We start from the raw sequence: 253740 nt of genomic DNA on the forward strand, positions 1-253740 counted from the left end.
CACTGCAGATTACCTAAGCCGCCTTCATGAACTGCAAGAGAGTTCACCATCAACGTCAAAATGTCAGAAAGAATTTCTAGTGGCACCAGTATCTACTGAAATATTTAAAACAAATTCTAAACTCCGAGATATCCTGAAGGATCATAAATGTAAACAACAAGCAGATGAATACTGCAGGAGCACCATCAACCAGCTGCAGAAGCAGTCAGCTGACAACAAAATTCATCAGCACTTCTGCCTATCAGAAGAGAATATTTTGTTTGCCCAGTCTACGAGGAGAGGCATATTTGAAGATCACTGGAAACCAGTGATACCGGCTGACCTGAGACAACCTGTCACCTGGGAAGTACATGTAGCATTAGGACATGTAGGGAGCAAGAAGCTCATTGAGGCATTAAAGAGGCAAGTGTATATTGGCCTAACATGTCACGCTATGTGAGCAAGGTCACATGTGCCTGTGACCTATGCCAGAAGGTGAAACAACCTGGACAACACCTGCATGGAGAGTTGCAGCCCATCATTCCAACAGCACCATTGGAATTATTATCAGTAGATTTATTTGGCCCCCTACCACAGTCAAAGGGAGGTGTAAAGTATGTTTTTGTGATGCAAATTGTTTTCACAAAATTTACCAAGTTGTACGCAATTGTGAACCCTCCTGCAAAAGCAGTATTGCAGAAATTAAAAGTTTTCACTGAAGAGATTGGTATGCTTAAAGTGGTATTATCAGACAGAGGTACCCAGTTTACCAGTGAATTATGGCAAACAGGAGTCAGGAGACTAGGTGCCATACCTACAACTATCAGTGTGCGATATCTGCAAAGTAATCCTGTGGAGAGACTCATGAGGTCAATAGGGAGTCTACTGCATACGCTATGCCACAACTCGCAGCAATCATGGCGAGATAAGTTACCTTATGTGGAATGTGTGATTAATTATACAGTACATGGTTCAATTGGAGTTGCCCCTGGAGAAGCTATGAGCCTGAATAGATCGGTGGCGATCAACCCGAAATATTTACCCCGATGTGACCCAGTCCCTAATAATGAAGATGGAAGACTACCTACAGGAGAAGAAGTAGAGCCTTAGTGAAGGGAAAGCTGACAGCAGAAGCTGACATCAGACACAGGAGGAAACCAGCATCAAAACTATCAAAATTTAAAGTTGGAGACCAGGTACTGAAGAAGACAACTCCAGTAAGCAAGGCCTGGGAACATGTGACCAAAAAGTTGTTTTTGTTATTTGTTGACCTTATGTCATCACAGACATAGTGCAAGAGAATCGCTACACTCTAGAAGAGCCAGCAACAGGCCGACCAGTAGGCCGTTATAATATAACGCAGCTAAGGGAATACAAGAGCCCTACTACTATGTAAGCAGTATCGACCTAAGCTACGAATGCCTCGTGATGGTACAAGCAATAGTACCTGGACAGCTGAGCGCAGTCTAAGTGTAAGTTTCAGACCAAGGATCTGAATGTACAGATGAGTAAGTGTATGTCACTGTGATTATGTGATCTAGTACGCCATGTGAGGCGTAGTGCAGCCACTGTAATTTATGATGTTAAGCGGAAGTGTGATTCCTGCTTGTTTCTGTGTAAAGGTGATGTGAAATGCCACCTGTGCCGATATTTACCCTTTGGTTATGCGGAAGTGTAATTCCCGCTATATTGCTGTATTTGAGGTGAAGTGAAATGCCACCCATACAGATGTTATTGTAGCCTGTGAAGCTACTAGTGTACAATGGTGTATTGTATTTATGTATCAGTTGGCTTGCATGATTCTTCGTATGAGTATGAACTCAAATATCACAAATTCCTGTACCTACATGAAACTAGACTTGCCTATATATGTGAAGCTGTATTTACTGTGTACTGACAAACGAGAAGAAGTTAAGCTTATTTAGTGTTGATGAAACTATGTGGTCTGATACCCCATGCTGCTGTGTAAACATATGTAAACACTGGCATGCAAAGCATCTCTAAAAGCACATAACACTTTGCAACTACAAGCAGAAAATTTTTATGCAGGTTACCTTGATTTATTGATGTTGCTGGTTAATCCAAGGTCGGCGCACTTTCACTTGTTGGTGGAGAAATCACTAAGATTTTGAAAATTCACTATTTTATTACCATTTCTGGGATGGATCTAGGTAAACTCAAAATAATGAATCGTTAGGATTGCATTCTCCCGAGAATGCAGATTAGAAAAGTATGCATTCCCTTCGCATACAAATCCAATCAGATTTAATTTACTGCATTTATTTTATGAAACCTTGGATGTCAAGATATTGAAATTTTATGAAATGAAAACACGAAATTTGTGAAATCGACAATTTTGGAGAATTTATTAAGAGAAGCCCCTCTACAAGAAAATTACTTCATCGCAGCACTATTCACTCGCAGAACTGTGACGCCGCCATCGGTGCTCCCCCTGAGAGCACAGGCCGCTATGTGTCCTCAACACCTGAGCCAGTGCTAGTGCGACGAACAAGCCCGCGCGTGTGTCTTAGTGCAGCGCCCCGAACGGCGTGACGTCAGTCACGGCCACCTGAATGCTCGAAGCGCCCGGCCGGTTGTGGCAATGCGCAACAGGTATTCAGTGCACATGCAAATGATTTAACAAGCAGAAACTAACAATTCTAACAAGCATAAAAATTGTTTTTAATTAATTAATGATATTGTAAATTAATTCCGTTCACAAAACTGGCCGGCATCGCCTTCCTGCGCTCCGTCGTTTTCCTGCGCGTTTTCCTCCCCTCCCTGGCCGGTTGCCAGGGAGAGTCGTCAGTAGCCATCCAGCACTCGCCAGGGCCGGCAGTCCCGCACACGGGGAGCATCCAACTTTTGCGCCAATAACCACGTTTAGCATCAATAGGTAATTATCTCCGAATCATCTTTCCTCAGCTTCCCGGTCGGCCCTAACCAGCCGTACGAATTGTCGTGCGGTCCATAATTAAAGTGTGTGACCCGGCTACGGGTCTTTAATGTAATACGTAATTTATATTTCAAGGTAGCCCGCCTCACACTGTAAAACCTCCCCCACGAGGAGTTTGAACTTTGCCCGCGCAGGGCAACATTGGGCCAAACGTGCCCCATCAATGTACGAACGCTTCAATCCCTGGGACGTACCACGGCCGCGAACGAGAGACCACGTCGGGTCCCGTCGCGCCCGTTCCCAGTTTGAACGTGGCCCTTGCCACTACGAGGGCCAGTCTCGCCCCCCGTGATCACTAGAAGTCTGGAGACCGTCCCCACTTCGAGTCCCGGACGTACTAATAACTATTCAGTGTCAATTAACGTGTTTTAGAGTAGTGTATGTCGTCATCATCGTGTCCATGTATCAGTTAGTATTAATTGTTAATTCACCTAGACAGTAACAATTCCAGTCAGTAAGTGCATTACGAACTACCACGTGTTATGCACCAGACGTGCCGCGCCACGAACCGTTATCACCGTAGCTCAGGATAGCCTGCACCCCTCGGTGGAGCAGTCTTCGGAACACCGCGAGACGTAATCAGTGCCGCCATTCGAGGGCCGTGTAGGCGGAGTGAAGGTTGACGACGATACGGCCAGTCACGTGCCAGTGTCTCGTGTAACGTTCTGTAACGTGTGCTACCGGAATAAAACGCTTAAATTTACGTGTGTATTTCTCTGATACGGCGTCTTGGCAGGCCATAACAGCCCGGGGGGCCCTTTGTCGACGCATCCCTGCCTGCAGCCACGAGGCCAGGAACCCCGCCCTTGAGAATAAATTCACTTTATATAAATTCAATTAACCAAATTTCAGGACAGGCAGCGGGGACGGCGTAAACTGTTATAGTTGCTTGAATAGTATTCTTCGAATGAGGCGAAGAGTAGTGAAGAATGTGGATCTGTAAAACTCAGGATCTAAGCCCTTTGTCGCGAGAAGTGAAGGTACTCCAGCAATCAAGTGTCCACAAGCAACTGTCGAGGGCTGGTCGACTAGTCCCTGAAAATGCTGCTATCCTGCAGGCTACTCAGGGTTCGGTAGAGGCCGAGGGACTTAGTCTCCAGAGATGAAATGAGAACAACTCGAATAAAGTTTGTTGGTCCTTTATACTGAAGACGCTGAACACTTTACATGGGGCTGCAGCGTTTCCGCCTGTGACTATTTCTATGTGGGTCGAAACCCGGTTCCGCGCACTAATCTGATTAAGGAAATTACGGGACGTCCCGCCCGTGACGTCTATTACTCCCACAGTAAGGAATAGAATTCTTATGACCCGCGCGCGATAGGATGTCTGTCTGACGGTACTGCACACTGGCCAGAAAGAAATGAACAGCACAGAACCTATGACGGCGAATGACCAGTTTGAAAATAAGGAACCGCGAGTCGCCAAAATTGAGAGCAGAACACACGTGCGTGAAAATAACAAGATGAGAGCTCGCGACTGCATAGCAAATTAACAAGCTCGACTGCAAAGTTGAAAAAACGTCTCCGCACGGCAAAAGTCTAGAACCACTGCTAATACCGCGCCCGTTTTTCTCACCGTCCCGGAGCGGCGTCACCAACATGACCGGCACCTCTCGTGCCGGGTCCACGACTGCCCTCCCGCTAGCACGGAGCGATGAAACTCGCGTGACCGTTGTCTGCCGAGTCCTGGCGACGACTAACTCCCACTCCCCTGCCTGGCGTGAGCCCCCGCGTCTCCCCCCCTTCTCCGCGAGCCCGCGGAACACGCTGATTGGTCACAGGCGGAAGCCACGGCCTTGGCGCCCGGTGAACAATTAAAACTTACACGAAAAACATAACCCTTCAATACAAAATTAAATATAATAAAATATAAGCAAAATATATACAAAAACGTAAAACAAAAATATATTTACAATTAAATAATATGTCAAATCCTGTATGGAAACAAAACGTCGCACGTCACTCTCACTTGCGTCGCACCACCCACGCAAGAGATGGCGCTGGCGAGGCATAACGGCCTGAAGGAGCCGGGGAGACACTTGGGTCGACGTCACAACTTCGCCAAACAGAGGTTACAAAATTGTAAAAGCAAGGAAATTTTACTTGAAATGTGAAAAAAATATTGAACATGTGATACCATGTGTTGAAACCTATCCTATACAGCATGTTTGTGAAACAGCTGATTGGTAAAGAAACTTTATCTATGCTGAAGCCAGGAGCCTCAGTAGACTGCAAGACTCATGTTAAGCCCGCCGCACACGGTACAATATTCCTTACAATATTGTATGCTAGGAGTCGTACTGGCTCTACTATGTTTCTTCACTCGAATTCAAACTGGATACTAGTAGCTGTACTAGCTGGGCTACTGGTTTTGCGTAATAGACTGTGTCCTATTTTCGTTGCTTGCTGTGTTACAATATTGAAGGAGTGGCCAATCAGAACTCACGAAAACAGCACGAGGGGTTGTTTACACTTTTAAGCGCGCATGTCGTGATAAACATGGACAGAAATAAGTGGAATAATAACCAACTCCTCGTTTTAATAAATGCATACAAAGAAGAGCCTTGTTTGTATGCAGTAAAAAATGTGAATTATCATAATAAAAATTTGTTGTGGAGAATATTCTCTTAACAAAACTAGTAAGGCAGCTAGAATCGTGTGCAGCAGAAACTTGTAGCGCACCTAGTGTTTCAGCTTGTAGCCTACACAGTACAGAAACCAGTAAGCATTCTAGTAAGCAAACTAGTAGAAAATATTGTACCGTGTGCGGTGGGCTTTACTGATAAGAGTAACCAAGATGAGGTGAAATATGAACATTTTTTCAACCCAGTGAGACCGCTACGGGATGAAAACACAAGTAATGAAACATGAGAAGAGGAAGATAAGACCTCTACTAGCTGTTCAGTTAATCGCAGCAAACTGAAGTAAAAAGTAACTAAGTTGGTAATTGAGTAAACCAATGGGTTCTCTGAGCATGAGATGATATTGAAAACATCATGTAAAAACACTGTGAAATATTAATTGTATGACATTGTAAACATAATGAAATGTAAAATGATGAAATGTAAATGTTATGATATGTTCATAATGATAATATGTAAATAATATGTTTTATGATCAATTGCTAATATGTGCTATGTAAACATGATAATGATCTGTTAATTGGTAATATGTACATGGTATGATAGGTATTCTTTAATGAAATGTGAACATGTGTGATGAAATGCAAATGTAAATTGCAAGCTAAAGATGCTATAGTTAAATGCAAATATTTAATAATGAACTGCAAATATGTTAATAATCAATTGTAAACATGTGAACTACGAACATTTAATAATGAATTGCAAATATGTTAATAATGAATTGCAAATATGTTAATAATGAAAAGCAAACATGTGATGTAAATATCCAATACCTAATGAAATGTATTGTGAAATGTATGAAATCTCATGAAATGAGAATATAAACAATTGAATGCACTGTGATGCATGATGATTAATCAGATATAAACTAACAATGTGATATGTTAGTAGCAAGCAAAATGCTAATATTGAATTTATTTGTTATTGATAACCATGCATTGTTATGCAAGAATTGAGATCTAATAATTAATTGTATTTTAAACAATGATGTTAATATTTTGAATTGTATACGTTTAGTAAGATAAGAATTTAAGAATTTAAGAATTTAACATTTAATTAGTATTTCTGTTTTCTTGGCATCACATTTCCTACATCAAGTACACAAGTTGTATTGCCTGCAGACACTTGTATTTGCAAGAGTACAAGTACGCACATAGTGATTAAGTTTTTGATTAAGACCCGGACACCCAATATTTAGACCAGGTGCGAAGGTTACACCAGAGTGAGCTAGACATAGTGTGGTTCGCAACGATTGTGTACCTAACAGTGATGGGAATAGACGAGTGCTTCCTTGTGGAAGTGGTGACCTCGCCCACACAATCAGCACTGCAGACGCCACGACGCCGCCTCGCACGTAGTCGTGAGGCAGGGTGGCTGGATGCCGCCGCATCAGCAGTTGATGACGTCAGCTGTAGTGCCAGATGCCGTGCTGTCTGGTACAGCATCATCGCCCCACGCCAGACCCCGCCGACGCGTGGTGAACCAGGCCAGGTTTGTTGGTCGTTTTGAGGTCAGGCGCCGTCTCGACGCCGCCGTCCGCTGCAGGAAGGAGGAGTCGCAGACAAGGATGTCGTCATCACCGCAGGTGGATGCTGATCCACTGCTGTGACGTGACCTGGAGAACGTCCTATTGTTGATTCACATGTACATTACACCCCTTCGAATCCTTTTAGTGAATCATACTTACAGTAAGTAAGTCCTCCCGAGTCCTTCTTAACAGGAGCAGCTCGAGGCAGAAGCAGTCGGAGAGCACCAGTAGTTCCCGCCTTAGAAGATTTTGCGCGGCAAAATCCGTGAACTTCATCGCACAGGTCTGTTAACAGCGACGACCCGACGAAAAGTGTTTTAAAAGGCGCGATTTTCAGTTGCGCACCAGTAAAACACGAAGCGAGGAGGAGAGGTAAATCGCTCTCGAGTTGTTTTTTAGTCGTTTTGTGCGCGCGATGCTAGGCAACGCGAAGTGTTGGTATGTATTGTGCGACGAAGAAAGGGAAGTGCCAATCATATTGCATTGTTTTGAACAGGTCAAAGAGTACCGTTCAATGTAATTGACAAGGGCGGCAAAATCTGTACTGCAACATGTTATTTGTTTTGACTGATTAATTATTATTATTTACGATTTATTTAATGTTTGCTCTATGTCTAATATGTGATTTGTTTTCAGAAACGGTAAATTTATTTTATGTGTATCTATGAGAATGTGACTATGGAATTTTCTGGACTATTTGAAATTATGTATTGTTGAGACCCCTCTAAGAACTAAATGAACTTTAAGACGGTAAACGGTAAATTTAACGCCGTTATTTTTTAATGTAAATTATTATTTTAATATTTCTTGATTTGAATTCGACGTGAAATTTTGTAATCCGCCCTATTGTTGCACGCGGATGTCACGTTTTATTAAATATTTTATGTAACTGATTTTGGTTTTCGGCCAATCACGTGCCGCCATTTGAAAGTTAAGTTAACTGGCTTAATTTAAGAAGCTAGTAAGAAAGAGAGTTCTATAATGGCCAGCTAAGAAAGCTGAAGCTTGTGACGTCGACAGTAATAAATCCTACAATTTAGCTAATGAGCGGTAGGCATCCCAAACCGAGGATGATTAATTATGTAATCTAGGGAGTCTAGAACATAATTTAGGATTTATCTAAAAATATAAATGACCTAGGAGTGTAAAACGTGAGTAATTAAAAAGTGCAAAATTTTGTTTCCTCCACATATGCACATCGTCACGTAACTCCCATTTTCCGTCACATCGCCGTCAAAAACTATTGTAAACATTGATATTTTGAAGTAATTTGACATTATCTACGATATAAATGATATTTTGATAGAAATTTAATTTTTTTTACACACTATTACATCAACTCAGAGGTCCTACAGATTGAGAGACTCTGAGCTCTACCGACTATATTTGGAACCTTACTAGCCGAGGAAAGTTACTTAAGATCCCTAAAAACATATAATAAAACTGTGTAATTTTGACGAACCCCAAATAACGACTTTTGTTTAAGAATTAAATGTGCGCATCCTAACTCCTGATGATTGGAATTCATGTGTGATCTGTGATGCCAAGTACCAGTTAGGAATTTGAATATAGTAATTAACTAAATAAATATTATTAATTAGAGTAAATTTTGAACCCATTTTTCGTCTCAATAAATAATTATATATTTTAATTGTGAGTGTTGTGTTCTGTTATTTATAATTTCATTTGCCCTGGTGTATGTCTATGTATATTTTGTACCTTTATTCAATTAATACCTAACTGTGGCCTACAGAACATCATCACATACCATTGGAGAGCCATATCAATAATATCGATTTTTCACAGTTCAACACAGCCCAACGTGTTATGTATTTTAGTCTCCATAGAAGTGGGGCCATTCACACAAGTGTATACTACAACGACGTATATATATATATACGTCGTTGGTATACTAAGTGTGACAAGCAGCCGCACAACCAAGTGGATGCAATACTTTGTTGCACATTTTGGTGAAATATGATTATAACTTTGTTAAGTGATGTATTTCTTTACCTTCTGCCTCTGTTGACACACACATTTCGGACGAGTATGTCGCCTTTGTCGTATCTCGGACATCACCTTCTTTAATCCTCTTTTCATTAGTGTCGTGACATTCCTTTACATACACCCGTTTGACTGGTTTCCTCGGGTTTGGATTGTTAAGCAAATGCGGAGGGAATTCGAAAATTGTGGGAACTGTAGTGTTCTTTAGCCATGTACCACCAAACTTCTCTCTATCAAAGCACTCCTCTTCGAAATGTTTGGAACATATTTTTGTCGCTGAATTTGCTTTGAAATCTTGTCGTCTTTCTTTGATTTACCACAACCTTCGATGGTTTTCGTCCTTCAGAAAACTGAAAACGATTAAAATTGAGAGATAAAACGTCAATTATAGCTCTCAAGTACCAAACACCAGCATACTTTTAATGCTAACATTCACATTAGTAAGCATATTTACCTGTGAAAACTTAGCAGGCTTCCTTTATGATGTTTTGACTTGCATCCAAGCACACAGGGCCGGTGCAAGGTAAATTGGCGCCCTAGGCGAAACACCTTAATCCCCCCCCCCCCCCAAGAGACATCCCAAAAAAAATTTCCTTGCCTCAAAATACATCACATAAGCCTAAGATTTTGTCAACAATCAAATGTAAGCAGGCTTGTTTTTTTTTTTTACTCTTTTACTTATTACAAATCATAAACAAGTCACCGTGGACTTTAAATAATTACTTATATCAATATAAACATTCCAAACTGTTACAAAAATCCATTTACATCTAGATTCAATAATCGTTAAACATATTATATCAGCTGTTATGTGTCGTGCTGCGCCGCCCCCAGCTACTTGGCGCCCTAGGCGGTTGCCTAGTTCGCCTATATGGACGCGCCGGCCCAGCAAACACACAGCAATACAGAACCATTTTCAAAAATAGCACATAACACACATTTTCGCCCCGATGCGATATGCCAACGGCAATCGTCCTTAACTCACCTGTTTTCCGAGCCAACCATGTTGAACACGCATTTGTGATGTAACTCTCTCTCTACCCATATTACCTCTATGGTACGGGCATAGAAAACAGAGGGACACAGCTGACCCCGCCTGGGTACTATGATATTTGTTGACATATGTTGAAAACATTTATTTAAAAATTTCTTTTGTTTCTGAACCTATTTTTATTTACATTTTACATCTGAGAGACAGAATTGTGTAGTTACATAAAATGTTTTATGTAGGTAATAATAAACCTTGTCTTTAACTGTGATTCTGAAAGGCAACATGTGATTGGCTGCCGCGCTTCAAAATTTCAAACAATCGCCTTGTTTGAAATTTTGGAAGCGTCCGGCCCGTTGCATGCTGGGATTTAAACACTGCCAGATAAACGTTTAGTCCCCTCTTGGTGAGACTCTTCCTTTCACGTCAAAGAGGTTAAGCTGGAATAGTTTTACCGCTAAAAATTAGTGCAGCAGCACTACAGTTCTCGTAATAGTCGCGGGATATGACGTGTGCTTCGTGGTATTGATTTTAAGTGATCAGAAAACTGTTCAATTGACAATTAAGTGGGTTTAAAAGTGCGTCACGATTCAGCAGCTGCTAAGGTAGGCCACTATTGTTTCGTCAGTTGGCACATAATTTAGGGATGCTTATACAATATAAAGTACATAATTGCTACATCCAGATTCACATGTTTTGTTTAACTCTGCTGAACACCCCAGTTAAGAGTGTCTACTAAAGGTATTCTCGGATTTTTAACATTTTTTTTCCGCAAATACCGCTCAACTACATATGATGAAATTAAAAAATTCGATAGCTCCTAAAATATTTGGAATTTCTTACCTCCGCCGCTTTTAATGAAAAGAGGAAGTTAAAGAGCATAGAATAAAAGTATTTTTGGATTTTTAACATTTTTTTTTCGCAAATACCGCCCAACTACATATTTACCAACAATTTTTATTTGGAACATAAATTTAACGATATATTATGTAAATTACGGACTTAACTGGTGAAAATAATAAACTGTTGAGTGAGTTCTCACCATATAGGCAACAATAGGGATAGTTATCTATTTTTTTTGTTTATTGGGATACAACCTTTGTGGCTGTTGATTTTATGCGGTGGTGTATTAATAGATTGTGGCCATAGGCGGCATGGCCACTTGATTTTAGATTTATTTTAATTAATTTTGAATTATGAATTACGTAATTTTAGTTTTAATATTTGCCCCTTTCTTTTTTTTAAAAAAAGTATTGGTTTGTTATAAGTTTTGTAAATCTTATTTTTAAATATGTTTTTATATTATGTTATTTTTTACGTTAATGGTTTAGTTTCTTAATATTTAATAATAACGCTTTGGACTTTCAATCAAAATACTGTGTGAGACGCTCCCCCACTGTGAGCATGCAAATGGACTGTTCCAAGGCTATAAGTTGGTGGGGGAAATACGTCAAGGAAAAAAGAAAAAGAGAGAATGAGGGGTAGGCGAGGAGTCGTCAGCTGATCGCCGTGTGGCGTGTGTGCGCTTCGAGCGTAACGGGCGCGATGGCTCGTGGTATTGGGCCTGGGCAAGCTCGCGAATACTTTTTCAATAAAATCAGCTGACGTGTATTGAGCATTGAGGAATACTTACGTCGTCACGGGTGCTGCCAAGAAGAAGAAGAGTTCGCGCTACATTTTCCGTTGATTGCAGAGTTAATATGAAGCATTTAGCACCTCTGCTAAATTACAGCCCGCTAAACTCCGGGCCAGGAGGTCCGGGGTGTGATTCAACGTACATCGTTCGTCCAAGTAAGTGATTCCGGCCCTGAACTTTTGCCCCTGTAATCCCGGGGCGTTGATTTGGACTTTGCCAAAATAAGAGTGAATAATTCAAAAATAACTTCTGCAAAAAGACCCTGCCCACAACTTCGAGAGTATGTTCCATCGTGGTACCAATTTTAATGAACCTTGTATCATGCTTGCCGCGAAGCGTCGAAAATTAAAAATCACCCGGGTGTAATTAAGACATTTTAGAGTGACATTTATTTTTATCAACTTTTATTTAAAAATAATTGTAATTCATTATTTATATATGTATATTCTTTTTTTTGTAGCAGCTTTTCATCAATGTCTGATTTTATTTATGGGTTTATTACAGTATTTATTTATTGGTATATACTAAAACGTGGCTTTATTAAAAGCCTCTGTAGCTCTATAGGGCAAAAGGTTATAGGTATTATTGTAATCTTTTTGAGATTTTGTTTTCAATTAAATTGCCTGCCATGTTCATGCGCAAGTAGTCCTATTAAAGTTTTTGGAATTACAAGTAATTACGTGTTTTTCGTTTTAAATACTATTACTCTGTTCTCTTCCTTTTCCAAAAGGTCTTTGAATAATTTACTTAAGAATTTTGGGGCACCCGTTTATTGGAGCAGCCCGCAAAATAATAATTTGAAAAAGACTTAGAATTTACGTGGAGTGTTTAAGGCTGTTCCCAGACGGGTGTCTGACTTGTGGTGGTGTGACACAGGGGGTGCCAACCACGACAAGATGTTTTCTTTAAAATATAATACTGTATGTGGTGATATTGGTTTTAACCTCTTAGCAACCTCTTAGCAACCTCTTTGCATGAACATTGTTTAACCTTCAATATTACCTCTTATTCAAATCTATGTATTAATTCATGTAAATATCTAAGTCATGTTTTGTGCTTAATAAAGTCTTAGTTTCTGAAGATAAGGTTTATTATGTCAATTTATTAAGCACATTTTATCAAGAAACATTTAATACAAACAATGGACAAGTATTTCAAGCCCGAGAGATTTGAAGCAGATCACTCAACTGGGAAAAGCTCCTCACAATGGAATCACTGGAAGAAAACATTCGAAGTCTTCACAGCATCAATCAAGGCTTCTGAAGCTGATAAGCTGTTACTACTCTACAATCATGTGAGTCACAGTATATACGAACTTATTAGCGAATGTACTTCTTATGCGTCTGCAATCGAAAAGCTAGATTCACTCTTTATTAAACCTAAGAATGAAATATTTTCAAGGCATAAACTAATGAGCCGACACCAGCAACCTGATGAAAGTGTAAATCAATTCTTACAATCTTTGCGTCTCCTTAGCTCTGACTGCGAGTTCAAAGATGTTAAAGCAGCGGCTTATAGGGACGAATACATTAGAGATGCATTTATAAAAGGTCTCTCATCGAACAGTATCCGACAACGTTTGTTAGAAAACGCAACTCTTAGCCTGGATGAAGCATTTGCAAAAGCACGATCATTAGAATCAGCTCATATAATTTCTGAATCCTATATTCCTAGCCAGACACCTTTAGCCTCAACTGAGCCGGTTCAGCAACCAAATTCTCCTGTAACCGCAGCCAGCAGTAGTCAGAAATGTTTCTTCTGTGGGTTCCCTCGTCATCCTCGTTCTTCCTGTCCAGCACGAGAAGCTACGTGCAAACTCTGTGGTAAGAAAGGCCATTATGCAAAAGTCTGTAGGTCAATTAAGCCCAAAGATCGTACTGCCGCCTTACCTGACTCTCCTCAAGACACAGATGACTTCTCAACTGTTGCTTGCCTTCCTGCTAAGTCTCTGGTTTTCCCTACTAACCAATCTAATCGTAATCGTAAGACCAAACCAACATCTTCCAAAACATCAGCTGCTTCTCCAACTAGCCTTTCCAAAACCATTGTCAAACTGAAAGTAAATGGTTTTCCAACTGAAGGGCTAATAGACACGGGGAGTTCGGAGAGTTACATAAATGATGGTTTTGTCTCCAAACATAAATTAAAACAATATCCTACGTCATCTGAAGTAGCTATGGCATCGTCCTCTTTGGCCATGCCTATAAAAGCTTATTGTTCCGTAGATTTACAAATCTCGGACAATATATACAGAAAAACAAAGCTTAACGTTCTAAACAACTGTTGCGCAGATGTTATATTAGGGCACGATATCATTAAGCAGCATTCCACTCTGTCGATAGTTTTTGGTGGTAATAAACCTGAACTGCAAATCAGTAGCTTAGCATGTGCCAAAGTCGGTCCGGCCACCCTCTTCGAACACTTAACACCAAATTGTAGACCTATCGCGATCAAGTCCAGACGACACTCAAACGAAGACGAAAAATACATTCAATCCCACATAGAAAAACTTCTCTCTGACTGTGTCATTAAAGAAAGCAACTCACCCTGGAGGGCGCAGGTACTAGTCGTGAGTGGAACACATCGAAAATGTATGGTCGTCGACTATTCTCAGACTATAAACCGATACACGATGTTAGACGCTTACCCAATCCCTTCCATAGAGAAAATAGTTTCCGATGTAGCTAAATATTATATCCACAGCACAATACATCTCAAGAGCGCATATTATCAAATACCAATAAGGGTTGAAGACAGGCCGTACACCGCCTTCGAGGCAGCAGGAAAACTCTGGCAATTAAAACATATACCAATGGGCGTCACCAATGGAGTGTCTGCGTTCCAGAGGAAGATGGACGAGATCAAGACCAAAGAAAGACTACAAGGAGTTGACATCTACTTGGACGATGTGACGGTGAGCGGAAAAGACCAATCTGAACACGACTCCAATCTACGAAAATTTTTAGACGTCTGCAAGAAATATAATTTAACCATTAATCAAGAGAAATCCCATTTCAATTTGAAGTCTCTTAAGCTCCTCGGTTATCTCATCGAAAACAATATACTCAAACCAGATCCCGACAGACTTAAGCCACTGATTGATTTCCCTATCCCTAGAAACAAAGCATCCTTGCAACAAGCACTAGGGATGTTCGCTCATTATTCTAAATGGATTCCAAAATTTTCAGATAAATACGTAGATTAGTGAACTGTAAAGTATTTCCTATGGCCCCTGAACTAATCCAAGACTTCAACAATTTACGGAACTGCATAGTCAAATCCTTTGTCGTTAACGTAGAGGAAGACATCCCATTCTGCGTCGAAACAGATGCCTCTGACGTCGCCATCGCCGCCACTCTGACTCAAAACAAGAGACCAGTAGCCTTCTTCTCGAGAACCCTCACTAAGAGCGAACAACACCATTCAGCTGTCGAGAAGGAAGCTTATGCGATCATTGAAGCCCTTTGGAAGTGGAGGCATTACTTGATAGGAAGAAAGTTTCAACTTATAACTGACCAGAAGTCTATTTCTTACATGTTTAACATTCGGCATCCTGGTAAAATCAAGAACGAAAAATTTACAAGATGGCGGTTAGAACTTGCTCCTTACAACTATGACATCATCTACAGACCGGGGAAGGAGAACGTGGCGGCTGACGCTCTCTCTAGGACTTGCGGCTCGCTCCATACCTTCGACAGACTTGTCCACTACCACAAGGCTTTGTGTCACCCAGGGATCACCCGGATGGCTCACTGGGTGAAGAATCAGAACCTTCCCTACTCCATCGACGAGATACGCCGAGTCACGCCTTCCTGCAGAACATGCTCCGAAATCAAACCTCGCTTTCACAACAAGCGGAGCACCCTCATCAAGGCCACCGCACCCTTCGAACGGCTCAGCGTTGATTTTAAGGGACCATTACCATCCAACACTCCTCGGAAATATCTGTTAACGGTAGTCGACGAGTACTCCAGGTTCCCTTTTGCCATCCCTTGCAACGACCTATCCTCCACAACCGTCATTCAAGCACTAAATCAGATCTTTACACTCTTCGGATATCCTTCATACATTCACACAGACAGAGGCACATCCTTTATATCCAGAGAACTTCAATCATTCCTACATTCCAATGGAGTTGCTACTAGTCGTACTACACCATACAATCCGTGTGGAAATGGCCAAGTAGAACGTTACAATGGGATAATATGGAGAACTGTATCGCTGGCGCTGAAAACGAAGGGACTCGTGATAACGCAGTGGGAGAAGGTGTTACCTGAAGCGTTGCACTCCATCCGCACACTGCTCTGTACTGCTACTAACGCTACACCCCACGAACATATGTTCTACCATAAGAGAAGGGCCAGTTCTGGAGTTACTCTTCCTTCATGGCTTACTACACCAGGGAAAATTCTAATGAAGAATCACGTCCGTCAGAGTAAATATGACCCCCTGGTGCAAGAAGTAACTCTGCTTGAGGCGAACCCTGGCTATGCTCTGGTTCAACTTCCAGATGGTAAGGAGACAACAGTCAACCTCAGGCATCTTGCTCCTGCAGGGGATATTGTCAACAATGAACCTAACTTAGAAGACGTGAATTTTCCAAACCTCGCTGATGATCCTAATCAACACACTGAAGCATCTGAAGACACCCAGCTGAACCTCACTCCAGAAGATTCACCTGAGAAGAACATGAATGATCAAGACCTACCTCAAGTGAACCCAATTCCGACTCCACCCAGATCTCCTCCCAGACCTCAACCTCCACTCCGGAGATCTTCCCGCACCACAAGACCTTCTGAATATCTCAAGGACTATGTCCTTAAATGAAGAGGGGGCGAATGTGGTGATATTGGTTTTAACCTCTTAGCAACCTCTTAGCAACCTCTTTGCATGAACATTGTTTAACCTTTAATATTACCTCTTATTCAAATCTATGTATTAATTAATGTAAATATCTAAGTCATGTTTTGTGCTTAATAAAGCCTTAGTTTCTGAAGATAAGGTTTATTATGTCACTGTACTACTGTGCTAGGTTATTATTTTTAAAGTTAAACTCTATGAAATTGCACACACTTTAGATTTAATCATGTAAAATATCAGGCTACCAACACAAAAAAAACCTAACATGTTTTAATTATAATAGCCTTTGTTCTTATGATCTATGCTGTTTCCTCTAAAGTCCAAAAGATAACCGTAGCAATATAGAACGATTGTCTTAATAGTAACTGTACAGATAAAGTGGCTTCAAACATATTGGCCTAGTATTGTACACATTGTTACAGCACACCAACAACCAGGAATTAATAACAGCACTTTAAATATGTACCTTATATTGCGAAAGAACTCTAGAAATGGTGTCTTATATTAAGTTTGTTGCAATGAGTAACATTTCAGGAGAGACTGGGCTCTCGGGCGAGACATCTAATGGCTACAAGGTGGTAGGCGGAGGCACAGACACTACCCCAGGGTGTGAGCCCACCAGGACACTATGCTGATTATAACAGAATCAGAGAGATTATTCAAGAGAAATGTAGTTTAATTGCAACTGAGCATTCACACAGATGCTACACTCACATGACCTGTTCCGGTCCTGGAGCGGATGCTTGTTACATCATATGCTGGTTTGCACTTTACGCTGACATTACACTACCCAACATGGTGTTATTACTCATACCCTCGCTATGCAATCACATGCTTCAAACAAAAACCCTGATGTGCAGATGGTAATACGTGGTACTGGGAGCCTAAGGCTATTGACCATGTGACTGTTGGTTCAAATGTTACACTGATCTGGACATTCAGGTGATATTACAATGTTAAATGATAATGCACAATGGTTCATGCTCGCACGTGACCATCCATTCCACATACTTACCCTGACATATACAAATCTTTACAAATATCTGAAAGCCGAAGGCTATTAGGTACAAATAACCATGTAAGTCGGCCAAAGATAGGGACCCCGAAAGTTCATGCACCTAACTAAAACAAGTTGGCACACTGATTGCCGCACCGGCGGGCCTGAGCAGGCAGAGCTGAGGAAAGTCTTGCGACACTTTGATTGTTAGTGAGGCCCGGACAGCTTCTCGCAACGAGGTAGAAGGATTATGTATGAAAAAAAAGGAATATGATAGAAGTGAAATTTCTTTGATAATTCAAACCTTGACTCGTAAATATATTGTAAGGGGGAAAACTGCATAAAGAGGGAAAGAAGACAATTTTCTAAATGAATATGAATTAAAAATAAATTATTTCTTCAATATAACTGCTCAGAATATTAATAATTATTGATCACACAATAATGATTTATTTCAATAAATATTAATCACTGATGAAATAATCATACCATAAAATGTTGCATTAGGATTTTCAGGATCCTCAACTAAAGTGTAAAAACAATTCTAACTAGAATTCATAAACATTTTAAAAAGTAAATCATCTTCGATAACTTTTATTCTCAACCACATCCTACTAATATTATAAATGCGAAAGTTTGTAAGTATGGATGGATGGATGTTTGTTACTCAATCACGCCAGAACGGCTGAACGGAAATGGATTAAATTTGGCCTACAGCGAGCTCATAACCTGGATTAACACATAGACCACATATTAATATGAAATTCTATCCTCAAGGGAGTGAAAAAGTGATAATTTAATTTTATAACAGAAAAAATCATAGGTCATAGATATACAAATAGTGAGTTTCATTTCTCTGTGTCTGCCACACGATCATACACATAGTAAGGTCTTAGGTCTTGCAAATTCATATTTTTCTCCTTGGTGGGACCAGCCCGCTTAGTAGAGCTCGCAGTGGCTAGCAAAATAAAGGTGCTAATAACAGTTTGGTTCTTAACTTCGTCAATAGATACAGTTGCCTTGAAATTTAAACGCACCTTCGTTCGATGCGTTTGTCATGTCTTTAATTTTCGTTTGTTTGTGCCGTATGCGTTCCTATACCATTTATCCGATTGCGATTAAATTTTGGTGAGTTGTTATGCGGATGCCCGTGAAGGTTTCTGAGACGGTATAACTATTTTGCAATAGTTGGAGCACGAATCGTTTAAAAAGAAAATGTGTTTATTTCATATTATATAGCGGCACTTCGTCTGTTTTTGTTGTCTAAGTGAGCACGCATGAGACAATTTATTTATATATAAAAGAGAGACAGAGATAGAGTGATATATATACAGAGAGATTGAGAGAGACAGAGAGATAAGTTGAGATAGAGCGAGGTATAGAGAATGAAATGGGTTAGATAAAGAGATATATAGATGTATAGCGCTATATAGAGATTTATATATAGAAGAGATAGACATAGTGGGAGGTATTATATATGTATATAGAGATAAATATATAGTTAGATATATGGATGGATGATTTGTATATGTGTAACTATTTTAAACACATTACAAAACAAAACTGAATGAGGCATTGCAATGCATGCTGAGCATTAGCTAGATAATGGAATCATTTCAATATTAGTAATCTCTTATTTTTCAGCTTTTTTCTATAGTGCTTTATAAAGTCTAGATTACATACAGACCACCAATTTTTCGATATATACAGGTAAATAACTATACACTGGCAGAACAACATCTGTCGGGAACTGAAAGTGATATGAATTATTTGGCACACTTGACATTCAAATTAAGAATACGATTACTAACTACATCTGATGTCAAAAAAGGTCCCCTTCACCCTTAGCCCAGGAATTTTAGAGTTTAACCCGGAAAAAAATATTATAAAGCTGCAAATTTGGTCATCAGTACTATTCACCTTCCTGAACAACATACTGAATTTTCCCTATTCTCCCGTGCCGGCGTCCATGTTTTTTTCGGGTAAGAATGTCTTAAGTCGCAAAAATCGACACACCTGCAAAATTGACCCTTCAGAAATTAAACCCAAGAATAAATACTCTTCTATATATATTTTATTTAATCGTAAGATCATAATAAATATCTGTAAATTTTCAATTAGTAAATGAAATACATTTTCAGCATTGTTAAAGCGATTATCTTTCAAGAATTTCTTGAAAAATTAGCAAAGTTGCAAATCAACTGACTCAGAGAGTATAAATTAAGCCAGATAGCTAAAAAGTGGTTTCTACAATCGATATTTGCTACAGTTTTCTTTTTCCAATGGTGTATTATTTATTCTCATGGGATGGTCTTTATAGGAGATACGGCCGTCTAAACAATAGCGCGCGTCGTGTAATCACATACACTGGTGTGCATCGTCAAGTGCAATTGCGAGTCTACAGAATCTATGTAAGTGTAAGCTAGTTAACATTCAAGTACCATTCAGTTAAACGCATATTATAAGTATGTTAATCATGTATACATAATTTATATAAATGATTTCGACTGTTATGTTATGCGACACCTAAACTGAAACAACACTATTTCGATTCCTAATTCAGTTTTGTTTTAATTAATTTCAAAATAAATAACTTATGTTAGGCCTATGGTAATATATTTTTTAGCACAGCATTTACTAAAATAAATTTATTTTATTAAAACTAGAATACGGTTTTCTATGTTAATAAAACCATCTCTTAATTATATGCATAGTAGTAATGTTTGCAATCTTTTCTACAACTCTTTCATTATGAATTATAAACTAAAAAAAAGGAAAGCAATTTATTTGGTTCATGAATTAGACATAATTACTTATAAAGTAGCTTCTTCTGGGTCATCTTCGTCGCCACTTCCATGAAAATCTTGAATTTCTATATTCATGCAGCTTCCTCCTCTACAATGTCCACACATCGTCGAGCAGGCCAATCCAGCACGCCTGCATTCACATCTGTAGCCACAGTCTGTCTTACAGCCACAGGAAATCAGGCGCAACAAAGAATCAGGTGCAGGTGCCCGGCTAGTCAGTATTGGAACTAAGTATCCTCCAGCCAGTTGCCACCTCCAGTTGACTGAATTAAGGGATACGTTATCATACCACTGCTGAACCTAGGGCAAATACACAAGTTTTATTATTTAATTTTTCGATATTATATACATTCAGTTACATTCTCAGTGTATAGTTGAAAAGAATTACCTGATAATATGTCAGCAGTGAATGTTCTGCACATACTGCACTTGTTGGTGGCAATGTCGCTAGTTCAAAGGCTGCCGTAACAGACTGCTTAGCGATGGAGCGTGTATACTGAATTTCTCTGAGTTCATCCAAACTGGTGATATTTTCCCTACCGTACAGAGCTATGACGAATTTCTCTACAGCAGCACAAACCTCCTCTTTTGTAGACTCTGGACTGTTGAACACTTGTGCAACATAGACCATGTCAGGTCTCTGGAGAATTTTCCATGCTTTTTTTTACCTTTGCCAAAGAAAGCAGATGTTGTGTCACAACCAGTAACTGCATGACAGAAGAGGAAATTATCTTTGCTCTTTCCGATATGTTCTTGAATTTCCTTCACATGACACACTTTGTCACATTTTGTATTCGTACCTGGACTAAGGACTCTTAAGTCCATGTCATCAGTGGCGCGGGATAACAGCATGACTACAATGTCTGTGTCAGATGCAACAACTGTGACATTGTTTCCCAATGAAACCAGCTCAAGCACTTTCTTCACAATAAGAGTATCAGCATCGCCCTCAGAATTGCACACTTTGATTCCTGCTGTTTCGAAATGGTGGGCCAACAAGGTGATCAGTCGTTCCTTGTTGTGATGGTTACTTAGGAAATCAGCTTGTGTTGTGCTCGCAGATGTGTTCATGTCAAACATAAATTCAGCAGATGTCCTTTTAGAAGCACGCCGAATATGTACTTGTGATTTTGTAGACAGAACATTGTAGCCATCAAATACAACAGTCACAGATGCTCTATAATGTTTCTGCACAAATTGTAAGTATGCATCCACTATTTGGCCATATGTAGCAGGATGTGACCAAACCAGAGCATGAAGTAGATGACCACCATCAATTACTATTCTTCTTGGGTCGTTTGTGGAGTTTTCCTCAGGTGTTGTGTAGGAGAAAAACTGTAAAAAAGCTGATTTTACTGTTTTACGCATTCCCACTTCATCAAAAATAGCTGGAGGTCTTGGAGAAAGTTCATAACTGAGATAGTGTTTGAGATCATTCTCAGTCTTCATGACACACACTATCCGCATAAAGAGCTGGTGAGAATTTACCTCTACAACATCATCACGTATCAAAATGCTTCGAGACACTGCTGAGAGAGGCATGACTCTGTTTTTATGTGTAAGTTTAACTTCACCAAATGTCGAGCCTATTATACGTTTTATAGCACCCAAACCAACATATTCTGCTTGATCACAGTTAATACTATCATCTCCTACAACACCAGATGCAAGTGATCGCAAGCAGTCTGCATTCCAAGGACAGTGTTGCTTAAGTCAAGACAGTAGTACAGCAACATCACGAGCATCTCTGGTTTTGCATGAATCCCTTAACTCAACATGCTGTTCAGATGATCCAGCTTTGATGCCAGAAAGCTCCTCCAAGGCATTGCACAACTTCAAGCATACAGGAAAAGCAGCTACAAAATATGCAAGTGTGCTTTCTGTTATTTCACGTCCTCTTGTAAGGCCCCCTTGAGTTTTGAGCGCACGCATGAGATCCTGCTCTATCGACAAGTCCGTCCATACGCCTCCCCAGAACTCGTCCTTTCTTTGTACAGTAAAGAAACTTTGTGATGTAAATTTGTTGTACCCATTTGGTGGCATTCGAGATGGAAGTTCCTCCATCTGCTGGACATATAGGTGAGCTGATTTTGCATAGTGAAAGTGTCTAACAGCATGCAGGTATGGCAACATTGACCGCACACACTGTAAATGGAGTTCCCAATCACCAGACCTTTCAGCTCTAATAAAAAGGCGTAATATGTCCACCTGCTGCAGGTTCTGCACCCATGACTTGCCAGTACGACTTTGTTCAGACAATGCTGTGCACTTTCTTTCAAATGAAGCTAGAAAACTGACTAGCAAAGGTGACTCCACAGCATCTGGAATTATTTTCTCACCACTTATAACTTCAAGAAAGAGTCTTTGTAATTCTTCTTGATAAAACGAAAAGCAATTTTCCATTCCTAGTATCATAGTAATCAGGGCCTGAGAAGTTAACATGTGTGCTCGCACAGCTCTAGAAAATGCATGGCCTGAAATCATGTGTGTTACTGAAGATTTAGCATAAACTTGCATCAACAGCTCTTCTATGCCACTCCCAGACATTATGAATCCAACAGAGCCCATGTAACTGACGAGGAGATGGAATCCACCAAGCCGAAGAGTTACACTATCCAGTTCCCCAAGAGGTGCAGCTGCGATAATTTCTGATGCCTTCGCATAAAGTGGCTGATCAAAAGTAACAATACAGCTACCCTGATTGTGGCGTTTACACTCCTCAGCTGCAAAAATAAGTGCAGTATAAATAATACTGTGATTTGATGGCTCTAAATTTATAAATGGCACTGCCTCGACTGCAGTGACGCACCAACTAATTTCCCCTGTGTGTATACAGCTACGCATAAAACCATTCCAAGATGATGCTTAAAACTCTTCTAACCATCTAGCAGAGGTCCAAAGTACATCTGCTGCAATAGCATTTTTCACAGACCGAGCTGTAGCATCAGACACAGTGGCTAGCTCGCGAATGCTAATGCCCTTAAGTCCTGGCAATGTTGACTTTTGTAACTGTGAACTTGAAGTTTGCCTCTGACGTCTATGATGTCTGCTGATGATGGATGAAGCTGTCTGTTAATTGTCATTGATTCTTGGTTTTGAGCTTTGCATTTCCCACAGCTGTATTTTATATAATAATCATAACTTTGACATCACATTGTTGACATCACATTGTTGTACTTTCAAAATTAGAATGCTTCAGCATTATAAATTAGTAGAATACCTTATAAATATTAATGCATTGTAGTATAAAACAAAATAATATTTAGATAATGGAAAAGTTTTCATTTATTGAACATAATAATTAGTTTTTTTATGTTTTGAGTGATTACCGAACAACCGCAAGGCCTAAAGAGGAACACTATTCATCAGGAAATAGGAAAGTAGTCAGCCATGGTCTTTACCAGTATTTGCCTAGAATAATTTAATGAAACCATGGAAAACCAAAATCACAATGGCTCAACCGAATATCGAACCTGAGTCCTCCCAAATGCGAATCCAACGTAATGCCGTTGTGGTACATACCTCACTATTGACACCACAATAGTAACATACGTTTAACACAATGCTAGGTTAAAATTGTAATAAATTACCTTACCTGCATTGTTCGTGCAACTTTAGTGACGACCCGGTCTCCACGAGAGACCGTAAGAAAAGGACGTTTCCGACGTTTCCATCAGCCCTTTGTTCACTGGCTTTAACGAGTCCCAACAATCCTCTTGTTACTGTAGTTATATCTTCTTGGCCAGGTTCCAGTGTTTTTTTTACAAATCAAACACTCAGATTGAGTAGCAATTTCAACTAATATTTCATTTCTAACCACAAACTCACATTAAGAAATAAATAACTCATTCCAAAGCACCAGTAAATACGCAGTGGGGGATCCAGGATTTTAGTTTGGGAGGGGCTTGACCCAGCTGAGGCTAGGCTTTATCAAGGCAAACACTAAAACAATAGTGGACCCAGATGCTTTTGGGGGGGGGGGGGGCTTGAGCCCCTTAGCCCCCCCTCTGGATCCGCTACTGTAAATACGCAACTTCACTTCTGACACGTCCAGACAAAGACTGAACATTTATTTGAGGAGCCAGTCACCGATCAGTCGACTGTATGTAATCGATCGACAGAGACAACAGACACGTATGCAAGTACTGAAATACAATGCGTCTAGACAACTGCTGGTGGTGACTCGTGCCAGAACTCGTGATTACACGACGCGCGCTATTGTTTAGGCGGCCGTATCTTCTAAACAAACCATCTCATGAAAATGAATAATACACAATTGGAAAAAGAAAACTGTAGCAAATATCGATTGTAGAAACCACTTTTTAGCTATCTGGCTTAATTTATACTCTCTGAGTCAGTTGATTTGTAACTTTGCTAATTTTTCAAGAAATTCTTGAAAGATAATCGCTTTAAAAATGCTGAAAATGTATTTAATTTACTAATTGAAAATTTACAGCTATTCAGTATGATCTTATGATGAAATAAAATATATATAGAAGAGTATTTATTCTTGGGTTTAATTTCTGAAGGGACAATTTCGCCTGTGTGTCGATTATTGCGACTTAAGACATTCTTGCCCGAAAAAAACATGGACGCGGGCACGGGAGAATAGGGGAAATTCAGTATGTTCTTCAGGAAGGTGAATAGTACTAATGACCAAATTTGCAGCTTTATAATATATTTTTCTGGGTTAGGGTATTTTTGAGCCTAAAATTCCTGGGCTACCTGTGTTCAGCCCGGGCAACGCCGGGTACTGCAGCTAGTTTACAACATTTCTTAATATTACTCAGAAAAACCATTTGTGCAATTTAATAACATAACACAACTGGTTTATTTGGTATTCACTTCTTTTTCAAGTACTAAAGAATCCTAACTTTTTGGTTTTTATTAGAAATTTGAATCAATGAAAATAAATAAATAAACATGAATAAATAAAATTATTAATCACTTCAATATAACAGCTCAGGATGTGAATAATTATTGATTAATTAACAAATATTACTGACTGTTGAAATACTCACCCCAAAAACTACAATTTTTTTAATAGTTATCAAAGCTACATTTAATTATAATTAATTAGTTTTAATTTAATTTATAATAGTAGGCCTATACGCTAGATATGATCAAGCATACCTGCCAACTTTTACGGATTGTCCGCAAAATTTACGGATAGAGACGTTGTTTTACGGATGCTAGATTTTTTTTACAGATTTCAAAACATTTTTAATAAATTTAGAAATTTGGAAACTGGTAATTTTGAGTTTGTAACGACGAGGTCTGTATGAGACAAGCATGGACAATGATGCCAAACAAAGAAGCATCATAGTTCTTGACATCGTCGTTCTCATTGGCTCTTTCAGACGAATCTAAAATTAAGTTACTTGTCCGTTTGGAAAATAAACTAGTGATGGGAGCAGTGACAAATTTTGTTCCTGTGACACGCCGTGACCAGTGACATGAAAGTCACAGGGTCAAGTCACCGTGACATTGTCACTGTTAGTGACCTTGTTGCTAAAATGTAAAACCGGAGTTTTTTTATTAATAAATATAGTGTAACATAATCTCCTAATAATTGTATATTTTTATATCATAGAAGTATTCCGAAAAGTTTTAATTGTTCTGTTCTTTTATATTTCCTATATACCTTATACCAATATGAAAATGGACGAGTACATAATTAAATACATTTTACTAGTTTCGTGGTGTTTTCTATCTATTTATTTTCGTCTACCTGACCATACAGACATTTACACAAATGGTATATACTCCTCACTCATAGAAATGTCGAATCACAGGCCACCCAGTCGAGAAGACTAACAAGTCAACAGTAGATGACCATACAGACATTTACACAAATGGTATATAGAACACGTCAAGAAATATAAGAACAACAATAACTAGGAAGTCACACAACAATTTTAATAAATGTGCTCGAAAGCAAAGAGAAACATGTGTTCTACAACTAAGTAAGGGAATATTTCATTACTGCATTTAATTACATGATTAAGTTTTCTTTTAAGAGTGAAGTTTTAAAATATGCAGAAGTGGCACGACTGAAGGGAATTGAAAATGCACAATTTTTCTCTGTGCGTTACTTTGTGAAATTGTTCCCCATTATCTTGCCTGTGAAAAAAAAGGAAACTATTGATTTGGCAATAGATGAACTCCATAAACAATTTACAAATGTGCAGATTGATGACATTTCGGCTGTTGTGGATAAATATTTGTTGATTAATGTGAAATGGGCAGAGTTATCACATATACAAGGAGTTGAAGGGGTTTGTAAATATGACAGAATATTGAGGGTAATGCTTTCCATTTTAAGTATACCACACAGTGATGCGGAATACAAACGTATCTTTAGCTTGGTAAAAAAAAAAAAAAAAAAAAAAAAAACAGAATTTAGGTCATCTATGTCAAGAGAAACACTCCAGTCAATCTCTGTTCTCAAATGCAAGAGGTTTGGACCATGATATCAATAAAACTTCAGCAGTGTTTTCCTGCAAACAGCAAAGAAGGCCACTTCATCATCATTACAAATGAAGCAAAACACTACAGATTAATTTTTTTTTCAAATAAAATTCATAATCATTCATCCATCAGTCCAATATTTTTTTTAGGGTAAGGTCACCTTCATGTTTGGTTTATTGTTCTCAGAGTAAGTTTTTTGTGTAGTTATTATAAATTCTAAAAGTTTTACTGATGGGAGTTTCAAAAAGTTTGCAGGTACGGATCAAGCATTCTAATAGACTGTCATTAGTTGTCATTAGTTGTTCAAATATCACTTATTCATTGAGTTTTAGTGCAACAGATTCTGCTGATAGGCTACAAAGACATACTGCAATGAATTCATGGGCATTGATAATGACTTTCAACCGAATAAACAATGAAAACATGCCTGCCCTACCACTGAAAATAATACCAGCCTCAAAGGAAAGTTAGTGTCAGGTGCTTTATACATACTATGACTTTTTCTCTGAGTAATAGGTCCCTGAAATTATGTAATAACTACAAAATTGATGAGGCCTCTTTTTCTGTTACAGTATAGTTTTTCTCTGCCTGATTCAGTTTGCCATAGCCACTGTCGTCTCTACGCCCTCGTCATCGCACTGAGCCAATTTACAACTTAATGCATAGTTGGATGTATCCGTATATAATCTCGGCCTAGTACCGGATGATTTTTAACATGTTCTGTTAAAAATGGGTTCTTAAGGCCCTCAAATGCTCATTGTTGTGCTACCTTTCCCATGCTCGGTTCTTCTTAAGCAGCTTGAATAATGGAAGTGTCACCCTGTTGGAGTAATTACGTTAAAACCCTACTAGACCTAAGAATGCCCCGAGTTGTTTCACAATCCTAGGGGTAGGAAACTCCTGGATAGTTTCCAATATTTCAAGCACTGTTCTTACCTCAGTTTGGTGTATGCAGGTGGCTTAAAAATGGCAGGTCGTCACGGGAGAACACCATCCATATTTTTACTGTCATGCTGGTGACTTTCAATTTAGTTAACACTATGTTGACATGTTCTAGATGCTTCTCGAATCTCAGTGATGTGATGAAGATGTCACCAATATACACTCGCCCTAGAGTCGCATCAAAACTTTTGGTGTATTCTGCCACAGCATTAACTGGAATGGGTTCTTTTGGTTTCTGAATAAAAATGCTGTGTATTGCTGAGATGATTTTTCCATAGTAACTTTCAAATATCCTGACAATAGGTCAAGTGTTGTCAGGAACTTGACTCCTTGGTAGAGCCGCAGGATATCACTCGTTTGAACAGGACTCTCTTGGTCAGTGATAGTTATTCTTTTCAGCTCCTGGGTGTCTAAATACAACTGCACCAAACCACCATTCTTGCTAACACATACAACGGGGTTGGAATACGGCTGGCCACTCTCATCAATTGCAGGTATTCCGTCGATGCGTTGAGATATCTCGCTGGAATCAGGTACGATTTGCAGTTCTACTGATCGTAATCATGTATTTTTATTCTGGCTTTCCGGAAATTGTACCTTGGTGCTGTGTCAACAGGTTGTATAGCTGCTCTAGCTGTTATTGAGTCACAGTGGCAATAACATCTCGACCTTTGTTAGTTTACAGGCCCATTGGTTATCGGAACCAGGTTGTCCGACACAGCGATACTACGATCAGCCACACTGAGCTGGTCCTTGACCTTGTGTAGGCTGATAAGCTACTCGTAGCAGGGTTCAGCAGCTGCTGCCTCTTTAAGTACGTCTCTTACCAGCAGTGGATAAGAGATGGTGAAGATGGGTGCAGATAAATTTTGGTAGCTGTTCACATTTTGACATGGCGGTCCTTGATAGGATGGTTCTTGACATCTGGGGACTTGGTATGTGGCAGGCGATCTCTATGTGCTTCAGGGGGTTGGCTGGCTCGTTGGCACGACACTCAGTCCTAACAGCTCTTAAGCCATTTACTGAAGTTATCCATTAAACTGATGAGCCATGACGCTGGTGGGGCGGACTGTTGCTTGTCTCCCTGCGCTGCCTTCTCCTCGCTGCAACGATCGCCTCCTTGTTCCTTGTGGCCATTCTTGTTGATATCCTTCCAATACTACTTCTTGTAAGACTATTGCACCCTTGGAATAGAAGCTGTTGAACATTTTCTCCATACCATCCTTTACCACGCAGGGACCATTGCTGTGGATAAAACTCTTCTCTCCAGGAACTGAATGAACAGCCTTCTGTTCACCTGCAGGTGCTGCATTCCTATTCTGCCAGTGGCTATACACTGGTGCATGCGGGTTATTGTGGATTGGGCTGGTCTTCTCGAACTCATCTCGCGATGTTGACCACATAAGTTTTTCTATTCTGCAAAATACCAGCAACTGTTCGTGAAACTTAGTGAAGTTCCAGAACGTACTATCTGATAAGTGTATTTGATATTGAAGATGTAACTGAGTTAGAATCATTGCAATTAGCTTTTCATCGCCCATGTTCAGGTCTAAGTACCTTGTTCGTTTGAAGATGGCAGGCATTGAGCTTCCAGGAATTTACCCCTTTTCAGCTCATACCATTCTGTGTGGAGTTTGGCTCTCAAATTTTCCTGAATTCTCATGTCCCAGAATTGTTGTCGGAACAGTAACTGGAATTCTCCATAGATACCTTCACCAGTGGAATGACAAATATCTCTTAAGGTTAAGTTTAGGCACTTGCGATGTCCTGCTTCCGTTAAAACAATTTGTTGCACAATATTCCTCAAATTTATGGAGGAATATTTTGGATTTTTGCGAGCTTTCTAGAGAATGTCGGCATGTTTTCAGACCAGTGCACCGAATTGATTTGTGCACAGGCTCAGGAGGGCGAACAGCCGACTCTGATGTAATGGTAGAATCGCGTGCCCTCTCCTCGGCCACTTCAGCGCTGGGCACAGGTTGTTCAGGAACGCACAGTTGTGTTTCTTGGACCTTCCTATCTAGGTCCCTCACTTGTGCCTTGAAATGGTGCACTTTCTCCACCCAATTGCAGCATAAGGATCTGACCGAATCTACATGCACTCCAAGTTTCAGTTCGCTCTAACACTTTGTTCAGCAATGTGTGTAGGTTGGTAAATTGTTCATGGATCCTGGATCCTATCCTTAAGTTCTCCACAATTATTGGAACACTGCTCCCTATCCGTTGTCACTCAGTTCAATTAGTCAAAAATGCAGCTGCTGTATGCTGTTTGGGCTGTTCTAATCTCGAATTAGCCTAAGTTAAGTTTTCAGCCAGGTTGTTCAAAAATAGACACTGTGACTGAAATTGAGACTCAAGTCTAATCTTGTATCTACAAATATCCTGTTTAACCTGCTCAAAACGACTGTTGACCTTATTGTTCATCTCATCAAACCTGTCGAACTGGCTATTCTGCTCCTCGAACGTATTGTCGAACCTACTGTTCTGCTCCCTGAAGCTACTGTACAACTTATGGAAATTTTATTTAATTTCCATGACTATTGTCCAACCACTGCATTAACTCATCAAGATTAGGCGTAGTGAGAGTTGTGCTGGTTACTTGTTCCAGAGCATTTGTAACACTGTGAACAGGCGGAACTATTTGAACAGGGAAAACGCGAACTTCTGTGTGGGATGGGTAAGAATTCTTGTCTGGATTCTTGTTTTGTAGCTTCATAGGCTCCCAGGCTCGATAGCTCTTTAAGACTCACAGTGAGCATTGCACTGCTCATATGTGTGTTTTCATTGCACTGTATTTTCGCTTACGCCTGATTACGTGTAATTGCATTGGCAGTAAGAGGTGCTAAATGGCTTAGTCATGTTTATATTATTGCAGGATACAAATAAAACATAAACAATAAACTACTTTAAAACATCTTGAAATTTTTGAGGCCCGTGTTGTTAGTACCAAATATTATGTGAGCGGTGTTGAACATTATGTTTTTGTTTTGGTTTTGATATATGTGCAAGACTATTTAATTTAGTAGCAACATTAAAGATATACATTTAAGTAAGCTCACATAAACTTGAAGCATTGGCAAAGTATTCAGCCTAGTAAGTAGATGGCGATGTTGCTCTCTCACAATTCTACAAATGGTACTAAATAAGATATACCATTCAGAGAGTAAAATTATTAACAAATTAAATTATATGTTCTAATATCCATGAACATGACAATAAACAATATCAATACAAGTACACATCATCAATAGTAGCAATGTAACCCTACCAAAATTTTACAACAGAATTTAACAGCAGAAACCAAAAGAATACAATAGAATTTAATGACATAAACCAACAGAATACATAGAATTTAACAACAGAAACAAAGAAATACAAAAGGAAACAAGATTTTCTGTTGTAATCAATGTGGGAATTGGCCACTTTGTTGGTTTCTGTTGCAATTCTCAGTGTATTTCAGTTGTCTGTTGGTTTCTGTTTCAAGGCGTTGTATTGGTTTCTATTGTTTTTTTAGAGGTTTTATTGTATTATTGTGTTTTGTTTGTTTCTGGTGTAAAACAATCTGTTGGTTTCTGTTGTTTACTAGTATTTGACATTGTATTATTGGGGTTTGTTGGTTTCTGGTGTAAAGCATTCTTTTGGTTACTGCGGTTTTCCATTTAATCATTTGTTTCTGTTGTAAGGCACACTTTTGGGGTCTGTTTTTTTCCCCTATTTTTCTCTTAGTTGTTGGTGATTTCTCTTGTAAGGCATTATATTAGTTTATATTGTATTTGAGTGTTTTTGGTTGTACTCCATTATTTTCTGTTGTAAGGAACCCCTTTGGGGTCTGTTGTTTTCTAGTGTTTTACATTGTATTCTGTTGGTTTTGTTGATATGTACGCATATGGGGGTCTCCTATTTATAGGTCCGTAAACTTGGCGACTTGGACAGATTGGGGTTCAAAAGTGCCAATTTCAGAGGACTGTACAACAGTGGCGTCTCGTCAGGGCAAGCAAGGAAAGCAGTGCTTGCCCAGGCAGTTTTCAGACATTGTATTTTTTAAATAAATATTTTATTCAGAATAGTATTTTACTTTGGCTCGTGCAGTTAGGTGTATGTATTTTTTACACTATCTTCTTGGGACCCAATACTGTGCGCTGTGCGCTATAAAAAAAGAACTCGTTGACACAAAAACATGCTGTTTTAGAAGCGTTGCTAGGTTTAGAAGCGCTGGTAGGATCGCTTTCAGCAGGAAGTCTGCCGCAGTAGTTTCCTTTCGGAAGGGGGGTGGCATGGTACAAAGGTTCAGGGAGGGGATTGGCTGGAAAAATACGCGGTAGAAGCTACGAAGGTAACGCTTTCTTGCCGAACTGGAGCGAACATGGCCGAAGCAGACGGTGGAATTTTTCCGCCGACTGCTTCGGCTATGTCCGGTACAGTTCGGCACGGCAGGTGGCGATGTCGCGTTTCAGTCGGCGGTCGTCTCTCGGGGCGCGCGCATCTCTCCCGCGGGCTGTAGGCTGGCAGTGCGTGGGGGATTTGTGGGCGTACGATGATACTACACTCCCACTTAGTATATAAGTAATGTAGAGTAGGTATTTTACTATCAGAATAATGTAAGTCAATCATTATTTTTCAAAAATAATGTATTTAAAAAAAATTTCAATTTTTCTACCTGTGGAATAGTCAATGTTCAGTTAAGAAAACTACTTAAATAGCACCATTTTGTACCTTGAAATCCATATTTTCCCGGCGGAGGCCCCCCCCCCCCCCCAACCTCATCATGTTTTGGTGTGAAAGGAGTTATTGCTTCCCCTCATGTAAACCTCACGCCTCGCCACTGCTGTACAATGTACATAAACCGATATAAAAATGAATTATATTTTTCACTCAAATGAGCATTCTTAAGGTAAGGTGCCTCTCTATAAGGTACGCCAATGGTCTCCTATTTATAGGTCTTTAAACTTGGCGATTTATACAGATGTGGTTTCAAATGTGCACTGTTTAGAGGACTGTATAATGTACACAAACCTATATAATAATGTATCTGATAAGTTTTCTTGCAATAAATGGGCATTTTTTAAGGTGAGTTACCTCTCTACACAATTTATTGCATCTACATATAAATATGTCTTCGAATGTGTTACGCTGTTTTTGCACTTAAGCATTGCCACTTTTTATCAAAGATTTGTCGTATAGTACTATAATCATGGCACACATTTGGAAATTAATCTGGGATTAAAAGCTAAATTCATCCTAGTGAGGCGAATGTATCCGAATTTTGGGTGTTATTGCCGGTAACTCTGGTGTGCAATAAAACACCATATCAGCACCTAATAATGAAATAGTCACCTACCTGCACCTGATAAATTATTTTAGCGTCGGTTTAGACACCATGGTTCCATCAACAAACACATGCGAGATACATAATTAAAACTCATCAAAATCCATGATTTTGTTCTTGTGAAATTCCTCTCCTGACATGATCTTTCAACAACCCTGATTGTTGTTTTTCAATACATCCGTGAATATTTACATTGACATAAAATCAGTAACTGATCATGAAGTATTTTCTGTTTATCGTGATTAAAATTCACAATATTAATAGTAACACAAGCTATTGTGTGAACTACATTTTAAACATCAAAACAAAAGTAAAACCAGCGCAGTTTATAAAAAAAAATTGTTTTACTAATGGTAAGCAAAATGTTATGCACAACCAATAAATCTTAGGCATCAAATTTAATAACTTTATACAGACATAAATAACATTTTTACTTACATCTGTTAAATGGAAAATATTTACGTAAAAATATCAAAAATATAACAAGAAAATAGTTTTAGTATACAAAAGACTAGCCATCACCCGCAGTCCTGTGTTCAAAACCCCAGGGTAAACTCATTGTGGCAGATGCAAATTTCCGTGAAGAGCAACAGGCTAGTTTCCAGAGCTAAACACAAGAGAGGGGTGGGTTGTCGGCCCTGTGTGGTATACTCAGTACAAGGCTGCGATACCTCGGGACCTATTATAACTATTATTGCAGCTTCTCAGCTTAAGCTTAAGACGCTGATGCCTAACTAGCGTGGACAGGTGAAAACACTACAAATACCATTTTTACCTGAATATAACAAGATGATTTTTATCAAAACTGCTGTTACTGAAAGTAAGGGTCGCAGTATAATCGTAAATCTACATTTTTGCTGCTGGAATAATGTTTTGAAACAGCGTGGCAAGACAACTGTGTCAAGGTTACGGCCAGCACCAGTGATGTGGCCAAAACATGAAGTAACAGCGCTACTAGTCATCGCTTGGGTCGCTTGTGCTTTGTTTTGCAGTATAGGAAAGTGAAATTTTTTTATAAAATTATTGCTGTAGAGAGAAGTGAGAGTTAATAATTGAAAATATCAAAAGGACTGAGACGAAGTTACGATATTAACTTTAAGATAATAGTGGCAAATCACACAATTCAAACCAACTGCCAAGCTGCTCGTAAATATGATGTTACTGAAAGCAACATGCGTAATTGGAGGGTGGATGTGCTTTGTTTCAAGAATGAAAATGGTTCAAGGAAAACATTCAGAAGGCCAAAAAGGGGACGGTTCTCTGATATTGAAACCCGCCTAGTAAATATCATGAAAGAGAAGAGAGGAGATGGAATTCCAATTTCACGAGATGTAATAATTAAAAGACCAAGATAGTGCTCATGAATTGAACATTCCGTCAAATATTTTCAAGACAAGTAGTGGATGGTGCGTAAGAATGATGCGCCGTTGCTGTTTTTGTTTCCGGCACAGAACACAACTACCGCAAAAACTGCCAAAACATTTCCAAGAGAAATTGTTTAATTTTCAGAGCTATGTGATTGGTTTGCATAAACAACACAATTATTTGTACAGCCAAATTGGAAATGCTGACGAAACGGCAGTGTATTTCGACAAGACCAGCAACAGTACCGTTGAAAATAAACGCGTTAAGACTGTCACTGTGTGCACAACTGGAAATGAGAAGCTGCGAGTCACTGTGATGTTATCTGTTTTGGCAATGGCAGGAAACCGGCACCACTCATCTTAAATAGGAAAACTCTTCCCAAAGAAGTATTTCCACCAGTCTTAATGATTTGTTGTCAAGAAAAAGGCTGGATGACGAGTGATTTAATGCAAGAATGGTTACGACTGGTGTGGAATCGGCGCCCGGGTGCACTTCTGAAGAATAGGGGCATGCTGGTCCTTGAAGTGTTTCGGCGACATCTGACACCTGAGGTTAAAACTACGATAAATAATTTTAACACAGACTTGGTTGTTGTTATACCAGCTGGAATGACACCAGCCACAAGTTCTCGATTTTGTCGTAAACAAGTAATTTAAGGACCACTTTCATCAACAGTATTTGAGTGGCTGCTTCCGGATGATTGTTCTTCGACACTGGTGAAAATGTAACTGCAGTGCAGGAACTCATATCTGAGCTAGGTACCCTTTATGAGTTTAATGGAAATTTTTAAAAAATTATTTAAAGTAAGAAGCAATTCCTTGCACTATGAGTTCTGGTGTTCTTGATAAAAATATAATTGTGAGTAAAATATTTACTGCACAGATAACACTTGAAGGGGTGCTCCCCAGTATCAGTTATTGTGTGTTTAATCAGATCATATTTAATATTAGGACTTACTATATAATATTCATACTTATGGGGAAGCTCCCCCATATGTAATCTTTGGTGTGCAATCCACTACATGTAATCTTTTGTGTGCAGTAAGTCTCTCTTTCCTAATAAATGATTTACTGCAATGCTCACATTTATGGGGGCGCTCTCCTGTATGAGTTAGTTTGTGTTTAATCAGCTGATATTTAAAATTAAAAGACTTAATACATAATTCACACTTATGGGGAAGCTCCCCCATATGTAATCTTTTGTGTGCAGTAAGTCCTTCTTTCCTAATAAATGATTTACTGCACTGCTCACACTTGAAGGGGCGCTCCCCTGTATGAGTTCTTTTGTGTTTAATCAGATTATATTTAAAATTAAAAGACTTGCTACATAATTCACACTTATGGGGAAGCTCACCCAAATGTAATCTTTTGTGTGCAGTAAGTCCTTCTTTTCTAACAAATGATTTACTGCACTGTTCACACTTGAAGGGGCGCTCCCCTGTGTGAAATCGGTTATGTTTAATCAGATGATATTTAAAATTAAAAGACTTACTACATAATTCACACTTATGGGGAAGTTTTTCCATATGTAATCTTTTATGTGCAGTAAGTCCTTCTTTTCTAATAAATGATTTACTGCACTGCTCACACTTGAAGGGGCGCTCCCCTGTATGAGTTCGGTTGTGTTTAATCAGATTATATTTAAAATTAAAAGACTTACTACAATATTCACACTTATGGGGAAGCTCCCCCATATGTAATCTTTTGTGTGCAGTAAGTCCTTCTTTCCTAATAAATGATTTACTGCACTGCTCACACTTGAAGGGGCGCTCCCCTGTATGAGTTCTTTTGTGTTTAATCAGATTATATTTAAAATTAAAAGACTTACTACATAATTCACAGTTATGGGGAAGCTTTTCCATATGTAATCTTTTATGTGCAGTAAGTCCTTCTTTCCTAATAAATGATGTACTGCACTGCTCACACTTGAAGGGGCGCTCCCCTGTATGAGATTGGTTGTGATTAAATAGTTTTAATCTATGAGTGACTTGCTGCTGTTCATTATCAAATGCCTGGTTGATTTTCTGTGCAAGTGATTCTTTGCAGTTATTACTGGTTTGAGATGTAGGAACCTCCATTGGCTCTTGTCTTATAACTAGAGCACCATTGTCTTGTTTGTCTGACAAATACAACTGCTGATGGTGTTGAAGGCACTTGCAATCTATTGAAACTTTGAGGCAAACGTCAAACATCAGCACACAACCACAGGTAGCAGTTTCTGCTGGTGTATCAGTTTCTGGTACATATTCAGACTTGAGACACGCACTTTCTTCATTGGTATAATTAGCTCTTGACTTGAAAAGTCCTGCCAGATATGTAGTCTCTACAGTAGAATTATTAACAGCCTGCAACAAAAAAAAGTTTTCATTAATTAATGTGTTAAGATTTATTTAAATTGTAGCTAAATCTTACATCATGCGGCATTGAACAAAGACGTGTCAAGCATGTGTTTAAGTTACACTAGGAAAATTAACTACATGTTTTTAAATTCCATTTACTGGTAACAAATTAGAAACATAAAGGTCATTATTATTTTAAATCACTTGTATTGGCAACAAGCTTGCTATTATTTTTATGATTTTTTAGACTTTATTTTTAATTTTTCTACTATATTTAGTTTTATAACTTTTATAAAACATATTAAATTTATTATGCGGTAATAATGAAAACTGATTATTTGACCCAGCCTTTAAAGCACACAACTCAGAGGCTTCTCAGCCCACTAGCTGCAATGTTACAGTGGTTGGGAAATGGTGTAAACCCAATTTTTGCTGTTCAAATACCTAGTTAACAAAAAAAATAAAAATAATTGTTCTCTAAGGCTTAGGAATAAAAATATGTCTGTGATATCCATGATTGGTGTACTACTTATTGTAAAAGAAGTTTAAGCATGATAAGTTAATGCATACAATGACTTGATCAGTGTCTGATGGAGATACAGATACCATCCGACCCACTCTCCAGGGATCTTAGCACCTCTACGAGTAATGACAATAGTTTTAAAATGGCGAGCCCTGATTGGGTAGTTGGGCATAAGCGCCACAGTGCCTAATATAACAATCATTGCTTTGCACCATTATTAAAACGTAAACAATGTTTGTAACTTCACTATTCTAGTTTTACTTTGTTATTGGACTATATCATTTTATTATTACTTTCAAATGAGGTATTGGTGACAATCAATTTTAAACCACATAAAAACATGGGACAATAATGGCAGTAGACAAATAAAAACACACTATGTAGTTATGTTGTTTGGAAAACTGCAAATATTTTTAATAACTTTATCCCTCACTGTTAGACAAATATCCCACATAAATAAATTCAACTTTAGTACAACAAGAAGACAGTTTGTGTTTCAGAATAAAAACTGTGGCAGTAGTAGATTAGCTTAACAGATCATCCTTAAATTCGTAAATTTCCGGAGGTATGTAGGGCACACACATAAACCAAAAGTTCGTTAGTCCTGATAGATTTTATGTCACCAAATATTTTCACCACTTGAAAGTTTTATTTTAACTGGTTAGTCTATTTATAATGCTCCGGCTAGCTAGTTCAGGGTGAGCAGATAACTTTAAAAACAAGACACCTGGGGTTAGACGAGATAATGAAGTTTGTAATAAATTTAAAAAAATTAATGTTTATAAAAATTATGTCACAAATTTCTATTAAATTCCTTAGGGTTCATTTGTCTATAGGGTCATAAAAATCAGATGTGTGTTTTAAGTAGCGGTGACAATTAGGGAAATTAACAAGCGCCACAATGGCGTGACTTATGGTATCGTATCGGCGACAATCGCAATTTCTATCCACAATTAAATAAAATTTTACATATTTCCCTAAAACATTTTCTACACACGTAGCTTTGCACATCTATTTGTGTCATAAATACACACAATCCTATTTACTTTCAATTGTTACATTTATTTAACAAACTATATTGGCTTTAACTTCGAGCGTCCTTCGGTCTTCAAAAAGTCCCCAACATTCATTCGATCGTTGCCAGCCCGTTCAAAAACGTCCATATGGCGCATTCCTATTGGCCCGTACGAATCGTAAGATTTAAACTTAAAGTCCAAAACAATTACACACAATTACAACAATAATCGAAATATTAAATGTTTTTCAAAATAAAACTTAACCAAGGAAAAATACGTGTTATTAAATGTTGTAATAAAAAAATAAGTTTTTAAATGTATTGTTGCAAACGACTCGGTCCACAGAGTCATAGAGAGCATTCACATTGATAGATGTTTTCTGTTTATAATCAAATCACATTGACACTCGATACTGTTTTGTAATGATTCACAATATTAAATTAAATGTTTGCAAACGTAAATATAAACAAACAATCTGGGCCTATGTTTCGGCACACTAAATTCGAAAATATTATTTTTGGTGTAGTTCATGAACGTAAAAATAATCCAAATAAATAGTATGTGTGAGTGTGTGTGTATATATATATATTGTTACGATCGCGCTTGGCTGCAGTGCTTGGCATCGCCGTGCTCGTTCGGCCTGTCTGCGCCCCCCTTCCACCCGCATCCTCTCCCTGGTATCTCGTGTCATACTGTCTCGCAACATCCTGACCGTCGCAGCGCGCACCTGCCTCAGATCGAGTTACTTAAAAGAGGCCGCACTGCTGCATAAAAGGACTCAGACATGTTTATCGGCGCGTTTTGTGGGAACCCGATGCTTGTTGCGTTTATCGGCGTTCTTTGAGCAGCCGCCACGTCCTTCGAGGACTCACGACGCGTTTCTGGGCATTTCGACGGCGAAGGTCGCGCGATATCTCGGAGACATGCCCGATTGTTCTGGACGGGAACCCAAGGGCTATATAAAGCGGGAGTTTCCGGGCGATAGTGCCACGGGTGCGGCAGGGTGGCGAAGTCCCTGGACGAAGGTTCCAGGGCAGGGAGTGAGTGAGTTCAGTGGAGTCGGGAGGTTCCGGGCGATAGAGTCGCGGGCGCGGCGGAGTCCCGGGCGAAGTTGCGAGTGAGTCGTCGTGTGGGATCTCGGCGAAGGGTGTGACGGCGGCGGAGTGTGGCGACGGAGTCCCGCAGCGGAGACCCACGAGGGGTGCTGCGGCGAGAGTTGCGCCGGAAGTGCGGTCCAGCGAGGTGTGTGAAACGAGTGACTGGGGAATTGACCTTTTTTACGTGTAATTAATTATCTGCCAATTTAGAAGATTATTTGTAAGTGACAAGTAGTGGTAATAAATAAAACTGTGTGTGTGATAAAAATCTTTAATTGGGCTATCCTTTACGAACCCGCAGGTAAATCGTAACAATATATATATATTTTTATATATAGTTTCATTGTGCCTTAGAGGGGTCACGTCAATTCACCTCATAACTATTGTTGGACTGTTTGGAGTATGATGACTTAATGTGTTTGTTATGGCCAGAATAAATACTGTAGCAGGCAGAATCATAACACAGTTCAAAATACATACATTTATAAAAAATAACACAACATCTATGTCCTTGTTAGGCACACGTGGTTGAAGATTGGCATTATATGTCTAGTTTGTAAACACAATTTCTCTGCTGCTTCCACACTTTCTTCCAAAGTTGCAACATCATTTTTGCACACAAATTTGGTATTTTTTAATGTCTTATTGAGTGTTTATGTTTGAACCTCTTTACTCAGGTATCACTAGCAATATTGATATTTTTGACAAATATGGAAATTCAACTGCCATTGCCCATTTTTGTAATGTTCTCTCGTCGTTACTTGTTCATAACGGCTTCGGCCATTCTGAAATCTTTCCGATGTTTCAGAGTTGATGAATAAAGATTTCTCACTTCTATCATCATCTTTTTTTTCTGTCCTCCAAATTTGTAGATAATTTTTTTTTCCATAGTGAAAATCTTCATTTTATTGTTTTGGATGAGCATCAGCAAATCAATCACTTTATTTTATCAGCCAGTGACACCAAGTAAGAGAGTAACTCACCGAGGAATGTTTTTCAGGATCACAATCATCTTCGTTTATGTCTTTACGTGAAGAAGGAACCTGTTACAAAATGGGAGTGCATATAGTGAAAGTGTATGTGAGCAAAGAGAGAGAGAGAGAGAGAGAGAGAGAGAGAGAGAGAGATAATGAGAACCCACATGCCTCATCATAAATATTTTTTTAGTAAGGTTTGGTGTATAATATCAAATTTTCATCATTTACTATGAAATCATTATTCACAATTTCAACAACCTGCTATGCAATTGCTCAACCATAGCTAGTGCTACAGGACCCACAGATGCAGAATTATCGGTCATCATGACTTTTTCTTTATAAATTGGAAAAGTGTAATGAAGAGCACTGACTGGTGAAATATTTTTTAAAATCTTCATCAAAAGTTATAGTTTCAGTTTTTCATTAATCACTTCACTAGTAGAAAATTATTGTTTGGTTTCCATTTGTAGGGGTACCCATTTTCCAATAAAATAATACGTTTTTATTACAAATCATTGCAGACACACTGTTAGACGCTGTTCACAACAGTAGAAACTGTTACAACTTGTACGAAAAAGAAACAGTAAGGGCCGACTACAGTAAAACCTCATTGTTACAAACCGGAAGGGACCATAATTTTAGCACTTTGTAATAACGAGGTTTGTATTAACTAAACAACTGGGAAATCATTACATTAACTTAAGGTTTCAAAACAACTTCATATTTCATAAGTACTACTTACTGCCTCCCTCTAGGCTGTTTACAAAAAATATTTGTTCAGCGTTGGGATGAACAGAGAAACTGGAAGTCATGCATTAGAGGGAAAACACCATGACACATTAAATTTAAAGAAAGTATGCATATGCCCTTTTCGCATCTTGCATTTTTGTGATGACAGGAAGACTGAAATAAAATAACAAGATCAGAAGCCTGGTTGGTTGCTCCTATTTACTGACTGATATAAATTGGAGTACTGGGTCAAGTAACAGGAAAATAACAAGTTATTTTCTCTAAAGAAAAACTGTTAATAGTAAAAATAAACTGGCCAGTGAACATTATTTCTTTTATTCGGCATTTACACAATTTCGCTGATTAACCTGATTAATTTCAACTTTGTGTGTTTTATTTTAATATTATATACTTTCATTAAGTTCCACAGATAGGTGCACACTTCACTATCCTCGGTTTTCGCGCCTTCCGGTTTCGCTGTAAAAACCAGTCTGCACCACTCGCACCTGCCTTCCCCTTCTGGCCCTTTCACATCGGAGTCCATGGTGACACTCTTCACCCGATACCGCAGAGCCCGTCGGCGAGCTCGAATATTATCCCCCGCGCGATAAGCTCGTACGCGAAGACGCAGCGACACTCGACACTGTTGTATGACACTCCTCCCGTGGCTTGCTATCTCGCCGTGCGATCCGATCCCGGCATGGGACTAGATGCGTTATCGCGCCTGCTTCCGCACCACGCCACCCTGTTTCCTGCATGATTAACGGCCCGTCCTACGACTCTGTACGCCATTGCAATTATGCACTTTTGTCCGTTGCACTGGGTAAAGATTGTGGCCACACTAGTTGGGCGCCACTTGTTATCGTCCAGGCTGAGCCCCTGGGGCATACTAGGTGCTCTGGCTGCTCTGGGGTAGAGGGGTTCGAGCCATGTGGCAAAATACTAATATTAAATTTGGGTTTCATCTTTAATAGACTATAAGAACCAAGAAGTTTTGTTTTACTTCTGCTGGTATGCATTCTCCAGATGTAAGTTTTATCCTCCAAAAAAAAAAAAAGCACGTGTAACACAGTACACGTTGTGACGTCACCATCACAGTCGTTACTCCATATATGTGCAGTATGTGATTACTTCATTTATTTATTTTATCTTTCTCTCAGCATTTAATTTTTTTTGATCGTTGTTTCGGTGTTATAAGCTAAGTACCTCTATGGAAAAGGAATAATAGAGTGGCTTCAAAAAGAAGGAAAGAGTTTTTGGAAGGCCATGTCGATTTAAGTTGTTTTTGTGAATCATGTTTGATCAATATAGGACGATTTGATGGATATTTAAGTAAGTGTACAGACATTATTTGTTTTTAATTAGAATGAGAGTGAAATTTATATACTATAATGTAAGTTCGTAAATTAATAGCATACACATTTTTGACGCAAACAAATTAAATTTATTAATATTTTTTTATCAATAATAATCACATCATAAATCGTCTCATACCCAGAGGTTAGATTAAAGAGTTTCAAATATTTTTTCCCCGAGCTAGAAAAAAACTGGACATTGTAAAATAAAATATATTATTTATTACAATTATTCAGACATACCATATCACAAACCTAAGGACTCTTGATTAAGCCATGTCCAACATAAATCCAGGAAATTAACAAGTTAAAGGTAGTACCGTCTGGCTTATTATTAAACTTACCTTTGATATGGTTGTTAATTATAATAAATGATAATATTGAATGAAATAAGGTGTCACAGAAGAAGTGTGACGCCTTATTTCATTCAATATTATCATTTATTATAATTAACGTGGGTCGACATTCAAAACACAGTAATAGCATCGCGGCTATATAAACATGTATAGGTCCTCGGACCTTCGTCGAACTGCGCACAAATTCCTGACGTAGATGACAATGCATTCTTACACCGGACATCGACGGAGCTCGGCCTCGTCGAAACAAACACTGACAGTCACCTCTTCACGCGACTCCTCGGTGATTACAAACAAGGTAATACCAGTTTCCACGATACAACTGAATAATATGTCTGAACTCGAGACTATCGTTTTGATACAATTTAATTCCACCAGCTGTATACTGCATTTTCTTCACAATAAACTTTCGCATATTAGCGTTCCGAAACTTAGTTGTTTATAATAATAGGTGCCTTATACTCTCTTAACTGCGTGAGATTATACCTGCCCACGACACATTGCATAACAGGATCTGCAAGTGTGTAACAATTTTCGTGGTTGATCTCAGTAATAACAAAAGGACCAGTAAATAATAAAAATAATTTGAGTGTTACAAATTCCCATTTACGGCTTATTACAGACAGTGGCGTAGCGTGGGTGGGGCGGAGGGGGCGGCCCGCCCCGGGCGGCAGCTCGCGGGGGCGGGTCGCCGGTGAAGCGGGTTGAGATCTGATCTATGATTCATTCATTACATGTGTCAGACACGCTATAATGTTCCATTTTTATCTAAAATTTTGCGCACCAACTATTTTTTAATATTTATTTAAAAGAAAAACTGCGAAATCACTGAAAGAGCTCTTTATAACGTTTGTTTGTTTACATACGAACGGCAACATCGCATCACGCCGCGCCGCCCGGCGCGCGAGCCGAGTGGAGCGGCACTCCTTATTATGTTAATTACTCATACAAAATCTTTTGTTTCACGTGTCGGCCCGTGTCGATGCCTCTCTTTCGCACTCATTGAATTTAATACTACGCATTGTACTGTAAAGTTTGACCTTAACCCAGGGCAAACCAAACAACTTCCGCAAACCGGGACACAATAAAACTCCTATATTGCCCCGTACCGCGAGCGCAGGTAAACCCAAAAAAATATTAAAACCCAAACTAATAGCAGGCTTAAAAAATACTAATAAGGTTGCGAACAGTGAGAGGAGGCAGCAAGTTAAAAAGACGCAAAATTTATGTGACAACATTTAATATATATATATATATATATATATATATATATATATATATATATATCATAAAATCGTTTCATCACAAATCGGCGCATCCATCATAAAATACATACCCTATTACTACTTATAAAAAAATAGCTATGTAATAATACTAAAAAAATACTTTAACAATTCCCTCAAAAAATTATAATTTTATCATATACTTCGGAGCTCCGAAAATTAAATATAATTACCAAAAAGGCATTAAAAATATATAAGAACATACAAATACAAATACAAATATAGATACGCACCGGGCGTATCACCGCTGTAAATACCAATTAACATAGGCGAAATCTAGCAAAAAATTGACACACCTTAACATGCAAATAAATATACCAAAAATTTAGCAAATTAGAAATTATGGGTTTACAAGCCCTTCTCAGTTAAGTCATTTTCTAACGGTCGACGTCTTTTTTTCTTCTAGGTCTTGCAGGGATTGGGTGAAACACGCTGAACGTAAAATCCCAGTTTCAGGTCTATTAGTCCGTTAATTTAAATCCCAAAAATCCACAAATTATAGTTTCGCACCAGGGGTCAAAGGGGTCAACGGGGCAGTGGCACGGCTGGCACTTACTTGCCACTCGTTTGCTCACGAGTGTTTTTAATGGCAAACCCTTGCCATTATACGTTACCGTAGCTGCAGGTAATTGTACGGATATGACGAATCCTTCGCCATACCGTCTTGGAGTTTATTTCGGCGCACATAATTCATCCTTGGAAAATCCTCGCGATATTCACACACGCCTCACCAACCACTCGCGTTCATCGTACCAAAGCGTTCTAAATTATATAAATGAACCCCGTTCATATTCAAAAAGGAACACTCGTATACAGTTACTTCGATGTGGAACCATCACCATGGCCAACCCGCGTTTTACTTCATGTGCGCGCCCGCCTGGGCCTACCAGGCGACTCCGCTCGCCCGTCTCACCTGACGTCACACAATCAGCTGTTCTGCTCGCGCGCCGTCTAGCGCAGCGATTACCAACATATTCGGTAGTGTCCTCGAACTTTCCAGACCAATTTAATAACTTAAAATCTTAAACTTAAAAATAATAAGACTAAATAAGAATTACAAATTTCTTTTTTAAAACAACATATAACAAACTTAAATCTAAAATAACTCGTATTACCAGGGCATCCGAAAGATTAATAAAATACGTTAACCATTTCTGCCAACATAAACATTATCAAAGGTAGCAGCTGTAGCACACATGCTACAGTACTGATCTTTGTTTGTTTTAGTGCATCGTGAAGTACCGTTACGCAATCACGCTTTACTCGTATGTTTGTTTCGCGAGAGTTTCGGATAGGGAACGAAAGTCATTTTGATTGTGTTTCGATCTTTTTAATACTGTTGAATCTTCTAAAACTAAACATTTAGAACTTTACCCAATCTTTGAACTAGTTTTTGAAAATGAAAAGAGTCAAAGAAAGCGGTGTGGAATTCCGCAAAAAAAAAAAAAAAGGCTAAGAAAGAAGCAGAAGCGAAGAAGTCTCAAGGTGCATTACTGAAATATTTTAGTTCCAGTTCTGGTTCGAAAGCCACGTTAACGTCTTCGGTGGCATCCTGCAGCAGCGGAAGTGATTCCAGTGTAAGAAGGTATATGATTCCTCCATCTAGAATCATGCATGGCCTAGAATTACTCCAGTTATTTATTATTATTATTATTTATTTATTGTTTACAAAAGTTACAATATTTCTTACATTAGTCTCGCAAACCCTATTCACCTAGGTTTGTCTGCGAGTACGGAGTCACACTCGTTCATTAAATCTTATTTTATAATACACTTAAAATTGCTCTAATATCTGTTTGAACATTGATTATTGTTTAAAAAGTATGGAGTATATTAACATAAATTACATTGAGTTAAGGTACATCTTTTTAAGTTTACGACTGAATTTTGTCCTCCTACTTGAATTTAAAACTTCAATAGGGGATGTTTTGTAAATCTAGTAGTAGTCAAAGAATATTTTTGTTTTTGTTTTTGGATAACTTGATTATTTATCGTACCTGTCATACAAATAAAACATAATTTTTCATTTAGCTCAAAAATGGCGCCAACGATTTTTCTAAAATTTCTCGTCATTTTATCTTTTAATAACATCTATAACATGGCTTACTCAGTCAGTTTTTACCGGGAAACTCTAAAAAAGGTAGCTGCCATACAAAATCAATTTTGGTTGAAAATTTTCCTATAAGCCCGGCAAACCGCGCCGTCACCAAAACCACTTTTGTTTTGTGATAGATAAAATACTTATTTTAAATTCGAACGTGTCCTCCGGCCAATATTCATGGGAATACATAACTTATTTTACAGGTACAAGAAGAAGACGTACCTGCCGTCGCAGTTGGAAGTAGTTCTGGTCCCACCACAGAGCAGGGTCAAGACGAAGTCGACTCATCAAAAGTACCTCAAGCATCTAGTCATAAGCCTGCAGAAAAAGTGAATGTTGCCAAAGAAGACATAATTGAAATCGTGCCTTCTGCTCCTGCCGAAATCAAAGATGTGAATCTCGACGATGTAGGTTGCTGGCCTTCTCCTATGACCGACGAAGTAAGAACGCTTCTAGTACGTCGCGGATCTGACTCAGTCCAGCACATCGATTCCAAATTTGCCGATGTTGTTCGCTCAGGGACTTCAACGAAAGGCGGAACCCGAAAACTAACCAAAGAGCGGTTCTACAACCATTATCTAACGGCGAAAAGGTTCTCCGAACATGGATGGTGTACTCGCCTTTGAAGCAATCCTTGTATTGTTTTTCTTGCAAGCTGTTTGGCAATTCCGGCTCTAACTTCGCATCTGAAGAAGGATTCAACAAATGGTGGAATCTAAATCCAAGAATAGGAGACCATGAAAATAGCCTGGGCCATGAACAGAGCTTCTTGAAATGGAAGGATTTGGAATTTCGCCTGAACTGTAAAGCAACCATCGATCAGAAACAACAAGATGTTTTCGAAAGTGAGGAGAAGTGGAGGGATGTACTGTACAGGTTGCTGAATATTATCCAGTTCTTAGCCAAACAGAATCTGGCCTTCAGAGGACATCGAGAAGACATTCGAGGAGATGATAGTGGCAATCGCGGGAACATTCTGGAGTTAGTGCACCTCCTAGCTAAATACGACCCTCTTCTAATGGAACACCTGACAAAGATAAAGCTGGGAGCAAGAGTCTCAGTTTCGTATCTATCTCCAGAAACCCAGAATGAATTTATAAACTTACTGGGACAGCAAGTTCGATCCACCATCATCCGTCGTATTCAAGATGCTAAATATTATTGCGTAATCTTCGAAAGTACACCAGACATCTCCCACAATGACCAAATGAGCCAAGTTCTGCGATACGTACATATCGAAGGAGAAAAAGTCACCGTGGTAGAATCTTTCATTGACTTCTTCGAACCAAAAGGAAAAAATGCAGAAGATCTCAGCAACGTTATAATCGCGAAGATAACATCAGACGGACTGGACATTCAGAATCTGAGAGGACAGGCTTATGACAATGCTGCCACAATGTCAGGGATACACAATGGAGTTCAAGCCCGGATTAAAGCACTGAATCCGAAAGCTATATTCGTTGCATGCACAAACCACTCACTAAACTTGGCTGGGGTACACGCTGCTTCTGAATCAGTGGATTCCGAGACGTTTTTTGGAACTCTGGAGAAGCTGTTTGCCTTCTTTTCCGCATCAACTGTTCGATGGAACGCTTTGGTTGCCATCACAGGTCAAGCAGTAAAACGAGTCACTGAAACGCGCTGGAGCGCTAGACATGTAGCTGTCAAGATGCTTAAAAATACGTTTGAGGTAGTTCTTGAGGTACTGGAACAATTAACAGATTCATCTCAAACTTCCGAAACAAGATCGGGAGCCAGTCTTCTCCTGACAGCCATGCAGTCATTTAACTTCCTAACTTTTCATGGCTTTTGGGCTGCAGTGCTACCTGAAGTAGATGACGCACAGATTTACCTGCAGCAATGAGGACTAAGTGTGGATAAGTGTGCTTAGAAACTCTGCGCTTTGAAAACCCTCTTAGTGGAAAGTAGAGACCGTTTCGTGCAAGAAGCAATTGACTTTGCTAAGACTCTCTGCGAAAAACTCGGAATCGAACTCAAAACGAGAATTCGTAGGAAAAAACGCATGCATGGCGATGAATCTTCTGAAGATGCAGCTTTGTCTCACGAACAGGAAATCCGTCGAGAGACTATAGCATCATTCGACAAGATCATTCAAGAAATGACGACTCGGTTCCAGCAAATTCAAGAAATATCGGACAAGTTCGGATTTTTGATGCCAGCGAAACTTTTGGACAGCAAGTTCGAGTGTGATCTTTCCCATGTATTAGAAGACATCGACAAGGACGAGTTTCAGATGGAGCGGAAGCGTCTTTAGCAGTTTGTTGTTGTTGCCTGTTCTGAATCAGAGGAAGATATAAGTGGTAAAGGACCACTGGAGCTCCTCCAGTTCATTCAAAAACTGAATCTCGGAATTTCTGTTCCAAATATAGTCATCTTGATTCGTATATATTTGACTTTGGCGATTAGTATTGCAAGTTGTGAGAGAAGTTTTTCGAAGTTGAAGCTAATACAAAATTACCTCAGATCTACTATGAGCTCCGCTAGACTATCAAACTTGGCTATATTGTCGATTGAACAAGAATTGGCTGCTAATATTGATTTTGACAAAGTTATTTCTGACTTCACTGCTCATAAGGCCCAAAGAATCCGCTTGTAAAACCGCTCATCCTATTTTAACTTCAATAAAAGGTACCTCATTGCATGTGAAATTTAATTTTAATCAAGCACCTATAGAATGGGGGCGGCAAAATGGGTCTCCCGCCCCAGGCGCCGAGATGGCATGCTACGCCACTGATTACAGACATTTTCCTTAGAACCCATTCTCCGACTTTAAATCCTTTTCTTTTTGACGCAGGCCTCTTCCTCTGTCTTGCCGCAGCTTCGGATGCTAATTTCTGTTGTACGAATTGCTGAACCTCCTCTTTAGTAGGTAAATCATCACATTCTGTGTTCGTTGCGTATTTCGGGCAGGTAATCGGGGTTAATTGCTAAGGACCTATCCAGGCAAAGGATTTCATGCGGAGTTCGCCCTGTTGATGTGTGCACAGTGTGATTGAGTACACACTCTATATATGGTAGCTTGTCTCGCCACGACTGTTGTGAGTTATTACAGTACGTGCGTAACAAATTGCCAATATTCTTCATTTGTCTCTCCACTGGATTCGACTGTGGGTGTCTTACGGAAATAGTTGTAGGTACTGATTATAGTTTCTGTACACCCTGTTGCCAAATTTCACTAAGAAATTGGGTGGCCCTGTCAGATGGTACACACTTCGGTACTTGACATTGGAAAACATGTCTAAAATAACGAAGATATGCTTTACTCCGCCCTTTGATTGAGGCAATGGTCCAAATAGATCCAGCGAAACTAGTTCAAGTGGTTTACTAGGCAGGATAGATTGCAACTCACCATATAATTTCTCTGGAATTTGTTTGATTTTCTGGCACAAATCACACGACCTTGTAATTTGTGTGATGTTGCTGGGCATAGTGGGCCAAAATAACTGATGACTAATAGCATCATACAGTTTCCTACTTCCTGCGTGTCCTAAGCTTACATGGGTTTCCCAGATAATTTCATTTTGTAACGTAATTGGTATAATAATTTTCCAATAATCTTCGTAGGGACTTCTCTTGCGAGTGTGTGCAAACAATATGTTTTCCGGTGACACACAAAAATGTTGGTGTATTTTGTGCTCGGTGGGTTTTTCTTGTAACTGTGCTTGTATCTTCTGACAGTAAATATCTTGACTCTGTTTTTCGGATAAATTGCTAAGCAAATCTTTTAGCTTGGGATTCACTTGGAGCATATCTGCAGACACTGGAGCTACTAAGAATTCTTTAACTTTGTGACTATTGCTTCCAGGTGTCGTACCAAATTCTTCCTTCCGACTTAGGTAGTCGGCGACAGTATTTTCAATACCTTTTATATATTTAATTTCCAAATCATATTCTTGCAACAATAATACCCAACGTGTTAAACGACTACCCAGCAACTTGCCTGATTTCAAGCATATCAGAGCTTGGTGGTCGGTGAGAAGGATTATCTTTTCACCTAGTAACAAGTCACGAAATTTTTGCAGTGACCACACAATAGCCAACGCTTCTCGCTCAGTCACCGTGTAATTTTTTTCTGCTTAGTTGAGAGTACGAATCGCCATTGCGACTGTTTTCTCTTCCCCGTTGTCGTCACATTGGGCTAGCTTGCAACCCAGTGCTGCATCTGAAGCATCGGTATAAAGTCTAAACTCACGCCCTGTACCGGATGGTAAATTACATGTTCATTGAGAAATAATTGTTTCAATTTTACAAAAGCTTCTTCTTGTTTTTCAAGCCAGGACAAAGATGCATTTTTTTCAAAAGTTCAAATAATGGTATAGTTATACCAGCCACTTTATTTGAGTAGTTCCGATAGAATCCTACTACGCCCAGAAATGCTCGTAGCTCTCTTACATTCCGTGGGGTAGGGAAGTCATGGATGGCCTGAAGTTTATCTGGAGCAGTCTTAATACCGTAAGGTGTCAACACATGCCCTAAAAATGGCAACTATTCCCTGCAGAAAATAGATTTGCGGAGTTTTACAGTCATACCTGCCTGATGTAATTTTTCTAGCACGGTGTGAATATGTGTGATATGCTCCTCGAAACTGTTTGACGTTATTAGTATGTCATTAACATAAGCGCGAGCGTAAGCGCTACACTGTGGTCCTAGAGTGGCATCTAGACAGCGAGTAAACTCAGCAACAGCATTGCAGAGGCCAAAAGACATAACACGGAATACGTATTGCTGGTTTCTGAATAGGAATGCGGTATATTGACTTGATGCAGGTTCAAGCGGAATTTGCCAATAACCGGATGACAAATCTAATGTTGTCAGAAACTTTGTTCCTTGGTACAGTCTAAGAATTTCCGACATCTGACCGGACTTTCGCGGTCCTTCACTGTTATTTTATTCAGTTCGCGGGCGTCCAAACATAAGCGGACAGTCCCGTCTTTCTTTCCCACACAAACTATTGGATTCGAAAATGGACTGGCTTCTCTCCTTACGATGCCCCAATCTAACATCAAGCGCAAATATACCGTGGCTTCTTGCAGGTATTTCGCTGGTATTGCATAAGATTTCCTGTGATAGCTTGCATTTTCAATAATAGTTATTTTTGCCGAATAAAATTTGTTGAGGCCAGGCTTGTCAGAAAATACTGCCTGATGGAGTGTTAGTAGATTGTAGAGCTGATCTACTTGTGACTGTTTTATTGTGGTAATCCCTTGTAAGGCATTACACAAATCTTCTAAGGAAGCTAGTAGGCTATTGTAGAGTTGACTGTGCATGATAGTGCGTGTAAATCACAGGTTTCTAGTAGACCAACTAAATTTTCGCCTACTTGCCAGCTGTCTGTCAGCTGTACTGGTTCGTCAGAATCGTTTGTTGTGATGGCCCACAAACGAAAATTTATTATCACTCCAGACTGAGTCAGAAAATCCGTGCCTACAATTAGGGATTTTGCAAGTCCCTTAACGACCAGAGCTGTCATAGATTTGGGTTGCCCTATCCCTTCGATCCTGAGTAGAACCTGTTTGTTTACGATTGGACTGGCTCTAGAAGTAACTCCAATTATTTTTAGTGAAGGAACAGGGATAGTAGGTAGCAGCTGTCCTTGTTGCTCTAATGTTTTTACTAACTCTTCACTGACGCATGTTACCTCCGCACTGCTGTCGAGCAAAGCTAATGTGTCTAGTCCATTCACTGTCAGTCTTATTTCCGGACAAATATTGCGCATACGTGGCATATCATCATTTGTCATTTCTTTGAATAGAAAATCTCGTTCGTTATCTGGCAAAATAACTGTGTATAAAAATTTTCTATAACAAACACAGCTATAAACAGGTGCGTTTGCATCGTTGACACCCACTAAGGCGAACCCCTTGCCTGGATTACGGGTTTCAGTCCAGGGCAAGTTAATCTGAACCCTCTCTAGTTTAACGCTGAATTCTCTGTGTCACGTCCGCTAAGCGTTGCGGAAGTAGCTGCAGTTGTAGGTACCCAGACACCACTGTTGGCTGCGTTGTGTAGGTTTGGCTGGAAGCTGGCCGCAATCGGGTTAATCGGCTCATTTCTAGCGAAGTAACTAATCTGCTGCTGTTGTTGCAGTGGTGTGAACGGTGGAGAGAATGAAGTGGAAGGTGGTTTACTGACGGAGTTGGTCTCCGCTGAGTGCGTACTGCGCTGTCTGTCTTGCTCAGTATGGAACTGACTTGATGGCAGTCGGTACTCTGCACGATAGGATCTCTGCTGCTCGGACGTCTGGAAATACTTGCGACGGTCATCGTATTCGTCTTCCGAGTAGGCGCTCCTCCTTCTGTCGGATTCCCTGGGTGGCCGTAGCTCCGGGGATGGTGAGCGTCTGTTTTTTCCCTTCTTGCTTTCAAATTGATCCCGTCGTTCGCCCTCATGGTCGCTGCTGTGATTCCTGTTGCTGGACCACCATGTTTTTTTCCTGTAAGGCATAGAACGTCTTTTCTGGTGTTTACCTTGATATTGTCCCTTAAAAATTTGTTTGTGATAGGGATTATCTTGGTATTGCCAATTCATGTAGTTTACAGATTGTCGCCTGTCGTCCTTTGTTTTGACGTCCCGGTTCTGCCATGTATTGTGCATAGGCACATGCTTCTGATACGCGTTACTGCGCTGTTTCCTCCCGTGATGTCTGACTGTGGTTGAGTCTCTCCAATTTATCGAACATCAACAGTTGTTCTCTAAACTCACCGACCTCACCATATGTTCTACCAGCTAGCTGGATTTGGTATTTTAGCGGGAGCTGAGTAAGCACTGTTGCTATAAATTCGTCATCAGACATAACCAAATCTAGATAACGAGTCCGCTCATACATACTAAAATGTGGGCTTCTAATGACATGGGTCATATCGCTCAGTGTGTAATTGGGCCCTCAAGTTGCCTTGTGTCCTCAGACTCCAGTATTGTTGCCTGAACAGGTCGATGAATTGTTTATATGACGTGGTAGTTGTCTGTAACATTTCATACCAGTAGAACCCATTTCCTCTGAGCGCAGAGCCCAAACTTTTAAGTTTTTCGGTGTCTTTAAGACCGAATGTGCGGACATATTCCTCAAATTTATTGAGGAATCGTATGGGGTTTTCTGTTGCCTTCCCCGTAAAGGTTGGCATAGATTCACTCCACTGCCTAGCTGGGTGGTGTAGTAGTGCAGCCTGGTCGATGGTAAGACCGCCCACGGTAGCACTCAGCATGGGTCGCTCAGATGATTGTGTAACTAGTGACTCTGCTGGTCCGTTAGTGCCCCTATTGCTGTGTACTGGATTATCATTCGGTTGTGTGGGTAATCTAGGGAACTGGTCTGTGTCTAATCCCTGAAACCGCCGCTCCAGCTCCTTCACTTGACTTTCCAGGTGTTGTTGAACACTAAACTGGTTATTCAATTGACTTTCGACGCGCTGGCACAGCTGTACCGTGCGACATTCAGCCGCCTTCTCTGCTACCTGCGTACACTCGTTACTCAGTGTATCAATCTGATTAGATAAGGTCGCGGTAGCCTCTTCTACTTGTTCGAGACGCTACTATAACTGTTCAGTCTGTCCGTGTATTTCTTACCTCAGTACAGTATGATTGCGAATACACTGATCCTGGATTCGTTGACGTTCTTCCCTGGCCGTAACTAGTAAAGCTGTTGTACTAGACTCCAGATCATCTATTCTGGAATGACCTTGTGCTACCTGTTCAGTTAACCGCTCTAGTGCTTCTTTCTGTTCTGACAAACACATTTCAATACATTCCTGTACATTATTTACGTTACCCTGCATTTGGTTTATCCTAGCTGAAAGCTCAGCCTGTCCCTGATCTATCTTAGCTGAAAGATTATTCAGCGCTTGTAGTAATACTTCCATATCAATGATGGTAGGTGCAGGTACAGATGGTGAACTAAAATTAGTGACAGTAGCAGGCTGAAAAGTAGCTACACTAGCTGCTACATTATCTGATGGCGCTAGACTGTGCAAGTCGCTGGTCGTGATGTCTATGTCATAAGTGGGTAACTCGACATGAGGTGGTGGTGTAGATGGAGGTATAGCCGGTTGTGTATCTGTTATGGGCCGCTTCACCGTCTCACTCTCTCCTGCGTGTGTGTCTAACGATTTGGCATGATTTTCAAGTGATCCTGACATACTCTATTCTTCCGAATTTGCTGTCAGTGTATCGCTGTTTGATAACTGTGTTACTATTTCTAAATTCTCGTCCACATCAGTCGATCCTTCGGTTCGATTCCTTAAGCTATAAACAATTGGATTAATACGTGGCATAGCTCAATAGTGTATGAAACAAACTAATCATAAAAACAAAATATATACAACAAAAAAAACAATAATAATAATTATTGTCGTCTCACTACTCGTGCCCCACGGATGGGTTCCACTTCTTCTGTGACGCCTTATTTCATTCAATATTATCATTTATTATAATTAACAACCATATCAAAGGTAAGTTTAATGATAAGCCAGACGGTACTACCTTTAACTTGTTAATTTCCTGGATTTACGTTGGACATGGCTTAATCAAGAGTCCTTAGGTTTGTGATATGGTATGTCTGAATAATCGTAATAAATAATATATTTTATTTTACAATGTCCAGTTTTTTTCTAGCTCGGGGAAAAAATATTTGAAACTCTTTAATCTAACCTCTGGGTATGAGACGATTTATGTTGTGATTATTATTGATAAAAAAAATATTAATAAATTCAATTCGTTTGTGTCAAGAATGCGTATGCTATTAATTTACGAACTTACATTGTAGTATATATATTTCACTCACATTCTAATTAAAAACAAATAATGTCTGTACACTTACTTAAATATCCATCAAATCGTCCTATATTGATCAAACATGATTCACAAAAACAACTTAAATCGACATGGCCTTCCAAAAACTCTTTCCTTCTTTTTGAAGCCATTCTATTATTCCTTTTCCATAGAGGTACTTAGCTTATAACACCGAAACAATGATCAAAAAAAAATTAAATGCTGAGAGAAAGATAAAATAAATAAATGAAGTAATCACATACTGCACAGATATGCAGTAACGCATGTGATGGTGATGTCACAACGTGATAGAAGTGAAACTTATTTGGCAATTGAAACCTCGACAATATATCTCTTTGGCCAAGTACCTATTTAATCTCTGTCCTTTTCACGTCAGAAATGTTTCACCATAATGTATCACGAAAACATTGCATTAAAATTCGGCCTTGAAATTTCACTCCCACCGTTCCCAAAAAAGTTTCACTTAAAAAAAAAATGTGAACAAGTCTTCAAATACTCGCCACTGATGTGTAAACATCTAATATTACTAACGAGCAAATTAATGTGTTCTCATGTTGCAAATAAACTTATAATACAAAAGTTCCGTGCGTGATAAATACACGAAAAGTATAATTTAGGGGAAAACTGTAAAAATAATATCACGACGCTCACACTGTTTACTTCGCTGCATAGCAAGAATACCACGCGCATGTGCTTGGAATATTGGACGCTACTCGTTGCTAACGCTCGCGCTGGCCTGTAACGTATATTACGCGCATGCGTTCGAATGCCACACATTCACTCTCGCTTTGTCTCTTTCTATTCCCCCTCCCCAGGAGCGTTGAACGTTTAACGCAACAGGGACTGTGCAATAGCAGCATACCCCTCCATGGTAGCATTAAACGTTTAATGCAACCTTGTTGGAAGTCGCATTAGAAGTTTCACTTCAAAAACAGAGCCTTTTTTTTTTTTTTTTTTTTTTTTTTTACAATATCCGAGTACATTTGAGTTTATAAATTTGTCTTTTCAGTTGCTATGTTAATGAATTAGTCCCATAGCCATTTTATGATGAATATGGTATCTTTTTAATTGAACCTATCTTGTTGTCCGTGTATGCAAGAACAGTATCTTAACGCCCTTTTTTTTCTCTTCATAATTACATCTGTTAAAGATCACCAAGAAATTTATTAGTGAAGAATACCCTAAAAATTGAATTCACCACCAGTGTTTAGGGCCGTAAATAAAATCCGAAGTGTCGGTTGGGAAAACAATCCTAATCAACAGTCAGTTATTTCTTCCCCCTAACTAATAAATAAAATTATATACTCTCGATAAAAAAAATAACTAGCTAAATTTTTACTACACCCTGCTCAAGATGAGGTGAGACACTTTTGGCATGTGTTTAGTGAACATTATACTTTAATACTGTATACTCTTATAAAACTAAGAAACTAAATTTTAAACACCATTAGAACATCTGATGACAATAATGCGGTGTCAAAGTCTGAATGTTTGCTGAAAGCCTGGTCAAAAAAAATCTCATGTTATTGTGAAAAGGGTGTAACTTCTTTTTAAGTTCAATAAAAAATCTTTAAAATATTGGAATACTATATTGCGCGATAAACAGGGTTTACCTGCACATATTGTCATGCCACAAACAATTTATAGATGGTTCTGAATTTTTAAAAAAAAAAGTGTAATATAAGTATATTAAGTATTTGTTTCTTAGTTAATGAGAAAACAAACTTCCATATTTCAGTAATCTATTTTGTGCTACTCAATCCTAAATAATCCTACAGTTTATTATAATTCAAAATAATATCAAACAGTGTAGTGAAATTTTTTTTTCTTTTCTTAACTTATGAGGCAAAATTTTTTAATCTTGTAACTATGAATATTCATAATGTAAAACATGCTATTTTTGCAAGTTATTTTCAAATATGGCTTATCTAAGCAAGATATCAAAATGGAAAATATGTTGTAACAGTATCTAATTATTGGATCCAAGGTGGATATTTTAAAAATTTAAAACAATAAATTAAAATGTGTACATGGAGTTAACACATGACAGAAGTAAAACTTCTTGCTTATTAGTTATATACAGATAAATTACTATTTATTAATAATTGATAGAAGTAAGGATGCATTGTGTCACCAATTAGTCATTCTCTTAGCACAGTTGTCTATTATTTATTCAGGCTTTTGACGAGTATTATGGGTCTCTCATTTAAGTTTTTTTTTAAATTTCTTTTATCTCATGGGGCTTTTTAACTGTTGCTTAACCTTATTTTCTTTGGGGTATTTCTATATTTTACATTGGACATTATATTTTAACTTCTAAATGTCTGTGGGCTGATAGTTTTTGTTACTGGCATGGATGCATGGCTTCCTTCAGACATCAGTCGGACTTCCTGGCAGGGGCGTAGGAACCGGGGGGGACAAGGGGGAACTTGTCCCCCTGAACTTTTTGGGTGGAGGGGTCTATCCCCCCCAACTTTCTAGACCGTGATATTTTTATTTTATAATATTATTCTGCCCAACTTTATTTGTAATTTCTTCACTCTCAAATTTTATCTTAAGGAAACACTAATAATTTTAACATCGATGTATCCAATGGTTAGATACAAAAACTGCTTAAAAAGCGCTATTTTGCACTTTTCAAATCAAAATTTTCCGGTGGAGGACCCCCGGTACCCCCGTCTTAGTAAGAGGGGAATGGGTTTACATGACATCAAAATCATTATTTGTCCCCCCCAACTTTATGAACACAGCTACGCCAATGCTTCCTGGCCAGACGCTTGTACAAGGAGTATAGCCTGACCACGTATGCCCTATCTCTCTCTGTGAATTGTTTCAGCAACTGCTCCCTTCCATGCCATCACGCATGTGGCTCAGTTCCCCTGTGCTATCAGGCATGCATGGCACAGCACATCTGGCCTGCACAAACACCATTTCGCACGGTGCCAACACTTCCCAGTATTCCTATTCCCCCCTTCTGGCTAGCATTCTGTGCAGTGCTTTGACTTTTTGTAGTTCAGGTTTTGGCCACAGTGCACTACACAGAGCCACTATGCAAACCCGGCCCCCTCCTCCCCTTACTTTGTCAATTTACCCTTTTTTCTTTAGCCCCTTCAGGGATATGTTTATTTTTACTTTGTGGTCTCCAGTCCCCTTACCCAGTCACTCTGGTACGTCATCCTAGTGCTATCTGACCGGTCTATCAGGACGGGAGTGTGGCTGCGAAAAATTTAACCGGCATGTAATTCTGATAGTTAAGGGATTTAGTCCATCTCCAGCCTTCATTTTGGTAGTCAAGTATATTTTTGTGAATTTCTGGTTTTGCGCCTGCTGTATTCTTCGAATCGGCGAGTATGGACTAGGTTCCGGATACCCCCATGCCATACGGCAAGTGGAACCATCAATATAACTTCACCTATTAATCGAGATTTATCTTAAGTCCTTTTCAATTAAATTTCCTTCCTATAACAGAGTCGTAATTATCACTGACTGTTTATGTATGTGCAGTGCGTTTCCTGTCTGGGACTATTCCGCCTTCCAACTTCTGGTTCCTACATCTGCCGACTATTCTGACGACTGTGTTGGCACTCTTTGCCAATCTCTTGACACATGTGCGACCACTTGCTGGTGAAGTCTATAATTGAATTTCATTGGTTAGCATCCAGCAACCTTGGACCAACCCCCGCCATCGTCCGGCGCACAGTACTCGGCTAAGTCCAGCAGTGTGGAAACCAACTCCTTTATTGCGGTCTATACCTATTCTTTTTTTGAACTAGAACATTTTTTTGTCAACCCAAGTAGTTCAAAGAGACTCGTCTACCAAAAGTATATAAACTCTAATGTAATATAACCTTTATGAAAGTATAAAATGTTAAAATAAAACAAACATAAAGTTGAAATGGATCAATGTATTAAGCAAAATTGTGTAAATGCCTAATAAAGGAAATAATGTTCACTGGCCATTTTATTTTTACTAATAACATTTTTTTTTTTAGAGAAATTAACCTGTTGTTTTCATGTTAATTGACCTAGTGTTTTATTTATTGTTCACACCTTTAAGGTGGGTTTACGATTGAAAATTAAGAATTAAGACTTAAGACTTAGTCGTTTACTTACCATATGACTCTATGTAAACTAGTGGAATGGTTTATGATTGTCGTATGTGAATTTTGACGGGTCGTGTGCGAACCATATGATGACTTAAGACTTAACAGAAATGGTTATATTTTATATTTTTGTTAATACTTAAGGGAAGCGACCATCACAACAAACCGGAACCTTTCAACCGGAAGTTTATGTCTTATTATTGGACCGAGCGAGGCAGTATTTTGGGTTAGAATTCGTATATTTGTCATTTGTAATTATCATCCATTTCGAAAAATAGATATCCCATTTGTCAATAACCTATTTCAAACCTGCTTCTCCGTTTCGAACAATGGCCGACCATGTGTTTTGTGCTGTGATGGGTTAGAATTAACGACTTCTATGTCAATCATAAACTGGAAAATGTAGTTTTGACTTAATCGTGTGCTCGATGTTAAGTTATAATTCTTAAGAAAATCAATCGTAAACCCAGCTTTATTCTCTATTCCACACGATACATCTCCTCCATCTTTTTCTCTACCTTCTTCCTCCTGCCTCATGGCCTCTGCACCTCCATGTGGCCATGATGGCCACTACAATATATATGACATCCTTCCACCTTTACAATTACTTCATTAGCTCTACATAACTCAACATTACATGATACATATAAAAATACTCCACTGCATTTACCGATGACACACAACCTCTCCTACATAACTCACCATTACATGATACATATAACAATACTCCACTGCATTTACCGATGACACACACCCTCTCTTACTCTTATAGTACCGTACATAACATGTTACATCAAACAAACATATAAATACTTTATTAACTGACATGTTACATAACCTCACCATCTCTTACTGCAACATAAGATACTACTAATATCACTCATTACATAACAATACTCCTCTCCTCTCACTTCCAGACCTGTGTTTACTCATATTCTTCTAGCCACCTAGGTTTATGTACACATCTCCCCGATCTCGTCCACCTCTCCGTAGGTTGCTCCTTGCTTGGGGTGGTTCCCTGTTCACCCTCTTCAATATTTGGCTCATTTAATTCCCCATTGTTATCCACGCCTACACTGGTCTGTTTTTCGGACTCATTCATGTCCCCATCGATATCTACATCGACACTGGTCTGTTTCCTTCCCGGTTCCTTTAAATCTATCCTATTTCTTCTGAATTCTCGTCCCCACCTATCACTCACAACATAGGACCACGGATATATACTTTCCTTTACTATTCGACCTGGCTGCCATGTACCTGTCACCTGCTCTCGCATCACGACCTCTTGCTCCGGCTTTAGAACTGGCAACCTTTTACTCCCCTTATCATAATATGTTTTACTACGATCTGATTGCTCCATTTTTTGCTTGATCACCTCTGCTGGTTTGATTGTGCATGGCTGTACAATCTCTGAGTGGACTGGCATCTTCGTTTTGCAAACTCTTCCCATCAGTTACTGAGCTGGCGAGTGTCCCATGTGTAGTGGCATATTCCTGTGCTCCAATAACATGCTCCAGATATCCCCAGAGTGCAGGCCTAGTTTGCGACACATCTGTTTACAGATTCCCACCCCTTTTTCCGCTAGCCCGTTACTCTGCGGGTAATTTGGACTTCTGAGTTTTACCTCAAACTTCCACTGCTCTGCAAACTGCCTGAATGTGTGACTGCCAAATGGTACATTGTCTGCACTTACCACATCTGGAACACCATGTGTTGCAAATATCGACTTGCACTCCCCTATTACGCTAGATGCTGATTTGTCTCTAATTGCCAGCATATCCACCCAGTTAGAATAAGCATCTATAACTACCAAGTATGACTGTGTCCCGTATGTAAAAATGTCAGCTCCTACCCTCTCCCACGGTCGTTCTGCTATTGGCCACGGGTGTAGTGGCTCTTTGCAATTCTGCCTACTGACCCTTTCACATGTTGCACAATGTTTCACCCATGTCTCCACATCTGTACTGATTCCTGGCCAGTAATATAATTGCCGCGCCCTTGATTTAGTCTTTTCAATACCCACATGACCCTCATGAATTTGCCTTAATACCTCTGTTCTACACTCTTGTGGTACAACTATCTTGTTTCCCAACAACACTATTCCTTCCCACTCAGATAGAGCCTCCCTGTTTTTCCAATATATCGCCACCTTCTGCTCTACCCTTTTTTTTTTGATTCTGGCCATCCTTCTCTAAGGTAATGGAGCACCTTATTTAACTGCGCATCCGCAAGTGTGTTGTGTTGTAATTCTTGTTTTTGCCTGTCTGCTACAAGAATGTTGTCTACTACTACTTGTACTGCATGTGTCACCTCCATATCTTGATTCTGCTCCAGTTGTCCCATGCATGCCCTGGATAATGTGTCTGCTATGTATTGCAACTTCCCAGGGATATAACAAACATTTACAACATATTCGAGCATTTTTAACCTCAGTCGTTGAAGCCTGGCCGACAGTTTGTTCAGATCCTGCTTGCAGATTGATACAATCGGCTTATGATCTGTGAACACTGTAACCTTGTGATGGCCATATACAAAGTTGTGAAACTTAGACATTGCAAACTGCACAGCCAACAGCTCCTTTTCAACTTGTGCATAGCGCTCTTCGTGTTCATTAAGACTGCGTGAAGAAAAGGCCACAGGGTGGTCTTTCTGCATTAGGCAGGCCCCCAGCCCATCTTTGCTAGCATCCGCAAATACCTGTATAGCCTCTTTCGGATCGTAAAATGCAAGCACCGGTTTCCTACACAGCAGCACTTTTAGTTTCTCAAAGCTCTCCTTGTGCTCCAACTCCCACCTCCAATCTGCCTCTTGCCTCGTTAACATCCTTAAGGGGGCCGACACATGAGACAAGTTGGGGTTAAATTTCTCTACATACCGTAAAACGGGGTGAATAGGATCATTTTATAACTTCGAATGGCTGTAGGTTTTCATAAAAAAAGTAGTTTTCAAATATGACTATGGTTTTCTTGGAGTTTCGGCTTCTAGTTTCGAATGTATGTTCCGAATTTCATTTATGTATGGCATATATATTTATATATTTTTTTAGTGCTCTGATCCTATTAGTCCGAAAGTTGGGGTGAATAGGATCACCAACTAGTGTTATGTGAGTTAACCCATTCTACTGGTTTGGGACCAATAAGATCACAGTAAAGATAAATTATTTTATTGGAAACAAATTGGAAACATAAATAATTGTTTTAAACATGATTAATTAAAATTTTTATTAAATCAACTTTACAAACACACATCCTGAAAAATACAAAACTGACATAATGTAGCAAACAAAGCTAGCAAATATAGCTAGCTTGAAAAACCGTTAACAAATAACATTGCACAGAAATAATTCCATGAACTCATAGTTGCTTACTAAATATGGCACCAAAAACTTAAATTACAAAATCAACATTGTGCAGTCAATCACTCCAAAGAAGTTGTGTCACAGCGGAAGTGATATTGCTCTATTTGTGTTCTTTTCAAGACGAGGAGAGTTTCAATTTGTTGATGGCTGATCTCACTAATATCATCTACTACTGGAAAAATGAAGAATGTGTCCTTTTTCCCGGTTCGTTTACGGAGGCACTTTACAGTGAACACCATCTCGTTTACAGTTTCAACTTGTGCTACAAACCTCCTCACTCGTTTGCTTGTTTGAAATTTGACAATTGCAAAACCACCTGGAAGAAGTGGGGTGTTGCTTACATCCTCAACGTCTTGGCTACTATTTCCAGGCTCTGTGATGGTGACAGGACCAGAAGTAGTCACACTGTTACAATTGTGATTCAAAATTATGTGTTCGTCGGAATGTTCGTCGGGTTCAGGATCTGGATCATCAACACTTTCATCACTAACTTCACAGTTGTCTTCGTCATAGTGGTATGAAACACTTTTCCCAGCTTCTACTGTTATTCTGGACTTTCGTTTTCGTGCAGGTTTAGCTTCTGGTTTTCCTCTGATTTCTTGACGCAGTTCAATTAGTGATTAATCGACGTCATTTCCAAGTGCTTGTGTCCTTTCTTCAGCAGATGGCACTCGGTCAAGCACTTTTGCTGGATCAAAGGGCACAATGCCACATGCTTTGAAACCTGCCTTCAAGTTATAGCTAGCATTTTGCCCGATGTCACGCATTAGCCGAGATAACAACCGCGGGAAAACATCCTTAGGAACTGAGCTCTCTCTCCTTCCTGTTCCCATTTTCCAGTTGTTCAAACGTTTTCTCCAACAAATTTTCAGTGGCCTGAAAAATGCTACGTCAAGTGGCTGGGTGAGGTGCGTCGAATTGGAAGGCAAGAATATCATCCTAATGTCATTATCATGACAAACTCTAACAGATTCAATCGAAAGATGTGAGGACAGGTTGTCTCCAAGCAAAATTTTTTTACCTTGTAGTTGTGAAAAATAAGGCACAACTATTGTTTTCAACCAGTCATCAAAGCACTCGCTATCAAACCAGCCCAATGTACTTCGGTGCATTCTCAACCCATGTTGAATACAAATGCTTAGCCCGATAAACTACATAGGGAGGCAACAATGTCCCATCAGCAGAACCTGCAAACATTATGGATGTAGCAGACTTTGATGTGTTGATCACTCGCACTGGATACTTGCATCCCCTTTTAACAACGACTTTGGGCCTCCCTGGATCGTCCGCGAGATTAGTTTCATCAAAGTTGACTAGATTGCTGGGAGGAATGTCGCAGATTTCCATTTCCAGGTTGTTGAAATATTCCTTCAGTAGAGGTCGGGAAACTGCAGCACGTGCTCGTTTGATGTTCTGGCACAATCTAAGGCTCAACCTTGCCTTATGTCTTCTTAAAAAACTTGTTGCGAACTCATGACCAGGGATGTTATTTTTGAATTTCTTTACAATTTTCCCTTTACGGTCCAAATATCCTTTCACAAAAAGGCGCAATGTGGTACGATCAATGGGGTATCCCCAGTCAGCACATAACACGATGCGTGAAACAATAACATCATCTTCTTCAGCTGAAAGGGATGTTTGTCCTCCTTGTGGCCTTAGAGATGGAGTCTTGTAGTGACGATGAAATACAGTATATGTAATGTCAAAATCTCTCGCTGCTTGTCTGATTGACCTTCCACGATTTATAGCCCTAAGAGCCAATTCAATTTCATGACTTGACCTTTTTACGTAACTCTTCGTACGGGAATCTGGTCAATAATTTCTTGGCATGGCTAGCAGCTGCACACTGAAACAAACAATAATATTACAACTATAAGTTAAATTAACATAAATGTGTATTATTACATTGTCCTAACCTACCTAACGAAACCTAACCTTCTCATATAAAACAGAATTATTAACTGGCACCACCTAATTAACCTATTCACACAAGTCGGTCTGTCAGCCGTCGCATGCCATTACCAATATGGCGCACAGATCAATTTGCCAGGTGTCAGAAAATTAGTGTCCATAATCAACTTAAAAATGTTATTTAAAATTTTGTAATTAGACAGCAGTTGACAATAACAAAATAAATAGGTATTAAAACAATGTGCCTTCAGTTTCGAGTATTTTGTTTACAAGTAAGAAGACAGTTTGAAAACATTAAAATTTACTTTTAAATATTTAATGCAAATATTAAATGGTGTAAGTAAAGATTTGCAGTTTGTGGAGAGATTATTGACAGATAGGGTTAACAAAACAGTTGACACACAATTTCAGACAATATTAAAACTAAATTCTGCTATTCAGCACGATTACAGTCATGATCCTATTCACCCCTTTTTTTTTTTACAATAATCAGGTCAATAAAACTGTAAAGTAACAATTAAAAATAACAGAGATTATACTCACCAAATCTGATTATATAGATGTTTCTGGCACCAAACAACTATTAATTACTGATACAGCCACACTGATACCAATCACCTAACCTGCACAACAACTAAAGTTATGGAGGCTATCTAATCAGCTGATACTTAAAGCAACTGTTGCCAACCCTCCAACTATTCAGTTTTGCAACTTTTGAATTGAATTTACACCATTTTCATGTTCTACAGTATTTTTCCTTTCAAATGCCATAACCAATTTTTTTTTTTAATAATTGCTTGATTAATTATGAAATCATTTACATTTTCCTCAAATTTGATTCTATTCACCCTGTTTTACGGTACTTCATCATCCCCAGAAACCTTAATACATCACCCCTACACTGAGGTTCCTTCATCTTCAATACTGCCTGCACATACCCCTCATCTGGTCTAACACCTTCTGCACAAAATGTTTGCCCCATAAACTTCACACTACTCCGTTTCATCTGCACTTTCTTTCTGTTAAACTTAACATTGTATCTCCTAGCACGTTCTAGTATTATAACCAGTCTGCTGTCATGTTCCTGTTCAGTTTTTCCCGCTACTATGATATCGTCAACATATATTTGGACCCCCAGTAAGTCACCAAACAATTCTACATTTTTCCTTTGAAATACTTCCGGGGCCGACTTGATTCCAAATGGTATACGCAAAACTTGGTATCTGCCAAATGGTGTCCCAAACACACACAAATCGGCACTACTCGGATCTAGCGGTACCTGATAATAGCCATCCTTCATGTCCAACACTGTAAAAAAACTGTTGCCTGCCATTTGAGCTGCAATGTCATCCCCAGTTGGTATGACAAAATGTTCCCTTTGCATTGCTGCATTGAGGTGCACTGGATCCAAACATAATGTGCAATTCTTTATTGGATTTCTCTACAATTACCAATGTATTAACCCATTCAGTTGGTTTGTCAAATTTTTTAACTACACCTAACACTTCCAACTTCTCTAATTTGCTTTTCAGCCTCACAACTAGTCCACACAGTACTCTCCTAGTAGCCTCTATGTATGGACGTGCACCGTCAGCTAGTACAATTTTATATGTGGACGGAAAACATCCTAGACCTGAGAAGACATCTTCATATTCATGAAGTAACTTAGGCATGATTGGCATACTTGTGCTACCATTATTAATTAAATGGACACGTTTAAGTAAATTCAATTTAACACAGTCCCCTAAACCCAGCAATGCTGGCTGACCAGCTACATCTATAACTAGAAATGACACACCTACATTACTCTCCATACCTTTTGATTTACATTGCAAGACCCCAATTCCTAACACATTTGTTTAAATTATGGATTTTCATATGACAGAATGACAGTGTTGGTCTGTTTCAACTCATCAACACTGAATCCTAACTGTGTGTACATTTCCAATGGTAATACAGATACATCAGCACCCGAGTCTAACTTTACTAGTACCCTCTGCTTATCATTAACTAATATGTGTTCATACCACGCCCTTGATTCTGTGCTGCCATCAACTGAGCTTATGCACACATGCTGCCGATCATCGTCAGTATCCTGCACCTCACGCACGGAGTTGACTGTCTTACCTTCGTTCGTCCTTAGTCCCTCCTTCCCATCACGTTGTCTACATACCTTGGCAAAGTGATTTTTTCTGTGACACTTAGCACAAATTTTATTATATGCCGGACATCTTCCCTTCTGATGATTATACCCACAATTACCGCACCATGATTGCATCATGGGTCGTGGCTGTTGTGGATGAAGTGATCTTGTTGAATTAACGGCTGATGTTATCTCCGCATTCTCCTGCAAGATCCTCGTCTGTTGTTTGCTTGTCTCCACTGCTTTACACAACGCCACAGCTTTCTTCAAATCCAGTGCCGGTTCCTGTAACAGTCCTTCTTGCACCATTTTGTCTCCAATACCTATTACCACACGATCACTAACCATTGCCTCCCCATCTGTATATTCACACGTCTTGACTGCTGTTTTTAAGAAACTGTCAAATAACTGTCCTTCGAATTGTATTACCTTTCCGAACTTGAACCGTTCCACTATCACATTTTTCTGTGGCGCACAATACTCTTCAAAGGCATCTACCACTTGCTTATAACTATTGCCAGATGCCTCATCAATGTTAAACGTATTAAAAATTTCCAACCCGTCATCTCCGATGCAGTTCAACAGCAATGCCACTTTCAACCCATCATCTCCTTTGTCCTTGCCAGACGCTCGTAGAAATATTTCAAACCCTGTCGGAATCTTTTCCAATTCTCAGCTACATTTGATGACAAGTCCAGCACCTCCGGTAACCTATAAGACTTTGAGTCGCCATGTCTCTCTGCAAATCTACGTTAGGCACAAGCACAATTCACATCTGACACCATGTTTTATTTCTTGTTCACACCTTTATTCTCTATTCCACACGATACATCTCCTCCATCTTTTTCTCTGCCTTCTTCCTCCTGCCTCATGGCCTCTGCACCTCCATGTGGCCATGATGGCCACTATAATATATATTACACCCAGTACTCCAATTGGACGGCTTTTATATAAAAAGAACCAAGCGCCATTATTTACATTTTTGAGATATACCCATAACTGAATGCATGAAACACTCTAAATTCTTTTAAAAAATAGACCCAAGTGATATATAGGCTGTGCTGCTATCTGTGAGCACTCGAACCAACAACCATTTTGCATAGAGGTTTTCTACTTTTATTTAAACTGAACCAAGTGACATTTGACGTTTGGTTCTTTTTAAAGAAAATTTAATGTGTATTTTCTTTCTTGATTTAAAAATAACCAAGTGATATTATGGTAATAATATTGTGAGATCAAACAGCTGTTGGTTTCAATTTGTTTTTAATTCAATGTAGATTTTGAAATAATTGAGGGTACAAAATTCTATAAGTTAATATTAGATTTGTTATTGTGTGTGTTTTTTTTTAACAAGATCATGATGTATATTGTCAAAAGGATCATACAAATGATGATGAAGATTGGGATGATAGTGTTCAAGATCCAGACTACACTCCACATTTAGATTCAGGCAATGAAGGTGAACATAGAGAGACCAAAGACATAGAGGAAGAGAATGAAGATAATAGTAATGTACCTGAAAAGTTATATGGACAAACGACTCAAAATAAGAAAGGAGGTAGAGAAAACAAGCATGTAAGTCAAACATGTCAGTCACGGAAAAAACTAAAAGACAGCAACAAACCTAATTTCGTAGTTAAAGGTACTTACTGTAGTCCCAAGAAATTCAATGATTTTAATTGTAACTGCCCCAAACGATGCAAAGACAATGTTAATATTGATTCCAGAAAAAAAAATGTTTGAGAAATTTTGGGATTTGGGATCTTATGATTGCCAGACTGCTTTCATTGCTGCACATATTCAAGAGGTAAATGTTAAAAGAAAAAGGTCATAATCTAACAAACGACAATACACTAGAAAATACGAACTGGATAAAGTGAATGTCTGCAGATAAATGTTTACTCATACCTTGGGAGTATCAACAAAACGAGTCAACACATTACTGAACAAAATTCGCTCCGATTGTGTAACTGACAAGAGAGGAACTCAAAGAAAAGGTGTGCCTCGAATTTCTCCAGTTGAAATTCAAAAAATTAAGGATCACATCAACAAGTTTCCTAGGTATAAATCACACTACTGTCGGCGAGTGAGTGGTGATACAGAATACCTACCTACAGAACTTACAGAATCAAAAATATATGAATTATACAAAGAGGAAAATGAAGGAAATAGAGCAGTAAGTTTTAGTTGCTACAGAATGATACTTCACAGAGATTTTAATATCAAACGGAAAAAGCTGAAAAAAGATACATGCAATGCATGTGACAGATTTCATGCAGCAATGCAAAACTGCAACAACATTGAAAAGGAAACAATTATGAATGAGTTAAATGTGCATCAGTCAGAAGCTGAATAAGCAAGAGATGCAATGAATCATGATCTTAAGACTGCAAAGGAATGTGAAAATGTGGAAACGTTATGTTATGACATGGGGATAACATTGCCTCTGCCTAGAATCCCAACAAATATAATTTATTACAAGATGTAAATATGGGTTTATAATACTGGGATAGACTCTGGGAAAGAATCCAAAAGTTTATTTTATGTTTGGGTAGAAGGCACTGCCGGAAGAGGTGCCCAAGAAGTGGGTTCCAGCTTGCGAAAGCATATTGTTACTCATGTCGGAAGGAATGTCACAGACATCATTTTGTGGTCTGACTCGTGTGGGGGCCAGGATAGGAATATCAAAATGGTACTAATAATTAACACATTGTTTGGTGATCTAAACTCAGTGAATTCTGTGACACTTAAGTACGTATTTAGTTTTAGGTCACACTTACCTCCCGAATGATTCTGATTTTGGCGATGTGGAATCTGCCCTAAAACAACAGCGACTATATACTTTGGAGGACTACATAAAGGTAACGGAAGGATGCCATAAAAAGAGAAAATTTGTTGTGACACAAATGCAGAATGACGACTTTAAAGGGACCAGTGAAATAGAGAAAGAGATCACCAACAGGAAGATTGACACAGAAGGAAATAAAATTAACTGGCTCACAGTTCGTCAAATTAAATTGGAGAGATGTAAACCACAAGTTCTTCAGATGAAGACCAGCCATTCTCAAGAAACTTTCATTGGTGTTAACATTAACAAAAACAAGCGACGAGGGAGACCCTCAGATGGATTTCAATCATCTAAATTAATTTCCCTGTGGCCTGAAGGAAAGCCTATAAGTAAGGAAAAGCTTAAGGATATTAAATCTATTCGTCATCTTATACCTCAATGAGTCTGGGATTTTTATCAGAAATTTCAGTCGAGTACAGAGGTTGAAGATGACATAGATGGCTTTGGGAATAATGCAGACTTCACATTGGAAGATGAATAATAAATTGCTTATGTGTTTCATGCTGAAATGTGTAATAGTTTCTCATAACCAACTGACTTTTAGAACATTTTTGAGATTTATTTGTCATCTCATATGATATAAGTTATTTTTCAGGGTATCTGGCATTTTTAACACAAAGCTTATATCCGACAGATGAAGAACACTTGCCAGATTGTTTTAAGACTTATTATGTAGATTTGCAATGGACAATTACTGAACGATGGGTATTAAGGTAGTTAAAATGGTGTATTATTTGTTTGTTTGACAACGTGACCATGGCATTCATGTTCCATTATACTTGGTTCTTTTTAAAGAAACTCTACTTTATTTTATTCAAAGAGAACCAACAGCCATCTTTACTGATTAAACTATGATAGGAAGAGAATTCACAATGTTATGCATAAAAATAAAGCAGCTTATTTATACATGTTAAAATATTTTACAGTGATTTTTTTATGTAGATGTTTCATTATTTTTTTGACATATCGATACTTTGAACAGTCTTTTCTCAGTTGTGACTGAATGGTGCTTGGTTCCATTTATATAAAAGCCGTCCAATTTATATGTCAGATAGGAACAACCAACCAGGCTTCTGATCTTGTTATTTTATTTCAGACTTCCTGTCATCACTATGTCAGCTCCCAATCCACAAAAATGCAAGATGTGAAAAGGGCATTAGCATACTTTCTTTAAATTTAATGTGTCATGGTCTTTTTCCTTTAATGCACAACTTCCATTTTTTCTGTTCAACTGAACGCTGAAAACCAATCTTTTTTTGTAAATAACCTTAAAGGAAGCAATAGTACAGCAGTGTAAAACATCTTTCCTATAGAAAGTTTACTATGTTATTGTATTTATATCTTTTCTTTTCTTTTTTAAAGTAAAATTTGAAGTTTCACCATGTAATGAATGATTTTCTACAAGTAATAATTATGCCAGATTGAAAAATATTGAAATTTTGTGATGCTGTCAAAAACAAATATGCAATTCACTGTTAGATTAACTTTAAAGATATTAACCCTCTTAGTGCCAGCCTCTGCTAGTATGGTAGTGCTAATAGTGCCAGGTCATTTTTAACTAAATTGCATCTCTAGAGTTTAATTTTAATAACTTTTTAACCTTTACTGTTATAACTATGAAATTTTTTACTGTTTATAGATAAATGTTTTCTTCTGTCACTTGTCATGTTTAAACATAAAAATTTTCATCTTATTTTATTTTTGTTGTTTTTTAAATTAAAAAAAAATAATTATTAAATTTTTTTTATAAATTGTAATGTGGATAGGGAGTAGTTTTGACAGTAATATTCTTTGGTTTGAATTTTTTTTTAAAATATTTAATTGTTTTTCTATATGATAGTATAATAGTGATGTAATTTTTTCCAATATTTATTCTAATAATAATTTTTTGAAAAAAAAAAGAAAAAAAACATTGCTTTTCTAACTGTGTACAATACAAATGAAATATTTTCTTAGCGTAACTCCAACTATATAGTGTATTTTGAATCCTTATAATTTTTTAATAATTATAAGTCTGTTATTAATGTATTTAAAAAGTAAACGATTTAATTAAAAAATTATGCATTGCTATTGTATGTCTTTATACAAATTTAGGTGAAACTGACTTTCAAATTTTAGAAGAAAAATATTGTCTTGGTTTGATCAGCATTTTTCATTATCACATTTTTTTCAATTAAAAATATAAAATTAATTGGTAGTTCATGATAACAACAACGATAAATCCATCACAACTATAGTCAAATACATATTCACTGGTCCTAGCAGCTGTGTTTACTAAAACAAACACCATGCAATCCTTTATGGCATTTTGCACAAACTGTCCTTGAACGCTTTCTTTTTCCTCCCTGACGTTTACTCGATACACTGCAAACACAACATTCTTTTTCTTTCTTCAATGGCAGTTTCAGAATTCCTGATGACGCCACACTTTCGTTAGTGTCACCAGGTTGTTGGTGTTGCTGTTCTAGCCACTCTTTTCCGAGACTGTCCACTACAGCAGAGACGAACTCATATCTTGTCAGAATGTTACCATCTGTATTCATTTTGTACAAAATATAACTGTTGAGTACCATACGGCCAAATATATTGAAACATACTTTTTTCCAGTATTTCAATGACCTTCTTTCGTCGAGATAACAATACAGCATCATATCACTTGTGTCTATACCACCCATGTATTTATTGTATTTGTGAATGATTTCTGGTTTTTCACGCACTCTCTCTAGTCCGTGCCGTTTTTTAGTACACTGAACATCTTCTGTTTTTCCATTTGTTGATAGTAAAATTACTGGTTTTGTTTGAGATTTCTTTTCGCGATATGCCAATAACAGCAGTTCATTACTTTTGAAATACCTTTTCTCCCCAACCTGAAATTTGTTTTGCCTGTGTAATTCGGCTGGTAGATGCTTCCTGTTCTGCCTAACAGTGCCAGTAAGGTAAGTCCCTTCAGAATAGAGTTTCTGTGCAACTGGTACACTTGTAAAAAAATTATCAACAAAAATGTGATAACCTTTTCGTAGTAAATTCACACCTGATAATAGCGTCATTATCACAGTGTACCCAAGACCATGTAGTTTTATGCTAGTCTTATCTAATTTATCTTTAGCACCACGGTATACATAAAATCCCATGCAGTAATTGACAGTACTATCACATAGCATCCAAAATTTTATTCCCCATCTATGGTGGTGTTTGTTGGGAAGGTATTGAAGTAATGAAGTATGGCTCTTTGTTCCGACCAAACTTTCATCAATGCTCAGCATTTGGTATGGAGTGAAGTGGTGCTTGAAAACATTATTTGCGTGGTCAATAATTGGTTTGAATTTTCCTTCTGGATCATAGTTTGATTCGCCTGGTAGACCAAGGTTTTTGTTATCCGATAGGTGGAAAAATTTTAGAAGTAGTTGAAATCTATTGCGAGAAAACATTTTTCGAAACCATGGCATGCTGCGAGAAGGAACAGTAGACCAATATGAGGAAAGTGTAGGCATTTTTATGAGGCCCATATTTATTATACATGCTACAAATGCTTTCATTTCGACAACTGAAGTTTTTTTCCAAGAAATAGCTCTTGAACCTGTACCTAATTTACCCTTGTTCTGTGATAAAAACTGCTGAGCATATCTATTGGTTTCCTTTACAAGAAGCTGTAGTAAGGAAAAAGTAAACATTAGCTGGAAATATGCTATGGGCTTCGAGTTTCGAGGGGGTTAATGTTTTGGTCCAGCATTTTCTAAAAACTGGGGTATGTTGTGTTTTGGTGGTGAAAAGTTTTCACAAGAAGACCAGATTATATTATTTACGTCAGTCTGTTCATTTTAATCCGACGTATCACTTGAACTATCGCCTGAATTCGTACGAAGTGAAGCACCGGCTGGAATATAATTATCCGCAGCCACAGGAGTAAGTCTCGGTGTGTTTGAAGTAGATGGTAAATGCTCTTCCTCATCAGTACTTGTATCGTTGTCGCTTGTTGTATCACTTTCACAAATATCACTATCGAGCGAATAAAAATAGTCGAGCATTTCTTTGTCATCTTTACCCGCAATGTAACTTCTTTTCCGAGACATTATTATGAAAACGAAAACAAAAGCCTTGATCGCACAAAGTTTCGCGGTAGTATTAGTTTGAAACAGAGTAACATCACTTTCCACTGAGAAATATGCGGGAAAACGTGTTTACTATGACTACTACAATAATAATTTTCAACGCAGAATAACCAACGGTATAAAATCCTACGCAATTTGTAATATCCACGAAACTGGTAGTTACATATATCGTTTACATAAATGAACCATTGTTGTCATAACTTTGAAAAAAATACATTTGTAGAAATTTCTGGAAAACAGTTTCATGATATTTATAAAAGAATTAAAATAAAGAATTTACAAAAGAAACAATTTTTTTTCAAAAGGAAAAGTGTTTCTTTAGGATAAAAAATGCAGCAAAACGCGGTTTCTTACGCTGTGCGATGTCCAGCAGTATGACACTCATACTCTCTGTTGTGAGAAAAAAGAACTAAATAGTAGGGCACATACGCTACCTGTTTACAGAAAAAGGAACTAGATAGTAGGACACTTCATTAGAGAAAGGTAGAATGCGCTGCTAGTAACAAAAACCTGTCTTGAAAACGGAAAAAAAATCTGGCCGATTTTTCGGCCCTGGCAATTCTCGCACAACAAGGCAAGGCCGATTTATCGGACTTTGGCACTAAAAGGGTTAACAAAAAAAATAATGAAAAGAAATTATCAATCACTGACTATGTTGTTAATTGTGAATATTTTAATAACCAAACTTAAGTGTAAGTTGATCAATGCAAGAAATGTTATATTAATTCATTTTGTACATTAATAGTATGATTCCATTATTTAATAGAAATTACATTATTGACGTCGTCCGGGCCTGCGGCCCCTTTGAGCCCGATATGCCACCGCCCGAACACCATCTCTGTTCAAACCTCCCGCTCATGTGTGCGTGTGTTGCTAGCCCGGCAAGAGGGCACTTAGCTGCAATGCGCCGCACCCCTAATTTGTATTAATAAATATTGTAATCCTTTTCTTTTTGCCCCAAAATAGTGTCACGACGGCTATGCATGTGAGTGTCTTTTATTTAATTATTTCATGATGTTTTGTTATTTAATAAGTGCAAGAACGAACAAGGACGCTCCCTAGCGGGCGACGGAGGAACTAGCATGCAACTTCATTTAAACCATTTTTATTCATATAAGTAATTATTACAGACGGTCTGGGCATGGATGTAATGTACTAATTTTTGTAAAAGGATTTATGTATTTTTCAATAGTAACCCGGGGCACGAAATAGCTAGGTTGTAACGGTAATTGTGTTCGGCGCGAAGGGCGCCATGTTGCCTCCCGCAAGCCCTGGTCTCTCCACAGTCTCCTTCTACAGCCGGCCGAGAGCGGACGTCTCTGCAGACACCCCGAGGACATCACCGTTGTTTCACCGAGAAGTAGTTCTGTAAATTAATTTATTCAAATCGTTTTCTTTTTATCCTCGGGGCCTCTCTCGGTCGGAGAGACTGCTTAATTAATAATTATTTACTCTCCGGAGTTTTCTATCATCTGTGTATTAAGTAACGGCTTGAGGCGGCCACGTGCGTGGTTCGCCTCCTCACCTAATTCGATTCGTGCCTCGGGCGATTTATAACTGTATCAACGGAGGATCGTGTAAGGACGTGTACCGTGAGTAAATAAAAACCAATTAACTGAGTCACGTGTCTTTGTGTTCGGGGGGGCCACGTGGGTCCTTAACCTGTTCAGCGGCGTGTGGGACGCCCTGAGAGCCCACTGCGATAATTAGGAGCGTGCCCGACGCTGAGAGCGGGCTTAGTTAGGGACAGGTGTTGCGTAAAAAATCAGGAGGGCTAATATCTCGCCGCACACGGGCCACGTAACGCCCTGAGTTAGAGTTTTCCAGCCGGGTCCACGTGCCCACTCACGTGGTGGCGCCCATTAATTTCCACCGATATTCCAACCTCAACACTGGTACGCCCTCATTATAAAGGACAATGAATATTCTAGTGAAACTTGTATCAAGAGAACCTTGTTAATAATTTTACTTTTAGACCTTTATAAGTCTCAGTTAATATAATTTATGGTAGAAATTCTTGTTTCACTCGCTAGCTCTTATATATGCGGTGAGTTTGAGACACTACACCCATAACCACTGAGTATTCCTAACTGATTTTACAGGTCATTCACAAGACAAAGGGATATCTTCAAATTGTGCAGTTGCCGTCATATACCAGGGAAATGTCTTATTATATTGAGGGGACTCAGTTGTGTGTGGATAGCTCACCGTTGTTGACTGAATATTGCAGAATCCCGTACAATACTAACTTTAAATAGTACTATGACTAAATTGTGTTGATGACGGGGATATTGTAGACAACGTTGATACCAACACACATCGGGAATGCAGTATCCTCTGGAATCCACGTTGGTACGGACACAAGAACTTCCGTCGTATTTTTCCAGTTCCCCGATGATTTATACACGCGAATTTTTAATAAACTTCTTGATTAATGTAATGAGCCCCTAAACTGAAGAAACTCAATAATGTAACAATTCAGCTTACTTCACAAAGTCATTCTGGTATAGACAAAAATTTAGATTTTTTTTTTTTTCGAAGGAAAAGTACAACTATTTTCTTTTTTTTAAACTTCCCCTGACCAAAGACAAAATATCACTAGAATAATTATATTGAATAAAACAAAAAATCCAACGAAAGATAAGAAGAAGAAAATATCTATTTCCAAAGATAAATAAGTGAAATTATTCTAAATAAATATTGGTTCTCTTAGTACAAGCTCCACCGGACATATAATCAATCTTAACTAATTTATATTAAGCACACATTTGAAAATAAATATTTAACTAATTTAAATTCTATAAACCATATGAATATATGTAGGTTTATAGCAGGTATGATCTCAAATGAAGTAGTTTTTTTACACACACAATATAAATTGTAGCATCCTTGAATAAAAAAAATGCACAATAATTTTTTCTCGTACATTTAAAACAAACTTGGATTTTAAATAATTCTTAAACTTTAAGCTTGCCGATAATAAGTTAGTTGGTTTATGCAGCTTCGCTAATTGTCCAAATTGACGTGTGTAGTCTGAGGTAGGTATCTGGCATGTGAAAGTGACAACATGGCACATGAATAGGACCTAGCTCAATGCTACTTTGTTGAGACACAGTCACACACAGTTTAACCCAGATCAACAAATATTAATGCCTCTTAGTTGAACTGAACATATTTACACACTCGTGGGCTCGTAACTATAATGTGTGTGATTTAGTTAATCAAATAATAATTTGTGACAAATAATTACCCATATAAAACTAAAGACCAGCAGAAGTATTTAGTTACACAGCTAAAACAATTCTCACATAACACTGTTTAATACTGATTTACACAAGTAATGAAATTAATAATACATACATGAAAGGGCAATATTATCTTGTGAATATGGCCAGTGTCGCGGTGCACAACAGTAAGCTCAAACCCCGCTGTGTGGCCCTCTGCCCAAATACTCCCTAACGTCGGGGTGGCAGGTCCCTATCCCTGCAGCATGGCACGCCGCCACGTGGAGCCCGCTCAAGGCTGCTCCAGCGATCACCGACCGCGCCAACGGCCCCGGAGTGGGGATAGCACCACGTCCACCCCAAGAAACAACTGCGCACATGAAAGTGTGCGAGAGCGCAAGTATGCTGCGTCATTTCTACCTTTCTCTGCCGTCTCCTCTATCGGTTCCCCCACCACGAACCTAACTATTCTCCTCCTCACCCGGTTCCCCCACCACATATTTCCCCTCATGCGATCAGAATTTTCAAAATGCTCAAAAATTGTTACCCCCTCGGCAAATAAATTTCAATTCAAAAGCCTGTAACCGAAAAACTTTGACTTTTTTTTAAATATTCACAAAGATATTTTTGGCCTAAAAACTGCTGAGAGCTCTTATGTAAAGTTCTGCGACAACCTATACTTTACTTTATCCTCACACTTACTTTTTTCATTTCATCACCTACAGTAATAGTTTTACATTTTTGCAACAACCGCAATAGGAAAAGATGATAATGTAGATACAACTGGTTCTCCCAATAAGACATACTAATTTTCTCTTCTCAAGGGGATAGAGCACTGTTAACAAAGGCAATCCTCACACTGCAACCACTTTAGTTGTATGGTTAAAATAAGCCACAGTTTCACTATATATGTATACAAGAGTAAGAGACTACAAAGAGCATAATGTAAATATCAAAACTTTTGATTAATTTAAGCTGTACATTCCTTAAGTGTAAAAGTGACAGCAAAGAGACTTCATACCAAATAGTAATATTTATTGTTTACTGGGTTTGTATTATTATACATTTAACAGAAAGAAGCAAAATTATTAACATTGTATTACAAATTTGCACATTAAAAAACACATATGCAATACATTAATGCAATGTGTTCAAGTTTTAAAAGCACTTAATCTTACTAGTACATTGGTTTTACAATGTTTGCTTCCTATTTAAAATCAATGGCAGTAGGTTAACTTGCTAAATGTTTCCTATATCATTATATTTTATGCATGGTATGTAGGATGTAATGTTTGAAGAAGTACTCAAAGTTGAATCTATGGATTTTTCTTAATACAGTCAACTCTCGATTATCCGCTGTAATGAAGGCGGCAGAGGCGCGGATAACCCAAAAAGCCGGATAATACACTTTAACAATTTTTTTACCGCGCAATGTAAACAAAAGCCGGTCATTCCCCACTCCCCTTATCGTGTAAACGACCACGGCCGCGACGGAAGGCAATCGGAAGTACGGTAATGTGTTACAGTGAATAATACTAGTAACTTATGTACTATTATTTGCCAGTATACATAAGTACAGTATTACAGTATTAGTATATCATTATATGAAATTGTACGTACTAATTTATGCAATTGTTCAATATCTTTGTATTTATGAAAGAAAACAATATAACAGATGCAATAAAACAAACTAACAAACTGTGTGGGGTAGATACATAATGCACTTTCACATCTCATTACTGTCAAATAAACATTACATAGACACTCATTTTACTTACGTTTGGTGCACACACGGCAATTTTCTGTTGACTTTCCGGCCGTTTGGAATAAGAAATGAGGTACAGTCGAGTACATTTAAGTAAAATGCTTCAGGCGAAAAAATCTCGGCTTATTAGCCCATGTGTTTGTCTTGAGTATGTTTATACAAATACGTATGGTCGTATACGTATGTCGGTATGTGCATATGAATATGTAATGTAAACAAGAATTGAGGAAAGATAGAATGTTAATTTATAGACATTTTAAAGCATTAAAAAACACGCAAAAATACTCACACATCTTAAACACGCAAAAATACTCACACATCTTAAAACGCAAAAATTCTTTAGGCCTACACAAATACAATTGGCAAATATGTAAACATAAATGCATGTACATAGCTGTAGTAGGGGTACATTCTACTGTACAGCTGTTATGTACGCTAAACAATACAGGCTACTTTGATTGAAAAAAATCTGTAATAGACTTGTTTTTGCGATGTGCTTTCTTTTCTTCTAATCGCGCTACAAATTTTTCTTAAGGTAAGTTTGTCTGACAATAGTGTATCATCTTCCTGCTCTAAATAATCCAGCAAATTATCAGTCCATTCCAGAGCTGCTGAGTGTGTAATACGCTTCTGTGGAATCAGGTCACCATCACTATCGTCAGGAGCACTGTCATCTGTTTCTCCCGTGTGACCTTGGGCGCGTCGCACTATTTCCGTGTCGCTCAACATCTCGTAGCCTGGCAGAGTACAGTCCACTTCAAACCATTCGGTGATGCAATCACTGTCAACATTATCGCACCCTTCCATGCGACGTAAAGAAGCCACTAACTTCTCTGCGGAAAATTTGTCATCCTCAAACCCTGTGAAATCTTCAATTTCAATGTCAGGGAAAATTTTCTTCCATGATTTAGTGATGGTTGTTCACTTATGCTGTATATATAAAATCAACAGAGAAACTAAAAAATAAAAATAAAAAATAAAACAAGGAAGGCGAGGGTAGATAAAACGAGCTCCTCTAGGTTTGTTTCATGAGATGTCAACTATCAAAATATTGCTTCTGCAAATGCAGTGCAGTAAATCATATCTGAGCTTGGTAACCTTTATGTGTTTAAGGGAAATTGGTTTAAATGATTTAAAGTAAAGAGTAATTCCTCGTACTATGCACTCTGGTGTGCTTGATAAGAAGATCATTGCGAGTAAATGATTTACTACACAGCTCACACTTGAAGGGACGCTCTCCTGTGTGTAACCTGATATGTACAATCAGATGCCTTTTGGAATTAAAGTACTTATTACATACGTCACAATTGAAGGGAAGCTTCCCAGTATGTAATCTGGTGTGTGCAGTAAGTGTTTGTTTCCTAGTAAATGACTTATTACACAGATCGCACTTGAAGGGATGCTCTCCTGAATGTAACTTGTTGTGTTCAATCAGATCACTTTTAACACTAAAAATCTTACTACATAATACACACTTGAAAGGAAGCTCCCCTGTATGTAATCTTTTATGTGCAGTAAGTGTTGTTTTTCTATTAAATGATTTGTTACACACCTCACACTTGAAGGGACACTCTCCTGTATGTAACCTGTTGTGTACTAACAGATCACTTTTACATCGAAATGACTTACTACATAACTCACACTTGAAGGGACGCTCCGCTTTATGTAACCTGTTGTGTTTAGTAAGAGTTGTTTTCCTAGTAAATGATTTGTTACACATCTCACACTTGAAGGGACGCTCTCCTGTATGTAATCTGATATGTACAATCAGATGATTCTTCAAATTAAAAGACTTATTACATATTTCACACTTATAGGGAAGCTCCCCCGTATGTAATCGGTTGTGTGCAGTAAGTTCTTCTTTCCTAGTAAATGATTTACTACACAGATCACACTTGAAGGGACGCTCTCCTGTATGTAACCTGTTGTGTACAAACAGATCACTTTTACAACGAAATGACTTACTACATAACTCACACTTGAAGGGACGCTCCCTTTTATGTAACCTGTTGTGTACAAACAGATAATTTTTACAACGAAATGACTTGCTACATAATTCACACTTATATGGACGCTCCCCTGTATGTAACCTGTTGTGTACAAACAGCTGGTTTTTACGAAGAAATGATGAACTACATAGTTCACATTTGAAGGGACGCTCCCCTGTATGTAACCTGTTGTGTGCAGTAAGTTTATCTTTACTAGTAAATGATTTACTACACAGACCACACTTGAAGGGACGCTCCCCTGTATGTAACCTGTTGTGCACATTAAGATATTCCTTTCTAGTAAATGACTTACTACAAAGTACACACTTGTAGGGACTCTCCCCTGTATGTATCCTGTTATGTGCAGAAAGGTATTCTTTCCTGGTAAATGATTTGTTACACAGATCACACTTGAAGGGTCGCTCTCCTGTATGAGTTCTGTTGTGTTCAAATAGTTTACTTTTTCTACTGAATGATCTGCTGCACATATTACACTTGAAGGTACTTGCAACTTTATGTTTTAAGTAATGAGTGACTTGCTGCTGTTTATTATTACATCTTTCATTAATTTTCTGCGCAAGTAATTCTTTGCAGTTATTACTTGTTTGAATTGAGGGAACCACCAGTGACTCTTGTCTTATAACTAGAGCGCCATTGTCTTGTTTGTCTGATGAATAAAACTGCTGATGGTGTTGAAGGCACTTGCAATCTGCTGAAACCTTGATGCAAACGTCAGACATCAGGACACACCCACAGGTAGCAGTTTCTGCCGGTGTATCAGTTTCTGGTACACATTCAGGCTTCAGATAAGCACGCTTTTCGCTGCCATAATTAACTCTTGTTCTGAAAAGTCCTGCTAGATGTCTAGTCCCCACAGCAGGATTATATACAGCCTGCAACAAAAAAAATTATTTTATTAATTATTGTGTTAAGAATTAATTGAATTGTAGCCCAATATTTGGTAATATTGGATTGAATAAGAATATATCAAGCTTTTCATTTAGTTGCATTAGGAAAGTTAATGATAGTAATAAAAATAATGGGAGTTTATTTATAACAAAATTAAAAATTATAATTCTGAAGAAAAAAAAACCTTAAATTCAATGTTTTAGGTACATACTAATTAATGCTAAAATTAGAAACATCAAGGTAACTATGATTTAAATTGCTTATATTGACAACATGCTGCCTACTTTTTAATGCTCTTTTTTTAAACATTAATTAAAATTATTTCTGCAATACTAATTTTTATGAACTTTCTATTAGCACACTGCAGAGGCTTCTTAGCACTCTAGTTTCCATGACACAATGGTTGGGGAATGATTTCAACACTATTTTTGCTGTTAAGAGTATTTAACAAAAAAAATAACACACCTTTCCTTCACTTAGCACATCTTCAGATTGCGTGTATCCATTTAGTGCAAAGTGAATTTCACTGCCCCAGTTTTGAATAGCACGTCTGTAAAATTCAGTTAGCATGAAATCTCTTCAGACGAAAAATAAAGTCGGGCATGACGCCACAAAGTCTGTTTCAACTTCTGTAAACAAAAGATGTGCCGTGGGATACAGTTAACCATACAAGGGGGGAAGAGATGCAAGCACAGGTCTTTTTACGCTATCAGCTGTTGTACAAACATCAGCTATGGCAAAGTTAAATTGCAGCTATGGAGTGTAAAGGACCAAATGTTTTTACGTCCGCACGTATGCCGCTGTGCCGTACCGTTGTCGCCTGGCCATAAACCGGGCCGTGAACTCAGTCTAGCCAGTGGCAGGGAATTCACTCAAACAAAAGCAATGTCTGCCCATTCAGCTGCCGGTAACTGTATGTGCTTTATAATGCATTGTGTTCAAGTATTTGAGAAAAAAAACTAGAAGTATTACGATGCGCAGATTGTCATGAAGGCTACGCTTATGTTGGTCGCACTGTAGTTTTAAGCAAGTCAACTGTGCGCACAATTGTACGAAATAAGGACTCTTACCAAAAGTTTATATAAGTCTGATGCTGTTGGTTGTACTAGTGGGAATATATTTGACATTAGATACTGGAACAGAAATGAACAGGTGGTTCACGTGGAAAAGGTTGTTAAATGAATGTTGCAATGAAAAAAATAATCATTGGCCTGACAGGATTGGTGTGAACCAGGTGGTGATACGCGAATAAGCACTTTAATTTTTGAAAAATTAACATGTAATTATCCGGACAGTAATATCGGGTTCACTGTCAGTAAAGGATGGTTTGGAAAGGTACACGACGTGAGTTGAAGGTCATGCCTGGGCGGGCAAGTCAGCCGGACAACTGACGATAAAGTACATAACCACGTATCTCCCGTTACAGTGTGTCATATTTGTTATACAAAGTGCGATTGGAGGCATATAAAGAATAATGGTGTTTCATATTTATAGTTCAATGTTATTCAATGCATTTATATTACATAAAGTATATTTTTCTACACAACTTTGGAACACATTAAATAAATTAACCTTGTTATTTATGAAAACTAATGCTTCAGAATACACGATTTCGAATAACATGAGCATTTTTAGGAACGAATTAGTCATACTAAGTGAGGGATAGGTGTAATTTTTTCCCCTAGGTTTAGGACTAAAATATATATCTGTGTTGGTACTATGTCCAGAGTTTCTGATGTCATTGGAGAAACATGGACAATATAATTATTCCTTCATGGTGGTTACTGTTTAAGAATACTTTTAAGTCGAATAGCTAAGTTTGGTTTTACGAAGCCTCACATGTTAGTGCCAGTCTGCTTTGATCATGTTGATTATTTGGTACCTACTTAGGTACTTCATTGTTTATTTAGGTAATAAGTGCAAGAACATTAGAAACGATAGCTCACATAACCAATAACAGGGGTTGGGTATCCCAGCATTGGCTGAAGAGATTCAGGGAAACTATGGAAACCCCAATGAGAAAGGATAGACTAGGATTCAGGCTCACCACGCACCACTTCACTCATTAAATAACACAGGTCTGCGATGAAAAAGTTTTTTAAATTAATTTATCACAAACATGTAGAATTTGGTCTGTATATAGCAAATATTAACTTTGTTTTAACGTAGCACATCACATTCTTTTTGCACATAGATAAATATATAATATTTCGTTAGATCGGTAAGTTCATTTTTTTTTTTTTTTTTTTTTTACAAAATTGATTCCATAATCTATATTTCTATTCTATACTTTATGACCGACTATCCTATAGTCTATTGTTACTAACCTGCCTTTCCCCTGTGAGAAAAAGTATAAAAAAAAGTTTTATGTAGTCTATGACTAATCATAGTGGTTTAAACTGCAAAAAAAAAAAGTGTAATAAAAGATTGTTTTATTAAATTTGTAACTATGGCTCCTCGGAGTTGCAAAGACAATCCAAATATATTTTGCTATATTTGCGGACAATATAAAATAGTTAAGCAAAGATTACAACAACAGACTTTGTAAAAAATGCATATTATGCTTACTTCGGAATGAGGTTATGTTACCAAGACAAACAGTGGGTTCCGCATACAGTATGCCGGCTATGTGTTGAAGTGTTAAGACAGTGGACTTACAGTAAATCAAAATCATTGTCATTCAGTATTCCTATGTTGTGGCGGGAACAAAAAAATCATAGATGATTGTTATTTTTGTTTGACCAATGTAACAGGATATAATTCTAAAAACTGAGCCAAAACTGTGTATCCTGATGTTTCGTCTGTAACAAAGCCAAGTTCCACATGGACCCAAATTACCCATACCAGTTCCTACTAACACTAACAGCTTCAAAACGCCTTTATCACAAAACTCAGAACAAAGTGATCATCTGCAAAGCAGTGGTGAAATTTTTCACCCTACAAATGACCCTCGACCTTTAAAACAGCAAGAACTGAATGATTTGGTACGGGATCTTGGATTACCTAAGGACGCTGCAGAACTTCTCAGTTCTCAACTAAAAGAAAACAATTTATCAGATGCTGGAACTACATTTTACTGGTATCGAAGCAGAGAACAAGAATTTGTGGAGTATTTTAAGAAAGAGGATAATTTAGTATTTTGCTGTGATATTGGCGGTTTAGTACAAAAATTCAATATCGAATACAATACACAAGAATGGCAACTTTATAGATTCTTTAAAAATAAGCTTAAAGGCTGTCCTTTTGCATATTGGCAATAAATTTTCATCGATACTTGTAGCTCATTCACTTTATCTTAAAGAAACTTACAAAAACTTGAAAAATGTTTTGGAGAAAATAAAATACACCGAACACAAATGGTTAGTTTGCGGTGACTTAAAAATCATATGCATGCTTCTTGGTCAACAGCAAGGCTACACAAAATTCCCCTGTTATATTTGTGAATGGGACAGTAGAGCAAGAATTTTACATTGGAAAAAAACTGATTGGAAAATTAGAATGGAATTGAAAGTTGGAGTAAAAAATGTCATCAATCCGAGTTTGATGGATCCCGAAAAAATATTGCTTCCACCACTTCACATCAAACTTGGTTTGATCAAGCAGTTCGTAAAGGCATTACTGCAAGATGGAAATACTTTCAAGTATCTTTGTTCATGTTTCCCTAGCTTATCTGATGCGAAGATGAAAGAGTGAATATTTACGGGACCTGATATCAGGAAACTGATTAGGGATACAGAATTTGAAAAAGTGATGATAACCTTGCAACAAAATGCCTGGCATGGCTTTAAAAATGTCGTATCTAAGTTTCTAGGCAACTCAAAAGATACTGCGTATAAAAATATTGTCCAGGAAATGTTAAACGCCTATAAAAATTTAGGCTGTAATATGAGTCTGAAATTTCATTTTTTGAAGTCTCACATTGATTGTTTCCCAAAAAATCTAGGCGACTGCAGGGAAGAACAAGGTGAACGGTTTCATCAGGACATAAAAGAGATGGAAAGAAGGTATCAAGGCGGTTGGGACGTTAATATGATGGCGGAATATTGCTGGATGATACACAGAGATGAAATAAAAAATCATTAACAAAAACCAACAAAACACAGCTTTTTTTCAAAAAGAAAACATTATTAATTGTTTTCTTCATGTATACCTTAATGTTGTATTTTATAGCTATAGACTCAATAAAACTTTATAAAATATTCTAAAATGATTCTCATTCATTTGATTAAATTTTTGTTTTGTTCTTTTTAGTATTCAAATACTATATCATCTAAATCTGATAAATGTGAAGTGGTATATATCATATGAATACTGTTTTCTATTACTTTTAAGACAATTAAAACAAATACTAACCATTTAACAAAAAAACTTTTCAAAAAAATTTTTTGCAGACCTGTGTAATAAATAAATATCTCCCCCCCACCCATGAAGTTTCTCTAAAATTAATTAGTCAAAATTCAATCTTTGAAAGAAACAAAGAACTTATACAGGATGCCACAATTTATAAAACTCCATTGATATTAAACCAATTTAATATGATTATATTGTTGAGTGAAACAAAATGATAATATAAAGAGTTAGAATTCTCACTAATCATAATCTTGGACTCAATGCTATAACTTTAGTACGTATGTGAAACAAATTTATAGACTATTTTAGTTTTCATATAGGTACTAGTACAGAGTCATTTATTACACAACACGTAACTAAAATAAAACTAAATTACACACATAAACACACATATATATATATCTACAAGCTATAAGGATTACATGGATATGAACAACTATTTATACAAACAATATCTCTGTCTGAATATATGTTGTCCTTTAATTCTATTACTATAGAATGATAAACATGTAATATTTAAACCCCTTGCTTTTATCAATATTCACAACTAATAATGCCCAGAAAAAGGTTACAGTAATTTTACATTCTGCTATTGCCACAACTAGTTCATAATAAAGCATACACTTGTTTCTCAATCACTGGGGTGGAGAATTTAGAAAACGTTTTGCCAAATGAAATGTCACTTAGGGGAAATATTCCAAACAATGTATACTAAACCAATTAAAATCAGAATTAAAAATAACATACGTACATACTTTTCCACATTATTCTCAATATATTTATGCATAAAGATGTAGCTAATTTCAATATTAGATATGTATTTGTTCTGGAAATATCTCTTACTTTAAAACAAAATGAAATATTCATACTATTCAATGCAAATAATACTTCTTGAATTGTAGGTAGTTGATAGTACAGCTTATTGTCCAATAATTGCAATGCCCTTCATAAACCTTTCAAACTATCCTAGACATCTTCATTTTGCATAATTATATAAAAATATATTTTGTTATCTCCATGATTAAAAACATTTAAAGTTATTTTTAGCCAACAGGAAAACTTAAACTTTTTCAAAACTTCAAACAGGAAGTGACCTTGGAAAGATGAGACATACTCATGTAAGAAGTACTAAAATATTTTTTCATGCTAGATTATCTTAGCATTACACATATTGTTGCTAACTTTACACTCAAAACATATAAATTAAATTTTACACATTATATTCAACAGGGTTGTTAAACTATTATACAATATTAACATCCAAAAGAATATCCAAAATATGATATAAATCACCTTCCAAAGATAAACTGAAGAGTAAAACCATATTTCCCTTTCTCTACACACAATTAACATTTCAAAGAACAATAATTTTGCATATGAAAGAATACTAAAAATAATCTAATAAATTATCTTTTGTCACAGAAAAAATAAAATGTTTCTTCTGTACTACCTGTACTAGTACATGGGCATTCCAGACATACAACATGGTGAAACTAAACACACCTTAATTCTTCTTAAGTTATCATCACAATGTGGATATTCATATAAACTATACACTTACAAACCGGTCAGACACTGAAAAATGGGGAACATCCCAAGACAGTGCCATGTATGAACAAAACATAGCCTCAGTTTAGCATAAAACCAAAGAAATGAACATTTAAGTTTCTCACTGTATTCTAATAAATTATTGGATATATCTACACATGTACTTGGGTTAAAGAGGGAAGAGAATAAGGAACATGGTATTCATCTAATGAATAATTATGAACAGTTTACACAACAAAAATATTTGCTAAATTAAATGTCAAACAATGTCTTATAATTTTTTTTATGACTGGAGAAAGGCCTACAGAATTGGTGATTTTTAGGCTTTTGAAGGTTGCTAATTTTTACATTTAACATTTAAACACTTTGATAACAAGCTTTTAAAAGTAAATAATAAAATACGTAAGATCATGATTTTACAACGTATACTGGTAGTTTACTTTACAACTTCGTACTTTCCTGAGAACTACTAATAAATTATATCATATAAAAATTATTTTCTTTTAGTGTTTATAATACATGTAGTAGTCATATTTAATTTTCTTTTTTGAATAAAATTGAAGGCTAAAGAATCCAGATGGGCCCAGAGACTCTGACAACTCTAGATCAGGGCAACTGGGCCATGAGGGTCTTGCTTTCATGAGAAATGTTATTTGAATTGGTGTGAGTGGGCCTTCTGGCAAACACAGATTCTGCAGTAAGTTATAGTGGTCACTGGAAAACTAATATGTATGTAACTCAGAATCTATAAAATATTTATATTTATTCAATGGGCAATAAATTCTTAAGTAACACAATCTCTGAATGATAATATTCTCTTTGCCTGCTTTCATAAATGACACCAATCTTAGGTAAGTATAGTGTAGTTGATAAAGCATAATAATAAAAATAATACGAAGAAAACATAACACAATAATGTGGTCTAATAGGTACGTAGGAATATTTATAAAAAAAAAATCCCATTCATTAAGTTAAGTATCTGTATTTAATATTTGGGTAGTGTAGAAAGAAACACAATTCAATAAAAAACGTTACAAATTTGCCATGAATCAATACAGCATCTCCATATGTTTAAAATGGTCCTATCAAAGTGACTGTAATCAAAAAACACACTTAAAATTAAGTACTAAAAATAACATAAAGTTACACTTAAGGCATTGTCAAGAAAAACCAAAAATATTCAATTCAATTTCTATAAAAAAAATCACTACTATTTTAATTTGTGCAATCATACACACTGTTTCTCAGGGCCCCCAGTTTAGGTCAAGTATGCAGGTACAACAGCCAGTTGAAGAATAATTTAATGTAAAATACAGACTGTCCAGCAACCGTTAAAACCAGAAAAACAGGAAGAATGGCAGGGATTTGACGTGACTAGGAACTAAATGTAAAAAAAAACTATAAATTTCTACATAATTCCAGGAATGTTAATTTATTGTAGTAATGAGTTCCTTTTTTACGGCAGACTAGACTTCGCCTCTTCATTTGTTTTTTCCGTTCCACGGCACCAGGCCAACAGTAGGGAGAAGGTGCGATGTGTGGGATGCCATGGCCAAGATCTAGCGTTTTACCAGCCATTGTTGACAGCTAAGGCTGGACAAGTGCGGCACACACTGCATACACCCTTAGTATCACTCCACGACCAGCCCCTCGCTCCATTCACCTTCTTCACCTCCATGGAGTGGTATATAGTTACTGCCCAATTATAATAAACTAATATTATAAGGAAAATTCATGTCATTGTCCTAACGATATCAGTGTCAAATGGGCTTGGCGCTCATTACAAGATACAGTTGAGCTGTGCAACGTGTTTATGCTCATTTTGGTGGAAGTTGTTGGTCCACTACGCTTTTCTTGGATATCTTTTTTTCGGAAAATGTCTTACCATTTAAACATTTATATTTTTATTCTGAAAACTTATCGACTCCGTGCCTGAGATGACTGAAAAAGGACTTGGTGCAAAAAAAAATAGCATATTTTGACATATAGGAGTTGGGAGTGAGTCTTCTGTCCAAAATGTTTATTAATACCCAATTTCTTTCACAAATTTCCAGGAACAATTAGGGGTTGTAACCACAGGATTTTACATATTAGTTTTTTATGTAACTATCAAAATTATATCCTGTGACAGTTTATTCCCCGGCAGTTTCTTTTTTAAAGTTAAGCGCTTGGAATTACAAGTGAACGAAAATAGAAGTCACTCCTGATTTTTTCTTAAACTCATTTATATATAAGTTTATCAATACAAATCCTAATCATTATCAAGGATACCAATGTTGCTTGTGGCCTCATGTGTAACTGACAGATCAAATCTTATATTTTCAAATCTTTGCAACATACATCCTAACTCTAGTGATAGTGTATGTTTTAAATGAAAGGTATCATCACTTAGGTTACACCCAAAACACATTTTAATTTGCAATGTTTTCACATATTCAGCAGATAAGCATAAATAAATGTGTACCTACACATGCAAGTAAGGAACATGTTTTGGTTTTGTTTATTTTTGCCAAACTGAGTAGTTTGCCTTTCATCATTTTTTCCACTGGAATACATTTTACTTGTGGTTACAGGAAAGAAAACACATAGTAAAAATTAGTTTTTTGCAATGAAATGTTAGCTTGACACAGGGTAATATTTACTTGATATGAGTATCAGTTGCAACATTTAGTTTTTTAGTGCATCACGTACCTAAAGTTTCCCTCAAATGTCAACAACGCTTCCACCTCCTCATGATAGAAAACCATTCTTTTTTCCTTGGTCGTAGTTCAGGGCTTCGTGACCCCGTTAAGTAGCGGATAAAAAAAACCTCTCCCGCTTGTGTGGGAATATGGCCTGTGCACAACATAGTACCTGCAGTGTAGTGTAACCACATTTACTTCTATTACATGAAGGATACACAATGGTGTACAGCATCAGTTAGCAGTTTGTCTGTGGTTGCATGAATATCACACAATTTCATACTTCTGAAATATTTTTTGGTAATATTTATACACTTCTTTCTACAAAATCTCGCTGAGTTAGAATTGTTGAACAAAAGAATACACAAGTTCTTGTATAAAAAACCACTGCAGTCAGCACAATTACAGATTGTGCTAGCAAGGCTATACTTGACCGTCTGTGACAATTGCTTGGAACAGGTGATACAAAACATCATCTGAGAATACGGTGGTGTAGTTTCTGTAAGGGTAAAATGCTATGCAATTAAAAATTTATTACTTTAAATTCTCTAAACAAACTTTGACTATTTGTTCACATTTGGTGACTGGATAAGGATCAACTTTGCATATGCCACTGGGAGTCTAACGCCTCTAATAGACAATCATATAACACATGGCCGGTGACATGTGGTGGGTTCCATGCTTAACCCATCTGAGGTGGTTCAAATCAGCGCAAAGTAAAAGAGCACTTTACCCGCACATGCATGTCACATTGAACGCGCACATGTACAATCCTGTAGCTAAAACTAATAAGCGGCTTGCCCTTTGGTATACAAGTTATAAGCGACTGTTAAATATTCTATAGGCATGGTCATCAGTGGGAAATATTACTGATGGTGAAGGGATACATGAATTCAATTAATATACACATGGAACTTGTCTAAATATACTACCTACCAATCTACTTAATCTTTAAAATAACCTGGAATAGAAATTTGTAACAATTAGAATAACACAAATTAAGAAATTAATTTTTATAAAAACATGAATGTAAACAAAGCATAAATATGTTACTACTTCCTAATGAAGGTGTTGACTCCATCTGTGTGTAGTGACATCTCAGTGGCTTGCACACCGCACTTCCTGTATATTACAGGCCTGACTTCCATCTTACAAACAACCAGGAAAACTAAAACAATTATACAGGACAATCTAAAAAAAAAACCGGGAATTTCAAAATTCTAGTTTGGTTGTCACCATGCAAATAACACAGTTTAAGTTTATTCAACTGATGGAACTTGCAAGTCTAAAACAGTTACATAATGAATGGATATTACCAGTTCGTAGCAAGTTACTTCCTGGCCTCTGATACTGGAATCTCACTTAGAACTGTCATGGCTGCAACTGAAGTCATCAGTCCAAATTCTTTAAATGCATTTATATTTTCACTACCTTGTGACATTGCCTGCCACTGCTTTTCCAAAATTTTTAGCATTTTTAAAAGGTAATATTTGTTAGTAATGCCCAATGCAGCATAACAGTTGATTATACAGTTGAAAGCCATGATGCCTTAGTTAAAAGAGTGTTAATTTTATTTGTACATGTTTAATTGGGTACATTATTTTGATAAAGCAATTTAGGTCTTTTTTTCTAAGTTTTAACTCAAGTGACTCATTTATAGCGTACATAAAATGGTTTAAGATATGATTATTTTGTATAAATAGTGTGTTAAGGGGCCCGCCTCGTCAGGGGTGTATGTGTGTTAGTGAGGCGGGATGATAAGCGCGACGCTCGCTGCTGCTTCCAGCGCGGTATAGCCTTTAAGCGCAAGTCTCTGAACTGGCGCGCATTCGTCTCGTCGTCACAGGATAACTGTGAAATTTGAGCGGTGACCGTAACATTATATAGCTGAGAAATGAAGATAAAGGTGTTATGCAAGCCCCTTAAGTGCTTTCAAGAATCTGTACTGATTGTTTTATGCCTAAAAATTACTCTGAAAATACGTGTTTTAGGCATTTTAACGCTTCTAAAAATACAGTTTAAAAACTTAATCCGAAATTAAAAGTACTTTTCGGGCCTCAGCGAACTCTTAAATGCTATTCGTAAATAGGCCCCACTCGGATATCTCGAGTAGTTTTGAAATCACGTTGTTTTTCCTGAAGCTCTGCGCACCGTATGTGTGCCCAGGTAGGCGGGGGCCTTAATACGGTTTTTTCTACATTTACTATCAGTTGATTACATTTATAGAATGCTAGACAGTTTATTCAGTTAAAGAATGAAAGAATAGCCAATGTTTTAGCACTGAAATGATGGACAATATTTATTGCACCCTGTGTTAGTGAGAGACCAAGGTGTCTAGCAGATTGATCTAACAAAATTCCTGTACAGTTACTGCACATTCCTGTACACTTTTGAAAATATTTCACTTGGGTCACATAACAGAAATTAAACTGTAGTGATTTACATGTTTAATTCATTTCATTTTTAACTTGCAAAAAGATTATATATATATATGAACATATCTGACAAATTTTTCTACCATGTTAACAAACAATTTAGAAATACAAGAAAAAAATACTCTAACACTGTGACATTCATACAAACAATATTAACACAATGAATAAATGATACTAACACAACATACTGTGGGGGAACTTCCTTACTACTCAGGCCCCACTAGGGTAGCCAAATTAGTATGTGGAGGAACCTTCTAGTAGTTTTAGTTTGTAATCAATAGGCCCCACTAGGAGTGCCAAATAAATATGTGCGGCTACTTTCGTGCTGCTTAGTAGGCTCCACACACACACTAAAACGTTGGGCTGAATAAAACTGTGTAATAAATTAGATTTCTTAATTATGTGACTCTTCACTGGTAATGTTGATATAAGGTAAGTCACAGTTAGGGGTTACTTGATTGATTTGGAACATACATAAATATACACTGGAGTAGGTGAAATTACAAATGACACAACACAACACTTTGAATATTAAATATAGAATTATTTTATTCCCAATGTAAAACTATTTCAAAATTTCAATCTTATTAATATATTTAATTATTATTCATATCCAAAACAACAACCTAACTTAACGGTGACATCATAGTAATTCAATAAAAGTTCAATTACCAGGAGTTATGTTGCGCACATTTAAATATTTTCAAAAGTCTTAATTCGGGTTCGTTGACACTACACAGTTTTTAATTAATGTTTTTAGGGAACTTAAATCAAATTACCTCGGCTAGATAGGTTCAAAAAGTTCATCGGCAGAGCTCAGAGCCTCTCTCTATAGTACCACTGAGTCTGTTAATTAAATGTGTAAATTCGTAAAATTTATGTCCAAGTATTATTTAAATCCTCTATAAAGTCAATTTAAATCATAAAATCAATGTTTATAATAAATTTCGGCGACGATGTGACGTAAAAACGGGAGTTTCGTGATTCGTGCATAAGATTAGGGCACAAAAATCTGGGCACTTTTATTACTCACGTTAATCACTCCTATGATATTTATCTTTTTAGATAAATCCTATTTAAATGTTCTGAACTCCCTAATGTTCATAATTATCATCCACTATCCGGGATGCCTGATGCTAGATAGATAATTTTCAGGATTTAAAATCGCTGACATCACGAAGTTGCTGCTCATTCAGCTGGCCATTGTAGAACTCTCTTTCTTACTAGTTTCCTCAAAATAACCAGTAAGACTCACTTTTAAATGGTGGCCCGTGATTGGCCAAAAGGACCGTTTCAGTTACCTAATTTCTTACCGAAAACGTAAACTCCGAACGCAACAATTGCGCGGATAACAAAATTTCACTTAAAATTCAAATACATAAATATTAAAATTAATAATTTACATAATAAAATTACGGCGTTAATTTTACCGTTTACAGTTTTCAAGTCCATTAGTCCTTAGAGGGGTATCAACAATACCTCGTTCAAATAGTCCGGTAAAAATCCAAAGAATCACTTTTCCATAGACATACATAACCAAATATTGCCGTTTCTGAAAATAAATGATATTATACATAGAGCAAACAAAAATAAAATAAATCGTAAATAATAATAAATAATTAAACTGTCAAAACAAACATGTTGCAGTACAGATTTTGCCGCCCTTGTCAATTACATTGAACAGTGCTCTTTGACCTGTTCAAAACGGTGCAATGTGATTGGCACTTCTCTTTCTCCGTCGCACAATACACAACACTCTTCGTTGCCTAGCAACGCGCGCACCAAACGACAAACAAAAAAAACAACTTGAGAGAGACTACCTCTCCTCGATTCGTTTTTTACCGTTGCGCGCCTGAAAATCGCGCCTTTTTAAACACTTTTTATCGGGTCGTCGCTGCTAACAGACCTGCGCGAAGAAGTTCACGGATTTTGCAGTGCAAAATCTTCGAAGGCTGGAACTGCTGCTGCTCTCCGACAGCTTCTGCCTTGAGCCGCTCCTGTTGAGAAGGACTCGGGAGGACTTACTTACTGTGAGTATGATTCACTAAAGGGATTCGAAGGGGTGCAATGTACACGTGAGTCAACAATAGGACGTTCTCCAGGTCACGTCACGGCAATGGGTCAACGTCCATCTGCGGTGATGACTGCATCCTTGCTGCGACTCCTCCTTCCTGCAGCGGACAGCGGCGTCGAGACGGCGCCTGTCCTCAAAACGACCAACAAACCTGGCCTGGTTCACCACGCGTCGACGGGGTCTGGCGTGGGGCGATGATGCTGTACCAGACAGCACGGCATCTGGCACTGCAGCTGACGTCATCAACTGCTGATGTGGCGGCGTCCAGCCGCCCTGCCTCACGACTACGCGCGAGACGGCGTCGTGGCGTCTGCGGTGCTGATTGCGTGGGGCGAGGTCACCACTTCCCACAAGGAAGCACTCGTCTATTCCCATCACTGTTAGGTACACAATCGTTGCGAACCGCACTACGTCTAGCTCACTCTGGTGTAACCTTCGCACCTGACTTAAGTATAGGTGTCCGGGTCTTAATCGAATAACTTAATCACTATGTGCGTACTTGTACTCTTGCAAATACAAGTGTCTGCAGGCAATACAACTTGTGTACTTGTCGCGGAACACTATGACGTCACCGTTAAAACAAAAATATCTTAAATTAACCTTAAAATTCCTAGCTTAACATATAACATTCACATTATTAACATCATTGTTAGAAAAAAAAAAAAAAAATACAATTAATTATTAAATCTCAATTCTTGCATAACAATGCATGGTTATCAATAAACAATAAATTCAATATTAGGATTTTGCTTGCTACTAACATATCACATTGTTAGTTCGTACTTTATTAATATGCATCACAGTGCATTTGCTTGTTTGTGTTCTCATTTCATGAGATTTCATACATTTCACCAAACATATCATTATAGCATATCATTATTGAATATCAAACATCACATGTTTTGCTTTTCATTATAACATATTGATAGCTAACATAATTTATATTCATTACTCAATGTTTGTAACTCACATGTTTACATTTCATTATTAAAAATATTTGCATTTAACTATAGCATATTTGGCTTGCAATTTACATTTGCATTTTAAAACACTTGTTAACATTTTCATCAAAGAATATATATCATATCATGTACCGATTAACAATTAATAGTTCATTGTTATGTTTACATAGTACATACTAGCAATTGATCATAAAACATATCATTTACATATAACTATATATATAATAACATTTACACATCATAACATTTACATTTCATTATGTTTACAGGTTATACAATCAAAATTTCATAGTGTTTTTTTACACATTGTTTACATTATCATCTCACTATACAGAGAAGTCGTTGGTTTACACAATTACCAACTTAGTGATTTTTTCAATTTCAGTCTGCTGTGCTCAACTCAACAGCTGTAGAGGCTTTATCTTCCTCTTCTCATCTTTCATTAATGTTGTTTTCATCCCGTAGCGGTCTCGCTGGGTTGAATAAGTGTTCACATTTCATCTCATCTTGGTTACTATCAGTAACATGAGTCTTGTAATCTACTGAGGTTCCTGACTTCAGTGTAGCTAAGGTTCCTTTACCAATCAGCTGTTTCACAAACATGCTGTATCAGGATAGCTTTCAACACATGGTATCACATGTTCAATATTTTTTTAATTTCTTTTTAAGAAAATTTTCTTGCTTTTTCAATTTTAAAACTTCTGTTAGGCGAAGTTGCTTGTGGACACTTGTTTGCCGGAGCACCTTCACTTCTCGCGACAAAGGGCTTAGATCCTGAGTTTTTCAGATCCACATGCTTCGCTATTCTTCACATCATTCGAAGAATACTACTCAAGCAACTATGACAGTGCTGCGAGTGAATAGTGTTGAGACGACGTAATTTTCTTGTATAGGGGCTCCTCCCAATAAATCCTTAAAAATCATCGATTTCAAATTTCAGTGTTTTCATTTCATAGAACATCAGTACCTTGACATCCAAAGTTTAATAAACTAAATGTTTCAGCTAAATCTGATTGGATTTGTATGCGAAATGAGTGCATACTTTTCTAATCTGCATTCTGGGTAGAATGCAATCCTAAAGATCATTCTTTTCCCTAAATTCATCCCAGAAATGGTAAAAAAAATAGTGAAGTTTTAAAATTTTAGTGAGTTCTTCTATAAATATTAGAAAATTTAGTGATTTTCTATTTTCATCATCAACATAACTACGCCTATTGGATAACTCAGCATCATCAATAAATCAAGGTAACCTGCATTATATTATTCTGCTTGTAGTTGCGAAGTGTTATGTGCTTTTAGAGATGCTTTGCATGCCAGTGTTTACATATGTTTACACAGCAGGATGGGGTATCATACCACATAGTTACATCGACACTAAATAAGCTTAATTTCTTCTCGTTTGTTAGTACACAGTACATACAGCTTCACATAGGTATAGGCTAGTCTAATGTTAAAATATATGTCTTAGTGACATTTGAGTTCATACTCATACGAGGGATTGTGCAAGCCAACTGATACATAAATACAATACACATTGTTCACTGGTAGCTTCACAGGCTACAATAACATCTGTATGGGTGGCATTTCACTTCACCTCAAATACAGCAATATAGCGGGAATTACACTTCCGCATAACCACAGGGTAAATATCTGCATAGGTGGCATTTCACTTCACCTTTACGCAGAAACAAGCGGGAATTACACCTCCGCTTAACATTACAATTTACAGTGGCTGCATTACGCCTCACATGGCGTACTAGATCACATAATCACAGTGACATACACTTACTCCTCTGTACAGTTCAGATCCTTGGTCTGAAACTTACACATAGACTGCTCTCAGCTGTTTATGGTACTATACCTTGTACCATCACGAGGCATTCACAGCTTAGGTCGGTACTGCTTACATAGTAGTAGGGCTCTTGTATTCCCTTAGCTGCGTTATATTATAACGGCCTACTGGTCGGCCTGTTGCTGGCTCTGCTAGTGCATAGCAATTCTCTTGTACTATGTCTGTGATGACATAAGGACCTTCAAATAACAAAAACAATTTCTTGGTTACATGTTCCCAGGCCTTGCTTACTGGAGTTGTTTTCTTCAGTACCTGGTCTCCAATTTTAAATTTTGCCAATTTTGATGCTGGTTTCCTCCTGCGTCTGATGTCAGCTTCTGCTGTCAACTTCCTCTTCACTAGAGCTTCTACCTCTTCTCCTGTAGGTAGTTTTTCTTCATTAGGGGTTTGTTCACATCGGGGTAAATACTTCGGGTTGATCGCCGCCGATCTATTCAGGCTCATGGCTTCTCCAGGGGTAACTCCAATAGACCCATGTACAGTATGGTTAATAATGCACTCTACATATGGCAACTTATCTCGCCATGATTGCTGCGAGTTATGGCATAGCGTACGTAACAGACTCCCTATTGACTTCATGAGTCTCTCCACAGGGTTACTTTGTGGATGTCGTACACTGATAGTTGTAGGTATTGCACCTAATTTCCTGACTCCTGTTTGCCACAAATCACTGGTAAACTGGGTACCTCTGTCTGACAATACCACTTTAGGTAAACCAATTTCTTCAACGAAAGTTTTTAATTTTTGCATAACTGCTTTTGCAGTTTGGTTCACAATTGCATATAATTTTGTGAATTTTGTGAAAACATCTTGCATCACAAAAACATACTTAACACCTCCCTTTGACTGGGGTAGGGGGCCAAATAAATCAACTGATAATAATTCCAATGGTGCTGTTGGAATGATTGGCTGCAATTCTCCATGCAGGTGTTGTCCAGGTGGTTTCACCTTCTGACATAGGTCACAGGCACTCGTGACCTTACTTACATAGCGTGACATGTTAGGCCAATACACTTGCCTCTTTAATGCTTCAATGAGCTTCTTGCTCCCTACATGTCCCAAGGCTACATGTAGTTCCCAGGTGATTGGTTGCATCAAATCAGCTGGTATCACTGGTTTCCAGTGATCTTCGAAAATGCCTCTCTTCCTTGACTGGGCAAACAAAACATTTTCTGCTGACAAGCAGAAATGTTGGTGAATTTTATTGTCAGCTGACTGCTTCTGCAGCTGGTTGATAGTGTTTTTGCAGTACTCATCTGCCTGTTGTTTACATTTTATATCCTTCAGGATATCTCGGAGTTTAGGGTTGGTTTTGAATATCTCTGTGGATACTGGTGCCACTAAAAATTCCTTCTGTCGTTTTGATGTAGATGGTGAACTTTCTTGTAGTTCATGCAGGCGACTTAGGTAATCTGCAGTGGTGTTGGCAGATCCCTTGATATGATGTATATGAATATCATATTCCTGCAGTAGCAAAAACCATCTCGTAAGGCGGCTACCAAATAACTTGCCTGCCTTAAGGCATGTTAACGCCTGGTGATCTGTTAACAATTTCACTGTTTCTCCAAGTAGCAGATCCCTGTACTTCTGGAGTGCCCATATAATGGCCAGAGCCTCTCGCTCTGTAACAGTGTAATTTCTCTCTGCTTTGTTGAGAGTACGACTAGCCATTGCCACAGTCTTTTCAACTCCATTTTCCTCCTGTGCAAGCTTACATCCTAGGGCTGTGTCAGAGGCATCTGTGTATAACAGAAATTCCTTCCCTTGGGTTGGATGGTAGATGACGTGTTCAGTCAGGAACAAGTTTTTCAGGCTGAGGAAGGCTTGCTCGTGCTCTTCACTCCACATCCATGCCTGCCCTTTCTTCAATAGGCTGAACAGCGGAACTGCACACTGTGCAACTTGGTTGGAGTATATCCTGTAAAACCCAATTATTCCAAGAAACGCTCTCAGCTGTTTCACGTTCCTCGGTGTAGGAAATTCCTGAATGTTCTGCAGCTTGTCTGGGGCTGTCTTAATGCCTTCAGGTGTGAGGATGTGTCCTAAAAAGGGTAATTCCTCTCTGCAGAAAACAGATTTTCTAATTTTCACAGTCATGCCTGCCTCTTGCAATTTGTGCAGTACAGTGGCAACATGCTGCATGTGCTCTTCAAAATTTGATGATGTTATCAATATGTCGTCGACATATGCCCTTGCAAATCCCTGACACTCGGGTCCTAAGGTTGCGTCTAGACATCTCGTAAAGTCAGCCACTGCGTTACACAGTCCAAACGGCATAACTGTAAATACATACTGCTGATTCCTGAACAGAAATGATGTATATTGGCAGGAATTAGGCTCTAATGGTATCTGCCAATAGCCTGACGACAGATCCATGGTTGTGAGATACTTCACACCTTGATACAATCTTAAAATTTCTGCCGTTTGTATAGGACTTTCCCTGTCCTTGACTGTAATTTTGTTGAGCTCCCTAGCATCGAGACACAGTCTTACTGTCCCGTCTCGTTTACTCACACAAACTATGGGGTTAGCATAGGGGCTTGCTTCTCTCCTGATTACATTCCAATCAATCATAAGTTGTAGGTAGGCTGTGGCTTCCTGAACGTACTTCACCGGAATGGGATAGCATTTGCGGTGGTACGGTGCCTCCTCATTTATTTTAATTTTCGCTTGGTAGAATCTGTTTCTGCCTGGCTTGTCAGAAAATACTGACTGAAAATTGGCCAGTACACCAAACAGTTGTTGCAGCTGACTGGGTGATACACTCTTCACCTCCTGTAGTGACTGTCTTATGTCTTCAAGTGATGCCTGAAGTTGCTCACTTGCTTGTGCATTGTATATGTGCCTGTGCATAGGTTCACTGTACAATATTCCTACAAAATTTTCTCTCACATGCCACTTGCCTGTGAGTGTGACTGGGGTTTCACAGTCATTTGAATGAATTTCACATAGTTTAAAATCTATCACTACACCAAATTGTGATAGAAAGTCGGTGCCTATTATTAGCGGTTTTGCTAGGCCTTTCACAACTAGTGCAGTCATGTCTTTTGGTCTGCCTAGGCCGTGTACTGTTATCAGTACCTGTCTGTTTACAATAGGGCTTGCCCTTGATGTCACTCCAATTATTTTGAGTGCTGGTACTGGTATCTTGGGTAGTATTATACCTTGGTGCTCGAGGTAGTTCACCAACTCCTCACTGATACACGTGACTTCAGCGCCACTGTCAATTAATGCATCCACATTGCATTCTTCAATTTTTAATGTCACATGTGGACAAACTGTACAAACTTGATGAACCCTATTTTCATCATTTTCATTATATAGAAAGTCCCTTTCACTTTCTCTTAGCATAACAGTGCATATAAATTTATCGTAGCTGATGCAGCCGTAAATTGGAGTTTTGTCGTTTTGTACCCCTGAGCCTGAATAGTGGGTTTCTGTTCGGGGCGATCCAACTGAAACCCGTTCTAGTTTAACGTGCCCTGGTTGGCACGTCCACCTGGAACACGTTGTTGTTGTTCGTTGTGGTTCCAATTACTTGGTCCTGCGACGCTGGACACTGCAGCCTTGAACTCGGCTGCTACCGGGTTCACTTCCCCTCTCTGGTAGTATGCAGCTTGATGTCCTGGATGCTGCGCCTGGAATGGTGGCGGAAACGTTGCGTTCTGGTAGCGTTTGTTTCCAGAGAACTGGCTATTCTGGGCATTGCCGCCATGATTCTCTGTCGTCTGGGGGGAATAATGGTGAGGTGGCATTCGGGTTTCTTCGTGCCGGCCCTGGTATCGAGGTTCTTCCATCTTGCGGTACTTCCTCGCGTACTCTCTCTCGTCTTCAGACGAGGATCTTGGGCGTCGGTCACGGGACTCCCTGGGAGGCCGTACTTCAGGCGAGTAGGAGCGGCGGCGGTTGTCGTTGCGGTCGTCCTTCCTCTTGCGCTGGTACATCTCTTCGTCGCTATGATAGTTCCTCGTATTTGACCACCAGGTCTTCCTCTTGTTGTAGGGGCCTTTGCGTTGGCTCGCAGCATAACGGCCATACGAGCTTTGCTCCCTGCCCTTGGGTTGCCACGTCATAGTGTGGACAGCTGCCTGACGGTTGTCCCTTGGCTTGTTGTCCCTGTTTTGCCAGTAGTTATTCAGGGGTGGCTGGCGGTTTTGCTGAGGCACCCTCTCGTGGTCCTCCTTAGGTGCTGGCGTCCTGTCCATTTTCTCCAGCTTGTCGTAGTTCAGGAGCCTCTCTCTGAACTCTGTGACGTCTCGGTAAGTCAGGCCGGACAACTGCTTTTGGTAGCGCAGCGGCAACTGAGTGAGTATTGCCGCTACGAACTCCTCGTCCGTCATGGGCAAGTCGAGGTATCTAGTTTTCTCAAACATTGTTGAGAGGTGGGCCTCCAGCGTTGTGCCCTTCCTGGGGTCATACCTCTCAGTATGGAGCTGGGCACGCAGATTGCTCTGAATCCGCAGACTCCAATACTGCTGGCGGAACATGGCCTGGAAGTGATTGTAGCTACTGGTGGTTGCACTCAGCATTTCCCACCAGTAGAAAGCCTGCCCTTTCAAAGCACTGTTGAGGCACTTTAGTACCTCAGTCTCGCTGAGATTGAACGTGGCCGCATATTCCTCAAAACGTTTCAGGAACCGTATAGGGTTCTCAGTAACCCTTCCTGAAAACGTGGGCATGGCCTCTGCCCAATGCTTGGCCGGGTGGTGGATCAGAGTGGCAGGGTCCATACTCGACGTGTTCACAAACGTCCTGCTACCTGGTCGGTGAGTGATGGGGGTCACGTGTGGCTGTTCCTGGGGCTGGTGCTCAGTGTAGCACTCGGTGCCGCCCTGTCGTTTGCTTGTGGTAGGCAGTGTGGGAACAGTGGGTCCATGGCACTCGCTTGCCTGGGCCTGGCCTATACTACCAGCTGATGCAGCTGTAGGACTTGGTTGAACAGACAGATTTTCAAACCTGTCCCTCAGCGTAGCTGTGGCCACCTCAATATCGCTGAGCCTGCTCTCCAGGTGTTGGATGTGCTCACGCACCTCTTCCCTGGCGTTGGCCTGCCCTCGGTGCTCGTTGGCCATCATGTTCCTCAGGGACGTGACGTGGGATTCCAACCCATCTACCCTGCAGTTGTACTGGGAGACCTGTTCGGCTATCTGTTGGATCTCCTCGTGTTGTTGTGCGAGTCTAACCTCGATGCTATGCTCGAGATTCCTGATGCTGTCACTGGTTTGATCTAACTTAGCAGTAAGATTAGTATTGTTACGTTCCAGCTCAGTCTTCAATTCAGCAGTAAGATTGGTGTTGTTTTGTTTCATTTCTGCGTTGTTTTGCAGCAGAATCTTCATCAGTGACTCTAGTGTCACTGGTGGTGTTGTAGGATTACTGTCCTGGGGTGTAGCTGTGTGGATGACAGTGTCATTCACGTTTGCCTGCTCTATGATTAGGGGAGATGTGGGCCGCCCTAACCTCTCCTCACAGGTGACTACAGGCGAATTCCCTGCAGATGATGAAGGATTCGACTCACTGCTTGAGGTTTGTGCAGTAGCATACTCCTCACCTACACTTCGTGATCTTTCTCTAAGAAAGTATTTGTTTTGTTCGTCTGCCATAATAGTGTGCAATGAAACAATTGACCAGATAATATTTTACACAAATAGTGCACTTGCACTCAGTACTTGGCTGGTACAGAATTTACACACAAAAATGTTGAGGTGTCCCTTAACCTCAAAATCGGCCCCACCGTATGGGCTCCAAATTAGTCTGTGGGGGAACTTCCTTACTACTCAGGCCCCACTAGGGTAGCCAAATTAGTATGTGGAGGAACCTTCTAGTAGTTTTAGTTTGTAATCAATAGGCCCCACTAGGAGTGCCAAATAAATATGTGCGGCTACTTTCGTGCTGCTTAGTAGGCTCCACACACACACTAAAACGTTGGGCTGAATAAAACTGTGTAATAAATTAGATTTCTTAATTATGTGACTCTTCACTGGTAATGTTGATATAAGGTAAGTCACAGTTAGGGGTTACTTGATTGATTTGGAACATACATAAATATACACTGGAGTAGGTGAAATTACAAATGACACAACACAACACTTTGAATATTAAATATAGAATTATTTTATTCCCAATGTAAAACTATTTCAAAATTTCAATCTTATTAATATATTTAATTATTATTCATATCCAAAACAACAACCTAACTTAACGGTGACATCATAGTAATTCAATAAAAGTTCAATTACCAGGAGTTATGTTGCGCACATTTAAATATTTTCAAAAGTCTTAATTCGGGTTCGTTGACACTACACAGTTTTTAATTAATGTTTTTAGGGAACTTAAATCAAATTACCTCGGCTAGATAGGTTCAAAAAGTTCATCGGCAGAGCTCAGAGCCTCTCTCTATAGTACCACTGAGTCTGTTAATTAAATGTGTAAATTCGTAAAATTTATGTCCAAGTATTATTTAAATCCTCTATAAAGTCAATTTAAATCATAAAATCAATGTTTATAATAAATTTCGGCGACGATGTGACGTAAAAACGGGAGTTTCGTGATTCGTGCATAAGATTAGGGCACAAAAATCTGGGCACTTTTATTACTCACGTTAATCACTCCTATGATATTTATCTTTTTAGATAAATCCTATTTAAATGTTCTGAACTCCCTAATGTTCATAATTATCATCCACTATCCGGGATGCCTGATGCTAGATAGCTAATTTTCAGGATTTAAAATCGCCGACATCACGAAGTTGCTGCTCATTCAGCTGGCCATTGTAGAACTCTCTTTCTTACTAGTTTCCTCAAAATAACCGGTAAGACTCACTTTTAAATGGTGGCCCGTGATTGGCCAAAAGGACCGTTTCAGTTACCTAATTTCTTACCGAAAACGTAAACTCCGAACGCAACAATTGCGCGGATAACAAAATTTCACTTAAAATTCAAATACATAAATATTAAAATTAATAATTTACATAATAAAATTACGGCGTTAATTTTACCGTTTACAGTTTTCAAGTCCATTAGTCCTTAGAGGGGTATCAACAATACCTCGTTCAAATAGTCCGGTAAAAATCCAAAGAATCACTTTTCCATAGACATACATAACCAAATATTGCCGTTTCTGAAAATAAATGATATTATACATAGAGCAAACAAAAATAAAATAAATCGTAAATAATAATAAATAATTAAACTGTCAAAACAAACATGTTGCAGTACAATACAATAGAACCTCGATTATCCATGACCCGAGCATTCGGTTAACCGGGTTCTCAAAAATAAAACATATTTGGGCCAGGGAGGGGGGAAGGAACCAAGCCCACAAAGAGTAATTCGTTAGGGAAGCGACAAGAAAGGAGTATAACTGAAAACTATGTATTAAAAGTAGAAACTAACTGATAAAGAAATGGAACAACTGCCCTTCTTCCTAGAATTGCTTCCCGTCCTTCGTGGAACTCGACACACACTCACTCTACAACCTCCCCAACCCTCACACACTTGCTCTGTATTAATTACGTACTTACAAAATTTTGCTGTATGTATAAACTAAATACATTTGAGTTTGACTATCCGTGATTTCCACTTATCTGTGCTGACCTTCCCCCCATTATCCCAGTTAATCAATGTTTACTGAACAATGATAAAAGTAAGTGACAATACAATTGTTTAGTTTTAATTAGTGTTAAAAAAAATTACATTATTTGATACAAATACCTCTAAGAAACTCATGACAAGAGTTAAATTCTAACATTCAATGATATGTAAGAGTCTATCTTATATACAAGGTCCACAATAGTCAGAAAACTCAATTTCGTTACTGAAGAAAATAATGATTATTTCCGCAGCTTATTAGTCTGTTTGTTGATGTTGAACACTGCCGCTTTTCATCCTCGATTAACTTTCACTTCTTTTCCTATACAGTAGAATACCGGTACAACGTACCTCATTATAAAGTATATTTCACTTTAACGTATTTTTTTTAAGTCCCCGCCAAAAATCGTATCTTCACCATGCAAAATGGTTTCAGTTTAAAGTATCATATTTTCACTATAACGTATAAATTCTACTCGTAGCGTGGCATTACTACACCAAAATTTACTTAAACTGGTAAATAAATTTCCAGCTAAATGATTAATGTTGTAGAACAAACATACACAAATACCACCACAACGTATTATCTAACCTCTAAACCCTGAAAACAAAGTTACAAACAGTTGCGCGCACTACCATAGATTATACCATACGTAGTATGCGACGTGAGCAACACAACACCATTCGATACATCGAAACATGGAATTTTGAGAGTAGTATTAATTATTTAGACAATAGTGTTATGCTACGCTAATATACTGTTTGACGTCTGTGCCGGGATATTTTATTGTTATTGTTGAGTTTATTTTCAGGTTACGTTATTTAGACACCGCATTGTATTTGTGCTGCAAAATGAGATAAATGGAGATAAAAAGAAACGAAAGCAATTCACGCTTAAGGAAAAAGTGGAAATACTCAGAGAACTAGACAAAGGAAAAAAGCAAGTCGCAGTTGCGAAGACATAATATGAGATAGAACATTTAGTTCAACAGAGCATCATTCAAGCTCAAAAACAAACTGAAATAACACATTTTTTAAAAGTAACTAAACTTAAATTATACATACACACCAATGTTTAAACTGAAGTCAGATGTTGGCTAAAAAATAATGTATCTTACAATATCGCTATTTTTGTATTTTTTAATTTTTTTTCTTCTCTTTGTAAAGATGATATGTATTGTTACGATCGCGCTTGGCTGCAGTGCTTGGCGTCGCCGCGCTCGTTCGGCCTGTCTGCGCCCCCTTCCACCTGCATCCTCTCCCTGGTATCTCGTGCCATACTATCTCGCGACATCCTGACTGTCGCGGCGCGCACCTGCCTCAGATCGAGTTACTTAAGGGAGGCCGCACTGCGGAATGGAGGGACTCAGACATGTTTATCGGTGTGTTTTGTGGGAACCCGATGCTTGTTGAGTTTATCGGCGTTCTTTGAGCAGCCGCCGCGTCCTTCGAGGACTCACGACGCGTTTCTGGGCATTTCGACGACGAAGGTCGCGCGATATCTCTGAGACATGCCCGATTGTTCTGGACGGGAACCCAAGGGCTATAAAAGGAGGTTGGGCCGACCTCAGAGTCAGTCTGAGTCAGTCAGTGAGTGGGGAGTTCTCCCGCTGCGGAGTTTCCGGGCGATAGTGCCGCGGGTGCGGCAGAGTGGCGAAGTCCTTGGACGAAGGTTCCAGGGCAGGGAGTGAGTGAGTTCAGTGGAGTCGGGAGTTTCCGGGCGATAGAGTCGCGGGCGCGGCGGAGTCCCGAGTGAAGTAGCGAGCGAGTCGTCGAGTGGGATCTCGGCGAAGGGTGTGACGGCGGCGGCGGAGTGCGGCGACGGAGTCCCGCGGCGGAGACCCACGAGGGGTGCTGCGACGAGAGTTGCGCCGGAAGTGCGGCCCAGCGAGGTGTGTGAAACGAGTGACTGGGGAATTGACATTTCTTTACGTGTAATTAATTATCTGCCAATTTAGAAGATTATTTGTAAGTGACAAGTAGTAGTAATAAATAAAACTGTGTGTGAAATAAAATCTATTAATTGGGTTATCCTTTACGAACCCCCTCGTGGTAAATCGTAACAGTATGTATGTTTCAGTACTAAGTACTTTCAGTACTAAGTACAAAAACTTGAGGTCCCTGTAAGTACTTAGTACTGAGATTCCACTGTAGCTCTCAAAACTCAGCAGCAGCAGCAAGTTGCTTTGCCTCCGAAAGTTAGTGTGTCTTTGTTAACTGAGTTTCTTGGTACACCTAGAATATGCATCTCTTACTGACTGAGGCATGGCTTTTTCAAGTTAAGTATCAATCCACTCCAGTAGGTTACATAGTCATAAATATGACGCTGTGCGAAGAATGTTTCTTTAATATTTTTCTACCTACATCTCTTTGTTTACAGAAAACCCACGTAATAAGGGTGCATTTCCGTGTGAGATAATTAGGAGAAGTTTAACTACTGGAACAAGGTTTTCATACTTTTTTTCCCATACATCAACTTCATCTAGAAGGCGTCCAGTCGAGTCTCTGATCGTGAATGTGTCTTCAGCTTGGAACGATTCAAGATCCTGCCCTCCCCAGTTTTAACGTAGTCCTTCAGCCTCGTAGCAATAGTATATATCCAAAGGATTTAACTATGAACTATCTTTAAATATTCATCCTCCGATGTTTTTTAGTAATGTAATACATCAGCTGATTAAATCCTTCAAAGCCGTAATGACCTAGTTTCTCATACTTTTATTTTATTATTGATAATATTCACATAATTAATTTTAATCTTTAAGTATTTGATAAAGAAAAGCATCCTTACTATAATTTTACTGGCTTTCATTTTGCTGTCTTGGTTATTATTTATGAAAGTGTGAATTTCAATATTTCATTACATTTAAATGTTCTTTTTAAAATTATAATTTATTGTATGTGTTTTATGGTGGTTTTAGACAGTGAATATTGTGTATATAGAGAAAGAAAAACGTGCAATGACACAATGGTGCAAAAAGATGATAATTTATTGCATCCTGTGTAAGAGAGAGACAGACAGCCCAGACCGTGGGAATATCTGACTGGGGAATCCCAGAATTCAGTGTTTGATTAAAAAGAGACAGAAGGTGTGGGAGAAGGACAGAGACACGTGACAGAACTGGGGGAAGGCCCGAGAGGTGGGGAATCACAAATCGTAGTAGTAAGAATGAAATGTTGTAGCCAATAATAAGGCAGTGCTTTGTGAGGTGCTGTGTTTCGTCAGTCGTTGTTCGAGGGTCGGGTCGAGTGGTCGTGCCGTCTCGGTGGCTCGGCCATGTGCCATGTTGGTCAGCTGATAAGAATACAAGTGGAAAATAATTTTGGACGTTTATTTTTTATTTGGTAATTTTTGTGAACCGTTAAAAGTCAGTAACAGTTAGTAACAGAGTTTTACGCCCCACTACTTGCAACTGTCGTCAGGACATTTGTATCCCAGTGTTTTATGTTTGTAGAAGGAACGATCGTCGTCTTAGCTGGCCACGATTGTGACTTGTTACAAGCTCTTCCACCACATGTGGTTGTGATCACAGAACCTTGGGCTCATGGTCAGCCCGTTCTATTGTGCTTCTGGCAGAAAAAGGATTTCCCTTATCAACAATTCTAGAGCAAATGTGAGTTGTTTGTAGGCACCAGCTTTCGTGTAGGTTTTCAACACTTTAAGCCTCAGGTCAAGGGATATTTTAAAGAAGAACTCTGCATAGGTTTCACTTCGAAATGTTGTAGAGCTATACAACAATATTTATGAAAGAGTAAAAAAGTCCTTTTTAGAGACATTCTTGGGTTTTTCCAGAGCTACCCTTGTACCGTAGTCAAGGTTGACTTTTTTAATGTCTTTAAGATGGATGAATGAATTGCTATCACTTTGTATTAAAACCTCTATCTTTGCTGCGCAGTACTATACCTTGTCGCACATACATACTTCTTAATAGGCTCTAGCCTGTAAGCACCGCGAAGAAATACTTAGTATTTAACACGGGCTACTACAACTCAAGTGATAATCTCACCAGTTTATAAGTGTTTACTTTAACAAGTAGCCAAAACTAAGCCATATGCTTAGACAAACCAAAATTTTTAGCATGGAAACTATAGTTTCAATCAGTATCAAAATACTTAAAATCGCAAGATGGCGAGGCATTAACAAAGGAAATCTTTGCACTGCAACCATTTTGGTCGTACAGTTAAAACTACACTGCATTTTCACTATGTAATTGCAGAAGAGTGAGAGCCTACAGAGAACATAATCTTAAATGTTTTGATTCATTTAAGCTATCCATTCATTAAGAGTTAAAGAAACAGGAGGATTTTTCATACCAAATTTTAATACTAATAATGTTTATTGGGTGTTGTAAACTTATACTTTAACAGAAAAAAAAAGCAAAATTCCTAACACTGTTTTACAGAATCGTGTTTTTAAAGACATTTAAAAATTTAAAAGTACTTAATGAATTAATCTTGCTAGTACATACAATGCCTTACATAAGTTTATGAAAACAAGGTTAATTAATATTAAAATACCATAGTTTTGGATTTTTTAAATTATAATTTCATGAATATTTTGTGATCAATGCAGACTGAGACATCTATCTATCCAAAAAGCATTGCGATACAACATTTAGTTCTCAAAATACAATATTAGTTGTACATGCTATTTATTAATAAACATGCAAATACACTTAATTTCCCTCCCCCCAACCCATATTTTTGACAATGTACAAAAAAAATTTCTTATGTAAACGATTTTTTTAATGTTTTTATTTTCTCTAATGATTTTACACATCTAACAATTACTGGGGAAAAATTAAAACTGAAATTAACTGAATGTTTAAACATTAAAAAAAAAATTGATAGTTAAAAATGTAGGTTTTTATAATTAGCACCGTAAACTTAAAAACATTGTATCTTGAAAACTAAATGTTGTATAGCAATGCTTTTAGGGTTTGATAAGATGTCTCATGATCTGCGCTGTTCACCAAATATTCATGAAATTATAATTAAAAAAATGAAAAACTAGGGTAATTTCATATTAAATAAGCTTATGGTCTTAAACTTCGTTAGGCACTGTACATAATTTTGGGTCTACAATTTTTCTTTTTATTTACAAGCAGTTGTAATATTCTATCGTGTGATTGAACTGATATTAAATAAAAGTAAATATGTGGGATCTATGTAACATTGGTTCATTGATAATAATTAGGTCTCAAAAGAAAATCATCTAATTAAATAATCAATGTAATGGTATTTATTATATTTATTCTCAATTAATCTTAGAGTAAATTTATGACAACTTTTAATTAATAATCCATTAAGTAGATATATTATAGCAAATAGGAAATAATTATTTTAAATCAAATTACATGCAAATTTACCTATCTCGATGACCCATTGATACTGATGAATTATTCATAATTTAATTGTAAGTAAGTGAGACTCTAAAATGATTAATATTTTTAATTTTTGAAGAAATATGCTCCGGCTTAGTTCAGGGGAGGGACAAAGGAGACATCGTTCTCCCAAGACTTCTGGTCTCGTCCTCGACCTCATAAGGATACTCGTACCGTCTTGCTGCAGAACAAAAAAACTAACTACGACCCAGGAGGAATACTAATGAAGACCACTCTTCTGGACATCTTTCAGGATGGGCTGAAAAGTCTGTATATTGGTTGTATCTCACCAGCGTCGACAGGAATCGCTGCATGCAGAAGATCGGTCGTCTTGAAGCACACAAATGCAGATTACGATTCCCTATAGCCCGTTTGGAGTAAAGTAGGACTGCCTTTACTGAATACTGACAGAAAAACTAGCTAAATATGCAATTGCAGCGTCTCTTCTGGTACTCTGCGCACAAATCCCGCATCCAGGAACTGCAGAAAGCACGGAGGAATTCCGCTCACTTAGCCGATACAAATTTCCAGTCTCTCCTTTTTTTATCACTCTCAAACAAAAAAAAATGTCCGCCCCAGCGAAACATTCCAACTAGGAGGAATAAATCAACAAACTCTTTCTTTACCTGACGATAATGCAAAGTTAAAGACTCTAACTAATAGCGCCCATATACTGAATCGGTCATAGACAGAACAATATATATGAATTAATTTTGATGAAGAAGAATAACATAACAAGTATCGCTGACACCTAGTTACTAGTGGCGTATTTCTGGGTCATCGCACTCAGTATTACCATGCATTAAAGACAAAATTTATACATATTCTTAGTTATATAACAAAATATACATGAAGCTAAAACATGATGATAATAATAATAATAATAATAATAATAATAATAATAATAATAATAATAATAACAAACATGTAAACATGCTTCAATGGTTACACAGTGGCAGTTGGTTATCTTACAAAATGTTTCCCTATACCGTTCTAATTTTATGTATGGTACAGAAGAGTATGTTATGTTTGAACACATACTCAAGCACTCTATAGAGTTTTTTAAACCCAACAAAATATTTAAGTGATCTTTGACTTTGTCTTGGATGAAGACTAAGATCTTTGCATTTGACTTTGATTTGACCTGTACATAAACAAACATTTTAACAAAAAAAAAAACTGACTTCAAAATAAACAATTCCTACACAAAATAATATGCACTAAAAAGTAAAAAAATAATTGTGTATTCTTCTACAACTTAATAATCAAATTACTTTTTCTACTCATCAATATGTATGTACGATCTATGTGTTTACCACGCAAGAAGGTAGGTAGGTACCAACCCACTTCAAATATAACTCAACACATACCTATGAATAACAAACAATGATCAAAATGTTTTATAAAGTTCTTATTGATTATTAAGTTGTAGAAGAATACACAATTATTTTTTTACTTTTTAGTGCATATTATTTTGTGTAGGAATTGTTTATTTTGAAGTCGGTTTTTTTTTGTTAAAATGTTTGTTTATCACTTGTGACAGTTCCCTCAAAAACGTAACAGCGTGTGCAGGTAGTTATTGTACCTAAATTAATTAGTTCTTCAGGTAATAAGGTACTATACAAACTTGCTGGTAATTTGAAACGCTGTTTTGGATATAGAGTTTTTTTGCAAACGGCACATGGTAAATCAGCGAAAATATTAATAGCCTCTTCAAAAGCTTGTTCATTTGTTATATCCCTACAAACATTAGTGACTTGTCGCATTCTACTAAGTCGAAGTGAACGAGTTTCAGGTGTTTCGTTTGATAAGCGCTCGTAAATCAATCCGAGTCGGTGGGCACGTTGCTCCTCCGTCTCATTAGATAGACGATTGTGGATTAAGCCGAGTCGGTGGGCATGTTGTAGAAGAATACGCAAATTTTCATCATACTTGGCTGACACCGACTCCAAAAATAACAATAATTGTAACTACATTATATTATCGTAATAATTTGATTGACTTTTAAGTAGTCTAATATTTTTCATTTCATTTTACTTAGGAGAACTCTATAAAACATTTTGATCATTGTTTGTTATTCATAGGTATGTGTTGAGTTATATTTGAAGTGGGTTGGTACCTACCTACCTTCTTGCGTGGTAAACACATAGATTGTACATACATATTGATGAGTATAAAAAGTAATTTGATTATTAAGTTGTAGAAGAATACACATTCGACTGTATGTTTTTTTTTTTTTTTTTTATGTTTGTTACCTCAGTACGTTCGACTGGGTGAACCGAATTTGATGATTCTTTTTTCATTTGAAAGCTGGTGCTTCCCGTGTGGTCCCATTTAAATTTGGTCCAGTTCTGACAATGGCATCCATGAGAAAACCATATAAGTCTTAAATTTTCATTAAATGTGTGCGCGACAAAAGGACGAATAACTCAATATCACGCCAACCAATTTCGATAATTTTTTTTTTATTGGAAAAGACGTACTTCAAGGGTATTTTAATGAGAGTTTGGTTAGGTTCTGATCATGGGATCCATGACAAAGTAACGGAACTCTTCAATTCTTAGGAGCCTGCCATGGCGCTAATTAGCAATAGCAACATTTTTTTTTACGTTTGTTATTTTAATTTCATTTAATTGTACTTCTGCAGGCATCATATTATTCCAATATGCAGTTGCTGGAATTTTCCTTTTTCTAATATTATTGTAACAGCGTGTGCAGGTAGTTATTGTACCTAAATTAATTAGTTCTTCAGGTAATAAGGTACTATACAAACTTGTTGGTAATTTGGAACGCTGTTTTGAATATAGAGTTTTTTTGCAAACGGCACATGGTAAATCAGCGAAAATATTAATAGCCTCTTCAAAAGCTTGTTCATTTGTTATATCCCTACAAACATTAGTGACTTGTCGCATTCTACTAAGTCGAAGTGAACGAGTTTCAGGTATTTCGTTTGATAAGCGCTCGTAAATCAATCCGAGTCGGTGGGCACGTTGCTCCTCCGTCTCATTAGATAGACGATTGTGGATTAAGCCGAGTCGGTGGGCATGTTGCTCCTCCGTCTCTTGGGATAGGCGATCGTGAATTAAGCCGAGACGGTGGGTACGTTGTTCCTCCGTCTCTTGGGATAGGCGATCGTGGATCAAGCTGATACGTTTTGCTCGTTGCCCCTCCGTCTCGTTAGATAGACGATCGTTGATCAAGCCGAGACGATGACTACGTTTTTCTATATTTTCCCTGTTCAAAACTTTTTCTGTGTAAAGCCGCATTTTCGAAAGTCTATTTTTGCGTTGTTCACATGTCTCTTTTGAGATTGTCCTCGATTTAGATTTCCTTTGTTTAGATAGGCGTTTCTCCCTGACTTCGTTTGTTTCCTTTAAACGGCGCTTTCTCATTTGATCAGCACGTTTAGTAGGTCTACCCATATTCAGACAAATTAGTTCGTGTACTTCAGAGTCCCTAAAAGTGAAAAAAATAAACAAACATTTTAACAAAAAAAAAACGACTTCAAAATAAACAATTCCTACACAAAATAATATGCAATAAAAAGTAAAAAAATAATTGTGTATTCTTCTACAACTTAATAATCAAATTACTTTTTCTACTCATCAATATGTATGTACGATCTATGTGTTTACCACGCAAGAAGGTAGGTAGGTACCAACCCACTTCAAATATAACTCAACACATACCTATGAATAACAAACAATGATCAAAATGTTTTATAGAGTTCTCCTAAGTAAAATTAAATGAAAAATATTAGACTACTTAAAAGTCAATCAAATTATTACGATAATATAATGTAGTTAGAATTATTGTTATTTTTGGAGTCGGTGTCAGCCAAGTATGCTAGTTTATTTGTTTTAATATACAACGGCAGCGAAAAGTAGGAACAGATTCTTTGCACAAACCTTGATGACGTAACGTCAGTTGACAAAGCACACAAAACTAATCAACTATTTTTTCCCCCAAATCAAAATCATAAATGTTTAGATACTCGTGAGTATTTGTGTAAAACTCATGGAGGTAATAGTCTAGACTCTTACCTTCATGGTAAAACTACGTGATTTTATATGTTTCACAGTGGCAAAACACTTTTCTACATCGCAACTGCTATCAAGAAATGAGAATGGTTATGCTTAGCTTCGTAAAGCAAGTCTAGTATTTCTTATATCTTTGGGAAAAAATGTTGGATTGCGCATGTGTTTTGGTTTCGCCTATGTACAAACAGTGGTTTTAGGTTAAGTGTCTATGGTTAAGTGTTCGATGGTGACTACAATAACGTTGTAAAACTATTTACGTATTTTGAAAACGTATAGGCTACCATTGAAGATATTGGTATATCCATGAATGCATATAATATCTAAGGTAATTCATTTATGTTTTTGTTATCACAATTACATATGTGTGCAAACGATTATTATAATTGACTACACACAACAGCTGACGCTACGCTTAAAGGATGTTATGGATTTAAATAGTACGGAAACTCTGCATAAATGTACGAATTCATAACATATATTGTTATGAAAACAGTTTGAGCTTGGTTATGAACCGTTTCAGATTCGTTTCTCGTTCAATATCAACACCGTTCTTCTTACGGTATATCATTATGTTTAATATTGGCTATATTTTCAGGTCGCTGTTTGCTACATTATGTCTCAGCATAATGTCTAATTGAAGTTCGTTTGTTTGGTTTAATTAGGTATTGTTATTTATGACGTTTCAAAGTCGTAGATACTTTTAAATTATATTGTCGTATAATAGTTAATTTGTAAATGGGTTTAATTAGGTATTTATATTGTCACAGTACTCACAGTATGTATAATAGTCAAATTTGTACAAAAAATTGGTTGTAGGTAAGGTCGGTTTACGGACGATAATTTTACGTGATAACGTGTTAACGTCTAAAAAAATTTTTGATGAAAATTTGCGTATTCTTCTACAACTTAATAATGAACGAGAGATAGATGCGTCACAAGCCCTCTCTGTATATAGTTTGTTTAGCCCTCTCCCTTGCACGCTCGGACATTTCGGAACGTGGCACATTTTCGTGCGTGCAGCCGGCGTTCATCGATTTATAAGACGTTATCACATCAAAAAATATTTCTTAAAATATTATCTTATTGTTATTGTTAGGTATATTGTAGTGTTTCCTTGGCTGACACCGACTCCAAAAATAACAATAATTGTAACTACATTATATTATCGTAATAATTTGATTGACTTTTAAGTAGTCTAATATTTTTCATTTTATTTTACTTAGGAGAACTCTATAAAACATTTTGATCATTGTTTGTTATTCATAGGTATGTGTTGAGTTATATTTGAAGTGGGTTGGTACCTACCTACCTTCTTGCGTGGTAAACACATAGATCGTACATACATATTGATGAGTAGAAAAAGTAATTTGATTATTAAGTTGTAGAAGAATACACAATTATTTTTTTACTTTTTATTGCATATTATTTTGTGTAGGAATTGTTTATTTTAAAGTCGGTTTTTTTTGTTAAAATGTTTGTTTATTTTTTTCACTTTTAGGGACTCTGAAGTACACGAACTAATTTGTCTGAATATGGGTAGACCTACTAAATGTGCTGATCAAATGAGAAAGCGCCGTTTAAAGGAAACAAACGAAGTCAGGGAGAAACGCCTATCTAAACAAAGGAAATCTACATCGAGGACAATCTCAAAAGAGACATGTGAAGAACGCAAAAATAGACTTTCGAAAATGCGGCTTTACACAGAAAAAGTTTTGAACAGGGAAAATATAGAAAAACGTAGTCATCGTCTCGGCTTGATCAACGATCGTCTATCTAATGAGACGGAGGGGCAACGAGCAAAACGTATCAGCTTGATCCACGATCGCCTATCCCAAGAGACGGAGGAACAACGTACCCACCGTCTCAGCTTGATTCACGATCGCCTATCCCAAGGGACGGAGGAGCAACGTGCCCACCGACTCGGATTGATTTACGAGCGCTTATCAAACGAAACACCTGAAACTCGTTCACTTCGACTTAGTAGAATGCGACAAGTCACTAATGTTTGTAGGGATATAACAAATGAACAAGCTTTTGAAGAGGCTATTAATATTTTCGCTGATTTACCATGTGCCGTTTGCAAAAAAACTCTATATCCAAAACAGCGTTCCAAATTACCAGCAAGTTTGTATAGTACCTTATTACCTGAAGAACTAATTAATTTAGGTACAATAACTACCTGCACACGCTGTTACAATAATATTAGAAAAAGGAAAATTCCAGCAACTGCATATTGGAATAATATGATGCCTGCAGAAGTACAATTAAATGAAATTAAAATAACAAACTTAAAAGAACTGGACCAAATTTAATTGGGACCACACGGGAAGCACCAGCTTTCAAATGAAAAAAGATACAATAAAATCGGTTCACCCAGTCGAACGTACTGAGGTAACAAACATAAAAAAAAAAAAAAAAAACATACAGTCGAATTGATAACCTCCTCTTTTTTTTGAAGTCGGTTAAAAATGGTTTCTCACACCCCATCATCTTGTGACTGTTACCTCGCAACAATACATCATTCACGACTGAGTGATTGTTGCCTGCAGACGTGTCTGTGCATGCATGCTTTGATTACACGTGATATTCTATTCTAGTATTTATCGTGTTAGTATGGATGTCAGTCATTTAACTCTTCACTTTCTGACCAACCAGAATTTTTTGGATTCATAATGCCTCATTACGATAATGAAATTACATTAGATAGGTATTCTACACGATGGCTCCATGAACATCTTCGATTTATCACCTAAAAAGATGGGATAGATAAAATGGGAATACAACACAAAATGATAATGGATATCAATAAAGTATCATGGTCAAAATATTAAGCACAAAAATAGACAAATTAATAAGAAAAAAAAAGTTTCAAGTTGATGTTAATTGATTCTATATCTGAAATGTCAGAGATAAAGAAAGAATTAAAATTATCAAACAAAATCTGTGCACAAAAATGAACTGTAATGTTGTGATAAATCCTACAGTCAAGTTCTCATACAATCTTCAAGCAACAAAAAAGCATAACGCCTAGCTACCCCGGGCGACAGAAGATCGACCACTGACCCACTTGCGACGCAGCGGGAAGTGATGGAGTGGGGATCATGCAATATCAACATAAGTCAACACAAACAGATTGTCGAAAAGCAAGGTTTCACGACAGTGCAACACAAGCGTAAGTCAAAACCCAACGGTAACCAGAATCCGTCAACAAGCATTAACGAACGTAAGAAAACCCAGATGCAAGTAGGTACATGGAATATATTTACATTAAAAACCCTTGTCAAACCTGTGATAAAAAAAAGAGCAATATTTGTAACTCTTTTTGAAACATTCATCCAAGAGCAGGAGATTGTAAATTACATCACAAATGAACTGAACCTTTCTCAAGTTAAGATAGCCAAACTTGTACCACATTCAACATATACGCATCGTTTCACATTTCTGTATTAGAAGACAATTTTAACAGAATAAACAACACTGTCTTCTGATCCAGGAGTTGTATAATTAGCCCCTTTTATGGGAAATTACATCAGAGCAAATTGTCAGCAATAACTTACCTATTGATACTACTATCAGCCAGAAGCCCTCTGTTGATAACACCACCATACATTACATAACAAGGTAGCCAAAGGAGCAACGCAAGATTAACATGGATGCCTAAACTCTACAAGTGGGAAATATGTTAACAAAATGTTAGAGAATTGAAAACTAAATCTACAGAAATTTTAGAAAATTTAGTCAACACGGTGTACCGATTGTAGCATTGCAAAATGGGTCATAAGAATATTAAGAATAAATTTGAGGTGAAGGATATTTTTTTTTTGTTGATATAGAAAACAGTTCAGATATGTTAAGAATTGTTATTAATTACTTTGGTTAAATTTCATGGAAAGCCTTAAAATACTTATTTCCTTGAGATACTTAATTATAAATTTGAGGGTTAACTCTAGTTCATAATAATTAATGTTGATATTTGATAATTAATGTCAGTAATTAAAGCAGTATAGATTATAATTTTACAGGACATCATGTTTAAACAAAAGTTTTTATATGAATTTCAACTTTGTTTACTAAATTTTTAACATTGTATTTGAATTTTTTGGGTAATTTTATATTCTATTGGATACTGCTAGTGTAATATTTTGAGAATAGTCTGGAAGGTACAGAAGGAAGAACGGACAGGCGCGACACTCTGGCGCCAGAAAGCTATTTTTCACTTTGTAAATGTGTGTTTGGGATTTACGCGTCACGTTGTACGCACAGCTGTAGCGACCGTCTGGAAGGGTCTCTGGAGGCTACCACTAGCCAGCCAATCAGGGCGAGTCCTGGCGTGATGTGATGCGCTCGGCCGAAATTCCTTATTTGGGCATGTTGATGAATGCTGTACTGTGATTGGTCGGTTGGCCCACGGGGTTGCTTCCCTTGTCTTCACCTTTACAAGGGAAGGTAATCTCGTCGACCAAGCAGGGTTGCCAGACGTACGACTATAGTCGTACATGTACGACTATTTCGTAGTTCGGTACGACGTACGTCTGAACATAGGGTCGTACACCTATTTGTACGACTATTTTGAAATTTTGGTGGTTAAGATGTTATGGTTAAATATTTTGGTCTCATAAACACAATATATGCAGTTCTAAAGAAGCCAAAATCGAAAATTGTAATGAAATCGATCTGAATGTTAATCCAATTCAAGAAACAATCGATAGCTTCATTATAATAGTTGAGAGGAATGACAACAGAATGCACATAAATCAATATCATATTGGATACATTATTAAAATATGTGTGATATTCTGTAAGTACCTATCATCTTTGGAACAGTACGAACAATTTAAGAATTTAACAGTTGTTTACATTGTTTGGTAAATATGAGTGACGCAGAAGATGGGCTAAGTTCGCCACCAAAAAGGTGTGTATTCAGCAAAATGCAGGTAAACACAGGGCTCAAAAATTTAGAAAAGAGTGGTTGTCTGAAACAGAATTTAAAGAGTGGCTGTTACCTGTACATGGAGACGAATACAAGGCTAAGTGTAAATTTTGTGGGATAACACTTGTTACCGAAATAAGTAACTTAAAGCGGCATGCAACCGGTGGGAAACATACAGCACTTAGAATGTCTGCTACTGTTAGACAAACATCGATTTCTAGATTTATTGCAGCACCTAAAGTTGATTTAGACAAAGAAGTTGCATCTGCTGAAATAAAACTTTCGGCATTCATTGCGGAGCACAATGTTGCTTTTTCTGTTGCAGACCATCTCACAGCTGTCATAAAAGGTATCTTTTCTGACCATAAAATTGCACAGAAATTGACTCTTAAACGAACAAAAACATGCAGTATTGTAAATAATGTAATAGCTGCCGATCATAAGGAGAAGTTGGCGAATAAATTAAAGAACACCAAATTCAGCATCCTTACAGATGAATCAACAGACATAGGGACAATAAAAATGTCGTGCATAGTGGTAAGGTACCATGATTTCCAGTCTGGAAGGATAGAGAGCAAATTCTGGGAACTAAGAGAAATTTTTGACTCTTCAAATAAAGTTGTGTGCGCCAGTGCAGAAAACCTGTTTCGTGGCTTGGTTGCTTCAATCACAGAGTTTGGAATTCCGTTGGAAAATGTGATCGGATTTGGAGCAGATGGATGTAATGTGATGATGGGTGAACATAATTCAGTATCATCTCGTCTCAAAGAAGCTTGTCCTGGGATCGTGGTGGTTAAGTGCATTTGTCATTCGGCACATCTGTGTGCTAGTGAAGCATGTAAAGTGCTTCCTCGGTCTTGTGAAGATATGGCTCGTGAAATATACAATTTCTTGAAGAGCAGTGCTAAACGACAGAGTGAGCTGAAAGAGTTTCAAACATTTCTTGACATGGAACCTTTGAAAATGCTTCATCCCTCGCAGACCAGGTGGTTGTCTTTGGTGGCAGTTGTTCAACGCATTTTGGAGCAGTGGGATGCTTTGAAATTGTATTTTACAGACTGTTGGTTGTCACAGAGACTCTTAAGTGCAGAAAACATCTTCAATGCACTTCACGATCCTTTTTTTGAAACTGTATTTCATGTTCCTTTCATGGGTTCTTCCGAAATTCACAAAATTCAACGAATTTTTCCAGACGAAGAATGTTGTTATTACAGAACTACATACCCAATTAAGAGATCTCTATACTGACATTCTCCTTAGTTTCATGAAAAGGGACTATGTCATGAAAACACCACTCGAGGAAGTCGATCCTGCCCTGGAGAAGTATCATCTTCCAGACACTGAGATGTATTTAGGAGTTAAAGTCCTGCAGCACATTGATAAACCAGAAATCACTTCCAAGCCCGATATTCGCTGTCATTTCTTTCACAGGTGTAGAACTTTCCTCACGGTGAGTTGAATCACTTGCAAGCCTCATTGTTATTTAATTTTAATTTTTGTAACTGAAATAATGATAAATGTTTGTCATAATTTTTCAGGTTGCTGCGCAAGAAATAAGAAAAAGATATAATATGAATGATCCGGTTCTGTCGAAACTTAGCTACCTGCAACCTAAAGCAGCTCTTTCACCAGTATTCAGGGTTAACTGCCCTTACCTTCTTCCACTAGTAAAAGTAGTCCCAAGAATTGTTTCTTGTGATGATGATGCAAGTTTACAGTGTCTTGATGATCAGTGGAGGGAGCTTCCATTTTCAAGGGCAAGGCTTCCAGAAGATATTGATGATGTAAACAGTCCTGACATTTTCTGGAATATGCTTCTGAAACCAAGCTGTGACACACAAGAAGCTCATTTCAAAGAATTGGCTACATTTGCACTTCATGTGCTTAGTCTCCCGCACTCTAATGCAGACTGTGAAAGAGTCTTCAGTCAGGTATGAAAATATATGCATCATAAATAACTATTTTGTTACCTACTGTTCTTATTTTAAAATTTGAGTTTTTGTTAACTGCAATATTGTTAGAAAAATATAGCATGTGTATTTACTTTACAGGTAAATCTAGTGAAAACCAAAGTACGAAATCGCCTCCTTCCAAAAACAGTGAACGGAGCTTTGCTTGCTTCCGAGTGTGTGAAGGAAAGTGGTACCTGTGCATTGTTTCGCCCTACAGCTGAAATGTTATCGCGCATGACATCAGCAAACTTGTATGCATCCAGTGCACCAGAAAACGATATTGTGGATATTCTCTTCGAAAAGGATGACTGAGTTGTTAAGAAAATTGTTTTTTTTTTTTTTTTTTTTTTTTAAACTTAACATGTGTTAATTTTGGTGTAGTTTTTTTCCTTAGTGTAATTGTTTCCATCTAATTTTTTTCCTTCACGATTGTGTCATGCCAATAAAATACTACCAAAATGAATAGCAAAAAAATCGCCGGATAAAATAAAAGTTGGTACTCATTAACGTTTTATTTTAAAAATTATAGTATGTACGACTATTTGCTCCAATGTACGACTATTTCTAGTCTTCGGTACGACTTTTGGAATGTTGCAATCTGGCAACACTGCGACCAAGTCACTTGTTGCTCGATCGTCGCCGAACTCGGTCGCGTCGTCGGCAAGTCACGAAACAAATGAAAAATTATTAAGGGATAATTTAACGCCTAGGGGCTGGGGCCACGCCGTAGTTTTTTTAACCTAATTTCATTTTTTTTTCGGACTATGTATTAGAAATTTAGGCCCTAGGCGTCAGCATCGGCCCGACTCGTGTGATTTCGGTCCGCGATCAACGGTACCTTGAGTTAGGTAATTAACCAAGGGACATTACTAAGTTTTTTTTTTTTCTTCTTTGGCGAGTGACAAGACTCCTCGACCATCAACGGCAATATGTATGGTGCTGTGGTATGTATTTGGACCTCATCCTATCAAAATTCAAAGATATTGTTAAAATTCGTATAAGAAAAGACAAAAACTGTACAAGTAACGAAGTTTTTCTAATTAAATTCATTTGTAAAATTGTGTATTGAAGCCATGTAACGATGAGAAAAAACATTTTTTTAAAGAAATAAACAAAGATAATTTAATAAACTCTTTTATTTCCAAATGAAGCAGAACCTCAGGAACATTGTTTTGTATTGTTATGTTTCTATGTGTGGTTAGCCGGGCAAAAACATACAACGTAACAACATGGCTGCCCTGTCGTGGGGCACGAATTTAGACACTGCCTGATGATAAAATAAACATTCGGAAAAACAGTAAAAACTTATCAAGTAAAAACCAATCATGGCTAAATTAACTGTGGTAATACCTTTTGGAACATCGGCAAAATTATAACTTGTGAACGAGTGATTCGAGAGTGGATCGTGTGATCTTCGCGTCGTACTTGTAAACATCAACAAACGAAAACGAGCGTGAGAAGCCAGCATTCACCGTATAAGAACATCGCGGGACATCGTGGGAAAGGAATGCGACGAGAACTACATTTTAGGACATCGTAGAACAGCGCTTCACAGAACATCGTGGGACACGATTCCAGCAACATCGTGGGACACGATTCCAGCAACATAGATCATCTCGGTACTTCGCGGGACAACGAGGGAGGAATCGGTACTTCGCGGGACAACGAGGGATGAATCGCCGGAAACAGCAAGTCTAAATTGGACAGAAACTTACATTCTTATGGTCTAAATTTTGTATTTGTGGTTATCATTGTTTAAAGTTTTTTTTTTAATGTGTTTTTAAAGGGTTGTTTACGTTTTCTGGTCATTTATAATAGTAAAACCAAAAGAAAAATGAGTACAGACAGTCAGGATGACCTTGCGGGTTTTCCTGAAACTTCAGGAATGTCCGATCCTAATTTGAATATTGAATTAGTGCAGGAGCAGTCGGAAAACATGGAACAGCCTGCAAATGGTAGTCCAGTAGAGGTTATGGGGGGGTCAGGTATGTCTAATCAAATGTTAGAAAAATTAATGATAATGATGGATAACATGTCACAAAGGATGCATAACATGTCACAAGGTCAGACTGAATTCAGGTATATAATGGAACAAAAATTAGATGCCACTAAACAGGAACTTACACAAGAAATTATACAAGTAAGACAAGAACTAACAAATACAGTTGAAAGCCGATTTAATGCACTTAAGAATGATCTTAATGAACAAATATCTTCCTGTGTCTGTAAAGTAAATGATTGTGAAGTGCAGATTGAGGAGGTACAGTCTAGGTTAAACACATGTGAAAAAACAGTGAATCAAGTTCAGGAAAATTTGATACAAACAGGTAAAACAGTTCAGGAGCATCGTAAAAAAATTTCGGAGTTGGTACAACATGGTGAGGGTGTACAAAACAGAATTGTCGAAAATCAAGATGGTGTCACAGATTTACAGTTGAAAGTGGTTCAGGAAGTTAAGGGGAATTTTGAAGCTAATGTTGAAAGGACGTTTACAGAAAATTCAAAGGAGGGTAGCATTGGAGGTTCAGTTTTGACTGTAGATGAAGTGAACACTTTTGGACGGACAGTGCCGAAATTGTTTGGTGATGACCGAGGGGTCACTCCGATACAATTTGTAACCAAATGTGAGAAAATAGTTAGCTATTTTAGTGGCTCAGATAAGCAACAGGTAGAATTGTTTATCACTAAATTGGATGTGGATGGTGTTGTATTGCAATGGACAATACATAAGAAGAATGAATGGAAAACATTAAAAAAAAAAAAATAAAATAAAAAAAAAATTATATATTTGCCAGTTGTGTATGTATTTTTTTAGAATAATTCAATGAAACATTATTATGAACAATCAGCTGTGCAATGTTTAAAGTATGTTTATGTTGATTTTGTAAACAAATTAAGGTCATCAAGAATTTTATCATGTTGGACTAGTGAACTATAGTGAACATTTTGCATATTTTTGAAAGATTAGTAGAGGAAAAGCTGAGTAATATTAGAGGGAATGGACAGGGTAACATTAGAAGTTGTTTCTTTGGGATGAAATATAGGAAAATTTTGTGTCAACAGTTTTGAAGTGATAATGTTGTCAATGTTTTGTTGGTGCAGATATGAGGAGTGGAGATATTGGTGCATTTGTGAGTTAAAGTGGTTATTTCATGGGATTTGAGGAGTTTATCATAAGCAGCAGAGAATTAGAGTAACAGTGGTTTTTAAGGGATTTTAAAGGAAATAATTTGTTTTGAGGTTATTTGTCGTCGTCGAAGTTGAAGTTTTTGTATTTGTCGTCGTTTAAGGTGGTCGTGGAGACGTAATTCCTGGAGTTGAAGTTTTTATCATCGTTAAGGTGGTCATGGAGACGTAATTCCTGGAGTTGAAGATTTGTTGTCGTCGTCGAGGTTTCTGCCGAGGTGTAAGTTTTTGAAGATGTTGAAGTTTTTGTGTTTATTCATCGTCGTTGAGGTAGTCATGGAGACGTAATTCCTGGAGTTTAAGTAAGTTGTTCAGAGTTTTTTGCTGTTATTGAGGATTCTTCGTTGACCAGGGGGTGTCTGCTTGAAGCTTGTAGAGAAACCAGTTTCAAAGTTATTTGTATTTTGCACTGATGAGAGGGAGATAACCGTTTGTGAAGAATTGTTGACACTTTGTAGTAAGAGAGATGTTTTCAAATTTTTGGCTTTTTGACAAGGAATTAATATTGCAATATTTAAGAAACAGTTTTTTGAATTTATATATAAACAAGTGTTTTATATTACTTATGATGCATCAGGTGAGGCAGTTGGTGCTATGCTCTTCCAAACGAGTTTCAAGGAAGGGGATGAAGTCTTAATTGCTTCACACAAGTTGTCATCCCTTAAGGCCCTGTCACACTGTCAAATATATTGTCTCCAATATATTGGACAACAAAATTTGAAGGGTGATTTTGGATTAAATACATCTTCAAATATATTGTATTCAATATTATTTGATGAGCACTGTAAAATATATTTGAAGTCATTTCACACTATCAATTTTCTTTGAGTGAGCTCGTTTTACCAAACATTCTGTAGAGAACTGTAAATGACAGTATTTAGAATCAAAAACAAATTTTGGGTCAAGGAACGCGGACTTTTTTAAGTAGGTTATATTTAAATTTAGGTATATTGTGATCATACACAGTTTAAAATTTACGTTTTCCAGGTGTTTGCAATGCCTGCATTAAGAGCATCAAAGTGTTTCAAAAGCTGTAGCTGTAATTGCAATTGTAGCAAGTGTCAGTAAACTAGAAGAGAAATCTAAGAAAAGGAAACGCAGATGGTGGACGAGACAGTGGATACTTTCCCGGCAAAAAAAAAGGTGTTTTACCCCTTTTTGTCATGAACTTCGATACGAAGATGCCGATTCATTTCAGAACTAATTAAGAATGGATTCTGAAAGATTTGATCTTCTTCTTTCAATTGTGGAGTCTCGCATTGCAAAGAAGGATACTCATTTTCGCTATACCAGCAAAGCAGAGGCTGGCAGTTACATTAAGATTTTTGGCGACAGGCGAATCATTTAAGTCCCTTATGTTCTCTACAAGTATTCCACACAACACCATCTCAAAATTTGTACCTGAAATTTGTGGTGCAATTTATAGTGCTCTTCAAAAACAATTTTTAAAGGTATGTTTAGTAAGAATAAAACATATAATTAAATGTAAACCTGCAATTAGGCATATCCCTTCTTATTCCCGCATATTTTCTCACCCAACTAGCTGCTGTTGTATGGACACTTTCACTTGTATTTCATCAAAATTGTTTCTATACTTTAAAGTGAAAGTGTTAATTTTTGCTGTGTTTAGAAATTGGTAATTTTGTTTTATTTTGAATTAAGTGTGTAAGCTTATTTACTGTTACAAACCTCAACCATAGCCTTTAAGCTAACTTCACCTCAGTCACATTATCTCTTTAAAATAATTTTTTTGATGAGATATTAGACCAGGTATGCTTGTTTCGTACAGCCTGGGAAGTATATAGGCCTACTGACAAAGATCTGCTACAAAAATATTTACATTCACGAAAAATGGTATTACTTTCAAAACTTAAATAATAATAATTGAATACGTAGGCAGAATTATAATAGTTCTAGGCCTTTCTTGCAAATCACCAGAGCTACTTGCTTACTTAGAGATGCTGCTTTAACATAAGTCTCTGAATTGAAATATTTTAAAATTTATTTTAGATGTTATTAATTTGGATTTGTAGGTAAAAGTTCCGAAATGCATATCCCAGTTGATACCTCATTCCTGATGGCACATTTTGTACGCAATGCTTGCTGTTTTAATTTAGTGTATCAAAAATACCTGAACATAAGCAAAACTGGTATAGCAATCAAATAATGATCGTAAGTTGAATACAAATTGTTTTCTGTTTTAAGGACCATAATATTACAAAACTACAGTAACTTTTTTTAGTCAAATATATTAACCTGCACTTCCGTACATACAAATTCAATTGGAGGAAAATATACAATAACAATTATTCCAGCAGGAAATAAAATAGTATTAGTTCAATTACTGCATTTCTTTCCCATGTAGTATTCGCCATTGCTAATATTTAAACTATTACACTTCGGAAACGGAAACAAAAGCGGCCGCTTTATTTTAGATAACTCTGATTGGCTGATCCCATCCAACATCCAACATATTTTAGAACCAGTCCTATACGTAAAATATTTGAAGGAAACTCTAGACATTCAATCTCTCAAATAAACATGGCTGCGATAGTGACGTTTAACGTGACGTCACAACCCTCAAAGATATTGGAACCAACATATTGGAAGGTGTTGGAAGCTAAAATTTGACAGTGTGACAGGGCCTTTATAGATAATAAGATATCCAAGTTTTTCAAATTGTATGATGGGCCATATGAAATAAAGGCTGTGGTAGGCCACAATGTTTACAGAGTAAGTGATGCTAATTGGCACGTCTCTTTACTCAGACCATGGAAAATTAATTAAGGGTAAATTTTAAGCAAGTTGAGTATGTACTTTTTTAGTGTGAGTCAATGAAACAATTTGGACAATCAGCTATGCAAGGTGTGATTATTGTGTAAAGTATGTTTATGTTGATATTGTAAACAAATTAATGTCATCAAGAATTTTATCATGTTGGACTAAAGTAAACTATAGTGAACATTTTGCATATTTTTTAAATGACAAATGAACATGAAATTCCAATGAAATGTTTTGTTTGTTTAATGTTGTCTCATGGGAAGATGTTAACTGAAATTTATTATGAGTTATGTTTTCGGAAAATGATAAAAGTTTGAAAATGTTTGATATTTTAAATTAAAATGCTACACATATTGGTAATGCTAAATGTTTGTTTTGAATTAAATAACAGGGTGTCAATATCCTATATTAAAGGTATGAAATGTAATACTAAAAGTTAATGCATAACAGTCGTCGAGTTTTGAAGCTGCAGAAGCAATTGTGTGTTCATGATGGCCAGAGTTTAGGTGAATTTTTTTGTATTGCCCCTAAATAATCAGCATATATTTTTTTTGTGTAGTGTGGTTTGTGAGGCAGTTGGGGGGCCAGGAGGTTAATTTTAAATATGTTTCCGGCATGGAGTCCGATGTTTTTTTTTGCAAGGGTGAGTCCCTTCTCCTTGGTCGCTTCCACCCCTCATCAATGTTAATATATGTGCTGCTGTTGCTGAAAGGGGAGGTATGATTTGAAACCTGAGGAAGGACATTAGTTCATGTAATTGGTTTTTCAAGAATATAAACATACGACTGTGTCATAATGAATTGTTTGTCATGCCATGAATGTAGAATTGTCAACTTGTTGTTTGTGGAAATTTAAGTGAGGAATGCAACACTTACAGTTTGATGCTCTATAATCAAGTGTTGTGTTTTTTGTTAAAGATTGATGTGCCACTTTAATTTGGTATGGAGAATTTAAATAATTTTTTGTAAGTAATTTTTCAATGTTTGGGTTATAATTTTGTAAATTTGTTTTAAGGATTTATAATATGAAAAGTCATGGTTTGCTATTATTGTGTCAAGATTTGCATTTCTAATGTTGATGTTAATTTGTTACATTTGTTTACACTTTTGTTATGGTATGTTATTTCTTTTGTTTCAACAATTTACACTTTTGTACTTTTTGATTTAATTTTGCAAATTCAATCAAAAAGTAGGGGGGGTTATGTAGCATTGCAAAATGGGTCATAAGAATATTAAGAATAAATTTGAGGTGAAGGATATTTTTTTTTTGTTGATATAGAAAACAGTTCAGATATGTTAAGAATTGTTATTAATTACTTTGGTTAAATTTCATGGAAAGCCTTAAAATACTTATTTCCTTGAGATACTTAATTATAAATTTGAGGGTTAACTCTAGTTCATAATAATTAATGTTGATATTTGATAATTAATGTCAGTAATTAAAGCAGTATAGATTATAATTTTACAGGACATCATGTTTAAACAAAAGTTTTTATATGAATTTCAACTTTGTTTACTAAATTTTTAACATTGTATTTGAATTTTTTGGGTAATTTTATATTCTATTGGATACTGCTAGTGTAATATTTTGAGAATAGTCTGGAAGGTACAGAAGGAAGAGCGGACAGGCGCGACACTCTGGCGCCAGAAAGCTATTTTTCACTTTGTAAATGTGTGTTTGGGATTTACGCGTCACGTTGTACGCACAGCTGTAGCGACCGTCTGGAAGGGTCTCTGGAGGCTACCACTAGCCAGCCAATCAGGGCGAGTCCTGGCGTGATGTGATGCGCTCGGCCGAAATTCCTTATTTGGGCATGTTGATGAATGCTGTACTGTGATTGGTCGGTTGGCCCACGGGGTTGCTTCCCTTGTCTTCACCTTTACAAGGGAAGGTAATCTCGTCGACCAAGTCACTTGTTGCTCGATCGTCGCCGAACTCGGTCGCGTTGTCGGCAAGTCACGAAACAAATGAAAAATTATTAAGGGACAATTTAACGCCTAGGGGCTGGGGCCACGCCGTAGTTTTTTAACCTAATTTCATTTTTTTTTCCGGACTATGTATTAGAAATTTAGGCCCTAGGCGTCGGCATCGGCCCGACTCGTGTGATTTCGGTCCGCGATCAACGGTACCTTGAGTTAGGTAATTAACCAAGGGACATTACTAAGTTTTTTTTTTCTTCTTTGGCGAGTGACAAGACTCCTCGACCATCAACGGCAATATGTATGGTGCTGTGGTATGTATTTGGACCTCATCCTATCAAAATTCAAAGATATCGTTAAAATTCGTATAAGAAAAGACAAAAACTGTACAAGTAACGAAGTTTTTCAAATTAAATTCATTTGTAAAATTGTGTATTGAAGCCATGTAACGATGAGAAAAAACATTTTTTTAAAGAAATAAACAAAGATAATTTAATAAACTCTTTTATTTCCAAATAAAGCAGAACCTCAGGAACATTGTTTGTTTTGTATTGTTACGTTTCTATGTGTGGTTAGCCGGGCAAAAACATACAACGTAACACGATACACGGCCCACATGTATACAAATGGTCAGTAGGGCATATTTAAGAACATATAAACGGTGTTTGAGGGGGACTAAGCAACAATGGTCCGCTGTATTGGTAAATACCGCCTTCTTTCCTGCCGGCCACCGCCAGATTATTACTTTTGATATTAATTTAAAGTATTTAAATTCCAGTGGAACTTATATTCAATTTACGGTTTTACATATTTTAGACGTTATGAACTACGGAACTCCCGTTAAGAAATTAAGTTGAGAATTCGCGGCAATCGGTAACCGCCTGGACTTGAAAACGGGCCAATAGGAGAGGCCGCTGGTGACGCTCCGCAGAGGTATAAAAGAGCCTCCCGGCGTTTTCTCGGGGAGTCATTCGGCTGTACAGAGCCCGAGCACGTGTCGCTTCGCGTCGGAAGTTTTCGCTACCCGCGATTCCGGGCTGCGGAATCGCGACATTTACGTTGAACGTTCAATATTATTAATACGGACAGCTGAACTGGAACTGTATTTATAGAATTCGCCAACGCGTCCGCGGTCCGGGAAATGACGATGCGCGCGCCGGAACTTCTCCTCGTGTGAGTGCTCTGGTGACCTAAAGTGTGTGGTGCCTACTGGTGCATCTCAACGCACTCCCTGGGACAGCCATCACGCAGACTGGAGACTGTGGAGCCAGCGCAGCATTCGCAAGGTAAGGTGTGGTCGCCTTGAGTCGGCGCCAGCGCATTGTTGGACTGCAAACTCCCCTCATCTTACACGGTGATTCTCGATACGAGACGTTGTATAGCAGAGACGGTACAAGCTAATAGTAACTGTCCGCGGTCCCCCCAGTGGTCCTGGGGGTAGAAATAGCCTACCGACCGAGTTATAGCCCGGAGCAAACCCCACCATCATTTAATGTGTACACGGCATCTACGTGTTGTGTTGGAGACCAAAAACAGAGAATACGTTTTGAATTGGACTGTTGTCGAGCCGGGTGCCCATCGTAACGTCCTGAATCATAAGTAACATTTTTTTTTTGATAGTCACATGTGCCTGTAGAGACTTTGAGAAATTTTAACAATTGCCAGAACCTGCCAGTTCATATGTAATTCTGATGTTATGTTGTTGTTTTGTCTTTTTTTTCTAATATTATTAAAATCTCTCGGAACATCACCCGTGGTTATTGTTTATTTGTACTATAGGTCAGTCTCCATATTTATGTTTTCAATTCATGGCAAATAGGGCAAGATAGTGTTAGGGACCAGATTATTTACGTTTGCACTCGTGTGTTGACAACTGTCATTTGCCATTCATGCAGTCTTGTGTTTGTAAACAAACAAAGTGTTTGTTTACGTTTGAATCCCCTCAGTATAGCATAGCATGGTCGTGTCGTAGTAGCATTACAGTACAACGGAATACGGCATTATATGTCTTAATGAAACTTGATTTAACTATTGCAGCATTAATTCTCACTACTTCACAGAACAATATCTCACTTTTAGATAGGACAGAAACTCTACACTAACATTGTTGGCAAGAGAAGATGGTGTCTTAATTGCACTTAGTGTACAAAAGTTTCCTTCAGTCCATCAAATACAAATCTATGATCATCCTGGAATTGAAGCTCCCTGGATCAAAATTAAAACCACGCCTTCTAAGTACATAATAGTTGGAACAATCTATATTCCCCCTGAAACAACTCCAAATACATATGAAACATATCTTGAAGCACTGGAAGATAACCTCATTAACTACCAAGATGATTTGTTTTAATAATACTTGGTGACTTCATTGTGCCTGGAGTTGATTGGACTAATAAACATACTTAAAATATATCACAGTCATATGTAAACACTAAGGCACAATCCTTGCTTAATTTTTCTATTAGTTTGGGACTGCTTCTGTGTAAATATTCAGTCCAAAAATCTGTTAGATCTTTGCTTCACGAATATAATACATTGTGAAGTAATGAAAACAGTAGAAGAAAATATGAATGAAGACTTAAGTAGTACATCCTGCCTTAGATATTAAAATTACAATGGCTATTCAGTTAACGATGATCATCATCATACTCACTATCAAAACTACAAAAATGGTGATTATCTATGTATATACAATACCATTAAGAAACAAGAATGGACTAAATTTTTTTTTACTTCTGAAGTTAATGCCCTTATTAATCAATTATCTAATTTCTTAGGTGATAAAAATATTCAAAATGAGTCTCTAAATATAGCCATTGATTTTCCAAGAAACTAATATAATGTTTGAAATCTAAATTTTTTTCACAAGCTCTATAAAAGAAATAACCCTCGGTACAAAACTTATTTTTCCCATTACCATAAAGCAGTCCAAAAAAAAACTCATAAAACAAGATAAAATAATCTGGACTTAAAAGGTAAACAATATCATCAAGAAAAATCCTAAAAAATTATGGCATTATACAAATATGATGAAATTTATTCAAAATATTTAAATTTAAAAAAAAATCAAATTTTTACTTAAAAAATTGGTTATCTGATAGACAATATGGATTCAGAATTGGAATTACCACTACAATGACTCAACTCATCTTTCTTAATCCAATTTATAATGAGGTAACAAACAGAGCACAGGTTGATGTTTGCTATTTTGATTTAGCTACAGCTTTTGACACTAAATCACTCTATATTATTGGAAAAGTTGTCAAATGTAAGATTATGTGATGAATACATAAATTGGTTCACTAGTTATCTAAGAAATATATATTTTTTTTGTATGCATAAACAAAACTAACTCTTCCCTTCAATACACCAATTCTGGAGTTCCACAAGGGGATACATTATCACCTCTGCTTTCCAATATATTTATTAATGATACTACTTAGGTTCTACATCATTCTATTGGTTTTTTATGTGCAGATGACTTGAAAATCTTTAGAAAGATTACTTCCATACATGATTGTATTCTATTCTTAAGAAGACATTTCTGAAATTAATAAATGGCGTAAAACCAATCTTGTTGAACTTAACAAATAAAACACTAAAATCACTGAATTTACAAGTAAACTTGTAACGTCGCAAGACCCCTGCCCTCCTAGCTAAATATTTTTCTTTTAAACTGTTTTCATGCATGTAAATATTTCTTAAAAAAGTCTCGCTAAGCATATTTTACCATTTTTATGTATTTTAGGGTTGATATTTGTACTTGCTGTGTGTTTTAAGAATGTACTTTGTATTTTAACAGACATTTTCAATCATTACGATTTTTTATGCAATTGTTCACAAATAAGTCGTACTAGATTTTTTCCTGTTTTGGCCTACTTTTTCAGGTTTTTCTAAATAAGTTTAATTTTGTCAAGTAATTTGTATTATGATTGCTGTTACCTAATGTTCTAGAACAATGGACTTGGTGTGGGGTGGCAGGTATATGAGACCTATGAGTGCGAGTGAGTTAAAAACTGTGATTCCCCACCAAGAGAGAGGAGAAAGTGAATCCCCTGTTTCTATGTATGAAAATAGTTTTCAGTGTATATGTTCTGTGTTCTGATTGGCTTGTAATTGTTAGTGTGAATGAAGAGTGTATGTGATTGGTCGGCGAGGTCATGTGACTGCCCTTCCTGCGTGGAGGAACCAGTGCCATGATCTCGTCAGTTGTCTGTCGATCGCTGCACAATGAGGGCGCATTCGGTGGCTTCTCACAAAATATGTAGTAATTGAGAAGGATAAATTTAACATTGGTGGTCAGAGCCATGCCGAGTTTTAAGTTAACCTAACATTTTTAATTTCATTCAGCCATTTAATTAGAAATTGTAACCATCTTCGTCGGCATTTTGGCTCGTGGCGACTGTGTTTCGCCAGGTGCGACCAGGTTTGGGGCCTCACTATTGTGTACTTCAAGTCACTAGTTACTGAAGGACTTAATTTACGTTTTTTTTTCTGCTTAATTTTCATCGCCCGAGCTGCGAGCCATTCTCAACAGGCGGATGTACGAGTTGAATGAGTGAGAATAATTTTGAAAGTGATTGGATTCGTCTGTGCATTCTATTTTGAAAAATAAAACAAAAACTACAATTGGCGCTTAACATTTCTTTTTTTTTAAATTTTTTGTATATAATGAACCGTTATATTTGGCGGCCCAATGGGTGGCGGGCACGGACTTTTACATGACCCTGAGAGCAAGACGGAAATTTTCGGCGGTAAATAAATTATCTCCCAGAACTGTCGGCGCAGCTGAGCGGCGAATGCGGCAAGAGACGACGGGCTGTTTCAGCGAGTGAAGTGTTCCAGAGAAACGGCGGAAAGCGGTACATCGCGGGACAGAGCGACCCAAGGCACCGTGGGACTTCAGGCCTGTCTCATCGCGGGACTTCAGGACCAAGCTTCGAGGGACAACGTGGAATGGATTGCCGGAAATAGCAAGTGAAAGGAGCAGTGTGGTGTACAGAGTTGTGTAATTAGGGTTGGAAAATTGTTGTTGTGTTTTGTATGTGTGGTAGGTTTGATATCCAGAGTTGTCTGTTACTTGTATAAACATGAGTACCAGTAGTAGTGAAACTACCGATTTCGTAGGATTTTTAGAAAATCCCGAAAATTCAAATAATTCATATCCCAACCTTGATGTTGAAATAATAGAGCAAGATTTTTCATGTCGGCAGGAAAAACCTGTAAACATGGAACATCCTGCCGAATCAGGTCAGAACATGGGAACCCGTACAATTAGCAGCCCAGTTAAGGTTATGGGGGGTCAGTTTCAAATGATCGATTGATATTGAATATGATGAGAGAAATGATGCGGGACATGAAACAGAAAATTGAACAGGGACAACGGGAACTCAAACAATGGCACAGGGACAGAATGAACTTGCTTAGGGACAAATAGAAATCAACAACAAAATTGAGGTAAATTCACAAGAGATTGCGAAGGTTAGGAGAGAAATAGCTACACAGTTGTGACAGGAAATTGACAGGGTTGAATACAAAATTGCTGACTTTAAAATTAAAATTAATGAACAGGTAGTAGCCTAGTGTACAAATATATTGCAGAAATACAAGCCGGGATGGAAACATGTGTTGAAAAAATGGGCATTTTGAAGGAAAATATTGCAATTCAGGGAAACGAAATTCAGGAAAATAAGGGGAAAAATATCTATGGTACAGGATAATCTCAATCAGGTTCAAAACAGTGTGGGTAGGGATCATAATGAACTCATTGAGGTACATGGCAAAGTTAATGAGAATGCAAGAGGTATTTTATTAAATGAAAGGAAGATAGAGGAAGTGGAAAGCAATTTTGGGGTTAATGTTGAAAAGGTTTTGATGGAAAATAGGAGAATTGGTAATCAATTTGAAAAGTTTCGTGACGAGGTTGGATAGGAGTGTTTGAAAAAAGGAGAAGAAAAATTGGGAAAAATTAGGGGAGATTCTAATGGAGGGATTAGGAGTACAGTGCTTACTGTTGACGAAAGTAACATTTTTGAGAAAAGTGTACTAAAATTCTATGGGGATGACAGAGGGGCTACCCCAATACAGTTCATCACAAAGTGTGAGAAAGTTTTTGGATATTTAAAGGGTTCTGATGAACAGCAAGTAGAATTGTTTGTATCGAAGTTGGATGGGGCAGCGTTGCAATGGGCAATGCATAAGGAGAGTGAGTGGAGAACTTTTGAAGAAGTAAAAACAGCCTTTTTAGACAAGTATAGGGGGATTTATGTCCAGCATGATTTCTTGCAGTACTTGTTTAAAGGAAAATACCGGCATAGGGATGGTCACATGGCACCATATGTACGAAGGCTGTATTTAAAATCAAAATTTTTGAACAACCCTATAACCGATGAATGTTTTATCTCTCATATTGTTCACCATTTTTACCAGCATGTACAGAACTGTATTCTAGGGGCCAGGGCGAGAACTGTGGACGAGGTCATCGATTTGCTGGAAACGTTGGACAGGAAAAATGAAAGGGAGGAAGGACTGAGGGGCCGAGATTCAGACCATCGGGACCAGCGAGAACCACCCAAATTTGGTAATAGGTTAGCCGAGCTGACTAGCAGCTAAAAGGGTTGTAGTAAATGATTTATTACACAGCTCACACTTGAAGGGACCCCAGTATTTAATCTGATGCATTTAGTAAGTAATTTTTTTCCCTAGTAAATGATTTATTACAGAGATCATACTTGGTGCTCTCCTGAACGTAACCCCTTTTGTTCAATCAATCCCTTTTACAACGAAAATAACTAACAAATAAATCACACTTGAAAGAAAACTCCTCTCTATGTAATCTGGTATGTGCAGTAACTGTTGTTTTCCTAATAAATGATTTGTGAAATACATCACACTTGAAGAGACACTCTCCTGTATGTAAATTGATATGTCTAATAGAGCATTTACCCACGTATTGGTCGCACATTTTGTTCATATTTTGAGTATAAAATATGAAGTGCAAGTTTTTTACTTTTGTTTAAAACATAATAATATTGCACTGTGTGGTATAATATGTGCACAAATAAATAACTTATGTTCGTTTTTAATAAATATAACTCGACGAGTAAGTATAATTGTTTAAATCAAACTATGCCAGCAGTAGCATGAAGCTCCATTAAAATGCAGTTATTGTCCGAGTGCCGTGTCCGTCACCCAACCAGTCGTGGTGCCGGTAGTGACATGTCTACTGCACAATAATGGCAAGAAGTGGAGGGGAAAACCTAGAAATAAACCGGCCTGAGAGAAAGAGAGAGCAAGAGCATGAGGCCATATGACAGTGTTGACTCCCTCTCATCGTCGTAAGTGTCCTGTGAACTGACATCCTACACAATTAATGTGCCTATCTGGACAGGTGTTTCAACTGAACATTCCATGACAAAACTGCGGCCATTGTTGGGTGTTTATAAGTGCACCTTTTATATTCCTCCAGCCCCATGGTAATGTGCTAGTTTTCACAGAAGGAACTGACCAAGAGTAGCTTGCTGCCTCTTCTCTCTTTGTGACAATGGGATGAGTATAAACGAAATGGGCTGCCTCACACCCTCCAGTAGTAAACAAAGAAAAAACCAAGATTATCACCAGTGCTGTATTTATTACGTACGAATAGGCTGAGACACGGAACACAAAGACTCCACTGAGATCTACTGAGATCTACTGAAGACAAATAAATAGTGCGACCCTCATTCGAGGACGATCCTTAACAGTAAAAACGTTGAAAAGGGTAAAAAAAACGCTTTCCAGTTTGTGACATTTTATTGAACTAAAGATATAATTTAAAAGTCTCTTTGCAATCTTTAAATCATAATTCAAGTTTATTTTAATTCTCTATGTACAATGTTAATAGTTAATCTATGATCTTATTGTGTGTTATTTTAGTCAGCCAATGAAAAGTCTGTTTATTGATTATAAGAAAGTAAAATTTTATTATTTGAAGTTGTAATATTAAAATAACGAAGTAACGTGTAACGTGTGATGTCGGGAAGAATGATGAAAGTGAAATTCAGACGCGTAAACATTATTTAGGACATATTTTACAGTAATAACGAGTATCATTGAAAATTATAACGTGGATTGTGATTGGTCGGTAAGTGTTCAGACACAAGAAATTAGAGACCAGTGGAAGAAATATTTTCGGTCGTGAGGAGCAACGATGAATGTTTTATGAAAAACATCCAAAGAGAAGAAAAAATCTTCCATCATGGTCGGACGTGTTCTAACATAGCTCTTCGTAAAAGTCCATAAAACTTTATTTAGAAGTACTACGTCGATCAATTATAGTTACAGAAGACAAGAATTTAAGAAGAAACGTTACAATATAAATTTTATCAAGATTGGAGAAGAAATATACGACAGGTCAAGATATTGTCAAGTCTGAACTACAGACCAACTTCAAGACGTACGATCCCCAGCATGCCCGATACCATCACGAGAAGAAGACTGTGTGAAACATCAATTACTTTAAGTATTCAAGCAACTCGGATCGACGGACCGACTACGAGACGTACGGCACATCATAGGGAGTGATCCAATTTCAGAGACCCGGCTGAGTACATCAGTATCATCAATTCCGGTGCTGGTACGAGAAATTGTACTGCTAGCATCATTATAATTGCTGTGTCTAGTGCAACAATTCCTGAAGACTTCTAAAACGGTACCTTTCCAATTCCCCAATAAACAATTGTCATGTAAAAGTAAATCTTCCCAACGAACATTTATTAATTTGCTTGTTAAATAGAAAGAGTTTTGTATTAGTATTTGATTTGCTAATGAATCCTTCAGTTACTAATTTTTTTTAACATCTATATAAAGTTGCAAAACTAACTATTAATATTTTGATCATAACTCATTTATGTAACATTACATCCAGAGGTATAGCGCATTCTACCAGAGCTAAAGTCAAGGCACAAATATAATTAAAGAAACATAATTAAACAAATATAATTAAATAAACATAATTAAATAAATATATATAAAATCATTGTCATTTTGCAAATCAACATTTTTTTTTTACAATAATTGAAATATTCCAATAAAATCTTAAACATTATTAATTCATCTTGAATGTACGATTCTTGAATAGAAGTATAAATAATAATTTAATAATTTAAATTGATTTTGGAAGTTATATTATATTTTATTATATGAAACCATTTTGTTATTGTTGTAACAGACCGTGATTGCAGGAATTATTCATGTGTTAAGGTAAAGAGTCGTATCAAAATACATAATGAAGTCATTAAGATAATACATGAAATAATGTGCGACGTTCACGTAGATGCCCGTAAACGAAACAGGTTAGATATTATAATCATATTTAGTACTTTAGTATTTCCAAAATAATTTTTTTTAAGGTGCCCAACTATTACAATAAATCTCTATCTACTAAAACAATTCAGTAATTGTAGTTAGATGATTTTAAATCAAAAATATTCTATGAATAAATTTGTCACGACAAGTGAAGCATATTAATAATAATTTACATCACTGAAAAGCTGACAAATATATCTACAGAAATTGTCGGCAACGTGAGACAGTTTTCAATTTCTATAACATTATAATTTTTTTTTTGCCAAAAATAAAGGGTGTGAGCCACATGCAAGAGCGACCCTTCTGCAGGTAATTACGGTAATTGTTGTCTTCCAAGTAAATGATTTGTAACATCACACTTGAATGGACGCTTCCCTTTATTAGATTGCGTTCAATCAGATAAGACAGTACGGTCCATTAAAGAATGTGCCAGTTGTAACTTTTAATAGTATTAACTGTAAGCACTGTAGACCGTTAGTTCAAGGTCTAAAAGAGTAATTCAAACAGGTTTAGATAAGTGCATGCCCAAGTACTGCTTTGTAGTTTCATCGCTTGCAGCGCCACCCACACAAAATGGCGACTCCTGAGTATAAAGCGTCTTGTGTTCGGCCATTTTCTAACAGTAAATCTGTAATTTCAGTTCCAAGTGCATTTTGTTTAAAGTATAATTATTATCCCCCATGTGGCATAAACATCCACCAATGGTATATGAAATTTGAAACAAACCAACGTGTTTGTTAAGGGAAAAGCAGGGGATAATCAAAAGTGTCTGTAAAGGATGTTGACCAAGTCAGAGCATCTTAAATGGATAGTCCTAAGAAATCTGTTCGGAAAGCAAGTCTTGCTTGAACTTCAGTTGCCAAAGACGACCGTGTGGAAGGTTTTATGAACACGTTTACACATGCTTCCATACTGGTTACAGTTTCTGCTAGGTTTAAACCCAAATGACTATGGTTCCATTGCAATCTCTTTGTATGAGTGGTTGAATGTCAAAAGTCCCTGACCAATGTATTGGTCATAATGGTCGAGACGACTGTTATAATACACCATTGAAATTGGGACAATGTTTTATGGAACCCTGTATTTAAAATTAAATCTTAGAACATAATTAACACTTAAAAGGAAACTCCCTTTTATTTAATCTGTTGTGTACTGTAAGTGTTGTTTTTTTAGTGAATATTTTCTATACGTATCACACTTAAGAGACATTCTCTTTTATGTGATCTGTTGTGCACATAAAGATAACTTATGCAACAAAATGACTTATTACATAACTCACACTATAAGGGACAATCCCCTTTATGTAACCTGTTGTGTCTAAAAAAATGTGATTTCAAAGTAAATAACTTGTTACACACATCACACTTGAAGGGACAATCCCCTATATGCAATCTGTTGTGTGCAGTAAGTGTTTTTTTAATAGTAAATGATTTATCACACAGACCACATTTGAAGGGACGCTCCCCAGTATGTAATCTGCTGTGTACAGTAAGTGATTTTTCCCTAGGAAATGTTTTATTACACAGATCACACTTGAAGGGATGCTCTCCTGAATGCAACTTTTTGTGGTCAATAAAATCCCTTTTACAACGAAATGACTTACTACATAATTCACACTTGAAAGGAAACTCTCCTGTATGTAACCTGTTGTGTGCAGTAAGTGTTGTTTTCCTAGTAAATGATTTATTACACACATCACACTTGAAAGGACACTCCCCTGTATGTAACCTTTTGTGTACAAATAGATCACTTTCAAAACGAAATGCCTTACTACATAGCTCACACTTGAAAGGACGCTCATCTTTATGCAAAACGATGTGATTAATGAGTGATTTTTTCGAAATAAGACCTTTGTTACACAGATCACACTTGAAAGGACGCTCCCCTGTATGAGATAGGTTATGTTGAATCAGATGATGTCTAAAATTAAAAGACTTACTACATATTTCACACTTATAGCGAAGCTCCCCTGTATGTAATCTTTTGTGTGCAGTAAATTTTTCTTTCCTAGTAAATGATTTACTACACAGATCACACTTAAAGGGACGCTCCCCTGTATGTAGTCTGTAGTGTGTTTCAAGTACTTGTTTCCTGGTAAATGATTTGCTACACAAATCACACTTGAAGGGCCGCTCCCCTGTGTGAGATCGGCTATGTTCAATTAGTTTACTTTTGCAATCGAATGATCTACTGCACATATTGCACTTAAAGTTACGTGTAACTTTATGATTTAAGCTATGCGTTACTTGCTGCTCTTCATTATTAAATCCTTGGTTGGTTTTCTGTACAAGTGATTCTTCGCAGTTATCACTTGTGTGAGATGAGGGAACCACCAGTGACTCTTGTCTTATAACTAGAGCACCATTGTCTTGTTTGTCTGACAAATACAACTGCTGATGGTGTTGAAGGCACTTGCAATCTGCTGAAGCCTTGAGGCAAACGTTAGACACCAAGACACACCCGCATATAATAGTTTTTGCCAGTGCATCATTTTGTGGTACACATTCAGGCTTGAAATACGCACTTTCTTCACTGGTATAATTATCTTTTGTCCTGAAAAGTCCTGTCAGATTTCCTTTTTCCACAGTAGAATAATTTACAGCCTGGAACAAAAAAAATTATTAATTAATGTGTTAAGATTTAACTGAATTGTAGCCAAATCCTATGCAACCCTAAATTGAGTAAGGGTGTATCAAGCATGTGCTTTGAATTGCACCAGGTAAATTAATAAAAGAAAAAAAAAATATTAACTGTTTATTTGTAACATATCAAAGGTTATGATTAAAAAAAATTAACTATATGTTATTTAAGTACAATTTACTGGTAACATATTAAAAACATAATGGTATTATTGACCTACATTGCTTGTAATGGCAACAAGGTACCTATTATTTTGATGATTTTTAAGATATTATTTAGAAAATTTTCTACTATATGTTTAATTACATTTATTTAGGTTATTTAGGTTCATATGAAACACCACCACCCGCACTACTGTCGGCCCTGCCTGTTAGCTTCAGCTATGGGTAGTCAGGAGCGTCCAATGGCTCTGTCCACAAACACAAGCACTTCCCTCCTCCTGACCAGATTCTCTCGCTGCGAGCTGCTTTACCATGTTGCTTTGCTATGAACCTGACGTCGACCAGGGCTACAACTGCCTAAGCCCTGTGTGCCTCACGCCACTGCCGACCCCCTCTCCTCCCACCGACACCCTCTGTTTCAAGCCTCACGCCAAAAAGTGCGTGTGTGCGGTGCCCACCCTAACTGGAGCGGTGGAGACTGCATGTTTTTAAATAACCTAATTCTAATACCTGTAATACGTGATACTTAAGTCTAAATTAACACGTAATTTTTTAAGGGTTTTGATATGTTATGTTTAACTGTCTTTAATATCAATTTACTAACGGTAAGTTCAGCACTTCCTGCAGCCAGGACACCCGGGGCCCGGGAAAGTCTCTTCCGTTTGCCGAGCGGGGTAGGATGCATCTCAGCACCTCATAACCAATCCGTTAACAACTGCAGTTGTAACTATTTTTATAAACCATTTTTAAATCATCCTTTGAGGCTACCCCAGCGGCAGACTGTTTAAATTAATTAATTAAAGCTCCCCAGAGCGTTTTGGATCAATCGGCGGACTTATACTTTCGGGGCCAGGCCACGCGGTGTCCTGGTCAGCAAGAAAGCTGGACTATGTTCTGTTTTCTGTGTGCTTTGTCAGTGTACGTGTCGCACCAATAAAGCTCAATATTCACCCGACTCGTTGCACTTAATTCTCGACCACGAGTTTCCCAGCACCGAGACGGAGGTGTGTGGGGCACCTCAAGACCCCACGAGCAGTCACATAGCGTGCCCGCTGCTGAGAGCGGGCCGGTGAGTGCTAGCGGGGGGAAGTCGAGCCTAGCTCCACATGGGTCACGTCACGGCCCTAGGACAGAGTCGGTAGCCGGTCCACATGGTGGCGCCCAAGGTATAAACGTACGCCGATTCGAAACCCTTCCTCAAGACAAACCCTTATAGTTAAAACTGCCTGGTGGAGGCATCTGAGTAGTTGTTTGCAGGTTAAAGCCATAACAGGCTGTAAAAATATGGTGCAGGCATTCAGGTTCTGCTTTGCGAGGAGTTCGGCATGGTTCTTGATGATAATAATAATAATAATAATATTAATTTTATAATTATTAATATTATTATTACTGTTGTGCACTGACCGGGCTTGCCAGAACAGACTAGGTTTTATGAAGGAGGTGGACCAGAGGCTTCCTCTTGTGAGGATGAAGACATACCATATAATCCAGAATATAGGCCAAGGTGTTTATTCACAAAACCGCTCACGAAAATAGTTTGCCTGAAATTGGCACCAAGAAAAATTCACTTAAGACAAAAAAAAAAGTAAATATTCTTTATCGTTCACAAAACCAATTAAAAATTATTTCTTACATAGCTTTACCATGTCTCTTGATAACCTTTATTTAATATATTATACTAAAATCAATTTCCATATGCGCATATTATTTTTCTCTCAATAAAACTGAATATATGCTAGCAGGATACCTACACAGAAAATATGGTGCAGGGTGTGTTCCATTGCTTATAACTGCATGCAAGTCTGAAATTAAAAAAAAACTGTAACTACAAGTATTCCTTTGTTAGTTAATGAAATGTAAACTATGAATTTTTGTTTCTAATGTGTGCTTGTTTCCACTCCAAAATATTTTCCTTCTAATGTTAACTCCAATTGTATGTTACAAATGTTGTGCAAAACGGAATTTTAACGTGTTAGTATTCCGTAGGATTTACAATTATTTAACTGTTATTTGTGATTTTGTCAAAAAAGTGTCAAATCTGCATCCCAGGAAGAAAAATCTCTACAGTAATTACAGCCTCAAAGTTGTACACTATGTCAAAAATAACAACTTTGCAGCAGTATGCCAATAGAGGGTCTGCAAGAATAATATACGGTGGCGAATGATGTAGAAAAAACGTTTTGGTTAAAGTGATTCTGATTTAGAAGAAGAAATGATGTTATTTTTCTGGAAAGGGCCATCCAAAAGTAGGGGTGGGCCTCAATTCAGGTTTATATAAGACAGCCCAGGAAGACTTGAGGTACATGTTACAATATACGACTGAATGTCGCAGCACCTGAATCACACTTTGTACTCGTGTAAATATTACCCCAAATCAATCCACAAGTCATAGAAAATAAAATTATTGATGGTTGTTTCCCATGAAAAAGAAGGGCAAACTATTCAAATGATAGTAAAAAAACACAACAAAAATAAACATTTATCCTTGCTTGCAAATATGTACAATTTATTTAAAATTATATGGATCTATAAAAATATCACAAATGTAAGGTGTATCTGGTGTAACCCAAGTGATATCTTTAATTTTAAATCAATGTTATCACTAGTGTGATAGTGGCATAAGCCACAAGCAGCATTACTAACTTTAATAATGATTATTTGTATTGATATACTTTAATGTTGTAAAAGGACAAAACTGGAGCAACTTATTATTATCATTCACTAGTAATTCAATGCACTGACCTCCAAAACCAACTTCAGTGCAAAATATTTTCACAGAACTTATGTTTACTTTAATAAATAAAACTATCCTTTCAGTTACGTAGAAAACACCTACAACCTCTAACTGTTACCAGGAAAAGAAATGTAACAAAGGGTCATAATAAACATTTTGACAGAGTAACACATTCCCAGCCCCTATATGTTAAAATATGCCATTTTTACACACCAAGAACATGCTCAGTCGTCTATGGCACAAATAGACAAGTTTTAAATATAAATATATATTTAATAGCAGACGCATTCCAAAAAGATTAGATACCCAAGAAAAGCACATTGGAAATTAACTGTCACCAAAACGAGGATAAACATGATGCAACTATATTTTTTCATAAACAACATGTTTGTTTGACACAGATTTCATAAGGAGAAATAAATTAACTTTCATTACAATGTAAGTCCATTAGACGTGGGCTGTAATTATATACAAGAGTAAAGTCAGTAAGATTAAGCGCTGTGACACTGCTTTGTTATGGAACGGTTAGAAGAGAGTCGAAGGGAACACAGGGGGACGGCCAGTTGTCAGTGTGTGCCATGTTTGAGTAAAAGGGCAAACTTTTTTTGTGCTCTGAAGCATACTTTTTTTTTAACCCACGGGGGTTGTAAACACACGGGGTAGGAAAGATAATTACCTGAGCTGTCAAGATAAGTGTCAATGGAGAAAATTAAAATGGTAAAGTGGAAGTAAGGTACAGGCGTGCATCCATATATTTTTCTGATTCATCACATACTACGCATCGTTCTGTCACACAGTATGATACCAGCACTTTGGCTCACACAGACGTTCAGCATCTGCTTGATGACGTGGGAAGGGAAGGGAAGGGAAGGGAAGGAAAAGAAAGGAAAGAAAAGAAAAAAAAACCTAAATTATCAAACAAATTTTCAGTTTTTTTCCGGTCATATCAACTCCCCGCCATTTGCCTGGTTTTTACGGTTAGTAGACAGCCTGTGTGTATTTAAAGTAGCTGCACGGTAATAGATCTCTTAATTAAAATAAAAAATTTATTAACTTATTGTAAATGGTTTAGTGTGTATCTTATAACTTTTTCCGATTAAGTCAAAAATTTCTGCCAAAATTAATATTAAAAAAAAAAACAGTTTGTATTTGTTACATGTTTCGACATGAAGACAAAGACATTAATTATGTACCTAGCTCATGTTAGTGGTTACCTGATGTCTGATAATGGTTATCAGTATTAATATTATTACTTTTTCTGTTGATAGACTATTGGCAAAAAAAGAAGATAGTATAGGTTTCACTATTTTGAAGATGCTTGGAAGATACTTTTGAAGCAAGGTTCATACATAAATTGAAAAAAAAATAAAAAAATTCAAGGACGATTCTAGGACATTCCCAGGGCATTTCACAGATTTTCAAATATAATTTGTTTATTGATCAATAAAATGGCAATCACTTAATCCAAAGCGAAACATTAATAAAATGCTGTTTTCCAATATTTTCCAGCATTCTAAAATACAACAAAACCATTATTACCTTTCGTTAACAGTTTTTTTTGGCCATTTTTCAATCTCTTCACTTAACTTTGTGACTTTGGCTGCCGATTCACATGAATTTTTCCTGTATGCGTTGAACTTTGAAAGAAGAGTGAAATTATTTGTTTCCCCAGCAAGTAATGCAATTGAATCGGCTTCTTGATACCATTGATTGATCATTCTGCAGCTACATCTTCTTCAATTATTGGACAGTTTTTAACAGTTGTGACCTCTTTCTACTACTTTCCTCTCTAGAAGTTTGTTTCTTTTGTTCATTCAAGAAGTGCTGCTAGCACATTCTTGATGATCTTATCATTTGCCAACAGTTCTTTACTGAACATTACATCACTTACTGCTTTATCTTTAAATTCATTGTACACGATCCTCATTGCTACTAGAGTTTTTCCTGTTAAATTTCCCACAAGCATTACTCTGCTGACAGAGAAACCACTTCCTACAGATGCTTGGACATGAGACAGAGTCAAAATAAGTTTAACTACTTTCCACAAATCTGCATACTGTTTGTTTGTTGTCTAGGAAATATTTACAAAAAAAAAAGAATCTAACCTTTGAGTATTTCTATCAAAGTTTGTAAACTGTGAAGGATCTGGTGACACTTCTCTGAGGAACAACTTGAACTGTAGTAAAGCTGCATCACACACACCTGTACTGATCAGTTTTCTATTTTCAATCTGCTGAAGCAACTTTTTAAGGGCGTGGTTGAACATAATTTTCAATTTGGCACCATTTATAGCTGTAATTTCTGGCGTTAAAATATGATTACTGGAAAAGGTATTCATGTATATAGATTAATAAAGGTTATTTTAAAAAGTATAATAGGAGTTCCAATGGTTAATATTTTTTTCAATGTGAAAAAATTGCCATAATTTATAATGCAACATATGTGCTGTAATACATGAGAATTTCAAAGAAAACTTTTAAAATAACAAATGAAACTATTAAAAAAAATTATATTATAAGAATAATTACATTTTCGTACGGAATTAGCTCCTAAACTTTGAATGGAATATTATATTAAAGTTTTAAAATAATTTCTTTCTCTGTAGTAGCATTTAATCAACATTTGAAAACTACATTTGTTGATCGAAAAACATATTTTAAACACATTATACTTAACATCGTTGAAAGAGGAAATTCCGTAGATTTTGAATTGGTACTTGCGGTTTACGTAGCCCGTATAGATTTTGAATGGCATGTGAAATACTTGTGCACCGCGCGCGGCAGCGTTCCGGTGTACTTCGAAACGCGCCGAAAGAATGTGCCACGACTAGCAAACCACGAAGGCCGCGCTCAGTGTTGCCAAGTCCAATTTTGTGTCTTCGCAGAGAGAGAGGAACGGGTTTTTTTGAGATCTGTTGCCGTATTGCTTTGCAGTAAATGTGATATTTAGCACAATTTTAATTCTGCAGTTATTATTATAACATATATATTTAAATAACGTATTTTGAATAGAGTTACCTTGTGAGGGAGACTAAACAAGCTTTGCAAATTTAGTCTCTGATTTAATTAATAATGTAAAAATTAGTTCATTTTCACGAGAATGGGCAAAGAGAAAAGCTCTTATCACCGGTTGAAGAAATCAAAGAAAGCTGTCGCAAGAAAATTGTACTTTCGGAATAAGAAAATTGAAAAATCAAATGACGAAAACACTCAAGATGTTGAGCAATCGCCGCTTGCATCACTGTTATAAACAGTTTTGTTAGTTATGCTTATTGTTACGCTAACATAGAATTAGGTAACATAGTATTTATTTTATGTTTTTCACGTAAGTTAATTGCAGTTGCTCGAAATATTCAAAGTGTTTATTGTTTTCGCGATCAACACATTTTCCATTAAAAAAAAAAAAACAAGTGAAGGATATAATTGAGACCTTTGTTTCTTGTTTGTAAATTTTATTTAATCCAGAATTCTAACTTCACCATACTAATAATAGTTGCAGAACTGTATAAATGTGAACACTTGAATGGCAGCGGCCAGTGTGGGCTAGACGCCGGCCTGCGGTGCACGAGGACCCGGGCTCGGATCCCGGCTCGGGCAGAGCTGTTGTGGTGTTTGTTCTTCACGCCATTCTGCGGAAGGCAATAGCGAAACCATCGCAGAAACATGTCACGTAGAGAACCTTGGAGGGCAGTGGTTCTCTCCCCGACACCTCTCGGGTCGATACCTGCCTTCGTGGCGGATCACGCTTTCATTAAGTAATAGTATGGTAATATCATTTACCGAAGGGAGAGGGGTCAAGGCCATAACAGGGAGTTAGTTTTAACTGGTGCAAAGTATTCAAATAATTCCTAACTGAACACTTTGAAAAAAAAATATGTACTGTCCTACCATACACAAATTTATGTAATCATTTTGCAAACTGGTGTATCCTTTGACTACAAAAGCTTATTTTACTTATTTTTTGCTTACTTGAGCACCTAAAAGTTGCAAAATACGAAGAAACTGCGATAAGTTACTGACTGTTTAAAAAATTTTGAGTGCAATATTATATTGTTACAGCCGCGACGAGCTGCAGTTGTGCGTGTTTCTGTGTCGTTTCGGCCCGCCTGTTCCTTCCCCTCGCCAAAGTCATTTTCTCCTGCGACATCCTACACTTTGGCGGTGCGCACTATCTTATGTCTGCCTCGCGTGATATCTCACCCTTTGTTAGACATAAGTATGATATATACATAATTCTATATTGTTTGGTTTGAATTTTATGAAACACTTCCGTGCTTCATCACATGTAGCACGTACATGGCATTTCAATTTCTCCCCTCACGATAACAGCAACAGTCAATCTTTTTATAATTGAGTGTGTGTGTATATATATATACACATAGTAATTTATTAATTGGAAGTCGGAAGGGACCAGCAGCTATATTTAAGATGTGTGATGAATGGGGCAAACATGGAATACTTGAACGAAAGGGAGAAAAAAATTGTGGTCCTTGCGAAAACCAGCCGACCAACAACTTTGTTAGGACAATTGAAAAAAAAATTGTTTACCCGACCCGGAATCAAACCCGTATCACCTTCACAGCTATTATAGTAGTAGCTACTGTTTTAAATTATTCACGATTTTCGTTGAGGCAATTCTACAGGAAATGTTGTGCTTAAAATATAAAAATTAGTAATAAAATGTTTTCCATGACTTAAAAGGAAAGTAATCACACTAATATACTACTGGCTTCAGTTTCTAAAATTAGTCTTAAACTACCACTTGCTAAGCGTCCGATTTTCGGATGAGACATAACGTGACGTTCAGTGTCGGGGATGTAAACATCTTTTTTTAACATGAAATCCCCACTTTTATAAATGGATTTCTGTCATATTTCCTGTAGAATTTACGATATTACACACTTGATTAGTAGCAGACTGTGCATAAATTTTTTTGATCTCTGCTGATATTTGTGAAATACTTGTTATTTCAGTCGTAATAAATTACCGTGATACCTTTGACACTGACTCATTAATGTCAAGATAATGGACATTTGACCATTTTAAATATAACAGTGTTTAAAGCATTTTTCATGCAGAACTTTTTCGTTTTACTTTTTATACCGATAATTAATGTTACCTTTCATATTTTCGGAATTCAAAGTTAAAAATTACGGCCTATGAAGTGAAATGCACTATCTGCCTACAATAGAAAAAGCCACCAAAGTAATTAACCTTATTGTTATTTGTTTCTGCAACACTGAAACGTTTGTTTTTTTGTAATTTATTTATTAGCCTTTATTTCAAGCAGTTAAAATAAACTCATTTCTTAAAACACACAAAAAAATACTGCATGAGCGAATGGCGCTAGTATTCGTACAACAAAGGTTGTCGCACTCTATCGCAGTAGCCTAACATGTGTCCCATTCGCGTTTTATGCAGAATACATGCGCGGATGTACCTCTTCGGACATACGTATCCCTCAATAATTTATAGCTGCAATACACAGAGTTAGGTCATAGTAGCCGAGGACTGTGACCCTACGAGCCAAGTCCAGTGAACACGCAAGGCAGATAGACTGTTCGTTCAACGAGAACGTTTGGAACCATAATGTGGGTCCGCAAACATGGCCAGTGACAACTACTATGTATTTGGAGGGTCAGTAGCACCAGCTGTAGCATGATCCCGGATTTAGCGGAGGGCAACCGGGGCGAAAGCCCCGGGGCCTCCACAAACGGAGGGCCTCCACAAACGGCGGGCCCCCACAAACGGAGGTCCCCCACAAACGGAGGTCCCCCACAAACGGAGGGCCCCCACAAACGGAGGGCCCCCACAAACGGAGGGCCCCCACAAACGGAGGGCCCTCACAAACGGAAGGCCCCCACAATAGAGACTTCGGAAAAAAAATCTTTCAAATTCCGACAAGTAAACACTAGTATTTATGTATGTTTTTTTTTAAATACTAAGAAAATCTACTTGATTTCAAAATAAATTATTAATTGGACAACTCGACTGAAAAAAATGTTTCATTTTATTTGGAAAATAATTTGGGGCCAGGAGGCCTCCGCTCCTCTGTTACCCCGAGGCCTCCAGACCTCTAAATCCGGCCCTGATGATCTTATTCAGGAGAATATCCGACTTCTGTATGCTTCCATGTGAGATTGTAACACCATCTGTCTCCATGTTACTGGCTAGCCCATGCCTACTAAGACATTACATCTTACAAATGTTGGTCCCCTGCAAAACATGATTTGCTTATTACAATAATTTGAAGTGCTGTGTATACATTTTTCCAATGTCTGTTCCGCATTTTTTTTGTTGCAAATGTGAGTATTTTAATGTGGTTTGTTTTTGTAGATTAATTCATATGTTTCTAATTATAGCATTTATTGTTCCGAAATTTGTAAATTAATATAGGGAAACTTGGTAACTACTACTAATCTCATCGGGCCTATGATTTGCGTCTATGCCTGGACATTAATTACTGCCTTGTATTATTGCCACCTCCATTCTCATGTCGATTTTAGCTCATATTACGTATTGAATTCCTGCACAATATTTACACAACAAGGCACTCTGGATTTTAAATGGATTGAATGTTTAAATATTGCGGTATTGCAATGAAAGTTAATGTGACCAACCAATTACATTAAACAGTGTGGGATTGGGATAATCAGGAAACTAAAACTAGATGTGTTATTTCTCAAAATTTATTTCTTGATATGTAATAAAATAAATGATAGAATAATGTTACATCTTGCTTATCCATTGTAATTTCTCTATTCCTGTGAATACTATTAACGTGGTTTAAATATAAAATATATTATTTGCGTACTGCCACTGAAGATGACAATGTGGGAAAAACGTTGTACTTAAATAAAATGTAAATTAAAAAAAAACGCTAATAACAGCCAGCAAAATCTAAATATTTTACAGTTATTAAACAACTTCTATGTAATGTATTTCTTTAATTATTTTTGTACTGCTTAACATTGTAATAAAATGCTTGTAACTTACATTCTTTTTACTAATAATTTTAATTATAACTGCTGTATTACTAGTGTTTTATATTTTAGTATGTAGTCACACTCAAGTTTTTGTATAATTAATTAGTGATATGTCATGTACTGCGAAGAGTTTTGTCACACCACCAAAATGTTACTTTGCAAAAATTGCAACTTTGATATGTTTGAATTGGGTTGGCATAAAATGAGACTTTTTAACAATGGTAACAGTTTCAATTTATATTCTTCTATAATTAATACTAAGTATGTTTTATACAGTAATTTTATCCCATCAAAATCGCCCTTCTTTTCACAGTGATCATTTCATGAATCATGTATGATAGTGTAAATATTATATATATATGTGTGTATGTATATATATATTTTATATACATACTGTATATTGGATCTTGACATACTGTTCTTGCGAAATTCTCATATGTGGCATACTACCTATTGAATGTGTACTTGCATAGACTCAAGAGGCATTTCAAGTTAAAACATGTCTAATAGAATATTTATGTAGCCGCTAACTGTATCAGAAGGTATGTTTATGAGGCTGTTTAATTCGCTGTTTAGTTTCTACTCATTTTTATACTGTTTCATGACGTGACACTAAATATAATGTGCCGCCAAATATATGTAAAATTTTTGTAGGATAATTAAAGTAATTGTAACCTAACAACCTTCGTGAAGTTTATTTTTAAAGGTTATTTACCAACAGAATTACTAGCAGTGACAGCGGCAGGGAAATAATGGACGTCGCAACGAATATTTGGCTATGAAATAATGTCTACTGTCACTTGCAAATCAACATAAAAGGATAGTGAGAATATAATCGTAGTGTAAGATAATGTGTCTTTCATATAATGCTTTTGATATATTGTTTGTCCCGTCCACTCCCCTAACCAAACGCTGCTGCATCCTCGCCACACCATACGGATCGCGTTCAGCCGGCAGGCCGAGCGCCCGGGTCAGACCAACACGTCAGACAGCCGCGCGCCCCTGGGAAGGGAGGGAGCAGTCTGGCAACGCTGCGCGGAGGCGTTAGGCACTCATGGGTGAGGGGAGAAGGGAGGTTTCCCAGAGCTCGCGTGCTCCAGTTTCAAGGCCAAACAGAGCAGCGACACAACCTCCCCGCTCGACGACTCTCTCGCGACTGAACCGCGCTGGGACCGGCCCTAGCCTAAATACAAGCGCGCGGAGTAGTGGGGACATCGCTTTGAGACCCCTAATGACATCACGACCGCAAAATAATGTTTCGGAACAGTGACGATTTTTTTGACTTGAACCGCGCCCTTAAATGTTTCACTTGTTTTAGTTTCATTGCATAGTAGAGTTCTCGGGTGAAGACCACTGGAAAATCACACTACAGGATATTTCAATGGATTTTTATCTTGAATTCTCTTAACCAATACTTTCAATAACTGTAGACACTCAGATTTAAAACTAAAACATCTTTCTTTTGTGTAACACAAATATTCAGTTGTGCTCTTGTTGCAAAACCAGTTTCAATACTCTTTGTAAACATTGTGTTATCCTTGTTATTGGGATCAAATGCACACAAATCTACATAATTGTTTGCCTTATCCAAAACTTCCTTCTTTATGAATACATAATGACATTAGTCCATACAATTCTATTGTGTCAGAAGCTTGGAAAGGAATCATGGGTGAATCAGTCTGGTAGCACTTGAAGTATGGTTGTATCTGACTTCCAATAAATGAAAAGAAAGTCAATTTGGCAACCATCAGTGGATCTTTAGTAGCCTTCTGAACAGTTTGAAAAGACTTGGTACACAGAGCAGATTTAGGTCGACAAATGCTGTAACTTGTGGCCAAATAGCAGTAGCCCATTCTGAAACATCACCCTCCACCCACCTAGTATAAAGAAAACTTTAAGGGAAACAACTGTGTTTTTTCATTATTCTGTACAAAGTTACTTCTTCTTGCAGGCGAATCTTTGAATATTTGTCACAAACATCACAAAATACTAGCAATATCCCAACCTATTTCCTCCACTGCAATCTGAAAAGCTCTATGAACAGCGTGCATTCTACATGTACCAACATCAATTAGCAGTGGATAGTCCGGATAGTGGTTTTTCCTTGGGCAAATATAATCCTTATAAGCTTTCAAATTCACATTAGGTCCATCCATTCCAAACTTCACAATATTCATAGAGTTTACCTTTTCCATTCCTTTTTCTAAAGCATTCCTTATATCATCGGCTCTAGCATGTCCAAGAAACTGTGAACCAATATACCTTATGCACACTAGCTGAGAGCTTACACCCTAGAATCTGATGATAATATCCAGATGATCTAGTTGGAGAACTTTATTAACACTTCCATTAAAACACACCACAAAGAATTCTGACTTACAAACACAGTGAACAAGCCTATCCTTGATGTATGGAGCTATGCCAAAACATAAAAAAATAGGCACTCTTGTCTGCTGCACAAGAATATTTTGCTGAGATATGACTGTCTGGGAACGTATAAGCAAAAAGTATATTGTTGTCTTTGCAAGAGTTGAATGACATATGTTTCATTACAACATTAAATGTCCATAAAATCTCTGCCTGAGTGTGGATTCAGCAAGAACATGATTCGATAAAGTACTCAGTTCTTTTTTCAACACCTCACAAACTGTACACTCGGGCTCACTATGAATGCAATTATGAGATGAACTTGCAACAGCATTTTCCTTTACTGTGGATGTATTGGGAATTTTGAAATAATCCCCTACTGACTTAGTTGTATGTAATATTTCAATCATCTTTACTTGTTTTGATGATTTCATATGATTTTGTAATGCTGACACACCCATATTAGCAATATCAACATTATTTTTACATAGTTTACAGAAAACAACATTTCAATCAGTTTTATTCTCTTCTAACCACTGTTTATATTGGGGTCAGACAACCATTCTATTCTCAAACTACACTTTGTAGCAGAGGCACTCATATTTAATAAACTAACATGAAAAAAAAAGGTGGTGAAAATATTAACGCTGCATAAGAACACTACCAGTGACAATCTGTGTAAAACGGTGCAAAGCTCCTAAAAAATTTTCATGGTTAATTAAATAACGGCTTATCAAAATATTTACATTTGTTAACCATTGTACGAATCCATAGATAAGAGTTTCACTGATATTATCACTTAGTTGAAAATAAGTAATGCCTATCGATAATGCACCGATGTATACCGAAAACACAGCACTGAAGTGCAAGTTTGTGTATTAAGCATTTTTTAGTTTATAGATGAACGTCTACCGTGTTTTATCACATAATCGTCACACCGGTATTTCATGGCATCAAAATTTGAAAAAAAAATCTCTTGCGTAAACGTCGCATGATGTTTTTAGTCCCGCTATTAGGTTCCAAGCACTTTGTGTAGGAATTTTTTTTCGTATAAAATGATGTATTTTAAAGTATAAATAAAATATTTATTTGGACAACACCACTTACTTATTTAATTAACGGAAATACAAAGTTGTCCAATGTGTAAATTTACGTGTAAGGACGTTTTTAAATGTTACAACCTTTATCTAATTGTCTGCGGTGTACCGCTTATAAAAATGTACCCAGTGCTAGTTGACAACATTCATGTTTGGTTATGTTGCTTCCAGCATAGAACGCGCACACCTAGTCGAATGTCGATATTAATATCTCGCCGATTGCATGCAACGGCGCTCTGTCGAGTGCCGAGTTAACTACATTTGATGGCCCGCACTCTTTCGTGGTGTGTACTACGGTGATAGTTATGCGTTAGTTTAGGCCCGAATTCGGGAGTTGAAGAAAGTTGAAGGTTTTCGTAGCATGACTTATTTTTTAAATTATTTGGTGTGCTTTTGTTTACTCTACTTTTTAAATAAACATACTTTCCACGAATGGGTTATGTGTTTATGTATAACTTTACCTGACAAAATATTTTTTTTTTTCGCATAATAGTTGCACCCCTACTTTTCAAAAGTGATTTTACTATAAAATGTGCAACGATTATGCGATAAAACACAGTACTTCACAACAGGTTATCTATGAATTATTGTTTGTTTACAACACACACTGCACAAAATGAGAATTTACTTCAGTTAAAGGAAACTGTAGTTATTTAATGAGGTGTTTTACAGTAACAGTGTGTGCTAAATAAATCTTCAAGGATACCAATAAAATTTCCAGGACATTTTTCAATTCTTTGCTAATTCCATGATATTTCCAGTACTGGAAACGATTTTTTGGAATTCCAAGTTTTCCAGAAAATGTATATAAACCCCGTTGAAGTCTTTGTTTATAGGCTACCATGTATAAGTAGAGCCACGATTATATGGTAATGCGCGATAAAACGAAATAACACCGAAAACCGCTTGAAAACACGAAATTGTGCGAAATCCGCGATATGTCACGAAAGTTCGTCTATCCTGATTATTTACGTTTTTTTTCCATTCTGTAAGGACAATTCACATCTTCAGCATAATCAAATATTTCTTACAGTAACTAGCAGCCATATATATTATATGTGACGGTGATTCATTATAGATTTTAAAATGAAGTCTCGGAATTAACGTAATATTTTCTTTAAACGGTAATCTTGTGTACCATAATAATTTAAGATGTTGATAACTATGATACAATGGCCGCCGTTCACTTTCTGTAAATACCAAAATAACAAACGTCCAAAATATGTTTTTCTGCGATTACGTTTTTAATCATTAAAATATTACACACTAAACAGCATTGCTTTTACTGTTTATTTAAAATAAAGTACGTAGGCTACGAAAATAAAATTAACCCTGCTTAACGTAACGATTGTAAATAATAAATAGTACATGTTTATGTCGGTATTAATTTTCATGTACGTATGTTGGTATTCGGTATGCGTTTCTATTCACATCTATTCTCCATTGTTTTGATCTTTCCAGCACGGCAAGTTTTTGCGTATTGAGAGGTTAAATTCTTCCTATGTGATTAAAATTTTTTTGATAATGCCTAAAACAAAGGTTTCTGCCAGTGACCGATCGAAAGAATTTTCCAGCGAAGGATTTTATATCAGTGATAAAATTTTAATGTGCAAATTCTGTAACTGCAGGCTAGACTACGAGACGCGATACGCTTGTGAAACATGTCGCGAGTGAGAAACACAAGCGTTTGAGGCAAAACTCATCTGTTAAACGACATCCTTGTCTAAGAGTCTTTAATGCCATTAATTTGCTGTTCAACCCAAGAAATGTGAGTAGGGTTAGCATAGAAGATGCAAACCTACAGAAGTCTCTGCATAACTTGCCTTCTGTTTCCCATCATCCCATTGATACATTCATACATGGCTATGTTGCTTTCAAAAAAATAATTGAGGATGAACTTTCATTGCCAGAAACAAACCAAATTGATGTTGCAAAGGTACTTTGCTCCCTTAAAGGGGACTACAGTGAATTTGCTCAAGCCAGTTTAAGGGCAATCTGGTTCCCAACATCAAATGTTGATGCAGAACGTTCATTTTCCAGGTACTCACTGGTAGTTAGTGACAGAAGACAACGTCTCACTCCAGAAAATGCGGAAAATTTAACTATGATAGCATTTCAATAAAACCGTCTTAATAGTAACTTTGGAAGTGCTTAATTGTGTAATTTTGTAGTGTATGTGATTGTAATTAAGTCGTGAAATTTTTAGTAGTTATTTAAATGTTTGAATTTATGAATTTGCAAATGAACTTAACTATCTATGAATTTGCAAATGAACTTAATTGTAATTAGATCATGAGGTTTTAGTGTTTATTAATATTTGTTTTAATAAATTTGCATGTCGTACAGAAAAGCAAGAAAATTTTGCCGTGGGTATTTTGAGCAAAAAAATAAAACCATATAACACAGAAATCTTTATTTCTTTACACCGAAATTTGTCTTAAAATAACACCACAAAATCTTGACTCTATGTATAAGGTTATTGGCACGTAAACAATATGGCATGGTGCACCGCAGTCCTTCTCTGTCTGCTTCCAGTCCTACTTTATTACCCAGGGCAGAAGGTGGGGGGAGGGGGGTTTACATCCATCCTGAGGCCATGCCTCATCTCTCCTGTTCGGGCTCTATGGTGAGGGGAAATAAAGAAGACTGCACTATCAGCAAACACATTTACCCTTTTCTGAAATATATACAACTGTCAGTAAACTGATACCATTGCACAACGCAGGACTTACATTTGAGAGAGGAGAAATATAGCATTAAACGGCCCAATATTAAGGTTTAGTTCAAAATTTGGCAAATAAATAAACTTCTATAGATCTGGCGCAAAACATTCAGCCATAAACTAATAAATAAGGACTGGGTTATCTTGACAAGCTATGACAATACACTGTGCTAGATAAACCCCAGCAACCGAAGGGATGCTAAACCTCACTCACTCGCACAGTAACTGTGCCATTGATGTTTAAGTAACAGCTTGGGCCATTATCATCTTCGCCGGACTGGGAGAAACAAAAAGGTCACCTCTTACCTGACTTAAAAATACAGGTCACATCACTCTTAAAATAATTATAAGAAACTTGATGACAATTACATAGTCAAGTTTTTCAACATTAGTTCATTAAGCCACTGAGAGGTCTACTAGTAAAATGTAATGTGGCTATTACCGAGGCAGTCAGGCATTGAGCATGCAAGTCTGTGACTGTGGTTAAAGAAGGTATGAAACCAAGACTCACCTGCCACATAGGAGCTGGTTGGACGCCAGCCAGTGGAGTCTCTTCCTCGACCTCCTCCTGCAACACAACCACAGTGGAGAAGACTGCTCTGGTACAAGGAGACAGCAGCTACACACACTTGCAGGCTACTGTACCTTGATGCTGTCCACCTTCACAAACTCCATCTCAACCACTGGCTTCTGTTCCATCTCCTCCTGCAACAAACAACACCAGTTACAAGCAGTAAACAATACCTCATGCTAGTAGAGAGATCTGGCAGAACAATATTGCATTTTGTAATACATATTAGTCATACATGCGATTTAAATGTGATTTTAATATGAGTAGTACTACATCATGATTCAATGAAATGTGAAGACAATTTAAGCAAAGAAATGCAATTTTGGATACTTTCTACAGTACTATAATGAATATTCTCACATTCAGTAAGTTAGCACTAACATGAACTGTTGCCAGCAGTCAGGCAAAAAGCAGAAATTGATTACGAACACTTTGAAAGTTGACACAGCAGTACTCGCTTATACGCAGCATGCTATTTTCAACATCCAACCAGGATGCACCATGCCCTAGTGTGATGTATTGCTCCAGAACTTCAGGGAACAAATGCTGTGTTTGTTAACCTTAGGAAGCTGGCCTTGAAGCCCAAGAGTCCTATGTTTTTCCTTATAAGGTAATATACGGTAATGTAGGTTGTGATTGGCCCACGTAGCTGCCTCACTCTGTTCCACCTCGGACAAGAGTGGTAGCTGCGTTGTCCAACTAGTCTGTCGTTAGATGCTGTGGCAGCTTGCCAAAGAAACAATGAATATCTACAGCGGTCGAAAATTGTCACTTAACTCACTTACAGTCACTTATTTTTCATCAATCACTTTTTTGTCACTTTTTTTTTAAACAGTCACTTAATTTACTTTTTTTTCGATATTGGTGCCCAAAATTTGCATTTCCGTTTATGAAAGTGACATTAATTAAATGCTTGAATTTGTGGTTTTGACTGTAATCAAGGTATTTGCCGTTTGCCATAACACGGATGGCGTCTAGATCGTTTTTTACATGCGTAAAAGCGTAAACAACAACTGAAGTCGAACTATCCATTAATCGATTCGCCTTACAGTATCGATCGGCTGACGTGATGGCGGTAGCCTACAACTCATGTAGTTTCGGTTCCCTACCACGTTCGTGCAACTTCGGATTTCTCTCAAAAATTGAAATTTAAAAAAATCAAAGGGTTAGGTTAGGTTAGATCAGGTCAGGTCAGTCACAACATGCTTGAACTTCTGATTTAGCGGCTGAAGTGGCGTTAATACCAAAACGCAAAACTTCGGAAATCTTCGGAAATTCTTGCAGGGAACCGAAACTATGTGAGTTGTAGGCTTCCCACGTGATGGCAGATAACCTATGTTCGCGCCAGTGTGCTCTGTAGTTAGTCTGATTACTGTCTTAATTTAGTTTTGTCCTTATGGGCCTTGGCTAGCGATATTACTTGTGTCATGATATACTATTATTTGAGATAAACAAGTAACCGGGAAATAATATCGTAATGTTTTGATGTTGTGGTGAAGATGGGGAAGTGTCGTTTTCGTAGCGAGTGGCTAGAGAGGCGCGATGATAATGGATATATCATTAACGAGTGAGCAAAAAAACGTAACGATACTGATGTTTTTTGTGCAGTTTGCTGTGTCACAATCAAAATATCAACCAAAGGGTATCAAGCACTATCTCAGCATGCTACTTGCGAGCGACATAAGAGTGAATGTCGGAATAAGTTGGCTCCTAGTCAGCTAAAATTCACGGTCGTTCGACCTTCATGTTCAGCTTCCACATCAAGTGAAGTGTCCTCAGAAAACCATGTTAAATGTCTTTACAGTGTACGAGATCGTGCAACAAGTGCAGAACTGAAATGGGTAATGAAATGTATTATTTCAAATTATTCAGCATCATCTTGTGGAGGAATAGCTGACGTTTTTAAAAGTATGTTTGGTGAGGGTGTGCCTGAGGACTTAAGCCTGAGCAGCACTAAATTTAGGTATCTACTAACAGATGCATTAAGCCCATATTTTCGCAATGTTATTTTGAAAGACATGGATGGTGCATACTATTCAGTATGCTACGACGAAACAACAAACCACACAGGTAGAAGGGAACTGCAAATTGCTATCAGGTACTGGTCTAACACGAAGCTACAGATTATCACTCACCATCTTGAAACCTTTTTTATTGGATCAGCTACAGGTGAAATACTAGTTGAGAAAATTAATTCTGCACTAGACAATGCTGGGTTACCTCGTCAGAAGATATTAATGTTAGGGAGTGATGGCCCTAATGTCAACAAGAAAGTTGCTCGTATTATATGTGAAGAGTTGGTTTCTATTCGCAAGGCACCCCTTGTTAATATTGGCACATGCAGCATCCACACACTTCACAATGCATTTCTCAGTGGACTTGATAAACTTGGAGAAGATGTAGCTGATTTGGTAATGGCTGTCCATGATTTTTTTGATGGTTGGCCTTCAAGATGTGAGGACTACTTACAAATACAAGATGACCTATCTGTGCCAAAACATAGTTTCATCAAGCATGTTCCGTCAAGGTGGCTTACCTTAGAAGGAGCTGCATCACGATTGATCAAACAATGGGAAGCTTTCAAAAAATACTTCCTAAGTTATGTCCCCAAGAAGAGAAATAGCCTAGGCAAGAGCAACAACTACAAGAGAATAGTGAGTTTACTAAAGAAGCCTACTATAAAGGCTGAACTTCTTTTCGTGTGCAGCAGTGCCAGAGTATTCACACGCTTCACTGGTGCATTCCAGAAGGAAGAACCAATGATACATGATATGCATGATGAACTAGACACTCTTGCTAAGATTTTGCTTGGAAAGGTTTGCAAACCAGAACTCATACAAACTGTTGGTGTAAGTGAAGATTTACTAAAAACAGAGAACCTACTTCCTGCCCAGAAAATCCATGTTGAGAAAGAGATTTTGACAGAAATTTCAAAGGTAAGTTCTAGATTTAGTTGTTTAAGATTTAAATCTTCAAATTGTACTTTCAGGGTGGCCACTTGACCTGGAATTTTTTTTCCCCCTGTAAGGAACAGTAGGGGAATTTTTTTTTTAAGAACCTGGAATAATTTTTGTTTTTGTAATATATTTCTTATAGTAGCCTACCATTTTTAACTTTGGTTCCAACGTGTAAACAATGTAATAAATTATGCACAGATCATTGCAGTAAGTGCAATAAACCATTTTTCAATTGTCTAGAATAGAGGCATTTTCAAAAATGTTTAAAAAATTAGAACATTTATTAATTAAATAGTATTCACCTCCTTTAATAATACTGTAAAAGATTATTTTTTTAATTGAAAAAAATTTACCCATATTATCAATCTATTCCCCCCCCCCCCCCCCAAAAAAATATCTATAATATTTTTAAAAAGTAGATCCCTAAAAAAACAAAACTAGCAGGCAGGAGGTGTGATTAACTTACCTCGAAATGTTATTGTAATTTGAAAATCATTTTAGGTTATTAATGATAAAGGTTGTTACTATTGAGTGCACCCTATTTTCGAATTTTAATTTGACATTTTTTTAAGTATTTTACAAGAGACCCTATTCTAGACAATTACCAACAATTTTAACACCTGGTAAATTTGTTTTAGAATTTGCTTTTGCAGTTAGGATATATAAGTATATATAGTGGGCACCCTAACTCTTGGTTCAAAATACATTTACAAATCATAAAGGGTATATGTTACAGGTGGATGAAAGGTTTCAGCTGGAGTTTTTGGCTGGAGTGAAAAACCATTATGTTGAAGCTGTTACTCATGTTATCAGAAAGTCACCCCTAATATTGAAACCACTTCTGAAGAATTGCCGTTGCCTCCAGCCAGAAGAAAGGGTTTTACACCGCAGTTGTCGAGACATTGTTGCTCTAGCAAAGGGTCTACCCATTGTAATTGATGAAAGTATTCTGTTAGATGAATGGAAACTACTCCAGTGTGAAAAGGAAAGTGTGTGTGGTGGCCGTATAGATGACTACTGGGCTCAGTTTTTTGTTTTGAAGAACAGTATTGGTGATGATAAATACCCAAACGTTGCTAAAGTTGTAAAATCTGTTTTGGCTCTTTCACACGGAAATGCTGACTTAGAGTGAGGGTTTTCTTTGTCCTCCCACATCTTAACTCAAGACAAAGCTTCCATGTCGGAAAGAACACTCAATGCAGCAATGACTGTCAAGAGTGCAATAATGATGTACCACAGCAAGCCTGATTTGGTTCCCATTACAAGAGAGCTATTAGCAATGGCTCGTGTAGCTCATAGCAGCTACCTTACACACTTACAAAATGAGAAGGCTTTAAAAGAAGAAGCAGCTCGGAAGAAGTTGGAAACATGAAAAGAAATTAGTGGAAGCAGAGAGAATACAAAAACTGAAAGATGAGAGAAAGATAATAGCTGGTGCTGAGAACAAATTGAAGAGTTTGCAAAGTGAAGAGCAGCAAAAAAGAAAGACTGCAGATGCACTTTTTGAGGAGGCAAATAAGAGATTAAAGAGGGCTGTAGAAAAGAAAGATATGCAGGAAATTGGATTGGCCCAAGCCATGTTGGAAGGTGTTTACAGAGTCAGAAAAGAAGCTGCAGAGAAGAAGCTTGAGGTTGATACTGTACAACACTCAGTGGAGAAAAGGAAATCTAAAATTATTTCTGACTATATATCAAAATACTCAAAAAATTAGATGTTTTGTGTTGATGGAGTGTTCTGACATAAGTTTGCTGATGTTGAAATGTTCTTAAATTGGACTAGATACAGTTTTGTAGTAGGCCTATGGTGTCTTCTTAATTAATATAATTCTTAGTTCATTTTATAAGACAATATAAAAATGTTAATCTTGAAAGAATTTTCATGGAAACCACTTTTAAGTCACAGTTTACATAGTTGACTTCTCTTTCACCATCTTAGGTAGGTATGTGAATAATTTGTTTCTTTTAATTTTTTGCTACTGGTGCATAATTTGTAACTTGTGTGTTTTTAAATAGTTAATAGAATAACTGTCAGTATTTTATTAGATTCATATATAACCTAACATTTTATTTTACTACAATCAGAATTTTTTGTAACATTTATTTCAGTTATATTTCAGGTCACCTTTTTAGTCACTTATTTTCCTGGAGATCACTTTTTTTCTCACTTTTTCTATCACAAAGGTCACTTTTCTCACTTTTTTCCAGTGAATAAAGCACTTTGAGGCCTGTATCTATTGGGGGATAATTTAACCTTCGCCTGTATGGGTTTGCCACAAATTAACCTCTTTTGTGTGTGTGTGTGTGTGTGTGTGTGTGTGTGTGTGTATATATATGTATGTGTGTGAGTGAGTGTGTGTGTGTGTATATATATATACATGTACATATACATATACATATATACATGTACATATACATATATACATGTATATATATATGTGTGTATATATATATATATATATATATATATATATATATATATATATATATATATATATATATAGTACCGTTACATGCCTAGACATTTAACGTACAGAATATATTTATTATTTTCCATTCTTACGAATAAGAATATTGTATTTTTATTATTTGTTTTAAATATTGTTTTACCCCACAGGACTTGATTACCTGAGTTTGTAACTTAAGTGTTTGTCTACGAGAGCTATGCTCTATGTAGTGGGGAAGACATATATAGACCGGAAATTAGATATACCCCTCTAAGGACCAATTGAACAAAACGTATAAACTGTGTTATTATACGTGTTATATACGAAGGATGTCGCATTGTTAGAAATTCTGTTTTTAAATTTAATTCAGTTTTGTGTTTGCAACTTTGTTAATACCTTTTGTTTACAAGATGAGATTTTGTAAATTTCGTTAACGGCATTCCGGCTTGGCCAATCAGAGGCCATGTTTCAAGTAGAAGGCGTCTGGAACGTTTCTATTTGAGAAAGAGTTATGTAAGAATTGGCATCCCAGTGAGATGCAAAGGCGTGGAGCCTGTTAAAAATTCAAAAAGAAAAAAAGATATTAGCTATTTCAGACCATCAAAAGCAAAGGATGAGTTTTTTTCATCATGTTGTAAAATGTTTACTAGTTTGTTAGGGCATATTCTGACGAATATGTACCCAGGAGTGATTAGTTTATGTAAGTAAAAACCCTTCATACCATGTGAAACAGCACAATACTAAAGTTGTTATAGCGACGTACTAATTGAAAGAACATTGAGTTTAAATTATATTATCAACATTTTAAAAGACTTTAAATAACCAAAAACAGTAAAGATTATTGTAATTGTAAATCTAATTTATCAATTTTAACCCAGAGGTGAAACGAGAGAGATAGTTTTGTGTTCTACCGATCGTAAAAACTGAGCTAAAGCCTAGGTACACGAACTCTACAACGAACTTAAATTGTTATTTAAATACCTGATTTTGTGGATTGCTAACTCGTTGATCACGCAAAAGTGCAACATAATATTACGTATTTTTGAATGGACCTAATTGAACTGTTGTGTCGTAATCATGTGTGCGACGTAAATATCCAGATGATTAACGAACATAATAGTCGTTCCACAACCCAGTTCAGTAATTTATTGATAATAAATTTTATTTAAATATTTTTATTTAATAATTTTTGCAATTAATAAAGTTTCAACGTACTTTAATTTTCCTTACCAATTTCCCGAGTTATGAATGAACCTGTCATATTAACCTATGCTTTGTGTTGTTTCTAATACTCATTTGTGTTAAGTGGGTTAGGCCCTTGTGTAGCAATAGGCGCCGATGTAATAAATTGCCACACATGTAATTAAATATTACACATAATTACCAGAACCTGAATAATATCTGTGTTGTTTGACCTACCCTTATACACTATTACAAATTATACATATATAGATATATCAATATCGGCAGAAAGTAATAGTAACCAACAGTCAAACATATCTAGCATAATAATAGTAGAAAGTAGCCGAGTGGGGAAGAGCACAATATGTAATTCAGAAATTTAATGACAGCAAGCATTGCCATTGACACAAGCCTACCACAAATTTTTGTGCAGGAATCACCCCAGTGGCTTTGTGCTCAGGGGCCTATTCCACCAATAAACTTTGCAACTTTTCACTTTGCACTTTGCACTTTTCTTTCTTACTTCTGTTCCACGAAAATTAGAATTCGCAAAGCAAAAATTGAAAAGTGCAAAGACTTTGCACTTTTGAACGTGTTTCTGTTCCACAATAATCTCTCTCTGCATAACTCATCTATAAATATTTGCAAAGTTTTCAGAGGTTATGCAAATACTATTTTGCTTTTGCAGTTTAACTTTTTATTGTGTGATCTTATTTAAATAATTTGTTTGAGATGGTAAAACCGTTTTTTGTTAAAAATTTAGCATCTAAGTAATAATTTTATTTTATTTAATGTGGTTGAGAGAAATGAAAACATAGTAACATAAACACATAACCTACAAAAGTAAAAGAAGGAAAATGATGAGGCGTATTGTATTACATTCAAGTGATGAATCTGATGAAGATGACAGAGTTCCAGTAAGGAAAGTGTACAGATTAAGAATAAATTTCATGATTGACAATGATATTCATTGTGCTTTTAAAAGAACGTCTGTCCATTCCTTCTCCTTTTGTTTCTGTGTTACTGTACTCGAGAAACTTGCAAATAATATATCTTTTTTTTATAAGTTCTAATACTGCTAATTTTTTATGCACAACTTCTATTTTCTTACTGATCATGCACTCTATAACCTACAAATTAGGCAACATAAATGTAAACAATGAATAAAATAATGCAAAGACTTTGCAAACTGGCTGTAGGAATGCAAAGAGGTTAAAAATTTTGGTGGAACACATTTACTTTGCACTTTTCAGTTATATGCAAAGTGCAAAGTGCAAATTGAAAAGTTGCAAAGTTTATTGGTGGAATAAGCCCCTGGTTTGTACCAGCTACGAGTTTAGTTGGGGTATGTTACAAGATGTTTGAATTGTTTGTCATCAGAAAAATGGTTCATCCAGTAACTTATAAAATGTTAAGTGTAATCACGTGTGCTGCATTTTTTTGTACTTTAAGAGGGAATAGATTTAATCAAAGCTTTGTACAAGAATAAAATTTTAAGGACAATGCCACAATTTTTCTGTTTTTTAAAGACTAAGTGAAATTAAGTGAATAGTTTATTACAATTGCATGCTTCGTAAGTACTGCTTCTATGAATTGATAACATCACATTACTCAACTACGGAATATGTAGTGCGTACGTGCATCACTCGGGGTTAATTATAATTAAGGGGCCCGCCTCGTCAGGGGTGTGTGTGTGTTATTAAGGCGGGATGATAAGCGCGACGCTCGCTGGTGCTTCCAGTGCGGTAAAGCCTCTAAGTGCAAGTCTCTGAACTGGCGCGCATTTGTCTCGTCGTCACAGGATAACTGTGAAATTTGAGCGGTGACCGTAACATTATATGGCGGAGAAATGAAGATAAAGGTGTTATGCAAGCCTCTTAAGTGCTTTCAAGAATCTGTACTGATTGTTTTATGCCTAAAAATTACTCTGAAAACACGCGATTTAGGCATTTTAACGCTTCTAAAAATACAGTTTAAAAACTTAATCCGAAATTAAAAGTACTTTTCGGTCCTCAGCGAACTCTTAAATGCTATTCGTAAATAGGCCCCACTCGGATATCTTGAGTAGTTTTGAAATCGCGTTGTTTTTCCTGAAGCTCTGCACACCGTATGTGTGCCCAGGTAGGCGGGCCCCTTAAGGATTAAATCCAATGATTTATTGCACAAAAAAAAAACGTGTTCATGAAAGATAGCTCTATAAAAGCATCTAGCAAACGGAAAAGGGGCTCAGCCTGATGAAGTAAAACATAATAAAAATGTAACAAAATTGAACAGAAACTAGCTGGGCATCACACTGACAAGGCACACGAGAACAAGGCTGTTAAAACAAATCACTGCCCGCAGTCATAAACTACCTTAAAAATCACACTAAATTTTGAAGGTGGTGGGCTGAAACCAAAATCTTGGCAAAAAATGTAAATATTAAATTGCAATTACATTCACACTACTGGTATGACCACCTCATACCACAAAAACTGAAAAGAAAAAAAAAGAAAATCAAACAACAGCCATGACTCACCTCAGTTGCGACTCAAGCGGAACACACTACTTGCTCTGGTAGCGACAGTAACGATGATAAGGCCAAGGCCAGGGTTACAAGCTAATTTAAGCACTACCAAAAGCTCTTGTGCACATGTGTGACTCTAAAACAGGGAAAGCAGGGGAAATAGAGGAAGAGCTAGAAAAAGGAGAAAAGGGGGAAAAGGGGAAACACAAAGAGGTTGGTGAGATGCCATTAAGGACACATCTTGTTGTCTTTGTTTGTCTACACCCAGTGCAAAGCTAGTGAAGAAAGTGTATGTGCTGCTTTAGATTCTTGTTTTGTTGATTTTGATTACAGCTTAGGAACTGAGTGTAAGCCTACTAATGATGAAATACTAGTACCTCATAGAGGGGATAAATATTTAAGGAATATGGAAATTCAGTGAGAGATTGGTAATGTTTCAGAAATATTTTTCTCTTTATTTGAGTGAAGATGATGAAGCCAACAAATATGTATATGATGTCTCTTTTACAGAGAACGATACACAGGACATTGAACTAGATGAACATTCTGATGTAGAGGGTGATTCCTTTTCTAACACTGAGGAGTAAATGAGTTCACTCTCCCGGCAACGAACGTTTTCTTCTGGTTTAGGCACTACAACGCAATATCTCTTCACATCCACACCAGCTGTGTGGTTTTGTCTCATTTCTGCTGGTCCAGGATGATTATTGGTTTAGTTTTCATCCTCATCGGCTTCTGGCTCAAAGATATATGGACGTACATTGTCTGTTTATTTTCACTGAATTAATAGGTTTCAAATAATATAAAATCAAAACAATAAATAAATCACACACAGTTAATTCCAAATGGAAACAAACACAACATAGCTGACAGTGTGTGGATAGCAACCAATAATGTCACGCTGCCAAGCAAGGAAATATACGGGGCTCAATATCTCTGCTTCTGGTAAGCGCAGAGTGTACTGTTTCTTTCCTCATTTCTTTCGTAGAGTTTTTGTTACATTAACGTCAAGTGTAAAAATTGGGTTTCTTATGTTACAAGCTCCTTTGACAAATCCAAAAGGTATTTTTCTTTTCAGTCATATTAACATTAAAGTATAAACTTGAGGCTGTTTATAGTGGGCGCCACCACGTGGACCCGGCTGAGACTCTCGGTCAGGGTGTTACGTGGCCCGTGTGAGGCGAGATATTAGCCCTCTAGTTAACCAAGCCTATTTAATTAAGACCTAGCCCGCTCTAGGACTCGGGCACACCACACTGATAAACACACACGAGGACTACGAGGGTTAGCGACACGTGGCCAAACGCCTCTGGCGTCTCCGCCGATGATGAAGAGGAACTGGGGCGAGCAGCGCTCTGCACTCTGACAACAGGCAACGTCCCAACGGACCAAAACTGTTACTCGATTCTGCGATCCCGTGCCAAAGGGTTAGTTTAAGAAAGACACAAAACACTCTTATAATTTCTACTATTCCTCATCTGGGCTCAAAACCTTAAAACATCAGCTACTTTTTACATAAACATTTAAATCAGGCCTAGCTTATGCCGAGTTCGAGTCTGCTCGGGTTTGCCCCTCAACGTCTTTGTTAACTAAACCTAACAACCGAAATACTAATTACATACAGCACTAATCAGGTCTGCTGGAACACATACCACTTGAGACTCATTAAAAAAGGTTTACAATAATTATTGTTATTGATTCATGGGGGATGTCGCATGTCTCTAAGTGCCCTCTTGCGGCAGTCCGTGGCGCGCAGTTTAAACACGCGTGTCTACGTACGTCGGCGGTACAAATGCCGGGAAGGAGGGGGAAGGGACAGCGGAGTCGGACCAGGCTTATGAGGCGAAACCCCTGCTGATGACAAACTACTTGTTGAAGTATATAGCGAGTGATATGTCTATATTTATTTATGGCCCAATTTTTTGCAGTTGTCAGGAATGACCATCTGGTGTATTTCTGCAAATGATCAGGTTAGCTCGAAAGGCATCATTGTGGATGTCATTAAAATACCTGTTTCATACAGCCAGGCACAGAATCACCAATTCACTCCTAACCCTTCCAAAGTACATACTGTACTTCCACATGCTTGTTACCAGAAGTGACAACATGTGATAATCATCACTGCTTTTGCTTTGTTCTGACTGCTGAAGCACATACATACTCTTAAAAGAGAAGAGAAAAGAACAACAGCTTGACATGATATGTGAGTATGTAAATCACTTTATATATTCTTAAGTTCTTAACCCTTTGAACTCTTATATCAACAGAGTTTTCATTCTTTAATAATTTCCTATTTAAACCCATTGTTGAGTATGGCTGTCTGATCCTTTGAAGCATGTTGCATAGAACAGTGAAACAAGATGGAAAGTCTGGCTTGAACCAGGAGTTTAAATGGTTGATATAATGTCTACTAGTATTCATTGTGGCTGCTACGAAGAGAGACAGCCTAGCATTGTGACCGAGACAGAGTGAAACCACGACTCACCTGCCACACAGCAGCTGGTTGGACGCCAGCCAGTGGAGTCTCTTCCTCGACCTCCTCCTGCAACACAACCACAGTGGAGAAGACTGCTCTGGTACAAGGAGACAGCAGCTACACACACGTGCAGGCTACTGTACCTTGATGCTGTCCACCTTCACAAACTCCATCTCAACCACTGGCTTCTGTTCCATCTCCTCCTGCAACAAACATAACGATCAGTAAACAACCTGTTCGTTACACCAGGCATTTCTAACACATCCTCTGCCAACCAAACTGCAGTGGCAATACAGAGACTGCAGTGCCAATCATCAGCGTATTAGCACATCATCACGGAACACATTATTAGTATTTTCTTCCCAACTGTGATTCAATAATCAAAAACTTCTTTAAATGTCTAACAATTAAAATTTAACAAAATTTCTGCATAAAAAAACAAAAATAAATGTGACTGATAAATTAAAAAATTTTTTAAGAGGCTAATATTAAAGCTACGGCATTAACTTATTGAACACATGTGAGTTATATAGTCAGTCTCATAAAATACACATAAGATTTACTCATTTCAATACCTACATTGTGTTGTGACCATAACCATACTCAGCGATAGATTCCGGCGCCGAGGCAGGATGATGCGTTGGGAGTGGAGGGGGAGGGGGGTAGCGACGACCCTTGTAATTCGTCCAAGCGCGCGTGGTTGCCTTACATCAGCGGGCCGCACGTGGCATCGCGGTCTGGTCTCTCGCGTTCGTAACAATATTTAGAAAAACCAATCAACTATGTTTTTAATGGTTTTCACCTTTTTTGTTAGGTTACTATCTATGTAATCATATGATTTAATATTTGACTTGACTTGAATGTTGTTTGTGTAGCAAGTGTTGTGTGTACTGTCCAGGCAGTGAGCGGGCTGGTGTTGTGTGTGAGCAACAACTAGGGGGAATAGAGCCCAGCACCCACAGCCCTGTGGTAGTCTGCAGCCATCCACAAGGTGACACACAAGTTAATGACGCCCTCCATTAAACACATACACTTAAGCTACAACCACACAGGGCGCTATGCTTGCTATGTTTACTATGTGAGTAAAATATAGCCAGCCTGCATCTCAGGTGTCACTGGCCACACAAAGCTATATTCGCTAAGTTGGCAACGTCGCCAGGTGTTTGGTTCTCAGCTATTTCTCTAAAACGTCGCTATCTTTGCGCATCAACAGATAAACAAAAACATGTTTTCATGCTGAATTGTGTTATACTTCTGTGGTTGCTTTTTATGAAGTTTAATTTCTCTCTTGTCAGTATCGTTCTTTAAATAGTCAAATCGAAGGAGAAGTTAATTGAAAGATTACGAAAATACCCATATTTATAAAATAAATCAATGGGAAACGGCAGAATATACAGGACAATGCCTGGGATTTTATTCCGAGGGAATGCTCTCAAACTAGTTGAATTTATCCTGAAATAATCCTAAATTTGGTTTCATCCTCACAAGCAAATGCTTCATCAAATAATGAAATTCTTCAAATTCTTTTGTTTTTATATTAAGTTTATGAACAAATTTTTTTTTTACATTTACATACCGTGAAAGCCAGCAGAAGATTATCATCGTCGGAATCATCACTTGAATCCCATGGCATGCATCTCTCCTACATAGGTAGACTATCCTGTCTGGCCATCTGGCACAGCGAACATAGCACAGCTTTCTGTGTGGGCTCAGCTTTACCCTTACAATCAACACCAAGTGTGACAATATTTACATATCGCTGTCACTATCAGTTTTAACAAATTTGGTGCACACTTCCAGGTGATATGCCTACTTATCATAACAACATGTAAAACCTATGTTTCGTTTGCACCGTGTACAATGCATAAATGTGACAGGTTTATGAACAAAATTATAGAAAAGCAGATTTCATTAACATTGTGAAATGTGACTTGTGGTTCTCTCAGTTTTGCAGCTTACCAAACATTATTTTAACATGTTAATACGCAGTGAACTTAGCAACACCACTTAATAAATAACTAATGAATGTATTTTGATGGCATCTTCACACAATGTTATTTTCCATTAATCTTTTAATACAGTAAGGAACTGAGAACTTTATAAACTTTCTGTTTTAAATAACACACAAGAAGACATTCTAAGCCTTCCACTAACAATGAATATTCCCTCTGATCCGTGACTCTGACTTCCTATCTCAAACTCTCGTCTAAACACTGCCCACGAAGATTGACCATTACAGATGGGCGGGTGGCTGAAAATTTGAGCGGCCGTAGGAAGTGCGCTCCACCGGGCACACTCGGACAGTCTGTGTGTTCGGTGGCCTGCTCAAGCTTTACGGAAAAGCCGCGACGTTGGAATTTTACAACCTTAAAAAGAACGCATTTTGTAATTTTTAAACCAATTTTTTCTCGGAAAATTACATTCCCTTCATAATTACTGAAAATACAAAGGCACACTAACAAAATGAACGATTAGGTACCTTTACTGCTATGTCAATAGATTCCATATTCTAATTAATAAAAAATAAATAAAATTAGTTCCATTCAACGGCACAAAATTTGTCCATTCAAAACTTCAAAAACTCAAAAAAAAACAATAGTCAGTTCAAAATCCGACAAAGCCTTAGCACGCATAATTCCAGTCGACATAGACAAATTATAAGAAATTCCAAAAAACACAACAACAAAAGAGATTAGAGAAAGTTACAGATGGAGCATAAGGTCTGAGCACCATGTAGGTAGAGACTATAATTCATAGAGATAAGTCATTCTTTCGTTATCATTTAAAAGAAAAATTAAAATATGCCATATTGGTTTCAAATGTTTTTATCCTTAACAAATGTTGATATTCCCAGAATAGTGAAACAGCTGTGCCAGAACTGCTGCACTATTTAATTATTCCACCAGAAAATTTTTATTTTGAAGTCTGTCAGAGTGGGACAAGTTGTTTAACATTACCTGCGATCTCGAGTTCTAGACATGGGGTGGTCCTAGTGAAGTGCTTAGTAAAATAGAACCAATAGAATGCTTTGGAACAGAAACCAACTGACACTACGGAAATATATACTGAGAAATGCACGGAACTTGGGCAACAGATCGTAATGGATAGGACACCAAATTCCGTGCCCCTAAAAATAAGGGTCTGGCAGTGTCTTATCGTGCACTTGGAATACCGTTAGAGTACCGTGCACTTGGAATACCGTTAGGGTACAAGTGAGGCATATTCAAAACCTAAACACTTATTTGTGTGTCTTGGAATACTGGCATTAGTATTTGAATGAATAGTTATGGGGTCGTCCATTAATCACGTGTTTTTTTTTAGCAAATTGTTAACCCCCTTTCCACCTAGTGATTTGTGGTGAGGTTTTAGACAAACACCCCCTCCCCCCCCCCAAACAATAAATTACGTGTATTTTTTGGTGCAAAAATTTTTTAAGAATTTCGGAATATTATCTTTAAATATAGGTATAATCTAATTTAATTCTGGAAAATTAAGCACAGTGATAAAAATGTCCAGGCACACATTTAGGTTGCAGGTTTATTCTCACTGGCATAAAAATAATAAAGGAAAGGCTTATATGTGATTTACGCATGTATTCGGCGCCAAAATCAGTCTTACTAGCGACTGGCAAGCCGAGCCGGGTGGTTCATGTTGCGGCGGGCGGGAATATTGTTGCCTGGCTATGGCGAGTCAAGGTCACGCATCGCTTTTCGGTTAAGTAGAAATCGGGCGAAAAAAAAAATACACGTGATATCTCTCTACATCCCCCCTCCAAACCCTTGTGATATTTCGTGATTTTTTCCTCCCCCCTCCCCACCCCTTTCGAGCCTCACGTGATTAATAGACGATCCCTATGTTAGATTAGGTGAGGTACCTACATTTAAATTAAGCGATTTCTAACCCAATGATTAAATTATTTCATAGTAGTTTTCATGTAACTAACCCAACCAAATGACTATACTATTCTGAAATATATTGAAAGTAGCTAACAACCAACCAATTCCCAATTTTACAGCATTTCTAATGTAGATAAATTCATTGCTCATTAAAACAAAATTCACTATTAGACCAAGGTTCATAAACATGTCAGTAATTTAAAAAAAATTAAATTTAGATGTTTTTCGTTTTTTTTTAGGGAAAGTAGCTTCGCAACATAATTTTATTATATATTTTTTTACTGCTACAGAGTAGGGAAGCCTACATTTCACAAAGGGTTGAGGACCAACCCGAACATGCCCGAAGACTTAACCTTCGGCCAACTTCGGGACATTGTTTTTCTTTTAACAAGACGCGCGGGAATTTTGATTATTGAAGGCCCACCGCCCATACTTAAGGACAGAGGCTATTCCTATCTTGCAGAATCTCGTCACTGTTCAACTATGTAACAGAACTTAACTGAATTTAACATGTTTCAGGATAATTATATTTAGTGTTGTATCTGTAGCATGTTTCAATTGTTTTTCATGGAAAATTCAAAATCATCTTTATATATTTACAGCTTAAAAATTTTATTTTCTTTCCGGGAGGGTGCCAGGCTAACTTATGCAGCTGTTTGGTGGGTCGTCGGCCCCAGCTTTGTTCATTAGGATCGTGGCAGTGGTTGAATTACTAACTAGAGAAGTAGTATCACACTCCTCAGGCAGCATGGTTGGCTGATGTCTAACTTAGGTAAGGGGGCACTGGAAATCACTGTCAATTTGTTCTCGCATTTATTGGCATGCTATGCATTGCGGTTGTTAAGATTCAACCTTAAGATGATCTCAATTATCTACTATTCTAAGACAGGGTGATAGGGGGCTCAAGACTAACAATGACAGACAATTCAATATAGAGACTTGATTTAATGTCATCTACTATTATAGAGTTAGCGGTCACCAAATTAGACAATTATCGGGGAGCCTCGCTACCACACCTCGGCAGGTTCCTTACCCACGCTGTGCTGGGTCGCGCTCGCGGCAGGAATTCGACGACGGACTGCGGCGGCCGAGGACACGGCGCTCCGTGGTTCCGGCGTCACGACTTCAGCCGTCCAGTCGCCGGTGACCAGAAGAAGCCCCTCCTCGACGGTGGCTGTCGTTTTTATTCTTCCGTCCGCGTCCGTGTTGATGTTCCGTGTTGTCCTCTTTTCTCTCGCAGCGGCGGCCCGCGTCGCTGTTTCGCTGGCGGTGTTGAAATTGCTGACACCTCGTGTTTGACTCAGGGCGAGCCTCGAAGCCGCTTGGCAGAGTGCTCAGAGCGAGTCATAACACTCTCCCCCTGGTTGGATTAAGAGGCTGTCCTCAGCCTAGTTCAAGAGGACACTGGAACTGAATCTTGGAGCGGGAACGTAGGTGTCTTGATGCATCGGCCGCGGACCCGATCTTCCTGTAGGTGCCTTCATGCTCGGAGCGCCGCGTGTCCTTTCTTCTCTCGCGGTCGGTTACGCGGATCGACTCGCATTCCTGACGTGGTGTGACAGCGAGACTTTCTATAGTTGTTATAACATTTCTATTTAGTATTCTGAGGGTACCGATTTGTGATTACATTGATTTTTTTACAACCGATATAACATAACAAAACACAAATTAATATAATCAACATGTTAACAACTTGATACATGTTAGTTGTATTATAAATATATCAATACAATTCATATGAACATACTCTGACTATATGTGTGGTAACCAGATTTTTTTTTTTTTTTTGTAATTTTACTCGATCATTGATTTATTTATTTATCCAATGTTACATTCACAGCAACACTCAAAGTGAGTCTAAACGTTGTGCACGACATACAAGACAACTACTACATACAAAATATATAAAATAAGGTGAAATAAATTATAAATACAAAAACAAAATTAAGACAAACTTATAACAAAATATACAAATTACAATACAAACCGCTTTGGACAACAAAATATACAGACACATTGATAAAGGAATGATAATAATTATATCATCTAAAAGGAACATATCTTTGACACAAATGGAATATAAAATTAAGTTTTGTATGGAGACATAAAAACAATTTCCATATAATTATGTTCTTATTTTATATATATACATACATATCCTTTTCTTTCGTATATCTAATTAATAACATTACCCTACTATCTATAGCAAATGTCATCCTCCTATATTATAAGCTGTAAGTTATAATTTATTGTATTAACTATTACTAATATCATAATTTATTTTATTAAACTACTCCTCATATCCGAAATCTCAGTAAGTTATTGACATGGACACTTATCTACAATATTTATACCATTATTTTATTTTACAAAAACGGGTCGACCCTTAACTCTTGTCCACTGTAGCGCTACATAACGTGAACTCCCGGGAGTGAAAATTGGTACCATGGCGAGGGAATTTTATAGGATAAGGATTTATTAACTATTTTACTATTTTACCTGCACCTATATAGGTGCTTTTTTCTTCATATATACTTGTACCTTGGCTGCTGGTTGGAACGGGTTTGCGGCCGTCTTGTTGTATTCTTATACTTACCTACTCTTATATATATATTTTTTTCCGAATACACACACGCTTAAGTACAAAAGCTAGGCATATTGTTACTGACGACACTGTCTGCAAACATGCTGAGTATGAATAGATGCCAAATTCCCTGAAAGAACTCCATGATTGGCTCCTCCCCCTGTAATAAAACACATGCCATAAGGTTCATACATACTCTACTATGCTATATCAGTATCCTATTTATTTGTCTTGCCTTACTGTCTCATTGTTATCGTTATTATTATTACTAGGCCGAGCATTATCACTCTGATAACAGTACGAATTGTCGGTTTATGTATGCTCGCTTTAAATGACGTGTTGACACTGTGTCGTTGATCATTTTATTACCTTTCTTCATTCTCAACACTACTGTCGCTGGCCCCAACACCTTGACAACCTGGAAAGGACCTATGTATTTAAATGATAGCGACTTATGCCGAGCTTTACGTCGAAGCCAAACGGAATCACCTTCCTTGTATGTATTGACTTTAAATTTCTTATTAAAATTGGTTTCCTGTGTTTTTTGACTGTGCATGATATTTATTTTTGCCTGCTCTCTATCACTACGCAAGTGTTTTTCCCAATCTACCGGCCGACGTGGAAATTTCCCAAGCACAGCGTGTGATGGTTGCATGGCCTCAACCCCGTGTACAAGGAAAAAGGGTGTGTATTTACTGCTGGAATTTACTGTCGTGTTATAATTAAAAATTATGTATTGGAGATATTCATCCCATCCGCGGGGGTCTTCAGCTGCCCATATTGTCAGCTGTTCTCCAATTACACGGTTAATAGATTCCACCAATCCATTACAACAGGGATTGAAACTTGTTGTCTGGAGCTTCTTGATCTGCAGTTTTTGTAAAAGTTTTGTTACTAACTCGTTATTAAGGGGATTGGTGCAGGACAAAAAACAGTCATTCGTCAGAATTTGTTGGAAATGAGCTTAAGTGTTTCATAAATGCTCGTTTATTACTACTGTATGGCCAGCCAGCACGTATATAAGCTAGCGGCTTAGATTTGGCAAGTTAGTGGCGAGAGAGCTTCTGTGAGGGGAGGTTGTCGAATGTTGCAGCTCTGAGGCCTGCCATCTAGCGGGAATCTTTCGAAGGTCTTCCACAATATCGCCTTTCTCTCTTTCTCTCTCTCTCTCTCTCCAACACGGACACCCAACCAGCTCTTATCTTCGCTTCCCATCTCGCCCTATCCTTCATTCTCGGATCAGGTAGCCGCCCTTCCCCGCGTAGACTTTCATGTTACTCCAGGAAACCAAGACAACCTGTGAAAAATTTGTCCAAAGCTGAATTTTTGTACTGTGGTAGAGTTGACTATGCTTAATAACATACCGAAAGTTTACCGCTGTAGACCTTGTGCGTTATCACCGAAAATTTGCATTTAAGTCCTAGGTGACAGCAACTTGCATCAGTCCATTAAAATGCTACCCATTTATACAGTTTTTAATTTAGACTGTCCGTAAACTTACCAAAATAATCTAGAAACTTTAATACACCCATTAATGTTAGAAAAAATTTAAATTTTTAATATATATGATATAAAGCGATTAATTCACGACATATTTTTTTTTTTTTATCTTTGCCACCCAGATAAAAATACGATTTACACCGATTTGAAGAGCCCAATGCCAAAAAATGTCTAAATAAATGTTTTTAATTATACTTTTAGCTTTAATATAGCATATTTATAAAGAGTCTAGCATAATTAGTTGCCTCATTAAAGCTGCCCGAGCGTTGCAGTGTACTGCGGCCGTACTGATCTTTCACGGCCGGCGGGCTTTGAAACATGCTGCGTACTGCGACACTCAATAAACTTGGTATTATTTAGGGATTACTTAAAATATATTTAATGCATATGATAGGGTGTATTCATGTTACATCTTTTGAGATATACATATTATTTTTTTTATATATGAATGATTTTTGATACAATAAAATTAACAATAAACAATTTCTGCTTGGAACTTGTAAATCAAAATTCTAGAGGACCTCTGGTTTTGTATATGTGTGTTCGTATTTTGTTACAAAAATTTTATTATTAAAAATTATTTTAATACCAAAAAATATAATTATTTTTTATTTCTAATACATTATATTATTTTAGATCAGAACTGTGCAAAATTTTAATGTAGCCTATATTATAAAATGTATATATATATATATATTTAATTGTATGAAATTATTTTACTATATAACAATTGAAGAAAACGATACACCGTTAATGTGCTTATTGAGTTTTGTCACTTTTATAACATAATTCGGATGATAATATTATTTTTTTCCAGAAAATAAATAATACATAAGTTGTGTTGTAAAATGTATTGATAGAATTACATATTTAGTAATTTTTTTTTCTAAGTTAATTCATTGGAGTGCTGCGCCTAGCTTACTTCGTTGAATTGCTAGTGGCAAAGAGCGGTGGTGGATGTTTTGCAAGAGTTTGACCGTATTTTATGACCCCAGCTGTGAGAGGGTGTTCGTCCCAGAAATCCTAACGGTCAAGGAAAATAGCCTTTCTCTGTAGTCACGTACGGGTCTGCTACTCGCGCAATATCGTCAGTTTACCACAACTTTCCGGGAAGTTCTATTGTTGTTATTTATAATTTAGAAATTAAAGAGTCGATCATACTAACATTTTTACCTAAGCAAATTGCATCCTGGAAGATTTTTATCTACGTTTGCAGCAAAAATCACTTGCAGTTAGGAAACTTTTATTCTTTCAGAGTAAAATTCAGTCTGGAATTACCATACATTAAAAACCTTAGTTTTCTGGAGCAAAAAACGTCCCAGCACGAGCGACTTTAACACTGCTGCACCACACACTACGCAGCTTGAAATACATCAGTGATCAGACTATTGTACCAGACACTCAAAATATACACATTTAAACCTTTAAAAAAAAAAAAAAAAACACAGACAATATTTATGAAGTGATTTTGACGTTACGCTCAACATATTTATGTAACATGTAGTCAAATTTCTATTAAAAAATATATTTTTTTTCTTACCTTTTATGATTAAAATTACCAATTTAATAATAGGACGTTTTAACTTTGAGGTGTTTATCACAGTTACCATGTAGGGCATTATTTTATATTACTTTGGTGCCATAATGAGAACCGACTTAAAAAAGTATTAAAGTTATTAAATTTACGAAACATTTTTGTGGATCATTGTAGAAATTATCATTAAGGACTCAACTGCTCATTTATTGGTGTGATCACAAGGTTTCATCGGTAAACTTTTGACGTGTTACAAAGAAATGTTCATTCTACTACTGTACAAAAATTTTCCTTTGGGATAATTTTCCATGTATTAAAAATTTTTGTTTCTTAACAGCGAAATTCGTCTCGACCCGAACCTACTTCGACAACCTCGCAGTAGTATACACTACGCGGCTCGGATCGCTTTAGTGGTCAGACTATGTATGAGACACTTAAAAAATATACCAATTTAAAGATGAATAAATATGCAAGAACGATTACTTTAAGCGATTTCCACGTTGGGCTCTTTAAGTTTATGTAAGATGTATTTATATTTCCTTAAAATTGAATGAAAGTGAATTCGTTAACTTTAATGATTTAAAAGGTCTATTTTATAGAAACATGTTAAACTTTGTGCTTTTTATCACTATCCTCAGATAGGGCAATGTTTCTAGATTATTTTGGGTTCCATACTGAGGTCTACTCCATAAACTGCATTTGCAATATCCATTATTGTGGATCGTTGCAAAAAAATTTAATTTTGGACTTAACTACTCGTTTTCGGTGTGACACACAAGGTTTGCGGCAGTACTTACACTTTTGACGAGTTACTAAGAAATGTTCATTCTACTACTGTACAAATTTCGGCTTTGGGATAATTTTCTATGTATTAAAAACCTTTGTTTCTTCACAGCGAAATTCGTCCCGACCCGAGCCTACTTCTGCAACCTCGCAGTAGTATACACTACGCGGCTCGGATCGCTTTAGTGGTCAGATACATTGTACCAGGCTCTCAACAAATAAACTAATTTAAAATTTAAGAACTAAATCGTGATCGTAAATTGGCCGCCATGGTGATTTGCGAATTTATGGAGAAATAAAAGCAGTTAAAATCTTATGTAGTTTCCAAGAGACATTATTACATCACCAATCATCTTAAGTAACAGGTTTACAAAATTTCAACATATTCATTAACTAGTCAGTTTTTTTTCAAATGTGTTAGTATTAACAATCTGGACCATATCTAGTCGGTGAGGTCTGTATTGTTACAGACTATCTGTATTCCGGTATTTGGATTTTGAAGCTACTTAATGATTCGCTTTCAATGTCTATTAAAATATACCTAATGCTAATTGCAGGAATATTTCTACTCGATTTAAAATTTATAATTCCTGAACATTTGTAGCGGACACATTTCAATGTAACACTCACTGATTTTCGAGTTGTGTTGAGGTTTCGCATGCCACTTCGTGTACACGAGATGGCCCCTGCTCTGGTAACAATGAGTAGGGACACCTGTATTTCGCGAATACATTTCGTGTCAAGGTATTTCACAAAATACTGTAGCTTTTTATAAGAGGAAAGGCAAATTGTGAGGGTGCAGCAGTACTGTGACCACATTCTCATTGGCCTCGTCAAGAGCGGGACGACACCTCTCACCGCTCTCAGCCAATAACCACAAGAGAAAAGCTACAGTATTTTGTGAAATACCTTGACACGAAATGTATTCTCGAAATACAGGTGTCCCTAACAATGAGTCATCACAACCGGTGCCGTCTGTACGAGCGTCTTCATAAGTTATCCTGAAATATGTTCTTAAATATTAATTCAAGTGAATTCTTAAAATCCTACACACCTTATCTTAAGTGTCGTAAATGAATCGTTATATTTTGTAAATCCATATAATATAGGAGCCACCATGGCGCGAAGCGATGGACGCGATACGAATAATATTTTTTTTTACCAACCACTACATCAGTAAATATTTGTGGTTTCCATTCGCTATGAATTCAAGCATGTAACATTTGTACTGCTTCTTCAATTCGGCCACAGTTAAATGGGAGGATCTGAATCCCTGAAAACTCCTCAACAAAATCAACGATGAATCACAGGCATTATAACAAACAGTTGTCACAAGTCAAGTAGCCAATGAGCAGGTGACATTTTTCGAGTCCGTAGAGGATTGACTATCGTACAGGTCATTGGCAACACGCCCTTACGCGCATGGTTAATACCCGCATGAGTAGAGCAGAGGTGCCCCCCCCCCCCCAAACACTATGACTCACCCCCCCTAAACTAATTATGCCCCCCCCCCCCGAATTTTTTTATGCCATGTTCTAAATGATTTACTCAATTTTTTTATAATATTATACTTTTTTAGTATTATATTTTATCACATTTTTCATTAATTAAAACTGATTTTCTAATAATAATTTTGGTAATATCAGGTAATATTTCCATCCTGAACCGACAGATGCCAAACTGCTTTTGTTGAGGAAAGTGCGGGGTTGCCAATTTGATTTACAAGATCCCTTTCATTTATCAAAGCACCAGAATCGTATTTTCACATTAGAAGCTATAATTATGTAAATAATATATACATTTTTCTCGTCTTTTAACCACCCCCCCCCCCCCTGAAATTTTAATGACGCAGTCTGCGTCGTTACCCCCCCCTTGTGGGCACCCCTGAGTAGAGTGTAAAGGCGTAAGCATGATACACATCTGGTCCTCATCTAACCGCGCACACTTAGATTTAACTCAGGATAGGGTGAAAAATGTTTACTAATTTTGCAGTCCTAACAGTCACCAACGAAACGCCAGCAAAATAAATAAATAAGGCCACGAATATTGTTCGTGAATGAAGGCGAAGCTGATACTTTGGAAACGTTACCAGCATATATTAAATAATGTTTAACTATTATTTACGTAGCTTACTTCTTAAAACTGCATTCATGTAAACTGATTTTGTGTGAGACTATGTTGAGTGTTTTCTGCTACACTTATTTTTCTGAAAAAAAGTATATTGTGGCTTAATAAACTTGTTAACATTGATGCCTGTCATAAAAAAAATTCAAACGTAATCATACGGATACATGTTGAGTATAGTTTATGAATGGTTCACGCATTGCTAGAAAAAAAAAAGCATGTTTACAATTTTACACATCTTTATGTTGTCGCATCGCGTCCATCGCGTTGTACATACGCAACTCTGAAAAATAAATGTATGGTAAAAAAGCTATAATAAAATAATCTCTTATCTTTCTTTATTCTTTTTTCTAAGTGCTCTAATGGCTTTCGATAGTTTTGTTCTTTTGTGTACTATGCTTGGTGGAGGTTTCTTCGGCATTTTATTCCTGAATAAATCTCACGCTTACAACAAAAAACATCTAGCTAAATCACTGTGTTAAATAATAACAGAGAATAACCATTCAATTATACGCCGAGCTAGACCAAACACGTTCTCTTATCTACTGAAAATGAGTACGTTGACCTTCATATCATTTTCGCGCGAAATCCCGTCTCCCCTTCGTAAACAGCAGACAGCTGAGGCAGGGTGGGAACGAGAGAAAACACTGGCTGCAAACAGTTCGGGAAACTGTCGCAAGGTGTCACTACTGTCCAGCGCGCTCCATAATTTCTCGTATCCGAGCTTGCACGCTGCTCAAACTTCTACAGCTACGTTTTTACTTTAGGTCCGACTGCAATAAGCTAAAGACTAAAATAAAGTCAATCATTCAGCCGACAGATATATTGGCGTTTGAATTACAAATGAAAACGCGAATGTTATTAAATTCGCAAATGAATATCACGCAATTTCGTAGCAGCTCATTTATTAAAATTCAAATTGTAAATACGTTAAATTAATAATAATTACAGATAAAATAATGGTCACAGTCATATCTCCCGTGTCTGAAAATTTATCTGCGAAAGTTTTACCACTGAATTCTTTATAGTTTATTAATAAAGCTTGAATTTAAAAAAATCCCGAAAATCAGCAATAACTTAACTAAAATAAAAAAATTAAAAAAATAATTTTACACCAGAATGGTTCAAATCTTCTCTAGCAGCTGAATCATTAACAAATATATTGTTTTTTTTAATACGATGCTGGTGCACCAATCCCCTTAAATGACGTTCCTCTGTCCGTCAGCAGCCTGTCTGGACATCCAAAACGTAGAATAACGTCCTTGATAAATTCTGCACAAGTCTCGGCGTCGATTCTTGGTACTGCCTTAGCAACTACAAATCTTGACGCATATTCTGTCATAACAAGAATATACTTGTTCCCATTCCTGGTACAAGTAAGTGGACCTTTGGCATCCAGTGCCCACTGTTTAAATATTGGTAGCGGTTCAATTGGTTGCAATTGACCCGATGGTTTTTCACGCCCTTGTTTAGCTCTTTGACAAATTTCACATGATTTGACATAATTTTGTACGTCCTTACTCATTGTATCCCAATAATATGCCTGGCGTATTTTTGCAATTGTCTTAAATATGCCGAAATGGCTGCCTCCTAAAAGTGCATCATGGTGGGCTTGTATAATTTCCCGTTGAAAATTTTTAGGGACTAATGTCAGTTGAATTTCTCCTCCCGGTGTATTTAATTTATAATATATTTCCCCATTATTTTTCATTCCATAACGCCGAGCTAATTTGATGTATTTTCCCTCCGCATGTTCCGGGTCTGTAAGGGCTACTTTTAATTTTTGAATATGAGGGTCTTCACTATATTCTCCTTGGAAGGGTGATGTGTTTACAATGTCGTTCACTGAAAACAGTAAATCTTCATCTCGTTCAATACCTATATCGTACCTGGAGTTCAACACTACTGTTTCGAATACTTGTTTATTATGTTTGTTATGTTTGAGCAGCACTATTGTGTGAGTAGGCATTTTAGTTTCGAATGTTTTTTCTTGACCTGTTTCTATATCAATTATCTTAATATTTATCTGATAAATTTCCACGGCTGCGTGTAATATAGGCTCACTTAATACCTCGTCCTTACTCATGTTTATTAGTATAATTTTTTCTTTGTTCAATATAGGGCTACCCAGGTTTTCGTAAAATGTTTTGTAATCACCCCAGTTTTTGTGGATGTGTTTAGCAATGGTTGTTTGTATCTCACTTTCCTTATTCTCTTCCGGAAATATTGCGTCAGCAAGAGAGTGAAAAATTGAATTACCTCGAGCGTGACATGCTCTTACTATATATTCCTTGTTTCCTACGCGCTTATTTATGTATTGCTCATCTGTCGTCGGCACACGTGATAGAGCGTCTGGAATTTTATTGTTCGCACCTTTCACTATTTTTGCTTCGAAGTCGAACTCAGCAACTGATGTGGCAAATTTTTGTATTCGCGTATTGTGTTCCGCCATGCTTCTTAAGTATCTCAAGCTAGCATGGTCTGTCTCAATAATAAAATGTCTGCCATATAAATATTGCTTAAACAGATGGCAGAAATATTTTATGGCGCCTAATTCTCGTTCTGTTGTTGACCAACGAGTTTCATTGGATGTCAGTTTCCTTGATGCGTAAGCTATAATGTGACGGTTTCCGCGTTCATCCTTTTGCATTAAGGTTGCACCTATTGCCGTTTGTGATGCGTCACATGCTAAAATTGTTTCTCGGTTTTCAACAAATTTTTCTAGTAGTGGTACTTCCGAGACTGCCTGTTTTAACTGTTGGAAAGCAGTTTGCTGTTTTACCCCCCAACGGAGGTTCGTTTGTTTTTTTGTAAGCTCTATTAATGGTTCTGCCACTGTTGCGTAGTTTTTTATGTATCTCCTTAAGTATGAAGTCATGCCCAGAAATGACCGTAACTGCTTAATGTTTTTTGGTTGTGTCATACGGTTTATGGCTTCCACCTTGTCTGTATCTGGTTTTATTCCATTCGGTGTTATACAATGTCCCAATATTTTTATTTCATCCTGTGCAAATTTGCACTTTGCAGGGTTGACTTTTACGTGAAACTGCCGTAACCTGTTAAATACATCCTGTAAATTTTGTAGATGTTCCTCGAATGAGTCTCCCATAACAAAAATGTCGTCCGCGTATGCTATCACAGAGTGCCACCTCAGTGGTCCTAATAAAATATCAATGAACTCTTGAAAATAACCTGGTGAGTTTGAAAGTCCCATTGGCATTCTATTGTAGTGGTATAACCCTATTTTGTCAATAGTGAAAGCTAACTTATGTCTGTCTTCCTTCCTTACGGGTATAGCGTAAAATCCTGAAAATAGGTCCAGTGATGTTATGTATCGCGAGTTCTGTAACGTCTGTAATATATCGTCCGTTCGTGGTGAAGGATATGACATTCTCTTGACGTAGTTATTTAAGAGACGAAAGTCTGTTAAGAAGCGTATTCCTCCGTTCTTCTTCTGTATCACCAGTGATGGTGCTGCGTACGCACTGTCCGACCTCTCGATAATTCCGGCTGCCTCCATTTGCTGCACCTGTGCCATTAAAGCTTCTCTAACTTTTGGCGCGATTCTGTATGGTCTTGTGTGGATCGGTTTGTCTGTTGTCAGTTCGATTTTTATTTGATAATTTTTAGTTTCTGTGATATCTTGTATTTTAAATGCAAAGCGATCTTCGTTTTCTTTAATAAGTCGTCGTAACTTTTCTTGTTCCTGCTGAGATAACTTTTTATTTATTCCTTCATATGGTGACTTCGCTTGTTCGTCCTGCATTTCCTCTACTTTACGAGTACATTCTTGAATCGAACCTGCATATGTTTGGAAGTTTTCATTTATCATTTCTATTTGAATCATTTTCTGGGATTTTGCTGTTTCCATGACAATTATACCTTCTTTCATAAATGGGACCACGTTGTAATTTTGTAGAAAGTCACACCCAAGTATTATATCTAAACTTAAATGTTCGATTACCAGGAATGTATGTGTGTATGAATATCCTTGTATACTAAATTTTAATTTCACCTGGTGTGTCGGAGTCGGGAGTGATTCTGTGGCTCCCACAAGTGTGATTTTTTCCTTCAATGGTTCTAGTGGTTGGTTGGTGACGATAGTAGACGCAATGCAACTGCGCGTACTTCCTGTGTCTATTAACGCAATTCTAGTGGCCTCTCCTATCTTGACAGCGACCTTGGGCGTTCTTCGTGTCTTGTTATTTTTTTCCCGCATGTGGTCAGCTGATTCTCTTCCTTCCTCGTCACAACCTTGTTTGTCAGCTACGTCGCCTCCCCGCTTACTCTGCATTTGTAGCGGTGCACGCGCGCCTGCTGTCGCCGCGTCATCAAGTTTGCTGCGATACTTCCTGTGTGCATTGTTCTCTCTCCACGGCAAGTTGGGTTGTTTATTTTGCAAATCAAACTTACGTTGAAATTCCTTGAACCTTTCTGACACATTTGTGTGCCACTCAAAATCTTGATTGGTAAATAATGGGCATTTATCTAAATGATGTCCTGTGTAAAAACACATTGCGCATGTATCCTGGAATTTGTTTGGTCCTCTTACCTGTGCTACTTTCTTAAATCTGTCGTTCTCTGTTACATTTATTCCGACTTCTTGTTCTGTGTCTCGGTTATAAGATCCTATTTGCGCTTGACCATTAATTTCTTGACCTTCCTTATCCTTTGACTTTCTCCTTGTTGCACGTTCACAGTGTTGTTTCTCTTGTGCTATTGACGTTCTTGAAATTTTTATTTCACACCTTGGCTCTTCGTGTTCTTTTCTTTTAGGCATCTTTTTAATAATTGCTCTATATTGGTTTCTATACAGCGAAATGCATTTATTATCAGGCATAGCATTTCGCTTGCTAACTTCGGCGTAACTACTTTTTATTCTTGATTGATTTCCGTTTATTTTTTTCTGCTTTGGGAGCGCGGGAATCACTGTTTTCACTCCCTGCAATATTCGTTTTTTGAATGTTGCTCATACGACCTGTTCTTATTTCTGTATTGCCAGTTATCCCTGTTTATGTCTCTGCTCTTGCTCCTATCATCTTCATTGTTATTCCTCCATTGTCTGTCTTCGTACTGTCTTCGTTCATTGAACGTTCTCCCATTCAAACCTTCATGTCTCTTTTCAGTTCTTCGTATATTCTCAGCTTTGTCATAATTCGCACGCTGCTCTCTTCTATGACTGTTATTGTGGCTCGGCGACTGCCTGTAATGTGTCTGTCGCATAAAGTGTTGAGCATGCTGACACTGTGCGCAACTATTACTAAGAGCATACTGTGGAGGTTTGCTTCTATATCCCGATCTATTGTTTATAAATGTTCTGTCCCTGTATCTTACTTCCCTTGGCCCGTACTGTGGTTTTCTTGTTTTTTCGTGGGTGTCTTGTTGCTGTATGTTGTGTTTCGTGCTAGCGTTGTTGACTGTTAGACTACGTATTTCTTCTTTTAAATAACTTATTTCCTTTTCTAATGATTCTGTATTAAGTGTTGTGTTTTCAATGTTGGCTTTGTACCTACTATTTCCTATTTCTATTTTTCTCAAGCATGATTTCATGTCATCTAACGTATGAATGTTTTGCAAAAGCAACTTTTCCACAACAGATGGTAAAAGTGACTTCCACAAAATGTCCAAAATCTCTTCATCCTTCATATCTGCCTTATAGCGTTTTGCTAGGTACACTATATTTTCTACATGCAAGAGACTGCTTTCGTCTGTCTGTTGTCTTCGAGAGAGCAATTCTTGTCTGCGTCTATTAATTTTGTCTGGCGGCGTAAACAAGTCTTTTAATCTTTCGACCGTCTGTTGCCACGTCCTGTTTGAGTCCTGTACTGTCTGTAAGTTTTCATACGCCCTCTTGGCTGTACCTCGTAGATATAGTCCTAACCGCTGTAGTCGGTCCTGGTCTGTCCATCCGTTGATTTCTCCAATTGTATTGTAATTGTGTAGGAACTCTTCTATATCTTCGAACGCTTTGCCTTCGAATGTACCTATAGGTATTTGTGACTCTAGGAAAACTTTAATTGGTTGCTGTGCCATGTTATTATCGTATGTGTGTGTTTCCATGTGTTTGTCCTTTATGTCTACAGCGATCCTACCGTTGTCTTCCCCAGTTGACTTTCCTGAATCTATCTGGTTAAGAACGTCGTCATACTCTATGTCAGTGTTTTGTGTTGGTTCTACTCCTTGTGAAACAAGTTTACTGAGGAATGCTCGAGTAATACGTCTCCCTGTGTGATCCAACTGTTGTACCACCTCTGGATTAGTGGTAACAAGCTGCTGTGCTCGTGCGACTAACGAGTTAAAATCCTGTGTGGCATTTGTGTTTGTATCCTGACTCAGCCGTACTTGCGAGGCGCTAGCCTTGGAGCCGGGGCTTGCTGACAGTGTTTCAAACAATCGCTTGGCTGCACTTTTAATAGGTCGTGGTCCCTCGTCATTCGCCATATATTAACATTACTAACAAATTACACTCTTAATACTAGAGTTAGTATAAGCAAAGCAGCATAAAAGAGGTTAGTTTGCATGCAAATTTTATATAAGCACTATGTCTATTTAATAGGTGTGATAGGTCTGGCTACACCCGAAAAACAAAATATGACAGAAAAGGGTGGGTGGTGGGATGATAAACTCGTAGCTCGCAGCAAGAGGTGGGAAACTTAAGGCGCCTCCACCATTGTTAAGATTCAACCTTAAGATGATCTCAATTATCTACTATTCTAAGACAGGGTGATAGGGGGCTCAAGACTAACAATGACAGACAATTCAATATAGAGACTTGATTTAATGTCATCTACTATTATAGAGTTAGCGGTCACCAAATTAGACAATTATCGGGGAGCCTCGCTACCACACCTCGGCAGGTTCCTTACCCACGCTGTGCTGGGTCGCGCTCGCGGCAGGAATTCGACGACGGACTGCGGCGGCCGAGGACACGGCGCTCCGTGGTTCCGGCGTCACGACTTCAGCCGTCCAGTCGCCGGTGACCAGAAGAAGCCCCTCCTCGACGGTGGCTGTCGTTTTTATTCTTCCGTCCGCGTCCGTGTTGATGTTCCGTGTTGTCCTCTTTTCTCTCGCAGCGGCGGCCCGCGTCGCTGTTTCGCTGGCGGTGTTGAAATTGCTGACACCTCGTGTTTGACTCAGGGCGAGCCTCGAAGCCGCTTGGCAGAGTGCTCAGAGCGAGTCATAACACGGTGTTACACTATGCGTTATACATTATACTTTACCCTGACAAAAGTTTCTGATTGCTTCGTTATGTGCTTACGTTACATCTAACAGCAGTCTTATTGGGGATTTGCATGGAGTCGGCCATACCCGTAAGTTTTTGAATTACGACTCGAACAGGCTCTACGAGCCGTGAATCTACAAGTGCTTTAATGTCTTTGTTTGGGCCAGCAGACATATGCACGGCTACATTAAATTAAAACGCTTACCTCTGGAGTCAGCGAGTTCCATAATTGTCGACCCTGCGGCGTGGTCACGTGGCAGGGTTAAATCTAAGGCGGTTGGGATAAGCCCGGCTCCGCAAAGATGACCCAGGGATGTGTGGGTAACGAGAGAAAAAAGATTTAGAGGTGAGAAAGTCTATAAAACATTTACCACAATATTTCAAGACATGTGTGTGAAAATGCTGAGAGTTAATATTGTGGTCATTCACTAAAAACTGGTTTCATTATATTTGTGAGGTTCATACTGTGCAGCTATACTGCATGACTATTAAGTAAATTATATAAACAATTATTTTATGCACAAATTACTACATTCTGTTTCTCACCATAAAAGTAATTGTCCATAAAGGTACATACTGAGGTTGTTTAAAACAATAGCATGTTATGAGACTTTGTATTGTCACCTGATGGTATAATGTAAAGAGGAAATATTACTGTGTAAGCTCTGTGTTGGTAATACTCAGTATAGAAATTCAGTAATGTATGAGACATTTGCAGCCTAGATTGTCACTAAAGAATATTTTTTTTATGAAAAAAAAAACATAAACATTAAATTTTTTTTGTGGCCACAGTAATCTCTTTCCATTGTATTATTTTATCCGTAACATTCCTGTATAAAAAATCCTATCATTGTAGCTTTCCTAATTGTTCGTTGGTTTACTTGATATGTACCAACACTTATTCGTTGGTTTACTTGATATGTACCAACACAGTGGGTGAATGTATCTTGAAAGCGATACCACATTAAAGGTTACATGTTACATTTAAATTTATATGTTCACTTTATAAAAAAAATTCATTTATGTGCTGTGGAATGAAAAAACGAAGACACATTGAAAATTAGGACAAACGACTTTAGGACAAACGACGTTAGGACAAACGACTTTAGGACAAACGACTTTAGGACAAACGAATTTTAGGACAAACGACGGAACAGCTTCAAAATATTTTTACTCTGAGTTTTAGGACAAACGACTTTAGGACAAACGACATTAGGACAAACGACTTTAGGACAAACGACTTTAGGACAAACGACTTTTAGGACAAACGACGGTTCCAGTATCGATAAATCCTTACTCTGAGTTTTAGGACAAACGACTTTAGGACAAACGACATTAGGACAAACGACTTTAGGACAAACGACATTAGGATAAACGACTTTAGGACAAACGACATTAGGACAAACGACTTTAGGACAAACGACATTAGGACAAACGACTTTAGGACAAACGACTTTAGGACAAACGACTTTTAGGACAAATGATTTTAGGACAAACGACATTATGAAAAACCAAGTTAGGACAAATGACTTTAGGACAAAAAAACTTTGAGTCAAACTATTTTATTTAAAAACCACAGAGCATGTGAGAACTTACAGTAAAAGAAAATGTTTGAAAAAATAATGTTATATACTGGGGAAATACTTTACATTCTATGTAAAAAAAATTCAGCGTTTACAATCGTTACAATTTTTAGACATCTAGGAATGGACGACTACGGTTTCAACGACCTAAATCTGTTGTTTTTTTTTGCCATCTTGGATCCGCCATATTTAAATAGATCGCCCCACTCATTATGATGAAATTTTCGTCATGACCGACATATTGAATTTTTCTGTTCAACTGGAGGCCGCCATCTTGGATGCCGTCGACGTTTCTGTTCTTTGTTCCTAGATAGCGCCAGCTATGCTCTTGATTTTTTTGTTTTTCTGGAGGCCGCCATCTTGGATACCGTTGACTTTGTTTCTGCTGTTTGTTCCTAGAAAGCGCCAGCCTAGCTCTTTATTTTATTTTTTTTTGTTCTTCTGGAGGCCACCATCTTGGATACCATTGACTTTATTTCTGCTGTTTGTTCATAGAGAGCGCCAGCGTCGCTCTGATTCATCACATAAGGTCGATGTTCCATTACCTACCATAGCTATTATGGTCCTTATCGACATATTAAATTTAAATTTTTTAACAAAATACATTGGAAGCGCTGTGATTCGAACCATTGCAGCTCTGATCTCTAGGTTGGAAAACATACACCTTTAACCGCACGGCCATCGAGACATTTACCAAACTGAGAATAAAATAAGGTATATATAAAAATAACTGGCATATTCGGACTTGTAATATTTTTGATTTGTAGTAATAATAGCACCACCTGTTCGAGACAGAACCACCATCATGTATTAAGACGTAACTGTAACAATTATCGTTACGGTCACAATCTTGAATATCCCTAATTGTTTTGTTAGAAAATCGGGAAAAAATTTAAAAATCATTAAAAAATTAATCAATCGAATTAAATAATAAAAATCTTAAAAAACACCGTTGCACTTTTCGCTATGGTCGCCTTCTTGAAAAAAACATAATTTTAATGCTAGAGATTCGAGAAAAAAATTACTTATTAGAATACTGATTAATTAGTTCGATTCCTGTCCTTGATTCGAAACTATTAGAGCAAAAAAAACAAAACATATCCTTCCTCCACAGAAGCCACCTACAGACTGATCTCCGCCACCAATAGCAAGGTATATATATATCGTTAGCTTGTATGACGACATGTCCGCCATCTTGTCTTCATCCACTGGAGACCACCATCTTTTTTTCGTCTGCTAGAGTGTGCTGATACCATGTTAGTATAATATTCTCTTCACCATAACTTTGTCCTCAACTTTTGGCATTGAACTTTGACCTTGACCGTGAAATTTGACCTTACCTTGAAATTTGAATTTGAACCTTGAAATTTTATTTTACCTTAACGACCATCATGGATATGCCATTTTGCGTTCAGTACATGCTACCAGGAGCTACCACCTGCTAGAGGTCATTGTCACCATCTTGTTTTCATCCGCTGGAGGACACAGCCTTGTGCGTGTACTCGTCTTATAGAGTACATTACCATCATACTTGTCAAAGTTTTACCCGCTAGAGTGCAGTAATCATTTATTATTACTGAAGTGCCTGCCATCTTGAAATTAGGGCGCCATCTTGGAATCGTGTAATTATTTAGCTAGAAATTCTGGATAAAATTCCAAAATTCATCAAAAATTTCACTCACTAAAATAATGATTGATTATATCAATTCCTGTTCTTGGTTCGATCCTTGGATGATGCAAAAAAATAATTATTATAATAAAATATTTTTAAAGTCCTAAAAGAGACTTAAAATCATCTATTACCATCATCCTTAAAACCATTACGACCGCCATTTTAGATATTTGTATTTATTGACTTATTAGTTCGGGAAAAATTCCAAAATTCACCGAAAGATCACACATTATTTTACATAGTGAATCGAAACTTTCTTCGATCTATGAACGAAGCTGAAAAAAATTTAATTTAAATAGCAGAAAAATGTCAGGTTCGAGAAATAAAACACCGCAAGTTCTTTTACAAACATAATATTTATTACTATAGAGGTATTTGAGAAGCCCTCAATAGAAATGAATTTTATGTTTATTATTTTACTTCTTACCTCTATGACTTTGTCTTAGTCCTGTTATGAATTATATTTACCAGTATTGTATCTCTATGGTCAGGTCAATTTGGTTTTACTCTTTAAGTATTTTCATGTTTTATCTAAGTAATAATTTTATGAAATGTCTTTGCAAACATTTGTTAAACGGCGACGAATAGGAAATGAGCTTACACCTTTTAATATTGTTTTTGGGTCATTACTGAGGAAAGAGTATATGTGATTGGACGCTCGACTGCGCATATATTTTATTTAAAGAATTTAGTATTTCCAGTGTGATTTCGGAGAGTGTTCAATAGAGAAAGCTTTGACTGTTTGAAACAAATTGGAACTTGAGTTTCTGTTCTACTATCATGGGAGAAGGATTAGAGAGAAAGAGCTCCGTGATTTAGTCATAAATGAATGTAAGAATATCACGTAAAACATTGGTACGACGACTGAATAGCTAGAATCTACGTGAAATTGATGATTTTATAATAAATACCGGAACTACACAATGAAGAAGAGGTAGTTACCGATGTTCGAAGCTCTACTAAAGAATCGACGACGACGATAAGTTTTGACTAACAGCATAAATAGAACTGGATCAACGACGAATTAAGAAGAAAAGAAGAAAAGGACTATCAATCTTCGAGATGGAAGGAGTTCGACAGCGGTAGACGGCATCGTAGACGGTGTACCGGAGGACATCATCCTTCTAGACGACTCCAGGTGACCGACGCCAGTCCTGCTGGAGTACCAGCAGCACGAGAGGAGGTGCATCGAGACGGAGACCCAACCAGCGACATCGGAGGAGAGTGAGATCTAACCAGCAACATCGGAGGAGAGACAGGGGTTCGGAGAGGTTTTCCACAGCCTCTTGGTATTGTAACGACGCGACGAGGTTTGTTTGCCCCATCCCCGAATTAACAAGAACAGCGAGAAGTTACCTGTCCTATTTTAATGGCAAGATATCTTAAACTATGATGTTTACGATCAAGACCTAATTTGAAACTCGCTAAAACAACTTAATACTAATTAACTACGTAAAGACTTGTAGCTTGTACATACTGGACCTGGTTAACTGACATTGATCAGTAATATGTACGATATCAAAGTTAAAATCTGTTAAAGTCATTAATTGTCTTGAATGTTTAAAGAATAGTCCCAGGTCCAGAAGTCTTGAGACAGTTTGATCTACCGAAAGAGACTGAGCTAGTAAAAACAAAGAAAAGACTAATTTGCCAGTTAAAATGTGTTTCAATAATATTTAAAATATTGACTGATAACCAAACTATTATTCAGTGATACAATTACGTAAAACGTAATTAGTTCTGAAAGACATTTAAGTATAACGGATATTGAAATTTTGTTTAATGAAAAACCTATTTAAACATGAATAATTGTCTCAAAGGTATTTGTATGTTGCTTGCTAATCATTGACTCTGTCACTTTTCATGTTACAGTTGGATATGTTGCAAAAGAGTATTGTCACCCATACAACCATGATTTTGACCCTAGTAAAAAGTTAAATTTTCATTATATTTTATTTTTCCGATTGATAACCATACTTACAGATCATGTGTATGTTAAACCAGATAGACAGAAATATTTAGCTTGGATTGTCTTGAAAGAATAATTAGTTTTTATTACACTGAGATCAGCAGTCATAGAGAAGTTAATGCTTTTAAACACACTACTTATATTTGTTGATTTTAAGGTCAGAATACTTACACCAAAGAGAAGGAGACATACTGCTAAGGAATTATACGACATTTTATTGTTTGGTATTCACACTGAGTCAAACTACACCAGTACATACAACTTGAGAATAATTTATTTTCACTATCAACATAACAAGACATATTTTAGTTAATATTCTGTAGAGGTTAGTAGTTGTGCTACATACACAATCACAGCACTAGTACTTTATAGAGTTTTCACGGCGCCCAACTAGACCACATTTTACATTATAGATATTGGCATTTTAGGAAATATACTCCATAGAGTAATTCTGAAAATACTTATAGAATTTTTGATCACCCAACGGTGGCACACCCTTTTGAAATTTTGGTCGCTCATCCTTGGAGCTGTCTGAAAAATAACAGAAGAAAAGGGAAAATTCTGAAAACACTTCAGAATTTTTGGCGCACAACGTGTAAGCCAACGTTAGGGACTATTTTATGATCTTTTTTTGAACAACTCAAGACACTTTGAAAAATACAGACAGTAATTTTATTTTGTCAAGATGACAGACACAGGTAGGAAGTCATATTTTTTGAGAGGTAGCAATGACACTTCTGACTCTAGTCCTGAACGAGAACCTAGAGAAGTAGTACCAGAACAGCACATCGAGACTACTGGTATGGAGTCACAGCAGGAAATGGAGTTGGGTCATTCGCCGCCGACACCAACTGTTACCCTAGATGCACTGTTCCAGTTCTTGAATAAGGAGAAATTAGAACGGGAGCGTAAAGAACAGGAGGAGAAACTAGAACGGGAACGGGAGAAATTAGAACGGGAGCGTAAAGAACAGGAGGAGAAACTAGAACGGGAACGGGAGAAACAAGAACGGGAGCGTAAAGAACAGGAGGAGAAACTAGAACGGGAACGGGAGAAACAAGAACGGGAGCGTATAGAACAGGAGGAGAAGTTAGAAAGGGAACAAAAGGAGCGAGAAAACGCCGAAAGACTAGACAATTTAGTGCAAGTCTTAAATAACACTTTAGGCAGGATTGCAGATGAAACAGCAGAAATCAGGCATGACTTAACTGAAACACAGCACGAGATGCAACAGAAGTTTTCCAGTGTACACACTCGTATTGAAGGTGTAGAAATATTCAGTAAACGCACTGACGATAAAGTAGTACACTTAAGCGAGCGTCTAACAGGAAGGTTAGATATGGTAGAGGCGAAAATAGGGGAAATAGAAAGAGAATCCAGACACATCGCAACATTCTCGCCCCAACTAACGACTCACCACACTAGCGAATGTAATACCGACAAGGAAGACACGCCGGTAAACAAATCGATAACGATAGAAGCCGAGCGAAATCCCGCGAATATTAGTACTGCAATTATGTCAGCAGATCCGGTACTTACACTACACCACCCTTCTAAGAAATGGTTGGATGACGTTCCAACATATTCAGGGAAAAGTAATGAAAACCCTCGAAGATTCTTAAATCAGTTTGGAGAATATTGCCACACATTTAAGTTAACAGACGCAGAAAAATTGAAATGCGTTAGCCACTGCTTGAAAAACACGGCATATTATTGGTGGGAGTTGGCGAAAGATTCGGTACACGCATACGAATCGTTTCAGAAAGCTTTCATATCCCAATTTTGGAATACTCGTATCCAAAGCAATTTGCGAATACAGTTGCATTCTGAAAAATTCGAAAATCGTAAATTTCAAAATTTAGAGGCGCATATCAGCGATATGTACGAGAGAACTCGTTATCTTGATTGCCGTATGGAAGACGAAGAGTTTATTGCCATGATAATTTCGCAATTACCACTCAATTATCAATTACAACTTAGTGGACGGCAATACAGTAATATTGTAGATTTCAAGGAACAACTGTTAACGTATGAACGACTCGTTAAGCTCGATAAAACGGTAACGCACAAAGAAACTAACGAGCGCAAGAACACGAACCAACGGACACCGTTATACAATAACTGGCGTAACCGAAATGAAGGGCAGAACAGCGGACACAAACAACCTCAAATTCACACACTGAACGTTGAAAACTGCGGAAGTAATTGGTATCACAATGGATATCGAGGTCAGCGATATGGTAACGGATTTTATAAACCACAGTACTATCGTCGTAGAAACGAGAAGCGACAAGACAGACGCGAAAATGAATCACAGTGGGAGAATAAACGTCAGGAGGGGACAGTTAATTTCAGAGAGAATTCAGGCGAAAATCGAACAACGAAAGAACGATCGGCAAATTACAATAATCATTCCGGAGGTCAGTACAGCATAAATGCACAAACGTTTGTACCGTCTGCAAAAGGGAACAGCTTTAGCACCACCATTCACGACGCGCGACAAGGAGAAAGAAATTCATATTCTATAGCGCCAAGTCACGAGCAAAGCAACACGGAATGGCCGCGCATGCAATCTAGCAGACGCTCAGATACAAACCAAGGAGGTAATAACACATTTTTGATTTCACCGAATGCAAATAATGGATTTGCTAATTTGTCACAAGAGCAAATTAGAGGATTTAAGGACAGTGCGGTAAACTAATTAGGGATGGCGAAAACCCGCTCCGCACGTCAGTCCCTAATTGTAAGTTAGACGGGGCTAGTATAAAATTGGATCCCGACGCAAATGACAAGAATAATTGTCGAAGCATACACACCATTATGTTCAAAGAAAACGAGCGTGAATTTTTACTCAGCGAGCCCACAGAAACCGAAGTTCAAGCGAAACAAGCACTATGTCCGGAGATATCGTTAACTTTAAACGGAGTTAAAGTGCCTGTACTATTAGACAGCGGCGCAGAGATATCCTGCATCAGCGAAGACTGCGTAGCCATGATAGAGAGCACCGGAATATCATTACCGAGAATGCCAGTACCGAGTTTAAAGATTCTAGGGGTTACATCAAGGGCTAGTCCCATCATTAATCGTCAGACCTTATTGGAAGTAGAAGGTTTAGGTAGCACCAAGTACATTAATGTATTAATCGTAAAAGGATTGGCTAAACCAGTAATTTTCGGTGTAGATTTTCTAGCTAGCCATAAAATAATTTTGAATTTTGCAGGTTGGATGGTAACTGCTATGGATGACACAGAAAATACGAAAACTACTGAAAATTGGGAAGTTTCGGAAAAATGCATTGCAATCATACAGAAGGAAACTGAAGAGTTGGTCGCAGCCAAGTTGACATCCACGGCGGATCTTCGGAGAAAATACCAGAAAGATTCCAGCAAGATGAGTTTTAATTGTGGAGATTTAGTACTCAAGAGAACGAATCCAGTAAGCCAATTTTGGAAGTACGTTACTAAGAAGCTATTTCTACTCTTCGATGGACCATATATGATCACGAAGATTATTAGAAGTAACTGTTACGAACTGTCTGACATTAAAACGAAACAAGTAATAGGACACTATAATATAACGCAGTTGAGGAAATATTACACTCCTGTAGAATAGTATACACTGTTACACATATGTCCGTTTGAAGACATATATCGGTGACAATACTCTATGTTTGCAAGTAAGTATGTAAATAAGGTCAATAATATGAAATGTAAATTTTCTGCAAATAATTAGAATATAGATGAGATGTTTGTATGATGAGAAATGGTCCTAAGACCTATATCAGAGTATAGTTCGTTAGTCACATTTCTGAAGGGGACTATTCTATAGAGGTATTTGAGAAGCCCTCAATAGAAATGAATTTTATGTTTATTATTTTACTTCTTACCTCTATGACTTTGTCTTAGTCCTGTTATGAATTATATTTACCAGTATTGTATCTCTATGGTCAGGTCAATTTGGTTTTACTCTTTAAGTATTTTCATGTTTTATCTAAGTAATAATTTTATGAAATGTCTTTGCAAACATTTGTTAAACGGCGACGAATAGGAAATGAGCTTACACCTTTTAATATTGTTTTTGGGTCATTACTGAGGAAAGAGTATATGTGATTGGACGCTCGACTGCGCATATATTTTATTTAAAGAATTTAGTATTTCCAGTGTGATTTCGGAGAGTGTTCAATAGAGAAAGCTTTGACTGTTTGAAACAAATTGGAACTTGAGTTTCTGTTCTACTATCATGGGAGAAGGATTAGAGAGAAAGAGCTCCGTGATTTAGTCATAAATGAATGTAAGAATATCACGTAAAACATTGGTACGACGACTGAATAGCTAGAATCTACGTGAAATTGATGATTTTATAATAAATACCGGAACTACACAATGAAGAAGAGGTAGTTACCGATGTTCGAAGCTCTACTAAAGAATCGACGACGACGATAAGTTTTGACTAACAGCATAAATAGAACTGGATCAACGACGAATTAAGAAGAAAAGAAGAAAAGGACTATCAATCTTCGAGATGGAAGGAGTTCGACAGCGGTAGACGGCATCGTAGACGGTGTACCGGAGGACATCATCCTTCTAGACGACTCCAGGTGACCGACGCCAGTCCTGCTGGAGTACCAGCAGCACGAGAGGAGGTGCATCGAGACGGAGACCCAACCAGCGACATCGGAGGAGAGTGAGATCTAACCAGCAACATCGGAGGAGAGACAGGGGTTCGGAGAGGTTTTCCACAGCCTCTTGGTATTGTAACGACGCGACGAGGTTTGTTTGCCCCATCCCCGAATTAACAAGAACAGCGAGAAGTTACCTGTCCTATTTTAATGGCAAGATATCTTAAACTATGATGTTTACGATCAAGACCTAATTTGAAACTCGCTAAAACAACTTAATACTACTTAACTACGTAAAGACTTGTAGCTTGTACATACTGGACCTGGTTAACTGACATTGATCAGTAATATGTACGATATCAAAGTTAAAATCTGTTAAAGTCATTAATTGTCTTGAATGTTTAAAGAATAGTCCCAGGTCCAGAAGTCTTGAGACAGTTTGATCTACCGAAAGAGACTGAGCTAGTAAAAACAAAGAAAAGACTAATTTGCCAGTTAAAATGTGTTTCAATAATATTTAAAATATTGACTGATAACCAAACTATTATTCAGTGATACAATTACGTAAAACGTAATTAGTTCTGAAAGACATTTAAGTATAACGGATATTGAAATTTTGTTTAATGAAAAACCTATTTAAACATGAATAATTGTCTCAAAGGTATTTGTATGTTGCTTGCTAATCATTGACTCTGTCACTTTTCATGTTACAGTTGGATATGTTGCAAAAGAGTATTGTCACCCATACAACCATGATTTTGACCCTAGTAAAAAGTTAAATTTTCATTATATTTTATTTTTCCGATTGATAACCATACTTACAGATCATGTGTATGTTAAACCAGATAGACAGAAATATTTAGCTTGGATTGTCTTGAAAGAATAATTAGTTTTTATTACACTGAGATCAGCAGTCATAGAGAAGTTAATGCTTTTAAACCATAGAGGTAATATGGGTAGAGAGAGCATGACGTCACAAATGCGTGTTCAACATGGTTGGCTCGAAAAACACGTGACTTAAGGACGATTGCTGTTGTTGACATATCGCATCGGGGCGAAAATATGTGTTATGTGCTAATTTTTGAAAATGGTTCTGTATTGCTGTGCGTTTGGATGCAAGTCAATACATCATAAAGGAAGCCAGTTTTCACAAGTAAATATGCTTATTTACGTGAATATTAGCATTAAAAGTACGCTGGTGTTTGGTACTTGAGAGCTATAATTGGTTTTTTATCTCTCAGTTTTAATCTTTTTCAGTTTTCCGAAGGATGAAAACCGTAGAAGGTTGTGGGAAATCAAAGTAAGACGACAAGATTTCAAAGCAACTTCGGCGACAAAAATATGTTCCAAACATTTCGAAGAGGAGTGCTTCGATATAGTGAAGTTTGGTGGTACATGGCTAAAGAACACTGCTGTTCCCACAATTTTCGATTTCCCTCCGCATTTGCTTACCACTCTAAATCCGAGGAAACCAGTCAAACAGTTGTGTTGTAGAGGAATGTCACGACACTAATGGAAAGAGAAGTAAACAAGGTTATGTCCGAGATACGACAAAGGCGACATACTCGTCCGAAACGTATGTGTCAACAGAGGCAGAAGGTAAAGAAATACATCACTTAACAAAGTTATAATCATATTTCACCTAAATGTGCAACAAAGTATTGCATCCACTTGGTGTGTAATCATTTCGGCTAGTGATCTCCGGATAGTTAATTGAATGCATCATTGTTATACATTGATATAATATGCAACACAATGTTGTAACCTAGCTATTCTATTTTAGTAAGTTCTAGGCCTACAAAAAGCAATATTTTTTTATATTTATTTTTATTAAATTCCTAAATAAATTTGGAGTACAAGTCTCATTGGATGTAAAATAAGTCAATTATAATAATAAAATTTTATATATATAACATCAAATAGGTAAGACAGATAAGTAAAAGATACAACATACAAAACAATATAAGAGTATACCTAAAGATGTAAAGGATAAATTAGTACAAATGTACATAAAAGAGTAATAATTATATAAATAAACAGACACGAACAGATCCTTTGAGAACTCTATGGTAAATGATCCGAGTATTAGAAGTTGAATTTGTTCATGTCATGTTATCTTTTGTAATTACACTTTGTATTCTAGAATTAAGGTAAGATTTAAGTAAATTTTTGAAATTATTTCTTATTCTATAGTATTCCAGTTTTTAAATAAGGATTTCATGATTTACACAATAAAGCCTTAGGTAGGTCATAACAATTTTAATAACATCTTAATGATTATTTAGAGCTAAGATTTCCGTGGTTAGTTTAAATATTGCATTATCAGTAGATTTATTCTTTTCAAAGCCTAATTAAGACACAGTTAAAGTATTATAATGCATTATAGGTTTTAAAAGTCTGGTGGACTCAAGGAACAAATGTGTTACAATTTAAAAACAAAGAACATACATTTACAAGTTTTTGGAACATTAATAAAATTAACCTTAAAATAAAGATCATATTCCTTCTTAAGTAACTGTGTAACTACTTTGCAGATTTTTTCGATTAACAAGTTTTTTCCAGCCATGTTTGGTAAAGTATTTTCTCTAAAATTCCAATACATCCACCAAACCAACATTACTTTAACTAGGTACCACAAATTAATTTAACTTACTGTTTTTGTTTAACTTCGTTATTGACATGTGACTCAAATTTCAGTTGGTGCTGATGTAGGATACCCACTACTACTACATCCTTGGTTTAAGTGAGCCTTGGAAGTTGCAGTTGTAAATTTCTGAGGGCATTTTAACTTTCATTATGACTTTACACCTAGAGTAAATACTATACTATGCTTATCAATTAGTATTACATCCACAATTGATACAGTGAAAATGTTTAACAAAACTGGTGCACTATTGATATTTTATTGATGACTTTCTTTATGAGTAGGCTTATGATAGTAGTGTTTTAATGCACACACGTTAGCCTATACTGATTTCATAGAGTGTGACTTGATATGTTTTGTAGAATTATGCATAAAAAACTATCTATCTGTGGCACACAATTGGGTTGTGGACTGCCTGGTTGCCATCCCCTCTTCTCCTACTCTATCCTCCTTCACAGTACATTATCCTTTATTATGTCCACTAATGGCGTTCTAAACTTGTGTGCTAAATTCATGATTATCATTATATAATAAATTCTATCTGTCCTTGCTACAATGAATGAAAATTAGTCAATTTAACCCCTGTAATGTTTTACTAGATGGTGTCAACTATCATATAAAAAAATTTATTTAATTTATGTCACTTCTGTGTAGTGTCTGTTTTGTGTTATTTGATCGAGATGTGAGTTTTGTGTTCAAATTGTGTGTTGAATATTTTTTCATTAGTTGTGCTCTCAACAGGTGGCACCAGTTATGTTTCCCCAAGAAACCATTACATTGGTGACTTTAATGAACAGGATATTCAGTCTCCGAGGAAGGCCAAGAAGTTTCTTGCTATTGTGAAAAATGGACTAAAGAACCACAGAAATAAGTGTAATGCACTGAGGATGAGAAAAAAAGACTTGTAAAGAAGTTTACAATTAAAACCACTACGAAATTGCAATGCATTAAACACTAGCCTTTACATTAATCAGTAAGTTCGGTCTTAAGTCATAATATAACTTTTGCATCACAGTAATGCAACAGTTACACAAAGCAATATTATTTTATTTATTTGTATTACTTTCCATAAATCTATTTGTAGTACAAGTCTCACTAGATGTAGAATAAATCAATTATAAAATTATGCACAATTCATACAAAACTAATTCACAGATTCACACACACAATACAAGGCATAAACAAAACGTACACGTGGAAATGGTGAACTGCGCTATCACATCTATTCAAGGGCGCCCATAGGATGAAAGGGGGGGGGGGGGGGGGGGGGGAGCAGACCTTCAAAAAGTGCCAAAAATTACTAAAATTTGCCAAAAATCTTCAAAAACACCTAATTTTTTTTCTTTTCCTGAAAACTATGGTGAGGGGGGCATGGCCCTCGCCTGACCATAGGTATGGGCGCCCTTGTATTTATTACAGTGCATTTTAAAGGAGCAAAATTATTCAATAACCTACCGCAGAACATTAAGGAAATAAAAATTTTTCAACAATTTAAAAAAAAAAGTTTTTAACTTGCTACTTCAAGAATGCTACTACTCCACAGCAGACTATCTAAATAGAACAACCTTAACTTCCACTTTATACCTACTTTATTTTTGATTATTTATAAATACAATTTCAATGTTTACGAGATACAGTACACTCCCGATTATCCGCGAAATTAAGTGGCAGGGCCACAGCGGATAGTGAAAATCGCGGATAATCCGCAAAAGAGCCGAAAAATGGAAACAAAAAAGGAAATATTAATTTCAACTTAATATATTAAAAATTTATTTACAGTAAAAGTTACAATTTACAGAAAAAATTATTAAATAATGCTAAAATTGTAGTATTTTACTGAATAATTAACATACAATAAATTTCACCGATGTAAACATAAAAGTGCTCGGTACTTACTTCGTAACAAGGATACAGTACATACTGTACGTACTCAGACACTTCATTAGACATTAAAAAGCACAACTCTTAAAATTTACAACTTTTTGGAAAAAAATCAGTCAGTTGCTTTTGTATCTTGCTTTGGAAACATCTTTTCTTAATTCTTGATTGAATTTCCGCAACATAAGTTTTTCAGCCAACTGCGCATCGTCGTCTTGTTCCTCTAAATAGTGAAGCAGTCCGACAATGTGTTGCAAAGCCGCTTCGTGAGTCATCTGCGCCTTCGCACTGGGCACATCTGTGGCGTTTTACTGTATACTGCACACAATACACTCGTCAGTAGAGTTCAAATTTGCTCACTTGTAATAAAATACAGATTTACATATGTACTGTATTTGTTTCGTAGCATGCGCGGATAATAGGGAGTTTACTGTAATTCGTAATTCATATCTTGTACAATATTTGTCTCTACTGTATTACTACTTTAACTTTATGCATGTAGTTATGTTAAGATATGTTTTAATTGTATTGTAAAATATGTAATTGTAACTGTACTACTACTGTTTAAATTGTAGGGCCTAACTGTATACAATTGTATTATTGTATCAAGCCTATACTTCTACTTGTATTAATGTTTCTGCAACCATTTTATGTTAAACTTGTGTCAACTGTCAAATTTAAAATTTTATCTTTAGAATCTGTATATGTACCTGTAACACCAGTTTTATTATTTTTTTCCCATGTCTGGATTTTTGGTATTTTTAACTTTTACTGTTTGTATGTTAAATTATATTTCTTGATGTGTCCTATACCATTTGTGCAAATGTCTGTATGTTTAGATGGACGAGAATAAATAAATAAATTAACAATTATTTTTATATATAGACACACACACAACACATCAGGTAAGACAGAGTTTCATTTGTATATGAAAAGTAGATTTTTAAGATCTTACTATATTCCACAAAGTCTTGATTTTATTTGAAGAGTTGTTAATGTTTTTACTTTTTCATTTTAATTTATATATTTAATTAAATTTTAAATTTTAAATTTTTACTATATTTTTTATAATAAATGTTATCTTCAAGGAGACCCGTATTTCTAGATTTTAGATATGTATCTTTTAACTTGACAAGATTTAGCTATACTCTTTGTTAACCTTGGACAGTGAAGTAACCGGGGGGGGGGGGGGGGGTGTTACGGAAACCCCCCCCCCCCTTTTTCCCTTCAGGGTTTTAAAACAATTAGAACCAGTGAAATCAAAATAAGAAAATTATAAGCAATACACAAGGTTACACAGGGATTAATTTGAAAGTATTATTGTAATCCTCATAGTGGCCTACAACAATGCATCCCTCCCCCCTCTTCCCACACAAATCCAAAATATAAAATGTTTATCTGTCTTTTCTCTATCAAAATCACTACTTTAATTTATGTGTGTAAGTAATGGACTTCTATAAGTGAATTGTTTCCTAAGATGTTAGTGTGACAGAGTTTTATTTAACCCAATGAAAAATATGTAAACAAAACTTAACCCACCCACCCCCCTTTTAATGAAAAACTGGACCCCCCTCCCATTTCACAAAATGGGACACCCCCCCCCCCCCCCTTCAAAAAATCCTGGCTACGGCCCTGCCATGCATTTTGATATATCGATTTTTTGGGAGTACTACAGTATTTTATGGGGCAGCAAGCATTGAAATGAAATAATAAAATCTTTTGAAAATTGTTATAAAGTTGTAAGAATCAGATCAAACATTAAAGGCTCCCAAGATTTTGACTAAAGAAAATTATAGTAATTTAAGAGAGCTGTCATATATAACTTTTGTTATAGACTTATTTACATTACTTAAATTATAATTTATGTTCAAAACCTGTGGATCATGTTCAGACTGACCATTTAAAATAGCTCCTGTACTAAATGAATGATAATTTTTAGTTATTCTTAAATATATTACCAATAGCTGTTGCTGTTGAGAATGTTATTCTATTTGGAAAATTACCACATTGATCATACTGTACGTTAAGAAAAGAAAATTTAGCAATTTTTTGTGAGTACTTTCCACCATATAATTCACATTAAATCACCTCACAAAATAAAATCAAAGTTAACTGAAAAAAAAAAAAATATTACATCTATTTGCCAGTAACCCTGCTAGGTGCTCCTTGCTATCCCTCACAGAGAGGTGGGTGACAGCACCTCTAACATTTTTAATTAATTAAATTAAGAGTAATATTATTTAACTTATCTTAGGAACTATTTATTTTACTCATAATTTCAAAATTATAATCAAAAGTGGTTTCTATTTGAATTTTTTTTGTAGAATGAAACCAGTTACTCACTAACCTATTTAAAAGTTATAATATTTTTTTGTATAGTATGTATTACAATTTAACAACAAAGAACACATGTACGTTTACAAGTTTTTTGAAACAATCATTAAATTATCATTAAAATAAAGAGGAACATCATCTTCCTTCTTAAGTAACTGTTTAACTACATTGCTGAATTTTTCACTCAAGTTTTATCCAGCCTTATTTAGAGAAAATCCATGTTTGGTAAAATATTTTCTCTGAATAGCACATCTAACACTCCCAAAGGTATAAATACTCTCATTTAATGATCAGCGAACGCCTACAGAATCGTTACGTTCATGCTTTTGTAATTACGAATCTGAAACAAACTTTGAATTCCCGCGCAAATTATCCTTAAGTCACGTGATAGGTGTTGACCACACAGTTATACATGTCATGGTATAGCCAACGCTCCCTCTACCTATTATACCTCTATGTTTTAAACACACTACTTATATTTGTTGATTTTAAGGTCAGAATACTTACACCAAAGAGAAGGAGACATACTGCTAAGGAATTATACGACATTTTATTGTTTGGTATTCACACTGAGTCAAACTACACCAGTACATACAACTTGAGAATAATTTATTTTCACTATCAACATAACAAGACATATTTTAGTTAATATTCTGTAGAGGTTAGTAGTTGTGCTACATACACAATCACAGCACTAGTACTTTATAGAGTTTTCACGGCGCCCAACTAGACCACATTTTACATTATAGATATTGGCATTTTAGGAAATATACTCCATAGAGTAATTCTGAAAATACTTATAGAATTTTTGATCACCCAACGGTGGCACACCCTTTTGAAATTTTGGTCGCTCATCCTTGGAGCTGTCTGAAAAATAACAGAAGAAAAGGGAAAATTCTGAAAACACTTCATTACATAATTTCTATCCTATTAAAGAATCACTTGCGAAAGCCAGCAATCTTATAAACATTTAGCCCTGCATAGAAGTGAAACGACTAATTCTTAGCTCCAACAGCTCCAACTGCTCCAAATGCTCTAACAGCTCCAACAGCTACAGAGGCTCCAAATGCTCCAAATGCTCCAACAGCTCCAAATGCTCCAACAGCTCCCACAGCTCCATGTGCTCCAAATGCTCCAAATGCTCCAACAGCTTCAAATGCTCCAAATTCTCCAAATGCTCCAAATGCTACAAATGCTCCAACTGCTCCAACAGCTCCAACTGCTCCAAATGCTTCAACAGCTTCAAATGCTACAAAGACTCCAAATGCACCAAATGCTCCAAATGCTCCAACAGCTCCAAATGCTCCAAATGCTCCAACAGCTCAAAATGCTCAAAATGCTCCAAATGCTCAAACAGCTCCAAATGCTTCAAATGCTCCTACAGCTCCATCATCTCCAAATGCTTCAAAGGCTCCAAATGCTCCAACAGCTCCAAATGCTTCAAATGCTCCAACAGCTCCTATTACACCAACAGCTCCAAATGCTCCAACTGATTTCAATTACTTTTTTTTATCGAACTTGACATGATTACATGCATGACTTTATTAGTATACATTTTGGATGTCAGTGGTGACTAATTACACCTTTTAGTTATAAATTTATTTAGAAATGAGCTTTCGAGAAATGATAAAATACATTTTTAAAAAATCTTAATTTTTCTTCAAGTTTATACACATGCAATTAATGGAAACCATTATTTTATGTAGCCAGCTTCCCTAAGTTCTTTAAGTATGAAGGATATTTCTTTGATGCTCGAATAGTTTCCTGCACAAAGCGAACCATGTAGAAGTCTTAGCCTGTCAACCAATATGTTAGGATCTTCCCATGAGGTATAATCAATCTCTCTGCTACGTTCATCTTCCTTGTATGTTTATAATAAATATGATTATCCCTGGTGTCTTCAGTTTCAACACCAACCACAAGGTCAGTTTCGTCATCGAACCAGTGATTATCACAAGCTTGATTAGGATAATTTTTTTTGTGCCGGAAATTAGGCATTTCGTTACCTTTTTTTATTTTTCTATAATTAATTTTAGATTTTATTTTAGAAATCTTATTTTTTTTAGTTTATCTGGTTGTTAAGGGGGTGATTTACTCTTTGTTAGGCAGGTGTACGCCACGTGTTTAAACTTTGTGCCAGTGGACCGAAGACCCCTTTCCCAGGGGTCCTATCTGATATTTTGCTGTCAAATGTGGACGTGGGCAGCCCAGTTGAAATTTCTCTCGCCTGCAGTCACGTCCCGAGTTTGTAATTTTATTTCTCTTCATGACCAAAATTGCATAGAGCAGCTTCTGGGCTGCAAGCTGCTACTTCTTAGAGGCCTGCTGAGAATAGCATGTCTCATCACGAATGGATCTCCAGTGGACCTGTGTTCCCACCTTAGTGGCTATTTCTGTCCCCCATTCCTCTCACTCCACCTCACCTAAGTTCTGAGAAATCAAGTCGGGAGCAGTGACCTGACGTGAACTTAGCCATGACGATGGGCTAATTCAAGGACTTTCTCTCTGGTCTTACAGAGATGTCCACGACATCTAGCGGCAGAAAAAGTAACCGCGGGCCTGGTCGCCAGCGTGTAGAGCACACCCTCGTGACACCTGGTGGCAAGTCAACTCACCGCCTCAATTAGTTCCACTTTACACCGCTAGAAAGCAGCACCGCAGCGCCATAAGGCACTATGTTTCTTCTCGTGGCCTGTAGAAGTCGATTGTTTGTTGCCTTCTGTACTTGCCGGTAGAGAGTGCGCATGTCTGTGTTTTTGTCACGACCGCCTCGGACTCCTTCGCATGTTTTCGGCCATGAGCCGAACCTTCCCCCTCTTTTTTTCCTAGGGCCGACCACCCGATTTAATTAGTAGCTTTGACCGTCATCGCCAGGACTCAGTATTCTGACCTCGGCTGCTGACCACGTCTTCTCGGCGTCCTCTGCGCTGAGGCTTTTCGCGGGAACGGCGATTTTTGGTTGCATAAAAGATGTAGTCAGTTGCTTAAGGGATGTGATCCCATTTGTTCAGTAGCCAGGCAGATGTAGTTTTTAGAAAAAGTCATGTGTAGTTAAAATTTTTATTTTTTTTATTCTTTAAAAATTTGTTTTCCTAACGCACATCCACGATTTCTCGGTGCGCGTCATCATGATGTCGGCGCGAAACACCTCGGAGCCCCTGTTTCCACACCCTGTTTGGTGAGTAATCCATTTATTTTCCTCCCCATATTCCCGTTTGTTGGCGTTTCGCGCCTACTGTGTATGACTGTCTGGAAGCAGGTCTAATTCGTTTTGAATTTGACTTGTGTTTCAGACAGGGTCCAAGTTTCTGGGGAGAGAAATTGCTCCCCGCATGATCTTCGGGACCTCCAGCTGATTTCCCCCCTTTAGAAGAGTTTTCCTCTCGGTCCGACGTCATCCTGGGAAGACCCGGGTGATATGAGCTATATATATTTTCCGCTTGCATAGAAGGAACTAAATTCATTAAGAAGATACCAGCGAGCAGTGCTTTAAGAACTTAATCCTCAAGAACATGTAAAATCAAGGAAACTAATATATATGTAATCGTTGGGAGAATCAAATTTTGGTGCTATACTTGAAATTTTGTTAATGTAATCATTTGTTTGTTAAGGTGTAATATGTATTGTTTTAAATAATGTAGGGGCTCCCCCTTAACTTTGTTAATTACTTAGATCTTTATTATCATGTCGAAATAATGCTAAACGAAAACCTCTTTATAATAAACCAGGAAAACCTTTAGACCTAATTATTTATATAGTGTATTTTTTTGAGGGTTGCTGTGTACTTTTTTAATTGTGCGACTTGGTGCCTTCTTGCACCACACAGACCTTGGGACAGTGCTGCTATCTGTGGACTAAACGGACAGTTACGCATCATCATGGCGTCGGTTCGAATGTTGATGTATGTGTTCGAACATTTTTGGTCCTCCGGGCCCGGATTATAACGCAAATAAAGATTAACGGTTGGTGAAAATATTATAATAACATCTAGGGAACGATTTTATAAATATTTTGCACGGGAAACGGTATATGGACCTATCGGTGACACGTGGTTGTAATGCCGATGGCTCATAATTGACGGACATTGCGAAGGTAGAAATTGATAATAATTAGAAGAGTGAAATTATGCGGCAGTGCATCTATGTTTACGGTTATTAAGGGCACACAAGAGTCATTACACGGGGATTAGTGAAGTTACGCACACAAAAATAACTATAAAATTTATAAGTCAAAAACAAAGGGAAACGCTTACCTACTAGATAAGCACAATGGCGGCACAAACACCGGAATTGCAACACGTAATTATCAACTTTTTATCGGGCAAAGCAGATGAAGCCCGTGATTTGTATGAAGCGTCGGAGGAGGATGCATCCAAATTGGAGGATTTTAAAATTGTATTTGAGGAAGTTATAGAAAAAAGGAGTGAATTACTAGCAAATTTCTTTGCTATGTGCACTAACCCCTCCAGTGATAAGGTCGATATGAGCGAAGTCAAGCAACAGTTCGCGGTTTATGAAGTAGTGTTCCGGGAATTGCGTAAATTATACAATAAACAGACGTCAAGCCAAAGTGAGGTTAAGGCACCAGGTGACACAGTGCCTAACACGGGATCGCAAGTCACGTTAAGTCCCCACGTGTCAATGTTGCCTGCATTACCGCTACCGGTGTTCGTCGGTAACCGTGCTGAGTGGAAGGGATTTGCGGAACTATTTAACTCGGTGGTTGGCCAATGTTTGCACTTGACTAAAGTGCAAAAAACTCACTATCTGTTAGGATGCCTTAAGGGCGAGGCGCGGGACTTAGTTTGCAACATACCAGTCACGGAAGGTAATTATGATGTAATATGGGGCCTTTTGGAAAGGAAATTCTTGAGTGTTCGGATCACAGCGACCATCCATGTGCAAAAAATATTGCATTTGGCTCAAGTAGACAGTCGCAGTGAGAATGCCCTTATCAAGTTTGTAGCCAGTGTCGAAGAGAATGTAAATGCCCTGAAGGCATTGGAATTCCCTGTCGAAAAGTGGGACTTCCTCTTATTGAACATTTTGTTAGAGAAGCTTGATTCATCTTTGAAACAGGGGTTTGAAATGTCAAATGAAGAGGACATTCCCTCCTACCGCAATCTCTTGAAGTTTCTGAACAAGAGGGCAAAGGCAGCAGAGCAAGTCCATCTGTCTTCAGTTAGGTGCACCAGGCCAGTCTTCTCACAAAACACTTCAAGCAACCGGGTTCTTAACATAAATAAGTGGCGACAGATGAATGTGTCAGACTCAAACATACTCGGTTTTAGAAAGACTACACTTGTTTCAACTCAAGAAAACCTGAAGTGTAGTGTGTGCGACGGATTTCATGGATTGCACACCTGCCAGGAATTTCGTTCAAGGTCGGTTGAGGATAGACAGAACTTAGTGCAGGCGCAGAGGCTCTGTTATAACTGTCTGCGGGGACAACACGTGGCAACATAGTGTAAGTCTAAGATTCACTGCCAACTCTGCCAGGGCAGTCACCATACACTCCTCCACATTGTCACGGGACAGGGGCCTAGGAACTACGCATCGAGCTCAGATGACGATGGACAGGGTGAGGAAGAAAGTCCAGCAATTACCATGTCTGCATCAGAAGAAATGAGGCCGGTCAATCCACCCACCACAGTGCTGTTAATGACGGCATTGATACGCATCAAGGACGATGCAGGTCAATACCAAGTGGTTCGTGCGTTACTAGATAGTGCTTCGCAGTCTTCCTTCATCACAGAGGCGTGTGTACAACGGCTGGGACTAAGGCGACATCGTACAACTGTGAGTATTGCTGGGGTTGGCAACACTTTGATCCCGGAAGCAAAGGGATCAGTTATTTGCGAGATTAGATCACACCAATCACCAAAACTTCACATCACCAGCAAGGCATTAATTCTTAAAAGAATAACCAAGGACCTACCATCAACCAAGATTGCCACTGGGAGCTTAGTGCATCTAGATGGCCTGCCGCTGGCAGATCCCCAGTTCTCTTTGCCCAGTGCCATAGACATGCTGCTCTCTGCGGAGGTAGTGGCAGAAGTAATGACAGGTACTAAGATTCATGGACCGCCTCATGCCTTCCAAACCCTATTCGGATGGGTACTGGCAGGCAATGCACCATGTGCACAGTTTACTCAGCAGGCATCAGCATCATTACTATTACGCACTGACATGTCCCTAGACCTCGCTCTTCAATGGTTCTGGGAGGTTGAAAATCTCCCTAGTAAGACCTTCACATCCAGGGAAGATCAGATCTGTGAACAGCACTTCCAGGAGACTCACATGCGTGACAACCAAGGCAGGTACGTGTTGAGGCTTCCGTTTGCACGTTCAGCGGACATGTTGGGTGATTCATTCACAACTGCCCTCAAGTGATTGCAGGGGTTAGAGCGTAAACTATGTCGATCCCCACAGTTGCTTCAGCAATACCAGCAATTCATGGAGGAGTACGAAAGCCTGGGTCATATGTCAAAGATTGGGACATTGACACAGGATGCCGACAGCAAGGTGTCTGTATCGTTAAGGGCAGATGCGCGTAACCAACCACTGTACATTATACCACATCATGCTGTGGTCAAAGAACATAGTTTAACGACTAAGGTACGCATAGTATTTGATGCATCGGCGGAGACGACCAATGGACCCTCCTTGAACAAGTTGCTGTTGTCTGGTCCTAAATTGCACAAGGAGGTTGCTGATATTGTGCTGAACTTCCGAACATCAGTAATTGCGATAACAGCTGATGTATGCAAGATATATCGTCAAATTGTAATTGATCCTGAGGATAGGAAGTTCCAGTGTATTTTGTGGCGAAATTCGGTTAGTGGCCCAATACATATATTTGAGCTGAACACAGTAACGTATGGACTATCATCTTCACCCTTCCAAGCGCTCCGAACCATGCAGCAGTTGGCAACAGACGAAGGCGCTTACTATCCTTTAGCTGCTCACACTCTGTTACATGATGTGTTTGTTGATAATATTGTGACCGGAGCCGATACTGTAGGTGATGCACAGGAATTGAAGACTCAGCTAGTGGCGCTACTCGGAGCAGGTGGCTTCCAACTTCACAAATGGTACTCCAATAATTAAATGTAGTAGGCACCCATGACACTGCCCAGGCTGATATGAAATTCGACAGTATGGAGTCAGTGAAGGTGTTAGGAATACATTGGACTCCATCAAAGGATGAGTTTTGCTACAAGGTAAAGGTACCCACTGTACCGATTACCAAATGTGGTATTCTGTCCTTCATAGCTCGATTGTATGACCCATGTGGCTGGTTGGCCCCCGTGATTACAGCCAGTAAAATTCTGCTGCAAGTGTTGTGGACTAAGGGTCTTGGTTGGGATGACCAAGTTGACGAAGACGTCTTGTCTGAATGGGAGCGCTTTACAGCAGCATTACCATTGTTGTCTCGGGTACGAATACCCCAATTTATTCCATTGCAAGAATTGGATGTTCAGTTTCACGGGTTCTGTGACGCGAGTGAGAAAGCCTATGCTGCAGTCATGTATGTTAGGTATGTGACAAGGAGCGGTGAAGTTACTGTGCACCTGCTAATGGCAAAGTCAAGGGTTGCTCCCCTAAAGACATTGTCCATTCCAAAACTTGAGCCTTGTGCTGCACACTTATTGAGTAAGCTATGCTTACATGTTTTGGCACTTTTCCAGCCCAAGGTCAAGACTCCAGTGTTGCATGCTTGGACAGACTCAACTGTTGTCCTAGCTTGGTTAAGAATATCTCCACACACGCTGCAGACATTTGTAGCAAATAGAGTGGCCGAAATTCAGATTGCGGTGCCGCCAAGTGCCTGGAAGCATGTTCCCTCGGAATGCAACCCAGCTGATGCAGCTTCTCGTGGATGCTTGCAAGTTCAACTGCTGGACCAGTCTTGCTGGTTCGGCGGTCCTGGATGGCTGTTGCAAAAGGAAGAACATTGGCCATCACAGGCGATGAAACACCACGGGAGCATTCCCGAACTGAAACCACCCTCAGTTGCAATATTGGTTGCTCAGCATGAAGAGAAGAGGTCAGAGGACCCTCTAGGTCTTATCCAGAATGCATCTTCATTGAGTAAACTTCAGGCTGTGACAGCATGGGTCCTGCGTGCGAAAGCAGGATTCCAGAAACAACAGTACTTACAGGACACCTATTTAACCTTCAAGGAAAGGGAGGCTGCTTTAACTTACCTGATCAAAATTACCCAATTATATTTCTTTAAGGATGCCATCACTGCCATCAAGAAAGGGGAAACATGTAGCAAGAATATTCAGGCATTGGCACCCTTCATTGACTTACAGGGAGTCGTCAGGGTGGGCGGCAGGTTACAACATGCATCTATTCCTGAGAGGACGAAGCATCCTATTCTGTTACCGGCGCAAAGCAAACTTTCAGAGTTATTTGTGATTCACTTTCATGTTGGCCACCTCCATGCGGGCCCACAGACGACTTTGTGTCTGACACGGCGTCAATACTGGATAGTCTCTGGAAGAAGTCTAGTTCGCAAGCTGCTTCACAAGTGTATGAATTGTTTCAAGGTGAGAGCTACGGCATTGAAACCACTCATGGGCGCACTACCAATCGCAAGACTTACTCAAGTCAGAGCATTTCGCTCTGTAGGAGTTGATTTTGCAGGACCATTTCTCACTACCCCAGTCAGAACACGAAGAAGAGTGACATATAAGACCTACATGTGTTTGTTTGTCTGTATGGCCACTAAGGCGGTACATCTTGAAATGGTGACTGATCTTTCTGCAGACGCATTCTTAGCAGCCTTGAAACGGTTTGTCTCACTCCGAGGAACTCCCACGGAAATCTACTCTGACAATGGTACTAATTTTGTGGGTGTCCGTAACCACTTCAAGGAACTATACAAGACTCTGTGGTCAGGCGAGCCTCGACAGCACATCCTGTATGAAGCAGCTCAACGAGGTATCAAATGGCACTTCAACCCCCCCGCAAGCCCTCACTTTGGGGGCCTCTGGGAGGCGGCTGTTAAAATAACAAAACAACACATGAAGCGAGTAGTGGGGAACCTGCTTCTTACCCTAGAGGAATTTGTCACTCTGCTAACACAAATATCAGCGGTGATGAACTCTCGGCCACTGTGTGCGCTGTCAACAGACCCTGAAGAGTATGATGTACTCACTCCAGGTCATTTTCTGGTTGGCGAGCCAATGACTCCTGTGCCAGACCACGATTTGATGAATCTTTCCCTAAATAAGTTGGACAGATGGCAACTTGTTACCCGCTTGCAACAGACAATGTGGAAACGGTGGAGTGTGGAGTACCTCCACACCCTTCAACAACGTGCTAAATGGACCACACCAACACCTAACGTACAACTAGACCAGCTGGTTTTGGTCCAAGAACCCAATCTTCCTCCACTTAGATGGAAGACTGCGAGAGTCACAGCTCTCCATCCAGGCCAAGATGGGATAGTGCGTGTTGTCACACTGAAGACTCCTCATGGGACATTTGTGAGACCAGTGGCTAAAGTTTATCCATTGCCCATGAACTAGCCTTACTAGTTCTTGGCTAGTTCACATTCTTGTTAGGGATGCCGTAGAGTGGAGTAGTTTTTTTTGTTTAGATGTTTACCTGGTGATTATGAAAATACTTATTTTCGGTGGGCGGAATGTTGAGGGTTGCAGTGTACTTTTTTAATTGTGCGACTTGGTGCCTTCTTGCACCACACATTAGAATTTGGGACAGTGCAGAGATCTGTGGACTAAACGGACAGTTACGCATCATCATGGCGTCGGTTCGAATGTTGATGTATGTGCTCGAACATATTTATTTATCATATACCTTCTTCTACATAACGATCCACGAACTCCCAAGTTACTAGAATGCAGGGAGTGTAAATTTTGTCTTGTTCACCGCCTCGTGTCCCCTCTGGTAATTAACTTTAATTTTCTTAATATTTTGCCCAGCAGTTTCCAAGGTGTTTATAATTAATTTAAAATAATATATTTTTTGGGCACGAGGGGCGTTACAATTTTATAACGTCATTTCCATCGTTTTGATCTCAAGCCACCATCACTGTCTTTGCTCTTGACCGCTTTAGGTGCTTCAGCACAGTACTCAATTATGTCAGCATTACAAGCTTAATCAGGAAATTAATTTTATTACGTCGTTTCCATCGTTTTGGTCTCAAGCCACCATCACAGTCTTCGCTCTTGCATGATTTAGGTGCTTCAGCACAGTACTCATTCTTGTCAGCCTTAGATTTGTCAGCACAGTCATCGATCATGTCAGCCTCAGATGTGTCACCACAATCTTCAATCATGGCAGCTTCAGATGTTTCATCACAGTCTTCGGTCTTGTCAGCTTCAGGTGGTTCTCCATCTTTCACATTTTCATGGAAATGACTAGATGTTGATGTAAATATATTTTCATTTCTAATGAGATTTCTACATTCTTCGTTTTTTTTTTGAAATTATTGTCTTGATATATATCAGTATTTTAAGCATTAGCTTTTTTACATTCTTCATAATCATTATTGTCGTCTAATATTCTGCCTTCGTTCCTCATCCACGATGTTGGAGCACAGTCTTCGTTATCTTTATTCATCTTAGTTGTACAGTTCTTGCAATGTCTATCGAAGTATTATCTTCAACCAAAGGATTTATGACACTGACTGCAATTATATGGTTTTTGACAAGGACCCAAATTATACTCCTTCTCTCATGTCGTTTAGTATTCTTTCTCAAGGTAAACACCTTGCTGCAGTATCTACAGTGATGTCGTTTTGATACAGCTACCGGCAACGAACCAGGGTACATGTTAGATTCTGCGACTAATGGCAGATGCAAATTTAGAGTTTTAAATTAAAACTATTATTAAAATAGAATTTTTTAAATATTTCGTCAGCGAGAGTTAAATTATCTCACGCAAAAGTACTGGTTGTAAGTAGTTATGCTTTTCAACAACAGATAATGCCACGTGTTGCTGCGGTTAAATAATATTTATTTCTTTTATGCGGGATGCGGATGTTCACTAACGATCGCAAAAGAAGGATGGCTTTGCTAGACTCCAAGGAGAAGGAAGTTTGTTCATCCAGTTAGTGTTTCTCAGATTTCTCAGGGCGTATTATTATTTGACTGAATAATGATTTTTTTAAATTCCACCTGATAAAAATATTGAAAGTGGTGATTTAGTAGCAGAAATTCACTAATTAAATTTAACCTTGAATATAATGACACATCTCATTAAGAGTAAAACTCCTTCATGGAGAGATCGGTTTCTCATAAATAACCAGAAGCACTTGTAGAAACCACAGGAATGATCGCAAGCACACGGGAAAAAAACCATCAAAATATTGACAAGAATAATTAGGAGCACATGGAGAAAACCATCATAATATTGACATGGATAATCGGGAGCACACAGAGAAAACCACCAAAAATTTTCTTTGATAAATTACAAAAAAAAATTAAACAAAAATTACAAAATATAAAAAAAAACTGATTCTGCTAGCTTATGAACTTCTCATTATTGAGCAAAGATAGAGTTCTAGTCCAAGCCAGAATCAGTTTTTGTATGTTTTTAATTTTTGTTTAGTTTTATAAATTTTTTTTTGTAATTTATGAAAGAAAATGTGTGGTGGTTTTCTCTGTGTGCTCCCGATTATCGTTGTCAATATTTTAATGGTGTTCTCCGTGTGCTCCTAATTATTCTTGTCAATATTGTGATGTTTTTTTCCGTGTGCTTGCGATCATTCCTGTGGTTTCTCCAAGTGCTTCTGGTTATTTATGAGAAACCGAACTCTCCACGAAGGAGTTTTACTCTTAATGAGACATGTCATTATATTCAAGGTTAAATTTAATTAGTGAATTTCTGCTACTAAATCACCACTTGCAATATTTTTATCAGGTGGAATTTAAAAAAATCATTATTCAGTCAAATAATAATATGCCCTGAGAAATCTGAGAAACACTAACTGGATGAACAAACTTCCTTCTCCTTGGAGTCTAGCAAAGCCATCCTTCTTTTGCGATCGTTAGTGAACATCCGCATCCCGCATAAAAGAAATAAATATTATTTACCTGCAGCAACACGTGGCATCATCTGTTGTTGAAAAGCATAACTACTTACAACGAGTACTTTTGCATGAGATAATTTAACTCTCGCTGACGAAATATTTAAAAAATTCTATTTTAATAATAGTTTTAATTTAAAACTCTAAGTTTGCATCTGCCATTAGTCGCAGAATCTAACATGTACCCTGGTTCGTTGCCGGTAGCTGTATCAAAACGACATCACTGTAGATACTGCAGCAAGGTGTTTACCTTGAGAAAGAATACTAAACGACATGAGAGAAGGAGTATAATTTGGGTCCTTGTCAAAAACCATATAATTGCAGTCAGTGTCATAAATCCTTTGGTTGAAGATATTACTTGGATAGACATTGCAAGAACTGTACAACTAAGATGAATAAAGATAACGAAGACTGTGCTCCAACATCGTGGAAGAGGAACGAAGGCAGAATATTATATGACAATAATGATTATGAAGAATGTAAAAAAGCTAATGCTTAAAATACTGATATATATCAAGACAATAATTTCAAAAAAAAAAAAAACGAAGAATGTAGAAATCTCATTAGAAATGAAAATATATTTACATCAACATCTAGTCATTTCCATGAAAATGTGAAAGATGGAGAACCACCTGAAGCTGACAAGACCGAAGACTGTGATGAAACATCTGAAGCTGACATGATTGAAGATTGTGGTGACACATCTGAGGCTGACATGATCTATGACTGTGCTGACAAATCTAAGGCTGACAAGAATGAGTACTGTGCTGAAGCACCTAAATCATGCAAGAGCGAAGACTGTGATGGTGGCTTGAGACCAAAACAATGGAAACAACGTAATAAAATTAATTTCCTGATCAAGCTTGTGATGCTGACATAATTGAGTACTATGCTGAAGCACCTAAAGCGGTCAAGAGCAAAGACAGTGATGGTGGCTTGAGATCAAAACGATGAAAATGACGTTATAAAATTGTAACGCCCCTCGTGCCCAAAAAATATATTATTTTAAATTAATTATAAACACCTTGGAAACTGCTGGGCAAAATATTAAGAAAATTAAAGTTAATTACCAGAGGGGACACGAGGCGGTGAACAAGACAAAATTTACACTCCCTGCATTCTAGTAACTTGGGAGTTCGTGGATCGTTATGTAGAAGAAGGTATATGATAAATAAATACACTATATAAATAATTTGGTCTATAGGTTTTCCTGGTATATTATTAAGAGGTTTTGTTTTAGCATTATTTCGACATGATAATATAGATCTTAGTAATTAACAAAGTTAAGGGGGAGCCCCTACATTATTTAAAACAAAACATATTACACCTTGACAAACAAATGATTACATTAACAAAATTTCAAGTATAGCACCAAAATTTGATTCTCCCAACGATTACATATATATTAGTTTCCTTGATTTTACATGTTCTTGAGGATTACGTTCTTAAAGCACTGCTCGCTGGTATCTTCTTAATGAATTTAGTTCCTTCTATGCAAGCGGAAAATATATATAGCTAATATCACCCGGGTCTTCCCAGGATGACGTCGGACCGAGAGGAAAACTCTTCTAAAGGGGGAAATCAGCTGGAGGTCCCGAAGAACATGCGGGGAGCATTTTCTCTCCCCAGAAACTTGGACCCTGTCTGAAACACAAGTCAAATTCAAAACGAATTAGACCTGCTTCCAGACAGTCATACACAGTCGGCGCGAAAGGCCAACAAACGGGAATATGGGGAGGAAAAAAAACGGATTACTCACCAAACAGGGTGTGGAAACAGGGTCTCCGAGGTGTCTCGCGCTGACATCAGGATGACGTGCACCGAGAAATCGCGGATGTGCGTTAGGAAAACAAATTTTTAAAGAATAAAAAAAAAATAAAAATTTTAACTACACATGACTTTCTAAAAACTGCATCTGCCTGGCTACTGTACAAATGGGATCACATCCCTTAAACAACTGACTACATCTTTTATGCAACCGAAAATCGCCGTTCCCGCGAAAAGCCTCAGTGCAGAGGACGCCGAGAAGATGAAGTCAGCAGCCGAGGTCAGAATACTGAGTCCTGGCGATGACGGTCATAGCTACTAATTAAATCGGGTGGTCGGCCCTAGGAAAAAAGAGGGGCAAGGTTCGGCTCATGGCCGAAAACATGCGAAGGAGTCCGAGGCGGTCGTGACAAAAACACAGACATGTGCACTCTCTACCGGCAAGTACAGAAGGCAACAAACAATCGACTTATACAGGCCGCGAGAAGAAATATAGTGCCTTATGGCGCCGCGGCGCTGCTTTCTAGCGGCGTAAAGGGGAACTAACTGAGGCGGTGAGTTGACTTGCCACCAGGTGTCACGAGGGTGTGCTCTACACGCTGGCGACCAGGCCCGCGGTTACTTTTTCTGCCGCTAGATGTCGTGGACATCTCTGTAAGACCAGGGAGAAAGTCCTTGAATTAGCCCATCGTCATGGCTAAGTTCACGTCAGGTCACTGCTCCCGACTTGATTTCTCAGAACTTAGGTGAGGTGGAGTGAGAGGAATGAGGGACAGAAATAGCCACTAAGGTGGGAACACAGGTCCACTGTAGACCCATTTGTGACGGGACATGCTATTCTCAGCAGGCCTCTAAGAAGTAGCAGCTTGCAGCCCAGAAGCTGCTCTATGCAATTTTGGTCATGAAGAGAAATAAAATTACAAACTCGGGACGTGACTGCAGGCGAGAGAAATTTCAACTGGGCTGCCCACGTCCACATTTGACAGCAAAATATCAGATAGGACCCCTGGGAAAGGGGTCTTCGGTCCACTGGCACAAAGTTTAAACACGTGGCGTACACCTGCCTAACAAAGAGTAAATCACCCCCTTAACAACCAGATAAACTAAAAAAAATAAGATTTCTAAAATAAAATCTAAAATTAATTATAGAAAAATAAAAAAAGGTAACGAAATGCCTAATTTCCGGCACAAAAAAAATTATCCTAATCAAGCTTGTGATAATCACTGGTTCGATGACGAAACTGACCTTGTGGTTGGTGTTGAAACTGAAGACACCAGGGATAATCATATTTATTATAAACATACAAGGAAGATGAACGTAGCAGAGAGATTGATTATACCTCATGGGAAGATCCTAACATATTGGTTGACAGGCTAAGACTTCTACATGGTTCGCTTTGTGCAGGAAACTATTCGAGCATCAAAGAAATATCCTTCATACTTAAAGAACTTAGGGAAGCTGGCTACATAAAATAATGGTTTCCATTAATTGCATGTGTATAAACTTGAAGAAAAATTAAGATTTTTTAAAAATGTATTTTATCATTTCTCGAAAGCTCATTTCTAAATAAATTTATAACTAAAATGTGTAATTAGTCACCACTGACATCCAAAATGTATACTAATAAAGTCATGCATGTAATCATGTCAAGTTCGATAAAAAAAAAGTAATTGATATCAGTTGGAGAATTTGGAGCTGTTGGTGTAATAGGAGCTGTTGGAGCATTTGAAGCATTTGGAGCTGTTGGAGCATTTGGAGCCTTTGGAGCATTTGGAGATGATGGAGCTGTAGGAGCATTTGGAGCATTTGGAGCTGTTTGAGCATTTAGAGCATTTGGAGCATTTTAGCTGTTGGAGCATTTGGAGCATTTGGAGAATTTGGAGCATTTGAAGCTGTTGGAGCATTTGGAGCATTTGGAGCATTTGGAGCATTTGGAGCCTCTGTAGCTGTTGGAGCTGTTAGAGCATTAGGAGCAGTTGGAGCTGTTGGAGCTAAGAATTAGTCGTTTCACGTCTATGCAGGGCTAAATGTTTATAAGATTGCTGGCTTTCGCAAGTGATTCTTTAGTAGGATAGAAATGATGTAATAAATATTATGTTTGTAAAAGAACTTGCGGTGTTTTATTTCTCGAACCTGACATTTTTCTGCTATTTAAATTAAATTTATTTACAGCTTCGTTTATAGATCGAAGAAAGTTTCTATTCACTATGTAAAATAATGTGTGATCTTTCGGTGAATTTTGGAATTTTTCCCGAACTAATAAGTCAATAAATACAAATATCTAAAATGGCGGTCGTAATGGTTTTAAGGATGTTGGTAATAGATGATTTTAAGTCTCTTTTAGGACTTTGATAATAATTTATTATAATAATTATTTTTTACATAAAATTATTTTTTTGCATCATCCAAGGATCGAACCAAGAACAGGAATTGATATAATCAATCATTATTTTAATGAGTGAAAATTTTGATGAATTTTGGATTTTATCCAGAATTTCTAGCTAAATAATTACACGATTCCAAGATGGCGCCCAAATTTCAAGATGGCAGGCACTTCAGTAATAATAAATGACTACTGCACTCTAGCGGGTAAAACTTAGACAAGTATGATGGTAATGTACTCTATAGGACGAGTACACGCACAAGATGGTGTCCTCCAGCAGACGAAAAAAAGATGGTGGCAATGACCTCTAGCAGGTGGTAGCTCCTGGTAGCATGTACTGAACGAGAAATGGCGGATCCATGATGGTCGTCAAGGTAAAATCAAAACCAAGGTCAAGGTCAAATTTCACTGTCAAGGTCAAATTTGATGGTCAAGGTCAAAGTTCAATGCCAACAGTTGAGGACAAAGTTATGGTGAACAGAATATTATACTAACATAGTATCAGCACACTCTAGCAGACGAAAACAAGATGGTGGTTTCCAGCGAATGAAGACAAGATGGCGGGTATGTCGTCATACCAGCTGACGATATATATATATACCTTGCTATTGGTGGCGGAGATCAGTCTGTAGGTGGCTTCATGGAGGAAGAATCTGTTTTTTTTTTTTGCTCTAATAGTTTTGAAGCAAGGACAGGAATCGAACTAATTAATCAGTATTCTAATAAGTAATTTTTTTTCTCGAATCTCTAGCATTAAAATTATGTTTTTTTCAAGAAGCGACCGTAGCGAAAAGTGCAACGGTGTTTTTTAAGATTTTTATTATTTAATTCGATTGATTAATTTTTTAATGATTTTTAAATTTTTTCCCGATTTTCTAACAAAACAATTAGGGATATTCAAGATTGTGACCGTAACGATAATTGTAACAGTTACGTCTTAATACATAATGGTGGTTCTGTCTCGAACAGGTGGTGCTATTATTACTACAAATCAAAAATATTACAAGTCCGAATATGCCAGTTATTTTTATATATACCTTATTTTATTCTCAGTTTGGCAAATGTCTCGATGGCCGTGCGGTTAAAGGCGTATGTTTTCCAACCTAGAGATCAGAGCTGCAATGGTTCGAATCACAGCGCTTCCAATGTACTTTGTTAAAAAATTTAAATTTAATATGTCGATAAGGACCATAATAGCTATGGTAGGTAATGGAACATCGACCTTATGTGATGAATCAGAGCGACGCTGGCGCTCTTTAGGAACAAACAGCAGAAACAAAGTCAACGGTATCCAAGATTGTGGCCTCCAGAAGAACAAAAAAAATCAAGAACGTTGCTAGCGCTATTTAGGAACAAAGAACAGAAACAAAGTCGACGGCATCTGATATGGCCTCCTCCAGTGGAACAGAAAAATTCAATATGGCGGTCATGACGAAAATTTCATCATAATGAGTGGGGTGATCTATTTAAATATGGCGGATCCAAGATGGCAAAAAAAAAAAAAAACAGATTAGGACGTTGAAACCGTAGTCGTCCATTCCTAGATGTCTAAAAATTGTAACGATCGTAAATGCTGAATTTTTTTTTTACATAGAATGTAAAGTATTTCCCCAGTATATTACATCTTTTTTTCAAACATTTTCTTTTACTGTAAGTTCTCACATGCTCTGTGGTTTTTAAATAAAATAGTTTGACTCAAAGTTTTTTGTCCTAAAGTCATTTGTCCTAACTTGGTTTTTCATAATGTCGTTTGTCCTAAAATCATTTGTCCTAAAAGTCGTTTGTCCTAAAGTCGTTTGTCCTAAAGTCGTTTGTCCTAAAGTCGTTTGTCCTAATGTCGTTTGTCCTAATGTCGTTTGTCCTAAAGTCGTTTGTCCTAATGTCGTTTGTCCTAAAGTCGTTTGTCCTAAAACTCAGAGTAAGGATTTATCGATACTGGAACCGTCGTTTGTCCTAAAAGTCGTTTGTCCTAAAGTCGTTTGTCCTAAAGTCGTTTGTCCTAATGTCGTTTGTCCTAAAGTCGATTGTCCTAAAACTCAGAGTAAAAATATTTTGAAGCAGTTCCGTCGTTTGTCCTAAAATTCCTTTGTCCTTAAGTCGTTTGTCCTAAAGTCGTTTGTCCTAACGTCGTTTGTCCTAAAGTCGTTTGTCCTAATTTTTAGGACAAACGAAATTAGGATAAACGCTTTAGGACAAACGATTTTAGGACAAACGCCGCACCCCCTATTTAAACACTAATATTTTAAAGGCATAAAATCTTGCACTTACTTTCTAGTACATACTAATAACTACAATGTGTTTTAAAGATAACTGACATGTCAAAAGGTAAAATTATTTATTATGAACGTTCAGCAAAAATCTTTACACTTTTCTTTCCTTTAAATGACAGCATTGTTTTTTCCATATGAATCACCCAAGTTTGGTAAGTTTTGAAGATAGACAATCATGAAATATAATGTTGTAAAAAATACTCTTTATTTCTCCAAAAAAAATTTTATTTCACTTTCTTAGTTACTATCAATTAACTGGTAATGAAATAAAATTCTAAGTGAAATAAAAAAAGCACTATTATAACAAAAATTCACAAAATAATTCATTTTCATTGAATGTCCAAAGAATTTAATCTACAAGAAAATGTTCTAATGTCTTCACATGCCAGCATTAAACAGAAAATAATTCTTCCTTTCTATGGAGTGTCCAAGGAGTTTAATGTTTCAGCTCATTTTCTAATTTCCTTACATACCTGCAACAAACAGAAACAATTACAAGTACTGAGAATGTAGAGAATAAGTCATATAAATGGCAATCTGGAGACAAAGTCCATAACAGAAACTGTAGAGCAATAAAGTAATACATAGTATTTAACAGAAACTATATAGCAGAAAAATAAGATTCATGGCAACATGATACACACCAGATGGTCAACACATTTCATTTGGTAAGTATATGTATCATTTGATAAGCTCAATAGTTTTGGTAGGCCTATCTTATTTAAAAGTATACTGTTCTTCATGTATTCACAGCTTTCAATATTTTTTTTTGTTTTTAATATTTGTCAAACATTCAGTTACATAAAAAATTGGAAATATCGTATACCTACATCACAAAGAGTGTTTGGTGATGTAATGCAATGGCAAAATTAGCACCTACACACATTAATTAAAAAAAAAAAAACTACTACTGCTTATAAATACAAGTGGTAACAATAGTTAACAGCACTTAGCTCTTAATGTTTCTCAGGTAGATGTATAGAATATAAACGTGTGGTGATTGTAGTAGTGACTGCATTTTGCGATACTGTATGCTGCAACACTAAGTGAGATTAATGGCAGAACAGTAAATATTTTTTGTGTAAACTTAAGACAAGCAGCCAGAAAAGTAGGTGGTTTATTTTTATGATTTTATAAAATGTTATATTAATTAAGTAGTAGTGTTTTGTGTTCATTGTAATTTTACAGTTTATCAGATTTTTTGCAAACAAGAAAATAAAAATTACAAAATACCTTTTGCTTCCTGAAATGCTTTTAATCATTTTGTAAGACAGCACTGTGTTACATCAAGCAGTCTACCAATAGTTTTATAGTTTTAACATTCATGATTGCGATATCGCAAGTGCCGCCATGTGCGAGTCCCTGCTGTGCTTGCAAAAAGCTTGCTTCAATAAAAACAAGGGCCTCATAATCAGATTTTGTCACATATGGAGCTATGTGTTTCTTGCTGCAAGTATTGCTCTCTTGGGTAATGACTGAAAAACATATCAGGAAGTAAAAAAAAAAGTTATAATTTTTACTCTTCTTACTTTTGTTGATTAAAACAAACTTAATAAAATCTTGTGCAGTTTTAAAAACGATAAACAACTTAAAGTACCTCAACATTCTCTTGGGAAATATTTCGATACATGTCAGGATGTGAAAAAAAGTTTTTCAGAATTTTTTTCTTTATTCATTTAAAAGCCGCAAAACAATACAATTACTCTGTGCATTTTATTTGCTGTTAGGAGAGAGGTGGGTAGTAATCTTACGTTGTGGCTTTTCCACAAACTAAAAAAAAAATTAGACAAAAACTTTTTTTGACACTAGTCATAGCCCTGAATTTATCCTGAAAACAGACTTTAAATTCCTACAGGTTAGCAAGTAATCAAAGTTTAAAGCTTACATTATAATACCTGTGCATTCACACATACCTGTACGTTCTTAAAGTACGAACACTGGAAAAAAAACTTTTGGACGGAGGACATTCATATGCTTCTGTTACATCAGATATTTATCTTGAGAAATAATAATGAAATGTAATATATCTTCAGTATGGTGTTCTATTATACTAGTACAGGTAGGGCTTGTTCTTAAGTATAGAATATGATACCACAGGTAAAATATATACTGTAGTAGGTATGTTCTAAATCTATAATAAGCATGGCCATAGCATAAAATACGTTACCAGAAAGCTAGTTTAATACACAAACATATTTTGTGCAAAACAAGCATTAGAATACTCCCCAACTAAAACCCACATATAATCATGCTAGTCACATAATAATGCAGATATGGTAATGACATAAATGTGCCATGTTAATGTCGTCATTAATGTGATAATGATATTGTGATACATACTTGTCCCGAAAGTGAAATTGGTAAAAGTTCCGTATAACATATTCAAATTCATCCCTTGATCCAGAAGGCATGATCTTGTATACATTGTTCCTGTGGTACATTTTGCTTGATGTTTTGATTTGGTACATTGAAAGAACATGGGCATACTAACTTGTGTTATTACAATTTATATATGAATGTAAAACAGTTACAAAAGAAATTATTTCACAACACCTGAGATAATTTGTTTGTCTTGTGATGTTCTAGTATTTGTTATGTCCATACTCTTTCGACGTAACAAATTAAAACAGCAAGCATCTTGTACCACAAAACCAAGGGATCAATTTGGACACGTGATACGAAAAAAATTACGTCAACCTAGGCTAAACTTTGACGTCGTCTGGCCGACGACCACCCCAGAGCCCGACCTGCACCCGCCAGTATACGCTCCCGCTAACGGAACACACCCCTGGCCATGGCCCACCCGAGTCAGGCGACCCGAACAGCAATCAAAGACAAAGCCGCGGAAACCTGAGTAGACAAGAGAAGAACCGTACCCATTCCTCCTAAAACATTAAATTAGGATTTTAGCGACAATAAAATCTCTTCCAGACACACCCGTTTGGAGTCTAGCGTAATGAGGTCACGCCTGGCGCGAGAGAGGCCGAGCCTCCCTCGGACGCCATGCCAGTTCGGCAGTTCAGCGCAGCTCACGGGCCGGGGCGGACCTACGTCCCACGGAGAGGCAACATCCTTTGTCTACATCGAAAGTAACGTCCGGTAAATATAGTCACTAATTAACAGAACCCCTTTTATTACTTAACCTCTCCGTGAGTACCCGGTCCCTTTTTTCGGTCCAGGACCTAATCCGGCCGCATCAATTTAAAGACACCCCGCACCACACTTGGTCAGCGGGGCTGCTCTTCAGTATACGGCACGGGCCGCCTCCCGCAACTTACAGAACTTTATTTAAGGTCACGCGCACGGCGCTGACCACAAACCCGCAAGGGAACTTGGACAAACTTAATTGCGGTGCGTGTTTTACCACAGTGGGCACAACACCCGCGCCGAGACATTTGCATACGGGATTGGCCGTCTCCAATCGTCCACCCCCTTAATTCAGTGTATTTTTGTATCCCGTATTTTGTATTGCTAACTTACGTTACCCGAGTAACGAGTGCCACGTAACTTGTGCGCGCCCCCTTAATTCAGTGTATTTTTGTGTCCCGTACTTTGTATTGCTAACTTACGTTACCCGAGTAACGAGTGCCACGTAATTTGTGCGCGCCCCCTTAATTCAGTGTATTTTTGTGTCCCGTACTTTGTATTGCTAACTTACGTTACCCGAGTAACGAGTGCAGCGTAACTTGTGCGCACCCCCTTAATTCAGTGTATTTTGTGTCCCGCCTTTGTGTTACGAAATTACGTTACCTGTGTAACCAGTGAGACGTATGAGACGTAACAGCGTCCGAGGCCACGTAACGCGGAACACAAACCATACGGCGCCACGGAATAACGAGTAAACCCCCCCCGGGGACCTCTGTAGAGTGTTGTATTGTGTACGACTCGTTCCTATGAATAAAAGGTACGACACCACCACCTCAACTCCACGCCTCTTATTTAAAATCATCTCACGCAACACCGCCGCCGGCCCTAGTGGGCCACGCAGGGGCACATACATCCACGACCCCCAAACTCACGACTAGAACCGAGCTAGTCTGGCGCCCACCCGGACAATACGTAGCAAGAACCGCCTTTTCCCACTAGGAGCCACACCGGGACTCGAGCCCGAGACCCCGGACGACGGCATTTGGCGCCCGCTGCGTGGGGCAGAAAATAACGTGAAAAATTTTTTTTTTCACTTCTGGACATTTTCGAAATAAATTCACCAACAGGCGACAGCGGAGACACGAAACGGCCATTTTGGACACAGGAAGGGTCGAAGGCCAGACAGACCGGCGCGACGAGGCGAGCGGACAAAGGACACTCCAACCACCCCCACCCCCGCACGTCATCACGGCGAGGCGAGCAACGGAGCGACGTCACCACCCCCACTCCGCGCGGACCGTTTTCGCCTCCTCTTTGTGCGGCTGTCCGGGCACCTACCCCCACCTCGTCACTCCGCTTCACGCTCTCCGCTTCGGGCAACCATCCCGATACCCCCACTCCGCGCGGACCGTTTTCGCCTCCTCTTTGTGCGGCTGTCCGGGCACCTGCCCGCCGCCGATCTAAAACCCGCGCGCTACAACACGCGCCCAGACTACGAACAGCCCGTCACAGACGGCGAACTTGAACGTACAACATACAGCTCAACATGCAGGCACCACCTACAGACCTCGTGTGCACGCGTTGCCTATTACCAAGGGAAATAGACCTATTGACGGGATCACTGCCGTGGTACAGGACATGCCAATGCGCGAACACCCGGGACAACGTCACCGAACAGACCTGGGGCAAGCCCTGGAGCGAGACGTTACTCGGCGAGCCGCACACCCAATTACCGTGGTCATGGGCACCGCTTAAGACGGAGGCACAAGCTAACGTCACACTGGGAGGCATACTACCGACTATGGGCCTCACGAGTGCCCGGACCAATCTGGCACCCAAATACATCCCACCACCAAGCGCAATCACCGGACCAAACATGGGGATGCATACACGCAATCGGTGCTACACAGGGAAGTTAGCACTACCCGAGTTCAGCGGAATAGGGCACGAAGTACCCAGAGACTTCCTAACACACTGCGAGGTTAGACTGGCACGGTCCGGAATACCGACCGATGAATGGTCGGGGCGAGCGAGCGAACAGCTGAAGGGGACCGCCCGCCAATGGTGGAACATCTGGGGACGCTTCGGCATGCCCTGGGAGGAGTTTGCCACGTCATTCAACCGCCGATTTGACACGGAACACGCACTGGTCCAATGCACGACACAGTTCTATGGCGAACGCCAACGCGACGGCGAACCCGTCGAGCAGTTTCTGGCCAAGAAAATGCAACTGTTCAATCGAGTAGCACCCGGCGCCGCGCCAGCCACCGCGCTCGCAACCATTACCACCCTCCTACACAATGAACTGCAACCGTTCATGCGGTGTTACCGCGCAGAGGAAGTCGAGGATTACGTCCGACAAGCCATAGACACGGAACGGAACATCCGGGGACTGCGACACTACGACCCCCCGAACACCGACCGGGACCTGGCCAGACGCCCAATGGGTCAGAGAATAGCCAGCGTCCAGAACCGGGAAGCAGGGGGCTACCCACCCGACCGCCCGCGACGAGCCATCGAAAACGCACCACCACCTGGTAGGCCCGATGGGTCATCGACACAGCAGGAACCCCCACTACCGCGATGCCAGTTGGGCTGCCCCGCAGGTACCCGCCACTGGCATGTCGACTGCCCACGCCGGCAAACACCACCCTTCACCAACACGTCGGGAAACGCCCACCCGGGGGCACGGCGGTAAAACCCGCGCCTCCGAGTAACCCGAGCCAACCCACACCCGCCGCGGAAGCAGCCACACCGCAGATAAACCAGCTAGTCCGCCCTCGCGACGGCCTACTCCGTATCCCAGTGGAAGTCAACGGGCAACCCACGGCGGCCCTGGTAGACACGGGCGCGAGCCACGTGTTCGTGGCCCCCCACCTGGTACCCCCCGGCGCGCTGCAGCCCCACCAAGCCGAGTTACGGTTAGCAACCAGCACGCAACCGGGAAGGACAGTGGGGCAAGCCGAACTCGAGGTACGCATTCGGGACGACGTCACCACGGTAACCGCCCTAGTGGTAGAGGACTTACACGAAGGGATAGTACTAGGCCAACCATGGTTAGCGAGACAAGATGCGGTGATCGAAATGAAACCCAGACGAGTTTACATTGGCACCCGCGAGCGGCTCACGGTGTACGCCATAGGCACTACCCCCGAGAGTCAGGGGGAGAAAGTAACCTTAGACCAGTTCCGCCACAACGTCCCCCACGAGTACCGAGCAGCAGTGGAACGCGTGTTGGCAGAAAGGCAGGACGTCTTCGCGGTAGCCGACCCACTGAAACGCACCACCATCACCGAACACCACATCCCGACCACCCACGACAACCCAGTACACGAGGCCCCGAGAGGCTACGGGTTCCGGGAGCAGAGGGCCATCCGGGAGCAAGTGGCGGACATGCTTCGCGACGGGGTAGTCGAGCCGTCCAACAGTCATTACAATGCTTGCGTCGTATTAGCCCCAAAGAAAGACGGTTCGCTACGCTTCTGCGTCGATTTTCGGCCGCTAAACGCGATCACGATTAGCTCACCCCCACCTCAAATCAGCGTCGACGCCGCCGTAGCCGGACTCGGCCGCGCGAAAGTCTTCAGTACGCTCGACCTGAAGGCTGGGTACTGGCAAGTGCCCATACGGGCGGAAGACAGGGGGAAAACCGCGTTCACGATACCAGACGGGCGGAAGTTTCAATTTCGCGCCATGCCTTTTGGGCTAAAGTGCGCACCGGCCACGTTCCAGGGAATGATGACCCGAGTGTTGGAGGGGTACCTGGGCCGGTTTGCGATCGCGTACCTCGACGACGTGATCGTCTTCTCCGAGACGTGGGAGGACCACGCCAGACACCTGGCGCTGGTCCTAGAACGCTTGGCCACACACCATCTCACGGCCGCACACCACAAGTGTCATATCGGGACCCAGGAGGTCGAATTCCTGGGCCACCTAGTAAGCGCGGCTGGCAACCGACCCCAACCCGTTCACTTGCGCAAGATCGCTGAAGCGGCACCACCGCGGACGAGGAAGCAACTCCAACGGTTTATCGGCCTGGTGAACTGGCTCAGGGGGTACATCCCCGACTTCTCCCGTACCATCGCACCACTGACCGACCTCCTGTCACCACGGGCACGGTACCATTGGGGCGAACCCGCGCAACGCGCCTTCGAAGAAATAAAAGCCGCCTTCACTCGCTGTCACACCCTCACACGAGTAGACCCCGGACGCCGCCTCTACCTTCAGACCGACGCCAGCGCACTCGGTGTGGGCGCGGTGCTTTTTCACACGGACCCGAACGGGGTCCGCGAGGTCATCGACTACGCTAGCGCGAAGCTCGGACCAGCCGAACGCCGGTATCACAGCAACGAGCAAGAGTGCCTAGCCGTAGTCTGGGCCATGAAAAAGTACCGGCCCCACCTGGAGGGGAAGTGCTTCACACTGAGGACGGACAACAGCTGCCTCACCTGGCTGCGTACGATGCAGGGGCGGAAAGGCAAACTCATACGATGGGCGCTATTCCTCCAGTCGTTCGACTTCGACGTCGAGCACGTTCCCGGCATGGAGAACCAGCTCCCCGACTTACTGTCGCGGGAACCCGACGACCGAACAGAGCTGACGGACGAGGACGACTGGGAGGAGATTCTACCCCCGGACACACCACACGGACACGCATCGCACGACTCGGCATGCGCACGAATCACGGCCGACGCGGACGGGGACGAAGACCCACCCAACACCGTGGCCGACGTCCAGGACCGGGTACGTCGAGCACAGGAAACGTCAATAGACGCGGCAAGACGCCGCCAGCAAGCGACCGCCGGACACGAGGCGTGGCGCATGCAAGACGGCCTGATTCAGACTCACACACCCGGACACCAGGAAGACTGGAGGACCTACGTCCCGACGGAAGCCCGAGAAGCGGTCCTTCGGTTCTTCCACGACCACGACCTCGCTGGACACCCGGGGACCGATCAGACACGACGAGAAGTCACCCGGCACTACCACTGGCCCCGCGTCACGTACGACGTACGTACGTACGTGCGCGAATGCGAGGTCTGTCAGGCGAGGAAAGCGAGGCGGCGTGACGGCGAGGAGCAACAGCGACCCAGGGAACCCACCACCGCCTTCCAAACGATAGCCTTAGACGTAATGGGCCCCTACCCCCGCACGCCGCGCGGCAAACGCTTCCTCCTCGTCGTGACGGACCTCTTCACGCGGTGGACGGAGGCGTATCCATGCGGGAACGTGCGCACACCTACCATCATCAGCCTGCTGACCAGGGAATTCCTGTCCCGTTGGGGATACCCCCAGTCGGTGTTGACGGACAACGCCAGTCAGTTCCTGGGGCGACATTGGAAGGGCTGGTGCGACGAACACCAGATCGAGCACCACACGACGCCCGCCTACCACCCGAGAGCGAACCCGACAGAGCGCCGGAACCAGGAACTGAAGGCACAGCTCCGGATCCGGCTGGGGGCAGACCACACGCAGTGGGACCTGCACGTGGCTGACGCCCTCTTCTGTGTACGACGCCGCACCAACGCCGCAACCGGCCGCACACCGGCCGAAATGATACAGGGCCACAACCTGCCCTTACCGGGAGAATGGGCCACACACGGCACTCCACACCCCGACGAGACGACGGAGGAACGCGACCAACGACGGGTGACACTGCACGACAAGGCAAGACGTAGGCAGGAGAGGTACGCCAACCGGATCACCCCAATCACAGATCATCCTCCACCCGCCGTGCAGGTCGGCGATCAGGTGTTCGCGCGGCTACACCCACTTTCAGCCGCACCCCGCAACTATTGCACGGGCCTGGCCCCGCGCTGGGGCGGGCCATACACGGTACGGCGACGACTAGGCAGGACGACGTACTTAGTCCGCACGGAGGGACGGCGCCTGAAAAAGGTGCACAGGGACGACATCCGGCTCACCGCCCTGCCTGGGGAGAGGAACCCAGACGGGGACGCAGGACCCCCCACTCCGGACGACAACGGACGCCGTACGCCGGAGAGCGACGCCGTCCAAGAAGAGGACAACTCGCCAGAAGCGACCCCCGCTAGGAGCCGACCCGAACCGCGCCCATACCGCACCCTAGTGTTCACGAACACCACGTCCAACAGGCCCCGCGACGAACTTGCATACACGCCCGGGACATCACCCGCAGAGGCCGCGTCAGACGACGAGGCGAGGCCACGACCACGGCGGTGGCGGCGCCCGCCCACGTACCTCGACGATTATGCCCTTAGCATGGCCACGGGGGACACCGGGGGCGACCCCGCCCACGACGTGCCAGACGAACCAGAAGAGGTCCACGAGAACGCACCGGAGACGGCAGTAGTACCCTGGGAGGGAAGCGGGGTGTACGAGAGCCCCCCACCGCAATGCTACCCACGGGGCGATGAAGCAGAGGCCGTGGAGATCGCCGAGCTGTCGCACAGCATAGGTCAATCCGATGCGGGCAACGACGACGGGCCAACGCCGATCGTCACGCAACCCGGAGAGACCGACCCGGAGATCGCCGCCTCAGCATCAGCCGCCATACCCGAACGGGAACGGACTCCGTACCAGTCCACGAACTGTCAACCGCCGCCGAAGGAGGACCTCCGCGGACCGGGACATCGACTGGGGACAAGCGAACCCGCCAGCGAGCCCGCGGAACGACCCCGACGGGCCCACAGACCTCCAGTTCGCCTGGCCGACTACGACCTGGGAACGAGGTGCAGAGCCTGTCAGCCGCAAGGCCACCTCGACGAGTCGACCCCCGGATGTTCGGCGTGGGACGACCCGGGACAGGTGCTCGGGCCCTACCAACTGCGGCCACCGAGAGCGCCACCCGGGTGGAGCTGTTGCCGGAGCTAGGAGGCGCCACGACGCCGCCCCCGGCACGCCTGCCACAACGGCAACCGGGGCGGCGCGCACGCTGGCCCAGTCGGCCACGTTCACCAGGTCCAGTGCGCTGACCCTATCAGCCGCTGACCCCGCCCAGGCGCCACGACGCCGCCCCCGGCACGTCTGCCACGACGGCAACCGGGGCGGCGCGCACGTTGGCCCAGTCGGCCACGTTCACCAGGTCCAGTGCGCTGACCCTATCAGCCGCTGACCCCGCCCAGGCGCCACGACGCCGCCCCCGGCACGCCTGCCACGACGGCAACCGGGGCGGCGCGCACGTTGGCCCAGTCGGCCACGTTCACCAGGTCCAGTGCGCTGACCCTATCAGCCGCTGACCCCGCACAGGCGCCACGACGCCGCCCCCGGCACGTCTGCCACGACGGCAACCGGGGCGGCGCGCACGTTGGCCCAGTCGGCCACGTTCACCAGGTCCAGTGCGCTGACCCTATCAGCCGCTGACCCCGCCCAGGCGCCACGACGCCGCCCCCGGCACGCCTGCCACGACGGCAACCGGGGCGGCGCGCACGTTGGCCCAGTCGGCCTTGATCACCAGGTCCAGTACGCGGAGCCAACCAGCTGCTGAGCCGCGAACCACGCCGGGATGGAGTGGCCGGAGCTAGGGGTGGCCCCATGTTAGCGGGACCATAAGCGGCGCAAGGTCGGGCTTCACAGGGGGGGGGGCGTTTGACGTCGTCTGGCCGACGACCACCCCAGAGCCCGACCTGCACCCGCCAGTATACGCTCCCGCTAACGGAACACACCCCTGGCCATGGCCCACCCGAGTCAGGCGACCCGAACAGCAATCAAAGACAAAGCCGCGGAAACCTGAGTAGACAAGAGAAGAACCGTACCCATTCCTCCTAAAACATTAAATTAGGATTTTAGCGACAATAAAATCTCTTCCAGACACACCCGTTTGGAGTCTAGCGTAATGAGGTCACGCCTGGCGCGAGAGAGGCCGAGCCTCCCTCGGACGCCATGCCAGTTCGGCAGTTCAGCGCAGCTCACGGGCCGGGGCGGACCTACGTCCCACGGAGAGGCAACATCCTTTGTCTACATCGAAAGTAACGTCCGGTAAATATAGTCACTAATTAACAGAACCCCTTTTATTACTTAACCTCTCCGTGAGTACCCGGTCCCTTTTTTCGGTCCAGGACCTAATCCGGCCGCATCAATTTAAAGACACCCCGCACCACACTTGGTCAGCGGGGCTGCTCTTCAGTGTACGGCACGGGCCGCCTCCCGCAACTTACAGAACTTTATTTAAGGTCACGCGCACGGCGCTGACCACAAACCCGCAAGGGAACTTGGACAAACTTAATTGCGGTGCGTGTTTTACCACAGTGGGCACAACACCCGCGCCGAGACATTTGCATACGGGATTGGCCGTCTCCAATCGTCCACCCCCTTAATTCAGTGTATTTTTGTATCCCGTATTTTGTATTGCTAACTTACGTTACCCGAGTAACGAGTGCCACGTAACTTGTGCGCGCCCCCTTAATTCAGTGTATTTTTGTGTCCCGTACTTTGTATTGCTAACTTACGTTACCCGAGTAACGAGTGCCACGTAATTTGTGCGCGCCCCCTTAATTCAGTGTATTTTTGTGTCCCGTACTTTGTATTGCTAACTTACGTTACCCGAGTAACGAGTGCAGCGTAACTTGTGCGCACCCCCTTAATTCAGTGTATTTTGTGTCCCGCCTTTGTGTTACGAAATTACGTTACCTGTGTAACCAGTGAGACGTATGAGACGTAACAGCGTCCGAGGCCACGTAACGCGGAACACAAACCATACGGCGCCACGGAATAACGAGTAAACCCCCCCCCGGGGACCTCTGTAGAGTGTTGTATTGTGTACGACTCGTTCCTATGAATAAAAGGTACGACACCACCACCTCAACTCCACGCCTCTTATTTAAAATCATCTCACGCAACACCGCCGCCGGCCCTAGTGGGCCACGCAGGGGCACATACATCCACGACCCCCAAACTCACGACTAGAACCGAGCTAGTCTGGCGCCCACCCGGACAATACGTAGCAAGAACCGCCTTTTCCCACTAGGAGCCACACCGGGACTCGAGCCCGAGACCCCGGACAACGGCAACTTTAAAACCTGTAGAGGAAAAATATGAACTAAATGATGATACATATCTCTTAATTTACACGCAAATCTGAAAGTTAGTTAAAGTTCAGTATCGCATATCCAAGTTTTTCACTTGATCCCGAGGTACATGATGCTTGCTGTTTTAATTTAGTGCGTTGAAAGATCCTGAACATAACGAATACTTGTAATATAACAGTGAATAATAATCTTAAGATTATTACTAAATATGCACTTTCTTTCTATGAATTAAACACTTAACCTCACAATTATTGTTAATAAGTGTTTTTGATATCCACCAACATGGCCGTGCTGATATGAAAATAAAAGCAAAGTCCCGAAGTTGGCCGAAGGTTAAGTCTTCGGGCATGTTCGGGTTGGTCCTCAACCCTTTGTGAAACGTAGGCATCCCTACAGAGTAGCCTTAAATATGTTTACACATTGTCGCGATAAATAATTTGCTAGAAAAGTGACTGCTCTATAGAAAAATGAAAAAAAAAAAAAAAAAAAAATACCAAACCCCGATTGTGGATATTATTTTCGACTGGAAATGCAAAACACTGCCACTAATATTAAAAAGCATTAAATAGTCTTTCATATTAAAAAGCATTAAATAGTTAAGTGTACCACCCACGATGTCCAGTTTCTACTATATATATATTCTGTTATACCTAAGAGTATAAAAGTGGGTATAAAATTTGTTTAGTAGAAGAGAATAAAGAATTCGTTCTTCCCAACACATGTTAAGAGAAAACCAACCAATGCAGTGGCCGACCAAAAAAAGCATATCGTGGTAGGATAAATAATTTGCTGACCATTTTACCAAATGCAAAAAAAAATGTATGAAAATTGCAGCGATTTATTTTAAAAGTTATATAACCTAGTCAAAGAATTTTAGATATTGTTACGAGTATAATGTGGGGAAACTAGATTCGTAAGGGATAGCCCAATTAAGTTTTATTACAGTTTTATTAATTGCTAATATTTACATTACTAATAAAATTACTTTAAAATGTCTGATCACCAAAAACTTATACTTAAAAAGGTTTATTAGTAAGTCACTCAATGTCTGTCAAGTTCCACAGTGCGCACTCCTGACTGGAGATAGGCTCGACATTGATTCGTCCCTTACCTCATGCCTGACTACACATACAGTCTCGAGCCACTCAGTCGCACTCGCTCGATCCCAACGCTCCGCGTCTTGCCACTCTCGAGGGGGCCTTTCACCCTTTTCGCCTTCCTGTTGCACTTCCCTTCACTCGCTGAACTATCCTAACTTTTGGAACTCGCTCGGAACTCCCGCGGAGGCCAGCGTCGCTTCTTATATATAGCTGAGGCGTCCTTTTCGAACCGACGAGAGTAGCTTTGAAGAGACGCATCATCCGGGGCCGACCGGACGCCCGAAACATCGCCACTCCGCGCGAATAAACATCGAGAAAGGCGGTGTTTATTCGCGCCACTCCGCATGGCGGCCTCAGGACACACGTAGAGTTCTCAGGCCGCTTAAAGAGTCAGTGACAATTGTCCGAGGCAGGATGGTGAGCGGGGAGTGGAGAGGGAAATTGGTCAGACCCTTGTAATCCGGCCAAGCACGCGTGGCATGCGTGACGTTAGCGCCAGTGTTGGGCCGCAGCCAGACTCGCTGGAAGGCATGCTCAAGTACATGGCACACGTAGCAACCTTGCCTCATAGCACGCATGTAATAATATTTTATCTTTAACACTTAACCTACAAAGAAATATAACAACGTTGTCTGGATATTAAAAAAAAAAAAAAATGATTTGTGAAATTAAGCTTGAATTTTCATTGGTAAGTTATTTTCAAAATCTAGTAAGGATATAAGTAGGGGCATGCAGATTTCGCGATTAAATTTCGAGACTAGACTAAATTAAAAATACCATAGCATCGTCCGTGTGTCGTATTGGGTGACTTTCTCCCAGGTACATATCGATTGCAACACCAATAACAGTAATTCAATGCGTAAGCAAACGCGTCCTGAGTGTCTCGATCAAATAAGGCAACGACTTCTCTCGCAGACGACCGCCAATCACAAGGAAGAAACCACAGGTGCGGGTATACCTTGTTTCATTCTAATAAGTGTTCAGAATTTATCGCGAAAAATGCCTGCCCCTAGATATTAGGGATACAAGAGAATTTTGATTTGCTTTAAGATAGCCGTCTGAACGTTGGAAGAAAAGCACTGTAACTATTTCAAAAAGAGCTGAGAATTTTTAATTTTTGTATGCGCAGGATGGGTTTAAGTTGCCCTGTTGCTGCATTTACACTTTTCTGACTCGGCCATATATCACTTTTCAACAATTTTTGACATGACATCTAATAAATCGATGAACGCCGGCTGCACGCACGAAAAAGTGTCCCGTTTCCCACATTGTTCCGTTACACTGTGTCCCATTACGCTCATTGTACGCTTGCGCCGCATCTATCTCTCTTCCACTCGATTGGCCTATGCGTCCGAGGAGAAGAAAGACAGCGGCGGCACACAACTTACATCTACATGTGAAATGTTTCGTCGACTGCTTATAAAATGAATTGAAAAGTTAATGTGGTTTTCATTGCTTATTACAACAACAATTTCGGCAATAAAGGTTAATTATTCTTGCATTTTAAAAATCTGATTACAAGTATAAGTTCAAGTATTTATTCTTTTATTATTAAAAAAAGTAGCATCTATCGGCGAGTGCAGTAATAATAGGTTATGACACGAACCCCGCTACCCCTATTAGTCCATTGAAATGTTACATTTTTTAGGCCTTACCTTGCGTTTTTTAGAGGACGCAAATTTATTTTTTTGATGTGTAGGGGGGGGGGGGGTCAGTGTAAAGCTAAAACCAAGTTTGTGGGGTCACCACCCTTGTCACACGGCCGCCATCTTGAAAATAGGGGTTTAAATGGATTTTACGATATATCTCAAACTATTTATTTGATAAAAAAAATTTGTTAACATTATTTGTTGCAATTTACATTCTCTACAACTTTGGTCCAGTAACGTTTTGTCGTATAACTATAAATAAAAAAGTTATAAGCGAAAATCTTCAGAAATTCGAGAAAAAAATTTATATTTTTCGATATAACTTTTTTTTTTATCATTTTACGAAAAAATGATATCTGACCATTTTTGTAGATCGTGTTTTGAGGAACAACTTTTATTCGCATCATTTTTTCATTAAGTCAATAGCTAAGGTTTTACAGCACTCCGAAGTGAGTACTATTTTTCAGTACTCTTACTATACCTATATTATACGTGTGTACTAATAATGTCATCAGTTATTGTTTTTTTTTGTTATTTAAACTTTTTTAATTACAAATTTTGCAATATTATTAATAATTAATTATTGACTCTTTTTCACTCCATAACAGGATTTAACAATTATTGATTTTTAAAATAATTTTAAATCTTATGGCCGTTACCGAGAATACTGTTCAGGTAGAAAATACCCAAGTGACCATGAGGGAACAAAAGAACAACTGCCTGCTATTGTTATTATTATTCCTAACCTCTCTTATTGTAAGAATAGCTAATCATATTGTGTTGAAGGTGTCGTTCAACCTATATCTTTTAGTTGTGCTACATATTTCTCCTCGTGCGGATGTATTTTATTCTGTTTTTAATTGTGAATTATGTACGGAAATGTCATTGCGGATAAGTTGCTGTTTCTTCATGCTTTTTCCGGATGTGACACAACTTCAGCTCCTTACAATATAGGTAAAATGAAATTTGTGAAAAACCTGGAAAAACATTTAGAGTTTGCTAGTGGAAAGGCTTTGTTTCTCAACAAGAGAGTTGACCCAGCTTTGCTCACTGTAATTGGTGAACGTTTTTTTATCTCTTTATACGGTGGTAATAAAGATGATAATTCTCTTGACAGGTTAAGATACAAACAATTCGCCAAGGCATTGACAAAAAGTACATTTAACTTATCTTCACTTCCTCCAACACAAGACACAGCTCGCTTTCATACTTTCCGAGTCTACCATCAGGTCCAGTCGTGGCTTGGTAATTATAATGATCCTGAAGACTGGGGCTGGAAAAAATGTGGAAAATTATTGATGCCAGTGCAGAACTCTAAACCTCCAGCACCCCCTGAGCTTCTAAAATTGATATTTTGCAAATGCAAAGGAAACTGTGGAGCGATGTGTGGATGTCGAAAAGCAGGGCTGAAATGTTCTGCAGTGTGCTTCCATTGTTCTGGAGAGACTTGCAGCAAGTTAATGGAACTCTCAGAATTAATAAATGAAAATGACTTTGATGATGAACCGCCGACATTAACACCCCTTCCTTCTCCAGTTCTCCCACTGGTATTTAATTCAGAAAGCCGATCAGATGCTGAGCCGCAGCCTGGTCCATCGAAACGACTGAGGACGGAGTAGTTCTAATTTAGAAAATTACCGTGGATTATGCCTATTGGGGATACCACGTAAAAAAAAAACGCGCCTCTACACTCTACCTCGTGGGTGGTGAGGAAAAGAGTCAATAATTAATTATTAATAATAATGCAAAATTTGTAATTAAAAAAGTTATAATAACAAAATAAAAAAAACAATAACTGATGACATATTATTAGTACACACGTATAATATAGGTATAGTTAAGAGTACTGAAAAAATAGTACTCACTTCGGAGCGCTGTAAAACCTTAGCTATTGACTAAATGAAAAAATGATGCGAATAAAAGTTGTTCCTCAAAAAACGATCTACAAAAATGGTCAGGAATAATTTTTTCGTAAAATGATAAAAAAAAAAGTTATATCGAAAAATATAATTTTTTTTCTCGAATTTCTGAAGATTTTTGCTTATAACTTTTTTATTTATAGTTCTACGACAAATCGTTACTGGACCAAAGTTGTAGAGAATTTAATTTGCAACAAAAAAAGTTAACAAATTTTTTTTATCAACTAAATAGTTTAAGAGATATTACGTAAAAACTATTTCAACCCCTATTTTCAAGATGGCGGCCGTGGGACAAGGGTGGCGACCCCACAAACTTGGTTTTAGCTTTACACTGACCCCCACATCAAAAAAAATAAATTTGCGTCCTCTAAAAAACGCAACCCCAAATGTAACTTTTCAATGGACTATATGTGAATTTAAGTGACTTAAGTATTGTTCAGAATTTCAGGGTAGGTTCGGCCTTCTGGCTATAGGCAGTGGTTTGACACAGTAGAGCCCCCCCGAGCTGTTTCGGCCACTCGGGACGTCTGAAAAGAACAAGAAAATACCGGCTGATTTCTTATTAATTTATCCCGGCACAGCCCTTTACATAGTGCTGCCCGTCCTGGCCGTAACGGTTGTCCCGAAACGAGTCGTCACACGCGCGACCACTCACTCAGTGGCGGCTCACAATTTTACTACCCACTGTAAAGTCAGCTAATGTAAATATTGAAATTATTTAATGTATTTAATAATTTCGGTTTCTCTAGCCTACCTCTCTCAGTTTTAAGAATTGTATCTGATACACGATATTTCCGCGCCACTGTCTAATAATATGGGTGTTTTAACTCCATTCACTGAAAGTGTGATTTCCGGACATAAAGCTGCTTTGCAATGTTCGGTGCTTTCACTTGGTTCGCTAAGTAAAAACTCTCTTTCATTTTCTTTGAATAATATGGTATTAATTCTCCTCGTAGCATGAATATTAGACGTAGTGTTAGCCCCTTTCATTTCTTCATTATGGAATGACGTACGGAGCCGTTTTTCGTCATTCCTATTCAGTTTTCCACATTACCGACAAAACCTTTTCTTTGATTTGGTAACCATGTTGTCGCTAAAGTTTCGTTATTCTGAGGTGACGAAAACGCTTACGGCACAGCGCGCATGCGCCAACCGGAGGAGGGGAGGCGAGGAGCAAGCAAGCACACACTAGGAGGGGGAAGGAAGGATGGGACGAAGTGCCAACGCCCGCGCTGACGCGCGGTGTTTGAAAGTTGCGGCGATCCCGACACTACAAAGCCACCAACAGCCGGTACAAGAAAACAAGATATCATCCAATGGTTACAGAACAACATTCCGCATGACAATGATATGACAAAATGTGAACTCCTCCAGCTCGTTCGTGGTTGACATCCACCTCCCAGGTTTCGCATAGATGAGATGTTAGAAGAACATGGGCATGAAGTAATAAGATTACCACCATACCACTGTGAGCTTAATGCTATTGAGTATGTATGGAACATTGTTAAATCACGTGTTGCTGAAAAAAATGTCGCTCAATCATCACGTACCGTTGAAAACATCTAGCGCTTCCGTCACTCCCCTCCTCGGGACCACAGAAGGCTTGGGCGGGTAGTACATCCTTATGTGGTTTTTGTTCGTCAAGCAAATGTATTTGCAGCCTGTGTTCTGCAGGCGGGAGATTTTTGAGGGTAAACACAATGGCCTCTAACTTGGTTGTGTTTACTTTGATGCGCCAAGTCGTGCACCATCGTTCAAACTCAGTGAGTGCGACTTGCTATCTGTTTGTAGCTAGCCGGAGGTTGTGGGACCTGCTATACAGCACTGTGTCATCTGCATAGCAGCCCAGATTTACTAGTCGGTGTGCGGGGTGTGGCATGTCACTAACACATATATTGAAGAGTACAGGGCCTAAGATGCTTCCCTGTGGAACACCTGCTCTTATTTGTTTTTGTTCAGATAGAGATCCTTCAGTAAATACTCTAAAGGTTCTGTCTGCTAAGTATGACAAGACTAGCTTGATATAGCAGTCCGGGAATCCTGTTTGGTAGAGTTTGTAGATTAGCCCCGCATGAAATACTCTGCCGAAGGCTTTTTATACATCTATAAACGTAGCAACTACGTAGTTTTGTTCGTTAAATGTGCATGTGATTTCATCAGTTAAGCGCACTAGCTGATGCACTGTCCCATGCGTACTGCGAAAGCCGAACTGTTCATTCGGCAGTATGCTATTTTCGTGAATGTGTACATTAAGTCTGTGTAGTATGATACTCTCTACTACTTTAGACACAGTGCTTAGCAGACTGATAGGACTGTAATTCTGGGGCAGTGCTTTGTTTTTGCCTGGCTTGTGGAAGACCATAACTCTAGCTCTTTCCATTGCGAGGGGAAAATATTTAACCTAAACATTGAATTTATGCACTCGGCTAGATATTCTAGTGTTTCATCAGGGAGTTGTTTGAGAACAACAGCCTGTATGCCGTCGTTCCTGGGATCTTTCGCGGCTTCAAATTTTTGATAGCATGCTTTATTTCTTGTGCCTGTGTTAGCAGTGGCGCAGAGATTGTGGGTAGTCGCAATTTAACACGGAGTTCGCGATAGATTTGCGCTGTGAATAGCCTATCGCAGGGCTGCATGTTGGGCTGTAATGTTGTTTCCAGTGTGTCAACGAAAGCTTGTTCTTTGTCACGGGGCTGGAAAACTACGCCATTGTTTGTTTCGAGGGGCGGTATTTTGTCCGATTTGTTTAAAATTCGCTTCGTCATTGTCCAGGCGCTTCCATCCTGGGTGTCGAGTCTTGTGATTTTAGTTTCCCACTGGCTGCTTCGCCAGAGTGAAATTTCGTCGGATATGACTGTTTGGATTTAATTTATTCGCGCCGCAGTCGATTTTTTTGCGCAATCAAGCTGCGGATGTATTCTGGTAGCTCGTCGTATGCTAACCTAACCTCCTTTTCTGGGTTGCACTGGCTAATGCCATCCTGGATTTTCTCTGTTAATTCTTAAATCGCGGAATTTAAGTTGTCGCCATTTTCAATGTTTATTTCGGCTGCATCAGGGAGATTTATTGTTTAAATAGTTTTTAAATCGTTACCAGTCCACATTTCTGTAGTCCCTGATTTTTCGTGGCTGATTGGAGTCTATGTTGGCGTCATCGAAGATCAAATGGACTGGGAAATGATCCGATGACATGTTGTGTACAACCTCGAGTTCGAATCCTGCGTTGAAACATTTGTTCAGGGCTACATCTAAAATATCAGGCATGCTATTCAGTCTACCAGTGTCATGTGTGGGCTCTGAGAGAGCATGTACATGGTAGTTTCTGCTAAGTTTTGTTAGTGTTAAGTCGCCTACAGCGAGGAGGCTCGGGGCCGCCCCATACAAGGCATCCAGATCCGCCTCGCTGATGGACCTGCCCGGTGGAGCATACATTGATATTAGTTTAATCTGTTGTCTATTTATGTTTAGATTAATTTCTATAGCCTCAAGGTGTTGAAAATCAGAGAGCTGACAAGCAGAATGTATTACACTATTGTGGACAGCAATGGCTACTCCGCCGCCTCGTGCATCTCGGTCGCGCCTTTAGGACATAAATTAGTACTGTCAGCCTGTCTGTCAGTGTCAGATGTGTTTCGTTTATCGCTGCTATTTTTATTTTATATTTATCCAGATGGTTGATAAATTCCGGTAATTTATTTTTAATGCAGCGTGCATTCCAGAATAGGAGGGAATGTAACTTAATACTAATGGCCGGGGTTGTGATGCAATTCGGGGCCGGATTATTGCTGGCCATGGGCGGCATCAGCAAGTGCACAGACACAGTTCATGGTGGCTCGAAGTTTGTCAGCCATGGATTTGGCTGGATCTAGCCAAATTACCAGGATCTGGCAGAGAGGGCCGATGGAACTCTGCAGGTGGGCGTTGCCTCTGATGACTTCATGTGTCTGCAGGGCTGCTTGTATCTCCACGAGCATTGGAGTCTGGGCGCTAGTGGATGGTGTCGGCTGGGCAGTTGGCTGTGCAGGTGCTGCGTTGACTGCCATGACAGCCTCAGGTGTGGCCTGCGGCTGGGTGGGCGTTGGCGTTCTCTTCGCCGGTGTTGGTTTGCCTGTCAGCTTGTCCTGGGCGAGGCACGGGGGTTTTCCTTGCCTGGGCACGGGGGTTTTCCTTGCCTGTTCTTGTGGCCCGTGGGATTCTTCTAGAATCCCTTCTTCCTTTGCCATGGATTGTTGGAAAGGACTGGGTTGTCCAGCTCGTTGTGGCTGGGCTCCCAGTGCTGCTGCAGGGGCGCGAAAGGGCTCCCGCTGGCTTGTGCCAGGTACTCGCCAAAGCTTGGTGGCGGAGGGCCCCAGGGGTTGTGTCTGGGGGGGGAGGTGTCCCTGTTGTAGCTGGGGCTGGTCGGTGGCACGTGTGTTGTCGCACATGCCGCAGCAGGATTGCTGCTACCGCTTCTTGCATTCTTGGGGGGGAAGGTGCCTGCACATCTCCTTCTTGTAAGCACTGCACCCTTTGTAGTTGGGGCAGTGCAGTTCTTCGCAGTAAGCACACTTCTTGTGCTCCTGCTGGCCCCCATGTGGGCAGTCGGTGATGCTGTGTGGGCCACTGCACCATCGTCAGACTGCTGCCGTGCTGCAGCCCTTGCCAATGTGGTTAAAATGTTGGCAGTTGCTGCACTGTGCAGGGCCCTTCGGTCGCCTGTAGTCATCCACGCGAATCCGCGCAGAGCCTGGATGCTTGATGTGTCGCACGACTGCAGCACCTATATGACGAGGGCGTCGCACTTTTCCCGCCTCCACCTGTTTTCCAGGAACCAGTAGTTCTGGACAGGCAAGTTCAGCACAGTGAACTCCTCTAACAGAAAGTCCGTCTGTGTGTGGCGATGCACGCGGCCCAGCACAAATTTTTTGGTCACTTCGTGCTGCTGCAGCAGCACCGAGTGTTGCACCCCAATGGTCTAGATTGCACGCTAGTACTCCTGGATTCTAGCGGTGTGCACCAGTATCTCATCCCTAACGCAGTTCACGCACGAGAAGTGTTCGGTGAGGACATTTTTGAGGGCATGATACATACATGGGTTTTGGTGCCCCTGGTCCAAGAACACGAACAGTGGCTTGATGCGTGAGGCCTTGGGCACTGCCGCAGGTGGCTGTTGGGTGGGGGTGGGGGCGGGGGCGGGGCCTGCCTGCTGGGCTGAGGTAGAGGCCGCCATCTCGTGGTGCGACCTCTTAGCCTTCTTGGTGTCGACTGTCTGCCAGTCGCTGTCTGTTGTTTCCTCCTGGAGGGAGGGCGTTGTATCATCAATTTCAGGCATGTTTTGTCCGTGCCTCACTCTTGTAAGCACCCACTGACCGTCCCCCGGGGCTAAGTTAGCCGGGTTCAGGCTAGGCTGTAGGGGATCTAACTCCCTGGGTGTCTCAGAGCTCGTTGGTCGTCAATACTATTACCTTTACCTGCTTACCGTACCGTAGCAACCTGCCTGCGCACACTGGGTGCACAGGCTACCTTTCAAATATGCCGCTCGGTAGCACTGATAAGTGCTACACACAGCCTAGGCTTGAAGATCTAGACGAGCAGCTTAGGGACACGTCCGTCCTCCGAAGCGCAGCTCGTCCTCTCAGTCACGGCTGCTTATACGACCAACCCAACTGATACCGTTCGTCTGGCAGCTAGCAACTACGGGAACAATATCAGCATACATTCAAATAATGTAGGGTTTATTTCACGCAATGATATCTCACACACTGTGTGTATGGCAGTCCTCACCATCGCTATTTTCTCTGTGGTATTGTGATGCTCCGCAAAAACAGTTGCTTTTTTCGTTAGGATAACACTACATGGAAGTAGAAATGGCTGTTAACAGTAATAGACTTTGGTTCCTACCTACTGATTACATTTTGGTAACCAATGAACGTTTTAAGATAAACAGGTTTTAAATAGCGAAACTAAACAGATTTACATACAAACACGTTTATAAATGTACCCGTCAAAAGCTGACAACACCATCGCTTAGCACTCGCCGCCCACCACCACACTACCACATTCTTCAACACGTGAAATGTCAGCTTTGTCTGGCACCTTCACGTGACACTCCTGGAAAGAGATCAACAGAACTACCAAGAGATTGCCGCTACTTTCGGGCAACTGGAGGAATGTCTGCCGCCAAGTGATGTGGGTATGTACGTGTGAGGGCGCCCAGTGACAACACGAAACGAAGCGCTGAATCTCAAATTCCAGCTACTCTTCAGTGGACCGTCGACCTTGGGTTCATAACATACGCTGGCTGGTAGTATAGCTCTCACAAAGAGGATATCAACACGCAGCACCCATGAGTACAATAAGTTATTTTATGCAACAAGTTATATTTCAGTCTACTTCATTCAAATTTTACAGATTCTCAACTCTCTCTCTCTCTCCCACTTCCCCCCCGGTCGTGTCATCACTTGGCAACGTCTGTTATTCCTTGCGGTAATGGAACTTGGATTTTAATTTTAAAAAGTACAGCACTGCACTTTTTAATATTTCAGTCTGAGAAATGTGAATATTAAGAATGTTCACATTACTTCAGTAGTTAATAAACATGGTACAATTTTCACTTTGTCTGCGAAATTCGAAATTCGCAAAACATAAAAAAATTCCTGTCCCATTCAAAAATATTCGACCACCAAAATCCACTATTCGCACAACCCTATAATGTGATAGATTTGTGTGGTGAAATATGTGTACATTTAATTTGCATAAGTTTTCTTAACACTATTAATATGATAGTTTTTTATTTAGTTTTGACAAAAACAACTTTCCAAGAAAATGATAGAGAATGGAAAAAAATAAAAAACTATCTATTGCCCAAACTGTATCGCCCCTGCGAGCTATATCACAAAGTCAGTGTTCATCTTAGAGAGTGCACCACCGCTTATACAGAGTTCGACAGCATGACCGCAAGAACTTGTAGCCACACTGGTGGAGCGGGTCCCGTGTGCGTTGCCAGAGTCTTTGAATGTGGTTACGAATGTCCAGTAGTGTTCGCAAATAAGGTGGGAGGGGGTTGTCATGCACCGTAGAGTCCTTCAGGGGGATGGAGGCTGCTGCTGCAGACTTGATCACTGACACTAAATGTTCGACCCGAAGGTCCAGATCTTGGGGAGTACAGATGGATAAGTCCAGGAGTAGTTGGCCTGTTATGAGCTGCTGGAATTGGTGCCAGTTAGCTTACTGGAAGTTGAACCTGGGGGGCTTATTACGAAAAAAATGTTGAAGGTGGATGTGGCCGATAACTGGATAGTGATCCGAAGTACCAACACGCACAATGGTAACATCAGTGATCGTGAGGTTGCTGGTGGTATTGAAAAAATCAAGAATAGTCGGTAGGCAGTTGGCAGCCACTGGATAGTATGTGTCCTCTTGCGGGGGAAATATGCACAGAGGCGTGAGACGTAGGTAGGAGTAGCAATGGGCGCCTCTCCGGTTGGTTGTGGGACAGCCCCAGTGGTGGTGTGTGGCATTAAAATACCCCATCCAAAGAACATGCTGGTCCAGGTGACGGATGGATTCCATGTCCGTGATGGGAAACCGATGCCCAGGTGGTATGTAGGTTGCGACGATGGTGGTCGGAGTGTTCACATCCTGCAGGCAGATGGCAAATGCCTCGACGGTATCCAGAGGAGGCAGCCGAATGGCATGGCATCGGAGAGAGGAACGCACGAGTAGCGTGACCCCACCCCCTCGGTCAATATGGTCCTTGCGATAGATAGTGTAGTCGGGAAGTGACGAGTTTGTAGCAGTTTGAGAAGATACCCCATCTTACAAGCGACAGAGCGCATGTTCCAGGTAGCGATCTTAGGCTGTGTTGCCATCAAAGAAAGAACACAGTACTTCGAACAAGATCTGGAATTTCTCGCCGGTGGTATGTGCACCGCGCAGGCATTGGACTGCCGCCCTCACAATGGTTAAGAACACACGGAAAGTGTCTAGTAGTTGACGCAGTTCCTGCATGAATGTAAAGATGTCGGAGATTGGAGCAGTAGCCGATTGAGTAGTGTCAAGAGTAGGTACATTGCTGGTCTGCCATAGGTTGGCAGCAAATGTCTTCGGAGCCTCTAGACCGGAAGTCGACAGAGGTCACTGCATTGCAGGAGACTAAGGTGGTGGAGGTCCCTTGACCGTGGTTCAAGAACACGATGAAGTGCCAGGTGGCGGAGGTGCCTCGCCGGGGAATGAAGCAGATGGTATGGCTGGAAAATCTGAGGTCTGAAAGACAGGAGCTTGGGAGCTCTACGCAAGTGGTGGTGCCTTAATGCTTGCCTGTTTCCAAGCTTGTCTTCGAGGGCACAATCGTGAGCCACCTACATGGGGGCCCTCGCAGTTAGGACACTTAGGGGTGTGGTCCTGCGAGTGAGGACAGTCCTTACTAAGGTGGGATTCGGGACACTTAATACATTGAGGCTTCCTGTAGCAGGCCCAGGCTGAGTGACCATACCGTTGACAGTTGAAGCATTGAGTAGGGCCGTTTGGTGTGTAGTGCTCCACTTTCACCAGAAAGGGGTCGATGTGGTGAATGGCATGTAGTTCTCGTTCCTGTGTGCGGCCCTCAAGGGTGATCAAGTAGAGCGGCATGTATCCCGGCGATCGGGCGACTTTGGGGTCACCCAGTTTCCGGATCTTGGCATTGTGGAAGCCCTGGGAGGCCAGACTATCCGAAATGTCTTGAGTGTCGAGTCCTTGGGGCAGCCGAAATAATGCCTTCGCATTGCAGGCCGACATAATTGGATAGGTAAAGGGTTCAATCCCCTTATCAATAAGAAGCTGAAGAAGGGATGTGTGAACTGCAGGTGTAGAAGGGTCGAACCGGATCTTGTTACCTGCTTGGTGCACTTGAAAAGTTCCCGACTGTTGCTCCAAAGAGCAAAGGAAAACCATGGGCTTGTCGCCCAGTGACCCGCGACAGTATATCGAGGGAATTTTCGGTGGCCGAGAAGGATGGTGCTCGGTGCGAATAGGGCCTAGACTACTTTGGTTTTGGATTGGTGGTTGAGCAGTGGTGTTCCTCCGGAGCTTAAGTGGGCATGATGTGCCCTGAGAGGTGTCTTTTCTCGTAGCTGTCTGTGCCGCAGAAGCCCTGGTGTAAGAGTCATCGAAGGACTGTCTGGGGGACGGTTTCCGCTTGAGGTTCTTGACGCGCTGAGAGCCAGTGTGGAGATCTTCACAACTGGAAGCCCAGTCGGCTGCGGAACCTACAGTGGACATATCGCCACCATCATCAAAATCTGTGAGGATGCTGAACCGACTGCCGAACACTCGCGAGGACAGCCTAAGATTCACCCCCATAGATCGACATGCCCTTCGGGCTGGTTCGTACATGTTCGGATCTTTTTTTTTTTATCTGTACGTTCAAAACAAACATTGCATTATTGATCAAAGAATTGTAGACCAATTTTTTTAAGAGTAAAACACATGCACACAAATATTTCTTTGTTACTAATTATGAGATTTTCAGGTAAGTTATTGAGCTATTTCTGTTTGATTTGTTAGGAGATTAGTTTTGTCCGTTTACAAGTTAACATTGCTTGTGTTATTCTTGGCAAGTAATCATTTCTTATATAAATTTTTGTACACTATAGGCTTATTTTTTTTAAATTTTAGGTAGCTTGTGGGGATTTCATCTTATGTTCATGAGCGCACAACGTATAAAATCATAAGAAATGTTTTCTGGTGGTGTGTAGCAATTAACCGCATTTAAGTAAAAATATTTTAAAATAATTGTTACCAGAGCTGAATTACATTCAGGTGAGTGCACTTAATATAATTTGGGGTATTTGAGGAAAAATTATAAATTCCTAAAGTGCTTTTTACTTCCTGACATGTTTAATATTATTATTCTTTATGAGGGTGGTTTGATACTGCAAGTAGTTTATCATGTTTAACATGTGGATAGGTTAGGATTATTTATTACAAATCTGTAATATTGAAATACTGCCCTTGGGTTAGCTGGTTTAAAAATACAGTGAAATTTGTTAGGTAAGTAACATTATACGTACAGTGATTCTAAGTACAGTGGAATTTACATTTGGTTAGCTTAGGATAGCGCCAATTAAAAATTATGTAAAATAAATTGAACGGTTGGATGTTACTGACCTAATCTAACCAACCAATATACATTTTACAGTGATTTTTTAGGTTATTATCTCACGTTGCTGCTTTTTGTATGCAAAATAAACTTTGGACACTTTTTTTTTTTTAACTTGAAATATGTACCTGTATTTACTCTGAAAAAGGTTTTTCTAAATTCAGACTTTTTTTTGAGAAATCACTGTTTATAGGTTACAATACATTACCTGTGCAGTAAAGGGCCTGTCACCATGTTGTTCTTTAATTGAGTTGCCGATACTGTTGTTTTTCATACACAAATTGTATATTTTTTATTTGGATATTGCAATGCAGTAACGTAAATTATAACATTAAAAAAATTATGTGACTTCTTATTGTGCATTCCAAACCCAAAGCATCAGTCCTTGAGAGCGATATTTTTGAGCAGTTTATAGGTGCAAAATTCTGATTTTTTATGCCAGACAACACATAACCTGACATAAAATAAATTTTCTTTTTGTAACAAATGATTCCTTTTATACGTCAGGTTACGTGCTATTGCAGGTAACTAATCTGCGCTTCCCTGTCAAGGGTTGGCGTTTTGGTTTGGATACACATTAGAGACTCGTAACTTTTTTAAAACTATTATTTACGTTTCATTGGGTTATAATATGCAAATAAAACATATATATTCTTATATATATGGAAAACCACAGGATCTGCAATGCAATTAGAGGAAAAAATGGCGATAGCTGCTACACTGCATAGGCTATCTAGTGTGACCTGCAAAATGTGATTTCTTGAAAACCAGTAGGAATTAAGAAAAGCTGTTTACAGTTTTAATAGAGGAAGGTTTTTAGTGTCTGAAAAGGTATTTTCAGAATTTTATAATTTAATTTATGGATAAGCAGCAACAAAAGAAAATTACCTTTTTTTAAATTTAGTTAACCAACCATTCACATGATTTTACAAATTTTGTATTGTTTATACTTACCTGCTTGAACATTAAAATACTGTTAAACCATGTATTTAACTTTTTTTTAAATTTCTTTGGGAATTAGCACAGTGTAATCGAAGACATTTACTCTATTGATGATTGATTTACTTTATTGATGTGCAACAAAGTTGTATAATTGTTGGATTGGTTAAGCAAATTCAAGCATCAAGGGTACTGATCAATGGTTTTTAACATTATATTTTCTTAATGAGTTCATTGGTAAAACGTTAAGACACTGGATAGGCTAAATTTCCATCGACTGCTTATGTTATTTCCTCATTCTCACTTGAAAACAATTACAGGGTTACACTGTAGTTCACATTTGCAATACCTACTTGGTTAGGTTAGTTACATAAGTGCTGTTAAATCACGGAAATGGTTAGGGAAAGGTAACTTCTTCATAACTACTGTAAAAATGGTGTAAGCAATTCTTTAGGTAAGTTTACCTAGACTTTAAAAATAATTTATTTGGCGAAGTACGTAGTACTAAGAATTACTATTGATCAAATTTGATTTGTGTGGAAAAGTTGTTACTCTAGGAAATTTCTGAATCCATCTTTGTAGGAATATAAACTAATATTATTAGAAACAAAAAATACAATGTGTGGTATATTTTAATTTTCTAACTCCCTCTGAACTCTGCAGTTATGCGATTATCGATAATAATTGTAAATCATTGCAGTATACATCCGACACATTTTGTAGTGATTTCACAACTGTACTATGAAGTAATGCCATCGACTGCTGCAAAATAACATGCTGACATCTATTCTAGTGTAGGCATTTTGTTGATACGACTAAAATATGAACATATAGGATACATATAGAATCTTACAAATTTTGGTAACCTACCTACTAATACTCTCCCCGAAGACTTAGATTAGATACTTAAAAAAAAAAAAAAAAAAAAAAAAAGATTATGTAACATGCATTACATGAAATGAATTCAACTTGTAAACATTTTGCTTGAATCAAAGCCTAGATTTGCTTAAGCTAATAACAAGCAAATACATCATTCGAGGCCCTGAGAAACATACTTCTAAAATTGTGTAGTTGGATTGTTAAATACCTAGTTTTTCTGCAATAATGGGCACAAGAGCTTAATTTTACAACTCAATGTTGCTGAAGCATCAAATAGAATTATGTTTTGCATATTATTTTTTTCACATAAATGCGTTTTTGTCAAAAAGTATTTGGAAAAAAATATCTGTTTGAAAGGACAAAGAAAAATGTTAATTGTAGTACATAAATGAGAATTTACCAAAAGTATTTGTGAATGTATCAAAATTCTAACTAAAATGGTTTTGAAAGTAATTTTATCATTCTGGTACCGTACGCATAACTTTTTTCTTTGATACATTTATTTATCAGTTTCATTTCTCTTTAGTACAATATAAATCATTTAACTTTGATTTCTTTTTTGTTTCAGGCTTGTGGAGAACAGCTTTTTTTTATCTACTCTTTGGCTGGCCAATGTAAATAAGCAATGATTTCATGAATGCAGTGAGAGAGTTTATTTGATGTATTTTTAAATCACTGATAATATTTATTGGTGTATTTTAAAATCACTGATAATATTAATTGGTGTATTTAAAATTGCTGATAATATTTGTTTTGTGGCTGGAAGATGGTAACCATGGTGACTTGTGAATTTTTATGAAGGATTAATAAAAAGCAGTAAAAAATAATTAATGGTTGTCACAAGGATTTTTTTTTTTTAATAATCAATCAATCATCTACACTCTACAGTAACAATTTTCCTTAACTCAAATA

The 253740-nt window shown here is 38.6% G+C and overlaps 2 protein-coding genes across 10 annotated transcripts; one reads left to right on the top strand and one right to left on the bottom strand.

The window, feature by feature from the left end:
* Positions 1 to 33511: 33511 nt before the first annotated feature.
* Positions 33512 to 172024, bottom strand: LOC134537906 (gastrula zinc finger protein XlCGF26.1-like). Of its 8 annotated transcripts, none has more exons than XM_063378848.1 (7): positions 171786 to 172024; positions 169450 to 169509; positions 169316 to 169372; positions 157816 to 157875; positions 157682 to 157738; positions 81132 to 81423; positions 36769 to 36845 (listed from the first exon to the last, which is right to left on the bottom strand). In XM_063378848.1, the coding sequence occupies exons 1-7, from the start codon at positions 171810 to 171812 to the stop codon at positions 36838 to 36840; spliced, it is 561 nt and encodes a 186-aa protein (XP_063234918.1). In that variant the 5' UTR covers positions 171813 to 172024; the 3' UTR covers positions 36769 to 36837. The 8 variants fall into 8 exon arrangements, with proteins under 8 accessions (XP_063234915.1, XP_063234918.1, XP_063234914.1 ...); XM_063378852.1 differs by lacking the exons at positions 36769 to 36845; positions 81132 to 81423 and adding exons at positions 141017 to 141067; positions 143017 to 143067; XM_063378845.1 differs by lacking the exon at positions 81132 to 81423 and having other exon boundaries at positions 33512 to 36845.
* Positions 118170 to 121548, top strand: LOC134537907 (uncharacterized). Of its 2 annotated transcripts, XM_063378853.1 has the most exons (3): positions 118170 to 120731; positions 120820 to 121212; positions 121333 to 121548. In XM_063378853.1, exons 1-3 carry the CDS (start codon positions 120384 to 120386, stop codon positions 121543 to 121545), a joined length of 954 nt encoding a protein of 317 aa, XP_063234923.1. In that variant the 5' UTR covers positions 118170 to 120383; the 3' UTR covers positions 121546 to 121548. The 2 variants fall into 2 exon arrangements, 1 of the variants encoding a protein (XP_063234923.1); XR_010076066.1 differs by lacking the exon at positions 121333 to 121548 and having other exon boundaries at positions 119278 to 120731; positions 120820 to 120906.
* Positions 172025 to 253740: the final 81716 nt, after the last annotated feature.

Source organism: Bacillus rossius, chromosome 12 (genome assembly GCF_032445375.1).
Source record: "Bacillus rossius redtenbacheri isolate Brsri chromosome 12, Brsri_v3, whole genome shotgun sequence".
NCBI lineage: Eukaryota > Metazoa > Arthropoda > Insecta > Phasmatodea > Bacillidae > Bacillus > Bacillus rossius.

Bases quoted from the DNA above. Each gene is read 5' to 3' on its own strand.
- LOC134537906 (XM_063378844.1), bottom strand. From the start codon at position 171,812: ATGGAATCTATTGACATAGCAGTAAAG. The intron at 169,510-171,785 runs GTACCTAATCGT...TGTTTGTTGCAG, and splicing joins CTATTGACATAGCAGTAAAG to GAGGAGATGGAACAGAAGCC. The intron at 169,373-169,449 runs GTACAGTAGCCT...GTTGTGTTGCAG, and splicing joins TGAAGGTGGACAGCATCAAG to GAGGAGGTCGAGGAAGAGAC.
- LOC134537907 (XM_063378853.1), top strand. From the start codon at position 120,384: ATGCACTTCACGATCCTTTTTTTGAAACTGTATTTCATGTTCCTTTCA. The intron at 120,732-120,819 runs GTGAGTTGAATC...ATAATTTTTCAG, and splicing joins GGTGTAGAACTTTCCTCACG to GTTGCTGCGCAAGAAATAAG. The intron at 121,213-121,332 runs GTATGAAAATAT...TTTACTTTACAG, and splicing joins GTGAAAGAGTCTTCAGTCAG to GTAAATCTAGTGAAAACCAA.